The 235,814-nt window shown below is 46.8% G+C and overlaps 6 protein-coding genes across 17 annotated transcripts in view; 2 read left to right on the forward strand and 4 right to left on the reverse strand.

Annotated features, from left to right (window-relative positions):
* The window catches only part of LOC120755751 (solute carrier family 22 member 13-like), a 7,725-nt gene extending 4,088 nt beyond the window's left edge, over positions 1–3,637 (forward strand). The window contains exons 7-10 of the mRNA XM_040071197.1: positions 1,986–2,200; positions 2,957–3,065; positions 3,186–3,396; positions 3,522–3,637. Of these exons, the coding sequence (XP_039927131.1) occupies positions 1,986–2,200; positions 2,957–3,065; positions 3,186–3,396; positions 3,522–3,548 (562 nt within the window). The 3' untranslated portion in view covers positions 3,549–3,637. The remainder of the gene's footprint in view (positions 1–1,985; positions 2,201–2,956; positions 3,066–3,185; positions 3,397–3,521) is intronic.
* A 5,786-nt stretch (positions 3,638–9,423) lies between these two features.
* LOC120756854 (solute carrier family 22 member 13-like) lies at positions 9,424–15,633 on the reverse strand. Its single transcript, XM_040073604.1, has 10 exons — positions 15,262–15,633; positions 14,161–14,264; positions 13,668–13,822; positions 13,164–13,332; positions 12,608–12,728; positions 11,934–12,028; positions 11,405–11,619; positions 10,844–10,952; positions 10,514–10,724; positions 9,424–9,975 (listed from the first exon to the last, which is right to left on the reverse strand). Exons 1-10 carry the CDS (start codon positions 15,631–15,633, stop codon positions 9,880–9,882), a joined length of 1,647 nt encoding a protein of 548 aa, XP_039929538.1. The 3' UTR covers positions 9,424–9,879.
* A 1,354-nt stretch (positions 15,634–16,987) lies between these two features.
* Positions 16,988–104,530, reverse strand: OXSR1 (oxidative stress responsive kinase 1). The gene is made up of 18 exons (XM_040066525.2): positions 104,406–104,530; positions 85,396–85,508; positions 75,843–75,951; positions 65,077–65,218; positions 50,812–50,867; positions 41,707–41,816; positions 38,197–38,298; positions 35,412–35,545; positions 33,540–33,588; positions 30,899–30,964; positions 30,527–30,649; positions 26,015–26,050; positions 24,242–24,415; positions 22,698–22,774; positions 21,788–21,840; positions 21,389–21,457; positions 20,484–20,548; positions 16,988–19,655 (listed from the first exon to the last, which is right to left on the reverse strand). The coding sequence occupies exons 1-18, from the start codon at positions 104,473–104,475 to the stop codon at positions 19,581–19,583; spliced, it is 1,623 nt and encodes a 540-aa protein (XP_039922459.1). The 5' UTR covers positions 104,476–104,530; the 3' UTR covers positions 16,988–19,580.
* An 11,653-nt stretch (positions 104,531–116,183) lies between these two features.
* MYD88 (MYD88 innate immune signal transduction adaptor) lies at positions 116,184–126,148 on the reverse strand. Its single transcript, XM_040084772.2, has 5 exons — positions 125,799–126,148; positions 121,211–121,342; positions 119,453–119,633; positions 118,786–118,877; positions 116,184–117,319 (listed from the first exon to the last, which is right to left on the reverse strand). Exons 1-5 carry the CDS (start codon positions 126,142–126,144, stop codon positions 117,165–117,167), a joined length of 906 nt encoding a protein of 301 aa, XP_039940706.1. The 5' UTR covers positions 126,145–126,148; the 3' UTR covers positions 116,184–117,164.
* A 1,053-nt stretch (positions 126,149–127,201) lies between these two features.
* Positions 127,202–145,761, reverse strand: LOC120755099 (cryptochrome DASH-like). The gene is made up of 14 exons (XM_040069690.2): positions 145,653–145,761; positions 145,369–145,541; positions 144,198–144,291; positions 143,780–143,910; positions 142,652–142,800; positions 141,617–141,705; positions 139,546–139,619; positions 137,848–137,937; positions 135,762–135,841; positions 134,456–134,515; positions 133,287–133,444; positions 130,366–130,485; positions 129,226–129,402; positions 127,202–128,049 (listed from the first exon to the last, which is right to left on the reverse strand). The coding sequence occupies exons 1-14, from the start codon at positions 145,716–145,718 to the stop codon at positions 127,954–127,956; spliced, it is 1,557 nt and encodes a 518-aa protein (XP_039925624.1). The 5' UTR covers positions 145,719–145,761; the 3' UTR covers positions 127,202–127,953.
* A 12,751-nt stretch (positions 145,762–158,512) lies between these two features.
* Positions 158,513–235,452, forward strand: LOC120752063 (mitogen-activated protein kinase kinase kinase 3-like). 12 transcript variants are annotated; one of them, XM_058420653.1, is made up of 19 exons: positions 158,610–158,629; positions 167,359–167,404; positions 171,596–171,680; positions 180,121–180,201; positions 192,787–192,896; positions 202,449–202,492; positions 203,497–203,596; positions 208,515–208,628; positions 210,143–210,254; positions 217,907–218,040; positions 220,555–220,628; positions 222,672–222,739; positions 224,587–224,679; positions 225,620–225,814; positions 226,644–226,792; positions 227,350–227,481; positions 230,380–230,509; positions 231,083–231,260; positions 232,607–235,452. In XM_058420653.1, the coding sequence occupies exons 4-19, from the start codon at positions 180,198–180,200 to the stop codon at positions 232,833–232,835; spliced, it is 1,866 nt and encodes a 621-aa protein (XP_058276636.1). In that variant the 5' UTR covers positions 158,610–158,629; positions 167,359–167,404; positions 171,596–171,680; positions 180,121–180,197; the 3' UTR covers positions 232,836–235,452. The 12 variants fall into 12 exon arrangements, with proteins under 12 accessions (XP_039918661.1, XP_039918717.1, XP_039918680.1 ...); XM_058420651.1 differs by lacking the exon at positions 158,610–158,629 and adding an exon at positions 167,247–167,266; XM_058420652.1 differs by lacking the exon at positions 158,610–158,629 and adding an exon at positions 167,263–167,282.
* Positions 235,453–235,814: the final 362 nt, after the last annotated feature.

A 235,814-nucleotide genomic window follows, 5' to 3' on the forward strand; every position in this document is an offset into this window, starting at 1 on the left:
ATATAGAATATTGCCCTGTCAGGACCTTGGAATTGTTTTAGAAAGGACAGAGACCTATCAGAAGTTAATTTCAGATACTGATACATGCTTTAACCACTGAGAATGTTGAATACGACCTTAAGAAGTACCCATATAAATCCTGATTTTGTTGAGGCAGGCCTTTTTTCCCTCCTGGCCGGTTGAACAGGTAACATGGAGTCAGGCCGTTGTGTTGGCTGGCTGGGCTTGCTGCTCCCCTCCTGCCTTTGCGGGGGGAGCTGGCCCGAGGTCTGGCTGGGCTCCATCGGCTGCTGGCAGGGGAGGAGATGCTGCAGCTCAGCATCAGCCACTTTCAAAACCTCTCTGGAGCCACGGAGCCACGGAGCAGGGAGGGATCTCTGCCAGGCCCCTGATAACAGCTCTGGGCCCGGCTGGGCTGTGGCTGTCCCGATTGTCACCACGGGGTGGGCAGAGCTCCCCCCTCCCCTCCTCCGGTGATTCCAGAGGGGAGGAAAAGAGTGAAGGAGGAGAAACCCAGCTGATCTGAGATGCAGCTGGGGAGAGACTGCTGCCCAGCAGTCATGGCCACTGCAGGCCTGGGTGGATTTAACCTATTCCTAGCAAAGTGAAGCTTCCAAGGCCTAACCCTTCCCTGAGAGAGAGAAGAGACAGAGTAAACATAGAAAAGACACAGCGTGAAGTCAGTAGAACAAGAGTGAAAAAAAAACTGATAAAGATTATTAGAAGGGATTGAGGGAGTGGACATTTTTAGCTGGACTTCTCTAGTGTAAACCATGGAGAAATAGACTGTTTCTTGTAGCATCTTAATGTTGTTTGGGGGAATGCTGGTTCTAATCAAAAGTTAAGGATTGATATGAGATTTAAGTGAGAATCTTGAACAGAGTAAAGCCCTTGTTCCTGGGGTAAAAGGAGGTCTCAGCCTTTGAGATGAAGATGATTTTAGAGAGAAAGTAATTTGAGGCCCTCAGCTCCTGAGGTAAAAGGAGGTCTCTATTTCTTTTGAAATAGAGAAGATTTTAGAGATAGAAGAAGAGAATCCTTGTTTTGTACTTGAAGAAGCATTCTTAAACAGTACCCCAAATACGCTGAGAGGCCCATAAGTAGCCAGGGGAAAGGCTGCTAATGGGTGGGACTGCACAATCTGCAAAAATTCCGGGCAGCTGCAGGTTTGTGACATTGGGAGCCACGAGATTGTTTTTGTCTCGTGGCAAATGTCTCCATAGGACTGTAGAGAGACTCCTCTCCCAAAGTGATGAAGATTACGTTTAAATGGTGAAACTGACTGAAAACCACAGGTTGTGTCTCTCTATGTTTTTTTGTAAGACAATTAACAGTTTGTAGAGGGAGAGAGGAGTGTTTTGAAATTTCATTTTTTTTCCCAACTTTTTTTCCCTTTTCCATTCTTTTAGTGTGTGTTAGTAAAACTATTTGTTTATCGTTAAGCTTAAGCCTACTTTACTTCTCCTGATCCTATTTCACAAAGGAAAAAGAAAGCACACATTAAGACCACTAAATTTAGCAAACAGAATTTGGCAAATGTGAAACCACTACATTAAGTGGTGTTTCCACCCAGTTTCAAACAAAACCAGAACAATGTCTTTATCTGCTATCATTCTACGTCCAAATACTGGACCAGATTTACCATGTCTGGGCATGGATAGAAGGTGATTATCAATGATACTGTGGGTTTTGTTCGAAAGGCTTGAGTAATTCCAGCTTTGGCAATCCCTGGGCCTTGGAGTAGTTTTGTGCCTGTCTAGAAGCTTTGGGTTCAGTCTAGAATTTGCTGACCATATGGAGATCTGTTCTGCTTTATCTCCTGCAACTATGTCCTACAGAACAGTCAAAGGTGGTGACTAGAACCAAAACAGAGATTGTTGGGAGTTTAAATAAGTTGCATGTGTTCTAACCTTTCTACTTTTTAGTTATAAATCCGCACAAAACCATCTGGTGACATGCTCTATTCTGCTTTACTGGAATTTCAGGTTTGCAGACAGCTTTGTCTACTATGGGCTGAGCCTCAGCGTGACAGATTTTGGTCTGGACATCTACCTGACACAGCTGGCCTTTGGAGCAGTGGAGCTTCCAGCTCGAATTTCCTGCATTTTCCTGCTTGAATGGTTTGGGAGGAAGAAAGTGCAGAGCATTCTCCTGCTTCTGTCTGGCCTGATTTGTCTCACCCTCACTGGCATTCCTGAAGGTGAAGCTTCCCAGCCTGTGAGCAGAGCTGGGCAGAGCCCTGGACATCCCTGGTTCAGACTCATCCTCCCATCCTAGCAGACCTATGCTCACTCCCGTGGGCTCAGCTGCCTCCACTGCCACAGCCCAGGATGCTTCATCCCCAGCATTCTGGCTTCCCCTCACCTTGGATTCCTTCTCCCTCAGGGCTGTGCCTGGTTCTTCCACAGCTCCTGGCCCTTGGCAGGCAGTGTCCATTACACACCACCACCCACTAGACACGACCACCTCCTGGCAGGAAGGTAGAGCAGCAACAGTGCTTAAAAGCCACCATGTCTCCCTTTCTTAGACAAAGAGAAAAAGCAAATTCCCACTCCCCCTCATCTGTTTGTGCCCCAGTCCATACCCCACCCCTGCTGCTGTGCCAGTGTTGTGAGTGAGACTGAAGGTAACAGCGGGGCTTCCCAATGCTTTCTAGGTCAGGGACGTGGCATTTTCAGCCAAGCACTCCCAAAACACCTGTGGTGGCTCAGCAGCTCACTTCAGTTGCAGATCTAGAAAATGCCCAAGGCCTTAGGAGAAATCTGAGTTCTCTTTGCCAGAGGGTATTTTCCAGGTAAGGGTACACTGGGGATCATTTCCAATGGTTTCGGTGGTAGGTTTGCTTAGCAAGTCTATTAGAAATGGCTGTCCCAAGAAATCCCACTGCACAGAGTTCTGGTCCCAAGTGAACCATCCCCCTGGAGGTTACAGTGGTCGTCTCTCCTCCTCCCCTCAGCCCTGCCCGTGGCAATCACCGTCCTGGCCATCATCGGCAAGTTCACAGCCACGGCCTCTTTCTCCACCTCCTACGTCTACGCCGCTGAGGTCTTCCCCACCGTCCTCAGGTGAGACATCCCCACACGTCAGGGCCTCCTTCTGCCATGGCTGGAGGTGGCCATGGGGCCACATTCAGTCCAGGAAGGATGACCCCTGCCCACACCTCCCGCTGTTCCTCTCTCCCCCAGGCAGACGGGCGTGGGGCTGTGCTCGACCATGGCCAGGGTGGCCGGGATCCTGGCCCCGCTGATCATTTCCCTGGACCAGTACCACCAGGCCATCCCCATGGCCATCTTTGGGAGCATCCCTGTGGTGGTGGCCTTGTTCTGCATCCTGCTGCCTGAGACCCGAGGCGTTGACCTGACAGATGACACAAGGAACAACCAGCCTCCAACTAAAGTAGGTACAGGGAACTCTGAAATTGAGAAAAAAAAAAATCAAAAACTGCAAATTTAAGGCAAAGAAAAAATGTCAGTCAGGGATGAATACAGTCTCATCTCCTCCTCTTTTCTCCTTATCTTCAGGAGCAGAAAACTAGTGAATTTTTCTGAGACACTAGAGATGATGACAAAGACTTGGAGAAGGACATGTGCAGATGCTCAGAGAGCAAGTGACGATTGGACAGGCATCTACTACCCACCATGAACCAGAAAGGCTGCACACCTCTAGAAAGCCTAGACCCAGTCTAGTCTGATTCCATCATTCTTGAAGCAGACCATGGAGGCATTGCTGCCTGGAAACTGGTCTTTCAGATGATGTACACATGGTCACAGGGAGAGGAGATCTGTGTCACTCTGCCTTTGCAACAGATGCACTTCCAAGTGTCCCTGAAACCCAGTTTGGTCATGCCTGGCTGGCCTCCCACCGTGTTCCCCAGTCCTTTGCAAGCTGGTACCCGTGGAACCATCCCTGTCGTGTTTTACAGCAATAAAGAATCACCAGTAGAGTGGCTGTGCTGGGCAAAAGCGGGCGCTGGCTTTGTCCCTCCTGCACTAAATCCCTTGGGTCGTCGGGCTGTGCATCAGCCCAAGCCTCGACGTTTGATCAGGATGTCACTGCACCCCTGTCACACACGTATTTAGCTTTTCTTTCCATGTGGTGTTGAAGTTGAGTTTCTACATGAATAATATAAATTATGCTCTGAGTTTGATAAGAGACACTTGTAATGCAATATGTGAATAATAAATGGTGTTGACTTTTTTTTTTTTCCTACTGTTTCACAGTTGGCCTTTGTAACTGCTCTTGGCTCTGGAGTGTTCTCTACACAGAAATTGTTAAGTCTGTAATTTAACACACAGATGGAAACGTGCTTTGTTTCCATCACACACAAACAATGCAAAAACAGTGTTAAAGCACAGAGTCTGAGTTCAATAACGATTTTTTTTTTCTTTTTTCAAAGTCTTCCAATGAACAACCTGCATTTTTTTTTTCTCTACTAGCAGCTGTGGAAGTTTTCTGAATTGCATGAGAATGCTGCAATTCGATGCCAAACTGTGTGGGCATTTGGACAGCTTTCCTCAATCACGGTGAGCCTTTTGCAGTGACCTTTAGTTGTCTGCTCCCAGCTCAGCCATGACATTTTAGTGTCATCTAGTGTTATGCAAAAGAAAGAGAAGAGTGGGCTTCTCTCTGCTAATTTGTTTGCCAGCAGAGGATGCATTTCAGTGCCCTCTGATGAATCCTTCTCCTCAAGCACATCACTACTCCCAAAGAAGGAGAAGGCTGCTCACTCAGATTTGCTGCACCCTTTGTTTTCCAATCTCTTTGTAATCTAGTAAATGGTGTTTTGAGGGCTGGGGTGTCCCAAGTTCAGGCCAGATGTGCCCGGAGCTGATATTAATTTTGTGTTTTGGCTTTTTTGCACAAAATCACCCCAGTCACGTGGAACATAGCCATGGCTGGAGAGGAGATAGGGAGTTTGCAAAATCTGAGCTTTGGCACTAAAGGGAACAGAACTAGGAAAGGAGCTGGAGCAGCTGAGGGATCTGGGGGAGCTCAGCCTGGAGAAAAGGAGGGTTGGGGGGGACTCTCTCACTCTCTCCAAATCCCTGAGAGGAGGATGCAGCCAGGTGGGGGTCGGTCTCTTCTCCCAAGTAACAAATGACAGGACAAGTGGAAATTACCCCAAGTAGCACCACGGGAGGTTTAAATTGGATAATAGGGAAAATTTCTTCTCCAGAAGCATTGTCCAACACTGGAACAGGCTGCCCAGGCCACTGGTGGAGTTACCATCCTTGGGGGTATCTAAAAGACACGTAGCTGTGTCATTTAGAGATGTTGTTTCGTGGTGGATCTGGCAGTGCTGGGCTGATGGCTGGAGCTAGAGGTCTTAGAAGGATTTTCCACCCTAAATGAACAAATGATTCTATGGCTTCTTGCATGGTCAGGACAGCAGCTTTAATGTCCATCTCCTCACTTCCTCAGCCATTCCCTGCTGGGCCCCTTTTTGAGAGCTCTGCTCTTCTCATGGACCTGGGGCTTCCCAGCATGGGGTCAGGTGAAAGGAGAGGGTGATGTCCTCTAGGTAAAGGGGAAGGTCTAGGATCCTGATGCCTCTGCCCCACAGCCAGGATTTCAGCACAGTTTGTTGGTGTCACTGACACTGAAAATGTGTTGGTTATCTCAGTGGTCCCTGTGGGGCTCCTCTGACAACAGCAGTTGTTTCAGCCCTGCTTGTGTGTTGTGGGGTGATTTTATGAGGATACTCTATTCCTGGTCATCTTCTTTATGTCCAGAAATGGCTGCTGTAGTCTAAGGCTGGTCCAGGGCATGAGTGTGAACTTTGGGGGCTCCTGCACAGGCTTTGTTAAAAAGACTCACTCAAGGGAGTGTTGGGTGCAGCACAGACTGGATGTGACTTTGATGCTGGCTCATTTTAGAGACAAATTTGGGAGAAAACGCTCTGGAATTAATGTTTCCTCCAAAGAGAAAGGCTTTAGTAATGCCTTTTGCCAACGAGAGAAATACCAGTGGGTGAAAGTGAAAAAACCTCCTATTTATTAACAAAGCACGGTGCCCGCAAGGCACAGAAAAAGACTGAATAGATGCTAGATATTTATTTTCAGAACCTTACCCCTCACCCAACAAAAAACCCTCAAAATTTCTAGGAAAGAAATAAACAGACTGGCTGGCCACATAGATGGGAAGACAAAAATGGTGCTGGCCCCATTGTCTCAGGGAAGGGGGGAAAATAAAAAGGAGTTCCCATAGCAGCTTGGGCAAAACATATGGGAAACCTGCTGAACCTCTGGCGTTGGTCTCCTCCTCACAGCAGATGAAGCTGGTGGGTTTTGGTGTCCTTTCTCTTGTTGGTTCAGCTTTTTTTTCTGAGGTCTCAGGCTCAAAGTGGCTCCTGCCAGTCCCCTGCAGGCCCTGGTCCATCTTGGCAATGGTCTGATTTCAGACCGAAAACCAAGCCGAAAGTGTTCAAGGAAAAAAAAAAAAAAAAAAAAAAACACTGGAGGATTGCTGCTGCAGGTCAGGGAAAAAGGTGGGGAAAGAAAAAAAGAAACTTCTTGCTTAAGCTACCAAAAATAAAAGTTAAGCAACAAATGTAACCGCTGCTGTCCACCACACAGCATGGAGCACGTCCAGGAGTAAGTCTTTGAACAAAGCCCACACAGGAGTCCCCAAGGCTCACACCCATCCCCTGGACCAGCTTTAAAGTACAGCAGACATTTCTGGCATAAAACAATTAGGGAATAGAGCATCATCATAAAATCACCCCAAGAGAGTTGCTCAGCTAGCTTGGTATTTTGTTAGATTAAGCAAGAAGTTTCTTTTTTTCCCCTTTTCCTGGACTGGAGAGACTGCAGCAGCAATCCTTTGGCAGCTTTTGCTTTTTTTCCTTGAGCTGTTCAGCGTGGTTTTGGTCCAAGATCAGACAATCATCAGGAGCTGATCAGCCAGGAGTGCAGGACCTGTTCCACCCAGCCCAAGACCTTGGGAAAAGCTGAAGCAACAAGAGAAAAGACACTAAAATCCATCAGCTTCATTTGCTGTGAGGAGGAGAACCAGTGCCAGAGGTTCCACAGGTTCCCATTTGTTTTGCCCAAGCTGTCGTGTGAATTTTTTTCCTTCCCTAAGGGGAGGAAAAAAAAAAAAAAGAAAGCCAGTGCCATTTTGTTCCACCTGCCACACAGTCTCTCTGTTTGTTTCTTTCCCTGGCATTTTGGGTTTCTTTTTGTTCTGCTGTGGCTGGGTAGGTGTGCATTGGGGATAAGGTTCTGACAGTTCAATATCTAGCATTTATTCAATTTTTTTCCTTTGTCATGTGGGCACTTTGTCAATAAACAGTTGGGTTTTTTTCACTTTCACCCACTGGTATCCATTTTCTCATTGACAGAGAAAGGGATTACTGAAGCCCTTCTCTTTGGAGGAAACACTAATTCCAAAGCATTTTCTCCTAAATTTTTCTCTAAAATGAGACAACCTGCTCTTCCCAGCTAAACCTCTCTACCCCATTTTGTCCTCATCACCTCATCAGCCTTTTGGCTCCCTTCCTTCAATATGGAATCATCCTCTTATTCCTTAGGTCACATTTTACCCTCTGCCCATGGCCCCAGTCATGAGGCCAAAACATCCCACTGTGTGCATGCAAAAGTGTATTTGCCTTCCCACAGGTTTATGTTTGCATTCCCACATGCTGTTCCAGCACTCCTGGCTCCACTTTGTGCTGTCACCTCTACTCATTACAGTGCAAGGCCATGTGTGGGCTGGCTAGGAGTGACACTAAGGCACTGCAAAAACATTGGACATCCTCCCACTTGTGCTGAGCTGGGCAAAACATGAGTGAAGCTATTCAGGTGCTCTTTAAGCGCACAGTCCAGAGATATTCAAATTGATAAGGTTCAGTGATCCAGAGAAAAGCAGATAAAATCTAATTCAGAGCTGTTGGAGTGGATCCAGATGAAGCCACAAAGATGATTAGAAGGATGGAAGAACCTCTCCTGTGAGGAAAGGCTGAGAGAGTTTGGATTGTTCTGCCTGGAGAAGGCCCCAGGGAGACCTTAGAGCCCCTTCCATTGCCTGAAGAGGCTCCAAGAGAGCTGGAGAGGGACTTGGAACAAGAGCATGGAGTGACAGGACAAGGTGGAATGGCTTAAAACTGACAAAGGGGAAATACAGATTAGATGTTAGGAAGAAATTCTTCCATGTGAGTGTGGTGATGCCCTGACACAGGCTGTCCAGAGAAACTGTGGCTGCCCCATCCCTGCAAGTGTCCAAGGCCAGGCTGGATGTGGTTTGGAGCAACCTAGGGTAGTGGAGGGTGTCCCTGCATGTGGCAGGGGGGGATTGCAACGAGATGATCTTTAAGGTCCCTTCCCACCCAAACCACTCCAAGATTCCACGAAATGGATCTTCAGCCCACTGGAGGCACAAATGAGCTGGAAGCAAAAGTACATCAGCCATGCTTGGATGCCTTTATTTATGAAATGAACTAAAAGAGAGAGTCTCAGAGTACAATTTCCAAAGTGGCTCCTTCTATAACTGTACATTTGCCTCTAGGCTCTTCCCTCAGCCTTTACCCTCAATGCCTTGTTTTCCATAAAAGCCTGAAGGAGGCACTCCCCAGACTTTTTCAAGGAAAGGGCAAAGGACTGAGCTTCTCTGTTCCCAGGGTACTGAAGAGGAGCACAGCAAATCCTCTGAAAAGCAGTGCCAGAGAGAAAATGGCACCACAGCCAGTCCCTCCTGGCAGGACATTGTCACATGGCACTGATTTTATCCAAAACTCTGTCTGGATCAAACTGAATATCCATGAGGTACTTTGGTCCATGAAAAACATGTAGGCATGACAATGGAGAGAAGAAATACTCTGGCTTAACTTTCCTTGACACTACCAGAAGAAAAACAAACTTTGAGGTGTACAATAAAAGATGAAGAATCACCATGTGCAACTCCCAGGCTTCATCTATACCCATCCAGAGGGAAAAGAAAGTTGGACTGAGGGACATGAGATGATATGAAGGGAAGCACAGGAAAAACACGTTTTTTCCTTCACAGTGTAAGACAAAAGCGGCCTGAAATCTTTCAAAGACAAAATGGATCCAGGAAAAAAAGGAGTAGATTTAGAACAGAGTAGAAAAGACTTGACATTTCCTAGAAAGATTTGCACTTTTTTCAAAGAGACCAACTGCCACAACATCCCTCATTTTCCTGGAAAGGACAAATCAATTTGGTCCCACACTGCAGCACAACAGCACTGTTTACCATGCCCAAAGCATGACAGGCATCAACTCAAAGCCACCAGCACTAAAGTGAAAATTCTGCTGCTTGTTAGACATCCTTGCTCCCTGCATGCTGTTTCTTCCATCACTTTTTTTTTTTTTCCCCCTCAGCTGAGTATCTCAAATTAAAAAAAAAAAAAAAAAAAAAAAAAAAAAGGAGTGGTTTTTTGTTTTTTTTTAATGAGAAAACGGGATGATCTTGCTAGACAGCCAGGATAAATCACTCCTTGCAAGGGTGAGATTATTTTCAGTGTTGCATCTGCTCCAGCTCTCCTGTTAATGAGCCCAGTTTCTCTTGTAAGGTTATTAAATGCTCTAGTGAGCGTCTCACTGGATAAAGTTTACAGTCTCACCTTCCTGGTGACACAACGGGAAAAATGAAGAGGAGGTGTCTCCATTCTAATTCTTGATTTTTCTCTCTTTTTTTTTTTCCCTCGAGGAAAAAGCACCCGATTTTCTCTGGTGAGAGCACTGTTGGACACCAGTGACAGCCTGCAGTGCCTGAGGACAAGCTACAGAGGGAGATACGGGAAGGCAAAAATGACAAGGAAACCCAAGAACTGGCAGTGATGGCCTAAGCAATGGTGGTGGAGAGACCCTGCCTGTGCTCAGTGCCCACACAGCCTTTATCCACAGCCACCTGCAGACCCAGCTAGAAGTACGTGGTCGTCGTGCTCTCACTGTCTTGGCCACCACCTTTTCCTTTCACCTGCCCGTTCTGAGAACCACTGGTGGCGTTTTCGCAGACCTGTTGAAAGGGAAATGGGTGTAAAAGTGAGGAAAGGAAAAGGGTGTAAAAGCAAGGAAAGGAAAAAGGTGTAAAAGCAAAGAAAGGTGTGCGATGGGCTGATGGCAGCCGTTCCTTAGAGCGGCAGCCTTCAGCAACCCGGAGCCCATTCCCTACTGTTCCTGTGAACACCCTCCTCCCAGCAAGACAACAAAAGTATTGGGCTGTAATTCCACCTGGGCCCATGGGGAATGAGGGCTGGGAGCTATGAGAGGGTGAAAGCCAGAGGATGTGGCTACAAGGCACAAGCACTTCCCTGGGGAGGGCAGAGGGAGGAAAGCGGAGCACCGGCTGTTCTACCCCATGGACAGGAATGAAGGGATGACCTCCACAAGCAGGATTACGGGGTACCCTCCCCTCCCTCCACAGTGGGACAGCCCCACTTCTCGCCCTCCCGCCTCTGTAAATCCTAAAGAAGCCCCCAGCACATGCAGCGCCAAGGGGCTCCCCCAGCGCCGGCTCCCCACATCCCCACAGCCAGGAGCAGTCGGGGACCCACCTCAGCCGGGGGGTGGCCGTCCCCCGTGTCGTCTGCCAGGTCCGCGCCGCGGGTCTCGGGGAGCAGGACGCAGAGCAGCCCCCCCAGCACGGGGGTGCTCCCGAAGATGGCCATGGGGATGGCCCGGTGGTACTGGCCCAGCAGAAGGACCAGCGGGGCCAGGATGCCGGCCACCCGCGCCGACATGGAGCACAGCCCCACGCCCGTCTGCCTGCGGGAGCGGGGGCAGCGGGAGCTGTGGGCCGGCGGCCGCGGGGACAACCGGGCTCCTGCCCCATCCGCGCCGCCGGCCACGGCACAGGGAGGCTGCGATGTGCGGGGAGAGCTCACCTGACGATCGTGGGGAAGAGCTCGGCAGCGTAGACGTAGGAGGTGGAGAAGGAGGCTGAGGCAGCAAACTTGCCGATGGTGGCCAGGACGGTGGTCGCCACGGGCTGGTCTGAGGGGAGGAGGAGAGACGGCTGCTGTGGGATGGGGAGGGCTCAGCACCGCTCACGGATGGCGACTGGGGATTGCAGGGACAACTGTGTCACCTGCAGGGAGCCATCGGCTCTGACAGCGTCTGAGCATGGAGCAGGCTGCTCCGGCCGCTTCCAGCGCGCTCTACATCCATCATCTCACCTCCCCAGGCATTAATTTTCCCAGAGCACACTCTTTGGAAGGGGCCCATTGGGTTCAGCTCTGCCCTCTGCTATTGTGATCGGCAAGAAAAGTTTTGGGTTTTTAGAACGGGCCCTGTGGGTTCAGCCAGGCCTCTGTGGCCAGGGTCAGCTCAGGCCCAGAGGGATGAGCCGCCCTGGCTGGGAGGACAGAACCAGCAAGGGAAGGGTTGGGGCGCTGTGCCTCCCTGTTCCAGAGGATGTCCTCTCCATACAGGACAAGGTCATTCACCTTCAGGGATGCCGGTGATGATCAGACACACCAGGCCACTCAGCACCAGGAGAACAGCCTGCGTTTTCCTCCTCCCAAACCTCTGCAGAGTGAAGATACAACCAACACGGGCTGGGATTTCCACTGCTCCAAAGGCCAGCTGAGTCAGGTAGATGTCCAGGCCAAAATTTGTCACGTTCAGACTCAGCCCGTAGTAGACAAAGCTGTTCACAAACCTGGAAGCCAGGCAGGGGGGCACTGAGCAGGTGTTAGCTGTGAGGAAATGCAGCATTGATCTCCAATGACAACATTTTGACCAAATCACAGGATTTCCAAGGACACGTTAAACCAGAGGAATACCACGGGCCTGCCAAAGCTGGAAGTGCTATAACCTTTCCCACAAAGCATCTTAAACAGCTAGAAGCAGAAACACCCATCAAATAATACTCAAAACCCACAAGGCGAATTTCTTATTAACTAATTCTTTCACCAATGGACTTATTTTCTTTCACCTAGAAGTTTGGGAAGAATGCACCAGGGAGTGTCTTACCAGGCACATGACATGATTAAAGTCACCTTCCGCAGGTGCTTCTTCCGAAAGAGATCCAGGAAACTTCCAGACTTGACCTCTTTCTCGGGCTTCAGCTTCAAAACACAGAAAGTCAAAGAGTCAGAGCAGGAGAAGGAAACCTATGTCCAGCTCCTTTTCCATCTGCAGTCCATGGAAAGCCTGGGTGGGACAGGCCTGTGACCCCCAGTGCTCTGGGAGGGAGGGCAGCCCAGTGGGGCTGGGCTCCTGCCCCTGTGCCCAGGGCTGGTGACTGAGAGGTTCCTCAGGATGAAGATCTCCCCAGTGTAGGAACTTCGGGGTGGGCAAGGAGGGAACTCCCCTTCAGGCATTTCTGCATGGAAACCCACAGACTACACAGAGACTCTGTGCTCATCAGTCACACTCCTGGAATCCTCACAGGAGAAAAGCCAGGGAAGCATTTCATTCCTTCCCACAGCCCCAGGGGGACTCCAGAAAGCTCCAGGCTGAGCCTCAGCAGAAGCTGGGCCTCTTCCTTGAGCTCGCCCCTGTGTAACTGAGCTGGAGCTGGAGTTCCCCACAGCCCATGGCCAGACCATCCCCAGTGGACATGGAGAGAGGTTTCTGGGCTGAGCTGAGCTCCAGGGGCTGCTGCAAGGCCCAGGGCAGTGTGTGAGGACAGGAACCCCCCGTACCTGCTCCAGGAACTCTGGTGGGAGGCTGCGCTTGTTGGTGGCTGCCGCCTTCTGCAGGACCTTCTTGGCCTCCTCGATTCTGCCTTTGGTCACCAGCCAGCGAGCTGACTCTGGGAGCACCCTGCCAGGAGGGGAGGTCAGGACATGCTGCTGTGTCCTGCTGGGTTCCCCCACAGCCCCTTTCTCTGGGACCTGCCCAGCAAGCCATGGCCGCCACAGAATGAATCAGATCACAGGAGCACAGAAACTTCTTTGTTGGAAGGGACCCACAAGGATCATCAAGTCCAACTCTGAAGTGAATGGCCCGTGGCATCAACAGGTCTAAACAGCCTAAATTTAGGCTCCCAAGGCCACATTTGGGAGACCCAAAGCAAAGCAGGTGGTGCTGTCAGCAGTCCAGTGCCCCAGGGAGATGTGCTGAGCTCTGCAGTAGCTCCTTCAGCACCTGCACTCCAATGGGAAAGACCCAGCTTGGTTCTGAGCTGCTGCCATCTCCTCACTCACACCCCTCACACTGCTGTTACGTCTGCAGGAACTGTGTCCACATCATACTTACCCGATGGAGAAGAAAAATGCAAATATAAGAACAGATCCTGCAATTTCCAGCAGTCTCCAGTTGCGAATGCCATAACCCAAACCAGCCAAAATCATCTGCCCGATGGCAAAGCAGCAGTGAGAAGTGAGCACTGCCTTCGGACGGGAGGACACACCGATCCATTCTGTGGCTGAAAGGAAGAAGGAAGGCTCAGAGCCATCCAAATTACTTCCCCTGAGGCAAACAGGGTGTTTCCCCGGAGCAGAATTATTCTGGAGGTGAGGATTAGACTGACCTCCTGTGGTGGGACACTGTCCCCTTGCCCTCCTCTGAGCACTGGCTGGGGAGAGATGCTCCCCAAAGCTCTGACTGAGGGCTGAGCAGTTGCAAGAGTACCAAAAGACAGTGAAGATCAAGACCTGTCCTCGCCAGGGTGTTTTTCTAGTCAAACATGAACATTTTTATTTCTTTGAAGACTTTTCTACTGCATCTTGAGATGCCCCAGGGCAAGGGCACCCTACTCACCTAAGGCCAGTATTGTCATGGTGATCCCTGACACAGAGGCACCCACGACGCACCTGAAGGCCATGTACACATAGAAATGGGGCACAAAGGCAATTCCCAGGCCAAACAAGCCCTGGAGGAAGACGGAGAGCAGAATGACTGGGCGGCGGCCGACCCTGAGAGAAACAGGGGAGACACAATCGCTGTGTGGAGAGACCCCATGGGGTTGGCAAGTAGCCCAGCAGGTTATACTGTGATCTTTATCACACTGATAAGGCTCAGAATAGACTGTGGGGTGACAAGTGAAGCACTGTACACACATGCTGTGTCTCTCTCCCTTCCCCTCCCTGTGTGGCCATGTCCTCATGGGACCAGAGGACTTTGGTCAGGGTCCCTGTTAGTGAGAAGCGGTGACAAAATGCACAGGGTGCACAGTCCAGACAGGCTCACACAGCCTGCACCTGTGCTGTGCTGGCTTTGCACAGACCCTGGGCAGAGGGTTGTGGCTCCTCACCTGTCACTCAGAGGCCCAAAGATCATGGATCCCAGGAGCAGCCCTGCCATGTAGATGGCCTGGGCAATGTCATTCAGGGCCTTCCTGTCACACACCAGGTCAAACTGGAGAAAGGAGAAACAGATGCTTTGGTAACCCCTCTTCCAAGGCTGTGAATCCCCACAGTATGCACAGGGCAAACAAGTCAGAGGTGGGACAAGCCCTTGGGGCACTCAGTGGGGTCCCTCTCCCATGCACTGCGACCTGCAGGGGTTCCCCTCATCCAGCCCAGCCAACCCAGGGGAGCCTCCCGGTCAGCAAATTTTGCTTTCGGTGGGCCTGGGGACAGAAGCAGCAGCTTCCTTCCTGCCAGACGACCTGGCCTCCCAGAGGAGAAAGGATGGATGCAATGTTGATTCCTGGGATGAGCAGTTTCTGTTAAAGAGATGTCCTGCAACTGCCAGCATCCAGAGGACATCAATGGAAAGAGCGGCATAGGAAGGATCATAAAACCATAAAACGGTTTAGGTTGGAAGGGACATTAAAGATCATCTAATCTGAATTCTCTTGCCATGGGCAGGGCACCTTACACTAGACCAGGTAGATCAGAACCCCACCCAACCTGGCCTTGGACACTTCAAGGGATGGGAAAGCCACAGCTTCTCTGGGCAACCTGTGCCAGGGCTTCACCACCCTCACAGCGAAGAATTTCTTCCTAATATTTAATCCAAACCTACTCTCCTTTATCTTAGTTTAACATCTTTCTCAGTTAACAGCTGTGATGTTGGGGATTGGACAAGATGACTTTTAAAGGACCCTTCCAAGCCAGACCATTCCATGATACTAAGTTGGAAAGGTTAACTCCTGTATGCAGAGGGATGGGGAAACCCAGGGGCAGGAGATGCCTCCAGGAGTGATTCATCTCCTCACTGGCACCTCTGTCACAGCCTGCACCCTCTCCAGGACCACACCTGGGGCCTGCATGGTGGAGTCAAGGTCCCCAGCCCACACCTGCTGTAAATCCCAACTGCACCGTGGTCAGGCACCAGCTCTGGGGGAACTGTGGCCATTTGGGCATCCCACCCCTTCCACATCCCGGCACGTCAAACGGCAAATACAGACCTCGGTCAGCAGGGAGGGTGGCTGTTCTGAGGGGTACACCCAGCCATTGATGCACTTCTCCGTGTTGTTCAGCCCGTAGGCCACGATGGAATCGAGGTCCCAGTCCACCGGGGAGTACATGGAGCACTGCTCAAACTCCCCGTCCGCGCCCCGGGGCAGGGTGAGGTTCAGCTGCTCTTCCTCCGTCAGGTTGGGGCCGACGGCACGGATCCAGCTGGTGTCACAGTGGTGAGGCACAGAGGGGACCATGAAAAGCTGGCAAAACTGGTGGAAAGCCACACTGAGGCAGGGGATCACGGAGAGCAGCACCAGGCATTTTTGGAATCGCCCAAAATCACCAACTGCTTTCAAAATTTCCCCGACACTTGACATTGGTGGCTGTGTCTGGGACAGGACAGTGCCGGGACAGACTTCCCAGAGGGCTGGAATTAATGTTTAAACCTCAGATAAGCTCTGCAGCCATAGGCAGTCACTGGAAGTACATCATGTAATATATTAATCATCCCTGTGCCATCCACGAACATTCGGTGCTGGCTGGAGCAGGAGGACCCCTGTTTCAGGGAACCTGGGCCACCTCCTCTGCCAGGGCCAGGTGGCATTGACAGGGAACAGAGTCTTCTCCACGGTGACTGCAACAGCTGCATTTGCTGAGCCACTCAGGAAAGCAAGGTTCAGAGGGGCCAAAACGAGCCCGGCGTGATGCAGAGCTGGGAACAGGCCAGAGGAATAAAAGGAATTGTGTTAGTGGATAGGCAGAATCAGAGATGAGAAAGGGCAGCCAGTTCATTGTGATTCCAGGGGATGGGAGATGCTATTTCCTTCATCTTTTGCAGCTTCCCTGTGCAACACAAACCAGATACGGGATGTGCCCCCTTCCCAACAGCTCTGCAGGCTGCTGGGGGCTAAATGCAGGGAGGCCTGGGGGAAGAGGGATGGGAGAAATTTGACACAGGGCAATGGTGCGTGAGGACCCAAATGCCTAAAATAATCATCAAGAATGCGAGTCCAACACTGTTCAGCCCATCCCTCGTAGGAAAAGCATTTGCCTGGGGCCCCTTTGAGATGTCCATGAGGTGCCTGAAAGTCACTTGGATACTCCTGCTGCCCACAGATCTGTGAGAAGGGCATTGTAAAGCATGACGGAAAACAGACCATGGATGCCCCACTGGGGTTGAGTTGACCAGGGCACCCACAAAGAACAATTATTGTGGAGGAGAGGAGGGAGTGCAGTTCATGCTCTCACCCCTTGTCAGGGTATAAATCCTCCCACTTTCACACCAGTTTGTGTCATCCTGAGGCATTCCTGGGGAGGGGAAACTCATTCCCAGCTGCACAGGGCATGCAGACTTGGAGCAAACCTCTCAGCTGGAGACAAGCTCTCAGGGCACTATCCTGAGTGCCCTCCTGGCTCCATTACTGCACACAACGCTGGCAGACATGCACTCATGGAAGGGTTTGGGTTGGAAGGCACCTTAAAGCTCATTGAGTTCCAACCCCCTGCCAGGGACAGCTGGGACATCTTCCACCACACCATGTCACTCAGAGCCCCACATTCAGCCTGGACTTGATCTCCCCTTCCCCACCGAGTCTTCCCGAGGGCTGTCAAACCTCCCACCACCCCAAACAGAAACGGCCCAGGGGTTGCAGACACCACTCAGACAAACCCCTTCCTCAAGACACACTTCAGAACAGCCCAGTGACAAGCAAACCACACATCAAAACCTGCCAATGGACAATTTGTTCTTTATTGATTAAAAATTAGACACATGCAGTAAAATACAAAGTCCAAAAAAGGAAAAAAAGCCTGACTATTTTACATCTTTCATTGTAATCTACAATACACCAAAGTTGTGAAGAGGATCCGTTTTCATTAACAGAGCATTGTCCTTAAAAGTAGGAACTAACTTAAAATTACCACCTGCTTCCAGGTTCAGATCAGAAATTTGCACAAAAACCAAATTCTTAATGACACTGGAAAACAATTATGAACAGCATTGGCACTTACTGGAACAACATCAGAAAAGACAGTTGTCTAGCACTGTAATAGCCCAAGTAAATATTTTGGATCCCTACCCAAAAGATCTGGAGATCTCTAGAGCAAAACCCATCAGCTTCTTCCTCGCTTATTTTCTCCATTAAAGAACTACGGAACCTTGGGTTAAGCGTGAGCTCAAGCTCTCTAAGTCCTGGCTTCGGGAAAATGGGGAATAACAATAAATAGATGCTGCATTGTTCCATTTGAGCAGTTTGAGTCCTAACCTTCCTCAGCACCAGTACACAAATGAACGAGGAGGTCCCCAGGGCATGCAGGCAGAGGGAAAATAATACTGTACCACAACTACCTTGTCTCTGTATCCTAAAGGCTCCCAACACATCCACACTGAGCACAGGGTGACGGGAAAATCAAGGTGCCAGCCTGCTCTTCCCAAGCCAACAAGCTCAATGGGGGACACCGTAGGGAGTGCTTTGTGCCAGGCAACGGGGAATGGTGCCAACACACACCTGGCCAGCCCAGCCACCACCAACCCCCTGCTGCTGGGCACTCGCTTCCTCGGCTCAGCACCCTGGGGTGATCTCACTCCCAAATTCTCATCTTCCTCTCCCTCCCCTTCACACTCACCAGCCATGGGGCTGCAAACAGCCCATGGAGACACACCCAATATCCACCCAGAGGCTACAAGCAACAGGGGCGGTAAAAAAAAGAACATGCACAATTCAGGAAGCTTCCACAGCTGCTCATAGAGAACAAGATATAAATATAGATTGTTCATCTGAAGACTTGGAAATTAAAAATAAAAAAAAAAAACCAAAAAAACCCAACAAAACAGAACAAAAGTCCTAATTGAACCTAGTCATTCTGCTCTGTTTCTGCATTGTTTGTGTGTGATGGAAACAAAGCACGTTTCCATCTGTGTGTTAAATTACAGACTTAACAACTTCTGTGTAGAAAACACTCCAGAGCCAAGAGCAGTTACAAAGGCCAACTGTGAAACAGTAGGGAAAAAAAAAAAAAGTCAACACCATTTATTATTCACATATTGCATTACAAGTGTCTCTTATCAAACTCAGAGCATAATTTATATTATTCATGTAGAAACTCAACTTCAACACCACATGGAAAGAAAAGCTAAATACGTGTGTGACAGGGGTGCAGTGACATCCTGATCAAACGTCGAGGCTTGGGCTGATGCACAGCCCGACGACCCAAGGGATTTAGTGCAGGAGGGACAAAGCCAGCGCCCGCTTTTGCCCAGCACAGCCACTCTACTGGTGATTCTTTATTGCTGTAAAACACGACAGGGATGGTTCCACGGGTACCAGCTTGCAAAGGACTGGGGAACACGGTGGGAGGCCAGCCAGGCATGACCAAACTGGGTTTCAGGGACACTTGGAAGTGCATCTGTTGCAAAGGCAGAGTGACACAGATCTCCTCTCCCTGTGACCATGTGTACATCATCTGAAAGACCAGTTTCCAGGCAGCAATGCCTCCATGGTCTGCTTCAACAACAGACTACGTCTAAGATGCAGAATGAAAGCAGCAGGAAGGCCTGCTGAATGTAAATTAAAAGGTTCAGCCCTCATGCCATGCCTGGCACTCATGTGGAGAGAACCAAAATGATAAAGAAAAAAAAAAAAAAATTAAGGCAGTTTACAAAGGGAAGCTGACTTCTAACACCTCAAAGTGAAGGAACTTCTCAAAAACACAAACATAAGGGAAGGCAGCTCTCCCTCCTGTGGGTTAAGACTCCGCTTGCTTTCTCAGGTGCAAGCATTCAAACCAGCAGTTTTAAAACACACGGCCAAAGACAAGCAGATTTCTCAGCACTCCAGGTGACCCAAACACATACATTGGTGTTTCAGATAGAAGGAGAAGCAGGTAAAGAACCAAAAAAAAAAAAAAAAAATCCGTTCAGTATTAAAACTTGTGCAAAAATAGCAAGTGAAAAAAAAAATGAAACCACATGTAAGCAAACATTTAGGCAAGATCATCAGAGCAGTGGAACCCCCTGCTTCGTACTCAGTAGTATTTTTCTTTAAAGTAAGGCAATAATAAAATGAACATGCAGGCAATGACGTGTTGGGTCTGCATGTTTGAGATGACAGATACAAAAACATGAGAGTTGTTTACAAAAGGTGTAAACGTCATCGGTAATTTCAGGAAGGTTTGTGATCCTATTAAGGAAAATGTTAAAGCTTCTAGGAAGGGGGCTGTAGTTCAATTCTTTGGCAGTAGTGGTTTGTTTTTTTTAGGCTAACAGAAGCATTACGAATATGCACATGTGGGTTCTCTGTTGGGAAACATCTCCTGGGACCAATGTTTAGCTGATGCTGAGCTGTGCAAATCCTATAAGTTTGCCATCATCGGGAATTTCTGAGCCGTCGACACCAGATGCCTGCAAGAAGGAACAGAGATCCAAATTGCAACACACGCTCCACCTTCCAGCAGAAACCACAAGCAGGTGTATCAGAGAGGGTGGGGGGAGGAAGCAGACACAGGACAGCTTTGCACTCTGCTCAGCAGCTCGCACTACCCAAAGTCAAAATTGAGTGCTTTTTTTTTTTTTTTTAAACTGTGGCAGGCTGGGACATTTTGCCAATGTCTGCTCCAACAGGACATTATATGTGCAATAACTGGGCCGAAACAAGTGAAAACTCATTACAAGAAGAGTAAAAAAGAAGAGCACTTACTGCTTCACTCCCAATAACATGGTTACGCCTTCTCTTTGCCACTTTAACTCCCCCCTCAATTTCACCACCTCTCAAAGATTCACCTCCTCTACTCTCAGTTTGACTCTCTTCTTTGGTCCACTACTCTTTCATTTTCCTTTTTTCTTCTTCATTTCCCCATTTCCTCCTCAGGGATAGTGTATCTGGACCCTCCCTCATTCTCCTCCTCCAAGAAAGGAGTCTGTGGCAATTCTTAGCCCATCCACCTGCTTGGAAATATTTCTGCAAGTGCCCATCCCAAGCCACAAAAATATCCCTTGGCAACATTTCTATGTATTAATTAGCACATCATCTCAAGCTTATTTATCCCAGGTGCTGCTCAGAGGATACAAGCAGGGAGCCTGCAGTGCCTACAGTCATACAACCAGTAAGGAGCTTTGGGAAAGAAGGGAGGATTTAGAGTGCATACATCAGATGCCTGCAGTAGACATCTACATGCAATGCCTTCTCCTTGCAAGGGACAACTTGATCAGTTAGGGAACAGGAATAAATACCAGTCTGAAAGTGATGGATCTGTTTGCCTGGGGCTCTTCCACAATTTTCTGCAAATTAGCTGCAACTGAAATCACACAGACACAAAGAAATGGGCAAATATTAGGACAGGCTGGAGAAAAACATCCCAAACTCATTAGTCCTCTTTCTATTACTTAACACACTTTGAATTTTTACACTGATAAGGAAAGGTTTAGGTCTCAATTAGTACTCTGTCTACTTAAACCTACAGCTTTGAACTGTGAACACACTGTTATTGTTACTACATTACTCTTTCAGAGGGAGATATCTTTCCCAGAATTAGATCAATAGTAATAAATGCCCAACTGCATCTGGAAATCAAGTTAATTATGCACTAGCAGCTTTCCTGTGTACAAGGAACAGCTTTGCTTGCTGCAGCTGGAATACACAGGCAAGGCTGACAGCTTAAAAGTCTCACCTGCTGCAGGAGGATACATTTATTTAGCAAATTGCTGTTTGAGGCAGCTGTTCCCCCCATACAACTCATGCTGCTGCCCCAGGGCACGTGTACCTCACAGTTCCTTCCCCAGCTCTAATTAAACCCAAAAAACCTGGCTGATTCCAGAGCTCTCTTACACAGCACCTGTGAGCAGGACAGGCTTGTGCAGCAGTTTGGTGATGCACCCCTGTCAGATGATAATGATCATGCATCAATTAGGCTTTGTTCTGCATTACAAGGAACATTTGCTTCACAATGTTACCAACTTCATCTTCTTGTGAACTGGAGGTTGCCTGTATGTCACCAGAATTGACAGCAGCTGTGCAGGGCCACTGGGGTAGATGCTCAAGGCCAGAGGTAATTTTCCTATCATCACTAATCAGGTCATTTTTAACATGCAAAAAATGACTGAAACAGTTAAAGCAGAAAAAAAAAAATTGTAATTACCTATTACCAGATCTCTGCCATCAACAAGACCTGCTGAAATGAGCTCCTGAGACACACCATCTGCAGTATCTGTTGGAGAAAAACCCAAGAGCCATCACCACAGAGCAGAAATTGTCCAGCTGGTGAAGGCACCACAGAGAAACCTAAAGGAGCTTGTACAAACCAAATAGCAGAAGTGCTCTTTACAAAAGTCAGGTATCAGGGTGCACACTAAGTGCTGTGAATTCACTGGAATTCACTGAAGGGCTGCACTTTAGCCATATCCAGGAATTTTACAGCAGTGCTCCAAGCCCAACCACAACAAGCCCTTTAGGAAGGCACTGTGGACAGACACTCACACAACAGCACAACACCAAAGTCACAACTTCCCCTTCACACTGGAATTTCCCACCAGCTCACCTTTCCCTGGGGTGAATTCAAACCGAATATCATGGAGCTCTTTATTTGAATTCCTGTGGAAAGAAGAGAATTTTATATAAAGGAGACCATTTCATGGCATGATAGGTGGCCAAAACAGAGTGCTGTCATTGAATAATCAGTCTGTGAATTCATTGCACTCTACCCCCTCAAAGGCAGAAACTCATCACTTGGATGTGCACGTGGAAGAAGCACAGTCTGTCTCCCAACCTGACAGAGCCTGGGCCAGCCCAGGATAGGTGAGTGCCACCTCTTTGGGACAAGGCTCAGCAACTCATCCCTCAGCAGAGATATCCTTGGAGCACATGTTTTAGAGGAGGAAAGTGCTCACTGGCTGCAGATGCACACACATTCTGATGTTCAGAATCTCCACTCCAATGCCTACCAACAATCAGGATGCCACCAGAGATGAGAGGCAGGTTCTTTCCATAAGAATCAGCAGTGTGTGTAATGAGTGTAGAAAGATCCTTTTTTTCTGCCCCTTTCTAGTGGCACAGACCAGAATCCACTCTGTGAATTGGGACAAAGCTCTTCACTCTCAGAACTGGCTGAAGTCTGAAGTTGTGCATGAAGATTAAGATGGTCCAGTGCAAGGCCAGAACCCCTGGATCCCTGAATCCTTTTAGGGAGCTCAGCTAATTCCTCCTTCCCACTGCTTGAGAGTTCAGCAGTGTTTACACAAATATCAAAACCTCTTTCAATACACAGGTTTTGCTAAACTGAAGTGGATGTGATAAACTGCTCTTCCAGGTCGCAGTTTCAGAAGAGCAGATGGAATCCAAGCTGACAAACACTTAACCACCACCCTGTTAATTAAAAGGCACAGAAGAGTGCTCGTGGGCCTCTCTACAAAGGCTCATGTTAACAGAGCAGGTCAGTTTTGTGTCCTTACCTTAACCTTAACACAAGGTTGATGGGGACTCTCACATCTTCCTGTACCGGGGCTGCAGCAGGGGCTGTAGGTGGGGCCTGCAACAGCATTACACAATTTTAAAGCAGGTTAACAATTCCTTGATCTGGTTTTAAACCTAGAGATAACCTTGATCAACTATAGATACAAGTAAAAGTTTAACTCATCATTAGAATCATGGAACTACAGTGAGAAAGACAACAGACCAATGAACCAGGAAAACTTCACACTTAAACGGGAGGGTCTCTGCAATTGCCTTGGAAAGAATAAAAGCTGCACAACTTTGAGAAATGCCAAAATGGCAGGAGACTTCAGAAATGCTAAATGCAAAAAGATTACTTGCTTTGCATTAAAACTTAAGATTTTTGGATATTCATGACAGCTTCAAGACCTCCTGTGTTTTAATCCCTGCCCCAAACATCTGATTTAAAAACCTGATACAACTGTACCAGGAAAAAATTCAGTTGGCAGATTAGCATGTACTCTCTTTTCATGAAATCAAAGGCTTTAAGAGGCTCTAGCAGCAATTTTATAGCTGCCTATTTTCAATTCTAAATTACTTCTGAGTAACTATTGGAACATGCAATCAAATAATTTCATATTGGTTAGCAGAAGATTTCCAGTAGGGATGATCCAGGAGTTGCCCTGCACTTGTTACAGCACTTGTGATATTTCCAGTACAGAGCTAAATGTTACTCAATCTCCACCAAAAAACCCCAAATAAAACAGAGAGGGGTTGGTCACCTGTACTGCCCATGCTGAGGCAAGGGTTTTATACCTGCAGGAACAAGACAGACACAACACCAGGCTGATAATTTAAGCACAGAAGTTTTGACCAAGTGTTTTTCATCTAGATCACTTGTTTTTTCACAAGGAAAAAAAAAAAAAAAAGAAAATAACCCTTTAAGACTAGCATTTTACTCCAAGGTGCTTTTGGCCCAGCAATGCAGCTCAAGACTTCTGATCACAACCTGGCTTCTACTGAAGCTGAAAACCAACAGGTCAGTGAAAACAAACAAGGGTTCATGGAGAAGCCCAGAGCTCTGCAAAACAGTAACCAGTGAGCAACAAGAACCAGAGGAGAGCCATAAAAAACAACACACTGACAGAGGAGATACGTAGAGTGAAGAGAATATGTAGAGCTATAAAACAGAGCACATTGACACTGAGAGCTATAGAGAAGAACACACTGACACAAGTTCACAAAGTTCAGCTTAGGACAAGCTACAATAAATAAAGTATTGGGCATTAGTGGCAGATATTCTGCTAGTGCATATCCCAAGTGCCACTGACACCAACACTGCTCCAGCCTTCACTGCTGCTGGTGTTTCAACTGCTGCATAAAAATCAGGGATTAAATACTGGCCTTTTAAAAGATATTTGAAGGGGGTTGATTTAAGTATTAAAGCTATTTTGATGTTGCCAAGAATATGTCAAACTTCCAGCGTTTCAGATTGCTCCAGCACATCTGGAATGGAACAGCTAAGGGCAGAGCTGCAAGCTGGCAGAAGGGTGTCTGCTCTCACCTGGGCTGCTGCTGGGGCTGCTGCTGCTGCTGGGGCTGCTGGAGGAGCCTGGCTGGGTGGAGGTACAGCAGTTGGAGGTTGTGCAGGTGCTTGTCCTGCAGCCTGAGGTAGTTCAGTAGGTGCCTGTGCTGGAGCATTGAGTGAAGGACCTGGAGGCTCAGCTGATGGAAACAGCTGCAAGCAAAAAAGGAGTTTGAGTGAGAAAAGGAACTCAAGAGTTGTGATTCAAACACCGGCTTTCCCAGAAGTGCTTGTCTGCCACATAAATCACTTAGAGAAGTTCAGTGCCAAGGGCATTCCCAGGCCTCCTGGGCATTAATGCTGATCCCAAGTTGGTGTTCAGGGGTTTAATGTGTCCTTATGTCCAGGGACCCATTCTGTCCTGACATTTCCAAGTTGTACTCAGCAGTAAACCAAGATGCCAGCATGGCTCTGGATCTTGGACAAAAATTACGTTCCGTGGCAAGGCTGCATGTACATAGACGTATCCAGCTGGGATGAGAGCATCCTATCTTTCAGTCTCCCTCTTTCCTGGAATCTGAGTCCTATTTATTTTTCCAAGTAGCCATGCCCTCAGAGCAGAGCAGCCCTGCTTTGACTTGCCGTTCCTTTCAGAGAACAAACCCCAGCAAGGCAGTGAGATAATTATCAACAACTGAGCCTTTCACCAAGCAAATGTCAGAGCAGCTTGGGTATTGATGGAAAGTGAATTCAGAGTTTCTCAAATCACACTAGAGAAGATTTAGGATTGGACTCACTTTAGTTTCTTGCGAAAAAACCAACCAACCAAAAAAAAAACCCATATGAAATTAATTTAAGGGTGTGGAAAAAGAGCTAAATGGAAGTTTAATCTCTTTTTTTACCTCTTGTTATTCAGTACAGAGAAACTAGTTTTGGCAGAGGAGCCAAAGACCTGTCACTTCAGTGTGCCCTCCAGCTTACTCTGACAGGTTGTAGGAAATATAAATCACCTTCAATACTGGAAGCTTGGACAGGAGACCTCCGATGGGAAAATTCATCCCAAAGGGATTCTGCTTTTCAGCTTTCTTTTTTAATTTAGAATTTATGTCAAATTACAGTGCCAGAACTGTCCTCTTCCTCCAAATCTCCCTTTATAAACACTTCTTGGAAGCGAAGGAAGAACAGGACAGTCCAACCCAAGACAAATTTCTAGGAGACAGCTCTGTTTATCTTTCAGCACAGGTAGGGAAAAGACAGACATAGCACAGTCTCTGGCAGATAAGTTGTCCCTATCATTGAAAGATGAGACATACTAATATTCCTAATGTAAGAAACAGTTCAGAACTGAAGAAACATGATAAGTTACAACTGAAGTTGTGTTTGTTATTAAACACTACTGCAGAATTCTTTCACAGTTCTGAGCACAGGTTCCAAACCAGACAATTAGACAATGCAAACCAGACATCCTAAAGTTGTTTCTGTTGGGTTTGTGTGGTTTGGGTTTTTTCTTAAGGAGGAAATGACAAGACAGTTGTTTTGCTTAGATTATTCTTGCGACCAATTCATTACCTTGCAACAAAGAGTCTTTTGTCACAGCAAGCTGACAAGACATCCAACAAACATCACAACGAGCTCTTGGCTTTACACAGCCAAGGATTTCTTTTATAGGGAACTCTCCAAACAGCGCTCAGCTAGATACTGGCTTCTACTTCACACAATTTTGCTTTCCAAGGCGAATAAAGCATGTTCCTTGAAACAACAGCAATAACTAAGAGTCATCTTTTCAAGAAGCCATTTGCAGTTATAACTTACCTCGGAATTCTGTACAGGTTCTTTCACTCTGGGAGACTAAAAAACAGAGAAAAAGATGTCATTGCCTGGACCACAGTGAAGCTTACTGACTAGGAGGACTTGTCAGAAACTTACTGAACATGAGAAACCGATATAATTGTTTTGTGTATTAAGGTGCAGGATAAAAGGGACACACAGAATTTGTTGTGACACCCAGAGGCACAGCCACATTTCAGACCTTGCAGCCAGAATTTCCACAGTGGCACAAAATACCCTAAGTTGCTATCACTGTTACTCATTAGCAAAATCCAGGACTCTTGAAGATCACTCAGATTGGATCAAATTACTTAAGCATCAAGATGGAAAATCCATTTTAAGCACTCAAGTCTGGCAGAAGAAGATGCACACAGATGTGCCTGGCAGAATTCTGCTAGAAAACAAGTTCCCTTCACTTACTTAGGGAGGTAGTTTCCAAAACAACTTGCTTAAAACATACAGAACCTTTGTAGGGTGGGAGGGAGGAATCAGCCTGGCTTGTGCTGCTTTTTAGAAGGAAATCCCTGGCCTGCTCTGCCTGCCCTTGCCCCCTGCATTCTGCTCTTTTTGACAGGTGGGTGTACACTCAGCAGTGGAACAAATGGGAAAAAGCAACATGACCAACTTTTGCTTATCAGTAAAACAAAGGTGACACTGCACGAGCTGTTTCACATGAGCAGGGAGGAATTGCCAAGTACCCCTGGAAAGCCCTGCAATTAAGAGAGCCTGCAACTTTGACTTCCAACAAGTCCAATTACTCTGTGGAGATAGGTGGGATGGTTTGGTCCATGCTGGGAATTAAAAAAACCCCAAAAAACAAACAACCCTGTTCCTTCTCCACATAATGGTCTAACAGATTGCTGTTTGGACAGTTCAAGCTGGACAGCAGAACATTAAGGCTCATCATGCCCCTACTCAGAGAGTTTCTCCACTAATGGAGGTCACCTTAATGAGCATAGATCAGAGCAATTTGTAACATATGACTCAGAGGTTTCTTGTGGGAAAAGGTTAGGAAGCCTTACTCCCAGAACAGCAAGATTCCAAAAGGCCTCTGGGCAGGGGGAGAAGGAACAGCTCCCTCAGCATGACTATGTGTCAGCAGTGTCAGGGAAAAAGTCACACAGCGAGAAAGGTAAAGCCTGAAATCCGTTTCAGTGTGCTCAGCCTACACTTGGCAGTTACCAGGTGGGATGAAAAACACAGCACTGCTCCCAGAGAAATAGCCCTGCTCCACATCTGCAGGCCACAGCTGCTGCAGTGTTCTTCCAGGAACAGAGCTCATGTCCAACAGTACCTGGATGCCTCAAGGAATTACACAAGAGGAACTTGTCTGAAAGATCAGTGTGCTAAGGACAGTAGAGATGAGTATGGAAACACTGGCCCTGCCCCTCAGCTGACAACTGATCCAGATAAATGACAAACAGAAGTGGTGAGAGCCAGTTGAATACGAGCCAGCAAGTGCCCATGTGGCCGAGAAGGCCAGTGGCACCTGGCCTGTATCAGGAATAGTGTGGCTAGCAGGAGCAGGGCAGTGATTGTGTTTTGTACTCAGCACTGATGAGGCACCTCGAGTGCTGTGTTCAGTTTTGGGCCCCTCACTACCAGAGGGGCTGGAGCGAGTCCAGAGAAGGAGCTGGGAATGGCTCTGGAGCACCAGAAGCAGCTGAGGGGCTCAGCCTGGAGGAAAGGAGGCTCAGGGGAGACCTTCTCACTCTCCACAACTCCCTGACAGCCAGGTGGGGATCAGGCTCTTTCCCAGGTAACATGTGAAAAGAAGAAATGGCTTCAAGATGCACCAGGGGAAGTTTAGATTGGATATTAGGAAAGATCTCTTCACTGAAAGGGTACCAGGGAGGTGGTAGAGTCATCATCCCTGGAGGTGGTCAGAAAACAAAGAGGTGGCACTTGGGAACAGGGTTTAGTGGTGAACACAGCAGTTCTGGGCTATCAGCTGGACTCAACAATCCTGGAGGTCTTTTCCAACCTTAACAATTGTATGATTTTATGAAACACATGGACAGAAAGGAAACAGGACAAACCTTAAAAAACATTTACCTAAGGCACAAATAGGATGACTTTGGGGATTACTTCTAACTAATTTTTGCTTGTGTAATCAAAGATGATGTGAGTAAGCAGTGAAATGTGACCACACAACTCATCACTGCACAGATTTATTGGGTAACAGAAGGTGCACAATTAAAAAAACCATAGAGCACAACTACTTTAATTTGAATTCAGAGTTTTAAAAGCTGAGAGGAACTTCAGGTCTTTATATCCAAAAGGTAATGTTGACCTAGCAAGTCACCATATTCAGTGAATTGAAGAGATATTTCTGGCTCTGAGTATAATAAATATTTGCCTGCTTTCAGGTGCAGTCCTAGGAAGACACTTGTAAAACACGTGTTTGGACATATTAAATTCACCCTATTTTTTCTGTAAAGTGGAAACAAGTAAAAAATACCAACATTTTCATTTATGGAGGTGATTTTATGCCGGTTAATACTTCAGTATTTTGGCACATTAAGTCAATCCGCAGGGCCTCCTTTTACTTTCTGGCTGACAGCAGTAAAATACAGGTACAGATGGAATCACAGAATCACAAAATGTTTTGGGTTGGAAAGGACCTTTAAAAATCCTCTACTCCACCCCCACCTCAATGGGCAGGAAAAAAAAAAGGTGCCAACTAGTTAACACAAATTATTCTGTCCAACAACTTGGTTAAAATTGCAGAGGGATTTACAGACAGGGAGAATTTATACCAAGTGTTTGAAATATGACCAAAAACACGGGATAAACACTAATCCTCAATAACACCACCGTATTCATGGCAAAAATTGGCAGTTTGCATACAAGTCTTAGGACTGCTTGAAAAGGAATCAAATTCAAGTACTCAGGCAGAAATGTCGTGAGGTCTGAGGTGCCACAGTGCCCTTCCTGATATCCTAAAACATACACAGAGTGCTGTGTTACACGTGGGTTGCTTCCAAAATGACAATACACATCTACAGGGAGGTAACTGAATTCAGACCTACTACTCCAACATGCATCCTAAAGGTTTGCTGAATGGCAGACCCACAAGTAAAGGCCAAGCACAGCCAAAATGAGAGCAATCAGGACAGGCAACAGCACAAGGAAAATATATCAAGGCATCAAGAAAAAGAACTGTCTTGAAAAGGAGCTTGTAAACATGTGTGTCAATCTGCTTTTTCCTGCCTAAAAGGAATGAAACAAGCAAGCACTGTTCAAAACGCAGTAAACAGTGTTAAGTCATGGTACCCTGAGCTTTGAGACAAGATACAACAAGTTCTAAATAATCTCTGGAACAGAATTAGGGTCTTTTACAATATTGCCTCCTAAAATTTGATCAAAAGGAATTTAGAAGAATTCAGCTTATAAAGCATCGAAGAATTTCAGTAGTAGCCACCTGGTACCAAGAGATTTTCCTTGATCATGTATTATACAAAGCTGGACACAATAAGCTCTTTAAGAAGTCACAAGAGTTGCTGTCACAAATAATGTATTTAGTGTGTCAAGTGGCTTTTAAAAACCCAAGCATTTCAAAAGATGCTTAAAAGATGCAAAATCTTGCATTTAATATTTAAGTTTCTATTCACAACAGCAACAGAAGCCAGACTAATGAAAGAGAAATGAGAGAATTTGTAAAGGGATAAATGCTTCAAACCAATGCTGCTTTTTTCCCTTTCATACTGAAAAACTTCCTCTAAAAATTCTTCACTATCTCACTAATTCAATCACAGGATGATTAAAACACAGAGTCCACTTCCAGCCACCTGCTGCAGTGAAAAGGGACCAGGCAAACCATTATAGTCAAAACCCACACAGGTGATTGCTGGGGGAAGACAACCTGAAAATTCATTGTAATCTTTCAGCTGATCATTATGCATTACTCCTCTGAGTTGTTGGAGGGTTTGTACATGTGTTGGGAGAGGGGAAAGTGGTGTTTTCTTGAGGATTTTCAAGCACAAGACTAATCACTCCTGAGGCTTCAGGGATGCTGTGAGGTTTTCTAGCAGGATTAACTGATTTCAGTGTAACTGGGGGGGCAGGCCTTGCATGTTTCAGGAATCAGCCACAAGAACAGGACCTATTGATTTCAGCTCCATCCTGGAGAGGGCAGTAGGATAAAACCTCTCCTGACACTTCCAGAAGAAAGCATCTCAAGCAGACAGCACCCTTAAAGGGAATATCCTAGCTGCAGTGAATTAGTATGCTGAGCTGGGAGCAGGCTGTCTGAATTAACATTTCCAATTATGCTGAGCATCCCTGAATGAGACCAGCTGTGCCCCACCACAATGACAGAAAAGATCAATACGATTTCTTCAGCCTTCAGTCTGCTTTCTGTGCTTCAGCTCCCACCTCGAGGGAAGGGATTTACAGCTCGCTGTGTATCATGCTTAAGGCCATGTGCTCCCCAAATACTTTTAGGCCTACCACAACTGGAAAACAAAAGAGACACAGTAGAGTTTGAGGACCCACCCTGAGCTGTGAAATTGCTGCTCTGCCTTCCTCACTTTCTTCATCAAGCTCATCATCACTCCATTCCCAGCCACCATCTTCGGTCTTATGAAGACGCCCACTGGAGCCTGGGACTCTCCGGACCTGCTCAGCACAAGGACACAGAACTTAAATCTCAAGCAAACAGTTTCTACAGTTGATTTTAGAAGAAATAGCACAGAACATCTCCAGGTTCCATCACCTGCCATGGTGTCTGATTATTTTACTGAAATGAACAGCTCTACCTAGAAAAAGCTGTACTGTATGCAGTAGTTATCATTAAAATTGTGAATACAAGCACAAAAAAAAAAATAGTACAACTGTAACAGCAAGAGCCCAGGAGGCTTTCAGTACCTTTTTGGATCTTTCAGTGATTGTTGGTGCTCTCTGCAACATCTTCTCTTGTAAAAACTCTTTATTCTGCAAAGAAAAAAACCCCAAACATTTGCATTGCTGAAAATGTCCTTTGGTGCCTTCACTGTCTCTGACAAAGAAACTGTTAAGCTGCTCCCAGCAGAAAGTGGTTTACACGTTTCATCCCTATTCCCCCAAGGATATTAACCACTCCCCTACTTTGGGCTGCAGCATGTGATGTTTCATCCTAAACACCTTTTCAGTTAACAGCGGCACTCTCCTTATACAAAGTGACATGGAATTAACAACTCAGGAGCTGGATACTATTCTGATTTATTTGGCAATATCCATATTATACTGCAGTATCTGGTACCCTGCTGAGGCATTTGGCATTCTTCCACTTGTAGATACTACACCACCTGGATCCAACCCTTTTGCTTTATCTTACTCCTAAATTTATGCCTGTCCAACTGTCAAAGGCAAATCTCAGGTGTCAGGATGGGATGCAGGAATCCCTCTGTGCTGGAGAAAACAGAAATAAGGGCAGCAAGATTTAAAGTGGCTGAAAAAATGTACAGCATTTATGTTTAGAGAGGAAGTAAATGCAGTGATCACATCAGATAGAATATTGGGGAACTGCTGTGACACTTTATTGTATTAAATTTCCTCTTCAGCAAGCTGCTCCAGACTGGCCAGTGTGAGCTCCTGAGAATACAATTTTCTCACTGCTGAACTGCGGGCCAAACTAGTGGCAGCAGGGGAAGCAGGGCTGGCACCCTGGCACTTGGCTGGGTATTCCACACCACACCAGTGCAATTGGGAAGCTCTGCTGTGTCCCTGCCCACACAGAGCTCCCAGAACTCCCCCAGGATGGAGAGTCTCAAGACACACTCTGTCATTCCTGATAAGTGGCTCCCAGCATTATCAAACCTTTTACTTTTACATAAGCTAGATGGTATTTAAATATATGACTCAATATAGATGTGTAGAAGCTGCACTCTTCAGCCCTCAAGTTCCAGCTGTCAGTTTGGCAGTGGCTGATGTGTGACAGTAATTTAACCCCAAGTGTGAACTGGGGTTAAATGCACACATTTGCTTAACCCAGCATTGCCTCATTTACAATAATGTTAATTTTCTATCACCACCCATGCTAATATATCTCCAGCAGCTTAATGAAAGCACGAAGGAGATTTAACACACAACGAAGTGTAACATGAACCAGAACTCGCAGAACCAAACGGAGAAAGGTCAGCAATGTGTAAACCATCTTGTCACTTTGGACACCAACATAATGTGCATCCAGCATACAGATGCAGGCTAATCAGCTGCCTAAAATCCCACTATGGACAGTGGAAGCCCAATTAATACTGTCAAGAGCCCAGACATCAATTAAACTTGCCCTAAAGCAAACTTCTGCATTTCATCAACTGGATCACCCTCCAGACTTCTCTGCTTCATAGAATTATCAAATCACACAATACCCAGAGTCAGAAGGGACCCACCAGGATCGAGTACAGCTCCTGGCCCTGCAGAAGACACCCAACAATCCCACCTGAGAGTGTTGTACAAATACTCCTGGAGCTCTGGCAGCCTTGAGGCTGTGACCATTCCCTCTGGGGGTGGTGGGCACTGAACCTTTCCCTGATATCCAAACTAAACATCCCCTGACACAGCTTCAGGCCTTTCCCTCAGCTCCTGTCACTGGTCACCAAAGAAATCAGCACTTGCCCCTGTGCTTCTCCTCGTGAAGAGGAGCGCATCTCCCCCTGGGTTGTACCTGTGAAGATTTTTGTCAACTTTAATAGGGCATCCAGCTCCTGTACAGATACCTGGTGTGGCCAATTCTATTTAAGCATCTTAATCTGGGAGTTGGAAACTACTCTGATTAATCAGTGATGCTGCTGTGCTATGCCAAGTATGCAGTCTCTTTTTGACAGTTTAATCTGTATTCTGCTATAAATCCTGTGCACTTTGATCACAAAAAAAAAAAAAAAAAAAAAAAAAAAAAAAGCAAGCAGAATACATTCCCCATGCCCATGGAAATGCAAATCCTGCCCTGGGTTGCTGCTGCCTGTCTCCTGCAGTAAGACCTTGCACGTTGCATATGCACTGATCTCCAGGCAGTAATTACATAATGCTCGCTGGCAGTTCACTCCAAGGCTACAAATGGGAGTTTCCTGCTGTTTTGAATCACAGGATCTTCACTCTCCATAAGGCAACACAGGGTGAAATATCTTTAGGTAGCTCTTGCACAGTGGGCCTCATTCAATGCCTTGAACACAGATTGATTAGAGTTTATTAAAATCTAAGTTATGCACACTACAGTAGAGACCTTCATGGTTGGACAGGCAGGCAGAATGTCACCATTACAAAGGAAGAACAAACCCAAAAGGCACTGAAAGACATTTAAATGCTCAAGAATTCCTAGATAATTTCTGTTAACAACAGCATACACAGGAGATACAGAAGGGGGATTTTATTCTGCTCCTTCACAATGATCCATTCAACTCACTCAGCTCTGCTGGCTCCAAGTGAAAGAGCCCACACTCCTGCCAGTAAAGCTGTCACCCACACCTATCCTGCTGCTGAAAAGTCCTTTCCACAGCCTCTGCCCAAATCAGCTTAGGAAGTGTTTTCTTACCTTTGCTTTTGTGAAAAATTTGTGTCTTAGGAGCTCTGCTGCTGTTGGTCTGTCAATAAAAACAGATGTAGAAAAGACAATTATAAATGCTCCCTTTCAACCCAACGGTCTTCCAGGCTGCTGCGGCTTGTTGGCATCTCGTGAGGGCATCAGCTTCTCCTGTATAATTCCCCTAAAATCAATGTATTCCAAGTAAATTTTACACCAGCAATCTTTTAAATCACTCAGTGTATTCTGAACAAGGCCTATTCTGTTCAAAAGCAATGAATAACTTGGGACTGGTGGGGAGATGCTGAACTTGAGACACTTAGATAACAACGTGATCACAGAAAAATTTTGCTCAAAATGCAAATCAGAATCATCACTGGAGTGCAGTACTCACCCTGTGCAAGTAACAGTTATTTCAGAGATATATGATTAAGTGTGTGTAATTAGTTCTAGAAAACACAAGTGGGATGATCAATCTTGGTCTAAAGAAAATGAACAAGTATAAACTATTTTCCTCTTGAAGTCAGATTTCAGAATAAATACTGGAAAGCGAGAGACATCCCTTGGTCGCTTTAGGAGGAATTTGCTAAAAACTCGAGCCTATATGAGAAAGCAGCAGCTTACAGCATTTTCCACACTGCAAACAGTGCTTAAATAGTAACAGTGTTTAATCAGTGACTTGCAAAGGCCATTCGTCACAGGGTTTATTTCATCACGGATAACTCCAACAAAAAGCATCCACCTTAGAGCAAGGGAGCCCCCAAAATAATGAAAAAGCAATTGCACTAAGTTCTCTTCCCAGGCAATATGCCAGCCTCCTGCTTCCAGAGTCAGGACAATGTCAGTGGCTGTCAGAAGCGCTCGAGGAGAGAGAAGGGGTGTGCCACAATTCAGTGATCATGTATAATCCGATCAGCACACATCCTAACCTGCACGGATAGGATATGCTTTACAAAGGTGAAAAAATGTCATGCTGGGAAAAAACCCAAAAACCCAGCTATCAACTTTTATCAAGCACTCCACTGGATTCACTAAGCATTTCAAGTGTAATGCTTGTTAGAAGAGAGAGACTCATTGCACAGTGCGTGAGAAGCCTGTGTTCCTGGCTCTGACACAAGAGGGAACTGAAAAATGTCTTCATTATTATTATTTTATGAAAGCACTTTTTTCTTTCTGGAATTAAGTCTGCTTACTGAGGAGGAAAAAAAAAAAAAAGCCAACCTAAGAGGTATTAAAAAATGGCACAGCACACACACCATCCCCCTGGTAATATTTCCTACGTCACTGAGTAGTCAAGACACTGTTCAAGGAAGGCTGAAAGTGTCATCAGGTCACTTAAGCAATCTGCATTGATGAAAACATGGTGGTAAAATTTGCCACTGTTTTTCTTGATTTCCCATCCAAACATATAATTAACCAAGTCAAAACGACACTGAAAGCCTTCTTTGCAGTGGCAAATTTAAAAAAGTTTATTTATGAACTTTTGCAAGTAAACATGTATTGCTCAACCTGTAATTTCTGATTTGTAAACACAAAGCAGTTTTGACTGGGAACAAAACATGAACTGAAGTCACCTGTTGGAGGTGGCCAAGGGAGAATGGCGCTACCCAGGCAGTGGACTGGGATGCACTCTCATTAACCCAAATGGAAAATGTGTGCCCTGGCCAGGCATAGTGCTGGACATTTATCCATAAAAATAAGGACAGCCAAGAGTTTGTTGCCACACAGCAAGATTGCTGTGGTCCTTGTGACTGAAAGGTTGGAGGGGCAGAGAGTATAACAACTCCAAAAAACAGGGAACATAACGATGTTTGTGAGTTTAGGGTTTGTTTTTTTTTTGTTTGCTTGTTTGTTTTCATTTATTTTAGTGTGATTAATTCTTACCTTTTTTCAGGGTCTTTTTGTAGGCACGATGAAATCATCTTCCTAAATGATTTCCCGTATTTCTTCAGCATCTCCTTATCTTGCACACCAGTTTCCAAAGATGGAGGATCGTTTTGTAGTGTCAGCATTAAAACCTGAAATAATTATTGCTATTGGCAATGAGATTTTCCTTGAGCTTTGTTAGAGACAGATCTTGGGGAAAAATGTGTTTTAGACAAGCGCTTTGATCAAGCATCTGAGTCAAGAAGGATGTGTTAACAACAAAGATGCACAATTTAAGTTACACTGCTTTCTATCCCATCTCTTGGCCCACACTGCAGTCTATGGGCCAAACACAAGGCCGGAATGTGTTTTCAGGTCTGTTTTGTGGGATTAAAAACACAAGCAGAGCAGAACTTCTAGCAGTTTTCCTCATTTGAGATGAGCAGCTGTTCAAGGCTTTTGATTCAACGTACCTCCCTGAGGAATTTCTTAGCTAGAAATCAAATTAAAGACAGAGGGGCAACATAAAAAAATACATGAGCTCACTTCCATGTACCAATGTGACAGCAGGTGAAGACATTCCTCACATAAGTACCCATCAAGCCAAACTGGCTCTTTCCCTCACATCACTTCAATATTCTGGAGGAAAGGAAGAAAATTTACTCATTTCCATTTCCACTTGTCACCTACACACAGATGAATATCTATTTTTAGAAAAGGAAACAGCACACAGCACATTTAAATAGCTTTCAACAGCTCTACTGCTTAGGGCAGCAAAAGCCCATCAATCTAGCTGAAATTATACAGCCCATGACAGAATTCCCTGCTTTCTTCCCCGCTCCTTGAAGGGTCACTTAATGCATGAGTAATTTTGCTGCATTAAAAAAAAAAAAAAATAATCCACAGTGCAATACAATTACATTCAATAAATAAAATAGAGAAGTCTTCTTGCAGGCTGCATGACTGGAACCCAAACCTCACAGAACTGGGGACTCAATTCTAGCTAGCATATGACAGCACTAAGTACGTACTGTTGATGCTAAATAGGTGCTGTTGGGATTCTAAGCTTCATCCTGTGCATTCAAACCACAATAAACAGAAGTACAACTTGCAGAAGCTGCTGCAAAATGCTACCAATACTCAGAGCCCAGAAGGAAATATCAATGAAACCAGCAGCACTTTCACCTGAACTGCTCTTTGCTCTGCCATAGCCACTAATATTGTAGGAAATTTAATGGCATTTCTGAACTACTCAGCCTCTCAACAGTCCCTGCACGCAGATGACAATTGTTAAAAGTAATTCTGTTCTACAGGAGTTACATCTGAGCAAAGTCCATCCATTTGGCATGGCCGTGCCTGTTCTCAGTTAGGAGCAGCTGGATTTCCAAATGCCATTGTAATTGTGGTGTGAGAGGGGGTGCAGCCAGGCCCTGAAAAAGTGACACCCACCTCCCACAGCAGTGAAGACTTACAAAATGGGAGTTTGCCCACAGTGTCATTGAATGGTTTGGGTTGGAAGGGACCTTAAAGCTCATTAATTCCAATCTCCCTGCCATGTACAGGGACACCTTCCACTAGCCCAGGTTGCTCCAATTCCCACCCAGCCTAGCCTTGAACATCTCCAGGGACGGGGCATCCACAGCACCTCTGGGTAACATGTTCCAGTGCCTCATCACCCTCACAGTAAGGACTCCTTACTCACATCTAATCTAAATCTCTCCTCTTTTTGTTGACAGCCACTCCCCTCTGTCCTATCACTATCTGCCTGTGTAAAACATCACTCTCCCACTGCCAACAGAGGGACTTGACACCCACAGGCCTCACATCCCAGGTCACTGCTGTAACCATGAGCCTTGGGGGTAGGACAGGCTCTCCACATTCTCGTGTTTGATCCAAAGGACCACACATCGCAGGAGGAGAACTAAAGTGCCTTCAAGAGGGTGGGCCAAAGGGGCTTAAAAGTTTTGTGATTGAGAGGAGGCCTCATCAGATTTCACAAAGGAGATGAGGAAAAAGATCTCAAAGCTCAGTAGAAGGACAGGGTGCTTCAGACCTCAGCTGATGGGTGTCAGCTTTTAACTCTGAGATGTACCCTCCCCCTGAAAGAGCAGCATGAAGCAGCTCCTGGTTCAAGAGTCAGGAAACAGAGCATTAGCCAAACTCATAAGGTTATCTAAGGTTCAAGTTATTTGAAAATGAATTCTGATGTGTCAAGGCTTAAATAAGAACATTTCTTTCATTTTGACCTTAATAAAATAATATTGCTGCCACTACCACTGTTTCATACTGATGTGGCACTTTGAACCGGATCAGTGATTGACAGGATTGTCAGTGTTAAACAAAATTAAACATTCTTTGGGATAACTGGTAACACGAGAGGTGTCAAGAGAATGTCTGAGAGGCATTGAGAAGGATCAGCAGTGCAAGAGAAAGAATGGCTAGCCAAGTGTCACTGGGTGGCCAAAAGGCATTCTGGATCATTATTTATAACCCTAAAAACATCTGCTGACTTCAGAGGTTTAAAACACACAGCACTTTCCTTAAGAACAGTGAGACTCAGGATCTAAATAAAAACTGCAGTTTCAGATAATGCTGATGACGTGGTGTATTTTTAAAAGGTGACTCAAGATACATCCAAGAACATCATGATCCACAAGTGCAGGTTGAAAGGACAGACCTTTCTATGCAACATGCTAAGCTGAGAGGACAAACTCTTCTGTGCAATGTGCTAGTCAAATTCTTGGAAACATCCACAGAAGATACTGATCCCTTATTTTCCACAAATATCTGGAGATCTGCTCACCTTCATCGGTGGGTATTTATGGTAAGGAGCTGCTCCCGTGGCCAGTTCAATAGCAGTGATCCCAAAGCTCCAGATGTCTGCCTTGAAATCATATCCTCTGACCTGAAAAATATCAGAGGATGTTATCACGTGCCTCTTGCCGTCCTACACTACTGCCCCTTTCACACTCCCTTTCCCCTCAAATTTGGAAAGACCAGCACCAGAGAGATGGAAACAACACTTTGTCCCTTCTCTTCCCCCTCAGCTCCTCGTACTTTCAAGGAGGTGTTTTAGAAGTCACAGTCTGGTGAAAATCATGGTTGTGCACTGTACAACCAGGACTGCTCTGCCATAAACTCCAGTGCAGAACATAAAGGGGCACTGGGCTAACCCAGGCTCTGACTTCTACACGCAGACACAGAGAGTCATTACACTGTGTAATAAAACTCTCACAGTTAATAGATGGACTGCTACCCCTTGGGACACCCGCCTCACTACACTCTGAGTCAACCACTTAATCAACCTGACTGCAAATACGCTCCGTCCTGGAACTTCACAACACAGCAGCCCAGTAAAAGCCCCTCATTCCTGCCTGCAGACTAATGTTTCCCTCCATTAATTAACAGTAGCTTCTGCACTTGACATTAAACACAGGCTTGTTCAGGAAAATTTATAGCATTTACTTCCCCTCCTGCACAGGAAAAAATATTTCATATGCCAAAGCGGTTACTTCCTCATTATCATTAGGTAATATTTTGGCACTTGCTTTCTCCGCTGCAGGGGAGAGACATTATGTACTAACTTCAAGAGCAGCTTCAAAAATCAAAGCATTTTTGGTTGTTTAGGATGGTTTGTGTTTCTCCTCGCTACACTATGGAAAAATGAAAACTGATCAGAGCAGAGCTAACAGCGGGACTGTGCTCAGCGAACCTAACAAGCTTCAGAAAGACACTCCTTGTGATGCAGCCAAAAAGCATTCCCCAAGCTACCTTAAAGATGATCTTGAATCTTGGCAAGCTAACAAAAAACCCTCCTGCACTATTTGTAATGTAATACCAGAGTTGGACTGCAACTTGTTATAGAGACAGGAATTTATATCTTGCACTGGTTTCTTCCATCCTGTAAGCACAACTTTCAAGGGCCCTAAAAGTCTGAAATGTTTCTTGAAGTGCCTCAGTTAATGGATACCATGACTTTGAACAGATTTCAAGTCAGTTAAATAAACAAGCACAGATATCTAGTAACATTTAAAAGGGCGCAGGACAAGACGAAATACACTTTAAGGTTGTTTTTTTATCTTCTCACACTATTTTTAGGTTTTGAGAATAACTTTTGGGCATTTCTTAGCTCCATCTTTCAGATACTCTTGCAGCACATCAGCACACTGTATAACTCTCCATTCCCCGACAAGATTTTAACTGTTTAGTGTGAGGATTTTTTTTCATTATTTCACATAATCCTGCTTGCAAGCAAAAGCTATAAAGCTCAAAACTCTCTGCAGCAGTTCACCTTGACATCTGTCCAATACATTAGTCACCACCCTGCAGTTAGTTTATATCAACAACATTCATTTTTCTCATCAACTTCTTCTTTTTTGCCATAAATCTGTCAAGTGACCATACATTAAAGGACAATTTTTAGCAATCGAATATTAACATTCTGAAGGAATTTCATGGTGCTGAAGTAAACCAGATGGAATTGGGTGGGTAACATCCACCCGTGAAAGGCCAACCTAGAGCAAGCCCTCTGTCCCTCTTCCCGGCTGGATGCTGTGGCTCAGAGTGACACCTGCTGGAAGGCAGCAAGATCACCTAATGGACGTGGAAGGATTTCAAATCAGCACCATCAGCGTCCCAAACACTGTTTAAACACGATATTTGCAACTGGTTAGATGTGCACAGCCTTGGTGGAGGTACTGAGCTCCGTAAAAACTCACCTCCTTTGGAAACACATTTGTGGGGAACCACCCCTCACTTTGTCACTGAAACCTTTATTTCCCATTTTTAGCTCCCTCCTTAAAGTATTTTTCCTTTTTGTCCTGAGGATTGCAGCTGCAGAGAGCCTGGAGCAGCACCATTAGGTCCTGGCCAGGCTGCTGAGCCCTGGGCATGACACACAGGACAGAAGAGCAAGGGACAGCTCTGACTTAGCTTCAAAACCACCATAAACTATTTTTATTTATTTTAACTCAGCATTAAATACAAAAATCCAGAAGAATATGGCAGTGAGGCAGTTCAGAATGAAGATGGAAAAGACAAGCCTGACTTGCGAAGAGTGGTTTTATTTTTGCCCTGTTGGATCTGCACTCTGAGGAGGCTGCAGCAGTGCTGGAATGCACCGGCCCCATGGTGCCACCACGGGGAGCCACTGAAAAGGCCAAACACTGAACAAGCTATTCATCAATAATATATTTAAGCTACTCCAAAATTATCTCCATTCCTTAGGGAGTTTTAGATATTGGGAAAAAAATGCACTTTAATGCACTTGTGTTTTGTTGCATTTGATTTTAGATACAGATGTATATGGGGGTCTTATTCAAGATCCTCCCAGTGTTCAAAATATTTTACTGGGAATAATAGCAAGGAGAAATGTATCAAGGTGGATTTACTTTAATAAAACAAATCCTTAAATATTTTTGGTTTAAAAATTTGGACAGAAAAATGGAAACCCACTCATAGCCAGTTATATTTCTGCTTAGAAACACAGGCCACTGTCAAACTGATTTTAAGGGGATGAGGGATAATTTTCAGAATGTTCATGACAGTGAACATCAATGCTATTGACAGCTACTGCAAATGCCTTGGTAGGACTCTGGTGTAATTTTCTGTGAATCTTGCTCAGAAATGGGCAATTTTACATTAAACAAAGTTTCCAGGTGTCCTTCATCACATGTCACAAAGACAAAGCTAGTTTAGTCTAGAAGCAGTGGAGGACAAAAAGTGACATTTCTCCATGAAAGGGGAAAAAGTATGACATCTTTTAATTAGCCAAAAGACCAGAGGAAGAAGGGGGAGGTGCAAGCATTCCTCAGCATTTAGATACTCACAAGCCAAGAGAAGCTAAAAACCTGAACAAAGTCAAATGCATATTATTATACTGAATTAACTCCCCACTCTGACATGTCACAACTAACTACCCCAAATTCTTCTGTTCGCAGATGCAGGAGAGCACTTTACTGAGCTGTGTATGTGCATACTTACCACGTGTGAAACTATTTATATTCTACCTCACATTCATGCAAAAGGGAGAGGCAGGTTAATCTTCTTTATGTAACAACTGAGCTGTCTCATCCTCACCTTAGGCAGGAGTCTCAAGAGAAGCAATGGGGCAAAAATCACTGAACACTTAACATTCCCCAGGATGAGCCTAGCTGCAATACGCAAGTCAAAGAAAATCCTGTGGTTTTAAGAAAATCCTTCAGGATGTCAAATTATCATCTTAGTTAGAAATAAGTTTTGCTTATTGTCATTGCTGATAACAGGGAATTCCAGGTGCAGATCAGCTCTGAGGACACTGGGATAAACAATTCACCTGCTCCATAACTTCTGGTGCCATCCAGCAAGGTGTGCCCACAAAGGTTTTCCTGACTTTATTCCTGGTAATGTCACCACCGGTGGCCAGGAACGCGCTAACACCGAAGTCTGAAAAGAAAACAAAAGCAGAATTTATTAAGAACACATCCTGAGCACACTGAAGGGCTGTCCCTTCTCTCCCCTCATATTCCCAGGCACCTATTAAGTACCAGACCATGCAGTCACGCATGAGGAGTTTCCTAATAAAGGGGGAATGATCAACAGTTAGCTAAGAGTGCTGCTACATGCACTGCCATTCAGCAGTTCACCATTCAGTTCCTGGGGACAGCAGAGCTTTCAGCCCTGCCTGGCAGAGAGGAAAATTCCACTTTCCATTACAGCCCACTGGTCACATTAGAGCCTGCCCACACTCCCCCAGCAGCCCTGCTGCTGTGCAAACCTGCCCTGCCAGCCAGAGCTGGATTTACATTTGCACACACACATAACTCTACTGACCCTCATCCTGGGACTTCCACAGCAATCGAGCTGGGTGCAGAAAAAGTCCCTTGAAAACATTTAACTGTCCTAAATGAGGTATCAGCCCCTTTATTCTGAATTTTTTATTACCAGGATATGCTTTATTTGATAATCCTCCACGGCTGAAATGCTCAGTGCTTTAACAGGACCTCAGACTGGTTCCTAATGATACTGAACACACCACAAACCAGCCCAAGCATCCCTGGGGAGCCCCACAGACAGTGATTCACACCCTGCACAGCATCATCCCACCTGAAACACCTCTCACAAACCAGGATACTCATGGATGCCCTTTGCATTCACTGGTAATTGCATTTCTTGGAACAAAACGCTCTTTTATGTGAAGACTATGCTGTAACCTCATGTTTTATGCAACCAAGAATGGCACGGAAAACAGAATCTGTAACCAGCAGCATACAGGGATAGCAATGGGATAAAGTATGTTTGTTCAGAGAAGAGCATTACAAAAGAGCTGGCAACCATTCAAGAGAGGGTGACACTTTGTTTGGAGGGAAAAAAAAAAAAAATCAAGTGACAGGGAAACCATTAACACAGAACTGTAAGTATTTCTTCCCAATCTGCTCCAAACTAACACTATTCATGTCTTGCTGAATTACAGGCCTGCAATGGGTCTATAACTCAGTATATAACTCAACTCCCCATAACTTTATCCACACACACACACTTTTTTTTTTTTTTAACACTGTACAAGCCATCAAAATCTCAAATGCCATTTTCGAGATTGATGACAGACTTGGAGGGCAAATCTCTGAAATTTCAGGGCTATTTAACATAAAACCAGAACATTATTGATCACAACTCGTTTGAAAATCCTTGAAACTCTGTTGACAATGCCAGAGGAGGGATGTTAAATTGAAGAAATAACTGCAACATAAGATCCCTCCTTACAATACAAGTCATGGTATCCATATGAGGACTGTCCCAAGTTCCCTCTGCATCACACCAGCAGTGCAATGAGTCACTTCTCACTAGAATTTCAATATTTGAGAAACACCTCTGAAGTTATCACTCAGAAGATGCTGAAAGCTTCCAGCTCACTTCAGTTAGGGACTTTCAGGACAGGAACTTAGTGCTTACTGAGATACCAGACAAAGGTAACTGCAACTTAATGTTAAAAAAGTTGCATAGAAATCACAGGGCTAAAACCAGCACTAACAAAAGCTTATCATTAGGATTCAGCTCTTCCAGATGTGCTGTCCTGTTCTTTTCCTATTCCCAAAGGCATCTTGGCTTCCTGCTACGCTTGAAGTTTTAGCACACCTAGATGGATCACTGGCCCCCTCAGTACTGCAACCTGAATCTTCTGGAAACCCACTTTTTGCAAGAGTGGTTTTTGCTCTGAGATGTGAGTATTCACTAGCTTTCCTTTTCTCAGAAACTGCAGGAGCTCCCTAAAGATTGAGAGTGAAGTTGCCTTTCACTGCTCATGACAGGAAGTCTCCCAAGATCTATTGTTCTAAACACAGGAGCAATTACAAGTTCTTTTAAATAAGATAATACTAACAGAAACTTGTCCGAGTGCCATCAGCATTTTATTGTGATGTGCTGTATTTGAACTTGCACATATTATCTTACCTCAAGTTTCCATGCAGTCATTTTGAGGGGAAAGGAAATGCCATTCAAAGCAAAAGCATTCCAGCAGTAAAAATGCAAGTCCTTCACACAGTATTCACCACATCTCACATCAAACATGGGTTTATAAATTCCAGATGGAAATGAGGCCCCTACATCTGCCATCTGAAGAAAGCTTAAATGGAATTAAAGTTTTTTTCATTACATGGTTGATTTATTTAATGTTTTCCCAATTAATTTCCCTCATTTCCAGTGGGCTAAAACAGGCTCAAACAGCCCGTGCTACTCCCCTGTAAGGAATGACTTTGGGACCATCTTCTCAAATGTCATCTTACTAACTTTATCCAAGCCCCAGCTATTCAGATAAGAATGTGCCTGCTCTCAGGAAATATCTGCAAAGCAATAAAACACATCCCCAACCACAAGTTAGTGTTCAATTCCTACTTCTGAGCAGTTGGGACCATCTGCACCTCAGTCTCTCTGTCCCCAGAAAGGTTAAAACAGAACTAGGTTATTGCAAATGAATTTAACTCTAGAAAATGGGAAAATCCATGAAATTCGGGATAGCTCTGAAGTGTGTACACGTTTGTACTCTTCCTTGGCAGCTCGTAGTTTATATTGGCTCACTAAGGACTGAATCACCAGAGACAAGGAGGAATTGGAAACGCTTGGACCCGGCCTGCAATACCAGCAACCACCACCGCCGGGGATCCACCGACTGTCAGATATCTCAAAGGAGCCCAAAACCTGCAAGCTGATGGCAAATAACAGTCTCCGGGGTGTCTGGATGGAAGTGATGGGATTTTTTGGGGTTTTTTCCATTTTTCTGAAGCAATGTAGAAAAGATTCATCTATTGAAGCTGTTTCATTTAAACCAAAGATTGCTAAAAGAATCCAAAACCCCATAAAGATGTATCTCTCCAGACTCTCATATCCCAGCAAAACCAATCCAGGATGGGAATGTCAATTCCCCTGATGCAGGCTCTGCAGAAAATATGGCAAATTTTGTCTCTTCCAGCTGAAACACGTGTTGCAAACCACACACCCTACAGGAAACTCTACAGTGGCACTGAAGTTGCAGGGTAGTGATTGAAATAGCATTCCACGAGGCAACAATTCCTGGTACTAGGGTATCCAAAGTGCCAAACTCACAAACTACTCTGGCCACTCAGGAAATGTAGAAGCTGAAAAGGAAGACCCATTACAAATGGCTCAGCAACGCGAGAATGTTGTGGCAGGACACATCACAACAGGCACCACTGCAGGTGTTGTCCCGCAGGAATGTACATCTCTACCATATTCTGGATTGTTTTATCCAATTCTAAAAGTCAGCTGTTAAAAAACAGCTGTCTCTGGCCTTCTCATATTGTAACGTTACCTTAACCCTAAAAAGCCCAAGCAAGTCCTACTGCATGTAGATACTGTAAGGTACACAGAAGGGAAAGAGAGGAAGAATGTGCACTAAAAGCCAGGACCAAAACCTGCTGATATCAGAAGGGCTCCTACACAGTTTGGTGGGCTTGAATCAGACCCTAAAGCAGTTTTCAACTTCAACAGGGGCAGAAAAACAGAATAATTCAATCTTGACTTCAAAATCACTTTGAGATGTCTTTAAAAAAAAAGCATTTCAGAAGACAGCACTAGGTGTATTTTTCGCTGGTCACCTTCCTTCTTGCTCAGTTGTTCACCATCAGAAAACATCTGCAGTTGTACTTAGGGCTTTCCTGCAAACCTTAAAGCTTTTAGAGCGCTGAAGATGAATGAACCTGGCAGCAAGAGGAGGAAGGCAGTGATAAATAGCAATTTTGTGCTGAGAACGCAGCAGGTGGTAGGACACCAGATAAAAGGATGATTAGTGGAGAGTAAGAATCAAAGGCTTCTTTCCTTTTAAAGTCTAGATGGATGCACAGTGGTACTGGATCTGTAAATGCACACTTTTCCTCCTCCTTCACAAAGTAACTTCAGGATGACAAAGCCCAGGCTGGGTGACGCCACCCACTGCCCTGGGAGACGTTCACAAGTGGTTTCAACAATCAAACAGCGTAACATCTCTTCAGGAAACACAGATAAAGTGACACAAAGAAAAAGTTATTTCACAACTCGCTGCTGCAGGAGACGCCCTAAAAATCTCCACCAATCATAGAGAAAAATATTTTTGGTCCTCTTTTTTTTTTTTGAAAGGGAGAAGAAACTCCAAAGTGTTCATGATACAACTCAGGCTCCTTGAGTGAGCCCTGTTATCGACACTCCTCTCCCAAGTTAGATTTGAGCCTTGCCCCTTGTTCAGGCAATTTAATCTCCCAAAGTTAGTTTCCTAAGGGAAAGTGGGGAATGACACTGGCTGCATCATGGCTCGATGTTTATGCAGAGCGCTATTTTAGTGCAATGAATTAAGAGCAGTCAGGAACACAGCGAACCAGTGACAAGCTGGCATGGATTTGTGGAAAGTTACACAAATTCAGTTACACAAGTTTTGCCTGGCCTTAACTATCCCCGTTTTATAAATAGATAAAGAGAGAGGGGTTAGGCAAATTGCCCAGGATCAATTAGCAAGTCCTGAACGACTTAGTGAAATCTCAATCTACTTCAACTGCTTGGCAACACGGCTTGCCCAGGCCATGGCTGACGCTGCGGGCACCGATCGGGAGCGCGCGTTGAGAATTCTCTGCTTTTAAATCCTGGGGAGATCGTGTTATTGTACCCACAACCAAAAAAATCCACACATGGAGGGATGTGCGCCTCTCAGCCTTCAGCAGACACTCGTATCATCACGTTCAAGCTCAGAGGGGTGGGTGACAGCATCATTTAATATCCCAGATAAATTGATAAGACGAGGGGTAAAAAAGATGCAGTCTGCATTCAGTCTCAGTAGCATGCTCACACCGTGCCGTGGCTGGAGAGTGGCTCATACTGAGCAAGTCTCATGCAGCCTGGGAGAGTTTCTCCTCAACCTCTCCCATCCCTTCCCAGTCTATCAAGACGTTCACTTCATTTCACAGTAATTTATAGGTCCTGCATAATTAATAATCTGACAAATGCAAAGCCTTGCTTACTCTGAGCAGCCATCTCCCGGTTCATGCATCAATACTGATGCCGATGAAGTTTTATGTTGACAAAGTGTTTTTATCCGTGCACTTTTAGACTCCAGGGAGCTGATAAATGCCAGGGCAAAGAGGTTTTATGCTCTGATTAAAAGAAATGAAGTAATTGCCATGGAGAGACCGGAACACAAAAGAACGTGGCTATCTCCATTTACACTGCAATCACTGTCAGAACAATGGTATCTGGGAAAGAGCCCTGCTCTCTCCAGAAGATTGATCCAAACTTCAAACTGAGAAAGCGGCACTCTGAAGTGTAACAGGCTCCAAAAACTTGGTGCCAAGCCACAAGCCCAAGCCAGTGTCCTTGGGGAAAAAAAGAGAAATGTTAAGATAGAAGCAAACTGCCTCACTTTGGGTCTTGTTGGTCAGCTGCATCTGTTAAAGGCAATTTTCTCCTCGGTTCCATGGATGCACTTTTTGAAAGCCAAAGGAGCAACACAGTTAAAAATAGAGTAATGAATAAAAATAAGACTTGGGGAGGAGTTTCAAGCTGGGAATTTGTGCAAGACATTAGAGGAATTTTTAGAATTCCCACTTCCAGCAGATGTCCCCGAGCTCACACATCTTTCCATCTCTTTACCTGCAGCCACCTCAACTCACAGTGCTCCCACAGTCACTTTCCCCATATGCACAAATACCAGTTCAGGGTTACAAACAGAACCTGAGACATGTCTGACACACCTTCATCAAGTTGCTTTTTCTGTTCAGCCTTAACAGAATTGCACAGCCCAAAATTCATAGAAGAGGCTTTAATTTTCACTGGTTAGAACTGTGCAATACTGCAGCAAAATTACTGCCATGAATTCCACACAGTGAAAATTTGAAGTAATTAAATTCACTGACACGTTGTGGAGGTGCAGTCCTGCAGGGAGGTTTCCACCACTCAAATCTCAAATGCACTTTTGCTTTTTTCCCCCCTCAAAGGATTTCCAGATTGAGATGTACATTTCCGATTTACATTTGAGAATTACATTTCATCTGGGATAAGGAACAGGAATTGTGTCAAGCAGTAGGAAATGCACAGGAACACAAGGTCACAAAAGCCAAAGATTGAATAAGACCTTCTTAACAACTGCTCAGTTTGGACGGAGGAGTGGCAGAAAGGAAGGAGTCATTATAAAAGAATGGAAGTTTCTCCCCCCCCTGCCATAATTTAAATTTTTCATGTATACCAAACCAGCTCCTTGCAGGGAGGTGCCCCATTCACTCCAACCCTCAGGCTACATTCCACAGCTGATCAATCTTTTGTTTTTTATCTCCTGGTGTAACTTTCCAGCGAAACTTAAGAGCATTTGTTTCATGGGAACAAAGTGATGTCATCCAGCTCATAATTAAAGCACTCAACAATCAAGAGAATTATTCATAATATGCATTAATATTATTGTCAAACGCAAGTGCTTTGATCTCGCTGAAACAAATCCCATTTTATTGGGATTGGTTTGCTTCCAGCATTTTTTCCTCCTCAAAAAATTCCCCAGAAATTCTGCTGCTTCATTCTGGGTCAGGAGGCGAGGAAGCTTAAGTGTCAGAAATTCCCATAGAAACAAAATCTCACGTTATGGCCAGGTCAGGCTCTTCTCTATTATTCATTCATTTATTTTCATTTCTTTCAAGTCATCAGCTGCCTCCACAGAAACGAAAAGTGCTTCCTGCCACTGCAGTGAACCTCTGACCTCGGTTTAGTGGCCCTGCTGTGGCTGATGAAAGGTGGCAGGGTTGGTCCTTCTGCATGTTCAAAGAAAGAATTTGTAAAGAGGGAACTTTGCACATCTCGCAGTGCTGCTTTCTCAGGATATGCAGAGAGATGAATTTCATCATTTAAGTGTTGCACATATAAACCACGAGTAGATCAGTCTAAGGAACATGTAAAATCACAGACAAAATAAGTCCTCTGAAATGCACAGAGCTAAGACCAGTCAACCTTAAATCTATTTATCAACTAAAAATTGCTCAGCAGAAAAAATACACGAACAGGTACCTATTGCCAGTGAGCCTTAATACAAAAAAGCCCAGCCCTGACAGCCTTGTGGAAGAGAAACACAAGCAGCTCTCTCTGGGCTGACAGAAACACTTGGAGCTACAGCTTTTTACAGCTTCTCCCAAAACAGCATCAAAAGCTCTGAGCAATTACAAATCTAACGTGTCTTGGTCCCATTATGGAAAAAAACTGTAGGATTTCACTGTATAAAGGTTGCTCCTTTGAGCATTTTAGAAGCCACTCCCTACCTTCCATCAGTTGCCATATAACTGAATTATTTACACCTCATTAGAAATATAACAGCAGGCATTAAGGGCACCAGGAGACTTAAAAAAGAGAAAAAACAAAGATACTTCAGGTTTTTAACAGACATAGCTGTCCTGTCCTGTAAAAGGGCTTATTGTCTGCAGAGGGGAGAGCTACCGACAAAAAACTGAATTGCAACATGTTCTATTTCCTGGTGGAAAATTTACATCTTTCATTCCAAGATGCAAAGCCAGGCATAGATATTCCAAAGGAATAAACAATGCTACGGGCACTTCTCCCTCACACAGCAGTCACTGCCTCATCAATAAACTCCCTGACCCACTGCTGTGATTCTACCAGGGCACTAAAGAAGAGACTTTGTCACACAGATATGGCTCTTCCCAATTAAAAATGGGATTGAGGATGTTACACATGTACAGGGGTGTTAGCCAAGCTGGCAGCATGGGACATGAGCTCTGCTCCTCAGCTAGAGGTGGCAGTAGGACTGGAAAGGCACTGCAAGATCCATGAGAAAAACACAGTACAGAGGGAAAGGAAAACTGGAGAAAAATTGTACTCAGCATGCTGGGAAGAGAAGGAAAATCAAATATCACAGGCTCTAAATGTACTCTCCAAAAATCTTGGCTTACTTAATGGTCTGCAATAACAATAATTATAAAAACACAGAATAGTTTGGGTTGGAAGTGACCTTTAATGGTCATCTTGTCCAATCCCCCGGCATGGACAGGGACACCTTCAACCAGAACAGGTTGCTCAGAGCCCCATTCAACCTTGAATGTTTTCAGGGATTCATTATTTCAATAATTCTTGATTTCTGGAAAGAAGAGTGAAGTCTTCAGGAACACGTAGGAAATAAAATATCAGAAGAGGATCAGGGGGCAAAACACTCCACTCCACACAATACCATTTTCCACAGGGTCTATCCCCACCCAGGACTGTTTCCAGCACAGCCCTGCTGCTGCAGCTCATGTCAGCAGTGACTGCAGCAGACATCTCCAGGCACATCTGTATTAGCTAAAGTAACTGTCTTCACAGTTTTTCTTTGCATGACTGCTTCCAAGACTTCCAGCTCACCCCAGTTTGGGCTGGGCCAGGGCAGCCACTCAAACACCCTCTCTGCCATCCAGCTCAACTGAAGCGGAGCAGGGAGCATCCACAGGAGCAGTTTGACCTGCTGATCTTTCCTTAGATGACTTTTACCATCAGATATGCCCATTTCCTCCTGATGGATCTGTCCACCCTTCACCAGAGACCTGTGGAAAACCACCTCACACGTCAGTGATAAATTGGTGAGGTCTGTGCACTCCACTTCCAAGCCTATAAACTTGCTGATGTAAAAACCTGACTAGCTTATGCCAAGAACTTTATCTGATCTATTGATTCTGAGGACTTCACAACCAAATGATTTATATCTTCTGATTGTCATTATTCCAAGTAATAGTATTTTAAGATAACAAGAGGTAATAAACTCTGGGTTGGTTTTTCATTTTGGTTTGTGGTTTGATTATTGTTGGGGGGGTTTTTTGTTTGTTTTATGTGGGGCTTTTTGAAGCTTACATTTTTATCCAGGTTTCTCCTTGATCATTAAACTATTTCTTTGGATATGCAGTTATGCCTAAAGTTTACTCAAAGCTACCAGGAAAGTTACCTGCAATTTGCACTGAGCCATCTTCTCCAAGAAGAATATTTCCTGCTTTCACATCCCTGCAGAAAGATAAAGCAACAATAAGTGGAAGTCATTAAATCTTTACTTCAACAATAACAAAAAATACATTAAAAGGTTACTATTTCTTATATTTTGTTTCTTATATTAGTATTTCTTGCCTCAAATCATGCAGAAATAGGGACTTAATTGTAACTTCAGTAGACAGGCACTGAGTAGTATTTGTATGATTTATATTTTAGGTACTACACACAGAGAAGAAAACTTAAAAATGCAAGGAAAGTGGTTTGTCCCAGGTTCTTAGAGTTAGCTAAAAAGGTGAAAAATGAACCTAGCACTGATCAGATATTCATGTACCCCTCTAGGGGGAGAGAGTTCAAGAGAAGACAATGAGTTGATCTGGTTCTCCCCCAGCCACACAACTCACTGCTCTCCAGCCCTGGAGAAGTTCCTGTGCTTCCTCAGGAAATCAGTTTAGCCCCATACACTGGTGAAAATCCAGAGAGCAGAAAAATGTTGTTTGCTCCTGGCTTAATGAGCCTGGTCAGTGAAAAAAAAAGTCTTCCTGTTATATATATATATATATATATACACACACACATATATTATTTTCTTTTCATGAACAAACACACAAGAACAGCCAGCGTGTGCTATGAATGTTTTGTACTCTCCTCTTTCTACCCAAAAGCTCTGGTTTTCAGGTTAACAGCAACACTTCTCCATCTTTGAGGGGAACACTACTTTCACTGCAAACACTTTGAAGTTCTCCAGTTTATTTTTACAGGCTGCTCCACATGCCAAGCCAAGAGAAGCACTTCATAGTCGACACCCCTTCAACAGCATGGCTGCTAAACTTGCACTGCCCAGGAACCCACATGGAACAGGAGCAAAAAGATGAAAACAAACCTAAAACAAGCAGATTTTCCTTCCACTGCCTTTGGCAAATATTCCAAATCCTTTCACATACAGAAAGAAGTCCAAAACTATTTTTTCCTCTCCTCCCTAGTGCATCATGAGAACAGAACTGGTGTGATGGCCTGGCCAAAGAGCCCCAGTCAGGCCCTGGAAACCTCCTCCTTCCTGGCTTTGCTATTCTGAAGAGGAGGCTGGGCCACTGCCAGTTCCAGGCCAGGATAATTTTAAACACATCCTTTCCAGCACTAGATTTGTCAGAATATTCCCAATACCCAGTCTAGGACAGTGGCATGGAAAGCCTTTTCCCCAGCACACCAGCAGAACAAAAACTGTCAATAAAACAGTCCCACTAACGACAAACAGCAAACTGCAGCTTGCAGCACCTTCAGCCTTCAAAATGGTATTTCAAGTCATGCCAAATGTACACCTCTTGCTAGCAGTGCTCATCCTGGAGCCTAACCCCAGTTTGAAGCAGTGGTGTGAGAGGAAGTACCAGAAAAATTCTAATTTGCTTTAAAAATGAAGATGTGTCACATAACTTCAGAGTTTCATACAGATCTGACAGCCTCAAGAAGCTGACCTTCCCTTCCAGAAGTAGGAGTTTTGTCTTCTTCCTACAACCAGCACCTGGTAGCCATTGCAGACAACACAGCATCAGTGGATGCTCTTAAATAGATGAAGGACCTGAAGGGATTTAATGCAGAATTAAGCAGGTGGCTACACTACAACCCTTAGCATCCACTGGCCAAATCCAATATAATCAGTGCTGTTGAGCTAATTGCCTTGAGAGACACAAACCTGACTGAGCCCTGCACTCCCACAAACTGCTCATGGTCCATAAGAAGGAGGAATGGAAAAGCTCCCTGCCAGCAGTCAGTAGAAGATGCCCCAGGAGCACACGGAGCCACCAGAGCGCAGCAGCGAAGCCTGCAGTGTCCCAGGTAAGGAGCCGGCTGCCACGGTGGGAAATGTGCTTGGCACAGGCACAGCCACCTCCAGGAATCCCCCTGCACACCAGCACTAATCCAGAGGGAACACAGGGCGTCCAGGAAACTCCCCAATCCTACTGGAAATGTTTACCCACAGCTGAGTCTCCTGTGACGGCCAGGATGCACGAGGCCCCGCCAGTTCCAGGTTATGGGGAAAGGAATGGCATGCGTGAGGTTGCCTGTTGAAGTTATTCATTCTCTTACTGGAGTAAGAGTAATTTCCTCTTCCATCTGTACACCAAGGCAGCCCAGGATGCTGGACCATTTCCCCAGTAAGCTGGGCCATGCACTATTGTGCAGCCTTTCCAAACTTCCCCTCCGGCGGAACTGCGCGTGTGGCTCACCAAGCCCCCACAACAGACCACACTCAGCCATGAAGGAAGTGCCAGGGAAGATTTTAAGCAAAACTAAGCATGAAGTCTCAACTGTCACACACTTCACAATCCAAAACAACTCAGGCAGGTTTCACTGGCGTAGCAAGAGCAGCCAGGAGCCAGCAGGCATTCCCTATCACCAAACCATCCCACGACAGCACAGCAAGCTGGACAGGCTTGGAATGCAAGAAGTAGCAAAACAAGCACTCAGATTGAATCCCACAGAAAAAAAAATTAGTCAAAGGACTCCAGGCCCTTAACCCCCTCAAATCAAGAGGCTTGCGTTCTTTTTAACTTCAGCTTGGATTAATTAAAATCTACGTATTTTCTCATTGGAAACAAAAGTCAGTAAATATGATGCTTAAAGCTGGTTCAAGAAATTAAAACAAGTCATGGCCACAATATGAAATCCAGGAGGCCGAAACAGCCACTGCCAAATACCCAAGTCGAACCACAGAATTAAATCACCACTTCATGTGACACTTCCTCACAGTGACCAGCCCTCTGTGACGGCTGTCACTCACCCCAGCCTGGCACACTCCACCCCAGAGCACCAAGATGTTTGGGGAGTCACTGTTTCCACTGGCAGTCACTGCTCAATAGAAGCAATTTCCAGCTTTCCCATTCCCCATCCCAGTGTAACAGCACTGCAACAGTGTCAGGTGAACACAAGAGCACCTTTACTACTGGGTGAGCACAACCCCCTTCCCTTTAGCATAAAATGGTGCAGTAGCAGCATCTTTGAAGCAGGTTCTCCTCTAAAATCGTATTTAAAATTAAGTGCATTTGAAGCAACGGGGCGGAGGAAAGACAATCAGCGCTTTCCTGGTTTTTTTCATCAGGAGATGCTTGTAAACTTGTGAGCTGAATGGCGAGAAGTTTGTTACTCCAGGATATAGTTATTGCCAAGTGTAACAATTTGAAGGCACTTCCCATTAATGTGGTAATGACCATATCCTGGGCTGATACACTGGGAATAAATGGTGTGCCTCTGGCATAATTGCTATCGTGGAAACAGGAAGCACCTTTAGCGTAAACAATAATTATATTACATTTTAAATGAAGTCACATAAGGCTGGAGTAAACTTTCTTGTCGATAGTTTAACAAATGCTACAGTAGTTCTGGACACTCCTGCTCCACAGCTGTCATCTTCCTCTCTTCTAAAGCCTTCAAGAGCCTTTCCACAGAATAACAACTATGTTTTTATTTACCTTGTACTTCACAACCAGAGTGGGAAGAGCGGTTTGGACTCGCTCCAGTGCAGAGCTGGATTCTCCACATGAGCCTTGAAAGGTTGCACAGCAGGGCAGAAACCCTTCTCCATCTGCATTCCAAACTGGTTTAGCTGCCCAGTTTGACCAGATAAGAGTTACATCACATTAATGCCTCCAGGCTGGGGCTGGGCCCTAGGCATTAGGTGCTGTACGACCAAATCCCATCCCAACAACAAAATTACAGCCGAGCTCCAGCTACAGGAGATTTGGGAGCAGAGGAAGGCAGTGAGATGATGCTCCCATTTTAAGTGCAGTATTCCCACATTCCCCACAATTAAACTTTTCAATGGGGCACAGGGAAACTACATGAACTGTATCCTGGTGGCTTGTTCCTGTGACAAAGAGTCCTTAAAATCCTGCTAAATGATCAGATCCACCCTCATCTGTAGCCCTCAATCCCTGGCCCCGCCCCACAGTGGTTGCTAGAGCCGCTGCCACCACAATAGAAGGGACCTGAGCAGAGAGGGTCACCCCAGGAGCTCTGCAGGCCAGCAGTGAGAAGAAAACTGTCACAGGAGAGGGCAAACAGATAAGCGCTGTTTACTCTGCCTCTGCTTCCAACCTGCTGGCATGTGCCTGTAAAACACAAAGCTGGCTGCAAGCACAGCCCTGAGTCATTTGCCCATTAGATGCAATTTACATCAACTGCAACAATAAATTTTCATGGACTGAACTCTATAGTGCATAATTTGGCACGAGGAATGAGTGGTTGGTCCTGCCAAGTTTCATTTAAAAAACAGGTGCAAGATGCAACGATTACTATTTTCTTTTAATGGTAATGAATAACTCAAAATATTTATGTTGAATGCAACCAATTGCTGGATTTGACATTGTTCTGAGTAATTTGTAAAATACTTCCAGGACGATATCTCTACATACAGTTAAATATGAGGCAGTCCGTGACATTTAACACCAAATGAGTGCTATTGTCCCTCTACCATCAAACATTCCTCTTCCTTCAATGACACGCTGTTACCTGTGTCACCTCTTCCCTTTGCCTTATAAGCCAAGATATAAAAAGCTGGTGACAGGCAAGAGCTTTACCACTGAGGGTTGCAAAATGTAAACTAGCCTTGGAGTGTGCAGGCAGATCAGTATTTTTACCCCCTCAAATGTCAGCACGTTCAGTACAACGTAGAGAAGGCATTCAAGGCAGTTGTACTGGAAGTGCTGTACATTAGCACGTGCCTGGTCCTGCTCAGAAAACCGGTGTGCACCAACATTTTCATGCCACAGCGTCGAACCTAAAGTCCCAAACTCTTGGGTGAGGCGCAATTCGTGCCCGTTACAGCACTGTACTGAACTGCAGAGCCAGACTCGGAAACATCTCCCAGAGCTTGAAGGTTTTCCAACGGCAGAGAGTTGGCAGAGCAGCTTCCATACTCCCTGCTGAGCCCAGCATAAGAGGAGGGAAGAGAGGGCCAAGTCCACAGCTTGCTGCACCCCTGCTCATCCACAGCCCTCTCAGCAGGTCCTCGTGGCCACTGGCAGCCGGGCGCAGCGGCAGCAGCCAGGCTGCCATAAATTCCGGCAGGGGACCGGCCCAGTGACATGCTTTATTGCCCAGGATCAGGGGAGCACAGCATTGCTGCTTCCCTCTTCTCCGAGCTGCTCTGGCAGCTGCTGGGCTGTGGTAAAAAACCACGGCTCACACAGGAGCTGAGCCAGCAAGGCAACTCATAATTAACTCCAAGGCTCAAAACGGTGGAAATATTTTTCAAGCTACACCTTCATGGGAACTACATAGGTGGGAATAATTAAAGGCTTTTGAATTATCATTTTAATGGCTGGAGAAAGTTAGATGAATGATCCAATGTTACCAGGAATTTTAGAAGTTTTTTGGTTTGTTTTGTGGGGTTTTTTTAAGCAGTCTGAAGCAAGGCTTTGAAAGGCAGAAGTGACCAACAGACAGCCTGTGACTTTGCAAACAGCCATGTGAAGACAAAGCCCACTGGAAAGGACTGTCAGCTTCCATCACAGAGAGCTGTAAGAGTACAGCAAGTACGTGTTTTCTCCCTGCCCCACCCATGAGATGCAGGCACATGGCTCTGAGTGCAGTGAAGGCCTCCTGGGAGAGATAACTCCATCCTGTCACCTGGCACAGGCAAACAGAAACCCCAGTAATGGCTGCATGAGATATTCATCTCCCATTGCACTCCACTGTAAAAACATAAAATATCTTTCAGAGGCTCCACAATGCACTTACTAGGTACAACCCATCTCAATTTTCTGCCCTCCAGTGCCGTAGAAGTGGACTGCTGCTTTAAGTAGAGGGTTTGGGGCCCAAGAAACCACGACTCAATTTTGATTTCTTTTAGGTCAAGTCGCTCTGGCAGCTCAGACAAGGGACAACTCACTAAAGAAAGCTGCAGGAGATCTGCCTGAAATTCACTGTCATCTTGGTTGTCTGAATAGCTCCAGGGGCTGGGAAGATGCTGAGGCAGTACAGAAAGAGTTGCAGACCCTGGACTAACTCGGTGCAAGCCTCTGTTATGAAGTGAGACAGGCAGCAGTGTGTCACCTCCTCCACTGTGTCCCTGTCTGTCACACAGCCACCGCTATCGCAGCGCCTGCAATTCTCCTTTATCTTAGCAAATTACATCCAGTTCACGCTTCTCATTCCTGTGCCAGCTTTGTCTCTGATGGTTTGGTGCTCTCATTAATTCCTTCTCTTCCCACGTGGTTCAAGCCTAACAGAGGATTAAAGGGAGGTGTGTTTCAAGGAGAGATCCTGCCTGCCTTGGACTCCACCTCCCATCCATGGCCAAGCACCCAGCCCAGCAGCAGTGCTCAAGTAACCTCAACTGCATGTCAATGTGGGGTAAGTTGCTCCAGCTAAATCCAAACCCTTAAAAAAGATTTTTCAGACACGTCAGCTCCTTCAGCCAGAAAATAGTGCTACAAGCACTGGACCTAGGCCTGCCTCCCAACATGGAGATGATCTAACCATACCAATGCTCACAGCCCCACTTCTTCCTCCTGCAAACGAGACCTTTGCTTCACACATTCATCCTGAAGCACATCACTGCTGTAACATCAGCTCATGGCAAGGAGGATTTGCCAAACAGCCCACGCTTCTGACAACCTTCAGCAGTTACTGCAAGAGAGGAGCTCCATCTCTGACTTCATACACCACTTAAAAAGTTTCCCCTATTCTGTCAGAACTTCAGTTTTTTTCTCTTCTATCAGGAAAGGACTGTGCCCAGCAGGCTTTAAAATCAAGCTTTCATATGTTGAACAGCAGCTAAAATTGTAACAGGATTTCTTCCACAAATTCATCTACTCAGCCCGTCCATTTCCTGATCCTACTTCCTAAGGACTGCAATTGAGACAAGTCACAAAGACCCTTTAACAGCTGCTCCATGGAAAGGAACACAGGAGTGAGCTGTGGAGTCACAAGGTCTCTTCCCACCCCTGGAGGCCCAGATATTTTGAGACACCCTGCCTTAGTCATTGGTAACAGAGGGGAATAGTCAAGTTAAAAGGTGGTCTTATTTCAGTATTTCATGTCAAATTCTTTCCTGTGGAAGGAGGTGAGTTCGTTTCATGTGGCAATACCAGTGACACCACCATGCTGCAGTATCTCCTGCATGTCAGAATATTCCTAGTGTGCTCAGAAATAGGAATTTCCAAAAAAAATTACCACATGTACATCACCCCAGTTTGAGTACAAGCTGCATCAGGTAGCAGAAGGAACAGGAACGTCAGTGATTCACACATCTTCCTGCCATGATGAAAGGTCATTCTGGCAAATCCAGAACGAATTTGGACCAAATTAGGCCACAAGAAATTGACATAGGGGAGCTCAAAAATGCCTCCAATTCCCAAAGGCAATAAGCACCCTGTTCTGGAGAAGCAGTAAGTCTATCTCCATACACACAAGGTCCAAGGCATTCCCCATGCAGCCAAGGGCTGTCCCTATCTACAAAGGCACCCACAGCTCCTGCTCAGCCATGTCTGCAGGACACATGTGACACAGGAGGAGAAAGTCAAGACAGCCAGGGCTCACAAAAACTTGTCAGAAAGACTTCCTTCTCCAAAATCTGTAAGATGACAGTTTTGAGCATGACCAGCATAGGAAGATCTCTATTTCATCCAGTTATTGCCATAAAATGGAGAAAGCAGTTACAAAATCAGGTATCTCTACAATGGAAACAAGTCCTCTCTGCACTCCCACTCTCACTTGGTGATGCTTTCCAGGCTACCATGAAGAGATAGATTTCTCTGTGGCAGTTGTTTCTTTGTCCTAAATGTGTATGGATTTTATCTCACTTTTGTTTTTGAAAGTACTCACTTTACTTTTTAATACCAAAGTCTTATTAGAACTCTGCAAGACAAGCTATAATTCAATTTAGCAAATATATATAAAAAAAAATTCTGATGTAGCCTTGCAAAATTTTCAAGCGTGTTTAATATGTTATAGCACAAATTTAGCAAGTGGCCCTTTTCTCCTGCTTTAGCATAAGACATAAATGAAAAGACTGAAGTGGTCTAATTAAATGTTTAAAGCACCTCTACACATGCAGCTTTTAGGATCTGTGAATCTGTGAAGGTCAGAAATTCTGGTGCACCAAAACAGGGAGCAATATCCAAAGCTGTCTTCTCGAAGTGAGTTATTTTCACGTCATGTACCATCACAGTAGAACAGGTGAACAAGACAATTTAAACAATTACTTTGCTGCTGGAGAGATGCTGCAAGAGCCTATACTGGGTGACCTAGTCCCAGCAATCTACACCAGAAAAAGGCAGTGACACGAGGAAGATGTCAGTGTTGTACACATGTGAATGGCACTCGGTTTCTTCAGAGTAAAAGATAAGAGTCTGTTATATTTTCACTTGATACATTTAATGCTGCAGACAGGGAACGATTATTCCCCCTGGAAACACATCAAACTCAAATACTCCTGACAATTTGAGAATTGTTAGAAACCACCATTATTTGTGTGTACAACTCAGTCACGGACCACTGACCAAAACCTGTCACTGCTTTGAACCTTTGTGAGATCACCCAACTTCTATTTTCCCACTCTTCATCTTATTCTTCCTGCTTCTCATCTCCGTGTAGCAAAGCAGAGAGAAAAACCTAAAAACTCCTCTCCCTTTTATAAAAGGCCAGAGTAGTTCTACCAAACAGTTGGGTTTTCCTTTGGACTAAACCTCCCAAGTCAAAGTTACTTTGAGTAACTGCAGGACAGCCAGTGACAAAGTTCAGAGGCAGCATTACCTGGAGCCACTGCAGACCCCCAGCACCCCTGTGATTTCAGCAGCAATGATATTTACCATCAGAGGTTGAAATCTCAGGTTTTTAGACTCCAGAGCAAAGACTGTCTTTATTCACTTTGAGGAAAACTGTCTCCACAGGAGTTATTGTTTCTGGCTGTCTGCAGATTTGGGATTTACATCTGGTTTGTATTATCTCTCTGCAACCACAGGGAATTTTTTTTTTTTTTTTTTTTTAAACAATGAATTTCTGGATGATGCAGTGGAAGAAACAGCCACCAGGAAAACGTGCTGGTTTGCCAAACCACCACAGTACACCCCAGTGTGACTGTACAGAGAGTGGGGGTTCAGTGGTCCTTGGGCCCTTGACACTGCACAACAAGGTGTTTATTTGGGGAACAAAACACCCAATACAACCTGGAGCAGCCTCTTGTCCTCCTTCCCACTGAGACGCACAAGAGTAACATTTCTATTCTTCTGGCTTCTGAACTGTTGACAAATTAAAGCTCTAGAATTTCTATTAACTACCAGCTCTAAAGGTTATTTCTAGCCATCCCATACTACAAGAGAGAAGAAACCAACATACACCTCTCTGAATAAAAAACTGTACTTCCCATAGCTAAGCAATAGCCAACTTTCAAATTACTGGTATCCTGACTTAAAATCAAACTGGCAATTAGAGGTGGAAAGGCTCCACATCCTGTTACCCATTCCTCAATCCTCCCCTACCAAAGCTCACTTCCAAAACACACTCCCCAAAGCAGGATCACAACACTGAGAGGAGGGCTTGAAGTTCTCCCACAGTATTCCTACAGAAATATGAAAGTACAGTATTTCAGAGGCACACTGGAATCCAGTTTAACCACAATACCTGCCAGCATGGCTAACAATGCATTAATCAGCTACATGAAAATTAAGCTTGAACCTTGTAGGACAGCCAAGTTCTGCCAAAATATATCCACCAGCTCCTTCATCTTAAATCAAAAACTTGCTACTGGAGGTGAGCTCCTGCAAAATCCCACATGCAAGTACTGGTGATGTGTATGTACAGATAGATAGACAGACAGATACCCATTTTTCAGAAGTTATTTACTCTTAGTAGGGGTAAAGAGGCAAAGGATTAAACTTTGATTCCCTGTCAAAACCATCCTAAGATCAAAAAAAACCCAAAACAAAAACAAAAAACCACCCAAACCTATCTGGCATAAAAGCACAGCAAGAATATTGTTCCCTGGGTCTCTTCAAAGCCATATTCAAACAGCTGTCCCAGCACCCTGCTGCCCACATTCTGATTTTGAAGACTCTAAAAAGCCACCAAACATTTTGTATGACAGCACAGGCTGATCTAATTCAGCATATAAAACATGTTGCTGCTCCTCTCACCCTGTAAGAAGTAGAGCAGCAAACAAGCTAATAGCTGGATTGCTGTCATGCCAATAGTTCAAGTGCATGCAACTCTAAACCACTTCCCAGGCTTTTTTTTGTTTTTACAAAAAAATAAGCCCAGGACAGTATCACATTTATTGTGCTGCAATAGGAGAATCTGGTTATGTTTGAGCAGTGTATTATTTCACCTGGACCAACTAAAATATTCAGTTACACAACAGCTAATCATGAACAGAAGATAAGCTCAGAGATAAAAATAGGGAGAAAGACAGAGAGACCTTGTAACAGTTAATCAGCATGATTCGTTTGTCAGCCTGCCATTCGCAGCACCACCTGAAAAGGAAAGCCTTGAAGTTCCCTCCAATAAATCTTTTTAAGCAATAGAACCTCTCGGGTTGGTTTTGCTTTAGTTTGATTTCTAAGTCATTCATCAAACTCCTGCTAATCCCCAAAGACACAAAGGAATCGGAGTCCAAACGGGGAAGAGGTACGACATACCCTGAGTGTCACCCAGCCCAGATTAGCCTGGCAGCGACCCCTCACAGCACATCAGTCTCGTCTGACTTCCATAACGAAATGTGCAGAGCAGATTCCTGCAGGACAGCTTCACCCCACAGCTTCCGAGTGCGGCCCTCTGTCCTCAGCGCGCTGGCTGCTGCCCAGCTACTTAACTCACTGAACATGAGCCGGATCACTGGGATTTCAAATCCTCACTGGGATTTCAAATCCTCACTGGGATCGCCGCGCTACGCAGGAAACCACAACAGGGACAGTAGCAGCTGGCACGGGAGAGGTGGCCAGGGACGGGGACAGGGACAGGGACGGGGCAGTAAAGGTGGGGAGCCGCCAACTCCCAGATGAGGCAGGCACTGGTGATTTTGGAGGAAGATGGGGACCAAGAGTAAGCAATTGTTACCGTGGTATAGAGCGTTCATGACAATAAAACTGATTTTGTCTTCTCCTTTGTTTTTGTCATAAGGCCTCAGACACTTCCCATCAGCCCTTGCAAGATGAAAGCAAAAAAAGCATCACTTTGGGCAATGTGGGAGACTTCAGCATTTATTCCTGAACAATGGTGTCTATTCAAGTCTCAGACTCGCTCTGGCTGTTAATTAGGAAAGTAAACAAGAAAAAAAATATAATTTAAGCCTTCACTAGATATTTGGCTTTCTAATCTCCTCTAGAGAATACTGTTAAACTCCTCTCCTATCCAAAGCAGGGATTTACACTTCCACACCAAGCCAGCTCCCCAAACCTTAATTGGAAGTGGCATTAAGTTCAAGGCGGGCATAGGCAGAGCAAGATTCAGCAGCAGCAAAATTTCATTAAGCCAGTTTTTCACGTGTTAACTTCATTTACCCATTTAAGATGATGCATAATTTAGAAGTATTGAGCAGCTCCACTGACAGAAATGCCCTCTGATCCTACCAGTGATTTACAGCCCCACTTCTGGTCTACAGTGCCCACAAAATTACATTTGGGACCCAACATTCATCCTTTGGGCTGTGTCACCGGCCTGGCTGTCCAACTTCAGATGTGCTAATTACAGTCATTCACTCATACCGTGTCTCTAATTTTATCAAGTTGTTTTCTCCAAGGCGTAACATGAGCAGGGTTTGGATATTTAGCATAACCAGCTGAACATTCTTCCCTGCTGGATGGCTCCTTGCTTTGGACTGGCTGTTCCAGGTCTTAAATAAAGCCTTTCAATTTTGACCCTTCACAGCTGATCTCGCTCTGGCCTGAAGTTCACCCCAAGTACAGCTGCCCCACGCTACAGACACAATATTTGCAGTTCAGCCATCACTTGATGTGCTTTCCTTTAGAGCCAGATACTTCAAGCTGACCCAGGGGACCAAAGTTCAGTTATTTTAAACACTTCCTCTCAGAGCATCTCAGGCATGGCTGCAAGATTCCCACCTGCCTTTCCCATCAGGCATGACCAATAGTGTGACCCCTAGGATTAAACAAAATGGGAAAACCACGCAGATATTCCTACAGATGAGGAAAGGTCCCAGCTGCACTACAACTTTTAACTGTGTTTTCCTCAGCAGCACACACATCTGCATAAAATGGAACACAGCATGATCAACTCCATTAAGGAAACACGTTTCATCCCTCAAAGAAAGGCATGTCAGCTCACCTTCTGCCAACAGCCTCAACAGCTTGGCATCACAGGTAGGAAAAAACACAGCTTTCCTTCTGTATCCCAGTTCTCCCAATCTCCCAGACCACTGTGCCCAGCACAATGAGATAATCCAAACCCTTTCTATGATAAAATACTACACAATTTTTGGAGCAGTCCCAAAACATAGGGATGAAATACATGCAAAGGGGCTGATGCACAACCACAAACTTAGGCTGCAGCAATGCCACAGCTCGGATTTCTTTACTGAGGTATGGGCAAAATGCTTCAATGAGCAGGATGAGAATGGTCACAGCAGGTTTGAGCCAGTTCATTTCCAAATGATTCAATATGAATCATATTTTCTTCAGACCAGCAGTCTGATTTGTGTGAACATGGTATTTTTGCTGAGTTCAGTAAAAAAAAAAAAAAAAAAAAAAACACACCCACACGACACACATAAATAATAGTCTCTCTAATCTTTACCACATTTACTAGTTTTGCTTTTCCACAGCAGCCAGCCAAATGGAGAACCATCTCTCTTCAATACCTAAAACATTATGCAGTATCTTCTGAGAAACTGAGATTTAACGGGTTTCTGCTGCTTTAACATATATATTTCAACTTCACTAGACCAGAAGGTAACTAAATCAGCCAAGCAAACCAACTGCAGGTCACAGACGAACACAGGTCTGTCAATTGCTTATGGCAAAGTAAAAGGTTACAATGCAATTGGCAAGTAAGTTGGTTTATTACTTTGGTCTAAATTCCTAGAGTTGCCTCAAGTCTTATCTTGAAATACAAACCAACAACAACTATGAAATCAAAACTCCGATGAAGACAACGATTCTTGTTGAATCAGAATTTTAGTTGAGACTAGAAACTGAAATTTGAAACTTGAAACTTCTTTCAGAGAGAACAATTCCACCTGAATCATTTCCAACTGTTTCTTTCCTTTTAATCCAAAATAACCCACAAAAGCCAGTCAGTTTGATTGAAACTATGAATACTTCTTGTATTTTCTAATTAAAACAACATTTTGGCAAAAAAATTACCTCTTCTTGTGCAGCTATAAGAAGACAGAAACTTACTCCAGCAGAGCAGCAGCAATGCTTATAATGGCATTGTACCAGAAGAGAGCCAAGCTCACAAAATTCCCAAGAAAGAAGAGGCTGTTCCAGTAGCAGTCTGTGGCTGGGATTGTGTATATTACCCATAAGCAGTATATTCTATTTTCAGCACATATTTAGGATTGCAAATCTCAGGTTTTTTAATGCAGAACAGACCAACTTAGCATCTTCTCCTACTGAACTACACCACACCTTGACACCAGGCGAAAGGAAAATGTGATTTAAAAACACATCCCAAACAAGACAGCAGCACAGAAATCCATGAATTTCAGTGATCTGTCAAATCACAGGCCATCAGTTAACTGGGCTTTGCCTACAGAAGAAGTTTTTCCATTATTTTTATTTCCTTTTTTTTTTTTTTTAATGAAATTTACTCAAATTCAAATTTCCTGATGTTGATCTTGCAGTTAACCTCAAAAAAAAAAAAAAAAAAAAAAAAAAAAAAAAAAAAAAAAAAATCAGAGCTGGAAGGACTTTTTATTAAATTGCTCAACTCTGCCTGTGCAGTGCTCCTGGTAATTTGTAGCTCTGAAAGAAACAAAGCCAGTGAAATTTTCCAGCTTTCCATCAACTACACTTTGCAGCTGAATGCTGACATTTAGAAAGAGTTTCCCTATATTAGAACTTTCAACACCCCAAAATTTACCCAAATTTGGCCTAGCTATTGAATATAGACATAGTATATAGAATACAAACATTTGAATTCTGCATTTTAATGAAGCTTCCACCTTTACTTTCCTCTCTTTATGCCCTCAGCAAGTTATGGGATGAGACTCTGCATTCAGCTACTCTGTTTCAATAACATTTTATGACAAATGAGAAAAAACATAAAATACCTGTGGATTTGTCCGTTTTTATGCAGGTAGTCCAGTCCCTCCAGCACCTCCTTCAGGATTGTGGCTATACAGGCTTCATCCAGGACACCAGTCTTGTGTTCTCCTTTGGCCACAATGTGCTTGATAATATCCAAAACAGAGCCTAGAGAAGAGTTCAATAGCTTAGTTTACACTAGAAGAACTGAGTCACAGTTAAGTGCAATTTATCATCGTTTAATGCACAAGAAATTCATTGATGATTGTCCAGATCAGAGTCAGGAGTTGAAGCTTTTTCTGTGGGAAAACAGAGGTAACAATGCACCCCTGGGGGCAGAGCCTCAAGGTGAGATGTAAAACCCCTGAGAACATAATAACTGAGTTATTTCTTTTTGAGAAGTTATTTGAACAAGCCAAAATGTAAAATGTACACACACAGGACTCTTGGAAGGTTTATAAGTAGATACTGATGCTACAGCTGGCTTAGTGCTGAGTACTGGAGATGCTGAAAGGGGAAATGGAAAAAGCAGGGGGCTGCCAGGACTCACAAGCTGAAGGCAACAAGCTTGATAAAATTAGGCACTCTTTTTCAGCTCCTACAAATTCTGTGCAGAGGAATAGCAGGAAAAATCTCATCTGTTAAGGGCTGGTACAACCCTAACGAAGAAAAAAGTGGAAATCATTAAATAGAGAACAAATGAGGCTGAATTCTGACAATGAGTCCCTTCTCCACTGTGTACAAAACTGGAATAGCTTAGATCCTTCCCTAGAAGCATGTTTAGTCTCTCTCCCGAGCAGGGTGTGAATGACATCATCTTCCATGACAAACCAAGCTTTAGAGAGCAAACCACTTCTTCAAACTGTGCCCAGGAATAAACGGAACCAGTGACTCGTACCAGGCCTCTTGTGCAAGGCCCTGCTTTTCACAGACACTGGCTACTGCCCTCTTTGTGTTGGCATCTGGACTGAAGATACTTCTCAGAACTTTTTATTGCTCCAGCATGGGATGGCTAAGCCTCTTTTCCAAAGCCTGTGCCATTTAGCCCCTTCAAACTTGGGTTTCTGTGGTTTAATGACTGGATAGGGACTAGCAGGGTTCTTACAGCCAAGGGCACAAAGCAATGTCAGCAGTACTGGGAAGTCCTTCAAGAAGGAGAAAAGCAGGCACAACTGGAGAGCACAAATTGCAGCTTTGCCTGTCTTTGAACAGGAAACTTGCAGGGTAAGAACATCCCAGTATTAACTGAGCTAGTTTAGAAAAGCTGAGTTCAGTTTTAGGAAAGCTTAGAGAAGTTCATTCTTTCTAACTCACAATCAAAAAAGTAAGAGTAAAGTATTTTTGGATCTGAAGAACAGAAACTCTCATGAATTTGGCCCATGGGAGGATCAGAAGTTTCACCTTGTAAATTCCTGAAGCAAGCAAAAAATACAATGGAGGTTTTTAGATTGATTTTCTTCTCACCATTCAGGTTCAGGTGGAAAAAAACCCTTCCTCTAACATTTATTTTATTAACTATCCCACTTGAATTTCTAGGCCAAAACAATCGTGCAGATCAGTTTTCACTTGAAAGAGCATTTTCCTTTTGGACTCTCCTACCAAAGCAGAGGCTGCAAGGTTTGAATACAAACACCATGTGGAAAGGCTCATTTTGCACAATTCAGACTGCACAGGAAACAATTACATGGGTGCTGTGTCCCTCAGTTGGTGTAAAACAGTGTATGCTGAGCTCATCCAAAAGCTTGCTGCAGCCAGCAGAGCCAATGTTTGTCACTTTCCATCTTCTCCAGCCCACTGGCACCAGCTTCACCTGGACACTAAGACATCCAGTAAACCCAGTGGATATAAACTGAGGGATAAAATGGTACCTTCAGCTTCCTTTTACCAAAAAATCTTTGCTTAGTTCAAGATATTTGCAGAGGACACAGTCTTAACACAGAAGACTGTAACAAAAATAGAAAAAAAAATTTAAAAAACCAGAGAAAAATGAAAAAAAAAGAAACAGAAATGAAGTTACATAATATCACCCCAACACTTTATGCAAGAATACTCAGTGTTCACCCTCCCTCTACCCCACCCAAAGCAGAGAAATACACTCGTGTTTAATGAATTTTTACACAGATCTTAGCCAAAGGTTTCTCACGTGGTTTTGACACACATTGGACTTCCTGCATCAGAGCAAGAGTATCTTTACTGAAGAAAGCTAAGATTTCAGATGTTGGAGATGAACCCCTTCACTGAAATCTCACCTTTATGTTCTGAGAAAAGAATCTTCTGTTGCGTGTCATGAGGACTCACCTGGACCTCAATCTATCGTGCTTTCACATTTAAAGAGTACATGCTTAATAAGTTTGAGGCTTCTTATTCTGGACAAGAATTTTTGTGAAATCAAAAAAGAAAACCGCACCCAAAAAGCCCCTCCACATCCACAGTTCAGGCTTCTGCTCTGAAATGTGCCTGAATGTGGAGAACAAACTGTCACTTGTTTTAGAAGTCCAGTGAAAATATGCGGTTCTTCACGTACTCGTTTTGTCCTCTTCCCACCCACGGCTCCGTTAGCAGACTTTGTTCACAAACATTTCCCTTCTCCTGCAAAGGGCTCAGGGAACATGAGGAGGCAGATCATATGCTGCTCAAATTCATTTGGTCAAAAAAATCCTCTATTTAGCCAAGTTAGAGGTTGTCTTTAACCCTGAAAGGAGGGTGGAGGGTAGACAGACAAGAGGGCATGCACAGAGGCTGATTCACACCCAGGCTCTATCTGCTCCCAGTCCTGCCTGACACTTTTTAAGCACATTTATTTTAAAACCACTTTCATATTGAGATGTTCATAGAAGTGGGGGAATTTGCCAGTCCTCTACAGGAAGAACAGCAAAAAGAGATCAGCAAAATGCAGGAAACAGTAGAAAAGCAACCGAAGAGCCACCTTTCTGCTGGAGAAAGTGTTCTTAGGATCATCTCCCCCTTGTCTGCTCAGGGTTTGGCCACTGGCACCACAGCACAATGAAGCTGTGATTTTTTCCAACTCGCAAATCATTAAGTTTGGGAGTTGGTTCTGATTCACAACTTTCCAACTCACAACTTCATTAAGCACAGCACCAGGGAATAGAAAGAACAAAGCCAAGCTGCATTTCCCAGCACTGCTCCATGCAATGTTCCAGCATTCTGGCTCAGGAAGGTTGGCATGGAGCAACAGAATAACGAAATCCCCGAACAGAAGCCCACAGCCAAGGTAGGAGCTAGTTTGAAAGAAGTCACAGGAATGTCACTGCCAAGGAAAACACCTCCTGCTAGAAGGCCAGGATTGGATTGCAGCATTAGGCTGATAAATTCAATGCAAAGTTGGTCCCAAGCGTCTCAGTTACGTGTGTGCCACACTCACTAGGGTAAGACCTCCACTGCCTCAGGATACAAATGCCCGCACCAACTCCACCATACTGGAGCAAGAGATCAGGGAATCACAATCTAAAGGGAAATACGACTGCTCTGCACAGTGGCCTGTTCCCAATCCTGCAATACAATAACTGCTAAAATTAACTGGAAACTAATTCATCTGAACTGGAACCAGGGCCTGAACCACAGCAGAGGATGTGCTTAACGAACTGAGCACGCTGCTGGGAAACACCAGCAGGACTGCAGAGACCGCCAGCTTCAAACCAGTTTAGGAGTCACTGGGGAAGAGAGCACATACAAACACAGCTGGATCTCTGCTTAAATGCAGCTGCATTATGGATTTGTGCTCCATGGGCAAACTGCTCAAGCTCACTGTAACACAGAACTTAGTGGCAAGAGGATGAGGCTCGCACTGGAAATAAGGTATCCTGCTCTGTATTAACAGCTAACAGATTTTCAAGGAGAAAACAAAATCCACTACAATGTCTCCAGAAAAGAAAAAAATACCTTTGGCTCCTCCCTAAAAGAAAACCTCTATTTTAGATAATGCTATGAAGCATTCAGGTGTGTATTATGCATGGCATTATGCTTGATTATAACAATTCCCTCATGATTTTTCTCATTAAAAATTCACAAGTAGCAAGTATGGACTCACAGTACAGGAAGGTGAACGTTAAGTCAGAGAAAAAGAAAAAAAAGGAAATTAAGTTTGGCTGAGGCTCATTGGAAAGCTCTTCCAAGCCCAGAAGGGCTACATACTAAGAAAAGACAAAACAAGACACAGAGAATAGGGTCAGAACTGGAGTCTAACCATAAATATAAATAATGCTGTCATTAACAAGGATGTTTAAAGAAAGCTGGTGATGAGCAACTGATCTCAAAGCCCAACACAAAACAAAGGAAAGGAGGCAAGATTTAGTGATTGATATGGAAAAAATGCAGCTAAAACAAATTCCTGCCCATCAAATATACACGGTGCAGCACAACAACAGGAAGTCTATGAGATACTGTGCAATCTGATAAAGCAGTCAGCGTGACTTGTCATTCATCATCTAAGTGTCTCAGGGTACTCTGACATCAATGGTCATGGAAATGCACCTACTCAGTAAAGAGCAAGCTCTCAGTGCAACCTGTGCAGCCACTGAGAGGGAAGCGGTTCTCTGCTCAAACTCACAAACATCCCAGTCTGCTCCAAAACATGCTCATGCAGGACAGCACAAGTCAGAAGGAACCTGTACACAGACCTCAGCTGAGAGGGCCCAACCTGTAAGTGCTTGTAAGAGAAGGATATTCAGGTTTTGGATACTGACATCAGGCAGACCACTTGCAATGGACAGTCTTGGATCCCAGTAAAAGCACTCCTGACTTGCACCTCACACGTATCCAATAAAACTGACTCTTTCAACACCGTGAATTATGCACTAATCCAAAGACACCAGGTTACCTATGGCAACAAAGTAAGATTAAAGTTCCACAGTTCACCACCTCACTGCTGAGCCCCTGCACCTGCTTTAGAAGCCATACCATAAAATGGGAGCGCTGGAAATCCAGTTTCCAGGCAGGGTGGAGACCAAACAGCCTGGAACTCCTTAAACCAGCTTTGCTGCTGAAGAAAACTTCTGTGTAATCGCACCCTCGGGGCAAGAAATCCTAATTGTTCCACTGATTCACTTTCAACAGCAAACCACCACAAACGTTGAGGCTTCCTGTTCCAAATCCAGAGCAGACTCCTTGACCTCACCTACACCAGCAAGCCTGTGGAATGGCATTTAGGAAGCCTGATTCTGACGTGTCTCCTCGGCACAGGAAGGAAACATCCACAGCCATCAGTGACACTGCTTAGTGCTCCAGCACATTGGGCTGAAGCAGAGAAGGGCATGAATACCTGAGCAGAAAGGAAAGCTTGTTTGGAACAAGATTATAGATAAATGCAGCAGTGTTCCAGCTGGAATTTTACATGCCCCCAGAGGAAGAAAAAATGTACAGCAGAGCTGGTTGCTATGGGAACCATATCTTGCATGTTATAACTTAAGTGACAGAACCAAGATAGACTTTAAGTTAAATGCAAAGAAAACTCCTCATTTAACTTTGTCTGGGAAGCAGAACGGGAAAATTTAATTCTCTAGCTCCCAACCTGAAAAAAAAAAAAAAGATAAAAAAAGGCAGGTAACACTTGTCTGTCTCCTCTAAATGGATTGGCCATTTAGAGGCCTGGCAAAAATAGGCTTGGAAACAGTGCTATGGGATCACCAGACAACTTTGTGAGAACCAAAATCTGCCCCTCACCTGACAAATACTGATGCTGAACAGGCTGAACCTTTGAGAAAGGGGAGTTGGCAGATTCAGTGCTGCTTCTTTCAAGACATCTCAGCATTAGCCAGTGGTTTCGGTGAGCCTGGCTGTGATTAGAGCCAAGAATTAAATCTGCACCTTGTCACTCTCTGGCAAACAGATGAAGAAAATGCATAAGAAGGAAGAACTGCTTGGATTCAGTACTTCTGGGACTGAGGAATACAGATACAGCTGGAGACTAGCAAAGTAAAGGAAACAACAAGTTATATAAAACAAAGGAAAGAAATTAATCCTGGTTAAACCTCCTCAGAGGGAAAGCTAAGGAAACATCCACTTTTTGTCTCCTTTCCCCCAGGGCATGTGCATGGATGCAGGAGAAATATGGAAAGATTAAAGCAGAAAACAATATAATACAATAAAGGGAGCAAAACAGCGTATTGCTGTTATGATCAAGACATTTATAGGAGAAAAATCTGAAGACAAACTAATTTTTCATGCTTTTCTTATTACAGTTAGGGGTGGTAATGTATCTTTACACTTTGCATTCTGCCATCATGCACAGTTCCTGCCATCCCTTGCTTCTGACTTATCCCATCCTTCATTGTTTGAAATTAAGTTGTGTTTCTACAAATAAAATCAAAACCCCTCCAGATGAATTAAAAATAGCATATCTCTCCCCTAAGAAAATAATTCAACATAAACATGAAGATTTCTAAGGACCTGTGGTTTTTGCTTTGATCCTAACTCTCTGTTGGAATTAGGAAGGGCCAGATCAGAGATTAACACAGCAGAAGCAGAACATGATGTCCTAACTCCCCAGTAAAGAACTAAGACTTGCCTTCCTCTTTTGGTCTGGCATTCTGAACTTCAGATCAAAGGTTGAAGCAAGAAGTTGATTAGCTAATCTTAAAAACGTTCAGAAAATAAAAGGTTTAACTAGTTCAATACAGCAATCTCCTTAGCTGATTTCATCAGGAGCCTTCAAGAGGTCAGAATATCCAAGAGCCCTATCTGGAAATGTTTCAGTATTTAAAGGATTTTCACAGTTCAAAAATATTTTGGAGGTTTCACCTGCTGCGGGCTAGGACAGGAAAAATTGTTGTGTGAAGTAGTAAGTCACCAGAGCTTGCTGTTTCATAGGAGCAACTGTTTTATACAATAATCTACAGCCACGGGTCACCTGTGAAATGAGAGCTTGTTGAAACCAGAGAGAATTTAGAAGAGCAAGCAGGTCACAATGTAAAAGCACAAGAACAAAAGCACAGCTGCTCCTCTTCCTACTAAAAAGCCACAGGAGTTTGAGAGCAGGACTGGGCTTTAGCAGGCTTTAAAAAGGCACGAGTAAAACTGACGACAGGAGAATGCCAGGGAGGCAAAGAGCAGGTCAGCAGCTGTCTAGAAATAGCAATTGGATTTTAGTTTGGAGTAACACCGGACTCAGAGGCTGGGGTGTCGAGTTCACACTGCTAAGCCTGGAACCCTACAGAACCTCCATCATTAGAGAAAAGGGTTTGCAGTTTCTACTGAAGGGAACAGAAACAGCAGACACTTCACAAACCTGACAAAGACATCACCAGGCTGAAAGAAGCTGTCAGTAACAGGACACACCAGCACCCCTCGTCTCTACCAGCTGCATCTCATCACAGCCACGTTTCTGCCATCAGCCACTCCACACCTGCTTTGGGCTCAGTGCTGCCAGTTCAGACAGCTCTGAGCAGCGGCTCCCACCAGCCTGGCTGGGCTCTGATGCACATCAGCTCCCCAACTCTACCTCCTGGCTGCTGACAACCTTCAAATATAGAAATCTTCCATCAACAGAGTACTTGTGGAGACAAATAGTTCTGTTTCAGGGACAATGTCAGTCAAGTAATTAAGGCACCTTTGAGTGCACCCTCTGGTTGTCCTCTGGAGGAGCAAGGCACTGTTAGACAACAGCAACAGATGGATTTAGAGTATTTTCCCTTAGAGACATTTCTAAAATACTTGCATGTATGACCAGGTTAGGATTTTAACAAAAGACTGCAGCCAGCAAATAAATTAAATTGTGCTTACAAAAACAACAACAAAAGGCTTGCATTACAGATGGGGCTGTCTTGTGGGCCGTTTACCAAATTACTGAAGTCAGTGTTTGTATGCTGAAATTAAAACTAGTTTCAGCCTGAAATCACACACCAGCACACACTGACAGAAAAGAGGCAATAAAATTCTGAACTTTACCCAGAATAAATTCTCAAGTACAAAAGCCATGATCAAGATACAGAATGGACATCAGAATGTACTTCTTATGTACTTATGGGAATGTACAAATCTTTTTGAACAGCTAAACAAAATGAAAGTGTTAGGCTGTACTCTGGTTTGGGGCTGTTTTGGTGGAGGGTTTTTTTGTTTGCTTGTTTGTTTTTGGTTTTGTTTCTTTGCTTTTGTTTTCTGGTTTAAAAACCAGCTCAAAGGTTTTTCCTGTTGAGAAATGCAGATCATTATTTTTCCCACTGGATGACAGATGACCGCAAAACGAGCCACTTTATTACTGATAAGAACTAAGCTCCAAGGAATGAGAGGCAGTTTTAGAAGTGTCTCTTGTTACATAAATCACTCAGCCTAAGACCAACTGAAAATAGTCTCATTAAAAGTGAATGAAAAAGCTCTTCAGTCAGAAAGCTCCGATCACAAGTTTCTTCCCCCATCCAGAAGATTGCGCTGTAGAATTTGCCTGTGAGATCTAATATGAGATCCCTAAAGCACAGATATAAAAAAAAAGTCTGAAGTAAAAAGCCTATAAAAGAAAATAGCTGAAAAATACCTCACAAGGAAGGTATCCTCCTGCTTTGAGGTCAGCCTCAAAGTCTTGCTATTTACTTTAGCAATTCCTCCAGCCTTCAAATGATTCCTTTTAGGTGAGAAAACTTAACAGTGACTCACAGAAACGTTGGGGAGAGGGAAGAATTACACTCTTACTGGTCTGACTTCTACTGTATGACCCTACTCTTCAACATATGCAACAGAATAAGCAGGGAGATTTCCTAGCACTGCTTTACTGCAAGTCCCCCACTAAATGCCAGAGCTGCCCAAGGGTCAATTATCAGGCTGAAGAACATAAAACCCATTCAAAGGGAATATTAAATGAGAAGCAGGTCATCATTCACACCAGCAAGAGGCTGGTTCTGAAGCAGTAATTATTTTTCCAGAATTTTTCCAGTGTAGTCTTTACATCTGTAGTGCCTTGATAATGATGGTTTGACTTTTCCCCAGCTTGACACAAAAAAAACCCCCCACAACCCAACAAAAAAAAACCAAACAACCAAAAAACCCACCTCCACACAAAATTGAGAACAGAGACAACATTTGGAGGTTCAAGGATGAGCCTCATCGTGACTCAATTTTGACAGAAAACTGCTGTGAAGTGATGGAGGCAGCTGTGCATTTTCTTCCAAGAAATTGTGTACTCTCCTGGAAAAGGCCAAACCCACTGCTGCTGCCTCTCCGGCACCCCTGAAATGCCATTTCCTGGTGTTGTGGAAACTTTCCCATAGATACACTTTTTATACACACAGCAACACTGCCTGCTCTAAGCTGGCAGGGGATTCTTTTCCACATACAAACAGTCATCACAACTTAAAAGACCTGTTACATGTCTCTCTAAGAAAACAGAGGGTATTGCTTAATGACACGTGAGCACAAGGGACATTAAAAATCCTTTAAGACAGACTTAAGGTTGGCATGGAATTAGATTTCCCCCAAGAGAATCGCTAAAATTATCTAAAGAACACCTTCAAAGAGACGTTTTTATGGTCATTGTTGAGCTCTTGTGCAAAATGCAAACAGGTTTAGCCAGATTTTTCCACATCATCTCCTGGCATTTTACAGTCCACAAAATAAAGCCAAGAACAGAGAAACCAGGTTGAGTTGGGTGTTTTTTTAAGCAAGAAAGTAGGGATTTCTTTTTTCAGTTTTCAATTCCTTTTCACTGCAGTGCCAGGAAAACTAAGTCTTCCTAAAGACAGGCCCAGGATTTAGCAACAGCCCTTTGTGTTATCATCCAGAACTCGATCCCATTTCTTGTCTCAACTGTAACTTAAAAGGTGATCCTGGAAAATAATATGACTTAAAAAAAAAAAAAAAAAACAACCATTACTGATACAAAATTTTCAAACTCTCTCTCTCAAAAGTTTCCCCAGTGACTGAGAATAAATCCAGAAAAGGGGAATTTCCTTGGCTCTGTGTTAACCAGGCAGTGATTTTCAAAAGCCAGTTGGGTGGTATGATGGACATAACAGGAGAAGCTATTTCTGAGCTGAATGGGTTGCAATCAAATATTACTATACACATATAGAATGGCTGGAAAGCCTCCTGGTGGGAAAGGACCTGGAGGTGCTGGTGACAGTGGCTGAACGTGAGCCAGAGTGTGGCCAGATGGGCAAGAAGGCCAATGGCACCTGGCCTGGTCCCAGGGCAGGGACTGTCCCCTGTGCCCAGCACTGCTGAGGCCACACCTCAGATCCTGGGGCCACTTTTGGGCCCCTCATGACAAGAAGGGCATTAAAGGGCTGGAGAGAGTCCAGAGAAGGGAAGAGAGATGGGGAAGGGGCTGGAGCACCAGGAGAGGCTGAAGGAGCTGGGAAAGGGGCTCAGCCTGGAGAAAAGGGGGCTCAGGAAGGACCTTGTGGCTCTGTACCACTCCTGACAGGAGGGGACAGCCTGGGGGGGTCAGGCTCTGCTCCCAGGGAACAAGCAGTAGGACAAGAGGAAGCTGCCTCAGGTTGTACCAGGGGAGGTTTGGATTGGATCTTAGGAAACATTTCTTCATGGAAAGAGTTGTTCAGCATTGGAACAAGCTGTCTGGGGAGTGGTGGAGTCACCATCCCCATAGGTGTTTAAAAGACGCGTGGATGTGACACTTGGGGACAGGATTTTAGCGGTGAACTTGGCAGTGCTGGGGTAATGGTTGGACTTTCTGATCCTAGAGGTTTTTTCTAACCTAAACAACTCTATAATTCTACAAAATGTCCTAATTCATGGGTGGAAACCTTAAGAGGTGAAGAAGGGAGAGAGGAAGGAAGGAGGACAGGTTTTTGTGCTGCCTTTAAGGTAAAGAAATTGGACCACTCACCTCCACTAAGTAACTTCATCACCAGCCAAAGCTCATCTTTCACCACAAATGATGTGTAGTAAGATACAATGTTGGGGTGATGGCACTGACTCATGGCTTGAATTTCTTTCTGTAGAGAAAAATAAAACATTAGCAGTTAGAATGACAATTACTCCTCGGGCACAGAACTTATTTTCCTCAAGACACAAAGAGGGTGCAAAGAAAAAGGATACCTAGAAGGTAAATGCAGAAAATCCACAAATACTCTAAACACTCAGGCTGCATCATACTAGAGCCAAAAGGTATTTTAGGGTTCTTTCTGTCTGTCTTGAGGAAGAAAAGTTAACCAAAAAACCCATGGTAAGGCCATCAGAGTGGTGGCAATAAAATACCTGCACGCAGCTACAACAGAATATTCCCAAAAATTCACTCTGGTTTGTGACCTAGGAAGTTCATGCTGACTTCTCCTTTCAGTAAAACACTATGCAACAGATGCTTAATCTGTTGAAGACTATCATTTGGATGAGAAAGGAAAATACTGGCCTCTAGGAAAAAAAAAAAAGGGCTCTTATTCCTAATGTTTCTTCCCAGCAGGAAAGCAGATGGCTTAGCTCAATTAGGTTGAAGGCACAAAGGACAGCTGTATCCTTTGTCACACTGGAAGAAGAGAGGGATCACTTTGAGATTGGAAAAATCAGTAGCCATTACCAGTCAAGGACAATATGAAATACACTGAAATTGTGAAAAATGAGGTTGCATTTATAACAACACATTAAATTGGTTTGAGTTTTGAATGTGCTTAGTGTTGGTTATGGGTTCAGGCTTGAGGTTTTCCAGGTTATGGAGGGAACAACATCACAGAAAACATTGATTTCATTATGCAAGCACAAATCACCAGTTAGGACAGAAAGACTCGCAGTTTCTTGGCTGTCCATAGACAAAAGCCATCCACTGAGCCAAGCCTGGCACCCTGCACTGCACCCAGCTGAGCCTTTTTGCTTCAGCCAAGTGCCCCAACCTGACAAACTGTACCCACCCCAGTCACTCATCCCCTCATACCCTGAACTTCTGCTCTCAGCTACAGCATTCCTTCCCAGGACAGAAGGAAGGAGGAGAGCAAGGGCCCTTCACCCCCTGATCCTTCCCTCCCTCTAAGCACAAGACTTCCCTGGTACTGAAGTGCAAGAAAGAGCTCCGAGAAGAATTCACTGGTGCCCTGGACACCCCACAAGTGCAGCACATTTTCCTCCTGCTCCTGTACAGAGCTCTGCTTGTGACCGAGTTCAGAGCAAAGCCACTGCTTCCCCTTGGCAGGGCCTGAGCTGGCAATCACAGCTCCAAAGGAACAGCTCATGTTGATTTATCCACTTAGCACTGCTTTTCAGGGAGTAGGTGCATTTGAGGAATCCAAAGCAATTCGTTCCTCTTGCTGCTTCCCCAGGAGAAGCACCAACTTTCCAGGAAACTCAACAAGCAGATTAAAGAAGAATCCTTCTAAACAGGAAAGGATATTTGAAGAGTGGGGAATAAGCTATTCATCTCCACGTAGTATACTCTGACTAAAAAACACTCTGTGAAAATAAATACAGCCTAAAACAATATATTTTGCTTACTGTGACAGCTCCAGCTCCCTTCCTTGCAAACTTTCACTTGTGTCAAGTCATTTTTCACAAAGGAAATCAATCAGCAACTTTGGAGTTTTCTGCAGTTCTCTGTAGTTCTCTCTCTGACTATTAAAATATACTATACAAGATCAAGTGGAACCAGAGGAAACCAAGGTGGAAAGCAGCAAGCAGGACTGGTAATCCATCCCATCAGCCAGACCTGCCCCAAATCCACCACTCTCAGAAAATATCTAGAGGAGCTGGCTTTATATTTTCTCAGCTAGACTGCTCAAAATATTTTGAGGCAGTTCCCTGGGAGACCAAAAGAGTAATACGAGAAATATATACAAACATTGCATATTTAATATATATTTGTGTATGCTACTGGAGTACAGGAGGCAATGAGATCAAGTCTGGACTAAGTTTATTTAAGATCCTAGACCCAGATCACATTTTTGCCATTTACACAGGTCCATACTACAGAATTTTTCAGCCACTTGGTGACACTTAGTTACCATTTTATTATTATTTTATAAGAACTTCCTCTCTCATTCACTAACAATCTACTCCCTGGGCTGGGAAACACAGCTGAAAAAAAAAAATAGCTCAAGTCTGTCATGTGCACCAAAGCATAAAGAGTGAAAATAAATAATCACAAACCTGATCTGTGCAATTAAACACTCTGTCAGCCAGTGGATGTATAATACAGGCAGATTAATCCATTTCTCACACAGTGTGGCACAGCTCTGAATAATTAATTGCATCACAGCCCAAGATTTTCAGTGTTTTTACATTACCAATCAGAAGGAGCAGCAGCCACACAGACTTTCCTTCCCACCACAAACCCCCATTTCATTTTCAGCAGTTTTCTAGGCTAATCTCACACTGGCTACATCAAAGCTTGGTTCCTGTTCTCCCCCAAAGAGGGTACCAACATCCTGAAAGCTCAAGCCATACAATTGTTTTAAGTGATAGTGGCAAATCACAGGGGCATTGTGGTTAAAATGCTTCCTGGCACAACTGAAACCAAGCCAATTCTCTCATACATGCACAGTCTGCCCCAGCAGTACAAATGCAGGGGCTGAAGGGCTGCAGCTAAAGCAGGAGTCCCACTCAAGGATCACTGGGCAGCTCAGCTCAAAGGCGTACTTAGAGTAGGAAGGGATAAAATGCAGCAACAGCCATTTTGTGTGTAGTAAACTCAGCTTTCATGCTGTTCCCAAAGCTTTTGGGAGAGTTTGCTGCTCTTCAAACACAACAAAGTCACAGCAGGTAAAAGTTTCCTCTTCCTACCTCCCTAATAAGATTGCTGTCCCCAGATAAAAGAGTCACAACTGTGCTTCCCATATTTTCCCCAGCATCAAAACTGTATTGGAAAACTGCTAATAAAAATCTCAGTGATTTCCACACCTCTGTAATAATTTATTTGGGCCGCTCTAGACAAGTTTTAAGGTGGACAGGTTGCTTTATTCCCTCTCTGCCAACAGCCAGGGGTCACTTGATACAAACTCCCAAGCCATCCAGAGATGCAGTGGGTGATTGATGAGCAGCTCTTCCACCCAACACCTCTCACACTCCATGGCTCCAGTGATGAGAGACAGCCTCCCTGCCAATTCCCATAAATTGCCCTGCTTTCGGCTCAGCTGTGGAGAATGAACTCCTGACAAAAACATGTCTAGACACAGGCAATGGTTTGGAAATGTTACATGCTCACCCTGGGTGAGATATTAAAAATATCTGTATTGTCAAATACCAAAAGCGAATAGACTGGGATTAGGTCTAAATGCTTCCATGGCTTCAATTAAGGGTTCTGACAAATGTTCTCAGTACTTCTACAGGCAATAAAAGAAACATTTCAAGGCTTGCAAAAAGTAATAAAACTGCAGTGAAGTCTAATCTAGAATCATAAGCAACCTATTAGTTTCCTGTAAGTTAGACATTCTTCTGGAGATCAGCTATTTTGGATGAGGGTTTATTTGCCCACTGACAAACAACTGAAATTTGAATTAATAGGAGGAGGTAAGGCTGTGTTTTAGCTACCAGCTCAAGTTTCTTAATGGTATTTTCTTTTCACATCACCACCTTTTACTCTGTGTTTATCTGCCCCTGAGGCTTGCTTCAGAGGCACTTGCTCTCAAATACCAGGATAAAAATTGTGCTTTATTTAGTTTTACTTCCTACATGTTGACATGAACTCGAGAGATATAGCACCGCAGCTGAGTGCTTTCATGTGGCTTCCTGCAGCTTCAGAGGACTCCAGAGAGCTGTCAACATGGCTCCGCTGTTTGAAGGGAATCACAACCAGAAGAGAAGTGGGGAGGGAAAGGAAAGCATGGCTGGGGCAGAAATCAAAGCAGGTCAGATGTGATCACCCCTTGAAAACACCAATGCTTCAACTAGGGCTGGCAAAGATCTTATACCATGAGATTTCAGCTGAGAGATAAGGCACTAAAGCTGCTCTTCATCCTTTTAAAGCAGGATTTAGAGCTCCAGTCCTACAGGCAGCCATAACCATTCACATTCTGCTCCAAGTGAAATTCTAACTGTTTAGCTAAAAGGCTGTAAAATTGACAATAATAGTGCATTTGCCTTTTGAGGTGGCAGCATAACTAAAAATAAAAGCAAACATGTTCTTCTATCAAAATTAACTCAAGCGACATCTTTTAAGAAGGTGGAGAAAAAGCACAAAGTCAGAGATTCTGATCCAGCTTCCACTCCTTGGATTATCCAGTTCAACTCCTTGCCTCAAGTGGCTACAGGAGCTAAACTGGCATGAGTAAAGAGGGGTTAGATTAGGCCCAGAACAACAGTGGAAAATGAACAATTCTGAAAGGGATAAACACCATTCACCCATAAAGCAATCTTCAGTGATGGGAACAAACAGTCCCATGGCAAGTCATTCAGCAGTTGCCCATTTTAACAGCTACTCTTCAGCCTCAGTGGTCATTCAGTGGTCATTCCTTCTTTCCAACTCCTCAGCACTAGTGAAAATGTACTGAAGGAAGCAGGTGTTTTTGAGCTGTCGTGGTGCAGCAATTCCTACAAGGCATTTTTTATTGGTTTCAGCAAAATAGCAAATGGATGAGTAACTGCCTCCTCTCACAGATACAAGCAGCTTTACCCACATCCCCAACTAACCCATCACTGACCCTCACAGCTGTTCAGATCAATACCCAGTGCTTACAGCTCAGCAATGCTTTCAATGTGATCAGTGCCCACAGACAGCTGCAAATTCTAAAGTTCTTTACATGCACCATCTCGTGTTCATCCAGCCCAAGTGAAGGAAAACATTCGATGTTCAGGATTTCACCCACCATTAATTCTGATGTTCATAGTGAACTTTACACAAAAAAAAAAACCAAAAAAAACCCAACCCAAAACCTAAACCAGTCCAGTAATTAAGACTTCTGTTGCTGCTGCTTTGAAAAATAATACAACCAAGCTGTACCCAGCATGGGTTTAAGTCTTAAGCTGCAATCCAACACGCAAGGACCGTGTAACACAGCAGATCAAATAACCATGCAGAAACCACTTATCATTTATCAAACTCCCTGGCACTGACACTTGGGCACTTCTTTTCCCTGGAGTAAGTGTGAAGGTCCTCAGGCCTGGAAATGGAATTATAATGGCAATTCCCATCAGATGACAGGCGTGGACGAAACATCTGTACTACTTCCACAGCAATCTGCTGCTTTGTTCCCAGCAACCTTACAGTCTGGTTAATCCACTTGTAGGAAGTGGTCCATCAGATCAAAGGCAGTTCAATATCCTGTCCAAGTCTTCAAAAGAGGGTGTAAAAACCCTATAAAATGCAGTTACACAATTATCTGCCCATAGGGTAGACTTCTGACTAAGCCTGAGCAGTTAACAGTTGGCTTATGCCTTAAACCAGGGGAGTTCATAATCCTTCTTTTAAATCCTGTCTAATTTAACCTTCTCAGCTATAGGTTGATTTATTTAATCTCACGCAATGTTTGATCTCCATGTTATTGGCAGCAAGCTCCCTGGGTTATTTCCATGAAATTCTAAAGGACATTTCTGTTTAACTGCAGTTCCCTCAGCCTCCCTAAACTGCCCTCTGGCCATAGCACTGAAAGAGTAGAACCTTCACTTCCTGTCTGCAACCTGCCAGGCCCAGGGCAGTCAGTCTGTGAAGCAGGAAGAATTTGGAATCTTTCTAGGAACAGCAACACCACATCTCCCATGCTCTTTCCTGAGCCTGTCTTCTGTTGAATCATCTTAGGGAATAAACAGGCAGCATTTCCCCCTAGCTGGGAAAGCCCAATGTGAAATATCCCATAGCTTATGTTTCCCTCTCTGCTGTTCAACATTCCTGGTAACTGCTAAGCTGACAACCCACGTCATCTGCTACTCATGGAGAAAAAAAGTCTCCATCTGGATGGAGGAAAACTCAGCTTTAATTGCATGAAAATGAAGTAGAGTTTGTAGGACAGAGTGGGGATTTAAGGCCTTTTAGATCAGTAATTCTTTAAAACAAGAAAACACACAAGAAAAAAGGCTGGAGGCATGGTTATTTTGAGGCAGATGTTACACCACTGTTTCAAGGATTGGCAGCAGCAGCAGCGCAACCAGCATCCCACAATGGAAAAGATTCAGAGCAAAACACAGCTCTCAATGGTGTGCAGCTGTGAAATACAACACATGAGCAAGCAGACTGTTTGCAAACCCACACCAGTGTGGTACTTAAATACTGTGGGTTGCAAGACAAATAGGAAGTGGAACTTCAGTAATAAACCAAGAAGCCCAAGATCATTTGTATATAACACTGTATTTGACCACCTCTCCTTATGCTCCACTCCCAGTCACACCCCTGAGCAAGAATCATTATAAATTACATTGTACTCCTCTGTCAGCTGAATCCCACAGGCACTGTAGGAAAGATCTGTGAGCATTCAAAAACGGACAGGGAAAAAGATAAAAAGGAAGCATGGAAATAAATTCCTGACAAACATCACCTAATTCAGTAGCTGGGTTAGAAAGGGGCCCATCTCTGCACAGCATTGCTCCTGCTGTCTACATTCTTTACAGCAATTAGCACTTCAGCTGAAGAGCTGAACGCCCTTGACTTGGCTTGCTCATGATTCAACAAAACTGGCCTTTCCTGTATTTTCCATACCCCATAGCAGCAATAAATAAATCCAGTGCATTAACCTACAATGTCACACAGTATATGCAAAATGTGCAGTTTATTCCTGGCCACCCACACGGCTCAAATGTATATTGAGATAAAAGGATCAAGATCAATACCTTTAATGAGCCAAGTCACAGCACTTACTCTAAGCACAGCATCTCCAAAGCAAGGACGTGACCCCAGATTTCCTGACCTCTGGATACCTGCTAGGCTTAAAGGAATCTCAAGGCCACTTATCCATCCAGCTAGTGATAGAGCCACTTACTCTGCATTTCCAACTCCAAATCAACCTTTCACTTCTCCTGCATCCCAAGAACTACAGGTGCAAACCACTAAGCAGCACAGACATTGAAGGAAGTGTACAAGAACCAAATAATCTTGTTCAGGATGGCAATACTGTTTGCTGGTCTCCCTGCCCTCTCCCAAGCAATCTGAGACTGTTCTACCCTCTTGGCTATGCAGCTTCTGGGAATAAGGAAGCTTGCTTCAACAGAGAAGTCTACAGGTGTGAGGCACTGCAGAAAAATAATTATAAAATAATTTAAGCACAGTTTTCCCTTTGCTATTACACTGTCCAATAAGTGGGCAGAGCTGTAAACCCAAGAGCACTCTCCTGACCCTGGGCAGGAAAGCAGAGTTCACCATAAGCTGACTGCTGTGCTCCAATACCTTCAGAGCAACAGTAGGATAACAGAGCTCAGGAAAGCCCCAGTTCATGATTTTAACTGCACTGGGGGAGAGGAGAAAGCAAGGTGGAGTATAACATAACCCAGCGCGAACTCATCACGTCTCTGCATTTGCTTTTTAAAGCAACTGTAATCTGCAACCATCTACAGTTACTTTTTTATTTTTAAATTAAATTTTATCAAATTAATTGAGAAAATTGCCATGAAGGGAGACTACAACACCGTAAAACTTGAGAATATTTACTTTAGGGCAGAAGCAGATATAGAAACGATAAAAAGAAGAGAAGGTAAGAAGGCACAGGGCTGGGAAATCAGGAGCTTCCATTCTTTTGGCTCTTGCACTGAGAAGCAACGCTGGTAATCCAACAGACTGACAAATTCAGAACAAATCCAGGGAAAACACTTTTTCACACAACACATCTACCTCAGCAACCCTTGCCCCTGGAAGCTGCTACAGCTCAGAACCATCTTCCACCCCTCTATGACTTTTAAATTCAAGGATACCTACAGCTGCATACTTAAGCCCAGAGAAGGACCCACAACAGACCCAGTCACAAAACTGGAAGCTCTGGAGAACTGTCAACAGCAATACATTGCAGGCCCACCCATAACAGGAAAAATCATTGTGAGGAAGGGGTCAGCCAGAGACTTAAAATGTGCAATTAGAAGTACTTATCTAAAATTACACATCAAAGTCTGTGCAGTGTCTCTTTCTGAACCTAATGTTTTTAGCCAGAATTGGCAATTACTCCAAGAATCACAGTCTCAATTACTACATCCTGATAATGCAGTCAGGAATACCACTGAGGCAGGGTAGTATGGGCAAGCCACAGAAGAGGCTTGAAAAGGATACCAAGGGTTGGTTTAAGGACAAGAAGACAAACTGTGAGAAGAGATCTTGAACTCCTACACTAGCAGGAGCCCTAAGAGGATTTGAACACAGTCCTACACGCAACCCTCCACAGGAGCACTGACACACTGATTGGGGCCTTTCCTCTTAAGCAGGGCACATTTGCAGATACCCATAATGACAAAATTACCATTAGACACTAGATAGAAACAGGAACTGTGGTTCAGGTGATTTGATGAAGATTGTACACATGTAGAGGTAGCAGGACTCCCAAATTCCGTTTCTGTTCTACCTTCTAATTGCAAGTGCCTGAGGTAAACTACAGAAGCTGTCAATATTCAAGGGGACAGAAAGACAAGGCAGGATTATAAAAATCCTAGAGAGGTGCCTCAGAAGAAAAGATGGTACCAGATCTCCATAATGCCAGTATGTACTGTGGAAAATTTTGCCCCAGAGAGTTTTCCCATTCTAGTGGAGACACCTCAATGTTCACAGTAATATCTGTGTCAGTCTGGCTTAAATTCAGGAACCTTCCAGATGTGAGGTGAATGAGACAACCACTGCACTGCAGAGGCACCAGCTCACACACACAAAGAAAAGAAAACCAAGCCCATCAACACAGGAGCCAGATGAGAAAAAGGAAATTTCAGTTACCACAGCTACTGCAAACATCTTTTTCAGAGAGACAACCTTGAGAAAAGAGGCACGGAGCAGCAGAAAATTACAGCACTACAGCTCCAAAGGACTCTGTCTCCTGTCCTGAACTCAGAATTACGGGGATTTCCATATGGCAGCCTGCAGTATACCAGTGATCCCTTTAGCTGGCATCAGTACTAGAAAGAGATTAGGAGCAACGGCTAATTCATTCAGTTTTTCTCTTTACAGGTGAAGGGAAAAACGCAAAGAACTGCAGGAAAGGAAAAGAAAGCAAAGCCATTCCCTTAAATTTTAAATATTCTGAAAGCATGTACTTTTGGATCCCCCTCAAACTTCACAGCTCTTGTGGGTACAGCAAAGCTTCGCACTTGCACATTAACTCAGTTCAAAACAAAGGGATTATACAAAGTGCTGAGCTCTAAACAGTCTGAAGTTTTGCAACAGTTGATCTTTTTAACGTTTTAAGTACCATGTCCCAAAACCAGGACAACTGAACTGCCTTTAATGAAGTCAGCCGAGTTCCCTCACCTTCACCCCACCTCAAGAAAGGTTTTAATGGCACTTGACAAAGAGATATTTCAGAAATAACTGAAATACAACTCCCCAGACAATTCTGATTGCATACCAGGAGCTCATCCATGCTCGTCTGACACTTCTCAAGATTGATCCGTTTAATCGCCACCTTCTCCTTCTTCGGAGCGCAGAAGGCTGCCTGGACCACCGCAGTCGCTCCACTCCCTGGGGAGAAAGAGACAGAGTTACCGACACCTTACAGACTTCAGCAGCAAGGGAAGGAGGCCAGGCAACAAAATTCTGAGTGCCAAATAGTAAAGACAGCAGAGCCGGGTAAAAAACAGTGAAAGCGCTCTAGGCACTGTGCAGCTCCATGGGTTGGCTCAGCCACCACATCCAAGTGCTGGGCAAACTGAAGGAAAACAAGTGGATCTTTATGATCCCTTCCAGTGATCATCACAGCTCTCCAGACTTCAGCTTCCTTATGAAAGAGTGATTCTACTCGTGTACTTTTAAAAGATATGTCACTGAGGTCGCACACACTTTTAACCTGATGTGTTCACCCATAGTGTCAAAACAAGCCACTCTCTGCTACCGACACTAATGAGATTTTTTTCAAATATTTTTATGCACTAATTGCTGTTCCCATCTCTCCTCATTTTGTGCAAAGACATGAGGTGGGTTTCATTCAAGCAGGTTCAGCTCCAGCTCTCACACTGCATCAGTTTCTGGGTTGAAAACCACAGCCCCAGAACATTTAAATTCCAATAGGGAAAAAATACCACATTTTAACATACACTCCTTCCCACTGCTACAAGTGGGGAGTTCTGGATTCAAAGTATTCAGCAACATCATATGCTTTGATATGAAAGGGAGTTTGCAATAGTGAGACTTAAAATCTATTTGATGTTAAGTTCATTTTTGTTGGCCTCCAGAAACTGTTGCAACATTCACCTCATCAATAGGACACCTTGTTGTCTTACTTTCTACCCTCATTATGGTTCCCCACATTTACACACTTCACTGGAAAGGAGTAAATCCACGTTAATAAAAAGGGTATAAGATATGTGGAAAATAGCTTAAAGGTTTCTATTGCAAATACCTAAAAAAAACTAATAAAAACAAAGAGAAACGAAAACAACTATTCTGCATTTTGGCGTAACACACCTATTTTAGCAGATTCTCTTATTTTTAACACTATAAAAACTACTTCCAGATTCTGCAATTCAGGTAGAGCACATTTTTGCAAGCTTCGTGATATTTTTCTAGTACATTCATATAAACTGGGGGCAAAAACTTTCATTTTCAAGCAAAGGCTACTGAAGCTCCCTACAATCACCATCGAGAGCCTTATCACACCAAGTTCCACCAACTCAAATGAAGTTCCATGTGAGGGAAAGAGCTTGAAACCCAGCCTTGAAAGATAGAGGAAAACTGCTCCATTCTGAGTCACACTGAAATAAATTGAAAAGCCCTGAACTGTGGGACTCTGCTCCTCTAATCTTCAACCAGCACCTGCCTCAGTGGAGCTACAGGACTTTGATTTCACTTTATATGGCATGGCCACGGCAGCCTGGACATCAGCTTGCCAGGACTCCCTGTACTCAGTTTACATTTTAATGGCAGAAGTGTGCAGAACACAAAATGCTAAGGTTGCTAAAACTTTATTATTTCCCAAAGCAAATGGGTTTTTAAGAAGTTCAAGACTGAGGCCATTTATTACTTGCATACATATTGTTTTTCAGAGACTATTCATAGCACAAGGCAAAACAAAGTTATTAGGAAAAGGACAGCAGTAACAGTAAGAATATTTATAAGGGGCTTTGAAAACAAAGTTTGAGTGCTGTAAGCAAGTTCTTGAGCAAGTGACACATGATGGAGAGGTCTCTGCAGATATTTATCAGAAATTACTCAGAAAGAGGAAGGTAGGGAGGTTTTGACAGCAGAGTTTGGTTTGCCTCCCAGGAGGAGGGCTGAAATACACAACATTAAGCACAGGACAAACATCCCAAAAGCAAACCTGCACATTCACTCCCTGCAGTCACTCTGCCCAGCAGGTGCAGGAATCCAGCATGAAAGCTGCAGTCCCAGCAGAGGTGAATTCCCACTCGCTGGGAATCCTGGGTGGCATTGACCTACTCCTCTCCACCCAGTAACAGCTCCTCTTGTTTTGTCTCTGCTGTTTCTTTGGTGGGGGTAAAAAAAAGTAAAAGCACAAAAGCTCAAGACAAAGAGAACAGCACACACAGAAGTGGTGACAAAAGGCAGAAGTGAGTTTGCACTTCCCACCACTGCTAGTCTCCCTACAGCAATACCCTTTTGGAACCCAGAACAAAAAACAAACACTTCATCAGTTCTTTGGAAAGAGTTAGATCCCAGAAGAAAACTTGCTGCTGACACATTCAAAGCATCAGTATTATGATTTCTTTCTTTGGATGTCTTGGTGCATAGTAATAGAGGCTGAAAATGCAAGCCAGATGCTGCAAAAATATATGATTGTGCACCTCAGAGGACCGTCTTGTCACACAACCCTTTTCACTGCCCAGCCGGTTTCTCAGTGTGTACTTTTACCTCTAAAGCTACCTGTCCTCATCAGCACAGGTACCTGTGCTCAAAGACTCTTTCTGGATATTTCAGACATGCAACAGTGTCTGCACTGCTTTCCCCCACAGCATGACATCCCAGGATGTCTGTGCCAGTTAAACCCAACTTGTGTAAGCAGAGCTGGCAGAGGTGCTTCTTACAATCCAGATGCAACATCATTACTGTGAACCAAATCCTTCACAAGATGAAGTCCAGGGCTTTAAAGAAGTCACCACACAAAGAATAGCTTTGTGTTTTATTCTTTTAGGATGTTACCACCAGAAACAATAGATGCAGCCTAATTAAAAGCAGGACCCCTCATGCTGCAGCTCCTTTCCAGTCCTCGAGTCTCTGGAATCAATGCTCACTAGGACTTCAGGGCAAAAACTGCTTTTCACTAAGTGCTGGACAATGCCCCAGCCTAGAGGGACCCGATCTGTCATGAGTGTATGGCATTATTTGAACAGTAATGAAATCCCAAACTAAATCCTCCTGGGCACATGGCAGGGAACCATCTGAATTTGAGACTCCTCCCATTTAATTCCCTGCTGCTCCTACTTTTCTGGCAGCTCTCTTTAGTTCGATCACCACCTGCTCTCCCCACTCCCCCCTCTCCTGCTAATTCGTCATTTCTTTCAGCTCCTCTGTAGCACTAATTATAGAGAAACAATGAAATCTCAAAAGCGTATCAAGCGAGGATTAAGCCAAGCTGCAGCATGATGTGCCACAAGCAAGCTGCTCTTTGGTGGCAGCAGCAGCGTGCCGTGCTTCTGGGACCAAACAAAGACGGGTTTCCATGCTTCTTAGGAGAGTTCAGAAAACATGGCAACACGGGCATTAGCGGCTTTGCAGCCACACAGTTTGTTTATTAAATGCCAGGGTGGCAAGAGAAAGAAAGGAGAGAAGCTGCTGGACACATTGCTAGGTGAAAAAAAGTGTAGGGAGAGGTGACATCAGAGAAAAAAAGAAGCAGCTCATAGAGGAAGTTCTGTGAAGTTTAAGAGCAGGTAACAAATACATGGGCAACAGAGGAAAGAGAAGAGATTTCCTGGGCTGCTAGGAACAACCTTCAATGAGGAAAAACCCCAAGGGCAGTTTGTGGCAGGGTAGCACAACTTGGACAAACCAACTCTCCCAGCAGTCAGAGATCTGCTGCGATCAGAGCCGACAACATGGGCAGCACAAGGTTAATGTTCACTCCCCACACCAAGACACTATGATCAAGGTCAGTGCTGAGGCTCTTCCCTCCGCCTCTCTCAAGATCAGCTTTCGGAGAAAATTTGCTCCCTGGTTAATCTCTTCCAACATAACAGCTTAGCAAAACAATGAAAACCGGGCACAGCCAAATGCTTGCTGCTTTATTCCTGAAAAGCAGGAGATCATTTTGTTGAAGGATGATGGGGAGGAAAGAGACCCCAAGTGGGTATTAGGATCTGCTTAATACCCCCTGCTTTTGCCTCTGTAGGCTCTCAGATATAGTTCCAACCCTTAGGATAGCAGCTGCAAAATTCCTGCATAAGAGGGTCATGACCTACTTTAGAAAACACCGCCTTAAGAGGAAAACATACCCTTTCTAACCTCTGTTTCTTTCATCTTTCTACCATTAAATGGCTCTTTCTGAAATAAAACTAACCTCTGAAAGGATTAAAATAACCCAAATAAAAAAGTCCCCAAGCACTCAGTTATTGAAGCCTGATTTTCCAGGTTATCTCCTCTGGATCCATGGTCCCTGTACCTTCAGCACCCACAGCTCCAGTCTGAGCTCCTTTAGTTGAGACAAACTCCCCATGAAAGCCCAGCATCAGCTTCCAAAGGAGGCTGGATACCATCTCTTCTACAGTTGCACAATTTACATGAAGCTTCAGTTTTTGAAAATAAAGGCAAACCCTCTGAGATCTCTGCTGAAGTTATTGGGAACCAATTATTTCAAGGCTAATTGGAGGAGTGGAAAGACAGGGGACTGACCAGAGGACACAGCATGTTCCTACATGCTTTGTCTCCAATTTAACTGAATCTCCACAGCCACATAAGGCCATTGCAGCTCTCCCAGTAAGACTGGGATGAATTGCACTGATGCCTCTACCCAGGCAAATGCAATTGAAGCCAGAGATCCTCTTGGCAGAGAGATCTGCTTAAGCAATGGAACAGTCATGCCAAACGGTCACAAGACAAGCATCAAATCCTGGCTCCAGGATAGCATTCTCCTACCACGTGCAAGAGCAATTTGAAATAGTTACATGGAAGGAGGACTCACAAAACAGTGCCGTCCCAGCTTTAAATTTACTTCAGGCACACTCAGAGATGTGAAAGTTTCCCCTCACTATGACTCAGTTGCTCACAAAGCTGTTACAATCAGAGAATGTGTTCCATAACAGTCTTGGAGCATCAGTCCTTATCCTACTGCAGTCTCAAATCCCTGCTGTAGAGGAAATATTCTTTCCCAAGGTCAAATGAAGATTACAAATCATTTAGGTTTGAACAAACCTAAAGCTGAGATTTTATCCTGCTTTCAGCAGGTTCCTCAGCATCGAATTCAGACTAGCTCAGATTTTCCTTAACAAGAGATATTTCTACAGTCTTTTTGGCTATTTCTGTGTTTGACTACCCACACGGTAAACTTTTTTCCCCCCTTGCTAACTAATCAGATCTCCCAGTTTTGCACCTAACCTTGGCCTTCCACCATGCACCTCTGTACGATTCAGCTTCACCTCCTCTAGAACTTCCCATTAGATAACTGAGGACAGCAACAACTCCGCCAAGGCTGGGGAAATCCAGCTCTCCACACCTGCCCCATAAGTCACACTCCCAAGTCTCCTTCAGCACGGGGCAATGCTCAGCCGAACACCTCCACACCACCCTGCCCAGCGCTTCCACCCTTCCCTGCACACACACGACCTCTCTATTTTTAAGCGAGATCTGGAATCCATCCTCCACTATCTGGAGCGCGGTGCCAGAAAGCCGCTCGTGACGCAAGCTCTGTTTATAATCGTGCCCCCGGGTTTTCCTCTTATGAACAATGCACACAGAACGCTTCCCTGCAAGGCTGCTCTGGACCAAGCAATGACTCTCAGGTTCCAGGTACCCCAAAGCCCAGGAGACCTTTAACGCTTTACAACCCAGGCTCGGTATTTGTGTCTCTGCAGGCTCACTCCATCTCTGGATGCTTCGACTCTTTGCCAGCCTCATGCCAAAGAGCTGTGGGAGCCCTGCTCTGATTACTCATTCTAAGGACAATACAGCAATAAAACAAGAAGCTACAAGAGAGGGAATAGAGCTTCTTAAGTGTTCTTACAGAGCACAGGGCAAATACAGATCTAATTAAACCAGAAATTAAATACCGGATTGCAAATTCAGACCGATCTTGCATTGTTTGGTCCATTCCCTATGAAGGCAAAGTGATGCCTCTATTTTCTGCTCCTCATTTGAGGCTTCTGGCGAGAAGAGTCCTCTTGCCAAGAATGGACTGCTTCTAAATACAAGCTAGCAAAAAAAAAAAAAAAAAAAGAAAAAAAAAGAAAAAAAGAAAAAAAAAAAGCTTACTCTCAAATTTCCAGCCAACTCAGCATGGGGTGGGAATACTCCTTTCCCCAAGCAGAACTTGGTAACAGGAGTCCACTGGATGTCAAAATCTTGTTGGCACAAGCCCCACAATTCAGGAAGAGTGAAGTAATGCAATGTTAATGGTCCTTGATTATGTTTTTCAAGACATCTCCCCACTACATGTCACATTCTTACTACAAAATGGAAGATGCAGTCTACAATTACAGCTGAAAATAGCATTAATAAAACCATAGGGAAATCATAACAGGACTCGGACATACTCCTAGCATTGCCACAGAGGGAGCAAAAAATCTGCTTACCTGTGGAGAGGAAAAAGCTCCCACAACAAAGTATCATCTGCTCAGCACGAGACTGCAGGAAGTGTGTTAACAATTCTAGAAGCGGAGTCACAGCCCCAAATCAGTAGGAAGATCACTTGGGTGCTTTTAGCATTGCTCAGAGTGAGCTCAAACAGCAAGATGACTCTGAGTACTGCTGTTAGAGACACAGCAGCAAAACCAGTATGGGAGAATTCATTTGGGCTTCCTCTGTGCCTGGTTGGGAGGCCTGTGGTAAACTGAAGCAGTAGCAGAACAGTAATCCACGGCCAAGACACAAAAAAAGTCACAAAAGCACAGGAGTGAGCACAGCTCCTCTCCCACAGCAACATGGAAATGCAGACATGCACCTAACCCCAGGAAGCACCCAGAGCTGTGCCACACTCTCTCCCAGACACCTTTCCACAACTCATTCCCAATACAAATTTTCAGTGAATAGTATCCTCTACTGAGAGAAGAACCAGGGTTTTACATTTCTTAACAAGCGGAAGGATGACATATCCACAGCACAAGTACCTATTTAAAATCCTGGTAGAGGTAGTAAGAAGCCAGGTTTAACTTCAGTGCACCTTCTCTCAACTGGAGTCATGCAGTGTTCCATCAACACCAGAGATGGAAAGATACAGTGTAGAGAAGAGAGAGAGAAACACTTGCTAACACAGGGAGGGGAAGCATAAGTAAATGCAGAAAGTAAAAGCAGAATTAACTGGGAAGTTGTGAGGGAGCCAAACTAAAAGCCTATATGGAGGGCAGAGAAAAAAAGCAGCAACCCCCACAGACTACATATCACAGCGTAAGTACACAGGACATGTGAAGACACCTGCACTATGTGCATGCAACAGTGCTGCAGGCAGGGTAACAGCTGAACCCTCACATTTACAAGACAGTAGCTACCCTTGTATTTCAGGTGAAAAGGCTTTAGGAACAACAGCTCAACCCTGGTTTAAAGAAATAATTTTAAAACTTTGCATTTTCATGTGGTCAATGACAAAATGTTGCCCTGCCCTTCAGTCCAGCCTAACTCACATCACTGCATGCAGCAGGTTCATTCCTGGTTCAGGCTCACCTTGAACACAGCCCAGTGCTGGGAACTTTCAGTTGGGTTCGAGCCAAAAGTGGCAGCAGGCACAGCAAGACACAGGGCATGTGCTGGACAACACCCTGAGAAAGGGCAAGGATGGGGAGGTAACAAGTCCAGGCAGGGAATTAAGACTTAAATGCAAGTGACTTCCACTTCACATCAGCACATCTGATGATTAGAAAAAAAAGTCTAGACCTTTTACTGAAAATTTGGAAGGAGGAATAGGAAAAAACTGTTTTCACTTGTGAATTCCTGTTTGTTTCATTTAAATTGCAGGCATATCACTTTACAATGCTCTCTGACCATTTATTCCAGTATAGCCAGAACTCAAGTAGCTTGAGATTCTGTGAAAGTTGGGAGGTCAAAGATTTCAAATAGTATTCACAATACAAGGGATTTCTGTTATTAATACAGCATTATGTGTCTTTTTCAAAGCCTGAGGGTCTTTGCTCAATTTATGTCAGCACCTGCAGTGTCCAACAGACAACAGATATTCCAGCATTAATCAAGCATACTCAAAGAATTTCAGAAAATAAGGAGAAGCTTATTCTGAAAGTCTGCTGTCCAATAAGAAATAGAGCCAAAACATTTGAACAGCATATAAACTTGCTGACAGCAAGTTATTCACCATCTTGACAAGAGCCCTCGCAGTTGAGAATACCACTGAAAACCACACATCGTGTCCAGAGGTTTCTGCCCATGTAAGACAATGTATTTCTCAAGATTCCTGCTGCTCCATGTACAGTGGAGAAGGATGATAAGCCAGCAAAGATCCCACAGCACTGCCAGCACTTGTTTAAGCATGCTTCTCCTCCAGTGGTCCATCAATACAGAAACACTCAATGCTGCAGACATTGCCCAAGTTTTTAATTCACATCTCAGACTCAGAGAAAGGAATATAAACCCAAATCAAATCACTTGTAAGGAGACCAGTATTATTTTCAGAGCCATCAGCAACTGATGGGCAATACCCCAAGCTAGGTACATCTCCCCATGGCCCCACTGAACTCTAAACTATAAATAAATAAATGACATTGATTTCTAAGCTGGGGAGAGGTTAGCTACTGTAATCTAAATGACTCAATGCCAAGGTTTCTGCAGAAAGGAAGGGAAGTCTTATGGAAATTTTGACCCCACCCCACCCCACATTGTTCTCTCAAAAATCTTTCAATATCTCTTAGGCCCTGAACACAGAAAAATGCTGTCTGTTTTCCACCTTCGGCAAACATTCAGGTTGAGAATCCTCACAGACTAAGCAGGGAAGTGACAGGCTTGGAGGGAAAATGGTCAGCCTGTCAATACAAAACAGGCCAGGACTGGAACAGAGGGTGAGGAATAGTGTTGGCCATGCAAAGCATGTCAGCAAGATACGTGACAAAGTTGTCATCGGGTCACTTTGCTGTTTGATTTCATCTGCAGTCACCAGCCCACACGCATGCAGCCAAGGCAAGCTTTCCACTGCCTCACTATGAGAAAAAGCCACAGCCCCCCAGCATCAGACTCCACACCAGAGCAAGAGATGCAAGGAAAAAAAAAGACCAGGGAAAAAGCCCCTGGCCACAAAAGGTATCAGCAGAGAGAACCAGGGAGGAGAATCAGATGATTTCTCCAAAATTTCCACTGCAAACACCAAAGCATGGAAGAGAGGGTAGCAGAGGGTGCTGCTCTTGGCTGTGTGCCTGACCTCCTGCAGCCCTCACAATATCCCAAATCAGTCCAGACTAGCAGACATTCCATCATGCCTTTAATAAAACACCCTCCAGCTATCCAATGTACCCAGCGATTTGGGGAACACCTCTGAGACCATTTTCCCCATGGCAGTAACTACAGTAAGCACCAAGGGCCAGTTACACAAGTCCTGTGTGACCGGCCACATTTACTTAAGATGCTATTAGCATGCCTAAATTAGATTTTTAGTTTGAAACCAATTATATTTATTTGATTTTGTGCCAACATCTCTGGCTAATTTAAAGTGCACTGCAGCTATGCAGTGTTAGTTCTACACGACGGAAAGCAGGCTCAAACATCCCATTTCCAAACACAGCAACTTCAGTGGAGAAGGTTCATCCTTCCTTTTTAATCTCTGTCAATCGCCTCTATGGTATATGCAGCAATGTAAATATCATGCTGGCTATCATCAGGTATTACCAAGGCTGAAAACACAGCACTGGTACAGTAGCCAAACCAGTGTTCTCCTGTCTTCCTTCCCAATCTTTATCTCTGAACTCTGTCTCAAATGTAATTGTCAGCTGTAGAGGATATTTTATTTGGCCAGGTTTCCACTTAACAGAACAATCTGTCTGCTTACAGTGCAGATGTTTGATAGCACCATGGTTATTTTAGGTAAATAAGCTTTTAAGTATCAGATATATCCTCTCTCAAAGGCTATTATCCTTTCTTTTCAGCAAGTATCTTGATCTAGTAAATATTTTCTGCATCTATTAGTCTGTTCAGCGCACAAGATTAGCCCACTAGTTAAAAATTACATTCTTTAACCAAGAGTAACAAGAACCATCCTTAGCTTTAGGACTTGGACAAATAGCTGAGGTTGCCAGTTCATCAGGCATCTCAGCTGTTCAAATAAGATTTGCATTGGTGAATCGTTCAACAGGAAAACTGTTCATGCTCAAGATGCTTTTTCCAGTGAAGTACAGTTTGCTGCAAGTCAATACCAAGGTATTTATTAGCTGCTAAGACCAAGCTATTTATTAGACAGTAATTGGTATCCTCAATGACTATTTTTACCTCAGTGAAAGGATGGAACTTACGACTTCACCTTTCAATTTGCTTGCTGCTCCTGGGGAGGGAGCTTATTGTCCTCTACAACTCTGTGAAAGGAGGCTGGAGCAAGGTGGGAGACAGTCTCTACTCCCATCTAAGAGACAGGATGAGAGGAAGTAGCCTCAAGTTGCACCATGAGAGGTTTATATCAGGTATTAGGAAAACCACCTTCACTGAAAGGGCAGTCAGGCATTGGAACAGGCTGCCCAGGAAAGTGGTGGAATCACCATGCCTGGAAGCATTCAAAAAACACTGGATGTGGGCACTTGGGGACAACATTTCATGGTGAACACAGTGGTGCAGGGTAACTGACTGGACTTGATGATCTTAAAGGTCTTTTCCCATCTTAATGATCTCCTGACTCTGATTTTATGACTACCTCGCATGGTGAGAGACAGAAAGGTTCACAAAGACATGGCCTAGGAAGTAAAGACATAACACAACAAGTTTCCAAAGAATTCCATTTCCATTGGTAGATCTTAAAGAATCACAAACTAGAGACACTGGTATCAACACCTTTAAGGTTCAGCTTTCCTGGACCTTCACAGGGAATTGTCCTTGCTGATACAGCCTGAACATAAAGCAAGTGTAAGAAAACCACCAAGTCTCAGCCAAGTGCTCTGAAAGACAAGGCATTGTTACTTCCCACTGTCCTGGGGAATCCATTAAGCAGCTGCTTCATCCAGCAATGACAGGGTCACAGGGAGGTTTCAGTGTTTAATAGAACGTGTGTCGGTAATTCCTCCATGTGCCATTTCCAGCACAAGCATTCATTAATTCCGTATAGGGATTATACAATTTGGCATCAGCCAGAGCAGAGGACTGAACTCCACAACCCTGGGAGTCCTCACTAGCTCTGTGTCTCAGCGAGTGACAGGAGCTTTCTGGTTTTGTTCTGAAAACTGACATCATGAAATCCATCTCCATGGATTTTGCAAGAAAGGTGTTCACTCCACAACAAGAAGCGTTATCTTTAATTGATGAATTTTCAAGACATCAAGATAACGTAATATTGTGTTGCCTGACTGAAGCTGGAGACAGCCTGAAATTCCCAACTGCAGATTCAGCTGCTCCACTTACCTCAACAGGTATCAGCTCAGAGCAGAGCCGGGCCAATAATTTTGTTAAGAAAAATATACTTTAAGTGCTCTCATCCCACAGCCATTAATGTGCCCTCTCACTTTCCAAATACCATCATTTTCCAATACCCTCTGCACTGTTTTCAAGGCTTCTTTTTCAGAAGAGCTGGAATGAACCCCAGAATCCAAGGAAATCAACTTAAAATCCCCTGAAGACTGAAAACAAACAAAAGTCTAACTCAGAGAGAATCAAAATTGAAAATGCACAACCTGTCCAACAGTAACTATGGAGCTCTCATCCAATATTTAGTAAACCATCAGTTTTACAAAACATATGTTGAAATGTCCCAATACGCAATAATCTCACACCCTGCCACAAGTACCTCAACACAATTCCACGTTCACAAATAGTTTTTCAGACATTTTCCTACCCAACAACACCCTCCCCTCTAATGACCTGTAAAATTTGTCAATTAGCTCTGCTCCAAGGCAAAAGCCAACTTCAATTCTTCCACACAACAAGCCAGTAGAGGATACCACTGGACAAGCCACGTGCTCAGTCAGATCTCACCAGAAGTGAGGTGGGTACTACTCAAGGTCAAATTTTCACTCTGCATTTTTAACTTAATTCAGCTCTGTGGATGGGTGAAATGGGAACAGCATCCTCCCACACAACTTTATTAATAGCAAGATGCCTGCAATAAGAGTAAAGTTTGTCCTTAAATTACCATTCATGACTATAAACCAGTAAAACTTTGGCAAAACTCAAGGAGAATTTACTACAATAAGGGATGATTACTGAAGTATTTCAATTCACACAATTCCTTAACAGTTGCTTGTACCTTTTCTTTCCAGAATGAACTTACATAGGCTCATTTCCTGCCCAAAGGAAATATCCATTGGGGAGAATGCTATAAAGTCAGTCTAGCACGGAACAGCGAAATGAAAGAAAACAAGAATTTTTCCTCTCCCCTGCCCCAAACTCTCAGGACAAGGCAGCTGGAGCAGAAAATTGAAATCCAGCAAAAAAATTAAAACCTCATTCAGAAAAGCTTTTCTGTTCCCTCACAAATGCATTTTAATTTGACTAAGTTATCAGACTTTGAAGGTGTCGTTTCACAAGCATGCAGTACAAGCAGTATAAAACTGTAAGGAATGGGAGGTGAAAGGGAGATGTGCCTAATATGGTAATTTGGTGAGAAAGTGAATCAGTGCTCTGAATTTACTCTGTGCTTCACTCACGGATGGGATCTGTGAAGCCTTTAAGATTAGAAGACAATCATCCCCTGCAGACTTAGCAGTGTGTAGAACCAAAGAGGTCTCAGAAATCCTGGCAAGGCACTTTAGACCCTAGTTTGATAGAGGTTGATACATAACCAAATGTCTTTTTCTAGGATGGAATTGCTCTTAATTACAAGAAAATTCACATTAAGCAAAAATTCTGTTTGCAGTGGTGCACACCAGGAAACAACCACCTTTAAGAACATCAGGGAGTGGTGAGAAAAAGGACTTGGAAAAAACCCTTTGCTGGCTGTTGCAGCTGTCGAGGAGTTGTGAAAAGAAGTACTGGATTTTTTGTTTGTGCATTTATGTCACCACAAATCCCTACCTGCTTGTACAGTGTGACAGGACCACCTAATATGGTTAAAACCAAGGAATGCGCAGGCTGTGATGATTAACATGGAAACCCCACTCATGAGCAGTGTTTCAAGGCAAACAACACACTCAGACAAGTTAAGGGATCAAACTTAGGGCTGAGAGAACCCCACACTAAGGTCAGACCCTTCATTAATATTCATGCACACAAGGGACAAGAGATATTCTCACTCAGTACCATGGACCCAGCCTGTATCCCTGCTGCCATTCAGCTGTAGTCACATATTTGCTACAGTGATCTTGTCTTATTCAAGCCAGAGAAGTTGGATTTGGTTCTTAGTCTGGCTCCCTTTATTAGTATATGCATTATTTTGCCTACCAGAGGTACCCCATCTCTTCTCACACACCAAGAGCTATGACCTTTTGGTGAAGAGCCTGGCCTGCCTGTCAGCCAGAGACCTAACCCTGTCTGCAAGACTTTCCCACATGGCTGCCAGGAAGAGAGACGGCGTTTCACGTGTTTTTTTAAAAATGTCAAGGCTGAACTCCCTTAGGTGAAGTCACAGGAAACTGCAGCAACTTCAAGAGCCAAGCCCTTCATATCTGCATCTCAGTTGTTTGATTCTAAAGGGAACGCAGGATAATAGGCTAAAGTTGTCTGGAAAGCCCCAGCATCCTGATAATTCAAAGATTTTGCAATGCCAAATTCCACTGCTCCAACAGCTATTCTTCTACACCCACAAAGCCCTCAAGTCTGTCTCTCCCTATGAAGAAAGTTTAATAACACCAAGTTTACAAGCACTCCATTAGCATGTCCACAGCTAAATTTATTGCTGCAGAGATTTACAAGGGATATTGCCCATTTTTGGGGAAATTCTCCAAGAAAATTTGATCAAGACACAGTTTGCTGCAATGCACTAATACAATTAGCAATAAGTGTTATTGCCATCATTTTAAAGAGATCCATCTTTTATTAAAAGATTACATCTCTAGACTCTGCCTCAGTGGGCAAGCTGCTAACACTCAAAGAAAAGAGATGCTGCCAAGTTTAAATAGACAAATGTGCTGTGGAAGAGTTGATTCTCTTCAAGATTTCATCAGCTGCAAAAGCAAGAAGCCTCGCAGGCATGCATTTGTCAGGCAGCATGTACACCCCTCAGGTGTGCTCCTGAGCACAGCACAGCCACACTCCCCGGCACCAACCAAAATATTTGCATTAAACTGAAACTATTTAAATGGATACTTGAGAAACGGAAGCGTTAAACATTAATCGGTCCAGGTACCTAACAGTATCGGAAGCAACTGCTACATAGAAACCAAGCCCAGGGATGTGTGAACTCTTCCACAAGCAACGCCCTGCACATTGTTTTGTTCATTAATACCCTGGAATAGCTGAGAGCAGCGGGGTCTGTCTCTGCTCTCCACATATTCTTCCCAGCCAGCCTCCTTCATCACTGCTTGGCTTTGTAAGTCCTCATTTTGCTGCCTTGTGCATTTTATCCTCCTTCCTATCAGGGCACAGACAACAGAGGCACTAAAAAAAGGCACACGCACAACCAAACACCTTTTGCTTTCACTTCACCAGAGGTGAAAAGCGACTCAGTTTAACTCTAAGTCTAGCAGGGCAACGGTATCAAAGGTCTGAAAGAAATGAGATGTGTCAAGTATCCAGAGGAAAGGTGGCCTGGATGCACGACTAGCTTGGCTATTCTGTTGCACTCAGGATCACACAAGGTCACACATATTTGTCTAGAAACAAGCAGCCGAGAAAACTGGTACTGAGCATCTCCCACTTCAATTCCCAAGCAGACCAAGGACTGTGAATGACCACTGATTTTTTTTTTTACTTATCTACACTTGTCCAAAGTTAATTTAATGTAAGTTTTAACATAATATAAAACAACTAAGGTTTCTCCACCAACTTTATGTGGAAAAAATGAGCACACAAAGAAAGTCTTCAAATGAATTAACCAGCCTGAATACTGGGAATATAGTGTAGGAATCAATTTTGCTCAGCAAAGCTGGGGGGGAGGAGTGGGAATCCATGAGGAAATGCTAAAACAAAACATATGGCACCAAGACTGAATCCTAAACACTCCATTTAGAGCTCAGGCAGTTATATTTTGTACAGTGTAACATTTTTCTTGAATGGGTTTTAAATATCAGGCGTGTGAAACTGGCTGCAGCCAGCACACAAGCACCACGCACCACAGCTAGCAATGAACACCATGCTCCAAAAAAAAAAAAAAAACCACACAAACCCACCCCAACCCCTGAAGTTGTCACTGGACAAGAGCCTGCCATTCCAGCCCATTACATCCAACAACCCCACTTGTTCCTGGTCAGCACCTCCAGGCTGCTCCTTTTCAATGGCCGTGATTTCTCAGCACGTGAGACTCCTCCACAAGCACCAGACAGATGACATCTTGATAAAATTTGGGAGAGCAGATACCTTAATTCTAACAAGTTCCTCCCTACCCAGAAAAAAGGTTCTCCCACACAGGGCTGGGATGAACACAGACAGAAACCTAAATATTCAGCCCCAAAAGATCAACACGTTCACAGGCAAAGCCCAACTCCAAAGCTACTCGAACCACAGTCATTAAAAAAACCTAATCATTCCTTAAATGGTGACTTCAATTTTCAATTTAAGCTTGATTTCTGATGGGATAAGAAACTCCCACCACATCTGTTCATGCAGCCTACACTGTCCTCATCACTGCAAAAGAATCTGTCAGGGGAGAGAGGGCACAGGAACAGAGCCTGGGAGCACTCCCACCACTAATTTATCTCCTGCTTCTGGCACGAGCTGTTTGCAGCAAAGGGGTTGCTCCTAAATCAAACAGCCACAGTCAGCACAGCTCTCATCTTTCCAAAAAAGTAGCAAAACGAGAATGACCCAGTTCCAACCAACTTCACTCCTGCTACCAGCATTTCCAAGAGGAATTGTGAGATCCAGGGGAACTCGCATGTGTGAGTATCTGATCAGCACAAGCAGCATGAGGTCGAATTTTTTTCAGGCTTCAAAAAGAAGACTGCAGTAATTTATATGCAATCCACGCTCAGAAGACCAACCACCTTCATAACCACAGCACAGACTATATTCTGCTTTTTAGATAAAAATTGCAGCATCTCCAAAGGCCCTATTCACCTGCAGAACTCTCGCTGCTCTGGGGGTACATTTCACTGAAATGCTTTTTAAATTGCTTCCTCTACCCCACCTGCATTTTATCCTTTTTTTTTTTAATGAAATCAGGTTCTCATCTGATCAAAGTTCCCTGATTCAGTGTACCAGAAATTATTTAAACCTAAGGAGGCTACTCAGCAGTTATTAATACTAACCAAGCATAATCAACACAGATATTAATCCACACCTCTATAGTGGCATGAGTCATGCCCAGTGCTGAGTAATCCTTTTTTTATTTATATATAGTATTAGCCAGAATTGGGGGCGGGGGCAGTTTTACAGTAGAGGTTCTCATTGAAGGTAGGAAACTTGCTTTTTTGTATTCATGCACTTGAGTGGTATGGAACTATCCAAATCCAATAAAAGCCACATATGGCTATTTTCAGGCAAAACCAGTACAAATTAAAGAACTGGGCTACAAATGGATTTCCATTATGAAAAAATAATTGAGCTGGTAATCTCAAAATTTACTCCAAATTTTAAGACTAATTTTTTTTTTTTTTTTTTCATCAGGAAACAAGTTAAATCCTTTAAAAGCACTGGTACAAGGTTCATCTCTTTCCACACCAGAACGTCTCTTCGTTCCGTGCTGAAGAACTTTTACAGCTCTTCAGTTATAAAGAGAGCTCAAAAATAAAAAACCAAACCCAACCAAAAAACCCTTGAGGTTTACAGGAGACATGAAGCAGGAGGCAAGGCAGTCCAGCTCAGTTAACACAGTGACATTTTGTCCCACAAATCATATACATGCTAGGAAACTTGCGTCACATCTCCATCCAGGCCGCTGGCAGACACATCAGTGTTTGAAACGAGTAAAGGGGGGGCAGGGGACAGGAAAGTTAAAAAGAGAAACCATATGTTTGCAATATACACATCTCAGTGTACACTCCATCACATGCCAAAATGCCAACACAACCTTTCAGTGAGCAGGCGACATCCAGCAACTCAGTTTGCAGAGGGACAGGGAAAAGATACAGAAGAATTTAAACACTTTTTCCAGATTTCTCCCCCAAGTTCTGTCAGTTAACATGAGACAACACATCTCTGTGCTCCTCCCAGCACTCTGAGGCTGTGGGATGCGTGTCTCCAGCAGCAAGTTCTCCCAGGAGCAGAAGTGTATTTACATTCCCTTTTGTTCCCATCTCACCCCGCTCCCCAGCTACAAAGAGGCATTCGCTCCTATCCTTGATTACTGAGGTCCAAATCCTTGCTTTGTGCCCACAAAACACCCCTTTGCAGGCTCTCAAAAGAAAAGGAAGTATTTCCTAAAGTGAGAAATTCAGTTCTCTTTCCCCAGGAAATGGGTGGCATGTTCTCCCCCCTTCCTCCCCACACCTGTATCTCCTGCTCCTCAGGGAGGCTGAGCATCCTCTTCCCCAGGGCACATTTTCCAGAGATTTAAAGGGTTGGTCTGCAGGATTACATCTTCCCTGTCTTTACAGGGAGTTGGATTCCTTCCTAAAGCACTCTGCTCCCTCTGAGCAGAGGGAGAAGACAAAGCCTGATTCCACAGAGCAACAGGGATTTCCAGAAGGATTTCCCCCACTCCACAGCTTTAGTTCCTTCCTACTTTTAAACAATGCTGAGAATTTAATCTCTTAAAACAGCGTTTTGACAAACTCTCCCACCCTCAACAGAAAACAAGCCTCCCCACGAGGCAGAGATGGAAAGCCTGGGCATGACAGTGCTACGTCATCCAGAAACTTCAAATAAAAGCACTCCACAAAGATTAGTCAAAGAATTAACCTCCTTCCTAAAACCCTTTGGCCGAGAGCCTGCCCTGCCACTCTCCTGCTTCATTCCGAGCCTCCGGAGGGTGAGACGGGAGGCACTGACCTTAGAGTCACCTGTGGCACCACCTCTGATGTGTCACACACTCACCCTAGAGCAATATATCCCTCAAACACACCCCAACAAAATGGTCGAGACGTCCAATAAATCAGTACAGCGGGAGGCCTTTGGTAACTGGGCAGTTTAACGTCAAGAGAGAGGGAAGAAGGAAAAAAAAAAAAAAATCATTTAATGGAGAGAGCAAGGGCTGGGGCCTCTAGCTGAGGACAATGAATGAAAACGCACGGCAGCAGCAAAATCCCAGGGTAAAAGGCTCGCTCGGCGGCTCTCCCAAACCCTCCGTGCAGGGACCAAAGCAGCGCGGGGCTCCGAAACTGCTGAGAGGTGGGATCGCCCCAAAATGACCGGGGGAGCCCTAGAAGGAGAGAGCCCACGCGAGCTCTAGAGTCCACTCCCGCTGATCACCTCACGGCCAGCACATCCCAGACCACACCGTGGTGGGGAGAAAAGCCCCCCCAAAGCGGACCCCGTCCCACTCACCCCGACACGAGGAGACACAGACCCTGTCCGGAGGAGCGGGCAGAGGCCAGGGACGAGCCCTCTGCCAGGGGAGCGTCCCCGAGACCACCACAATCCTCTCCCGGGATGGGGCAGACCCACATCCCCTTCCGTGGGCCCCACACACAGATAAGGAAGAGCAGCAGCCTCAGCAGAGGGGTCCCACAGACCCTCATGGCCCCCCGCAAGGCGGTGGGGACAGATCCTCTCACATCCTTCCCACATACGTGGCTGGAGCGGGGGGGTGGTCACACAGTCCCAGTCCGTGACGGGGTGTGTGCGACCGGACGGGACCCCATCCCAGCTGATGGGCACCCCAGACCCTCACACCCCTCAGAGTGCGGGGACAGACCCCTCTCAGCTAAGGGGTCTCCCACACCTTCACACAGCTCACTGTGGGGGAACGGACTCTCTCACAGCCTCACATGGCTGAGGGAGGGGGAAGCCACACAGTCCCACTCCTTTGCGGGGTGTGTGACAGGATCCTCCTCAGCTGAGGGGGGTCGGACGCCCCGTTCCCTCAGCGGATTCACACACCCACATCCGAGGGGCACCCTGCACCCCCCCAAACCCCCGATGACCGCTCACCGATGACCTCCTGCAGCTCGTAGTCATCCTTGTTGATGGACCAGGGCAGCGCGCTGGGCTCCTCGGCCATGGCCGCGCCGCGCCCGCCGCCCTCCGCGCCGCGAGAGGGAGCGTCGCCGAGGGGCGAGGGAGCGGAGAGGAGGCGCTGCGGTGTCCCGGCTGTCCCCGAACCCCGGCCGAGCCCGAGCCCCCTCCTCCTCCGCCTCCTCCTCTCCCGCCGCTACCGCCGGCCCAACTCCGGCCGCCGCCACCTCCTGCACCTGCCCATGCCCGGAGCGCCAAACGTCACCCGCGTGCGCCCCGCCCGCCACGGCGAGGAGCCGCCCGCCGCCATCTTGAGCGTGGCGTGGCGACCCCTAGGCCGCCGCCAGAAGGCGACTACGCCACGGTTTGCTCAGTTATCACCACCGGCCTCAGGGGAAGAGCCGGTAAGGGAGGATTCCAAAGCAAGGGACGGAGGAGGAACCCCTAAGGAAAGGGCGGGGATGCCACACACAAGATGGCTGCTGCGAATATGGTCCCCGCCTTCAGGCACAAGGCGGGAGCGGGAGCGGTTTAAGAATACTGAGGGCAACGATTGGCTGCCCGCCGCCGGACCCGCTGCTCCTATTGGTCGAGCGGCTGTCAATCATGTGCTGGCGTTTCCCGGGTCCCTGTGCCTGCGGGGCCGGGCCTGAGCCAGCCGTGAGGGCTCCCAGAGCCTGCGGGCGGGAGCGGGGCCGGCCCCGGCGCTCCAGGGATACACATTCCGTGTTTAAAAATAGTGTGTGGGTGTGAGGGATCAGGAGACCTGGTATTCTCGCAGCCCCCGAGGATGGGCAATTCTCTGCTCCACGCTGCAGTTCCAGCGTTCGTGAATATGTCCAACAGCCTCATGGCGATGTCCTGCACGCTCATCCTATGGTTTAATGCTCTGCACCCGGAGCTTTTTTATCCGGATGCATTCAGGAGTACATCTGGTGGTCATTGAGGAAAACAAATTGAAATTTAAAAGAGTGAGGAATAGAGGGCTGAGTAGCACCATGCGCTCAGAAGGCTGATGCCTCTCTCTAACATATATACATTTTAATTGTATGTAGTTTGAGGATTATCTTTTTTTCCCCCAACATGAAAAGAGAGAAAACATCTCACTATTACAATGCAGGACTGTAACTATCAGGAGAACCGACTTGGAATCTCAGTATCAGGTTTCATCCTTCTTTGCTGGTCACTGTTCTTCTTGTGTCTTGATGTCAGGCCCTTCTGTGGGTCAAAGAACATCAGTTACATGTATTTTTAGTTTATTAGGACAAATTCCTGAGATGCCTCTGGTGAACCAAGCTTTGTGGAGGGCCACTGCCAAAGGCATGGTCTGACCGCAGCGCTTTCACTCATGCTCTAACGCAGGACACCAGCTCCTTCCTTTTACTCTCTTTTTTGTGTTCTACAAAAAGCCCCAAAGCCCCATCTCGCTCACTGCTGTGCAGGCACTCCACAGCTCTGTCATAAGGCAGAACCTCCAACTGAAAAGCTGTTTGTTTTCCCGCTTGTCTGTGTTAAACATTCCCCTGCTGAGCCATTTTTAATATTTGCTAAATATGCCTTAATTAGTGCTCGGAACCTTCTCTGTGATCTTTTAACCATGTTATAAAAGGAGTTTATATAGCAATTAAAAACAGGTTTTAGCCCAGAGCAGGCACCCGGGTAGCCAGTGTCGTATTTCTGATAGCTAAGAGCATGTTAGAAATGGATCTGAGCCAGGCACCAACTACAAAAAGACACTTATACACTTAATTTTACTACATGCTTTTAAATTCAGAACCATCTTTTGGATTCTCTTATTCTGGGCTGAAAATCCTCTCCCTGAAGGCAATGCTAAAACTCTTACTGCTTTAGACCGCTGGAGTAGGATTAGGTCCACAATGTGCCTTGTTCTTTAAGAATAACCACAGGCTTTGATAAAAATTAAAATTTAAAATGTTCACTGGCAAATGCTCACTGGTGGCCACGTGAGCATAGAGAGATGAGTGCTACATTTTAGTTCTCCAGCTCTGCCATGAAAAATCCATTTCCATATTTTTAAACCCAGATTTTTCATTCACTCACAGACTCCAGATCTCATAAATTTTGCATTATTTTTTTTAATGAACTCAGCATTTTGAATCTCTCAAAAGTCAGGGGCTGCTGTTGCACTCATTCATTTAGTGAGTTGTTCCAACCTGAGTCTGCTGAGGGATGGAAAACATAGAGCTGGATTCCACAAAGCTTTTATTCCTTAGCCAGCTTCAGACCTCCAAGCAGCACCTTCTCCTCTTTCATCCCTTCTGCTCATCCTCTTTTTCCGGATTTGCTGTATTTTGCCTGTCTCGTGTAGGCTGTGAGCTCCTCAGGGCAGAGGCAATGCCTCTATTTATAAAAGAGCTGTGAAGTGGTGCTGCTGAATCAAGTGCTCTTTTGTAATAACAAGAAATTTTAGTGGAAATCCAAAGTGGAAAAGCAGCTTCCTGGTGTATCCACCTCCTCTCTGGACTGGGCTTTAGGGGAGACTGAGAAGTGGAAAAACTTAAGATGTCTTTCAGGTGGGAATGCTGCAGCCTGAGAAAAAAAAATCCCCTGAGGAAAAAAAAAAAAAAAAAAAATCCAGAGCTGGGTTTCCTGAATTTTTTGACTTCCAGTAAAACACCACGGATCAGGGCAGGCAGGGCCCTCCTCCCCCATTGATTCTGCAGCAGAATGGAGGCTTTCTCCTGGCTCCTGCGTTTCACTGATATCCTGGGGCTGGTGTTCCCCTGCCAAGGCCTTGGCACACCAGGCACACAACGCATGCTCTCACACCAAATGCTCCCCTTCTCGTAAGGCACATGGTTTCCTGCCTTTCTGGGCCAATTACTTATTGTTTCAGTGAAACTTACTGGCACTGTCCTGCTCTTAGCTTGGTTTTTCCATCCGTGTAACGTTGTAAAAATGATGTTTAATGTCTGGGTTGGTTTTTGGTGCTCAGCACACAGACGTTGCTACCTTTAGTACATGGAAAGGGCCCTTGATGGGTTTTGTCAGCAGAGCAAGGGAGGTGATTCTGCCCCTCTCCTCCAGTCTGGTGAGACCCCACCTGCAGAGCTGCATCCAGCTCCAGGGTCCCAGCACAGGAAGGACGTGGTGCTGATGGAGCAAATCCAGAGGAGGCTGCAAAGATGCTGGAGCACCTCTGCTGAAAGAGAAATGGGAACAAACTTTTTAGCAGGGCCTGGTGCAATAGCACAAAGGGGAATGACTTTAATCTGAAGGACTGTCAGTTTAGATGAGATATCAGAAAGAAGTTTTTTATCATAAGGGTGGTGAGGGACTGGCACAGGTTGCCCAGAGAGGTGGTAATGCCCCATTCCTGCAAATATTCAAGGTCAGGTTGGATGGGACTCGGAACAACCTGTTCTGGTGGAAGATGTCCCCGCTCAATGCAGGGAGGTTGGGCTGGATGGCCTTTAAAGGTCCCTTCCAACCCAAACTATTTTATGATTCTATGATCATAAAATTCTATTATTATCACAACTGTGAGCATAAACTAACTTCATTTACTCTTGGCTTGCAGAAAACTAATTTAAACTCCAGTTTCTGTGCTGAGGCCATGCAGATTTCATCACTGTTGCCATGTTTATGGTTTAAGGCCCTTTAAGGCACCATAAACCTCTGTGTGTAAGGGCAGTGGCTCCCAGGGCTGGTGCAAACAATGGCAGTTAATGTGCCTGTGGAGCTGCCTGGTACAGGCCTGGGCTGAGGGAAGCCCAACAATGCCTGTTTTATTGCCTTTGGAGCTGGGCAAGCCCATGTCCTCGAGCAGAATGCCTGACCTTGTTCCACTGCAGAATTTGCCTGTTGTTCTCTCTTCATGGAAACACTTCCAGGTTTATTGAAGGGACCTTACTCTATCAAACTGCAGCTGATTACTTCACTAAGTACAAGGCAGTTTCCTCTCCAACAAACAAAGGCAGGCCCTGCACTCGATCTCCAGGGGTTTCTTCTGGCAGCTTTGCTTTGGAGAAATGAGGTGAGAACCCTGCAGTGGAGGAAGGAGCAGTGATTTCAAACCCTTCAACTGGAGCAAGTTTTTAATAATAGTTGTTTTCAAACCACAAGCTAAATTCCAGTCTAAACCACACCAGCAGGTTTTCCTAAGTGATCCTGTGTGCTACCCTGTATCTCCACCCCATCACTGAGCCATTTTAAATTCAGCTCTGAGGTCACTTTGAAGTCAAGTAGCTGAAGGCCTGGTTTTAACAGGTGAATTCTGGTTCTCACAGGGTGTTTACTGAAACAGCTTTCACTCTGCAAACACACTTCTCATCTCAACACCCTGCCCCTCAACAGAAACTGTGCTGCTCTCTAACTTCCTTCACTGAAAATATCCCCTAGATTTTAAGCTCCAGGAAACAAGCGAAGAGTTTATGATTAAGATAAGGTTTTTTTTTTCTTTTTACTCTTTTCTTCTAAGTGCTATGATTTTTTTAGTATATAACTTGAAAGCCATTTAACCCTCTCTGTAACAAATTTTTGCTGCCTCCTTCAAATCTAATATAAAATCAATGCCAGGTTTGAGAAATAATTATACCAAGATCTTGATTAGCACATACCTGAACCATCATTTTATAGTAAGCCCTTGCTCTGCTCTGGTTTACAATAATGCTTTCTTCATACCTCTTTGTCTTTGTAGAAGCCAATGAAAGACACTTCACATGCCTGCACCTCTTTTCAGCCTGGGAATGTCACAGCTTCTGAGGACAGAAAGGTTTTCCCACCAGCCTCTTCTCTGAAGGGTAAATCTCCATCATAAAGCATTTTCTAAGCAGCTGACCAGGACAGGGATGAGAATGTGTTTCAGAGCTTTTTCCCTGGTTCTTGAAAGTGCAAAACAACACTGGTGGAAGCAGCCAGACCCTGATGGACAAGTGGATACACTTGGCCTGACTCTTCTGCAGCTGCTGAAGGGTGGCCAAGGACCATTGGTTCTATGATGTAAGGATCTGTGTGTTTATTTAAGACCATTTTGAAATTTTATTATTCAACAAAACTCTTCTCAGTCTGGACATAACCCCTGACAGACCCTTGGAAGGCGATTGAAGTACCCAGGGACACTTGGGACTTCTCTGCTGCAACAGCAAGTGGCAGGGAGGGTTGGCCATGGCAGGACTGAGCAGAGAAAGCAGTTTTTGGAGGTGACACTGCTCCTCCCAGGTGGTACAGCATGGATATTCTCTCATCTGGGACTGCTTGGACCCAATTTGCAGCTGGCAAACTTTGAAGAAATCAAATAAAACTTCTTTTGTAATGTTACAGTGAAGTAAGAGGAGCTCTCTTAAAAGGCAATGAGAAAAGAAACCCTAGGAAAGATAGGATTGAATAAGATTTCATTCACTTCTTGCCATTTGGGAATAAAATTTGTGAGGAAATATTGTTCTTATCTTTAAAAATGGCCAATATCTTCTCAAACCCAGCAAAGCAGAGGGCAGGCAAGGTTTATGCTTCACATTAGCAGTTTCTAGTGACATGAGTTTACAATAATGGTCTAATAGTTCTGTGTAACAGTGACTCATGGCTTATTACTGTGGTGATAGGAATGTAAAGAGATCCCATTTGAAAAAAAATATATTTGGATAGTTCACATCCTTTCCTCCCTGCTCATGAATTCCTGTGCCATTGACTGGTAGCTGCTAAAAATAGGATCCTTTTTGTGTATCTAAAGGAAAACCTAGTGTCAGAGAGACAGTGGGAGGCGACCAAGGTCCTTCCACACAGGACCTTCAGGAAATATTTGTAATGAAAGCCCTCTGAGAATGCAGGAATGTTTTTAAAAGGTGGGAACAATCTAAGAAGGTATCTTGGAAAGAAGAAGGAGATGAATTAATGAATCACAGCAGTTCCCAGCTTTGTATTTTGCACCATAGGGGTGAGAGGTGCAGGACCAAGATGCAGCTTTGTCTTGGAGAAGCTATTCCACTTCAGCAGCAGGAAGCTCCAGGGAACAGCCCAGGAACAGCCCTGTGGGCTGATGAGGAGCCAGAGAGGAGCCAAAAGAGGAGACTCACCAGGAGTCATTTGAAGTTGTACAAGTCCCTTAATGACAGCAGCAGGAAAGAGGATCTGGGAAGACGTAAGGTATCTGCAAGCAAAATGGAGTATCACCACCACCCCTTTGAAAAAGAAAAAAAAAAAAAACCCACATGGCACCTCAGAAACAAACCGCTGAAGTGTGAAATCATGCAGCAGGGAAAGCTGTCACAGAGAATCAGAAATTGATTTAATAGACACAAATTGACTGCTGCATGATTTGTGCAGATTGCTGCTTGCTGAGAGGGAGAGAGATCCACAGCTCTGGAGAGCTGAGTGCAGGCACCACCTGGCAAAAGGTGTGGAAAGCAAAAATTTTATCACTGGTAATTGTACGTGTACTGAATGCTTCCTCTTCAGCAGGGAAGAATTAAAATCGATGGCAGGATGCAAGGTAACAAAAGGAAATGACTGATCAATATGCATGTCTTGGAGCTGAAGACAAGCCCGTCTGCCAAGAGCAGCATGCTGATGAGGCGAGATTCTGAGAGGGAACCTGAAAAGCTTTCACTCCTGATGCTCAAAAACACAACACAGCTGAGCAGATGCCAGGTGCAGTGCTAGGAGAGGTGAAGACACCAAGGAGTCTAGAGAATAACTGTTCGGAAAAGCAGGGAATATTAATTTTAACACTAAATAACTTTAAAGTAAAAAATGTGATGCTTCTCTTCTTTGCCTTTCTAAAGATCTCAAAAGCCCCTTACTGATATTGAAAAACTATGGTCTTTACATACCTGGGCAAGGTTTTAGAGATACTGAGACAGTGATATTTTAAGGTCAATATCCAATCTATTCCTTTAAATCTCATTTCCCAGTGTATTTCACTAGGGGGTCTCTGTCAAGTGCTACCAAAAATCAAACACTAAATCTTCCATGAATCAGTAGTTTTAAATCTGTCACCCAGATTTCTGAGCACTTTTGAAAATGTTGCTGTGAAGCTGACTGCAGGGTCTGCCGTGGCTCCAGTGGGACAGGGAAGAGCACGCGGAACTCTTGGTTTGCTTTCCCGGTTTTTCTGCTCCTGAGTGGTATTTGTTTCTGAGGCAACAGCCTCAGAAATGGCACACAAGCAGTTAAACACCTCAGGTCTTGCCGCTCATACATCTCATTCTGCTGACACAGACAGAAAGCAGACACAGCTGAACATCAGAGCCAGAAAAATGCTGCAAAAACTTTGTGAAAGTTCACTTCATGGTAACCCCGCATTTGCCTGAACATATTCCCCGTGAGTTCCTGATTAGCATCCTAAACAGTGGATAAAGGCCTACTTTATCACCTCATGACTTTGATTTCATTAAGAAACCACGGAAGATTGGAAGCATTGAGCCTCCATGTTCTCACTGGGCTTGGAGCAAGGGTTCCTCTCGTGGTCCTGCATCACGTCACCCACTGCCTCCTCTGCAGAGCCCTCCTGCTCTTTTGGCACAGCAGCCACTCCCCTTAGGAGCCAGCAGGACCCGGTGCATGTTTCCCTGGAGGCTGGCACCCAGCCAGACACACTGCTTTGCTCTTTCCCTGCAGGAATGCACGGAAGGACTGAGAGCTGTGCGAAATCTGTCTGGTCCGGGGAGGGTTTGGATGCTTGACTGCTGAGGAAACATTGGCATGTTCCTCCCAGTGCCTCTGTGCTCCCTGCCATCTGCCACCTGCCTCCTCACTGGGGGTTCTCCCTCTTTGCTGGGAAGGGGAGGCTTGGAAGCACAGGATGGAACAGCTGTGCTGTCCTTGGGCTCAGCTGGACACACTGCACATTGTCCTGCCCTCCAAGGCAGTGGGAAAGTGTGTGCAAACAGGAGGAGGAAAAAGTTCCAAGCAAACTTTTGTAGAGAGTCAAAGTGTTTGATGGACAATACAGATAGATTAATTCTGTCCTTCCAGTCCAGCCCCACCAAAACCCATCCTAAGCAAGACTAGGAATTGGAGGAATGGGAATCCAAACCCCTTCCCTGGCTGTGAGGCAGGAGAAACTCCGTGTGCAGCTGATACAGCCTTCATGCTCTGAACAGCAGGGATGCATCTCCTGCCTTTGTGGAAGTCATGTATCCAGCTGAGATAGAAGGATTGGGCTGTCTGGTGGGCAAGGGCAGCCCCAGCCTCTGCCATGGCAGAGGCAGCTTTATCAGTGGGAACAGGATAAGGAAAAGGCTCTGCTAAGCTGGGTTCTGCTGCAGAACAGAAAATTCATTGTTTGTAAATCAGACTTTGGAACTGCTTAAGACTTAAACACAGCTTCAATTAATTAAACTTTTGCAGCGCAGAAGAGTCCCAAAGTGAATACAACACTATTCAATCCCCTGAGTGCAGATTTTGTTGCAAAATAAACAAGTTTTTCCAGGGCTGGGCTTGATAGTGCTGATCAAGAGGTTGGGTTGGGTTCAAAGTCATCTCAAAGTCCTAGTGGGGATACGAAAATGATTGTAACACCTAGAGAAAATTACTCTTTAGCAAAATATTTGTACACAGCACATGTTGTAAAGCCCCAAATGGTCCGACAGAGGTGCTCTTTAATAAGCTCTATGAGCATGTTTCCCAGCAGTGTGAACCTTGTGGGGTTTGTTTTTTATTGCCTTATTAAAATCTGTTTCCAGGATGCTCAAGCAACATTTTCCCAGCTATTTTTAATGCATAATTACACTTTCTTCCCTATGCTAATTTTATTCCTATAAATGTGCCCTCTGGACCAAGCCAGTGCCTCCCTCATGGTAACACAACTCTTGTCATGTTGGTGAAAATGAAGGATGGAATTTGATCCATCGAGGTCAATACTTGACCTCTCACCCTCTCTTTTTTGAAGCTGAGAACATTCTGCAGCAGTTTCACCAGGTAAACGCTGTTCTCCTATAAATGAAGAAATGGCACCAACATTCTTGCACCAAACTAAAACAGAGGACTGGGAATATTTCTGCAGCACGAGGGGAATGACATCTGGAAAAGAGCTACTGCTGCTGGACCCCTCAACCCCACCCGAATCAGGCTCAAATACGGGCAAGAATCATTAACTTCTCCAAACCACAGAATAGGGGAGTGTGTAAAGCTGCACAGGGAGTGATGAGATGCCAGCACTTCCAGGGAATGGGACCCTCCCGGCAGGCTGCTCTCACCAGCAGTTTCCATCTAGAATATTCTACCCAGGGATGGTTTCCATACTGCTGTCCATATGTTCATAGCAGCCATAGCAGAGACACGAGCTCATATGCTCTATAGGGAACATGGCCCTGCAAGTGGATTAGGGGAGGGCCCCTCCCATGGGGAAGAGCAGCTCAGCCTTGACCTCCAGGAATTCCTTCCAACCAACGCTTCCGTGATTCAGTGACCCCTCGTCTTTTCCCGTGGCAGGGCCTTGGCCCAACAGCTGCTGGGTTTCTAAGTTATTTCCCTGGCTTGGACTGAGTGCAAGCCAAAGGAAATAAAGCTGGCAGAATCCCCTGGATTGCTGCGCTGTCATAATCCCTGCTGGAGCCTCCAAAAAGGGTGTGGAACAGGAGCAGCATCCCCACAGAGCCCTGGCTCCATGCCCTCCAGCCTGATGGGCACCAGGGCTGAAGAAATCCAGGATGGCAACACAGAACACAAGAAAAAAAACGAGACCTGGAGAGGAATCACATGTAGTGAAGTACATCACAGGAATCACATGCCTGAAGTACAATTCCTCGATAAAATTTCCTCCTGGCATGACGTAACTCTATTTCTCTCTCTCCCAGGCACAGCCAACCAGCCCCTTTGATGAAGTTACTTAGCCAAAACATGAAAAGAAAATACAGAACTATCCCATATCATTCCTCACTTACACTTCATTTTGAGACACAGCTTTATTCTTCGATGCCCACAAAGCAGATTCAGCCTGCTAGGTTTTCATTCTTTATTTTAAAATGTTTTGACAAGTAGCAAAAGTTTGGATTTTTGAGAAGAAAACCAGAAACATTGTCTATTTTCAGAATGCCTTTAAAGACAGATGCTTTTCCCCTTTGTATCAGGACACAAAATTATAAATATATACATCTGTATACAAAAATAAATATCTGGCACTAACAGATTCAGCTAGGACAATTTCAGTGAGGGACAAAGACAAAATAAAAGAAACCCTGTAACATCACGATTTTATAAATCCCTTTTTTAAAGGTGTTCAAAAATTTTGACCTTCCACTGAGCATGAAAGACGAGGAGAACCCCAAATGCCACTGAACTGGGCACGTAGTTCACAACAACTACATTCTGTATAATTCACAACGTCACGCTTCAAGTTATTGTGACAAGACAGATAGGAAAGTGTCAGAAGTGCATAAACTCTGGGGTTTACATAGAAGAGGATACATATTTAAAGCATAGTTTATGTTTTAGGGCTGTTACCTCACTTTACCCCAAAATAATGATTTCAGCCTATAGGATAAACAGTAACTTGTAATAAAGCAAAAGCCCCATAACACCAAGACCTTCCCAGTATCCAAGCCAAGCAGAGAGAAGGCCAGGGCACCACAAGCAGGCTGGTAACAAGATCCCAACATCTTTCACCACTAACTGGAATATGGCATTTATCTATTGGAACTCAGAAAATTTAGAATTTGCTTTCCCTTCCAGAACGAGCATTTCCCCTGTTGGGTGATCACCAAATCATCTATTACAAACACCATCACTGTTCCCTGCTGTTATTCTCCCCTCATAACGCAACACGCCAAGCCCCAAACCACCAGGACTCGGACGACATCGCACAAGGTTCAAGCTGCCAAAATTCTCAGTGCTTTCGGTACACCTTGCTCACAAGGGGAGCAAGGGGAAGAGGAGGAGAACCCACTTGTGTTTTTCCCGTGCCAGCCAGCGGTCAGTGCCCCGCTGGCCCATCCCGGCCGTGTCTCCCCATCCCACCCGCGTTCCCTCGCAGCGTGGGCCATGGCCTCCCTCTAGCGTCCACAGCACGGGCTCCTCTGCCTCAGCTCCCCCTCAATGAGCCACCAGAGCCCTTCCAGCTCTCCAGGCACGAGGAATCTGGTTCTGTCCTGCGAGTAATGACCCATAATTGATGTTTATACACTCTCCAGAGTATGAGAATTCACTGAGCCCCCGGAGCGCCTGGGGATCAGGCAGCCTTCTGAAGCTCTTCTGTAATTAACATTTAACGATTATGCAGAAAGCCCGAGGCAAGCAGCTGTCTCCACTTCTGCAGAAGAGGCCCCAGGGCAATAGGACAACTATTCAGAAACCCCTCATCAACTTAACTTTTCCCCCTCCCGTGCCCACAAACTTCTCACTTGTTCTAGCAAGAGAGGAAGGTGCAAATGTCACCTTGGCACGATGGCAGCAGTTACTTTTGTAGAAGAAAACACCCAGCTCCTGGGTCTATCCAAAAATCGCTCCTGCTGCCAACGTGATGTGTGTGAATGAGCTTCATCATGCTCAGGTCAAGGGCTGCTGCTGTCGGCAGGGAGGAAGCAGCAGCAGCACCTGGGCAGGATTTGGCAGCATCTCTGGTTAAGGGATCATTCACTGACAGGGAGCGTGAGGGCACATTTCTGTCACAGACCTGGTAATGCTTTAAAACAAAGCTAAAATTGAAAAAACAAAATCACATGTAGATGCAACCTTAAAAATGTAAACTGGTAAAACATTAAGCTGTAAAATCAACATGAGTCAGTGGCTGAAGTAATGAATAAAGGGGCAGAGTTCAGGCAACTGCAGACACATAATCAAGATTCCTCTCTTCCCCAATTCAAAAAGTCAATATTTACTGTAAATCTGTTTAATACACCAATGGATCGCTTTAATCACTCCTTTGGGTAGAGCTCCTGACCTCCACCCTGGAGCACTGATGAGATCCACTAGTCACGGGCAGGATTCAAGGCCAAGTCTAACAAGCAGAGCAGTCTCGACATTGCTCCGAGCCTTAGTCACAGAAATACCGTCATTATTGTGGCAGTTAATTAAATTAGGCTCTTTCCTATTAATGTAACACTCACCACCATACTTTAAACAGCCCAAATGTCAATTTAATACACTCCTTATTCAGTGCTTAGCCCTGTGCCTTTGAGGCATCCCAAAAGCTGCTGTGTTTTGGAAGGTTTTTAAAGGTGAAAGGATTTGAGATCTGGAACCACTGAGGTGCAGACCTTGGTCAAGTCAATGAGCAGTAGCAGCCCCTGCTCTGTGTAGTAAGGACTGTCACTGGAAAGATGTATTTTGAGTTGAATTTCTCCAGAAGGAGAAGTAAAAATTTAGTAATATCTGGGAATATTAATTGCTGGTATAAGGTCACTGAATCAAATGTGACCTGAACAGAGACTGACCTGTCCAACATGGTAAAATTTCCACAAGCCTCGATGCTACTGTAGCTTTTAAAACATTGACAAAACCCGTAGTTCGAGGCTCAGAGGTCTTGCTAATTCTTACAACAGAGTATTCCTGTATCAGACACTCTTTAAACGTGTACTTTCAGTATTTTTACTGGAAGTGCTTACTCCACAAATGCTGGATGCTGCTGCTCACTGACTTAACCCGGAACAACCACAACAGTTGCTTTATTTCTCCTCAGGGTTGCGAGAAAGTACCGCAGAGAGTTCATTGTTCCCCGTGACAGGCTCCAAGCAAGGATCCAGGTTCTGAAGTGGTGGAAGACCCTGTGTCAAGGACACCCCTGGTCTGAAGGCACAGCCAGGACAGGTTACAAGAGCACCCAGCTCTCAGGACTTTGCATCAGGGCAGCATGAGGGATTTTGCCAGTCTCATCCAGAACCATTTTTTGGTGCAAGGATTGGTATAGTCACAAATAGTAATGAACCGTAAGATACTCGGAAACTCGTTCTTCATGGACTTGTACTTGACTGGAATCAGGCGTTTGTGACGAGCACCTGAACGAGAGGTCACACAGGCAGAGGGTTACACAGAGCCACAGGCAGAGCCCACAGCCATCCCCAGCCCTCCCCACCACAGCACACACATCACAAGGTCCAGGTTTGTTCCTGACCGGGCATCATCTGATTATACTGCAGCCAGCTCTCACTCTGGACAGCAAGTCTCTGAGTCCTGATTTACTCAGGCTGCAGATACTCCCCAATGAATCCCCCTGCTAACATGGACTGCTGGTTTTGAGACACCACGAGATGAGAACACCCTCCCTGTGACTGCTGCTGCTTGAAGGAGCAGCTCTTCTACAAAGGAGTTTCTCCCCCTGTAGCTCTCCACAGGGACACCTGCCACCACCTGCGCTGCACAGGTGATGACACTGAGACTGGGATGAGACAAAAAAACAAGATTTCATAACTGCAGCAGGTGCTGGAGCAATCCATGGAGCTCTCAGAGCCTGCCACCAAACCCTTCTGTGCATTACTAACACCCCCCCCCCACACACAGGTGACGCTGTGACTTCTCTAAGCCTGTACTTCCACACATGTTCTCACTGGTAGAGCTCAGGTCATTCCATACAGATGGAACTTCTTTTCCTGTTCTAATGGAAGATGTGGTGCCCACAAAAAGCTAGCAAAGAGCTAAAAGGACTTTACAAATCTTGATGAGTAGGGGCTGATACAAAGTCCTGGGAGTGTTCAGGGGATTAACTGACATCATGAAATTGGCGTGTCAAGGAAGAAGTGAATTCCTGTCTCTGCCACCAGCTTCCAGTCTAACCTCTGGCATGTCCTTTATAATATCATGTCAGATGCCTTTGTATCCAGATACTCTTCCTAATTCTACATATCCTCCATACTATTAGGCTGCACTTACTCCCCAGCAACACAGACAACTGTAGAACAACTAGTGGCTAGAGAAGAGCAATCACAACAGATCTGGCAGAAGTAAATTGGATACTCAAGGATCCCTGCAAGATGGGATCATTTCATAAAATGGAATGGGTTAGGTTGGAAGAGGCCTTGAAGATCATCCAGTTCCAACCCCCCTGCTATGGGCAGGGACACTTTCTAGACCCGGTTACTCAGTGCCCCACCCAGCCTGGCCTTGAAATCTGCATGTTCACTACCTGTCACCTAATTCCCAGCTTTACTCACATCCTGGATTTATTATACTACTTATCCCTTTAGCAGCATATTTTCCTGTATGGATCTGGAAGCCCTTCACAAACCTGACATGCAGCTCTGACATTTCTGGAGCAGGCAGCATTATCCCACTGACAGCTTCTTGCTCGCAGCCATGTGAGGAAGGTCAAGAGCAGGGAAGGGACCCTGCCGGCACAACCAAATTCTGAAGCCCCTGTTAGTTCCAGTGGTACAGTGCCCACTGACCTCAGCTGAAGGCTTAGATGCCACTGTTAATAAAAAATGATAATGTGCAATTGTAAATGGGATATTTTGTGTGATCTTACCTGGGGAAAGACTAAGAGCAAATTTGGTCTGGAAATCACATTCGTCGCTTTCCAGGTAGTCGTCTGAAACGACAACCACCATCCTCCGACACCTGGAGATTAAGCAGGGGAGAAAACAAATAAAATGTCAAAGGAGATGGTTTTTATTCCCACAAACAGAAGCATGTACAGCTCTGAATTGGTACAGTGGAGAAGGACCTGGCTATGTTCCAGCAGGAATTAACTGCAGAGCAGGAACGACTGACAGACACATAGTGATGTTACACAGAAAAACCTGATTTTTTTTTTTTTTAAATTTTTTTTCTGTTACATAGAAAAACCAGATACACACTCATATACCAAAAAATGAGGAAACCTCTAGTGAAGTCCAGACTGTCTGTGCAACCCTTATGTGATCCTGTGTCCATACATGACACACAAGGCAAAGAAATGCAATTGAACATAAGTAGCATCACCACAGCGGCACCTCCCTCATGAACACAATGAAGAGACACACTGGGGAATGCCTGAGCTGTCCTTCTCGAGCCAAGAGAATGAAGCAAATCCCATCAAGACATTCTTGTGGATTTTTGCTGTTTCACTGGCACCACGCTGCAGACACGACTGTAAAATAAATGTGATGTTCCACTACACTCACAGCTGGCCCCAACAGCCACGGTTCACCTACCTCCTCTCTATAAGTTCTCCGCTGATGGACCACACACAGGTTCCTGGCAAGACATCCCGATCAAATACACAGAGCTTCAGTTTGAACTCTGTTTGCTCCAGCTCCCTGATCATCTCCTGGACAAACTGGAGGTCTTTCTGACAGTAGCAGATGAAGGCATCAAATATCTCTGTTCCGCTTCCTGAAACCATTAAAAATGTAGCTGTCATCTTCTACTATAAATGAAGTTCACTCCTGTAGTGAACTTTCAAGAGCTCCCACAGACTTTAACTCAGAATCAGGAGTCTGACAGAAAAGCTCTGGCCAAACTTGCAAAGGTAATTTAGCATTTTATTAGGTGAGCTGCCCTTCAGCCCAGACTCCCGTCCTTAACAGGGCTGGCAGGAGGTAACACACATCAGTGCCCTGGCTGCTTTCTCTGGCCAGGCTGTTCACACACACCCACATTGCCTGGCAGGGGGCAGGGAAAGGAGCTGAGCTGCAGACAGGAGGCAATAACATCCAGCCACAGGGAGGTTTGGGTGGAGCTGGAGGGAACAGAGCACCCCAGGGGATGCAGTTCAGAGCCCTGACATCCTGGGATTTCACTGTGAGTTTCACATTTATAAAATTCTCGTGGCTCTGGGTCCTTTTTTCCCTTGTTCAGGTCACAGAGATTCAAACTTTCCAACCAAACCAGCATTCAGCAATGTCCTGCCATCTGCTGTCGGTGGAGCTATGGGATGAACCTTGAAATTTGGAAGCTGTCATTTTTATGGCTAAGATGTCAAACCTGGGTACCTAAAGTCATATCCAAATGGGCCTGTTTTCCAATTACATTAATGGCTGGCAGCTCTTGTTTATTTAGCAGTTATCCAAATAATAAAGTGCTGCTTTTTAAGGGCAATGTTTCTCATAATTAAGTGCCTTAATACTGCTGGATAGTTTCCAACTGTGTTATCTTTTTTTCCATATCAATGTCACTACAGATATATTCAATTTTTTATGCCAGCTAAAGCCTACCACAGTGAAAAAATAGGTCAGGCTCTAAAAGCTGCTGAGGAAAGTATCAACCCAGCAGGCAGATTCAGCCCAAGAAGCATCCAGTGAAGCAGAAGGTGAATGTCTGCCAGGTCAGTCAAACTGAGGGTACTGCTGCAGGGGCACTGCGCTAACTTGGGGGTCACGTCAGGCAAAGCTGCCTTGTACAAACTCCAGAATATTGGTCTGTGGACATTTGGGGATCGTTAGTGATGTCCACACATACAGCAAAGGTGGACACCCAAAGTCAGACAGGCCAGCACACACATGTGCACACACCTGGCTGCACACACAGCAGCGCACACCCACAGAACCCATTTCCTCTCTCCACCCACTGCAACCCAGTTCTACTTCAAACCCACTTCCTTTTCATTCAAGGTGGTTCCACCTGCCAAAGACAGGGCAGGGAAATCACCTCTGACACCCTTCCCCCTGGGCTCCAACCCCCTGAGCTTTCAGCAGCTGCTGCTCTGGGCCAGGCTGGGCTGAGGGACACATTTCCCTGAAGTCTCCTCCCGTGTGTGTCCAGTGGCTCTGTGCCAGCCTGTTCCTGGGTGAAGTGTTCCCCAGGTTGCTTCCCCTCTCTGCTTCAAGAAACAGGAAAAATGAAGAAAGCATTCTGGCCTGGGGTAGGAAAAGTTGTGGGAATTATGAAAGCCAAGAGGTTTTCTGAACTTCCCAAGGGGAAGGCGATTCCAACACGAGGTATCAGGCAGCAATGGAAGCACGGGCTCTTACCGTATGGATCATCCCTGATGGTGATGCCCATCAGTTCCGATGTCTTCGGCACGCTGCTGTCCACTGCTGGCACTTGGAGAGGCTGGTTGGCCTCTTCCTGCTTCCTCTGCAAGTACTTCTTACAGTCCTCCTCTGCAAAAACACACAGCCAGAGCAAGAGGCTCCTGTGACGTGGGTTTACACTGCTGGAGTTCACTAAAACAGGAGCAGCTATTTCATGGATCAGGGATGCTTGAGGGAAAGCCCCTGTCTGGTTTTTTTTTCAGGGTGTAGAATTTCTCTCACCTCTTTCTGAACGTCTTGATGCTGCCTCCACCGCCTCCTCTAGCAATTAATTCTTGAAAATCACTCTTGATATTTTAAGTACTTTCTTTTGCTTGTTTTATTCTTCCTCCTCCCCTTAGCTCTACTATATCTCAGTACACCTTTAATACCAGGAATAGGGTACAGAGCAGCTCCCAACTCTGCTATCTGCTCTCATTGTCCTGCATTTTGGAGTATTTGAAATCACAAAATAGTTGGGGAGGTTTTCATGGTGTCAGTCTTTCTGCCCATGTAAAAAGCCATAAGACAAGACAAAATGGCCTCAAGTTGCACCAAGGTTTAGATTGGATATTAGGGAACAATTCTCCACTGAAAGGGTGGTCAGGCATTGGAACAGACTGCCCAGGGCAGTGGTGGAGTCAGCATTCCTGGAGGGATTTAAAAGATGTGTAGATGTGGCACTTGGGGACAGAAGAGGTGGCCTTGGCAGTGCTGAGTTCATGATCCTGTAGGTCTTTTCCAATCTTAGCAACTCTCTGCAGATGCACAAGAGCTGATTCACACTCCCAGCCTTTGCCAGCCAGGACAACTGCAGGTGACAATGACTATCCACACTCACCACATACAGTAGGACCATGTAAAATTTTAAGGAGCCCCTGAAGCAGCTTTTATGTTGTGCAACAGCAATAGGGATCCTCTTATCCCAAGCAGAATAGACATGAAGGCCACCCTGAGATAACTGAAGGGCAAAGACCTGTCACAGTCACAGGTGTGAACTTCCCAATCAGGTCAGTGATGGGCACAGATCTATTCTAAACAGACTTGGTTTAAAAATAAATCATAAATCTAAATGTGAAGCCTTTGGAGAAGTAACAAGAAACTCTGCAGCCTCTGCTACTCTGCAACTACAGAAGAACTGAAAGTAAAAGGAGATTTGAAAACAGGAATTAAGAAAAAGATAAACTCCCTAGAGACTTTTCCTTTACTTAAAATTAAAAAAGAAAAGAAAAAAAGAAGAAGAAAAAAAAAAGTATTAATCAGTTCTGATTAGCTGGCACAGCTGACTGGCACAACAGCAGAGTAAATTATCCCTTGGAAGAGCAGGATGCTGTTGGGAGCCCAGTGAGTCCTCCTATAACACAACCTGGCACAAGCAGGTCTGCAGGAGCCCCAGTTTGAGCCCCCATCCCCTGCTTCTATCTCAGCTTTGCATCTTGTTACTGGATTATCTCCAATCTAACCAGGCTCAGATCTGATCAAAGCTTTTCCTGCAGCTGAGGCATTCCCAAATCTGCCTTTCTCCTCCCCTCAGCCTCCCCAGTCCTGGAGTGGACCAGCCAGAAGGTTCAGATTTCACAACTTTCCTCACTAGAACCCTAACTCAGATCCCACCTCTCTGCCAGCTGCCTGTTGTGTGAGGTGTGTCAGCTAAGTCAGTATCTTTGAAATCATGATTAAAGTCACTTTGAAGTTGCCAACGGGTTCAGCGGTGTCAGAGGAAGGACTGGCACACAGCCACCACCTTAAGTGTGCTTTAATTCCCTTGGGAGCCAGGTTCTCAATCCAAAATACTGCTGAATAGGCAAGAAGAGGCAATCATTTAACAGAATTGCAGAGTGCTCAATAGAGAAATGTTCATTTTCAGTGTATTTGCTCCAAGCCTTCTCTCCTTGCCTCTGCTGTTTGCAGCAGTCCCCAGCTGCAAACAGCACCTGATTGTACAGGTTAATGAGAGTGAAAAGGATCAGGGATGGTTTATAAAGATAAAAGATGCTAAACAACACAACCAAGTAGCAAGAAACACCTCCAAGCTGTCCTCCTCCACCAAGCACCTAACTAGCTTTGCATTCCTCTGGCAGTCAAACAAATTCCTGAGGAATTGGAAAAAAACCACATTAATAGAAACATGAAATCTAAAGCACAAAATCAGTAGCATGATGAGAACACAGAGAAAACAGACCCAGTAACTGTCAGGCAGGAAAGTAGTACTTACGTAACAGGTCAGGGAAGAAACAAAACCCATTGGGTTTCAGCAGGAAAGAGTACAACGGTATCAAAGCAAAAAGCTTCACATCCCTGAAGATGATTCTGCAGCAAAATAAACTGCTGAGGAAAATCACAGGGCAGAGCTGCTGGGACATCAACACTGATGCTTTCTGATTCTGAGCTTTGTGTACCACTGAAGAAATTCCAGTGGTACACAGAGGTGCCCCTGGCATCAGGAAATACCGTGCACAAGAGCACATGAAACCTTTCCCTTTCCTTTCATCTCTGACTTCTGCAAGAGCTCTCAGCACCAGCAACAGGTCACAGGCCCTCAGTGAAGTCCTCAGCCAAAAATCATAAAAGAGGAACAGTCCCACTGGTCAGGCTGAAGGTCCACCAGCCCCGAGCCTCATCCTGTCCCCAGCACTGCACAAAAGCAGGTGTGTAGGGGGGAACATACGAATAAAATAAGCTTACAGAGAAATTTCCCTAATATATGTAAGTATTTCTATAAAATCTATCTTTTAGGTATAATCCACATTCTGTTTTTATGATCTGACTTTTGGACTATTCACAGTTAAAGAATCTCCTGAGCCACAGACAGTATTTTTGTTGAACAGCCCTTAGTGGGCTCCTCTTCCAAGAATTTACCTGTCTCCTCTTATCAGCATGACCCAGCTCTGGGTAAAACTTGTGATTTTCCTACAGCCCAGGCTCTTCCCACTCCTTCTGCTGGAGTCTATTCCAGCTCTGACAAAGCCCATCCACCACACTCCCTTCCAGCGGGGCAGACGAGTCCTGAGCTCAGGGCCAGAACCAGCCTGGGTGATCCCAATGTTTTTGTGAAGCCCCAGATCTTTTGCACAGCTGGAAGCTCCCCCAGATTTGTTAGGAACCTCTGACAAGCAGATCAGAAAGCACACTGATGCTTTTTTCTTTCCCAAAACCTGCCCTTCAAACTGCGATCTCAAGTAGGAAGAGCCACAAAGGGAAGTCCTCCATCACTTCTTGGTCAGGCTCTCTACAGAGATGGATTTCTACATCTTCCTTTATCTCCATGAGTAACAGGAAGTGAGATTTATTACTTCCTCGTTGCTAACTCAGTAAGCTCTGTTATACAACACAGGCCTTCAGGGAATTCTCTGGCTTTGGAAATCGTCTGGCAAAAAATTTCCCCTTCTGATGACAGCTGGGTTCCCCCTGAATTTCTCGGACCACAAAGAATACAAAGAGCCCAAAACAAAAAAAGTTATCAGAACAGCACAAAGACCTTCATTCTTCTCATTAATCCGTCTCAATTTTTTCAGTTTGCATGTATTTTTTTTTTCCCTGACATTATCCAGTTCCACACATGCCTCGTCTCCCCCAACAAACATCTTCCTATCACATTATATCCACACATCATAATTTTCACGCTGTCCAGTGTGAGTGCAATCTATCTCCTAGCTAACCTGGCTTAGAGCATCTTTTGACACACAGAAACTTTCTAATTGAATGTCTGGGATAAGACTGGGCTCCAGGTTACTTTGCAGGGCTCATGATCAGCACAATGTCTCTCCTTGAAGCACATGTGAGCCTTGAAGCCAGGTGAGACTTCTGTGAATCACGGAACGGTTCGGGTTGGGAGACCTTACAGGTTCATCTCATTCCAACCTCGTGCCCTGCACAGGGACAACTTCCACTGTCCCAGGTTGCTCAAAGCCACATCCAGCCTGGTCTTGGACACTTTCAGGGACCCAGGGGCAGCCACAGCTCCTCTGGGCACCCTGTGCCAGGGCTTCACCACCCTCACAAGGAAGATTTTCTTCCTAATAGCTAATCTTCTAATATCTAATCTAAATTTCTCTTATTTTAGTTTAAAACCATTCTCCCTTATCCTATCACTATCCACCTATGCAACAAACCCCCTCTCTCTCTCTTTATAAGCCCCTTTTAGGCACTGGAAGGGGCTTTAAGGTCTCCCCGGAGCTTTCTCTTCTTCAGGCTGAACACCCCCGGCTCTCAGCCTGTATCCATAGCACAGGTGCTCCAGCCTTCGGAGCATCTCTGTGGCCCTCCCGACAACACCGACGATGTCTCTCCGTAACCTGGAAAGGGCTTCTCGTGGGGGAATTTTTTTTCTTAACCTCACCTCCACGGACAGAGCAGCAAAGAGCGACGCGAACAGAAAGACCAACACGAACAGCATCCCCTCCCTCCCCAGGCACCAAGGAAGCAGCACCGAGGGCAGGCTCCGGCATTCCCGGGGCTCTCCGGCATTCCCGGGGCTCTCCGGGATTCCCGGGGCTCTCCGGGATTCCCCGGGCTAACCCAGCTCTCCCCGCTCCCAGCGCCTCACCCACGCTGCCGCCCAGGTCCGTCAGGACATCGTCGCGACCCAAGCGGCGCAGCACATCGAGGAGCTGCCCCACGGTGGCCCCGCCGGGGCAGCGTCCCGGCCATTCCTCCAGCAGCGTGGCCGTGGGGTCGGGCAGCCCCTCCAGCCGCCGGATCTCCAGGAAGCTGCATCCCAGCGCCTCCGCCAGCGCCGTCCAGTCCGCGGCCACGGCCGCCCGCGGGTTGAGGTAGAGGCTGAGGCGGCGACGGACGCCGTAGTTGAGCGCTACCATGGGCACGGCGTGCAGGTCCAGCGGGACGGGGACGGGGCTGGAGCTGGGAACGGGCTCCGCTCGAGCCGTGGCCATGGCCGTGCCGCGCTCCGAACTTCCCCTTCCCGGCACTTTCGCTTCCCGGCTCGCCCCGCCTCGCCGCCGCCCCCGCTCCGCTCGCCCGCCCTCCCTCAGCGTGAGGGGCCGGGCGGGCCCGCTCCCGCACCGGGGCCCGCACCGGGGCCCGCACCGGGGCCCGCACCGGGGCCCGCACCGGGGCCCGCACCGGGGCCCGCACCGGGGCCCGCACCGGGGCCCGCACCGGGGCCGCGGGGCCCGCACCGGGACCGCAGGAACACAGTGATGGTTCCCCTGTGCTCGGCACCTCGAGTGCCGTGTCCGGCTCTGGGCTCAAGGCATCGAGGGGCTGGAGCGCGTCCAGAGAGGGGAACGGAGCTGGGGAATGGTGTGAAGCACACGTCCTGTGAAGGAGCTGCGGGTGTTTAATCTGCAGAAAAGGAGGTCCAGGGGATCCATTCTCACTCTCTAAAACTCCCTCCTGACAGGAGGTTGTAGACAGGTGTGTGTTGGCTTCTTCTCCCAGTCAATAAATGGTAAGGCAAGATGATAGAGTCTTAAACTGTGCTGGGTAAGTTTAGGTTGGACATCAGGAAGAATTTTTTCACACAAAGGATGATTACACTGGAATGGGCTTCCCCAGAGAGGTGGTGGAATTACCATCCCTGGAGCTGTTGAAGGAAAGACTGGATGTGGCACTCAGTTGACACGGTGATGTTGGGTCACACATTGGATTTTTCCAGCCTAATTGATTCTGTAATTCTCCTGCTGGGCTTTGTCCAAACGTAGTGCCCTGCCCTCTGGAGTGGCCTGGACAGGGATCTGAGCTGTGTGTCAGGAGACACTTATGCCAGAGAGAACAGTGCTGTCACTAAAGCTGTTCCCCTCTATCCTCTCACCCAAATCACCCCCTGATGGCTACATTCCTGCCCAGGCCCTAATACAACAAATGGCAGAATTGATAATGTGGCTCTGACAGGGCTTATGTTCAAAATCACTCTGTTTTTCTGCTTTTGGCATAACAACTTGCTCTTGTGTTTGATGTCTGTTTATTTCTCGCCCAGACCTGAACCCATCAACCCAGAGTGTTCAGAGATTTTACAGTATTACAGTTATTCCTTACAGAACAAGCCCAGTAGCAATAAATCCAGAGTCATATCCCATCTTTGGTGGCCAGAGTGTTCAGATCTGGGCTCCCCTCAGATGACAGCACAAATATGGCCATCTCCAAATTCCCAAACTCTTCCAGCAAAGTAGAACATTCTGCATAAAAATAAAATCCTAAAAATGGCTAGGGATCGATTCCGAACTGTTTTTGGTGCTGAGTACAAAATACAATTCTTGGCTATGAACTGAACATTTTCAGCTTCCAGGATGGTACCAAAAACAACAGGGTACTGCAAGGAAATTTTCAGGAGGAACACACCGCTTCTCCAAAGTACTGCAGACAGAGTAAAAGAACATCCTCTGCAGTCTCAATCTACGGAGCTCTGTGGAAATGAGCAAGATAAAACATTCCAGTAGCAAAACTTTTAATTGCACAATGATTGGCGGGTTTAAAACTTTAAAACATGAAAAATGAGCATAAGAAGTTTCAGTTCTGACTGAACACCTGCCACATAAACCACTGGCTCCAGACTGTAAGGAGAGGTGCTAATACACAACCTCCAAACACCCACATCCAGCGAGTGTCCCTGGGAACACCAGACAGGCAGATCCCGTGTTATTTTATCATGCCAAACCTGTATCTTTGGCTTGTTCAAGGTGATAAACCATTATTCAGGCACATTCAGCAGCAAAATCTCCAGCTGAGCATTTCTTCAGCCTTCAGCAAGCATCTTTCTTGCGAGAGAAGTAAAAATCTATTCCTCTGTCTTTGCGCTGCGCTGGGTCCCTCCTGCCCCTGGGATGGGGACCTCCTCCCTGTGGCAAATGACAAGGACAAGCAGGATATTTACTCATGCTGCAGAGTGGATTTGGTCACAAAGCAGTGCTGACATCCAGGAGAATGTGCACATGGAACCTCTGCCTCCCAAGTTCACCCAAAAAAGCAGGAAGGCCTGACAAGCACTGCTGTAGCCTGAGATTTTGGGTTTCTGGTAAGATGAGCTGGAAAAGTTGATCAAAATTGAACTTTTGCCTGATGGGGAAGATTTTTGGCTTCAAGTTTCACCACTGCCTCAAACTGGTGTCTCATTAAGGTGCTCCTGCAGAGTCCTTTCCCTCATCCCTGGAGGTTACTAATCCAGGCACTCCAAGATGAATGGATGAAGCAGAAGGCTTTGCTTCCACAAAACTTTCCACTCATGGCAAAGGAATCCGGCCTAAAAATTTGGTACTGCACCTTGGGATTAAAACCTGAAATGGGAGCATGCTTCATTCTTCACTGACCTGGTACAATGCCTAAATTTGAGCCTCCACAAAGTATCCTCACTCAGGAGGAGGGAGAGAAGATGCATGGGGGAAAGGCAAAATGCTGAACACTTTCATAATACACAACCCTTGGTTACATCCATTTCCTTCCACACCCATCTCTTCCAAGAACAGCATCCCAGGCAGCAGAGAAAAGCCTTGAAATATTGCAGGATCAACATCACATTCTGCCCCCATTCTAAAGGGGAGATACACCCAAAAAGCAAAGTGCAAGGAGCAGTCCCCCCATTTACAGGTCTTGCCGACTCCAGTTTGGATGCACTCGAGCAGGAAGTTGGTTGTTTTTACTTCCACCTCCTGAACAGAAAGGACACTGGGCTGTTTCTCTTCTGTCCACCTGTATCAGGGGATGGGCCTTGGAGAAACCCCATTCCTCTGGCAGGGCTGCCAGGGCATGGAAGGATGCTCAGGACATGCTGTGGCTAAGCCCTGCTGACTACACAAGGGACAGAGAAGCAGCAAAAATTTACGTCCTTCACCACAGTGGGTCGGACAGGCAGCTAAATAATCCTGGCTGCACAGTCCCTGCTGTGATGTAATGTGAGCTTGCATTAAAACAACTTTTTTTCCCCTTTACACCTGAGAAAGAAGAGCAGAACTCACAGAGACTGATGCAGAGCAGCCCCTGGAGCCCTCCCAGCCCATCCCAGCCTTCCCAGTACTCACAGGCCTCTGGTGGATGTGTCGGCTCCACTCGGGGGCTGTCACCACTGGCCGTGGGTAGGTCTCACCTAGGGTTACTCCTGCCTGGGAGAGAGCAGCACTGCTCAGTGCCCAGGGGGTGTGGATGTCTGCTCCCTTTATGCCCTGCAGTTCTGGCACCCACAGCCGGACATAATCCCCCTGCAAACAGAACCAGCGGGACAGGATCCATTCAGTGACAATCTGTGCTTCCCAGCAAGGCTCTTTCTAAATGGGAAAGAGAGGAGCCAGATTTCCAGGTAGAGAAGCTGGTGTTGTACAGGATCAGTTACCTCTGACAAGCCTTAGCCCCTCTTGCTAAATCCTCCACCCAGAATTAGTGAGAGACCTGGATGCTGGAGTTCTTCTCCCATGCTTATACTGCAGGCAGAGTTGCATTTTCAGCACTGTTCACCTGTCCCATTTGGGACATCCTGAAATGAAGTCACCCCCAAGAAGTGACCTGTGACTGAAGGAAAATAGGATGACTAGCTCAGCTGCACACTCTTGTGTTCCTGAATCTCTCCTGTTTAACTCTACTGCTGTGCCCTCGACTAGGACTAATTTCTGATTTCTTGTTAAATGATGCCAGCTACAGTGCCAAAAGGCAACAGCACAGCCTGACGTGAAACTGAGGAATAGTGTGGAAACAGGTAATCCAGCATGTGAATACTGGCTAAGCACATGGAAAGGGCAATTTATCTGCTCCCACCATTTAAGAGAGGATAGTCAGAGGAGTCACAGGTTTAATCTACTCTTCAGCACCTCTCAAGGAATGCTTCTGTCTCTCAGGTAACTCCTGACTTCTCCAAGAAGCTGCTCTGTGCTCACGGAAGCATCTGTGTGAGGTACTGATGGGATGTGGCTGTGACTCGGAAGAAATGGTGATGAAACACTTAACACATTGACCAGGGAGGGTGTGGGGAGCTCCAGCCTCCCTGGGGACAGCAGCAGGTTGTCAAATTTACACTGTCCTGAACACAAGGAGGAACCTGCCTGACTGCTGGCCAGGAGACACAAGAACTGGTTTCATATCCACACAGCACACTGATCTCCTCCGCTCCCTCAAAACACCACATGTCCTTCCCTGCACTCATCCTTGTAAAACAGCCAAGCCAGACTCACATTCCCATCGTAATCCAGGCCTTGTTTGATCATGTTAAACTTCCTGTTGTCCCGTGGGTCGTTGCCAATGCCAGCGCTGTATAACCAGTTGCCGTAATTGCTACAAACATCGTAATCCACCTGGAGAACAGAGGGACAAAAGTCAGAAGAGCTGGGCCGGCCATTGCTCAATCTTCTCATCCATCCTTTAGCTCAGGGGGAAAATTTCTTGAACGGGATGCACTCCAGCCAGACTGGGGTGGTCAGAGCCCCCCCATGTTGGCACAGAAAAGGACCTGCATGGCTGCTTTTTACAGCTGGGATTAGCTTCCCAGAATACTTCAATTCAAAATACTTAGGACAGTGAGACAGGTAAAAGTCCAACCAAAGTCTCAGCTTCCTTCTTTTTAAAGGAAAATCCTTCTCTTTCTGCCATCTTTTGGCAGACTTCACAAGTAGCCCTAGCATTTGAATGCTCATATTCCAAAAGAAACTATTTGAATATGAAATTCTTTCTGACCAGTTATCCAGACATGACACACTGGCAAAATCATCTCTGCAGATCCTACTAGGCAGTTTGGAGAAAAGGCTAACTCAGACTGTGCAGACAAACCACACAGTGTATATGGAGATGCAAACAATATAAACACTGCTGTTTTTTCCCATTGTCAGGTTATTCCTTCTCTAAACAAACAGAAAGCTCTCGAGGATGCTTACATAACATGGAGCAGGGCTTTTGGAACAAGCACAAAGGAGAGCAGAATCTGATCCCATCTGAGTGCTCTTCAGCTGGGCAGGGTGGCTTAAATCCAACACCAGAAGTTTTCCAGTTTTAGGACAATTCAAACCCTGCTCAGGAGCAGACTGGGAGTGATAGCAAGGAGGGGTTTGGATTTCTGAGCATTCCTAGGGGTGTCTGTGCTGCAAAAGCAGCAGATGTGGAAGAAGGAGCTGATTCAGTGCTGTTCTCCCTTGACTGCAGCCACAGCAGCAACCCATCCACAAAGAGATGTTTCCAAGATCTCAGCCACTCCTTGGTGTGAGGAGCTCCATGCTCCAGGATGGCTGAGGGCTCAGGGAATGGGCTCTGTCAAGCTGCCCTTTCTAGGTCAGGGTGAGCAGCAGCAGCCAGCTCTGCTCCCTGGGCACCAGGCTTCCCCTTCCCGGCTCACTTCCTCCAGCTGGTGAGATAAGGAGGGAAGAAAGATGCCATTGGAGGCCTGATTGTGTGATTAACATGCAGGAAAGCGTGTGTGGGAGGTGAGGGCAAATCTAAGGGGCCTGGAGGAGGCAGGCTCATTTCCCCCTCAGCCTTGCCCCTTCCTGGCATTCTCTTCTGTTTGTTTCTCTGCCTTTTCCTTGGGGCCTGACCCTGTGAATGAAATCAATGTAGTCAGAGCTGAAATATTCTCAGTTCAGGACACCAGTGGCCTCTGGCCTTTCCCCTGGCTCCAGTGAGTTGCAGAGAGCTTGTGCCTCAGTTTCCCTGCCTGTCTGGTGCGGAAGGCACACACAAATGCTCAAGGAGCCTTTGCTGGCAGTACTGGAGATGAAATAGGCATTGCTTTCCCTTTTTTAGAGGCAAGTGAAACTGGTTTCAGTTCTCTACTGGCCTCTACCCTTCTACAGCCACATCCTCCCCACCAAGCTGATGTTTCCTGTGTGCTGCTCCGGGAATGCCACCAGGTTACAGTAACAGAGCTGTGTGACACAAGATGGGACCCAAGGGCACAAGGATCAGCCTGTGCCACACCAACCTACAGTGGCCATCAGCATCTGGGATTTCCCAAGGTGAAAGGGCCAGTGCAGAGTGCTGAATTCTGCTTCTAGCAAGGCTGGGATTCATGTCCTTAGGAATAAATGTAGATAATACAGGCAGCATCTTTCTAGTGTGAGACCTTCCAGGTCTTCCTCACTTGTGGAATAGGACACACTTGTGGAAGGCTCTTGCTCTTATCTGGAGAAGCAGCTCTGCATGGAGCTCCCAAAAGCCCTCTCTGGAGGATCCTGAAGTTCTGCAACATGGTCCAAGCCCACTGCTGCTCACAGCACTGGCACAGGAGAGCACCCAGATTTTCCTCCTGAAGCCAAAGCCACACCAGAGCCCAGCTCCAAGGAAGTTAAAAAAAAAAAAAAAAATCACAAAAAAAGTCTCTTTTAATTGCAGACATTGGCAAAGCAACTGGGCTTTCTCTGCCCATCCAGCACTCTGAGTGAGTGGAAAGTCTTCTGATTGCCAGTAGCCTCCTGTATTCCACAGATAAGACCTTTAATGTGAGGCTGATGTGACTATTTGGCCTTTTTCAGTCAGTACCATGAGAATCATGGGGACTGAGGTCAGAAAAGTGACCCAGCTATTTAACTGAGCTCACACAGCTGCTGATTGATATGTGAGAGAGGAATTGGTGTTCCAGTTGGCAGGGAGGCCTGTAACACCCCAGAATGAAGAAGGATGCCTCCAGCCAGGGTGGAGCTCCATGGAAGCTGATCCAGCTATTGTCCCTACTTGCCTGTTCTTGCTAGATGGCTTCCCAGTCCACAGCCACCAATGCATAGACACTGTGCCAGCACACACTTATTTTTATGTTCTATTTCTGGGCTGCCCTCCTCCCCAGCCTCTGGGGTGAGCAAATCAGAGCATTGTTAGCACAGTTCATGTTTGAAAGTTTGCTCAAGTGCAACAGATCTCTGGCTAAAACCCCGCAGAGAGCATCAACACTTACTGCAAACTCCCTAGTTACATCTTTGTTGATGGCACCTCCACCGTGGCAAAGTTCCTTTTACATATGTGAGCTTTGGGAAGTTCACACCTTGCAAAAAGTACCTACACGGTCTTGTATCAGCCTGAAAATTACTGATCATCACCTGTACCCTTTCTTATAAACCACGGCTGTCCCCCTGCCTGTCTTTCAGCTCCAGGTACACAAAGGGCCCAATCTTACCAGCAGGTATTCAAACCATTCTGCTCCCATCCTCCAGTCCAGCCCCAGGTCCTTGGTGAGGAAGCTGGCGACGTTCTGCCGCCCTCGGTTCGACATGAAGCCTGTGGCTCTCAGCTCCCTCATGTTGGCATCCACAAAAGGAACCCCAGTTCTGCCCTCTGCAGGGACAAAACACAGCACTGGGATATCAGGATGCTCTTGGGGCACTCATAAACCAGCCTGTGGTCATGTATTCACAGCCATTTCCAAGATGGTGCCAGCGCACAGCGGCAGGGAGAGATTTCAGTGTGGTTCAGCTGGAGTGCAGCCACTAAGATCCACTGGAAGTTAAATGGGATATCATACTGAAAATTAAGCTGGGGAGAAGTTTTGGCAGGAAGAAGGAAAAAAAAATACAGAAAAATCTCAGACTGGAAAAACCATCAGGTGGGTTGAAGGGAATTTTGCAGAGTAAAATAATTGTGCAGACGATAGTGAGATGGGCCAAGAACAGAAATATTCTTGACAGGTGACTAACAGAGGATGTACTGGCCAGGGTTAGTACCTGAAAAGTAAAGTTTGTCTGTTGTTAAGGAAAAGATTTACTGTGTCTGAATGATTTATTTTATCCTGTGTGCAAATGGGTACACGTGGCATTAACACGAGAAAAGATACAGAGGTGTGTATTGCACTGATTCTAATACTTTAATCTGTTAGTCCCTCCAAGTTTTGAGATATTGTGCTTGCTATTCATGTTACAACAACGTTACGACAGCTAAAGAAAAGGCTGTGGGGCTGCAAAAGATGTGATTTAGTCTAAATCTGTTGTAACTTTGTAACCAAAAGCAAACAGAACCAAACACAGCAGGCAGGGCAATCTAATATTGATAAGAAGGGCTGGTCAGCCTCTGAGTGACTAAACAGAAGGGACCAGCAGGTCACAAACATTCCTTCCTGAGCCAGAAAATCTCCCTGCAGTGCACCTCACAAAGCAGGGTGCTCCTGTAGGGCCTCAGTCTGGGAAGGGAAGCCACACACATCCATACCCTGGTGATGCCAGCTCAAATGCCAGCCCTGACCACGCTGGCAGCTCCCCTACAGAGACCTGAGCCAGTGTTAGGGCACGTGTGAGCCCCAACAGATACATGGAGAACACAACACAGCCAGCCAAACCTGCGCTTTCTACTGACCTTTCCAACAGTCAAAGAGCTGAAGGTCCTTTTTCCAGGGGACCTCTTTACTTTGAAGCCCTGTGGAGGAAAATAAATGACCTGTTGACAAAGAAATACTGACACAGGCTCACAGACTCACAGCACAGCCAGGGGTGCTTGGTTGACAGGAGGTGCGAGAGTGAAGCTCAGCCTCTCAGTGCCATTACAAACAAACCTTCTGCACAGGTTTAGAGGTGATCCATTCCTCCCTTCAAGTGTTGCAAAGGGCTGTCTTTTGCACACAGAGGGTGCTCAAGCCCTGGTGGATTTTGTCTATTTGTTTTGCTGATGTTTGGGTTTTTTTCCCTTTTTTAATTAACCATGACTCAGACCTCACAAGTGGACGGAGATGTGCTCTGGCCCACGCTGGTATTTTCTTTTTCTCAGCTTTACTCCAGGACAATGTCTATGTGAAATCTGTTTCTGTACCAGGTACTACACCCAGAATTACCTGATGCAGAAGCCCCAGGTCACACTTTGCCCCTGCAAATGGGATAGGAACAGATGAGGGGGATGATCTAATGTGTGCAGGATCCAGTGGCAATTACAGCTTTCTGTGCAGTGGAGCAAAGGCAGCAGGGACAACTCAGCTCTGGCTACAAACATCCAAGATCAGGCCCACCACTGGCATCCAACGCCATCAGAACAGCCACACAGGCCTGGCAGATGTGACACAGCCCCTGAGAGAGATGTGTCCCTCTGCAGCCACAGCTGGACACCAGGCAGGCTGGCCTGGAGCATCTAAGCCAGCGCTGCATCAGGTGCAGAGCAGCTCACCCAGCACAGGCAGCACCTGCAGGGTCTCCTGACACATGGACTGGGTATTTGTACTTGCACTGAGTGTTCAGATCCCATTTCAATGCACACTCCTGTCACTGGGGCTGGAGCTGAATCCCATTCTGTTTCCTGATATGTAGTGCAACATCTGATTTCTTGGGATTCACCCTGCTGGCTCAGTTTCTGCTCTGTCCCAGCTCCTCTGCAGAACCTGAGCAAACCTGAAGCCTGGATTCTGCTGAAAGGTGGAATGTCTCTGGAAACAGCATCTTCACTTCCCTTGTGCTGCTCTTTCCCACAAACATGTCAATAATACTTCCCACATCTAATCAGATTTGGGGATCAGTGTCCAGCACCGTGGTGCTGAGAATTCCCAGCAGCACCCCAGAGTGGTGACACAAGCACCACGAGAAGAACATTTGTATAACTTAATGCCTACAGCCTCTTTTCTTACTTTCTCTGTTGTAAGAGAGTACCTTTCCCCCAAAATGTGGTGATCCATACACACCTCTCAATGAGAAAATCCTTCTGCCATACTTCAGGGCCACAAACCGAAAGTAATCCCTCCACAGCAGCTCAAACAGGACCCTGAAACACAGAGCCATCTCAGTATTTCACTGGGGGTCAGATATCATTACTGAACGAGGATTTTGCTTCCATACAAGCCATCATTAACACCGTGAGGTTTATTTACAATGAGCGATTTCAGGGACTTTCCCTGTGACACCAGCTCTTACCCAGCTTACAGGGAAAGCAAATTCTGCATGAATCACCTGGGAAGCTCTCCTTAGCTCACGTGCAGGAGCAGAGTTTCATTAAACATGTTCCTCCTCCATCCCGACTGGGATGCAATTCTCCACAGAGCAGGGCCAGGGCCTGGTTCAGCTTTACACTTCCACAGGAACGAGAACATTCCTGAGAGCTTTGCATTGATTTAAGCAATAACCTTTGCAAGGGACTCTGAAACACCTTTCAAAACGGGTTTACAGCGCTCCAGCCCACTGGAACAGGTGCTAGGCCCATGGAAAAAAGTAGAGTTCTATATAAAAACTTTTATGTAAAAAGAGCTTCTTATAAAATGATGACACATCAGCCTCAGACACCTGCTTCAACTCTATGCCATATGGGCAGCACTCTGCTCAGCTGATTTTTAGGCTGACAAGATCCTTCTGGATAATCTGGTTATGGAACAGAACCACAGAATTAGGGAATCAGTTAGGCTGGAAAAGACCTCTGAGATCATCCAGGCCCATCTATGACCAAACACCACTGTGTCAACCAGACCATGGCACTGAGTGCAGTCTTTCCTTAAATACCTTCAGGGACAGTGACTCCACCACCTCCCTGGCAAATCCACTCCCACGTCTAATCACTCTTTCAGTGAAGAAATTCCTCCTAATGTCTAACCTGAGCAGGACAATGTCCAAATCCTAAAAAGCAGTGTCATAACACTGAGGTTCAACAAGTCCCTCGTGCAGCCACCGTCACCTGTGCTCCATTGTACAATTGACTTCTTGAGACCTTGATAGTTTCATTTTTATAATTACTGAACACTTTAAAATGCTGGAACTACCACAGCATGCCAGCTGCCAGCAGGCTGGCTGACTGTTAGAAGGAAAACAGGAGTATGTTAATTTCTTGAAATCTTTCCTCTCTCAATTGTCTCTGAAGTAAAAAAACCCCCAAACATATACACTTCATGGGTATTGGTATTTTATCTGTCATTTGAATTTTAATGAAACTGAGCATTTTGGCCAGAATGGTTGGCAGTGTTCTGCCTGCTCTTCACCAACCACTGTACTGTTTGACGTGTTGCAAATGTAACAAACCAAAATGAATATTTTGTTCTAGAGTTTGCACAGACGTTATGGTTTGGGATTTTTCCCATTCAGGCCTAGTGTTAGGCCAGGCTCTAACACGAATCTGTTTCTCTATCAGAGCTCCAGTTCTGATTCACAGTGTCTGAGCAGATCTGAACAAGTTCAAGGCCAGCCCAGGGATGGATAAACTGAGAGGACAGGAGGAGCATGGGTGACAAGATGGGATGCATTAAACCCAATTCCCAGTGCCCTCTTCCCCTCTGCTCTGACGTGCTGGTCACAGCCAGGGAGATGAGCAAACACGGCGCCACTTGCTGGACTTGTGGCCATGGGACCTTCAAACACCATGAGATTTGCACGAGTCACACAATCACTGAGACCTCTGGCTCATATCCTCAGCCTGAGAAACCCTTTGGCTTTTATCTCTAAACCATTCTTCCTTCTCATTTAGCCCATAACAACAACACAGAGACGGATGGTGCAGATTTGCTGAGACTGTTTTCAAAAATCATGAACCACAGTCTCCCAGCAATAATAATGACAACTGGCATTCATAATCTTTACTTACAAAGTGCCTAAAGCCCCTGGGTGTCAAAGACAGAGTAATAAATCCATACTGAAAGAGAGCTACAGTGCAACCCAGAGGAATCAGCCAGCAGGCACAGGAAAAACAAACATTAATTATGAAGAGAGTTAACAAATCACTCTCCTGCGCATGAAATGCCAAGTTCCTTTTCAGAGAAAATAAGCCATGCTGATGGTGCAAAGACATACCAGTATGTGCTCTGATTTGCTGTTCTCTCTCTCTCATATTTCTGGATCTGCTCATAGATGTATCGAGGTGAGATGCAGCCCAGTGCCAGCCTGAAAGCAGAGGAATGATGTCCTGAGTGCCACACAGGGCTGACAGCTTGATGTCAGCTCAGAGGGAGGAGAGGGGCAGTTTTGTGTCTAGAGTTGTTGTCTAAAACTTCTGTTTGGCTCACAGTTCTGACCCTGACTTCCTAAATGGCTTTAGTCAAGTTGTAACTTCTCTGCAACTCTTCCAGAGAGAGAATTCTTTTCCAAGAAGCAAAATCCTCCCCTTCCTGGGGTATGACTGTTACAGGAGCCTCCAAGCTATAGAAATAAAACATTTTACTCAAGTTTGACAAGTCTTGCCTAAATGATTTAACAAACCCAATGACAAACCCAGAAAAGAATCTCAAATGTCACCTCTGCATCTCATGTCCTACCTGTCCTTTTACCACAAACCTCCTTTATCCTATGCCCAGGGCTCCTTTTCCTGCAGAACCTCACTGTCTCATTTGAGCAACCACAGAAGGCAAGTGACTGCTGAAAATCTGAGCCCTGGCAGGAAAACTAGGGAATCAAACCCTGCTTTGGCATTTCAACCCACAGAGCTCCTTCCATTTGTTCCAAATCAGTGCTGCTGCAAGACAGGAAAGGACTTGCAGACTCCAACCCCAACATACAGAGTGATAAAGAACAACTTTTACCTTGCTTTTCCTAGAAATGCATTTTACTGCCATTTCCACTACGGCTTGTGGAAACACTGGATGTTCTAATGAATTGTGGAAAACAGGAAGAAAGGCTTTGAAGAGTTTTTCCTTAATTGCTGACCAGCTCTAATGGCCAGTATGAGATGGGAATGACTGGTTGCAACCTGAACTGCTCTGATTTTGATTACATGACAGAGGAACATTTTGGGGCAGGCATATCAGGGCTGTTTGCTCTGAGCAAATGGCCAGTTTGGAAAAACCACAAGTGGAGGCCACAAATAACAAATTTCCAGAGCCAGCGGTCCTGGGATCCCGAAGTGCCACCAGATGGAGCCATCCACTGCAACCATCAGAGCAGAAGGCTCGCTGGAAACAAGAAATCCTGACCTGTAACAGCCTCAGAAATTTGGTTCTCTTTGCAATTCTGTTGGGGGAATTCAGATGCTCTCAGCCTGGGCCAAACTGGGTCCTGGTACTGCAATTCCAGTCTGGAATTAACTCTGCCTCTTTCAGCACCAGGGACTAAAGCCCCTAACTAGAAATCAAGACATTTACCTGAACAAAAGATCCTTTTCAACGGGAATAATCAGAAGTATCTCCTCACCCCGCAGAAAGAGAATGGCAGTGAGGCAGGGTGATTTGCCCCAAAATATTCAGGGAACCAGGACTGGGCTGAGTTCTGCTACAGCCCTACCAGCACACTGAAGCTGTGTGGCCTCCCTGCCTTTCCCATTTCACACAAAGCAGCACAAAGGCAAAGGCAAATGGTGAATCCCTCCTGCACCCTATCCACACTGGTGCTCCCAGCACTGCCAGGGAAGTGCAGCCTCAGAGCTGCTCTACCACAACAAAAGCGGCCAAAGAACCACACCCAGATCCCCACCCATGCCCAGCAGCACTCAGCAGAGAGGTAACATCAGTTTGGGATGGAAGAAGAAAAGGATTTCCCAGCCTCAACAAAAATCTTTACCATGGTGCAAATTTGGTCGAGTAATCCATTCCCACCAGCCCATTCCGAGTCTCCTTGTAAGAAGCAACCAGGTTCTGTGGGAGGAAAAGAACGAAAGGTTTCAGTACTTTACAGCCAACCTGCTGAATGTTCTTTCCTTCTGGAGCCAGAGCAATCTGGCAGGGCTGGGCTCCCTCTCATGGCTGCCTGCAAGGATTGCACAGCTGCCCAATTCCTGCCTGCAGCACGCAGGCACGAATCAGGCCAGCAGCTCTCACTACAGCTCTGGGTGCGTGCCACAAGCTGTGCTCCCCGCTTCAGCCCATGGCACGTTTCTTTCTACAAGCACTCTGCACCTGGCTCTGCTGCTCCCTGCCCATTCCCATCTGATTCTGGATCAAAAACCCTCTGAGAAGCACCAGTGGGATTGGCAGCCTTGTTTGGGGGTTATAGAACCAGTGTGACAGCACCCATCAGTCAGCTGCAGGAACGCTGAGCGCTGTTGTTTCTGTGCCGCACACAGCAGCATGCAGATCTCCCATGTCCTGAGCACTCCATGGACAATGCAGAGGACAGAAGGAAGACCAATCTGTCCTTGGTCACCTCGGCTGCACAGGTTACAATTGCTAAAGGGCTGTTGTAACTCACTGAGGAAGTCAATATTTGCATTACAAAGAAAGAAGGAACAGGTTTTCCAGCTCTAATTAAATAAATGCTTGACCAAGAGCAGAAGCCACACACACTTGGACTCATTTTGGTTGGGATGGAGTTAATTTCCTTCATCGTAGCTGACCTGGGGCTGTTTTGGATTTGTGCTGAAAGCAGTGCAGAGAGCACACCAATGTTTTCCTTACTGCTGAGCAGAGCTCACACAGCCTCAAGGCCTTTTCTGCTTCTCTCACCACCCCACCCTGAGCAGGCTGGGGGTGCACAAGGATTTGGAAGAAGACACAGCTGGGACGGCTGACCCCAGCAGACCCAAATGATGTCATGCTCAGCATATAAAGCTGGAAGTCAGGATGTTTGGAGTGATGCCATTTTTCTTCCCAAGTAACTGTGATGGAGCCCTGCCTTCCTGGGGATGGCTGAACACCTGCCCACCAGTGGGAAGTATTAAATGAACCCTTACCTTGCTTTGCCTGTGCACACAGCTTTTGCTCTCCCTATTAAATGGACTTTAACTCAACACGTGACTTTTCTCACTTTAATCCTTCTGAATCACCCCTCCATCTCACTGGCAGGAACTGAGGGAGCAGCTGCTGTAGGGCTGAGCTGCCTCATGGGGTTAAACCAGGACAATGCTCCCCAAAAGCAAAGGAATGCAGGAACTTGGGAAACACAGCTGAAAGGATGCCCTGGGGGCTGTTCCAGTGAGGCATGGGGAACACCACACTTTTAACCCATCTCAGCTGGAGAGGTGCTCCCTCCTTTATCCAGAAAGCTGCTCGGGTCTGATGCAGCTGGAAATCAGCACATTTGGATTCAGACAAGGCAAATTCAACACAGTTCCTCAAACTAGACCAGAAAGAAGTTCCAAAACTGTCTGACAAAATGCAGTCAGCAGGAGCCTCACTCCACCAAAGCAAGGAAACAAATAGTAGCTGTCATTATTGGCTGCAAGATTTTAAACCAGACTACAGAAACCTCCCACAATTTATAACTGCGGGCAGAACTTGGGTCAGTTGTTCCTCAACCCAGTTGCGATTCCAGCCCTTCAGGCCACTTTTCACTCCTCCAAAACAGAGGAACTCATTGCTGATGATGTGGGACATGAGCATAGAAGAAGCAAATCGAGGTAAAGCAGCTAAAAAATTTTGTCCCCAGTCCCAGAAGTTAATGGAAAAAAATACTTCAGAGAGATGGCCAGTAGATTCGGCTCCTAAGTATTTGGCTTACATTCCCCAGTCCCAGATGAATTCTTTTTGGTCTAGTTTGTCTCTCTGAAAAACTGAAAAAAATGCTAATTCCCTCCTTTGAAAAGTTTTATACGAGAGCTAAGGAAATATTATTAGGAAGTGAAATTGCAGCCTCACCCACTTGCACAGCCATGTGTACAAGGGGGAGGATGTAGGCAAGGAAATGTAAGAGTTACCGTGTCCCAAAAATAATATTGCAGCCTCATTAAAGCCTGGGTCTCTCCTCCACTGCAGGGGAAGGCTGTTCGTGGATCAGTCACAGGATCTGCCACAGAAAACACCAACACCTCATTACCACCTGGGAATGCAGCTCCAAGGCAGGGAGCTTAAAATCTAGGGATGCTCAGCAGTGGGGATGGCTGCTTTGGGGGCATAAAAGATTGTGTGATCTTCCTTTAAAATAAGGGTCATATCAAACATATTAAGAATCACTACTAGGATGTTTCCTACCCAGCTGCAAGGCAGCTCCTCCACACAGGGAATTTAATTTCATTTTCAGTGTGAGTGATCTGGGGCTTGGTTACAGTCTGAAGGGCAACCCCTGCCTCTGTGTTTTGTTCTCAGTAAGAGATGTACCACAGAAGCACAGAATGGTTTGGGTTGGAAGGGACCTTAAGATCATCCAGTTCCAACCTCCTGCCATGGGCAGGGACACCTTCCACTATCCCAAGTTGTTCCAAGCCCCGTTCAGCCTGTGTTTGAACACTTCCAGGGATGGCACATCCACAGCTTCCCTGGGCAACCCATTCCAGAGCCTCTCCACCCTCATAGGGAAGAATTTCTTCCTCACATCTAATCTAAATCTACTCTCTTTTAATTTGAAGACAAATATCCGCCAAACCCTGCAACTAAAGAGAGATGCTACTACAGCACCTCCCAGACTGAAAGGGCCATGACAATCCAATCATCCCTCGGGACCACATTTCATGTATCTCCCATAGTTGCCTCTGCATTTTCACAAAAGGCCATTTTTTTCTGAGGCAGAACATAATATGCACTGCAAGATGTTTGGTTTGTATTAACCATCAGAGCTCAAGTGCAGCCACTGCAGGTACCTACTTCACCCTGGCTGAACATCTCGGAATCTGGAGCAGCAGGAAACAATTTACTTTGTAAACCACATTTTTTGAAACAGATCTAAGTAGGGTATTTTTAGGAACAGAATCTAGGCAGGATTTCATTAGAGCAACTTCCAAATTAAGTTTTCTCACCCTTCTGTCCGAAATCCTCCATTGTAGGGATACTCCCTTCTTCCAGCCCTGGAGCCAGGGGTTTTAGCTGATCTGCCATCCTCAGGGTTGGCCGGACCTTGGCCCCGGATTCCAGAGCTTTTCGGAAGTGGGTGTACACATCAGGTAACCTGCATAAATAGGAGCAATCAGGTCACTGCCCAGTCACTCCCCTCCACACACCACACACCCCTTCCTCAGGAGCAGGATTAGCACTCCAGGCTGTCCTCCCAGGTTTGTGCTGCCTGTTTGAACACTGCCAGGCACAATAGAGGCAGATGCCCCCGGGGATAACAGCCACCAAAGCTCAGTCCTTCACGATTTCTTTCTGCTTCTGATGCTAATTGTGCCTTTTCAATTTAAGGTGTGCCTTGGTTAGGGTTCACCTAACTTCTGATTAACACAGCTGATCGCTGTGTAAAGATCTACATCCTCCTGGTGTCTTTCCAGTCAAAGAAGAAAAACAGGCATTTTCATGGCCTGACTTGTCTGCCCTCATAAAATACATTTTCTACAGAATACCATGAATCACTCACTCTATCAACTGCACTTCAAGTGATGACTGAGGGAGCAGTGAAGAGTCCACACACCAAGGGGGGGTGGAATTAAACCCTCTCTTAGCTCCCTTCCAACCCAAACCATTTAACGGTTCTATGAAGTTGCTTCAGGTGAAGTTTAGACTGGATATTAGGAAAAGTTTCCTCACAGAAAGGGTGGTCAGGCTGGAACAAGCTGTCCAGGGAAGTGGAGGATTCACTGCCCCTGGAGGATTTAAAAGATGCGCAGATGTGGCATTGAAGGACATGATTTACTGATGTGCTTGTCTTAGTTAATGGTTTGATTTAATGATCTTGGGAGGTCTTTTCCAGTCCCTTAATGAATGGTCAAACACACACCTTGGTTTTATACATACAGAAGCATAAATCCTCCTAGTGCAGAGGGCTGAATGTGCTGCTTCCCCTTTGTGTGCCTGAGCATGACAGCACTGTTCCATAAAAGCACAAACAGATGGACTAACAGGTCCTTTCTCTGTGGGACCAGAGGACTGGGAGCCCTCCTGAGTGAGAAACAAAAGGGACAGTGGAGGGGTGATACCAGAGAGCAGCCCACCTGTCAATAGGCCTGAAGGGAAGATCATCCCGATGATACAGCGTGGACCCCCAGAATGTTTGAATCTTCACCCCGTGCTGCCTGCACACCTGGCACAGCCCCTTCTCCACATCCAGCTCCTCCTGCGTGGCCTAGAGAGAGCAAAGAGAGGCCAGGGCTGCACAAATGCAGCTCCCACACGCACAAAAACCCTGGTGCCTGGTCTTGCCCTCCACATTACCTCCATCCCTTTGCCCCATCCAGGGCTCCCACTCAGAGAGCCCCCATCCCAGGGACTCCCCAGTGTCCCCAAGGTTAACGACACCACAGCCAAGAAAGGCTCTGAACACACAGGATCTGCATCACCACTTGGTCATGGAAGAAACCTTCACAGCATAATTTCATCTTTTGACTGTGTCACTCCAGTGTTTCCCTTTACCTCTTCGTGGAAAACCACAGCGGTGACAGAGCCCAGCTGAGTAATCAGATCACGGACCACATCTTCCGGCTTCCCCTTCCTCACAACCAGGGTACTAAAATACAAAATATTGGCCTAAAATAGGTTTGATGTTCTTGTTATTTATGTGTACAAGAGGTCATCAGCCCAGTCCAGACAGGCGCTCGTGTGCTAGTTTTCTGTGCAGCACAGACAGCCTGTGGAGGCAGACAGACAGGATTTGACCAGCCTGCATTTTTTAGGAGCCCCTGAACAGAGTTTGTAAGCCTCTGGGGCTTAGTTAGTGTCAAACACATTTCTGCCACTCTGGATGCCTTAGATGCCTTAGAAAGGATGACTGGGCACAAAGCCAGGCTGTTACCTAAGAGTGAATCTGTTCATCCTCACACACTAAAGAGATTCAAGGGCTAGCTGATCCACCTTGTCCAAGTTTCTCACAGAGGTTGTCCCATCCCTGGAAATATTCAAGGTCAGATTGAACAGGGCTCTGAGCCTGATCTGGTTGAAGATGTTCCCTGCTCATTGCAGATGGCCTGTAAAGTTCCCTTCCAACCCAAACTATTCTATGACTCCACAATCTTTTGCTCTGCAAAGCCAGATATTATCTGGTAATGGATTCTTCAGGTGCTGGTCTACCCCAATCATGGTTCTAAAGGCATCACAAACAAGGATATCTGAGTCTAGAGACCGGGCTTAGTGGGACAGGGCATAAGGAAATGTAACTCTCCAATCTCAAAGCCAGGACCCACTTTGGTCTATCTCAAGCCAACTCCCTGGGACAAGGAAGGCTCCAGGCCACAGTGGCTAATGTAATTGTCCACATCTCAAAGTTCTGCCCTTCGTGTTTCCCACTGTCAGCACTCTGGGGCAAAGCGCTCAAGGCTGACACTCATCTGGGGTACCTGAGAAAGCAAAAGCCGCGTGGCACAGAGCCTGGATGGCTTTGTCCCCCGTGCAGGGGACCACAGCGGGTCACCTCAACAGGGGCCACACACGGGACCCTCCTGTAGCTAGCAGAAGGGCTGTGGCTCTCTGAAATAAGCCACCATCAGAGCCCAGAGAACCCGACACGATCCGAGTCACGGCACAGGTATGTGTCGAAAAAGAGCAGGGAAACAGAACCGCGTTATTCGCACGGCGCTTCTTCAGCTACCTTCCTTTTTTCTTGAGCGTTTCCCTCAGATCCTTCACACTTTCCAGCAAAAACCTGAGCCTGTGGGGCCCCGTCTTCGGCAAGCTGTAGCAGTGGGTGCCCAGGTAGTGCCGCGGGTCGAAGCAGTACAAGGGAATCAGGAAATCTGCGCTGTGCTGAGCCCAGTGGAGCACCTGGAGGCACAGAGCGGGCCGTGGGAGCTGCCGGGGCAGGATGCAGGGAGAATCGCTCCCCATCCTGCCCAACAGCAGGGCTTGTCCCTACAGAAGCCCCCTGGTCCCTACCTGGTTGTCGTGGGCGCGCAGGTCGCAGCGCAGCAGGCAGATGGCCGTGCCCGCTGTCCCCGACATTGTCCCTGCGTTCGGCCCCCGTCACCTCGCCCGGCCCGGCTCGGTGTCCCCTCTGCCCGGCCCCTCATCCCGCCCCGCCGGGGAGGAGCCGTCCTGCCCCCGGATCCCGGTGTCCGCCCCCAGCGCATCCCGTGGGACGGGCGGGGATCGTCCCGAATCCCTGAGGGCAGCGGCGCCGCTCCCTCGGTCTGGAGACCCCCTGAGAATCAGCAGAGCGCTGCCCCGGCCGGTCGCTCTTATTGCTGGGTGGAGTTTGTTTGTTTGTGTTTGTTTTTGTTTTGTTTTGTTTTTCAAACCTCTTTATCTTTTTAAATCTCTTTATCTTTCGCACATCATCATCGCCAGGGAGCCGCCTCACCCCGCGCTGCGGCGCGGCCCCGCTGTGCCGATGCTCAGCCGCGGTGACAGCGACCCTCCGCAGAGGTGACACCGAGCCTCGCCCTGCTCCGGCAGCGGGGATCCCTGCTCGTCCTTTCAATGCCGAGGCTGCCGTGTGATGGCCGCTAGCACAGGGCTCAGCTTTGCACAGAGCTTCTCACTTGCTGACCCGCAAAAGGCGAGCTGTAGATCAGCCGTAATTAATGTACTTGGTTCTCAGCACTGACTGAAGAGGCCGAAGTGAGAAGGCTTTGCCTCATCCTATGGCTTCCGTCAGCTGACATTGGGCACCAGTGGTCACACATCCCTTACTCACTGAACTGTCCCTCGGGATACTTTTTTTTTTTTTTTTTCTTCATTCAGCTTCTCTCAAAAGAGGAAACCAAGCACAGGAAGCAGTGGAGTCACCATCCTTAGCGACACAGCGTAGTGGTGGCAATGCTGGGTTGATGTTTGGACTGGAGGCCTTGCCCAACTTCGGTGATTCTATGGTCCCGTGAAATGCTTGGTTGATGTGTTCTCCAGGCACCTGCTTCCCTTGTGTAACTCCACTGATTGTGCTGGGATGGGAGAGGATGGAGAAGGGGTTAACGTGTTGAAGCAAGGAGCTGGTGATTCAGGATCCAGGTTTACAGCAATGAGTTGCTGCAGCTCATTCAAGTACCTGAAATGCTGAAGCAGAGTTTTTCGTGAAGCCATACGGACTCTGAGCAGCTGACCAGAGATTAAATGTGGTACCCAAACCCCAGTGTGTCCTGGGGGGTCCTGGCTTCGTGTCCATCTCCTCCAGGCCTGGTGGTGCTCTGCAGGCAGCCTGCATCGGCTGGCTGTGGGAAGTGATGCGGTTCCCTGTGTGACCCACATGACACATCATCTCCTGATCCCCTCTCTGTGCACCAAGGGCTCCTTTTCCTGGCTCTGAAGCTGCAGCCCATCGAGAACCAGTGACTCATCCCAGAGGGCTCATGTTTGGTAAAAGAAAAGAGAAGCCAAAACTTTGGCTCACGCCCAAGGGAAACACTGCCGTCCGCTTGCAGCGCTTAGAAGACAACATGTCTCTTTATCATATTTGAAATAATGAAAAAAAACCCCAGTTTATAAATCTTCCCTGTTTGCCTTTGCCTTCATTTGGACGAGGACAAACAGTGCAGTTGGCTTTGCTTTTGTTTGCAGTCAGGCTTCCCCCACAGTGTCTTGGTTGACATTAAGCTGGGCCAAGTCTGGCAACGCTGACATCCTCTTGCAGCTTACTCAGAGCTGCCAGACAGCCACCCACGTGCGCTGCAAGGCCAAGAGCCTCGTCAGAAGGGTGTGCACCAAAGGGGTGCCTTGCTGCCTGCAAAGGGGGCATTTCCCATTGGCAACGAAGGCTGGTTTCTGCTAAACACACACCTCTGCAACTTAACACCGAGAGAAGATTTGAAACCCTTGATGTGACAGAAAGAAAAGTGGGTTCAGCAGCGAGTCCCTGCCAGCTTTTGATTTGTATTGATACAAAAGGTGTGAGGTGTCCAACGCTGGCAGCAAGAGCAGCACAGCAGACTCAGCACCCACAGGGCCGTTGGATGTGGTGATCCAGGCAGCAAGAGGGGGCAGGAAAAACAGGTATCCATAAGGGATGGGCAGTTTGCTCAGGCCCAGAACCCAGATTTATACCCAACACCATACCCTTTCTGTCACGTGGCTGGAGGTTGGTTTGATTTCTTTTGCACACTCGAGTCAGTGCTTCCTAAAGCAGTGCTGCTCACGTCCACTCTGGATTCTACTCTGAGAAAAAGGATAGTTTTCTTTTTTTTTTTTTTTTTACTTACACGGTTTCTGTTCAGATTCTGCAAGTGCCTCTGCCTAGTCCCTGTTTCTGTGAGGCCTTATGAAATCATCCTCTGAAAATAAGTGTAACAGGGGTGTTTAGGAAAGGCAGTGTGGGCAGAAGTACTTTGTTCTAAAATTAGAAACCAAGAGACCTGGCATTGTGAACTGCAGGCCTGCCAGTCTCCTTGCCTGGATTTTCCATTCAGATGAACACAGTCAATGAGAACAAAAGCTTTCTCTTTTTTCCTCACTGACACCTGTCTCTTTACTCCAGGATGGTGTTCCAGCTTTCCATTCTCCCTTTGGGAAGCAGGGAAGCATTGCCTGCTTGCAATGCCAGCAATCTCTATGTCAATATGGAGGGAACAAGCTGTCCACTGTCATTTTTGTTCTTCTAAGTATCCTCCAAGAACCAGCTCCTTTCCTGAAGTCCTGAAGTTAGGCAATTCATGGGACTTGGGAGGAAGTCTGTGAGCTTCAACAAAGTTACACAGGGGGCCTGTAATAAAAGAATTGGCTATCAGTGTGAACAGCAGTATGTGAGCTCTTTGTTTCTCAGAGAAAACCCCCTGGGATACCAGGTCATGGACAGACCCCAACTTCCAAATCAATAACCACTCAGCAGTCCTTTTCCCCTGGCCTCTTTGGGTGTCCTTTTTCACTCCTTGAAGCCATTTATGGTCTCTTGTTTACTCCTGGTGTTGAGTGTGACAGCCAGGACTGCCTGTCGTACCCATCCTGGATAACAAGGTCAGAGGATTGTACCTCATCACCCCTGCAGTAAGGTCAGCTTTTATGGCTTTTGCTGAACAAATACAGAAATATCTTAGAAATATAGCCAGTTTTGTGACATTTCTCTTTTCCTCTCCTCTCCTTCCCTCCCCTCCCATGTTCACAAGCACTTCTGCCCAATTTCATTCACGATGTGTACCCAACATCTTAATTCAGATGGTGTTTCACCTGTCAAAAGCACAAATTGGCCTGAAACATTTCCTTTTTCATTTTGGAGGCAAATCCCAACTGTTGCTCCTTTCAAGTCTCTGCGAGAACGACGCTTTTGCATTTCGCTTGTCATGCATGAAAATTTTGACATCATTATTTGATGTCTTACTGATTCTCCCTCCGAGCCCTTCACAGAATCTTGAATCATGTCATCATTAGCTGTTTTCATAAAAGCATAAAAACTCTAGGATCAACACAGAGTGCAGCTCTGCTCAGGGACGGACCAGAGATCCTCTTGCCAGTCCTCTTGCATCCAAGCGTGTGCTCTAATGGCTCTTTGACTATGACAAGCACAGTTTGAGTAGCATGATAAATCCTAACCACCAAACACCTCTCTCTTTTCATGCATATCTGATACTGCACCTAGATCTATCATTCAGCTTTTGGAACCATTAGTAATGGCGACAACCTGCTTTTAATGCCGATTTCCTTCTAGAGACAATGCTTTGATGTTCTGACTCCAAAAGGCTTGGCACCCTCTTCCCTGGTGGAAGCAGAAGGACCCAGCCCTGCTCCAAGGGTTCAGTTCCCTGCCTGCAGAAATGCAGCCGCACTTTCTGCAGGTCAGAGGTTTTTCCCTGATGCCATCTGTCATTCTGGTTTGGAGGGGTCTTGCCATCAGGGACAGCGCAGGGACTGTCTGGCCTTGGTTCTGCTGTGATCGTCCTTGTAGGAAAACATAGAGACGGATTGCTCTTTGTAGTTCAGCCTGTGACCACTATTCATTAAATCTGTCATTTCCTCTTCTGCCTTTCAGCGGTGTTTCCTCCATCAGGAACCTAATGACCCTCTGCAAGCTCTCATCCACCTACAGTTACTGGACCTGTGTAAGCTTTGCCAAATGGCTTAAATACTGTTTAGTCTCCGGTGTCAGCTGCTGCTTGTGGCTGGCACACAGGTTTGCAACACACTCTCACCTGGCTTTTATTATACCTCAAAATGCTAGGAAAAAACATCTACCCAGGCAAAGGATCAGACATTCACCACTGCAAAGGAAGTGGCTTAATATCAGTCGAGTGTACTCACATCCTTGGCTGATGGAATTCAACAGAGCTAAGCAAGGATTTACTTCAACCCTCAGCTGGCAAGAAAAAATAAAAAAATTCTCTGTTCAAGAGGCTTTTAAAGTGGAAAAAAAAAAAAAAAAAAAGCAGCTGTGGTTTTGTGGTCACAACTAGATCTGGGAACATGATGTCTGTGTTGTGTTCTGCTCCATGCTTCTCCCTGTGTTTTTGGAAGGGATCATTTCAACCCTCTGCCTACAGCAGAATTTTTTCTGCTGTAAAATGGATGTAACATCACTTCCCACATGCACAGGGCAGTTTGAGTGGTGACTGCCTTCGTATCAGACACCCAGCTCTAATCGTGCTATTAAAAGCACAGAAAATTCTAGAAAATAACATATAGGGAGGGTTACAGTCAAATCATCTTAGATATTTAAAAACATCCAAATGTTCCTGTCCACTGGGTTAAAAAATCAATAGTCACCAGGCAATTTCAGACAGGCAGGCTGTGACACAAGGACCAGGACTGCAGCTCTGTGTCTGCCCAGCTCGGTGGGATGTCTACAGCAGATATGGGCACTGTCAGGGACAGAGGAAGAGGTCACAGTCCTGCCATGGGTGCTGAGGAACAGCTGTCCTACACACCCTTTTCTTCTTCACACCCCCCCTGGACAGAGGGTACATGCTGAGTTTTGTTTCCTTTAAACAGTAGTAGTTTCCTTTAAACAGGGCAGTAGTTCAGAGGACAATATTTCTGGGAATCACATAAGCACTTTTGCAGGGTAATCGTTATTAGAAGGAAATGCCATTTTAAGGTGTCACATCTATTGGATTTTTCTCTTGGAGACAAACCCCAAGGGGATCACGGTCCTGCAGCCATCTTCTCCTTGCCCTGCAGATGGGAAGAACCAACCTTGACCAGGGATGTGAAACACTGGCCTGCAGGCTCAGTATGGAGAGCTAAGTGCTGCTCCTGCAGGTGACACTGGCATCATGGTTTGGTCAAGGAGAATGGCAAAGGAATGAAAAAAAAAAAAGAAAAAAAGCCTTCACTTTCTCCACTCCTCCCCAATTTATATATACTGTCCCCACCAAACTACACCTAAAATAGCTTTTGTCTGTTGCTATTTAGCCATGTAGGTCAGACCTACCAGCTGCATGAACTTGCCTCTATTGTACTATTGCAGCTGGACTGTTGCCATCCTCCCCCCATGGGTTTTCTACAGATCTATATTTCAAAGTTATGGCTCTCGCAAAGCTCTGCTCTGTGAGTTCAGACAAGCTAAAAAAAAAATTAGTCATGTTTCCTCTAGTCCTGCTGCTTTACTAGGCTTCCTATTTGCAATCAAATTATTTTTAATTTTGACCACGTTCCTATTGTTTGCCAGGAAGATAATCATCTTATCTCGCCGCCGGGATATTTCTCTCCTTTCTCATGTAGTTTCAGATGGATTAAATAAATACCCCTTACACAAAGCACACCAAGCTGGGCAAAAGGGCATTTCACCATTGCTGGCTGAACTGAAATTTAGGAAATGTCTCTTTTTTGAGGGGAAAAAAAAAAAAAAAAAAAAAAAACATTTGGAAGGACCCAGACACGCCATAACAGCAGCTGTGCTAATTGTACACTCTCAGTTAATTTTATCCATCTCAGAGTGGCTTTATGGAAATTTGTGGGTGAAGTCAAAAGTTAGTGAGTGACACTGGCTTGGTTTAGCAGTGCAAACAAGAGCCACAGGTACAGTCATCTTGAGTCTTTGGTAAGGGAGAAGCCAAAAAACGTCTGAGTGTTCCTCTGGGACCCTCCTGTTCCTTCTTCCCAGATGAAACTGTATTTGGTCCATGCAAGGAACAGAGGATCCCCCACTGTGCCATCTGTCCATCCAAGGAGAAGGATTTTTCCAGGACCATCAGCGGGTGCTTTTCTCCCCCTCTACCCATCTGGAGATCCCATCAAAGCTCCTGCAATGGGACCGGGTCAGTTCACTGCCTTTTGACCTGGAGTCCTTTTCAAGATAAGGATTTCTGCCCAGCAAAGGCCAGCAACCAGGCTGCAAGCCCAGAGCAAAACCGAGTGGGGAAGCTCAGGCACCCTCAGACCTTCCCAGTGCTCCCAGTATCCCCTCGGCGGAGGAACTGGTTTGTAAACACGCGAGCGCCGTGCGCGCAATGGAAAGTTGCGAGGACGAGCGGCACGGCTGGAGCCCAAACTGCTCTGCTTTGTGTTTTGCAACCTTCACCCACATCCACTTTCCTCCTGCTGGATGCTGAGGGCTTTACCTCCAGCTTCCTAATTATCGGAGCGCCACGGCTTGTGTTTCGCCGCAGATGAGGAAATGAGGACATATGGCTTTCGTGATAAGAGATTTATGTGAGCTGTCTGTGCAGCAGCGCTGCAACTTTCTATACAAGTCCATTTATAAAACAAAACACGTGTAAACAGCCAGGTTTTGATTGTTTCGGTGATTTCTTCCCCCTCGTGACAGATGTAAAGGAAAAACTGGAGGTTTCCACTTGGTGCGTGCAGATAATTCCGTGGTAAATGGGAGAGATCCCGCTTGCAGTAAATCACTCAATACTTCCTTTGATTTCTGCCACCTGAAATCCAGCTCCATGTGGGTAAATGGGAAGAAATACAAAGAAACTGGGGCTCGGTGGCTGCTCATACATGATCTCCTTTCAGTTGTAGGAGCACAAATATTCCTGAAAAGCTCCTGGCAAGAGTACAGTAAATAGCGCAAAAAAAGGCAGCCAAAATCCACGATGATTATAATGGGTGGCTCTGACTACACCCCTGTAGATTGCTTATCTTTCAAATCAAGAGACAGATTGGAGAAATAGGGTGATATTCTCAAGGAACAAAATCCTATTATCAGTGGGGACAAAGAGCAGGGCAGTCTGGAGACACATACCTATACCCATGTCTGGACCATGCTCTTTCAGTCCTTCTCTTGTCCCTTACACTCTACTCAAGAAAAGCCAGTTTCAGGGTGGAGAATCTTGTTTCTTTTCAGGGAAAGTCTCAAGGTTTTAGCTGAAGTTTCTGGGAAGCTGAGATGGAAACACAGGATGTCCATTGCGATTTTTGGCTTTCTTGCAGTCTCAGCTGCAAATGAGTACAAGGACAGTATTTCTTGTGCTATTTTCCACAATATTCAGGTGCCAGATGAACCCATAAATATTGTGGAATAGTTCTGACCTTACCTGAGAAAGTTGAAACTGAGACTGTTTGCAGATAAGCAGGGTTATTCTCCAGGACTTCCAGCATCACACCAGTGTGGCAGAGTCACCTTGCAAATACGGTTTGGTTTGCTTGACAAAAGTTCCAAGCGTGACACACATGTGAAAAAGCTTCACAGAAAAATGCCCTCCATCGATGTTTCCTTAACAACCCACCCAGCAATCAGACCCTCTTCACTTTCACTCTGTCCTTATTGGAGATGGTTTTCCCTCTGTTTGGGCAGAGAAGGTGAGTCATGGAGTAGAGGCAGTGTGGAAATTTACGTTCAGCTGTGAAAGTGCATGTTATGACTACCATGAATAAAAAAAAAAAATCATCCACACAATTCAATCTCAGTGTAAGTCACACCCAGCTTCAAAGAAATATGAGTTGAAACCTGTTCTTTTTGGTTGATTGACACTGCTCCTGCTGCGAGCTGCTTCCTCTGTGTGTCACACAGAGCCTTCAGCCTTTGCTCTGTAAGATCTGAAATCTCTCTCCAGACAGCTGTGTCCAACCAAGTGGACGGACACAAATGCAGGTCAGAGAGGGCTGGGAGGCATCTTTGCTCTGACCCCCTCATGGAGAAACTTCCCTACCCCTCAGGATGGGGTGTTGCAGCATTCCCAGTTGTCTGATGGGTGGCATGGAGCGTGGCTCCCTGCTCTTGGGTTTTCATGCCCTGACTCCTCTCCTCCAGGATGGGCACTGAGCATTTTGTCTTCAAGTGCAGGACTCGCCCTTTCCTTCTAAAATACGGTGCCTGCTGCTGCCACCTACCTTCTGTGCTGAATCCCAGAAATATTCCATACATTTAGTCTGGGAAGGAGCCCAGGTCTTCCTCCTCGTCCCAAAAGCTAAACCCACGCTACAAACCACGAGGTTCATTTGTTGTGTGGACAGGAGGCTTTATCTGAGAAACATTTCCTGCCGTGGAAGAGGAAAGGTTTCAAAACCCATCAAGAGATCACTTCTTGCTCTTGCCTGGCTGTGAGGGCTTTCATACAGCAGATTTTGGCCTCTGCTCTGCAGAGCAGGTGGTCATATCATCCAGGGAGCATTTCATGCAACAGCAGATGCAGAGAAAGGTGGCTGGGAAGTCTGTGGCCCCACAGCAACTGAGATCTGAACCCAACTCTCACCTTTCTCAACCACTCCACGACACTGTGAGAGTAAAACAGAAGCAGAGGCAGAGGTAAAATGCCATCCCCAAATGTTTGTCCCAAGAAAACCTCTGCATACTTGTGGGCATTTCTGAGGAGGAGCACAAAACCCTTAGGAATGCTGACTCGTGTGGTTTGTGCCGGGTTTGTCTATCAGGCAGTCCCCAGTTCGCTCAGAACACATGGGAAATGTTTAAGTTAAATAAATGTGACTTTTCTATGGGTCCTAACAGTAAGAGGGACATAGGAGAGCTCCAGGCCTCCTTTTCCACCTGCTTTTGTGCAGCAAACAGCAGACCTGCAATTAATTTTCAGTGAGGAGGAGCTGCAGCCGATGCAGATCTGCCAAGCCCAGGCGCTGCCATGAAGAGGTTTCAGCATCACAGCCTTGGATTTATGTGCTGACGTCTCTTCCAGGCCCATCCCCAGCTCCAGCCTTCAGCTGAGGAGCAGCTCACAATCTCTGAGCAAGTAATTAATTCCTTTTCTTTACCCCGAGACAGCATCACTCCTGTACAGTTTGGGAACTAAGTATAGGAATGATTTCACCCACCATTCTCAGCCATCCTGACGGGAGTGAAGGCCTGGCAGACAGCAGCTTTATGCTGCTGCTCAGGGCAGGAAGCAAGAAAGGATATTATATCAAACAGAAGGCATGGGAGAATTTCAGGTTAGATGGAGCATACTTAGACACAGAAGAATTGGGTCGGTGCTCTGGGACCTGTGTTCACTTCCTGCAGGAACCCTAACACAGCCCAAAATAGTAGCAGTTAGGTAAAAGCCAAATATCTTCCCATTTTTATCCCCACAGCAAATACTATTGCTTACGTCATTAAAGGAGAAGCATAAATAGAACAAGCCTGGGGCTGTGATTTGCAAAGTTCCTGATCTGTGGATGAACCATCAGCTTTTCTTATAGCTCACTATTACCCACTTGTGCCATCAAACTTTTCACTGAAGATGCTATCAGGATGAAATAGGCTTTCATATCCACCCAATATTTGCACCAGTCAGCTAAGCAAGAATCAGAGCACCCTTCTATGAGTTTTATGTGGCTTTCATCTCGCTGACTGGGACAGCATGGGACAGCACACACCAAAGAAAGTGTCCTAGTGGCAGTTTGGAGAGTGTTTTGGAAAAGAAGGGAGAGTTTGGCTCTGTAGGTACAAGGTGTGCCACGGCTGCTGTCCTCAGGGACACAGAACAGCCCACACCTGTTTAATTCCACCCTACAGAGCCACCACAGCCACTGCCTGCAGCGCTTGGATTTGCCACTGCTCTCCACCGTGCCCTCTCCACCAGGTGTCCACTCCTCTCCAGAGACTGGCAGCCAGCATCTGTTGAACACCTGAAACTCTGCACAGAGCCACACACCTCTGCCCATCCTTCTGCCAGGCTTTGGAAATGTTTCCAAAAGCGGCTCCAGCTGGCAGAACCCAGGGGCAGCTCCTCAGCACGCCCATCAGAAGAGAGCTGTTGACATCAGTGGAAACAGCCTTGACACACATGAGGATCCTTGCATTGTTCAGGGACACCCTGGAATTGAAATCCCCCTAGCAGGATTCCTGGGCCACCAAACACCTTCAGGAAAGACGAGATGCTTGGAAGAATTACGGCTTTCAGCAGTAATTGGTGTGTGCAGCATCAATTCCCATTAAAATCAGGTGGTTTTAAAGGAGCTGCTTGTCACTTTAGTGCTTTATAATACTTGAACCTCAAGTCCTGGGGTCTTGTGCCTGGTTCCCAAGGTAAACACATGTGATTTATTTCAGAAAGGCATCTGCAGCACAGGAATTCATGACATACATCCCCGATGGGCAGCAGCCAACTTTTCAAATGTGCCAAGTTGCCAGAATTTTATTAAAAGCTGTTAAGAGTTAGAGGGAAGGTGCAGAGAAAAGCACCCTCCTTCCCACAGCCAGGTGGCTTAGGCTCTACTCACGCCGCTTCCCGAATGGATGAGGCAAGCTGGAGTCAGAGGTTCCTTCCAGCAACAGCTCAGTCCCCCTGGATGTGTCTCCATAAGCTGCACAAATATTCTGGGGAGGGGGAGGGAGAGAGAAAAGAGTGAAACCTATTCAATTACATCAGGATCACGACTGGCCCCAGTAAAATCATTTATGGAGTGAGGGAACCCGGGGCGGTTTGGGCTGGAGCCATCTGCAGTTATTTGGTATATACAGAATCGGTTTCTATGGATTTTATTAATAGGTCACGCGATTGTATACGAGGATGTGAGATCTGAATCTCTCAGGAGGGGTCCCTGGTTAGGGTTTCTATTGCCTTTATAGGCAATGGCTCAAACTTTTCTTGCAGCAGTAACTCCTTAAAAACTTGAGGGGAATGGGGCTGGCTTTAGGATCCAGCCCATTTTTTTTTTTCCTCCCCCACCAAAATCTTGAATTGACTTTGTTCCTCTTCCCCTCCACAACATATTTACTAAATGGGGAAACAAGGAAATAATCAGAGAAATATTCTTACTTACTTTTTCCATTGTCTGCATGAATTTTCTCTTTCCCACCAGTCTGAGAGATATCTGGTACATAACTCAGCTCCCACTTCCATCTGTTTTTCAGCCTCTCTTCGGGGTAATTTTGCTTCTATGCCAATGTTGGCTCCTTCCATACAGAGAGTTGAGCCCAAAGGACCTTGGACACGCAACAGATATTTGGGACAGTGGGTGTACATTAGAACAGCCCAGAGGCTTCTCTACCTTCCCATGGAGCTGCCCAAGGAGCCCTGAGCTCTGGAGAGCAAGCTGTGACTCAGGAACAGTCCTAACTATGGCTCAATTTTACTTTAACTGCCCCAAAGAGGCAAACCCAAACCAAGCAATTCCTTCACATCTCAGCTGTGGGGAAAGCTCGGCCCTGCAGAAGGGACCCTGCTGCAGCAGATACCACCATCTTCACTAGAGTCCCAGCTGATGAAGCTCCATCCCAGAATCAAGGGGTTTTGCCCCTGTTCCTCATAATCTCCTGATTTTTTGTGTCAGCCCTAGGCAGGACAGCTTGCATCCAGCCCCGTTTTTTGGGAAGGTAGGAGAACCTCAGCTGAATGGTCACGTTCCATCCTTCTCGAAAGCGCAGCCGGGGGTTCTACAGCGTGTCACCAGGGCTGATACGACCTGCGGGAGCACAGGAACTGCACCTGGACCGAGCGGGGCTGAGGGATGGGGCATCACCTGGGGTGCGAGTCAGCCCGTGGGGCTGAAACTGCTCCAGGGATTGGAACCAACCGAGGTCCAGAGCTGCTGCAGGGCTGGGAACCACGCCGGGGGTCGGAACCACGCCGGGGCTCGGAACCACGCCGGGGGTCGGAGCCACCAGAGGGGCTGGAGTTGCCCCATGGTTTCGGAGCTGCGCCAGGGTTTCGAAGCTGCACCAGGGTTTCAGAGATGCCCCATGGTTTCAGAGCTGCCCCAGCGTTTCGGAGTTGCCCCGGGGTCTCGGAGCTGCCCCATGGTTTCGGAGTTGCCCCATGGTTTTGGAGTTGCCCCGGGGTTTTGGAGTTGCCCCGGGGTTTTGGAGCTACCCAATGGTTTCGGAGTTGCCCCATGGTTTCGGAGTTGCCCCTGGGTTTCAGAGCTGCCCCATGGTTTCTGGAGCTGTCCCAGGGTTTTGGAGCTGCCCCATGGTTTCTGGAGTTGCCCCGGGGTTTCGAAGCTGCCCCATGGTTTCGGAGTTGCCCCGGGGTTTCGAAGCTGCCCCATGGTTTCGGAGCTGCCCCGGGGTTTCAAAGCTGCCCCATGGTTTCAAAGCTGCCCCGGGGTTTCAGAGTTTCCCCATGGTTTCGAAGCTGCCCTGGGGTTTCGGAGCTGCCCCTGGGTTTCAGAGCTGCCCCATGGTCTCGGAGCCGCCCTGGGGTTTTGGAGCTGCCCCATGGTCTCGGAGCTGCTCCGGGGTTTTGAAGCTGCCCCGGGGTTTCGAAGCTGCCCCATGGTCTCGGAGCCACCCTGGGGTTTCGGAGCTGCCCCATGGTCTCGGAGCCACCCTGGGGTTTCGGAGCTGCCCCATGGTTTCGGAGCCGCCCCGCTGCTCGGAGCCGCCCCGGTGTCGCCCCCCAGAGGCGGGGCAGGGCCCGGGGCCGCGCTCGCCCCGCTCGGTCGGGGGCCGGTCTGGCCGGGCCGGGCCGGTCCGCCCCCGTCCCCATCCCCGTCCCATTGGCCGCGGCGGCTCCGCGCGTCACCGCTTCCTCCCGCTTTTGTGCGCCGCCCCGGCCGAGCTCCAGCCGAGCGGGGCCGAGCCGGGCTGAGCTGTTCGGAGCCGCCGCGACCCGCCGTGGTGACACCAGCCCCGGGTGGCAGCGCATGTCCCTCCGCCGGTGACCTCGGTGAGTCCGTCCTCAGCCCCCTCCTTTCCGCGGGCGCTGGGTCCTCGCCTCCCTGAACAGTTTCGTTCTTTTAATTATTTTATCGTCCGCGGTGGTGGCCGAGAGTTTTGCCGCCGGGTCTGGCTTCCGCGGCTTTTTCTTCCTTCCTTTCTGCTCTTGCAAGTGGGAGCTTGTCCCTGCGGCCGCGTTTGGGGAAGCGGGCGGTCCCCAGGTGCGCTCCCCAGGTGGAGCCGCGTCCGTGGGTGCGGAGCGGATCGAAGGACAGACCTTCCCCGGGGCTCCCTGCACGCTCCTGCCTTGTGCTGGTGCTCTCGGGTCGCCGCTCTCCCCAGGTTTGTTGCCTGTCCCAGCTGCAGCTGCTGGCAGCGAGCGCCGGGATTTAGGGATCCGTTTTGGGCTGCGTTAGCGTCTGGAGCCAGCGGTTTCTGGATGTGGTCACTTGGGTCCTGGGTGAAAGCATCCAGGGAGGTGCGAGAGTGCTTGCTCCATCCCTCAGTGTCCTGCAGAGCTCTCCCCGCACCGTGTGTCCGGAGCGGTGAGGATGGGATGAGTGCGGGGAGGAAGGCTCCGCGGCGGGCGTGCACCCCAAGCCCGTCCCCGCGTGGTGCGAGTGGCCGGCGGAGCCAGGAGAGCTGGATTCCCACCGGGCTGCCGTGGGGCTGTGCCACGAGTCGGGGATATGATGCTCGGGAAGGATTTGTGCTGCCCGCACCAAACCTCTGCCCTCCGCGGCTGTGCCGGGAGGAGCGGAGCGGAGGTGGGAGCCGTGGAGCAGCCGGGCAGGTCGTGCACGGTGGCCAAGGTCCAGCTCTTACTGGCCCTGACGCAGCTCGGAGAGAGGCTTCTCCCTCGGCTGCTGCTTTTAGCCTCCTCCTAAATTCGTGTCTTGCACTCCAGTAGTTTTTGGGAGCGGACCTGCTCCTGGTTCGGGGAATGGTCTTGCATGTGTTGCTGGTGCATGAACCAGAAACACGGGGTTCACTTGGGATTTGAAGGTTTGTGATTTGTGCAGGGCTTGTATGATCCCCAGGGATTTCCAGGGGTCAAGCTACTTCACTTCTTTTGTGGGAGTGAATGCTTGGGGGGAATTTCTTTCTGTGACACCTTCTGGATTTATTTCCAGTCTGGTATGTGCAGTTTGACGTAGCTCTGTGCAGGATGTGTGCATGGAGTGCAGCTCTTGGAAGCAGTTCCTCGGGTGTGCATGAGATCGGTCGCATTTGGGGCTTTGCTCTACCTGGGTCAGATGGTCCAATTTCCAGAACCCCTAATTTCACATTAATTATAGACAGAGGTTCAAGGTTTCCCAGGGCTCCTGCAGATCAGAGCAGCCCTGCACAGCTGGGCACAGCCTTTGCCCTGGGAAGGTTTTGCAGCTTGTAAAAGCTCCTCTGTTGAGGCAGGACGTGAGTCTGGATGGGCTGCCAGCCTGGTGGGATGTGGATGTAAAGGACCTTTTATGCCTTCCTCGTGTGAACGGGTTTTGGTGCCGCAATTTTTTCCACGGGTCCTTAATCTCCACCAGAAACCCGCAGCGCTGCCCTGTCAACGTGTGCTGACGGGCAATGCATTTATGTTTTTGGAGGCTGTCAGAGCCTGTGAGGGAAGTGTGCTCACGCAGAGAGATGCGGTCTGGATTTCCACCCAGACGAAGCGACTCCGACGCGAGAAGCCAGCGGCCGCGGCGGCCAGAGGAGCGGCTCCATCCCGTCCGGAACGTTCCTGCTGCTTGATGCTGCTTCGTGATTTTTAGCCTGCAGCTTGGACTCGATGCTCTTGTGAATTTTCCCGTCGGGAGGACGCCGGCGCGGCTCCCACGGTGCGTCTGGCTCGCTGGCAGAGCCGTGGGATGGAGTTGGTGCTGCAGCATGGAAAGTGATGCGCTTCCAGCCCCGCTCTCCCCAGATGGACGTGGGAACGAGCGCAAGGGCTGGCAGCATCTTCTGTTCTGGTGGATCTGGCCCTGCTGTCGGAGACCTGCTGGTCGAGGCTGGAGGGAAGTGAGTCAGGGTTTGCCGTTACAAGGGATATCTTTTATTAGACTGCTCGGGGAAGGCAGGCTGCCTTTGGAGTGCACAAGCCTGTCTACACGTAGAAGAAAGGAGGGAGTGATTGCTCGGAGTCTGCCTCGGCTCTCCGCGCTGAGGGAATCATCTGGAAAAAAAAAAAAAAGATTCAACTACAGTTCAGCCTGTGCAGCTCATCTGGCCTGAGGAAGCGCATTTCATCCCTCTGCAGATCTCCGGACTCCTCAGGTCCTGAGATGCAGCAGTGGCCAGGGACATGCATCCCACGTGCCAGCCCTTCACAGGAGGTGGCTGAGCCCTTTCCAGCCTGGCTCCCGCAGCGAGGAGCTGTGGCAGGCAGGGATGGTGCTCGCTGATGCCTGACGGTAGCAGGAGGCTGCTGGGCTCGGTCTCTTCCACTCCCCTCTTTGCACAGAGCACAGGCCAAGCACAGTGTGCACAGAAATGTGCAGAATGTCGGCTGTGCTCTGTGGAGATGGAAAATGCAGCCGCAAGAAGGGGAATATGGATTTAAACTTTACTTTTTTATTATTTCCCCAGACGGGGGGAAAAAGCTGTAGATGGCCCACTGATACTGAACCTGGCAGGTTCACACTTAGTCCCCACACTTTATTTATTTAGCTATTTAAGCTCCACAAGGGGAAACGGGTCACCAAGTTTTTTTGGTGAGTCCCTCCAAGGAGCGGGTCCCCTTTCCCACAGGCCAGGGCAGTTCAGCATTTCCTTCTGGCATCTTTTCTGCCTTTGATGAGTGCACTGTGAGATGCATAGGTGGTGAATGTCATCTCAGATGTGCCTGAACCCTGCTGTCTCTGCAGGCTGGTCCCATATCCCGCATGGCATGAGCCTTCATCTGATGTGGTCGGTGCTGTGGTGAGCATCAGACAGGCAAGATGAGGGGTTTTCTGTCTGTGAAGGTGCAGGGTGAGCAGGCAGGAGTGTGGATATGTGGGCATTTTTGTTTGTTTCCTGTCTGTCCCTGCAGTTTTGATCTGGTCCAGCCAAGTAATCTTTCGGTTAGTCACTAAAATGCTGCTGATGCCCAAATCAAGAGGGTGGTCCGGCATTGGAGCGAGCTGCCCAGGGAAGTGGTGGAATCACCACCCGTGGAAGTGTTCAAAAACAGTGTAGATGTTGCACTTGGGGACATGGTTTAGTGGTGGGCTTGGCAGTGCTGAGTTAATGATTGGACTCGATGTCAGAGGTCTTTTCCAACCTTAACGATTCTATGATCCAATCAATCTGTCTCAGTTCATCTGTAATGACACAAGAAATTAAAAGCTAAGATCTCCTGTAAAAATCAATGCTTTGCACCTTGAAGGCCCTGGGGGGCTGTTCCCTGCAGCAGACCTGTTGCACGGGCATGAGGAGCACAGGAAGAACACTGTAGAGGGGCTGCAGGCAGGGGGTACCTGGCTCCTTGCTTTGTTTTGGCACTGGGGATGTTGCTCCAAGAGCTTCCCCTGGAGCCACAGGGCTTGGGGCCAGGATGAGGCCAGGATGATGGAAGAAGCAGCATCAGCCTGGCCCAGGATGGGGACCCCTGCAGCTCTACATTGTGGGAGAATGGATTGTTAGAGAATAGAGATAGTGCTGAAGGCAATCTGCCCCTGATGAGCTGCAGCTGTGCTAATTACCAGAGAGTGGAAACAGCCTTGTCTTTAACAGGTCACAGCTATGCCAAATAAGATGGGTGTTATGAAAGAGTGGGTTAGCTGGGCTAGTGGGGAGTAGTTGGAGTTAGTCCTGTGTAGAAGAAGGAAGAGAGAATGGGGGAAGGAGTCAGTGTTGTGTGGAGCTGCCCATGAGAAGTTTGCAGAGAGAAAGGTAGGAAGGTTTTGCTGCAGGACTGATGCTTGCCACCATCTTTGGCATCAGTCATGCGAGCCCTCTGTCAATCAGGGACAAGGTATGAGGGTTTTACAGCAGGAGAATAAACTGATGGTGTTGGTCAGTGTGAATCCACTGTCAGCTGCTGCCCTGTGTGAGGAATGAGTACTGATGCCAGTGTCACATCCCTGTGTCTGTGACCAGGGGTGGGGACACACCATTGCATGTCATTGCTGTGTCTATTCCCAGGGCACTTGGAATGTCTGTGAAGGGATCCCAGAGGGTTTGACCTGGGCTTTCTGAGGCTTTTAGAGGTGAAAGACATACCTGTACCCCCTAGAAGAGGGGGTTCACCTCCCAAATGCATTCCCCAAGCACCTTTTTTTTCCTATGCTGGAAAATTGTAATATAAATGTTAGTGGAGACAAAGTGGCTCAGAATTTAATGAGGCTCTGTGGTTGGCTCTGCTCTCCTGAGTTAAACCCCAGGCTGGCCACCGTTTTTTGCAGAACTAATTGTCACGCTGTGAGAGCTCCTCTTGATTTTATTCTCTCCACTCTGGGAAATGATTGGGTGCAGCCCAGGGAGAAGGAGCTGAAGCAGCAGTGACCCAGGGTGGAGCTGAGCCAGGGTTTGGCTCAGAAGCTGCCTGGGACAAAGTCCGGCTGGCAGAGCGTGCCGTGCCCAGCGGCTCGGGCCAGATCCTGGAAGGAGCTGGCCAAGCTCCTGCATGGGCTGCTGTGTAAACAGCATGTGCTCAGGCCAGGTCCTAGGGGTGGTGGGAGGATGGGTCAAGTGTTCAGGTAGTGATTAAACACCAAATTGCTTGAAAAAAAATAGCCCTGGGTAGGTGGATTAGAGGCGCTCTGCAATAGTTATGTGGCCAGGAGCTTGCGTGCTAAAGTGATAAAAAGTCATCTGATTGATAGCGGGGTGATTCAGACGGAGAAAGAGACTTTGTACAGTGGCTTTGGGAAAATAATTTGTGAGATAAGAAGTCTTTGTGATGGAGGTAGGAACGCCTTAAATCCATCAGCGCTGAGGGGTGAGTGTGGCCTCTGCGATGCTTTGCGTGCTCCTGTCCTGGCACGGTTGTGTTTGCCTTGTCCACGTGCGAGTGCGTTGTGCACGGCGGCTTTCAGGTGCTCCCAGATCCTCGAGGGAATATTGAAAACCTTGCACATGACTGTCCTTTGCACACAGACATTGTGTGTAAGAGTGAACCCTGTGTTGAACCGGTGCGCAGGGTCAGAGGAGGGTGCTGCTGCTTTGGCACGTCTGGTGAGGTCTGTCCTTGTTGAGGTTGTCCTGCAGTAATCAGGCAGCTGGACTGGATGGTCACTGTGGATCCTTTTCAACTGAATTATTCCGTCCTGTGGATGTGCATGGAAGTCTGTTGTGATGAGGATGGTGGATTGCTCGGATTGCTTAGTGCTGCTGTGCTGCAACCTCTCGTTTTTGGGGATTTTGTACTGAGCAGAGGTTGTATCATCACAGTCTGGTTGTGAACTGCAAGTAGTGCAGCGCCATCCATGGTAAATAAGAGGCCAGAAGAAATTAGCAGATCCTTAATCTCCTCACAGTGGGCTGTCTGCACCTTTTACTCTGCAGGGTGGTAACAGAGATGTTCTATCCCAAGCCTTGAACATCCTGAAGAAGGGTGATGTGCACATCTGGCTCTCACCAGCTCTTCATAACAGTGATATCTTGCCCAGATACAAATTTAAGGGTTGGGGTATCCCCTGCATGGGGCAGTGATTTGATAAGGAAGGGTTGTTTGGTTAAATGGCTTGGGGAGAAGGTGTGAGGGTGAGGCCTGTTATCACAGGTGGTGAAGGTGAACAGCAGAACAGGTGAGAGTGCATGCAGAGAAACTCTCTAAAATACCCTCTTCCTTTCAGCCTCGCCCCTCTTCCTCTCTGTCAGTACCTGGGGAGTGCCCCTGGGGGATCTGTTCCCTTTTGCAGGGTCAGTGCAGTGTCATTGCAGAGGGCAGCTGATGAGGCTGTTATCTCTGGCTGGGTGATGCAGATGGGAGCTGATGATAGTGTTATCTACACAGGGCTGATAACGCTCACTCACTGTGCTGTGGGAGCATGTGGCTGGAGGGAGGAGTGTGGACTGGGTTTGTGGGGCAGGGAGGTTTGGGAGTGTGTAAGTGATGAACAATCAGTATCTCGAAATCAGAGATCAAAGATTTGGGCTTCCATTTGTTGAGACTGATCTGTGTGGAGCAGGGCTTGTTTGATGAAGATTCCTTCAATTAAGATACCAGGCTGAGCCAAGCTCCTGGAGAGCTTTTCTTGCTGATGGAAAGTGTTCATACTGTGCAGCCTCAATGCCTTCTGTTTGCCTTCCAGCACAAAACTACAGCACTGGTCCCTCTGCTGGAGTCCTTCTGCTGATTTCCTCTTGGGGAATGGCTTTTGGGAAACCTCAGCACCTAGTGGTTAATAAACCACTGGTTTGCTGCTCCTTGCTCTTAGTCCCTCAGTGCTGGTGTTAATGGAATAGCAAGAGTCATTAGAGAAATATGCAAGATATTCCAGTTATTTCTCTTTGGATGGTGCTGGTAGCAAGTAGAAGAGATAAACAGACTGTGTTGAGCTGTACTTAGCTTATTGCATCACTGGTTTTACTGAAAGGGTCAAGGTCCAGCTCTGGATGTTGCTGCAGGATGCATTTGAGCTGCTCCTGAGCTCTGCTGTGCCGGAGGGAAAGTGTTTGGGAAAGGAATCATTTTAGTGCTGTCTTTGTGTGTTCATTCTGAATGGTGGCCGTGGCTGAAGTGCCTTGGTAGAGCTCATGATGGGACAAGTCCTTTCAGGTTAATTTCTTGGCTCTGAACTGTAAAACTCTGCCCTTGGCTCCTGTAAAGCCCCAGGAGCTGCTCCTCGTGTGGCAGTGGCAGCCAAGAGAAGCCCTGCTGGGTGTTGGGGTTGGGAGGGGACCATCAGGGCTCCCTGGCTGTGGAAGCACACGGCACAGTGTGGTGCTCTGTCCCACTCCTGCCCTCAGTGTTCTGCTGGGGTGGCTCCTGCTGGCTTGGCTGGCTGGATCTGCTTCACCTGTGGCCCAGGCTGAGGTCTGCTTGCTCCTCTCATGACATGGCTGAAGTGAAGGATTTGAGGAACTTTGCCTGTTTTTGTTTGGATTGGGGGTGCTTACTGAGACTCTCCACCGTGCTCTTCCTGAGAAGCTGAAATGTTAAAGATGTGCACAAGGCACCTGGCTGATGACACAAGAAAAAGAGGGAAAAATATTTGTTTAATCATTACACTATTTCAGCAATTTCATCTCCAGCATTACAGGTGTGAATAAAATCTGGTGTGAGCCTGGTCAGCTGTAAGGGCTGAGGATGTTTTCACAACTGGCTTTTGGACTCAGCACAAAAGGTGCTCAAGGTTGTAACTGGCTTCATCTCTGGATGGGAACAAGCTAATTCTAGTCTTAGTCTATGTCCAGGAAATCCTGTGCTGGAGAGAGCTTCCCTTTCAGGAACCCAGTGGGGCTGTCCTAGGGAGGTTTTGTGGCACACAGAGCTTGGATGAGATGGAGCAAGGCTTCCTGTACCTGGTTCATCATCACTTGGGAAGCTGATTTGCCTTTCATGCCATGTGTTGCCAGAGAGGTGCAGTTTGGGGTCTCACCCCTGTGGGAGATTCCCAAGCAGCAGTGGCTGTGGGAAGTCACCAGGAGGTGATGAAAGTGGGCAATGTTTGTGGAAGAACATGGGATGTGTTGAACAGGCTCTCCCCTTGGTGCATGGGGATCCTACCACCTCCCTGACCTGTCTTAGGCTGGGTTTCCAAAACCTTGGGCAGGTATGCTTGAAGGGCTCTAGGCTGCATCACAGGACATCTCCACCTTTGTGGCCATGTGCAGGAGTGTCACCAGGGGCTCAGAGTGGTGCCCCTGCAGGAGTGTCTCCAACCCAAGAGGATTCTTGCTAATCCTTGTTTCTGTGTGTCAATCCTCTCTGCAGTTGCTGCCTGCAGCAAGGCATCTCTGATAACACCCCTGGGTCAGGACCATGGGGGATCCTGGCAGCTGAAGGCTGTGCTGAATGCTTTCATGGGGCACAATTTGTGCCATCTCCCATAAAACCTCCTGCAAGGTACCTTGTTGCAAAGCTCTCTTTTGGGGCTGTCTCTGACGTAATCTGTCAGGACACGGGCTGCTCTTTGACTTACTGCTGAAAGTTGGGGATGGGTGACCAGTTGCTTACCTAGCATTACCAAAGCAACGAGTTGTTGCTTTCCGTGACTCATGAAAATGCACTGTAGGCTCTCTTAAGAATGGCTGAGATCATTTTTTGGCTGGCTTTGGGCATCTGGTTTCCTTAGCAAATAGCAGTGGGGGTGGAGGGAGGGGGATTTCCAAACTCGTTTCTTTGTATGTGTGATCTGGTTTTTAGAGCTCGGCTGAGAAAGTACTTCTTCCTATTAAAAAAGGGGATGGGAAAAAAAAAAAGGACCTGTAACTTCCATGACTGTTTGGGTTTTGTAGCATTGTTTCATTGAGTTGTGGTTTGGTGTAAAAAGGGGAAAGGTGCTAATAATGTTACAGAGCTGTATGCTGTGTTTCTCCTGTTAAATAAGCAAAGATAGAAACATTATGAGTGGTATTTTCCTTTTAGAGCAAATCTTTCTAGGAAATGAGAAGGAGGTACAGAGGAAATTCTGCAAACAAAACTGTAATTTCATCTTTTTTGGTTTTTTTTGTCCACATTTACTCAAGTAGGGGACTTGGATGCAGCAGAGCAGAATCTTAGCAAGAGGTGTTTCAGTGTTTGGGTAACTGGATTATTATTTTTAAAATACTTATTTATTTGTAGGCCCTGGATTTACTTTATTTTTTTTCCCTGTGCAGTCCAAAAGCAGCAGCACAGGCATCCTTGAGAAGCGAGTGCAGCGAGGTAAGCATTAACCAGAAGAGAACCAGAGCCTGTGACCGCTTCAGAGGGCAGCAGGTCCCTGGGTGCTCTGACACCTCTGCAGCCAAGGTTGCAGCAGCCTCTGTGCTCTCCTTCCCAGCTCCAAACACCCTCTGCAGGCACCTGAGAGCAGACAGAGAGAAGGGAGGGGAAATCCTGGCTAGGCAGAAGGCCGCTGTTTGGCCAGGGAGACTTGGTGCCTTTGGTGTGCCCATTCTTTGCGGGGCTGGGCCGGCGAGGGTTCGGTGCAGTCTGCACCGTGCAGCCTCGGTGGCCGAGTTCAGGGGTTTGGTGGCTGTGCGCCAGCTTGTAATGCTGGGCACGGTCTGTGCCAGTGCCCGGCTGGGGTTTGTGCCACAGCCAGGGCAGGCTGAAGTGTCCTGGTGTGGCTGAGAGCCGGAGCTGCCTCAGGTCTGCGCTGGGAGCAGCAGGAACACAGCAGCTCAATGGCCTGCCGTGGGCGGGAACAATGTGACTGAACGGGTTTGCGCTCGCTTCCCCGTCATCTCGGCGATGAGATAACGCGGAGGTTTCCTCCTCTGCCCCCTGTGCGTGCCCGGAGAGCAGGAGGAGAGGACTTGCTGCTGCCTTGATGGAGATCAAAGCTTGGAGCTCGAGGAATGGCAGGGAGCTCCGGTGAGGGCGATGGATGCCACCCTCGGGGCTGTGCCTGCGCCAGCACCTGTGCCAGTGTCTGCTGTGAGCACCACCGCTGCTCGGGCCATCCATGGCCTCCTCCACCTCTCAATTTCTCTGGGTTTTCCTGGTTAGTTTGGACAGAACGCGTTGCACCGCGCCAGGTGGATGTTTTCTACGGAAGGAAAAGGGTTCCAGCTTCATGCTAGGACTCTTAAGGGAGAAACGCTCGAAGTTTCTAAGCTCTCCTGGCAGTAATTGGTTCAATGCCAAGACAAAAACACTGATAGGTCTCTTTAGCTGTTCCTCAGAAATGGAGCTATTCTCTGCTGGGCTGTTTGCCAAAAAAAACCGCCCAAATCGTTCAGTATTTAAGGAAGAGCATGAGACTTCTCAGCACATTTTCAGGGTGTTGTAGCAGGTGTGTGGGACCTGTCCCTACGCTGTGCTCAGCTTTGTTCTTTTGTTCTGTATTATTTTATTCTTTAATTAAAACCTTTGGGCTTTTTCAAGACACATTTGATCCTGCCATCTTGCTAATTATTTTAAGCCATTTCTGTGAGGTGCTGGACACCCTTAGAGTGTATGGGACCCTTGTGGAACTAAAAACACCTTGCCTGGGGAGAATTCCAATAAGAAGGGGTAAAGACTACTGGTTTAACCAGAAATGTAGTCTTTACCCTCTTTTTCCATGGATATAACGTATTCAATGCACAGCCTAGCACGCCACAGATCCAAATCTTCTAGGTCTTAATTGTTTTGTTGCATGCAAAATTAGGAAATAAGTGTGACCCGAGGTATTCTGCTCTTTGTGGTGCTTTGTGAGTATTTGAACATGTGGCCGAAGTTTATTTTTCTGACGTGGTGGGCAGCTGCAGCCCCAGGTGTCTGTAGTGCCATGGTGACGCTGCCCCAGGCTCAGGAACAGCACAGGATGAGCTCTGTGAGATCCAGCACAGGCTTTTTCAGAGGGTCAAGTCCTTATTTATAGACTAATTTTTACCATAAGGTAAATTTCTGCTGGGCAAGATCCACCAGTAGCTGGGAATCTGGTGGTTTGGGTGAGCAGGGAATGCCAGCAGAGGAGCTGTCATAGCTGAATTCCGTAGCTTTACCCTGCTCAATGCTGGATAAAAGAAGTGGAAACAAAATTTGGAAAGATGTCCTGCTGTATTATTATTATTTTTTTTTTTTTTTTTGAGCTGCTATGCCTCGATATTGTCCCCCTGTGCATCATGTTCTTGTGACTAGGAAAGCCAGTATCAGGGAACCCCAAAGGGGCTGCTGAGTTTCCAGGCAGGTGTTGCTATGAAAGCTGTATTTTTCCATCTGTAACTTACAGATGGAGATGTTGAAGGAACCCAACTCTCCCCAAAATTAAGATATTCCCTGTCCAGTCTAAGGTTTCCAGCGCATAGTATTGGCAAAAAGGAATCTTGGATCACATTCTTTCCTCCAAAAAATACAGATTTATTTCTCTTAAAGTAGATGTTTCTATTCCTTCTTGTTTGAGCATTTCAGACATGACTTACACTTCTTCAGCTTTTGGCATCTGCAAGTACTTCTTTTTAACAAAAAAATAAAAGGGGAAGTGTGGATTCTGATGTAATCATGTGACTCCAGGAACAAGATTCTTAGGAAAAACACAGAATCCTTTGAGAATTTGCAATGCTCAGGGTTATCCCATTGTTCATCAGAAAATTAAGTAAAACCTTCTACTCCCAGCTCCCTTTCCAGAGATGCTGCCCCATCCCTTGGTGTCCGTCTTGTTGCAGGAGATATTTAGGCTGTGTGGCTTTTGGTGGGATTTTTTTAATGGTGTGGGATCTCTTTTATGATTTATATTGTGAAATATTTTTCTCCTTGCATGGTGAAATTTGCGGATCTGTGGCCTTGAGGCTCTCAGGTGCTCTCTGGGTTATGTTTGAGGATGGTCTCTTGTGGAAGCCTTACACTCTTTCTGGTATTTTAAAACCAAGAGAGCCTTGCTGCTGTTGTGCCACGAATCAATGCAGTGGAAATTGCCATGTAAACCTAAACACCTAAGCTGCACTGGAGCCTCCTCTCCCCAAACTCTTTGGTTCCTTGCATTTCCCTTTCTGCAGTGGTCAGGGGTTTTTGAGCTTTTTTCTGACGGTCTATCACTGGAGGCTTGGCCTGGATGTTTGCTGTCTGTGCTCTTGCCAACCTGCCTTCTGCAAAAGTAAATGAAGTGCTTTTCCATCTTGGCCAGGAGCAGGCTTGAGAGCTCTGAGAAGCACAAGTACTCTGATAGTACAATAGTGAGGCTCCTGTGCTGCTTGTGGCTGTGGGACAGGAATTGGGGAACTTGCTTGGGTGCCTCAGAGCTCACTGAAGCTGAAAACCAGGCTAATGCAAGCCCTCTGTTGCTTAACATCCCTTGGGTAAGCCCTGTTAGCTGTCTCTGGAGGTATTCAAAACCTGCCTGGACCTGATCCTGTGCAACCTGCTCTGGGTGAAGCCTCTTCCAGCAGTGGGGCTGGACTGGGAGAGCTCCAGTTCTTCAGAGATACGAAGAACTGCAGATCTTCAGAGCTGTCCTGTGATTCTGTGAACATCTGGAAAACAAAATGTCTTCAGAAGGCAACTCTCCCACCGCAAGCAAAGCCAGCGTGTTCCTCTACAACGTGGGAGATGTTTATCCTGTGACTAAGCAGAAAAGTTAAGAGATGGAAAAGGTCCTATTAGATCATCTGGTCCACCTCCCTGCTGGCGAGCAGCTTTTCTCCCTGGTGGATATTTATTATTAGGCTGCTGGATAGATGGGAACGGTTTGGTTTGCTCAGGGCACTGTTGGAGGAGCAGCAGGCAGCCTGTGCAGGTGAGGGACTCTGCACACATGGCTCAACCTGCACGTGCACAAGCTGCTTGCAGCAATAGGGTTTTGTAGCAAAAGGGCCAAAAGCTCTTGACTTGAGGTTCTTGGCATGTTTGGAGCCTTCCCATTAACTTGTTGTCAGTCTATGCAGGCATGAGCTTGTCTTTTTATAGCATTCTAGGAATAAGCTAATTTTACTTTATATTTATGATGGAGTAGGTGGCTTGAAAAATAATAATAATAGAGGGGGGAGAAAAAATAGAAGCCTTTTGGAAAGGAGAGGTCAGCCAGCTGGACCTCTGCACAGCTGGCCTGGGCTCTGCTGGCCGTGATCTACGGCAGCGGTGTGCAAAGGTTCCCAGAGGAGTTGTCCGAGAGGTGCAGGTGGAAATGCTATTGCCATGACAAACAGAGCAGTGCTGGAGTCTCAGGCCAGAGCTTGGGGACCATCAGCATTGCTTGGTTTGTTACTGCTTAGTAACCACAGCACACGGATTGGTTTTTATTTCGCGTTCCCCAGTTGCAGCTCAGAGCGCTCGGGTTGAGATCGCAGAGTGTTGGATAAAGGGACAAATTCTGCCCTTAACTAGATCAGGGAAGAAGTAGAGCTGTCCTAGGGAATGGGAGCAGGAATTTCCTATCCAGGACTGTGCTGAACTGCTGTCTCCTACTGAGACTGTGTTGGTTTTTACACTTAGGATCACTGTGCTGGCTCCAGTCCTGGTCGACACCAGTGTGAAATCAATATTTAGGGCTGAGGATGAGAACTGCTCTGTGGTGCAGGTGAGCAGCCAACCTTCCTCTGCACCAGTGACATCTTTTTGCTGGTGGTGGCACTTGGTTGGGCCCCAGGGGCTGTTCTGAACGGTCTGATGATCCGTTTCCCGACACCACGGTACATTCTGTGTGGTTTTTGGAAATGTTACGGGACACCTCTTGGCCGAGCAGTTGCTCTGTTGCATGGGGAGAAACTCTCCCAGATTCATGGAGGGTGTTTTGTGGTACAGGCAGTGTCCCTGGCACCACTGGTCTTTCTCTTGGCTTGTCCTGTGGAAGTGACATTATCACAGATGACGTTTTCCAGGAAAACTTCCAACACTTGTAAAGGTCTCTGACATGGGCTTTGCCTCCCTTCCCTCCACCAGACATCTCCTCAGGAGGAGGGAGCTGGAGCAGGGCACAGTTGCACACAGGGAGCAAATCTTCCTTATTATTTAATTTAGAGAGAACTTGGCCTAAAGATGTAAAAAGGAATTGCAAGCCCTGTCTGGACACCACCTCTCCTTGTCAATTAGCAGCATTAAAATCTCAGCAGGGAGGATTAATTAGAAAATGAAATCTTTCTATTATGACAGCCTTCTGGTTTCCATTGAAATGCAGCCGGAGGACTGGAAAGGCTTCTGTATTTTGTTTTGATATGCAGGCATATGTTTCTTTCCATCCTGGAAATTAATTCTGTCTGTCTGTAACAGGGCCGTGGGAATCAATATTGAGCTGAACTGTGTTTCTCCAGAGCTTTCTTCTAAAAGTAGTTGACTGCTTCCCCGCTGTGCCTAATAAGTGACCTGATTTCAGAGCAGCTGGTCTGCCAGTGCAGAGGTGTTGTACAGCTGCCTTGATGGTGCAAAGCTGCTTCACGGTCTCTCAAGGGTGATGGGCTTCTCTTTTCCAAAAGTCTTCAGGTCAGACTTTCTCTGAGCTGGACAAAATGCCCACAGTGACTTTCCATTGCTCCACACCAGGCTGGACATTGTAGGGGAGGAAATTACTCATTGCACTGCCTCCCCTGCAGACTGCTGTTGGCCTTGATGAGCTGTCATGCTCTCAGTCTCAAGTTCTGCAATGCCCTGAGCTGGGTTTAGAAGCAAGATGTGCCTTTTCCTCGGTGTCATCATCTTTTTCTTCCCTCCACCAGGCTTGGGGAGTAGGGTGAGTGCAGCAGCAGGAAGCTGCTGCCTTGCACTGGGGTGGGGAGCAGGTGGCTCTTGGGTGATGGCACATCTTGGACAGCTCTTCTGGAGAAGCAGCTGCCTCGTGTGCACTGCAGCAAGCGACGGGCTGTGCTCGGGCTCTGCAGAACCACAGCTTGGTGAAAACTGGGTGGGGAAGGGCTGGCAGGAGAGGCAGGGCAGACCTGGGAGGCCCTGAGTGCTCTGAGCTTCGGGCAGCGTGTGTGCTCTGCAGGCTGCACGGTTCCGTGAGCCCGTGGCTCCGTGCTCAGTCTGGTTCCTGCGCTGCTGCTGGCTCGTTTTTTACCGTGAGGGCAAGTGTACTTGAGTTCACGTGATGCTGCGAGTCCAGAGGACGAGGCGAACAAAGCCTCTGTGCAAGCTGCCCCACACGCTCGTTTCGTAACCCATCGCCGCCCCGCTGAGGGCAGGCACGGGGCAGCGCGTCCTGGGGCTGTGCGGGAGCCTGGTCCTTCTGCCCAAAACCACCGCTGGCCTTTAACCTTGGCTTGCCACTGGGCGCTGCTTCCTCCCCCTGGAGAAATCTCAGTGCAGCAGTGGCGTGAGCAAGGAAAGGAGCCGTCAGGATTTGCGGTGGCTCTTGAGGTGCTGGCCTGCCCGTGGGCTGGGGAGGTTGTGCTGCTTGCCCGCAGAGAAGGAGCGAATCAAGCGGGAAGCTGCTGAGAGAGCGGAGGGCGGTCAATTAGCCCCGAGCCCTGGGCTTTGCAGTCGATCAGAAAGCCTCGCTGGGATCGATGCAATGCGGCCGGGCTGCGGGGGTGAGGCTGCGGCTTGTTACGGAGGGAGCTGTGCTGGGGGAGGGAGGGCTGCCATCGACCGTGCCGGCCTGAGGGGAAACGCTGCGTTACGGGGGCTGGTGGGATGGCTCCTGCCCTGTGCAGGGGTCTTGTGCTCTGTGCTCTCAGGGGGTGCTGCAAGCGAGAGAAAGTGGGTCGGAGGCGAGGTGGAAGTGGCATCAAAGCCCTGATCCTGCCACGATGCCAAGGCCGTGGGATGGATCTTCCTCCTTCCCAATCCACAGCTTACTTAGTGTTAAAATCCCTGCTGGAGCACGTTGGATCAGCCATAAGGTTGGTTATGCGTTTGATACTCTTAGATGTTGAAGTTTCAGAAGACAGGGCTGGTTTCTGCCTGCCATTATCCTCATGGAGAACTGGGCATCCCTGTCCCTGGTGCAGATTCCAGCTCTCAGGCCAGGTTCTCCATGGCACAGTGTCGGCTTTGCAGCTCTCTGGTGTAAATTTCATTCATGGAGACTCTGTTTCTGATACCAGATGATTTTCTCCCGCTTGCTTTTCTCTGGGTAGATTTTTTTTTTTTTTCTTGAGACAAACACTTCTCTGATGGCTTATTTCACCTGAAGGTTTTACTGTCCTTCCTTTTCGGTTTCTGCTCTTTCTCCTTCCTGTTTTTCCCAGAAACATGGAAGAAAGAGACTTGAAAGCCTCACTTTTACAGATACACGGTTTTGCTTTAATTTCCCTCCCACAAAATCTTTGCTCATTTGAGGAGAAAGATAAAAAATAAGGCAATGAAAACCTGCAGGAGGAAGAAATTACAGCATTCTTCTGCATTGGTTTTTATATTATATGTAGAAATACCTTCCCATTGCTGTGTTCACTGGAATCAGAGGGTTTCTGTAGGTGTAACTGGCATCAGGGTTTCCCTCTGGTTCGTAAGTGCACTGAGAACTATCTGAGGACAGGATTTTGCCCCGTGAAAAGGAAATTGGTGCAGGACAGTTCTCTCCCCTGGCTGCAGATCTTCATCCTCACAGGCAGGGCTGTTATGTGTAAATAATCCTGGCTCAGGCTCATCTGGGGAGGTGAATGTTCAGGCTTGCAGGAGATGAGGATCCTTCAGACTTCCGTGCCTGATTTGGAAACTTGGATTTAGGCACGGTGGGACTGAGGTGGGCTTTGGGGTGTGTAATCAGGTTGTCTGCAAATTAGTTCATTGCCACCAGTTGCTGGGGGAGGTAGTTCCTCTGTAAAAAATTCAGTGGAGACACAATTCTGTGCTGTGCAGACCCTGATGGAAATAAAAACCTAAACAGGTGGGGAACATGTGTGTTTTCTGGACGCTTGCTTTGTCTGTTACATGTAAAACAGATTGACCTGATGGAGCTGTGTTGTCTGGCTTTTGCTGATAGAAGAGTCCTTCCTAATCCTTTTGATTTGCTTCTGTGTTTTATTGTTCCAGAAGTTTGAGATCTGCATGGAAAATCAAAGTTATTTAATATGCCAGAATACATTACTGATTACTGCACTGACTTTAGTAAAAGGAATATTCTTGCAAAGCAAGAAAAGGGACTGAGGAAAATACCAGTACCTAAAGGGGCTACAAGAGAGCTGAAGAGGGACTTCTTACATGGAGTAATAGGACAAGGGGAATGGCTTTTAAACTGAAGGAGAAGAGATTTAGATGGGATATTAGGAAGAAATTCTTCCCTGTGAGGGTGGAGAGGCACAGGTTGCCCAGGGAAGCTGTGGATGCCCCATCCCTGGAAGTGTCCAAGGCCAGGCTGGATGGGGCTCTGAGCAACCTGGGATAGTGGAAGGTGTCCCTGCCCATGGCAGGGGGTTGGAACTAGAAGATCTTTAAGATCCTTTCCACCCCAAACCACTCTGTGATAACTTACTGGAGTGTGCTGTCTGGAACACTTCATTTATAAAGTAATTTCTGAGAAGAGGATTTGTTTTAAGATCTCAATGAACTTCTTTAAAGGGCTGTCATGGGTGTTAACAACAGGACTCAGGCTGCTGTTCTAAACCTTCTAAATGGGTTCTAAACCTCTTATTCTCAGTACATCTCATGGTGGAATGAACAGGATGGCTCAGGAGATTTGTCTGCCCTGGCTGGGTCACTGACTGAAGGAATCCTCCACTGAGCACGATGGCTTTTAAACACAGATCTCTTCTCTCAGCAGCAGGTGTTATGAGAGATTCTTGAGCAGTTTTGGGGTGTCATGCCCAAAACTGGGGAGAAGAAGCCTCAGCTGATGAGTACTGCTAGAGAATTACTTGTTGGGTTTCATGGGCTGTAGCTCCCAGGGCTTGGGCTGGCTCCTTCCAGGAGCTGTGCTGGTCTGTGTGTGCCACTTCCAGCTTAGCAGCCTGATCTGGGGAGGTTTCATTCTCATCTCGGCTCATGAACTTTGTCCCTTGAGCTCTCATCTCCCTGGGGAGATGCACCTGCAGACCTGGCCTGGTTACACACTTGTCTGCAGAAAGTCCATCCCAGCTGCATGCTCATAAACATGGAATCAGAGGGTCATTTTGGCTGGAAAAGAGCTTTTAACATCCCAGAGTCCAACCATTAACCCAGAACTGCCGAGTCCATGACTAAACCACGTCCCTTAGTGCTACATCTACAGAGATGCGCAGTCTTAATTTGCTATTTCTTTACTTCCCTTGCATGCAATATCCCTTGGATAACCTGGCTGGAAAATGCCATGAGGGCAGGGTCTTACATGTCTGAAGTGGCACCAAAATTTAGCTGTTCTTTTTTGCATCCCAGAATATGGATCCAAGTTCCAGGGCAGTTCTAAGTACATCAGGTTGAGTTTTTTATGCTGTCTAGAGAAAGCTATAAGGATGAGGTTGTGATGATCAGAGAAAACCTGTAATATTCCAACCCCTTTGCCTTTGAATCCCTCTTTGCCAAGCCTGCAGGCTGCCTGAGCTATCAGCCCACATGCATTTGTGTTCTCACCATTAAAAGAATCTCATTTGCTTTGCTGTTGTTTTTAACACTACCCCAGCGCTGGCCTCTGAAGCTTTTTGAAAATAACATTTACAATAATATTTTTAACAGTTCCGTAGTATACAAAACTCCAGCGCTCTGGCAGGACTCCCGGAAACTTGCTGAAAGTTAATGTGGTCAGCTCTTAAAAAGGAGAGATTTTTTCCGCTTGACTCTTGCTTGTTAAACTCTCTGAGCCCAACATGTTCCCTGCTGCTTGAAAAAACAAGGAAAGTCCCAATTTTAGCAATGCTAGTTTGAGTAGCTTTCCAGCCGAGCCCTATTTCAGGGGCAACTGGAGCTTATTATTATATACACATATATATATATTTCTTTACAGTTGTGTGTTCCCTACACCTTCAAACCAAAGTGCTAAGTGGTGCTCAGGCAGGAATAAGTAGGAGCTGCTTTTCCTGGAAGCTTGGGGATGATGAGCTGCAGAGGGAGATGCTACTTGCTTGTGCTGCAGTAGTGGCAAGACATGCTGGCTTGCAGTCCATGTTTTGTGGTGGATACTAAGCCTCTTTGGGGTAAGAACAACCTTTTTTGGGGTAGGTGATACTGTAAATCCCATATATCGATAGTAGATTGCAGGTGACTCCAGCTCTCAGTGCTGGACTGCACTCTTCCTGCTTTCCTAACCCTCATCCTGCATAATTCCTCACAGTAAATCTCCTGGTGACTGTTTGTCTTCCCTTACATCCAGGAGAAAAATCCCACTTCTTCATCCTCTCCTTCTCTGCTTTGCTTTCTGTGACTTAGATCCACAGAGGCAGGAGTCATGGATGCACAGATATGTCACAGCTGAACTGTTGTCTCCCTTGAGCTCAGTCTTGCTTAATCCCTTCCCAGCTAGGAGTATGGGAAGAAAAAGGAAGAACTGGGATTATTTTTCCAAGTGGATTAATAACCTTGCATCCATCTCTCACGTAGATACTCTTAGCCCTGCACTCATGGAGCTGTCATGAAGTTGAGCCACCATGTCTGCAGAGTTCAGCTCAGGCAAATCAAAACTGCTTTTCCCCTAGATGAGAGCATCTGTGCTGGGCTTTCCTGCAGGTCAGGTAACTTCCAGCAGTTCCCTGAGCAGACAGTCCCTTGCATGCACAACACAAACCTGGAATACATTGCCCCAGCATCCCTGGAGGCCAGCACCTTGCTGAGCTCCCTCACTGCTTGGCAGGTGCTCACCAGGGAGATTTCAAGTAGATTTACAGAGTTGGGAGTGGTGCAGTGGCCAGTGAAAGCCCAGTTTCAGCTGCTCACTGGTTTTGTGTCCCAACCTGCCAGCACTGATCAGGGAGCTTAGTGGGAGGAGAAGCTGCTTTGAACAGCATCTGTAGGGAAAAGGATTTTCCCTTCTTTTTTTTTTTTTTTTTTTTTTTTCCCCTCTTATTTTTTCTTCTTCTCTGTTTTTCAAGGGACATAATAATAATAGGACAGAATTTGTACTAGAAACAGGAATTTGTCCTTCTGTAACAGGAAGCTGCTGGTATGTATTTTTGGGAAGCCACGGAAATCGCCAGTGTTTGCAGTCCAATTTGAAGGCTGGCTGTCCTTAGGATTGGAGAGATCTGCTAAAACAGAAACCCCCTCATTCTCTTGTGTATCCATGGAGATTTCCTGCCCTGTGTGCAGGGGCTGCTTTGCTCACGAGGGCTGGGCAGTGGGGTCTCAGGGGTTTGCTGTGCCTGAGGTGATGGAGAACAGCACTGGGAGGGTGCTGCTGATGGGAAGGTCACCTGGTTTTTTCCAGGGTTTTTTTGCACAGTTCCTGTAGGTACTTGTTTTTGTGACTAGATATGGTTTGGAAAGGTCTCCAGAAAGACACACTTGAAAAATTTATTACTCTGATAGGAGAGTTAACCAGGGCTGTCCCAGGAATTTACAGCTAATCCAGGCTGTGGCCCTCTGTGCAAACTATGCACGCATCTTAATTCCTGGAACAGTCACAGCACTTTTGAAAGCAAAAGTGAAGGTTTGGGCTGTTTCCTGCTCTTGTTATAGTCAGATGGAATTTTTTTACCCTGCTTTCTTGCTGGTTTTCTGCTCCCTCTTGATTCAGCCTTGCATAGACTGACCAGTTCCTTCTCAAGGGAGGATTTTTAGCCACTCAAGCTGTTTGGTTATGTCCTTGGTCTTGAAAGTGGGCAGAGTAGAGTCCCTGGTGTCCCTGGGCTCTCAGGCTGAGTGGTGCTGTCCTGGGAGGCAGCTGCAGCAGCAGAAGGGACACAGGGGCACATGGATGTCTCTGCCTCTGCTCTCTTATCACCTCCCCTTCCTGCTTGTCTCTCTCAAAACAGGATGGATAAATATCCCTCTGCTCGCCAGCACCGAGGCACCACAGCTGCAGAAAATCGTTCTAATCCATGCTTGGGACCATTCCTGGTTGTCTTCAGATTTTTTTTGCTGTGTTTGAATTGATTTTACCAAGCCGAGGAGGGTTTCAAAGTGCCTTTTCCTATCATTTCAGACCAGTGCCCCATATTTAAGACTCCAAGGTCCGTGGCAGTGTCCTGGGGCACATGGCTCTCACTGGCTTCAGGGCAACCTGCGGTGACTGAAGGACAGCAATGTCTTACTCCCTGTGCAAGTCTGATCAAGTTCTTGAGGTGTTTCTCCCTTTCCTTGTGCTATCACACCGGTTTATGATCAAGAAATCTGAGGGTTTCTCAGGCAGCTAAAGTGGAATTTGATGTTGTCCTCTATCACAGTGTCCTTTAAAAGATGCCCATCTTTAGGTGGATTTTACCTTTGTTCTGTTTAAAATGAGGCTTTTCATTAGTGAGCAGGACAGGCTCCAGCGGCTCAGGCCCGATTTAGTTTCTTGGTGGTCAGAAAACCCCAAAAAACCTTATTGGGTGCAGGAGTTTGGCTGAATACAGGATGGCAAGTCTCTGAGGCCAGTTCTGTGCTGATATTGGGGGCAGATTAAAGGCAGAAACTCTGGGAGGGCTCCTAGGGACACGTCTCCCATGGGATGTACAGGGCAGTGACTGCTGCTGGGAGGTGCCTGCACTCAGCTTTTTACCCATGCAATCCGAAGAAAGCTGGTCCAGCCTCGGAGAACCTTGGCTGCCATTTGGAAGGCCTAAATTTATGTTTCTGCTTTGATTCAGGGCTGCTTTTCCATGTCCTGCTGTCAGTCTGTTCCTCAAGTGAGTGTTAGCCACAAGGATGATGTGAAAGTGTTAAAGATGGGGTTGCTTTAGGGTTACATTAATCATGTAAAAACTCATTAAAAACACCATGTAATTGAAATGTTCTGCTCTTAAGGATGTACAAGCTGTTTACTGCAAGGTTTTAAAACCATTCAGGTCCCAGGTTTGTGGTGTGTTACCTTTGGTGTGGGTGCAGAGGAAGGCAGACTCCTGGCCTCCATTCCTAACTAAAGGTTCTCCTCTTTCCTCCTTCCCAGGTGATGGTGGGGAGAGGCTTTGGGAGAAGTGGCCCATGACCCTGTTGTCATGTCAAAATTCATCTGTAACCTTTGTGTGTGTTTGTTACAGGGTTGGATGCTTGAGAGAGGAGGATAAGGCACGAGAGTCTGGGACTGGTGGAATGGAGGCCTGATGTAGATGGAAAGATGGGTAAGAACTGGATTCCTCTGGAGCAATTCTTTAATTAATTTTGGTTGGGACTAACAAGTGTGGCAACAGACTGGGGGACACTGCTAAGATATCCTATTACATTGCTTTCTAATTTATATTTAGCAATTTAGTGGTGCCAAAATTGTGTGTTTTTTTCTTGTTCTCTGTGAGGGTGATCTGGTGGAGTCTCTTCCCAAGCATCCCGTGTATTTCTCTGCAGAGCACCTTCATTCCCTGTAGATCTTCTCCCAAGGAATTTTCTGTTTCAAACAAAGCTTGAATATATTGCTTTTCTAATTGGTGACCAGGATTGCTTCCACCTTCTCCTTCTTCTGCTGGAATAGTTGTTTGTCAGATGCTGTGTGGTACTGAGGGAAACTTTATTAAGTGGGAATTATTTGTAATTCTGGAGGTACATAATGATTTTGACCCTATCTCTATAGATAAGAACTTTCTCTTAAAGAAAAAAATCATATGTCAGGAATTGGGACCACTTGGAACTGCTTAAATGGCTTCTTGACCTGGTGACCCAGGAAAGGAGAAAAGATTTTGGAGGAATCCTGGTTGAAGCTGAGCACTTCACTTGCACATCTGCAGCATTTACACAAGTTCACCCAAAACTTTTCAGGGATGGCTGAAATGATGCTTTAAAGAAGAAGGAAAAAGAAAAAGAGAGATGTGTGGGAATAGCAGTAAATTTAGGGTTTGTTCTTGCAGATGTGTAGAATCATACAGTCGCAGAATGGTTTGGGGTGGAAGGGACCTAAAATTTCATCTCATTCCAACCCCCTGGAACAAGACACCTTCCACTGACCCAGGTTGCTCCAAGCCCCATCCAACCTGGCCTTGGACACTTCCAGGGATCCAGGGGCACCCTGTGCCAGGGCCTCCCCACCTTCAAAGAGAAGGATTTCTTCCTAATATCGAATGTAAATCTCCCTGTCAGTTTGAAGCCATTCCCCATTGTCCTGTCACTAACTACCCTCACAAACAGCCTTGTAGAAATGTGATTTGGAGTGTAGTAGTGCTATGAATTTAGAAAATGAAAAGTGTAAAGCCACTGCCACGCCTTAAATGCTTATTTTTCCCTATGGAGAAAGGAGAAGAGTGGTATTTACCCCATTCTGGCTTTGAGTCCTTTTTGTTCTTTCTCTGTTACCTAGAAGAGAGATTTTTTTTGTGGGAAGAGAACTAAATTAAAGCTAGGTTAAAAAAAATAAAAAAGGGAAGCGACGAGAAAGTCCAGATCTGCTTCTTCAATATAAAGAATGACAAATTTCAGTTTAAAATCCCTGGTGACTAACCCCAAAATTTTTTAGAAACATTTTCACTTTGAAGGCAAAAGCCACTGCTTTGTCAAGGCAGTGTGGGTTATTTTAACAAGGAAAGCTCAGACTTGCCCTGAGCACAGAAGGAGTTTCTGGCTTCAGCCCAGTTCTCAGGAGATTGTCAATTTGGTGATTTTGTACAGAGAGTGGTTGACAGAAACTGCTCAAGGTGCCTTCAGCCTGCCAGCTGCAAATGTGGGTGCACCAGGGCAGCATTAATTGTGGCAATTCTGTAGGGAGGAGAGGCGCTGCGGCTGTTTTTTGGGAATGGGAGCTGAACCAGTAGGAGTCTTGTGCAGGTTTGGAGCTCTGCTTGCACTTGTGTGTGGGTGGAAGGTGCTGTGAGTGTCCCCTCACCAGTGTGTCATTGCTGTGGCTCCTCACCAACAGCATCCACACCTGTGTGGGGTTGGAGCTGCCAGGATGTGTCCAGATGGGATCATGTTGTGATCCTGAGGCTGGTCTGTGGCTGGACTGTCAGGGTGAGGTGGTGGAAGTGCTGTGTGTCCCCATCAGGGTCACCAAGTGACTTAAAGAATTGCTGCATGTGACTTAAAGAATTGCTGCAAGAGCTTTGCTGATGCACAGGAATTCAGGCGAAATTTCGAGGGTTTATTAATTTCACTTCTCTCCCTTTTATGAGTGTTTGTTTACTCCATGCATTGGGATGAGGGAACATTTTCAAGGGAAGTGCAGAGAATTTGCAGTCATATCATTGATTTCCTTCTGGAAAAGACCACAGAGATGTGTAGGGTGAAGTGATCTCTGACAGCTTCTTCCAGGTCTACCTTTTCTATTTTTATTAGTTTTTTAATTTTTTTTTTTTTCCCAGGATCCTATTTATAGTCTGCTCAGGGTCTCAGAGTTCAGCACAGGACTGTTCACTCCTAGACATGTTCTAGGGAAGTTAAATGACCTTGCATGGAGACCACAAGACGGGAAGTGGGGACTTCTGGCGTCTCAGTGTCGTGGAGGGCATGGACCAGCCCTGTGCAGCCGTGGTACCCTGAGGCTGCTGCAGTATCTCTGCATGTGCCAGCCTGGGACCAGCCTGAGTTCTTGGCACTGGATCTTTTTATTCATCTTGCAGTCCATTTCTGTCTGCAACCTCTCTTCAAGAGTCCGAGACTCTTTGCAATTTGATTAAATTAGTGCTTATGGCACTTCTAAAAGGTGTCTGTATCTTCAGTGCAACACGGTGGAAAAGCCTTGCCCAATAAGTATTAAATGGCTGTGTTTAAACATTACATCACAGTAAAAGTAATATTAAAAAAAATAGAGAAAATTTACAAAAACTTCTGTACAAGCTGGTTCAAAAGGCACCAGCTTGTTTGTTGCTTAACTCTTATTCTTTTTGTTTTAAAAATGATTTAAATATTCTTAATTGTGGTTCTGCAATGCTGGTTGCCTGCACATATGTTTCTGGCGATAAAAACTCCAGGAAGGCTGATCTGTTCTGCTCAGTGTACATCCATACAACTCAAAGGTTTAGGTCTTTAGCACTTTGCTGGAGCGAGTGTGACTTCTGCTTCGGCAGTGAGGTCGTCTGAGGTGTGGGAGATGGGAGAATGATTTTGTTCATGGTATTGACTCAGAGTGTGTGTGATTGCAGGCTGGGCTGGCAGAAGGTTTGTTTGAGCAGCCGTGGCATGGCCATTCTGCCCAGCTCCTTGGGTTTTTTGGGTGCTGCTGAAACAGAAAGAGCTGCTAGAGCTGCTGGGGGCAGAGCAGATCCTATGCCAGGGATGTCTCAGCCCTCCCATGCTGTGTTTTCCTCATTCCTCAGTAGGCAGTGCTTTCACTCTTCACTTCCTTATTGCTCTTGACTTTCTCTTTGTGTGCTGAGAGCTAGTAAGGAAAAATTAATTCATGTTGAATTGCAGCACTTTATATTATAATAAGACACATCAGACTTTCTACGAGCTCAGGTTTTGTTTATTTTTGAGAGGTGTCTGAGTTAAGAGGTGCCCATGGTCTCCTCCCTTTCCTGGCACTGCACCTGTTGTACCCAGGGCTCAAATTTAGGGTGCTCTGGGCACCTGGGGAATGTGGGATTGGGCTTGCATCACATCTGGGCTGTTGCAGCCGTTGCTGCAGCAACAGGTTAGGAGTTCATGGGCTCTGGGCTGAGGCTTTGAGCGCTGGAAGTCGCTGGGCTGGGAGGGAGAATGAGCTCTTTATGATCCCTCAAATAACCTTCAAAGGTATCGGAGTCAGTCAGGGGAAATAACTTGCCAGTTACATTTCTTTGCTGGGTAAACATTTTTCTCCTGTCAAGTGTGCTCAAGAGAGAGGTACAGGTTGTGGGGAGAGGTAATATCTTTTATTAGACCAAATGATAGAGGTGGAAAAAAACCAGGCTGCCTTTTAGGCATATAAGCCCTTCTTCAGAAGGAGCAAATTTTAAGCTTAGCAGGGAAACTGCTGGAATAATTGGCCCAAGTTTAATTCAATTATGTTAATCCATTAGAGGAAAATTAGTGTTTGTGGAGCAAAGGGCAGAGGTAGCAAAAAAGTTGTGAAAGTTTCTTGTGGGATGAGAAACTTGGTACCTTTGAAGTGGTGAGGACTACCAGCGCTCCATCCAGGCATGCAAAGATTTTCTTAAATGTGGCTGATTTTGCTTTTTCAGGGTCTAACCCCTGCTTGCAGCTCTCCTAGACTAGCTTTAATTCACAAAAACAGATGAGAAGCACGGAGTTTGCCACGAGCAGCGTTAGATTTATGGCTGGGCCCAAAAAGATCCTGTCTCCTGTTCCAGCATCCCAGTCACTGCCTGGACGTGAGGGGCAGCAGCTGCTTCCCCAAACTCTGCCCTCTTCAGCAAACCTTCCCTCCACCAAATGGCACCCAATTTCAACCCAGACACTTCCCTCCTTAGCCACGAGGTGTTGAAGGCTGTGAGGTGGCTGCACCTCCATAGGTTGTACTCCAGAGCTGCTGGAGGTGTGGGGAGCTGAGAGAAGGAAGGAGAACGACTGGCAGGATGTTTCTGGGGCAAAATTGGCTTCTTAGCTGGGCTTTGCCACCCTCCAGGCGTGTGGGGATGTACAGGGGACCTGTGGTGGCCAGGAATGGGGCTGTGGAGGAGAGCAGTGTGTGCAGGGAAGCTCGGCCGGTGGCTCGGGTCCCGTGGAATTTTACTGCGCGCGGCGCTGTCAGGGATGGCTATTTTGGGAGTGGAGGCTTGTGGTGAACCACAATGGAACCTTGCTTTCCCTCCCAGCTGAGCTAAAGCAAACACCTTTTGGATCCCAAGTGCTTTTCCATTGCAGAAGTCCCTGGTAAGCCTCTGGAAGGAGGGAGCATCGTGCCACTGAGGGCGTTGTGCCATGGCGCTTCGCAGCCCGTCGGGAGAAATTTTCTTGTAAGATTTGCGGCCTGACCACTGGAACTTTGACATGTGCTAGAACTTGCTATCCCAAATGCTTTGGTTTTGGTGTTTGCCCAGGTACTGATCGCTCGGGGTTTTGAGGGCACTGCTCTCACCTCTCCTAAACTGAGGTGCAGTCCCAGTGGCTTTGCCTTGGCTCTTGGTTTTTCCTGGGGAAATTCAGAGAGCAGTTGAAGTTCTTCATGATCTCACCCTGGCTCTCAAATGGATTCTGCCATAATACATGAATTTATGTGCTAGGTTAGTCTCTTCTGCTGTTTTCTCAATGCTCTCTTTAATTATTTGGAGTCTTTGCATGTCCATAATACATTGGGGATGTTTGCATGTTTGTGTGTGAGAGTATTTTGGGGACTTTTATAATTTTAAAAATAACTGGTTTAGCTTTTTTGAAACAGATTCTTTCCTTCTTCTCCAAGCCCATTCCTGAGCCCTGATTTCTCTAGTATTTTGCAGGGGGAATGTAAAAGGAGGGGTTGTTTTTGATCTAGACACAGTCTCCAGTTCAGCTATGCAATTTTTCCAATAGCTGTATGCATCACCTGGGGGATAGCAGGGGTAGAGGTGGAATAGAAGGCAGGAGCTCAGCTTTACCTCCAAAAACAGGTGTTTGGGACAGTGGAACTGTGCCCTAAATCCACAGATATTCTGTTGTGTACTCAGTGTAATGGAGATCTGTAGCTGTCAAAAGCCTCTGATGGGTTTGGTTCTGTTTCTTACTGGTTGTGCTATAGAAGTGAAATTAAAAATCCAAACTGATGTCATTCATGAAGAAACAAGAGCTGAGACAGATTTGTGAGATGGAGGACTAATAATCTCCTCCTAGTGCACCCTTTAGCATCATAATTCTTCGAAAAGAAGAAATGTACTTTCACGAACCCACAGCACATCCCAGCACTGGTTTTTCTACGTGAGTTTGTGTGTCCTGAGCTCAAGACATCAGTGAGCAAACTCCTGCCAAGAAGTCCAACACGTTAGGAGGGTCTTTTCCTTACTTCCTCCTTATAATTGCTCTGCTCAACCTGCTGGGCTGTGCCCTGCCCTTGAGCCCTGCACTGGGGTGACCTTGGCATCCCTTGGGTGGGGCTGCAGGAGGGAGAAGGGCAGCAGGATCCAGCTGCTGACTTGCACAGGGAACGTGCTCCACTGGTGCATCTGCTGTGCTGCAGTCTGCTCTGGAGGAGGGTAATTGGATCATTTTTCCCTTTATCAGGCTCTGGACACGGCTCCAGACAGTGGCAGGATGCTTTGTGCACGTGGGTTGAGTTTATGGGGAGGCTTGTCTGTATCTCTCTAGGTGGGTGCAGGCAGCACTCTGCCTACCACAGACCTTTCACAGACAGCCCTTCCAAGGGGGGTGAATTGCTCAACAGTATTTGTAGCTGCCTGTCAGGGTGTCTGGGTCCCTTCTTTGCTTGCTTGGGGGCTTTTGTCATGGTCCAAGTCAGGCTCCTGAACCTCTGGCTCACTGGGCTCCTTCCTGATATTGACTGGGACAGTCAGTGATGGTCTTTACTTCCTAATTGATCCCTTCTGTTAAGAATCAGCATCACTGAGGTTAGAAAAGACCCTTAAGATCATCAAGTCGGTGCTGGCTTGGTGCCGTGGCCCCTGATGTCTTGTGCATGGCCTGGGTGCTGGTGGCTGTACCTGCCTGCTCATGGTGTTTGCAGGTCCTGAAGAAACCCCAGGTCAGGGATTTGCTTTTCTCCAAGCTTTTTTCTCCTCTGGCTTTTGGAGAAGAGGCAGCACTTTTCTTCACAGGCGGGTTCTTTGATGTGTGCTCTCACATGGGTGAGGGTTGTCCTGTTCCCTGGAGCAGGGAAGGCCTGGCCTGGGCTGGCACTGACCTTCTGGAGGGCACTGGGCAACACAGGCGGCTGCTGGTCTGATAGATGTGGACTTGCACTGGAACACGTGGGCCAAGCTTGCTGTTACCCCCTGCTCACACAGCAAACAGACATGAAAAGGTGCTTTGGCCACTGGACGTTATGTACTGCTTTGATCTTTCCTTTTGATTAAAAAAAATAAAAAAAAGCACTGTAAAGAGCTGCAGAAGTGAATGAAGTATCACTCTAGTGGCAGAAGCTGTGTATTTCCATTTACTTAAATGAGGAAAGGTTGAAAGGAGATGAAATCAGTCTGTGAGTATCTGGAGAAGATGGGGAGAGTGTCTCTTAACAGAGGGGTCTCTAAGATACAGGGGTATCAAGATCTAATGACTAGAATACAAAGAAAGCTGTGTTCTCAAACTGGATTTGAGGTTTTTGTTGCAGAGAGGGGTTACTGGAGTAAGTGCATGGGCTCTTCCAGCTAAGGCTTCCTGAACAGGCTGTTTTGTGTATTCCAGGATTCCTCCACATTCTGGGATGTGGCGGCTGCTAAATGAATTGCTGTGCCCTTTGTATGCAGCCAGGGAGGCCAGATGAAGTGAAGTCCTCTCTGAATTTAAGCTCCTTTAATGTGTTTAGCTCTGGCTGCAGATTTGTGTGGTCTTGAGCAAGGCTTTTTGTCTGTCTCAGGTTTCTGCCCATCAAATGAGACATAAAGCCCAGCCCATCTCCCTCTCCTGGCAGTGTAGCTGAAATTCCATCAGGACAGGGGCTGCCCTTTGCAGGATCTGAGTGATGCTAGGGGAGTGAGTCCTGTCTTTCAGTTCAGGTTCCCTTTGGTGTAAGTGATAAATGTTGTGTACCAGTCAATCCAAAAACTGTGTGTTTTCAGAAATACCCACCAAAAATGAAATGCTGGTGTGTCTTCAGACCAAATTCAGCACTGTCAGACTCATCATGTCGCTCCATATTTACTTTGTCTGTGTTTTATTAACATTTCAGTGTTTTTGTCACTCTGTATTCAAAGTCCTGCCCATTGAAATGGCTTTTACTGAAGGTGACAGCGTTTGTGTGGCTCCCTGTCCTCTCTTCATCCCCCTCTCAACTTTCACAGAGCTCTTCCCTCTGCCTGGGGACATCCCCAGTGGCTGCATCACCTTCTGGAGAGGTGGAAGGTGCTGCTGGAGTTTACACAGGCAAATGCACCCTAGCATCACTGCTCTGAAAAGCACAGTGGGATCTTCAGTGACCACGAGTGCTCACATCTGTGGTTTTTCTCTGGATCCAAGTGCAGGGCCCTGGAGCTGCATGCTCCAGCCTGGCTCAGGAATGACTCACAGGACAATATTCTTCCCTCCTGCAATGCTCAGGACTTTTTCCCTCTCTTCCCAGCCCTAATTCTGCCTGGTGTGTGTGTGAGGGGCCCAGATCAGAACTCATCATGTTTTACAGGACTCTGCTTTATTTCTGCAGGCTTTCCTGTGGGCTTCATCCAACTGCTGCTTTTTAATGATTATTTATTTTTATTTTTTTCCCTTTTTTTTTCTGTGTTGATGGAAGCAGCTTCATGGAACTACCATGAGCTGCCTCTTAGCAATGACCTATTAGTGAAGCCAACAATAACAGCAGTGTCTAGACCATCTAAACACAGCTAAATTATTCCTTTGTCCCTTCTTCATTTGCTTTCTCTCCTGACTCTTGAATTGCTTTGGGTGGTCTGTGTTGACCTTCAGGCTTTCTATTTCTCCCTTTTTAATTTTTTTTTCTGTTTTTGAGTGGTAAACTTGCTGCAGTAAGACTGAAAGTCCAGGTTCCTCTCGCCCAGATGCAGGCTGGAACCAAGGCCAAGTAGCAGCACAGGAAATGTGTCTCCGAAGGGCAGAGAGATGTGTCATCTGCTGCTGGCTTTTTGGTTTCACTCCCTGGTTGATTTTGCCAATTAGCCAAGTGCCCCAGATTCATACTGGTAGTGCCTGGGACTTGCAAGTCTTAACATCTTGCAGAACTGAGAACCCGATGAGAGGAGGAGGAATTCTGGTTTTGATACAGGGTCCTGCCAGAATGGAGGAGTGTATTTTAATAAAAATATAAATCCTGTCTACTGGAGCTCCACTGGTCATTGCTTCCTGGGAGCGCTCTTGGCTTTCTGCTCCTGTGAGTTCGTCTCTGTGTGGCTGTGGATATTTCCCCCCACCCCTAAACTTCTGGGAAATTAAGGTCTTTTGAAGCATCTATTATTTTTGGTTGAAGTGATCCTTGGTTGGATGGGCTGGCAGTGTGATCAAACAAGCTTTGTCACAGGAAGCTGATGTAAAAAGCACCAAATTAAATGTGTTGGTGGAAAGTAGAGAAGAAAGAAATTAGTTTCCTACTAATGGAAATAGCTGAAAGCTGAGGATGGAAGAAGAGTCTTTGGGGACAGAGGGACAATACTAAACACAATTTATTTTTATGTTTCATTTTTGCTGTCTCTCTAATCTAATCGGCTTTTCTCTGTCCTGATCTTCCATGGTAGAAATAATCCTGTTTACATGTTGTGTTGGGGATCAAGTGGTATTTATTGTGCAATTCATCCTGTCAGCTCCACAGTACCTTAAGTGAATTTGTGCAAAAACGATGCTGGAGTGGAGCTGGGCCAGGAGCTTGTTGGGGAGCAGGAACCTGCTCACGTTGCACAAAGATTTCCAGGAGTCTCCCAAGTCCATCCAAGCTCCAAGGATACTTCATCGGTGTTGTGCAACTCGCAGCTGTTTTGTTCTGAGCCGTGGCAGAGCCTGGCGAGGTGTTTGCTGTGCAGCCTCAATGCTGCCTTCTCACAAGGCTATAGAATATTTAGGTCCTGTCAGGGCTGGATCAGGAGAACAGGACTTTTTTCCTGTCCCTTGAGCACAGGATTCCTGACACCTGGCATTTTGTCCCTGGGAGAGCCATCCATCCTTCACCCCCTCCCGCCTCAAACCAAGCCAAGCGGAGAAGGAGCAGCCTGTGACGCCCCTTTTGCTGGAAAGGCTTTGGGAATGGCATTTGGATTTAATTAGCCAGTTAGCTTCAGTGCTTGTTTGAATTTTGACTGCGCTGGCTGAGCTGGCTGCGTATTTCCACGGAACAAAGTCCTCCACCCTTCTTGGGAGTCAGCTCGGAGACCCCAGGAGCGGTGATTAGGATGGGCAAGAGGTTCAGTCTGGAAAGCATCAGCCCCTGAGCAAAGCTGTCCCGGGGAGGACAGGCAAGCGTCGGTTTTGCAGGCGATGATGCAAATTGTGCTGCTGTTCAGAAGTTGCTTCAGAGCCCGGTGTGGGGGGTTTTGTTTTGAACAGCTGAGGCTTTGGTCGCTGCCTCCCTGAAGTCGCGGTTCTCTTGGAGTAAAAACACACAGTTAAATGCAGCTTAAGAATGCTTAAGGATATAGAAATACATAAGTTTAAGGAAATACTGCATTTCTGCTTGTGCTGAAGTCATCTTTCACCCTCCAGCAGCAGAAAGCGATCTTTCCTGCCTGTCTAGGAAGAAGATATCTTATTCCATAGCAGTGACATTGTGGATGTAGGTTTTAGTATTTTGATGATCAACACTCACATTTTGTAATTAAAAATCCTGAGATGCTTTTCAAAATGCTCTTTAGTAGATAAAGGAAGGAAAATGCTGATTTGACAGTCAAACACAGGAAATAGCTTCTCTTTCTTTTTTTTCTTCAGTACCTGATTCAGGACAGCTGGAACCCAGTTTTACACCACTTGTTCTAGGCCTATTAAGTTGATGGTTGGGTATTTCTGGAAACCAGCTGAATTTAAGCAGTTACTGAAAATGAGTGAATTTTCCTTGCTTGGCTATGTTTGGAGAGATGCAAAAAAAAAAAAAAAATCACTTCTGGTAGGGATTTTTAGGCGACTTCGTAAGAAAAGTGACTTATCATGAACTGGGTTTGCAGTGCCAGGCTTTTTTAAACCCAGGTTTGGTGGACTCAGATGTTTATAACAAAAGTTTTGGAAAGATTGATGCGCAAATAGAGGAGGAGGACAATGTCATATAAACCAGGGCACTGGTGGGTTCACCAGAGATTCCTCTCCTGGAAGATGTTGCCAGGCGTGGCCGGAGAGGTTTGGAGGTGGGAGAGGGATGGGGAATTGGGATTGTTTTGCTACTAAACCAGGCTCTGTCTCTGCCTGCTGGCCCTGTTGGCCCATGACATTACAGATTGTGTTTTGTGTCAGGCAGCTCAGGAAACTTTTGTTGTCACTCACTGGAAAAAAAAAAAAAAAGATGAGGGGCACTGTAGAGATTAAAGCTTTGGTGGAAAATTCCTGGAGGGCAGCGTAAGAGGGGTTTTGTTTTTGTGGGTTTGTTTTAGCTCATCCCTCCCCCTGTTCCCTGTCCCTCTACAAAAACTAAAAAAAGAAGAAAGCTTGTTTCCTCTTTTTTTGTGTTGAGTATTTTCCTACTACAAAATCTGTATGGAAAACTATGCTTGTCCCAGAGGTCCTTAAAAAAAAAAAACAAAAACAAAACAAACCAACAACAAGAAAAGAAAAACACACCCCAAACCCAGACTTTGGGGATATTCTTGATGTGTTTTTCTTGTTGTTAGGTTTTTTTTTTTTTTTTCCCCCTGAACTTGAACTGAAAATTATCTTTTCCTTGAGGTTTTTCCTGTAGCCCTTTGGGCTGTGCTCTCTGCCACCCCTCTGGAAAAACATACCTGTGCTTTTAGTAAATAGGGAAATGTGAAAGGCAAAAGGGATTACATTTTAATGTACTTAAGTATAAATTTTATTAGTTTATCAAATATATTTTTAGTATTGATGTGCAGATATGTATAGACACTTTACCTACAGGAAAATGTAGGCTTTTTCCTAAGAGTTTGATGTTGGAGCTCATTTCTGAGCTCTGAAATGTGAGACTGGATTTTAAACATTTTCCCCCAAATTTTCCCCCCCAAATTTTCCCCTTATTTCTTTAATATAGTCTGGGAGCAGAGCATGCATGAAAAGTCTTTTTCTCACATATCTGGGTTTTTTTCATAGCTTCAATGCTGATAGAACCCAGCAGGAGGAACAGAAAAAGAGGAGATGGTGTTATATCTCAGCATGAGCATCCAGGACATACACCTCCCTGGGGAAAAATCCTCAATATTTGGGTCCAGTCCCGTCTGATTTCATATGTTTTTTTGTCATTTTTCACATATTTGTGGACTTTGAGTTGAATCTGCAGGCTGGCCTGGCGTAGGGGTGGTTCTGTCCCTGGAGACACTCATTTTTAGACAAAATTTGTAGCTGTATTTGTATTTTTTTTTACAGTAATAGCTGCATGTGCCTAACATTTGCCTTTACTGTATCACAAGCATGGAGCGTGCAGTGGGTTCTCACACCCTCCTAATGTGTGCCTTGCCCCAGGTCTTGACAGGGTTCTTGGTTCTTGTGGTTGGTACTTTGCATTTAATGCTTCATAGCTGCTTTAAGAGGCCACAACCACCGCTGCCGAAGTATTGAAAAGGAGGAGATTGGTTTCAGATCTGATGGGTCCCTCAAAGTTCTCCTGTTACTGCAGAAATCAGAAACCCCATGGGGGCTCTCAGTATCTTCTACCCAGCATTGCAGAGTTTCTCGTTTCTCATGGATTCCTTGCCCTCTCCCCTGTTTTTTCACTTCCTCTGGTTTTGAAAGTCAGTTGTGGCTCTGGAGCACCTTTAATGAAGAGGGAGGAAAGACAGGGATGCCTTTCACTAGACCAGGTTGCTCCAAGCCACATCCAGCCTGGCTGTGTACACATCCAGGGATGGGGCAGCCACAGCTTCTCTGGGCAGCTGTGCCAAGGCCTCACTACCCTCACAGAGGAAAATTTCTTCCTAATATCTAATCTAAACCTGCCCTCTTTGAATTTAATGGTCTTGGAATGCCTCTCTTAATAGGAAAGCTTGACATTGTGTCTTTTCATCCATTTGTGCTGAGAGTTCATATTTGCAGTGCTGCCTTTTCGCTCTGCACGTCCGAGGACAGAGTTGTCTCCCTCGCTTCAGTTGTCTCTTCTTTTCTTGCAGATGAAGAAGAAGCTCTGAACTCTATTATGAAGGATTTGGCAGCGTTGGGCAAGTGTGGGGGGCTGCTGGACAACAATAGGAATAAAAACAGTGTCCACTCCAACAAACAGGTACGGCATTGCTTCTTCAGTCCACCCCAAACTCCAGCAGCCCACTGAGGTGGGCGTGGTGCTTTCCATGCTGGCAGAGCAGGGTTTAAATGTTAGAACTGAAGTTAACAAGTGCTCAGCACATCAGAAATATCATCATTTTACCAAGTTACAGGGTTTATGGCCGGTTTTTGATGAGCTGAAAGGAAGTTACAGGCGTCCCTATATCACGGAGGAGCAGAGAAGAATAATGCCCCAAATTATTCACAAATATAACAGCTGAACCTGAAACTGGATTTAAATCTTGAGTCCCACCTCAAGGCACTTCGAACTGTTGTTTAGCTCTGAAAGTAGCAGAACTTGTTTCAGGCTGTGCAGCTTTAGGACTTGGATAAGTCAATTGTTTTCTATTGACAGCATTAATGAAATACAATATTTATTATGTGCACATTTTACTTCAGATATCTGAAAGACAGACTGCCAATTCTGAGCTGTAGACACCCAGGCTCTTTGGGGAGGAATAATGTCATTCTTATATAAAGTGTTTAATTATGAAGTACTGCTGTTTATGCTTCTAAACCCAAACATTTTGGCCCTGTTGCACGTTCAGAGTTGTTTTGGTGAGCAGAAAACGTTGTCCCTTGAGCAATGTCAGGAATTATTTGCTGACATCAATACAATAGCTGAAGCGGATTTGATAGAACGTTTGTGTATGGAGCAAATATGCAAACATGAAAGCTGTGAAGAAATAATTCAATTGTCAAAATAGCAAGAAAAAAAGGGAGAAAAAGATTAGGACGACTGGGAAGTGGCTGGAGAAGCATGGCAGCAAATCCACTTGGAATTCCACCTCTAGTGCTGTGGTTTCAAATGAGCTTGCAGTCAACTCTGCAACTGCTGGATGCCTAGCGAGGAAGAAAACAAATTGTCATTTCCCGTCGTCATGCATTTTTTAATGTCACTCGCACCACAAACAAAGAAGTCTGGGTGCAGGGAGGGAAAAATCCCTTCCCGAATCCCTCCGGACTTCGCAGCCGCATGCAGACCAAAACACGTGCGCGTGTCTCGTTTCAAAGCGCGTCCTGGCGGGAGCAGCTGTCCAAGTTGAATCACTGGGTTTGTGCTCAGCTCATGCTGAAATAAGCCCCGAGATGTTTACAGAACCGACCAGAGAAACTCGGGGCTGGCTCCCTGCAGCTGCAGGCGAAGCAGAAAACCCAGCGTGGCTTTGGATGGCTGCAAGGGCAGCATCTTGTGCACGGTGCTGGGTTGGGGGCGTGTGGAGCCAGCTCGAGTTTCTTTTTAGGGCAGCAAAGCTTTTCAGGCCCCTCTTAAAATGTTTGTTTATAGCAATGGGGAAAGATCGCTGCTGTCCTTTTTGAGACCTGGGCTGTTAATGCAGCACATACACGGTTAACCAGATAATTTGTCAAAAATAAGGAAAATGATAGTTTTCATTGATTGGATTCTTGTCCTGCATGAAGTTGGCGTCTTGCAATTGAATTCACACCCACGGCCCATCCACACTGCATCTTCAGTTATAAATCACCAATGGAGGGATGCCATGCTCTGGTGCCAGAGTATCAGAGAATATTTAGAGAACAATATTTATATAGAGTATATATATTCTAAATATAGACTATTTAGCCTATCAGAGAATTATTTAAAATAGTTGACTGCCAATTGTGTTTAATTTTATAGCAGGAATCAATCTTTCCTTCTTATTAGAGCACTGATGCTTGGAAAAAACACTTCCTCCTTTATGATTTTTATTTTTATCCACAAGTAGAGCAGCCCTAGCTGTGTGCTGAGGGTTGCTCAGAACTCTCTGATGGAGGAGATGTGGATGGTCAGGATCCTGCTCTCCTCACACATCCGGAGCTGAGGGTTCAGACCAGCGGGCCCCAGGAGATGAAGGGCGTTGGAGGATGTTGAATTGTTGCCTCACTAAATTGGACTGGCTGGAACACGTCTGGCTCACGGTGCTGCGGGAGGCGAGTTTGGGAGGTGGGGAGTGGCCAAAGGAGGTGGAATTAGTGGGGACTTGGTTCGTGGTTTTAGCTCAGTTTAATCAGCTTGTTTGGGTCACTTTTAGGGTTTTCCCCCTTGTTTTTTAGGATAGAAATTGATGCGGGGGAGAGATTGCGTTGGAAATGCTGTTGTGCCTGTGATTTGTTGTTCTTTTGGTACTTGTTTTTCCCTTTTTATTGTTTATTTTTTCCTGGCATTAGGTTGGCTGGTTGGGCTGAAGGATGCCCTGCACATTTTCCCTTCTCAGAGGGGGAATGAGGCATGGGGGCCTTTTGGTGATAAAATGTCCTCTTGGTCATCTCATTGTTGGTGCCTCTCACGAGGCCCTGCAGCGACGTGCTCACATTGAGCTACTTGGGTTTGGGAGTTCAGTTAGTAGATTAATAAAACAATATTTCTTTTTCTGTGGAAAAATGTTTTTTTTTTTCTGAGGCATGGGAATCCTTTAGTGAGTTCCAAATTTCCACTGAAGGACAGAGTTCACAAGAAGAATGTGTTGGCTAGCTAGCCAGTTCTCTGTGGCTTGCAGCAGTTTTTTTGGTACACAGAGAATCACAACCAAAGTGCTATCTCATTCCTGTCTCCTGGAGGGCTTCCTTAGTGCTCTCTTGACAAAAGTTGAAATTTGAATCCTGCCAGACTGTATTCCTGGTAGGCCCGGGCCACACAAGAAAAGAGCCTGTGGTGGTGGTGTTGTGCTCCAAAATATTTTTTTCCCAAAATATTGATAGCTTTGCTTTAGTTCATATTAAGAAATGAACATCCTTTGGCAAATTTCATAAAAATCTTTCTTTTCTTAGTTTTCTTCCCTTACTAATGAGTTTAGGGCGAAGGCTGCTTTTCTGGATGTGCAATGCCTCGTGGCAGAGCAAGCTGGGAATTAGAATAGAACAGCATGGACGACTTTCCTCCCTTGAATTGCCCAGGCAGCTGGCAGGAGATGTGATGCCTGAGCTTGGAATCTCCTGAGTCCTGCTCAGGTGTGGCAGCCACTACATTGTCCCTTTCCTTCCTCATGTGAGTTAGAGCAGAGCCTTTCTCTGGGAACAGAGGGATTATTCTGATGTTATTCCTAGCTCAGCTTCTGCACTGGTATTCCTCTCTTACTCCTTTAATCATTCTGTTATTCCTTGTGCATCCTCTGGCATGGCTGGAAAGAATCCTTTCAGGCTATCTCTTGGACTGAACAAGGGAGTTTTTTCATAGAAATGTCCCTGAAGAGGGGAAGAAGGCAACAGGAGAGCGAAGATCTGCATTGAGTTCATTCAGAAAAAAGATGAGCAGAATAAGAAGGGGAAACCCCGAGTAATTAGGAGCCCTGAAGAAAAGGATGGAGAGAGAAAACAGCAATTAAATTAGCATTTATTTTGTGTCTATTTGTGTGCACATCCATTCATTTCTATAAATAGCACTTGGCAACTGGCAGTATGAAGCTGCTTGTCAGTGGGCCTCTGTCACGGCCAGTGACAGCCAGCATTTCCTCTGCCGCCCTAATCACGGTGGCAAGTTCTCCCACAGCAATTAAATATTTGTAGGAAATGTTTCTCCATGTACATCAAATGTCAGACTATCCTAAAAGTTGTTCTTCTAATAGATTACCTCTGAACTCTTCTCTTTGGCAAGCTGGATGCAACACAGGGCTTGCTCGTAACTCCAGTCAAATGCAGCTCATCTTGTAGGGCTCTCTGTGGGTTTTTGAGCAGCCTAAAAAAAAAATAGTTTGGCTTTATCACCTGTGTTTTACACTTGGAGGATAGGATGTGGATGGGGGAAGATGGGATCTGCAGGGATTTCCCCACCTGGGGGGCAGAAACAAGGGGCCAAGTGGGAGCACTGCTGACTGGGAAAGCCTTGGCTGGAGTTGGCAGAAGCTGTGGAGTCCCAAGGATTTAAGAGGATTTCCCATGTCTCTGTGTGGAGCTGTCCTGGGTGCAAAGAGGGTGATACCAGTGGGAAATCCATCTGGAAGAAAGCTATTCCCTGCCAGGTGGGTGGTTTTAGATAAACATTTTGAAGCCTGTGATTTCTGCTGCTGTCGAAAGCAGCAGTGTCTGTACCAGGCAGCAGTGAACCTTCTGGGCACCATCTTTCCACTGTCCTCTGAGCCGCTCAGGTGCTGGACTTACTTTCAGAGGGAAAAAAAGCTGCAGGAATATCTGGGGGGACTGGGATCTATTGTGCTTTCCACCCCTGAAATGAGAAGGGGGGCGATGCCAGACAAACTCCTTTCTGTCTGATTGCTGAATAACCCGGCGTGCGTGGGGGTTCTGTGCAGATAATTCCCAATGACGTGCATTAGTCATCTCCTCTTGCGGTCTGGGGCCGCGCTCCAGCTGTCTGGTGTGTGAGGAACGTCCCGCTGCTGAGGGCAGGGGCAAGCACAGGGCTGATGCAAACAACCTGCACCTTGGGGAAGTGTAGGAGTCCCCTCAGCCTGGCCTTGCGGTGCTGATTCCTCTCAGCCAGAGCCAGGAGTTGAGGAGGAATCCCACCGCTCTGTGGCTTTGTACAAAGGGAGTAACTCGAGCGCCGATGCCTGCGCGGCTCCACGGGGTTTTCTCATTGTTTCCTGATCCAGCGAGTAGAAAATGAGAGAAGTGAAAACAATCCCTCTGATTACGCTGTGGCATGCAAAAGTGGGTGTATTTCATTGCCCCTCTATTACTCAGGGGGGAAAGTGAGGCAAAATAAGTGTCTGGGATCTTGTGGGTAGATATGAGCAAGGCTGGAGTGAGCAGCACCAAAGGGAACATGAGGAAACCTTGTGATGATTTTTCCTGCCTTTCTTCACCACACGAAGGGTTAATGCTGAAGTCAGAAGCTTTGTCCCAGTTGGTTTGTGAGGCATCAGTGGGTTTGGGTGGAAGAAGTGCTCTAAAGGCCCCATCCTTGTGATGTCTCAGCAGGGGTAAAGCTGTCCTCTGGTTAGATTTGACAGGAGCAGATCTAAAGGAAGCCACAGAAGCGGGATCTGGACAGAACACTGTTTCTGATGGCAGCCGAGTTTAGGAGGAGAGGTTATGATGGGGGGAATCTTTGAATTTGTGCTAGTCTGGGATTATCCAGAGTGGCAGTTTTAGTTTCAGTGACATGGACAGACATGGAGGTGCAGAGCTGGCTCCTCTGCTGCTTCCCTCTGTCATTAGACAGCTTTCTCCATATCCTCAGCTTCGACCTGTACCCCAATTTGAGCAACCCCCTGGCTGCTCAGCATCTTCAGAGCCGCTTCCATTTTAGGACTAACCGCTTGTTTTCCTGCTCTCCGTGTGCTTTTATTACAAACAGCAGTCAGCTCTTCAGGGATCTCTGTATAAGATCATGATTCACCTCGTTTGGAAACACTTTTTCCATTTTTTTTCCAACGTTTTCCTTAATCTAAACCAGCACACAGGGCTGTTGCTCCAGCTCTGAGGGCCGAGCTTGGCCAAGCCGGCTGGGGTACGTGGTCCCCAGCCAAGAGGCAAAAGCAGTTGCCCCTTTTCTCCCCAAATTCCCATCTGAATTCCCTCTCTGAAGCTTGGCAGTTGTGGTCTTTTCTCTTATTTTGAGGAAAGAGCCAAAAAGTACCTCAAGGAAAGCCTGGAAAGATGGTGATGGGTTTGTGGCCATAGCAGCGGCTTTGCTTTTTTTCCTTTCGGAGGAATATGGCAAGAGCGAGTAAAATACCATTTGTTTGCAGGGATGGAGGAAATGCCGGGCCAAGTATTTTGGAGAAGAAATTATTGTAGAAACGAAGGGAATGACTGTGGTATTTCCTGTCAGGGCTGTCGCTGGCTTTGTTTGTGTCGCAGCAGGGTCTGCAGGCGCCAGCCAGGGCCGTGGGCTCCTCCGTGCCCCGCGCCGCACGGAAACGCACGCGGAGAGGGAGAGCTGCTCCGTGCCTACAGCCCAGGAGGCCAAACACCTCCATTCTGTGCTTCTCTCCACCGCTCTTCTGCTTCAGAGAATGAATCACAGGATGGTTTGGGCTGGGAAGGCTTTTGAAGGCCAGACTGTCTGCTGTGGGCAGGGACATCTGTCGCTAGACCAGGTTGCTCAATCCAACCTGACCTTGAATGCGTCTAGGGATCCACATCCATAGCTTCTCTGGGCAACCTGTTCCAGTGTCTCATCAACCCCATGGCAGAAAATGTCTTCCTTATATCCAATCTCAATCTAGCCTCGTGCTGTTGAGAACTGTTGCCCTCATCCAGTCACTACAGGACCTGGTAAAAAGTCTCTCTCCATAAAGCCCCTTTGATAGATTGAAATATTGCAGTAAGGTCTCCATGGAGCCTTCTCCTCCCCAGGCTGGACTTTCTCTTCATACCCTTAGCCAAAACCCCTCCTGCCTTTGTGCCGTGGTTTCCCTTGCTTGCTCCATTACCTGCCTGAGCTCTCACAGTGCTGATGGAAATATTGTTTAAATGCTCTGCCAGAGCTCCAGGTTTAAGGCTGGTGCCTGTGACTGTCCTTACCCCTCTCCTGCCCTGTATTTAACACAAGCCTTTGGATGTCTCAGCTTGTTCTCCTACACCCACTAAGGACCTCTTGACTGGAGGAGACCAGGGCTGCCCTTGACCTTATGTGACAACTGATGGCAGGGACAGTGAACAGAACAACCTGGATTGTGCAAGGAGGAGTCACATTCCTCACAAAATTGCAAAAGTGAGTAGGACCCAGCAGCTTCCACCACCCACACCTCCTCCACCTCAACACTGGCGTGCTGTGCTGAGTTCCTGATGGAAGGAGAAGGTGCTGGTCCTGCATTCCCCATGGTTGTTCATTTGAGATGCTGGGTGCAGACTCACATAAGGTTCTGCTCCAGCACTTGGCAGTGCCCCAGGCTCCTTGTGTAATCTTAAACCAGTTGCTGCAAACCAGACTTCCATGGGTGTAAAAAATCACAGCCTGCTCCAGCATTTAGGAAGTGCTTTGCATCCCCTGAGATTTCCTAGTACTTTGGGCACTGCCCACTTTTTTTTTTTTTTTCTTTTTAAAAAAGGAAAAAAAGTATTTGTTGCTGATAGCAGTGATGAATTCAGCTTGAGCTGTGGGTCAAAAACATGAGCAAGACAAGGGAAGCCTGAAAAATTAAAGTGTAATCAGCTTCTCAGACTGATAAATATGAATTTATCCCTCTTCCAAATGCTTGCGAGCTAAAGGTCTTGGTTTCTTTGAGGGAGGCAAGAGGTTAGTGTGTTTTATATTAAAGAAAAATGTTATCTAATTAAGAAATGAAGTGGGTTTTCATTTCCCTGTTGCAGCTGATGTGTTTGTAGCTCTGCTCAGAAGCAGAGCAGTGTGGGGCAGCTGGCGTCCTTCTGCTGGCATCGGGCCATGGCACATCAGCCTTGTTGTTGATGTACAAGAAAAGGATGCAGCAGGGTCGTGGCTCAATTTTTTTTCATTTTCTTCTCTCTCTGGAGCTTTAGACAAGTGTTCTGACATTTTCCAGCCACAAGCTGTTTTTCAAAACTTGTTTGTCTGTGAAATCTGTGCTGCTCAGCACAACCAGGCAGTGTGTGCTACATCCCAGCTCCGTGCAATGTTCGGGGCTGTGCTGAAAGTGAAACCTGTGTTTTGCAAAGGTTTCCTGCAGTGAGGCCAGAGCTGCATGAGCTCTTCCCCTTCCACGTCCTGCTCTTTTGTGAGGAGAAACCTCGAAAGTTCCTTGCCCTGATTTTTTTTTTGTTTTTCCTCTCTTTCTTTAGAGAAGGGTTTTCTGGTGTTACAGTCAGTGAGCCCACACTGCCCAACTTATTGCCAGCATCGAGGAGGGGTGAACCAACTATTCCTGCTCAGAGAGGCACATGAAAATAAAAATCATCATTAAAGAGCCTATATCATTTCTTTTCCAGCACAGATAATCCAAGGTGGCAATCCCACCTGCGTTTGCATGTCTCTCCAGAATGATTTGAACCTTCAGCAGTGGGTTGGTTGTGGTCACCTCTTCTCCTTTTGAATTTTGGACTGGTTTAGAATTAATCTGGTAGTTTTACAAGTTGGGCCTGGTTCTGGAGATGAACGTGGAGATTGTCCAGACTTTGTGTGTCTGGAGCACTGGCTTTAGCCGCCGAGGTGACGTAAGTGCCTGTTTAGCACAGGCTGCTGGAGTGCCCCACTCGGGGACTGTCCCAGCGCTGGTTCTTCCCAGCCCTTCCGGAAACGCAGAAAATGCCACGGGCAGAGATAATAAATGAGGATGCATTTCGGGTCGTCCAGCGTGTTTGCCCCGAATCTGTTTAAGCTTTTCGGCAGAATCGCCTCCAGCCTCCACTTCCTGAATTTCAGTGGGTGTTTGCAGAACTCGAGGAGCTGTTGGTTTCAAAACAAACCCGAGGGCGCCCGTCCAGCTCGCTTTCCTCGTTAGAAACAAAGCTGTTCCGCTGCAGCTCTGCTTTGCCTCTGAGAGGATGGAAAGTGTGCCTTCACATGCTGGCAGCCCAGGCCCAGAGATAAGTCCTGTGCTCAGGAAGGGCTGTCACCCACCCAGTTGGGAGTTATCCCTGTGACACGCCGGCGGCGCGGGACCGAGCCCTCCCTGGGGTTACACCTCGGAGGGAGGTGGCCAGCACTTCTCTCTGCATGGGCAGAGAGCTGTTTGAGGAGGCTGGTGGGCACTGAGAGGGGGGACATGCTGGTTAAGTGGGGTGATTAGACCTGGTCTGGGAAGTAAAGAGAGTTTTGATCTGTGTTGGAGACCATCGGAAAGTCCTGGAATGATCTAAGGGATGCTAGAGGGATGCTTGGCTCAGACTTGGTCTGAGAAGCTGAAGGGATGAAAAGGCTCCTTGTGATCTTGATTGCTGCTAAATATGCACAAATAGAGGATGGGAGAAGTGGTTTTTACTGGTGCCTGCATAGCTGTGTGCCTGTGATTCCACTGGCTTCTCTTTGGGCAAATTTTGTGGTTTCTCTTGAGGTGAGCAACGGGTCACTTCAGGGTGGGCACTTGCTGTGCATTGTGTATTGGGCCTGGACACACTTTGCCTTTTGTAGGTCCTAACAAAATAGCAACCAGCCCTTCAACCATCCTGCCTCTGTTGGCTTTAAAATCCTAGACTGTCTCCTCTCCAATTAGAGAGTGCTCTCTCTTACTTCTTAATTCTTGGCCCGAAATATTCCTGTGTTCTAGTAAACATCCTCTGAGCTTTGTTTTTTGGGTTTCCAACATAGAAGTACTGGGGTGAAACCATGGGAAGTGCTGAAGGTGGACAGGCATCAGACACTTGACATGTTGATAGTAGTGCCTTGCTCCCAAGTGAGTTCAGGACCGTTTTCCACCTTATGAATGCATTTTATTAAAACTAACATTTATAGAGGTGAGTGTCTTCTTGCTTACAGAAAAACTTAGTTTTGATAAGCACACTCCTCAACAATGTGGAGTATCCCCAAAGGCTGTGAGTCCACCAGGCAGCTTGGCCTAAACAAACCAGATGCATTACAGAGTTAGAAGAGCCTCCCTGAGAACTCCTGTCAGCTTTGGATCTATGAGTCAATCCAGGATGCATTTTGGGACATCACCATTCTCTGTTTGTTTTTTTTTTTTTTTTCTTTCAGCAGCGAAGTGTCAGGATCAAGTTTGAATATGAAGGAGAGAAAAGGTAGGTACCTAGTCCAGTTCCTCGTGAATAAGAGGACAGATTGTCTTTTCCACCCAACACTGTCCTGCTGATTTCAGCCAGCTGCAGCTGAGCTCACAGCAGGATTCATTCCCCTAAAATCAGCTGCACTTTTATATGCAAGAGCCCTGCCTTGTCATCCCATTTGCCATGAGACGCTCCTGGGATTTGCACGCAGGCAAAATGATTCCAAGCTGGAAGTCATTAAATGACTCTTTTACCAGGGACATTGGGTGCACACTTGGATCCTTTTCTCTTGTTAATTCTTGAGCCCTGCTGAACCACAGTGGAGCTGGAACTCTAGAGAATTGTGTCCTTTGATTAGCAGTCCATGACACTTACTTAAGATAACCAGATTTTGGGCATGTGTCCCATAAAAATAGGGCTGGGAGTTAAAGCTTGTCCGCCCTTCCCTGCTTGACATTTTCATGGAATCACCTCTGCTTGGTGACTGTGACAGGGCAGGACATAGGCTGATGGTCCAAGGTGCACATTATAGCCAAAGAAAATTTAAGTAGTGTTATTTTAGGTTAGACTGTACCTGCTGTAAATACCTGTAGAGGTGCTGTGTGTGATGGTACAGGAGAGTCACGGGATTCCAAACTGCATCGTCCCCACTTCCAGCCCTCCTCCCTATTCAGAGCTTCTTGCTGAAAATAGAGATGCTAAATCACTGACCATTGCCTGATTCTGGGTTTTCTCCAGTGGAGGTCTGCTGGACTTCCTTTTTTTTCTACCTGTACCTCACATTAGATGGAGGAGCAGAGGAGCTGCACAAAGATTTTTGGTGGATACTCTTGCAGGGTAGACAAGTCCCCTCTTGGGCACAGCAGAGGAGCAGCATTCCTGTGAGTGTAAAAGCAAGGAGAAGTCTTTATGCTTCATGATGGAATACAAGTCCTTTCTTCTGTACTGTCAGTCAAATCCCAAATTCAAGTGTGCTTCTGCTAAACTGAGCCTGTTGTTGTATTTTTTTGTGTGTACAGGATTATCCAGTTTCCAAGACCAGTCAAGTTCAAGGAAGTGGTGCAGAAGGTCACGGACGCTTTTGGGCAGACGATGGACTTGGTCTGTGTGAACAATGAGGTACTCTTCTCCTTACTGCTGAGGGGCAGCTTTGGGGTACCTGGTGCCTACTTCACAGTTGAGCAGTGATTTGTTCTGAAGGCCCTGATTTTGTGCTTTACTTGGATGTGAAGAAAAATAACCTTATTTTGTTGTTCCCAGCTAGCGAGTGCACAAGAGCTCTTGTCTGGACACATCTCAGATGGAGTCTCAGACTCCCAGCCAGGATTTTCCTTTGTCAAAATTATTTCAAGTCAGGCCTGTTACTCAGGAGCATTGTCTTTTCCCTGGCATAAAATATCTCCCTCACTCACTGGGGGATGTCCCAGCTCGGGGGCAGTTGCAGGAGCGTGAAGTGCAGAGCAGGAGGAGCAGTGCTGCTCACACAGTGTTCTTTTATCTCTGTCTCGCTCAAACCCCCAGCACGACGTGCACGTTCTTGTGGCTGGGTCTGCAGTGAAATGTGCATCACTGAACGTTCCTCCAGCAGCTCCTGTGGCCACATAAAAGCAGCTGAGAAACCCTCCCTCTGCAATCCTTGCATTTTAAGGCTTGAAGATCTTTCTCCTCCATCGTTCATCACACAGGCCTCTGTGTTTTTCCTGCTTTCTCTTTGAGCCCAGCACTGTGAGGGTCCTGCTGAGGGCTCTCAGCAGAAGGGGGAAATCCTTGGCATCTGTTTTAGTGTGCTCAGTGCTGTCTTGTGAGGCATCTGGAGCCACTGGACTCTTGCTGGAATTCTGGATTCTTCAGGGTGGGTTGGGCTTTGGGAAGGAGGTGAGGCCCAAATGGCAGAGGTGGGCTTTTGGATCTGCCCTGATAACTGGCTGGTTCAAGTATTAATTACAGATGACCTGCAGCCTTTGATTAAAGTATGAATGGAGAGGGAGGTCCTGAAGAGACTTTTCTTCTTTTTTCCCCCCCATTTATTATTTTCTCCCTTCTGTTTCAATAGAAATTTGCTCCACAAAGAAAGTTGCTATTCTTTTACAATGGGTACCTCATGATACCAAAGTGTCCACTGGGTTTTGACTTTGAATGCAGTCAGGTTTCTAATCTTGGGCATTCTCTGACAGCCCTCCCGGGAAAAGCCTGCCATTGAATTCTCCAGGAATGACTCATTTCATTCCAGGTTTCTTCCCACTGGAAGATGATTGCTTTCCAACAACAGCAAACAGAAGCTTAAATAATGCATTTCATCCCGTGTTAAAGAGTGTCTTTCTGGCCGTGAGCAGGCCTTTGGGTACTCCTGATTTCTTAGGGCTGGGGATGACTTAGTGCTTTGTTTCCCTACACGTCAAAGTTCCACCTCGTGAGAACCCACAGCTTTGGGAAGTTGTCTGAGGAGTAGTAACTCAGGGTTGTTATTGTGGAAACACTATAAACAGACAAGAGGGATGTTTAGGGACAGAGCCTATGTGTACACGTGGTGACACCCCAGCATCTGGCTCCTGGGTCAGGGTTTTGGGTGTCATGACTGCCAGTTTCAGAGGGAATGTGACCACAGACTCCCTGCAGTTAAATATTTCACCCTGTCTTTATGCTCCAGGGGAACTGTGCAGTAATTCTTTCCTGCCATCAGACATCTCTCTTGCAGTGGCACCTTATAGATCAAATTTACTGTGAGGTCAGCAGGCCCCTGCAAAATGTCAGCGGTGTCAGTCCCTGTCCTGGTGGAGGAGGTGTCCTGCAGCCAGGATCAGTGAGATGAGCGTGCCAGCTGGGTGGAGCAGGGGCACACATGAATCACATCCTGGTGGGACCACGGAATCAGCAGGCTGGGGCTGGCCTAGATAAGAGCAGGGCCTGGCCATGGGTGTCCCCCATGGGGCCGTGTCTGTGTTAGTTCTAGGCTGGGCTCATCTTTCTGGGTAGTGGGACAGCAAAACCTGGCCCGGCCAGGGGCAGCACAGACACCAGTTTGTAATGTGACCTTGGGCAGAAGTTCCCTGAACCTCAGTGTGCCACCACTTCTCTTCTGACCTCCCACTGTCTCCTCCAAGGCTGCCCCTCAGGATCGTTCTGGGAGCTGAGGGAGAGGTAAAGCCTGGGGAAATGGTAGAGGCACCATTATGGGGGGAAGGTAAAAGCATATTTAACAAACGTTTGTCGAGAATTGTTGATGCCAGTTGATCCTGCACTGGGCAGGAAGATGAACTAATTGACCTCTCAGATTTTTCCCCAACCCTGTTTCCTACAATTCTTTGGCTTTCTGTGGTGTCTTACAGAGTGAGGTCTGACAGTGCTGCTGTAGTTGGTGAAACCTCAGCCTCTGCCCTCATTTTCTCAATCTGCAGTGGAGAGACCATTGAGTCCCCCACTAAAACATCAGGCTCCAGAGGAGGACGCTATTTAGAAGCGAGAAAAAAAAATCTAATAAGTTCTATTTGTGCAACTTCTCTGTAGGTAAACTTTGCTGTTAATCACAGCTGCTCAGTCTCTGTAGATCAAATAAACCCAGTTTCTAGAAATCCACCCTGGCAATTACTTCTGTGGTTCTGCATGATTCTGCTTTGAGTTTCATGCCTAGCAGATACCTGTTCCTGGTATCCATATGTGCCACAGTCTGGAAGCCAAATGGAGCAGAATTTTCTTGCCAGATGTGGGTAATAGGTAAAGCCAAGCTAAATACTGGCTCTAGTCCCTTTTACAAGAGGGCAATTTCTCCCTGATGTTTTTGGCTCCTCTGAAGGAGGCATGCAAACATGTTCATGTTGTGATGTTGGAGGGAGATGGAGTGTCCTACAGAACATTCTGTTCAGAGCAGCAGCTGGGGGACTGCTCTGAACACTTGTGAGGAGCTTAGTGCAGGGATGGGTGAGCAGTGGGGGATGGCTGAGCTTAGAGTTCAGATTCTGCTTGGTGGTGAAACGAGGGGGAGCAGCTCTCCACCATTCTCAGTTCTGTCTGGGTCAGCCTAGAGGAGGAGCCTTGTGTGCTTGAGGCAGAGCCTTTGTGAACTTCAAGAGGGTTAAGCAGTGCCCCAAGGGAATCTCTCCACGTCTATTGCTCAAGGGATCATTGCATTTGGGAGACATACTCATCTTTGTCTGATATCTGTGGGGAATACGGGTTGTTCACAGTGGGTCATCTCGTCCAGCCTCCCTTCTTAAGCAGGGTCAAGAAGAGGGAGAAGCACATGGCACAGGATTGTGTCCGGATGGCTCTGGAATATCCCCAGGGAGGAGACTCCACACCCTCTCTGGGCAGTCTGTTCAGTGCTTGGTCACTGCACGGGGAAGAAATCCTGCCTCCAGTGCCGGGGGAACTTCCTGGCCATCAGTTCCAGTCCCATTGCTCCTGTCCCATTGCTGGACCCCACAGAGCAGGACCTGGTCCCTGCTCTGAGCCCTCCCTGCAGACAGGGACACAGGGATGAGGTCCCCTCTCAGCATCTCCTCCTGAGCCTGAACAGCTCCAGCTCCTTCATCTATTCTTCATAAGAGAGATACTCCAACCCCTTAATTTTCCTTGTAGCCTCAGCTGGCCCTGCTCCAGGAGCTCCCTGTCTCTCTTGAGTCGAGTCCAGAGCTGGGCACAGCACTCCATGTGTGCCTCACAGGGCTGGGCAGAGGGGCAGGATCCCTTCCCTGACCTGCTGTAAATGCTCTTCCCAGGATATCACTGGCCTTCCTGGCCATAAGGCCAAGAGCACACAGTCTGGGGTGTATTTGCCTACAGGCCAACAGCCAAACCCTTGGCAACACCCTGGGATCAAAAAGATTGTCCCAGCTGGCTTGTGAGTGTCACCCTGTGCGGCAGCTGCTCTGAGGCGGGTTCGCTGTGGCCGGTGGCAGGAGCCCTGATCACCCCGAGGGCTGAGCCACTTTTCAGGAGTTCTGGGAAGCTGCAGCTCCCAGTAAGACCAGTAAGAGCCTGCTGGGAGCTGTGGCTGCTCGGTGCCTTTGGTCAGTGGAGGTACAGTGTACTTTGGCACAGGCGTGAGAATAGCGCGTGCTGTGTTGGCCGGATTCAGTGCCCGAGGCAGGCTGCAGAGGCTGGAGCCTGTTTGCTATGAGATTAGGCAGAATATCCCGGAATGAGGGGCAAGGAGTTGTGCTTTTAATCTTAGCCCAGGGCAGCAGAAGGCCACAGAGCTCCTTTGAAGTGCAGCTGTGTCGAGCGTTGGAGGCTTTGCAGGCTGTCTGCAGGACATGGTACACCACACAGCAAGGTCGGCAGGGTCGAGTTCCCCGTGGAGGTATGAGGGCAATGGTCTGCCATTTCCCAGGAAAACATCAGGGCTTTTTGCTGCCTGACAGACACGGCACTGTGTAGTTCTCTGTTCTTATAAAGAGCAGAAGCTGAGTTTGTTCTGCTGGTGGGAATAAAAGAAGTGGTTCTTGGAAGGAGAGCAGTGCACACCTTTCATGTCAAAAGGGAAAAAAACCCCTTTTATTTGTGGGATGTTCCCTGTTTTCACCTGATGGCCAGGCACTGGGGAGCTGTGTCAGTGTGCAGGAAGGTTGCAGCAGCAGGGAAGGGCACAAAGCATCTGCCAGAGTAAATCCATGGGTGCAATTCACTGGTGTCTTGGAGCACCGCTGCATGACCAGCAACCCAGGAAGAGCGTGTGGGGTTGTTTTGGGGCAGAATTAGAGCAGCCCCAGAGTAGCAGGCAGCAAGCCCAAGGTTTCATCCCAGCCCTCTCCTTTTTCCCACTAGATGGATTGCTGGTGTGACCTTTAAGCTTTCCCCTTGCAGATGTTGTTTGTTGTGATTTTTTTTTTTTGCGTCTGTTCCTCCCTAAATGAGGTCTTGGAAGAAAATACTAGAGCTCGGCGCGCTGGAGGGCACGGGGGCTCCGTTTTCCATCGCCTCCTTGGGTTCCTCCCTCAGCCATCCCCCGATTCCCAAGCTGCTTCCTGTAAGAACCTGTCTCCTGTTTACTCTAAAGTGTGACATTGTCTTCCTCCGGTGTTTGTTTAATCCCTTCCAGCTCCTGATGCCACTGAAATCCCAGGAAGATTTGGACAAAGCGATGGAGCAGTTGGAGCTGAGCCCTTCCCTGAAGAGCCTGCGGATCCTTGTGAGCGCTCCAAAGAAAGCGAATGTGAGCCCTTCACCTTCTCTGCTCTTTTGTGTCCGGAGTGAGATGCCTTGTTATTGTGTTGGGGAGTGGAAAAGAGTCTCCTGACGGTGCAGAGTATGGGGCAGGCTGGTTATGAGAGGGGTCAGCCCTGCTCTGGCTCAGAAATCCAACTGTGATAGTAGGCCAGAGGCTGTGCTCAGCTCCTTCTAGCTCCTCCTGTGAAGGGTTAAATACCAGACTGACCCTCAAAGGAGGTTAAACTCTGAGAGAACTCCTCGTGCTTGCTTTCTAGAGGTGCTGCCACCATTCCTTTTCACCTCTCCTCTGCGTTCAGGGTGATGCCCTGGCCCTTGCCAGGCTGGGTGGCAGCGTGGGGACTGTTCCCTCCACGTGCTGCAGCTGTGCTAAAGGCTGGGAAGAGCAAACTGGAGGATCCTTCGGTCTCAGGCAGAACTGTCTGGGTTTTTTCCATCTTTATTTATTTATTAGTTTTTCCTGAGCTCAGTGGTTTTGCAGTTAAGCCTGTTAGCTTGACCTCGCTTGCACAGAGTGTCTTGCCAAAGCACATGTCGTGCTGCCCCAAGCACGGGCTGTAAAGCAGGGGATTTGTAGATGTTGCAACTCTGTTTCTTTTTATTTCCTAGAAATACTGGAGAGACTGAGAGTCCTGAAACTCATAGTGCTTATCCCCATTCCGCTGTTGGTGCTCACAGCCCTTGGAGCCTCTCCATTCCTTTTGAGAGGCTTGGGAAGTGCAGGGAGCAGAGTCCCAGGGGAAACTGAGCCATCAGTTGGGGTTTCCTAAACCCTGGGTGGAAATGGGACAATTTGTAGGAACACAGCAGGGCTGCAAGCCAGCTGCTGAGAGCAGAGGAGCCAGGTAGATTCCTGCCTGCCTTTGAGAGCAGATCCATCCCTTCCTGAAGCACGTGGCCATACTCCTGTGTGTGAGAAAACACAGTCCCGAGGTCATACGTGAAATCATCATAGAATCACAGTTCACTGTGGCATGTGCTCTTAGTAAAACCTGGCCACTACCAAATTACCAGCTGGAAATGCATTTCTTTGCTCTTCCCTTGCCTGTCTTCCCTGACCTTCCACTCTCTGTTCCTCTGCCTTGTTACAGAGGAACCTCTGCAGTGCCTGGGCTGCCACTGGAGTCGAGGGAGCACAGAGGAGAGGTGCTAGTTTTGGGATTGCTGATTCTGGGATTGCAAGTGTTCAGTCCAGTGGTCAGTCTCTGTACCTATCAGGAGAATAATGGGGTACAGGAACAGTCTTTTATGTCAAATATTTGCTGGTTTTGCTGTTATCTGTAGGAGCTTAATCTTATTAGACTGTTTTATTAGTAGATGTGAATTGTTTGTGAATGGTTTTTGGATCACTCTAGATTACGTGCACGTCTTCTTTCTTTCTTTTTTTTTTTTTTAATAGTTCTTGGGTAATAGGGCCACGGGGAGCCAAATACAGGGTTTCATATGGTGTGTCCACAGGGCTCTGGCCAATTCTGATCATTCCCTTTGTCTGATCACCAGCTCCTGCAGCCAAACAACAGCAAGCAGCATGAGATGAGGATCTCCAGATCCATGGGCGACATCATGGGCTCCCTGTACAAAGACTCCGAGAGGACGCGCAAGTACTCGACAGGTCAGTGGAGCGCACGAGTTCTGTGCTGTTTCAGCCTGGCCACCACCCTCTTCCTTGTTCTTTTTTTGTCACAACCCTGTGGGTGTTACAGTCTGCATGGCCACCCTGATGTCCCTCACAGTAACTCAGTGCAGTTACTGCTCGTCCTCAGCCTGAGAAAGGGAGCCTCTGCTTGTGCTGAGCAGAGTCACTTTGAGCACAGAAGTGAAGAGAACAGGGCACCTGGGGTGTAATTTGGGGCTGGGAAATGCAGTGATAAAAATGTCCAGTCAGTTTGATTCCACTGAGCTTTATCAAAGTGAAGAGTGATGACCTGTAGAAAGCCAAGGATGTTTGGGACCTTTGGTTCTTCCTTTAACTGTGTGCTGTTGTTCTCTGAGTGCCTGTCCCCCTTTCTCAGGTGGCAGGATAACGTAGCTGAGTGGGCTCAGACTCCTGAGCTCCTGGGCTGGGACCAGCTTCCCCACATAAACACCAAATTTGTGTCTGTGTGCCATCAGTCTGTTCTTGTGGGTGCAATGACATCTGTGGCAGCTGTCTCGGGGGTTTCTCAGGGGCAGTGTGTGTGCAGTGTTTTGCTGTGATGATATTCCAGAGGAAGGGGAGCATCCCTTTCCTTCAGAGGTGCTGGAAGAAGGTACCTTCAGCCCCTGAAACCGGGCTGGCAAACACCTGATCTCCTCTTGTCCTGCGGGGACTGGAGTTTGTAGCTTTGTATGGTTTTTCTCTTAGGTTTTCTGGGCTTGAGTTTGTTCTCCTTGCTTTCTAAAATTCTCTGAGCTTTTTGAAATCCTATCAGCTGTCTATAGGAGCTTTTGTGTGAAGAACCTTGTAGGACTCGGTAGAGAGCAGGATGCCTTGTTCAGAAATGGTAAAGCAATATGTAGGACTGTATGGCAGGAGTGTAATTATTCATATTCCAGCCTACAGGCAGGATGAATGATTTTTTCACACAGTGAATGTTCTCTGTGGGTGCAGGTTATAGGGTAATTTTTACAGATATTTATTATTTTCAGGCAAATACTTGCCAGCTGTAGAACTGACAACCTTGAATAAAGTGGGGCCCTCCTTCCGAAATATACATGGAGAAATACTTCATCCTCTGTACTTATATGGCAGTAAATGCTTCCAAACTCTCCTGTGTGCAACAAAAGAGTGTTTTTCTCCAAGGACTCACCCCTTCTCTGTCTCATAGCTCGTGCTGATAAATATCCTGTTACTGTTTGCTGCATCTCAGACAAGATGTATAGAAAATGTTCTTCTAGGGTAGGTCCAACATATCCTTTGTGCAGCCATGCCCAGCTCTTACTGATGCCAGGGGTAGGTGGCACATGTGCAAGGGCTCTCTTTGAGCCTGGTATTTGGATGTACCAGGCTTGTCTTTTTCTGTTTTTTTTTTTTTTTTTTTTTGTTGTTGTTGTTTGTTGTTTTGTTTTCTTTTTTTTTTCTCTAGCTCATATGGTGTTGAAGAGTTTGGCAGAATCACTAGATGACTCTGAATGAAATGTACACATAAAGCACAGAGTCTCAGCAGAAACTGCTTGAACAAAAGTTCTCTGCTGCCTTTTTTTTTTTTTTTTTTTGGTACGTGTTAGGAGGAAAGAGCTGTGGCACTGGGAGCTGTCACTGATGTGTGAGCCTGAGCACGATGGGCAGGATTGACTCCATGTGTAGCTGTGCTGGTGGGAGGATGGGTTCTTGCCAAGTTAAGACTTTTCTACCAACTTTTCTGCCATGCTTCATCCTGTTCTTCCCATTTTGGAGCTGCTGGTTCCTGACCAGCTCTGTGCCACTGACTGTGAGGTGTCACTGCCTTGAGAATGCCCTGAGCCAAGGCAAGGCAGACAAAGGGTGAGATACCAGCTCTGCAAGGGTGGGAGCCTGAGGTACAAAAGCACTTTGAGGGAATGTTTGAAGAGCAGAGTGGAGGAATGGACACAATGAGCTGCTTTAGTCAATGTAACAGAGGAGGAGCACTGGGCAGCAGCAGCTGTGGGATGCAGAGCGTGCTGATGTTGGGATTTATGGGAGCTAATGTGCCAGACTCTGAGTCCCTGGCACTTTTACCTGGTCAGGTGGCAAAAGTAACCAGCCCAAGCATCAGTCATACCTGTTTCTTTCTCCAAGTAAGCCATCAGTCTCACAAAGAGGTTTCAACAAGCCCTCTCCATGACAGCAGAAGGTCACTCCTCTCTCTGGGTTATCTGGGGTCTGTAGGAAGCTCCTGCAGCTCTGCTTAGGGGGTGCTCACAATCCAGTGGATGCATTCTTGACCTCCTGAGTCAGAACTGGGCGATCCAGCAGCTGGGCAGAAACTCCAGCGAGCTGAAAAGGGAGAGCAGCATTGCAAATGGAGCATAAAACCCAGCGTCAGGGAATAGACAGACATGATGCTGTGTTTTGTTTTCTCAAAGTGGGGGTTTCAATGAAGTTGGTGGACAGTCAAAAAACATCCTAAGAGGCTGGGAATTCTGTAGGAGAAGCTCCTCTTCCCTTGCAGTCACAAGGCATTTCACAGTGTTTTTCTTCTGCTGTCATCAAAGTGGTTCCTATCAAAAGAGGATCCTAACTCAGTTCAGCTTTTCTCTTGAAACCACATTTAAAAGGAGATTTGAAGTGTCTTTATAAGAAAAGGTAGTTCAGGGTCACGTTCTCCATGTTTCTGAGATGTCTCATGTTTTTCTGCTGACTCTGCCGTGTAAGCAGCAGCGGAAAATAATAAAACTGTGTGTAACTGGCACAAGCACATTGCAAGGGAGGTGGATGTTCTGGGGAAGATTTAGCTATTTTTGCTTCTGCTGGGCAGAAAATGTCTTCATGCCGTGTCCCTAAAAAACCTTATGCAAAGTCAATTTTTTTTTTTTTTTCCCCCTCCATAAACTTTTTCAGTGGAAATCCCCTGCCAGTTTTCTGGTGGCCAGCAAAAGCACAAGGGAACTTGGACTGAGAAAAGAAAACTTTTTTGAGTTCTGGATATTCAGATAACTGAATAAATTGTTTTTATTTACTTTGAAGAAATGCATGTTTTAGAACATTATCCAAAAGTTATTTAAGAGCGCTATTCCAGCATCACCATTTCAGTGGAAACATTTACCAGAAGCTTTATTTTACTGGTTTTTTTGGGGGAAAACCAGGCTGCTGAGACATGGCTTCATGTGCCTGCCAGCTCTCTCCAGACCAGAAGTACTGCAGGAGTTAGGATGGATGACACCTGCTCTGTTTTTGAGAAATTTTGGAGGAAAATTTATCTATGTGCATCATGCTAACTGCTTTAGAACTAGAAAATAGATTCTGTCTTGCTTATTACTTTAAAAGCACCCTAAATTTGCCTTAAATCAAAACTAGAAAAATAGAAATCCACCCTCAGAAGGATCAGCAAGGAGAGGAGGGAGACTTGTGAGCATCCCACTGGAAGAGAAGAAATTGAGGGAGATTTGATCCGTCTGCTCACAGCTCCCCTTGACAGGACCAGAGGGAGAAATTTCCAGCAGGTTTTTCTCTCTCTCTCCAGTGCAGCCCTGTCCTGAGCCCAGTGTTTCTGCCAGGGCTCAGAGGAGCAGCACATCTTGACGTCGCGTCCCTTGTTCGGGAACGTCATCCCAGGGCTGGGCTCGCCGTGGCTGCAGCTGGGAGCGGTGGCAGCTGCCAGCAAACCCTCCCCAGCTCTGAGCTCTGGCTCTGCAGGGGCTTTCTCTTCCCTGCTTGATGCTGCTCGGTAATGGGTGAAGTTTTGGGAAGAGCAGGAGAAGGATGAAGCCGGGGAATGCGGGGGCGGAGGGAAGCTAAGCCTGGCACAGGGGAGCTGGCTGTACGTGCAGCACCACGAGCTCTGCACATCCTGCATGAGAGGCACTTCTGGAATAAAACTATCAGAAGGGAACACGAAAGTCCCCAGTGGGTGCCAGCAGTGACTGTGAGTCTCCGTGCTGTCCCAGGACAGGCTGTGCTCTCATCTCAGATCTGTGGCTTTACACTGGTGTGTGTAACACGGAGCAGGAATCTCTCCCCAGAGCACCTTGCTGCAGAGGGTAACCGAGGTCAGATGCTCGACCAGTGCCAGCCCTGAGTTCAGGAATCCCAAGCAGAGCTGCTGAGATCTGACCAGCACTCAGCCTGTACAGGAGTGCCTCCTCACAGCCTGCCTCATCCCCACTGGAGCTGAGATGTAATCCCACAGAGCCCAGGACAGTCCCTTGGGGGCCTCCTCTTCCTGCCTGCTGCTGTTCCTTGAGTGTTAGGTCAAGTGTGAAGAGCATCTGTGATGTGTCAGGCACATCTGGGCTTTTCTGTCTGCTTCTTCCTCTGCTCCAGGGTGGATTGATCAGCATTATGCAACATATCCAATGTGCCCTGTGTTTTACCCACTACAAATTTAGCCTGCCATGAAGTACCACTGTTTTTCTCTGACCCCTGTTTTCCATTCCTCCCCTTCTCCAGCAGCACTGGAGGTTTTGTTAACAGAGCAGGGTAGAGGTTTTGTTAACAGAGCTCAACCCTGGGCTCCAGAGCTCTGCTTCCAGCACTTCCCCATGTTTCTCCCAGGTGGAAGAGCATGCATGGATGCAAAGCAGCAGCAACCAGTGCTCCTGGAGGTGTGAAGCTGCAAAAATTACTTTGAGCAGCACTTCTACCCAAAGAGTCTGGCTGAAAAGGGACCTGGTTCACTTCAGCAGTTTCCAAGCATGCAAAAGCCTAAGCGCTTTAATTTCCGTACCTGCTGGGAAATAGCTGATGTCTTATCCCCTTTTAAAGTTTTTGGCAGGAAATGTGACTCGGGAAGGTCAAACACAGCTGATCTATGGCTGTGAGTAGTTGTTAAAGGAAAAGGCTTAGTGTGAGATCATATGAAGTCTTTGTGCTTGTGATAAAACTGGTTTAACTCCCTGGGTTCAGAGTCAAACAGGGCATGTACAGATCTTTGTAAAATCATAGCCAAAGGGTTTCTGGATAACAGGTGGGTCATAGGAGTAAGGGATCCTAATAGTGCACGAGCAGACCCATGCCTCATTGCAGCAGTAACATAAACGCTCAGCAGAGCTAAGATACAGCACTTACACCTCACTAAATTCTCCAGCAGCTTCTTGGGGCAAGAGCCACCCAAATGTCCTCGTGTTGCATTCCAGATTTGCATCTGCTAAGCAAACGAGGGGCTGCTGATGCAGTGATTTACTCAGGGTGCCCAAACTGCTCAATAGTTAAAAGTTTATTTGTTTATCTTCAAAGAGAGGATGCTGTACTTCCCAAATGGTTTTGTTTGAGGGCTGGTGGAAAGCCAGTTCGTTATGAGTGCTACAGCGCTCGAGAAATTCTCTCCTCTTGATCTTGGCATTACTTCAGTTGGAGTTTTTTCACTGTGTTCTTATCCTGCAGGAAATCTGCGAAGGAGAAAATAGGAAGAAGAAAAAAAAATAAGTAACTCAAAGCCATATGACTTTTATTTTTACAATCTATGCAAGGAGTCAGAAGGAAGATGTAGTGCATGGAGCAGACAAATCAGTGTGTTTGGTGTAAATCCAGCAAAAAGGCCTGATTTAATGATCTTTAATGGTGGTGTGACACTGTTAACATTCACAGCTCTCGATGTGTATCTGCTTAAGTGAAAGGTGGAAAGTAGGGTTGGTAGTGTTGATCACGCAGATGGATTTATTCCAGTGATCCATCTGGCACAGTAACTGCGATGCAGAGAAGCAGCAGAAAAGGCAGAAGTGTTGTGCTGATGGATCAGAGTTGACTTTCCACAATGGGCTAGGCCCCCTCCCAGTACTTTTCTCTTGTGCTCAGCCGTGGGCATGTTGCTATCAAATGGTAGTAATGAGCCCAAGAACTGGTGAGCGTGCCACAAAATGGATACAAAACGTGAGGAAACACATCTCCATGTGCTTTCTATCTCCTCGAGGACGTGTGCTTTTCAGAAGTCTGCATGAAAACAAGTTGCTGTGTTGTGTGAAAGCTCACGTTGCGTGATGCCGACCAGCTGAAGCTCCAGCACAGATCCCCGTCAGCAATTCCTTGCCATGGAGTGATGACAGCACAGGGATGGAGGGGAGGGACTGCAGGGAGTCAAGCAGAGCCAAGACTGTGCAGCTGGGCCAAGCAAGGGCAGCAAATCCCTTAAGCTGGGAAAGGCACAAGGACAGAGAGTGGATTTGGGGGAATAAACAGGAGGAATGGAGCATCTTCATAAAGAAGCTGTGGGGTTCTCTCCCAGATGCAAAATGGAAATCACCTTCTGCTGAACGAGCCCTGTGAGGGAGCCAGTGGAAGCTTTACTCTGTGCGTAGGATGCACAGGATAGGGTGTCTGGGGTTATAGACAGGGGAGACAATTCCCTTGGCCAAAAATGGGACAGACTGATCCCACAGGGCATTCCTGCCCTGGAGATTTTGGATTTGAGGGCTGGTTTTCCCTCCTCTTTACTTTGATGGAGGGAAAGGGGGGAGAAGAGAGTATTTGAGTGCAAGTCCTTTTCCATATAACGAGTGTGTCAGTGGTGTTGCACTGAGCACAGCCGGGCTGTTTCCCAGATGCCTGGACTAGGCAGTGACCTGCTCCAGAGAGGGAATGCCCAGAGGTGAAAGGGGAGGTGGGTTTGTGGATTGTGGTTTGCTTTGAGATTGACTGATTGTATCACAACAGAACTTCCAGAGCTCTTTCCTTTCTGTCATTGCACCTGGATACAGTGACAGCTCTTAGGATCCAGGGTGTGCTGAAGATCAAGTCTGCTACATATTGTGTGACCTTACAGTTACAAACTCTCCGTGTTGCTAAAGCTTTGGAGGATGCCCATAAACAGCATCACACCTCTAGCTCCATTCCCATCTGTCTTAGTTCGGAAAGACAAGTGTCTGCCAGGGAAAAGCCAGAGCTTGCCTTGGAATGGAGAATGTAAACCTCCTTCTGAATTATTGTAATTTTGAAATTAAGGGGCTTTCAAGCAAAAATATAGGAATAGAAATAACAGTTCTTTTCTAGGAATATTAAAAATGTAGTAGTACAAGAAAGTAAATGAACAAAGAAAGAAGAACACTGACAGAGTCAGTACACATCCTGTTGGTCAGGGTGTTGGGAGCAGCCCAATCAAGTCCTCCTGCAGTGACAGATGTGGTTCTGTTGGAGCAGAGATGATCCTGTAGAAGGGTCTGGTGGTGGCAGGACGGATCTGGCCTTCCTCTGGGAATCCAGTGCAAACAGGCTGTCTTGGTGTTCCAAATCTCAGATTTTATCCAGGTAGGAATGCTTGGCTCCTCCCCTGGGTGGAGCATCTCCCAATGGGATGATGTAATTGCATCAGCCATGCAGTGAGCCTCGATGGCCCATGAACAGCAGATATCCCCTGGAGGGAGGATGGGTCCGGGAACAGATAAAGAACACTACCCTACCTGGTTTTAATAGCTGGACCAATAACAGAAGATACTTGCCCCCTCCCTCCAGAGTTAGAAGAGATAAAGAAAAAACACCTCCTCAAACCAGTTTCAATAGATGGCAAATAGAATACGTACTTTTGGTTATCTCTTGCGTTGCAACCCAAGACGCCATCTCATGAGTTCAAACCCAGCAGCATCTCCAGGAGCTCTGTGATCCCAGGAACAGCGTTTCTGGGAGGATTTGGATGGGTAGGTTCCCTCCTTGACCCGTGTCTGTCCGTGTCCCAGGCTCTCTGCACACTGGCCGCAGCTCTCCGCCGCCGGGCAGCGTTCCCGAGGAGCAGCAGCAGATCGCCCGCCAGGGCTCCTACACCAGCATCAACAGCGAGGGCGAGTTCATCCCCGAGACCATGGACCAGAACGTGAGTGGGGCTGGGGCCGTGGGGGGAGCAGGGCCGGCGCTGGGTGCGAGGAGGCTGCGCTGTGAGAGCTGTTCCCACCAGTAAATCCCGGCAGTGCCTGTGCTTGGGGCTCAGGCCAGCTACTTCCAGGAATGGATGCCTCCAGGCTTGACATGCCTGGGAAAGCCTGATTTCCAGGAACCCTGAGAGCCAGCTGCTGTGGGGATGGCAAATATGCCCGGGCACCTCAGGTAGCTCTGGGGCACATGTATGCACCAGCTGCCAGGCCCTCGTGGCCACAGCATTCCCAGATCCCAGGACCATGAGGGAATGTGCCAAGCAACCGATTGCCTGCGATTGCAACAGCTCTGGCTGCTTCCCATGCGGTGTTTCTGCCTGAGCTCCAGTTACAGGTCTTGGCTCTGCCCACAGCCTCTGTGGTTTTGTGTCTCTATCCCTCCCCCATTGATATATTTTTTAGCTCTCTTAATAAGGAGATTGTATATTCCATGCCCTCAGTAATAAAAGAGCAGCAAGTTCCTCAGTGCTGAGCAGTGCCTCATCCTCCAGTCAATTTGTTACCCACCATGAGGGAAACTCTGCGGTGTCAAGGGAACCCAGTGGGAGCAGCTTATACCTCTCTCTCCGTTTGCATTTCTGCTCAATCTATAGCTCTGAAGAGCTTAGTATAGATCCTGTGAAGTCAGCTGGGCACATGCCATTCTTACAAAGCTCTTGGAAACACAGGACTAAGCTCCAGAGTTTGCAGGGGGGATATCTGGAAGACTCTAAACTCAATCCATCAGGGCAATGCTGGCCCCCAACGATGTCCCTGGGGAAATGTGTATTTCCTACACTCAAAAGCACCTATTAGCTCCACATCTGCATGCAGGCTTGTGCTGGTGTTTCCATGGCAAAGCTGTGTTTTCAACAGTTTATTAAACAGCCATTAATAAAATAAGAAGTCACTCCGGGTGAGTCCTGGCAGCGTCGGAGTGCAGATGTATCGTGTGTTCCTTGCAGCCAAAAGTTGGCTCTCTATTGTTTTCACATGCCTCCAAAACATGTTGGGGAGGATTAAGACAAAGTGTGTGTGTGTGCAGGGGGAGGGTCCCTGTGACCCCCTTGGGTGTAAATCAGGCCAGCTCCACTGGCTGTTCATGGAGCTCCATTAATTCAGAGTCCTGAGCCTGCTCCAGATGAAGGCTCCCAGATGCTCTCCTTGCTTTTCCCCAACATCACGCTCTGGGTGGCCTGCAGCCCTTTGGTGGCGTATTAAAAGCAGGGAAAAGGGGTTTGGGGAAAGGTTTGGGGTTTTTTGTCTTTCTTCATTGAGTAGCTGTGCTTTTCCCTGTATGGGCTTTGCCTTCAGAATGTCCTTGCACTGTTGCTTCCATACGTGCCTCATGGAAAACCACTCAGAAGCTGGAGCTTGCTGCCTTTTGGGGAATGCCCCTGTGCAAGCCTGTGATGTAACTGTGGTCTTGAGACCAGCCTGGCAGATGAACAGAGGCTGAGTATGGAGCATGCTCCAATTTCCAATTTTATGCTTTTGAGAAATGAATCTATTTCAGCTTTAACTGCTGGAAGAGACCTGGCATGGCTGGCAGAGGTGGGTTCTGTCAGAGTGCTTGCTCCCCTTTGGCCTAGTGCATTTTAGGAGGTTTTGGGGTAAAAACTAGGAAACAGAGAAAAATTGCTCTTTGGGACCTCCTGGCCAAAACAGCACGAGCTGTTTATGAGGAGGGCTGACAGGAACAGCCTGTGGAAAGGGAGGCTGTTGGGGAAGGAGGAGCCATGTGGGAAGCAGCAAAGTGTGGCTCCACATGGTGTTCAGCCCTCGTTGCTCAGCTTTGTCAGGAATGAGCTGTGGAGCAGGGGTTGGTGAATGTTCACAGCCAGGAGGGAGTGTGGCACCGCCTTGGCACCGCCGGCGGCGCAGCGTGGTCCGGAGCAGGCTCTGCTCCATGTGGAAGTGCACACAGCTCCAGGGTTTACCACTCCATACAAACCCTCTATTGTTACTGACTGACTATAAATAACCCTGGCCAGTACAATGTCTCATCCAGGAAGCAACACAAATGCAGCTTTTGACTCACTGAGCTGGTGAGAGCCAAGCCGGTTCTTCCAGCCAAAAACCCTGATGATGCCGTGCTTATCAGAGGAGAGGAAGGCTGGGCTCGTGTGCCAGGGCAGCTCGGGAAGTCAGGAGTCCAGGGCTGCAGTCCTGGCTGTGGTACACAACATCCACTTGGCCTTGGGCACATCATTTGCGTCCTGATACATATTTTCCTTTGGTAGTAATATTATTTCTCACAAATACTTTGAGCCCTTTGAGTCTCACTAACTTCTCCGTACGCTTTGAACATCAGGGTGCTAATTACCTTTGCTTCAGCAAATTCCAGTAGCAATTGGAAAGAGCAATAATGCAGAGAAGGCCTCATAAATGGATGACCCTGCAGAGGTCTGCTAGTTCGGGAGCTTGGAGAGCTACAGTGCATGGTTTTATTGTTTCTCTTTTTCTTTCTCTGTCAGATGCTTGAAGCTTTCATCAGCCCTGATGATTCGTTGTCTGGGAGCTGCCAGTCGCTGGACAGGTCTGTGGACAGGTCAGTTGTGTGTGTCACCATGTTCACAAGCTGAACTGCAGCCTCTGCTCTATAGAGGAGAGGAGCAGGGTCAGCGGCAAGCCCTGAGGTTTCTGTTGGGATGAGGATGCACCCGAGCAAAACAAATTTATCTTTATCGCTGAAAACCAGATCCCAGTACAGGTGTCTGTGCAATGGTATGATTTGAATTACAGTAATCTGAGCTGGACAAAGCCTAGGTTTTCTTTTTTGTCTTTTGAGATGAAAATCCTCACAGAATCCCAGAATGGTTTGGGTTGAAAGGGACCTTAAAGATCATCCAGTTCCAATCCCCTGCCATGAGCAGCGACACCTTCCCCTAGACCAGGTTGCTCAGTGCTCCATTTAGCCTGGCCTTGAGCACTTCAGAGATGGGCATCCACAATTTCTCTGGGCAACCTGTTCTAGTGCTTCACCACCCTCCCAGCACCTCCTTCCCCTCTGGCTCTCTGCAGTCACCAGGTCAATATTCCATCAGCCTCTGCGTGTCTCCTCCTCCCTGGACACGCTCTCTGCTCTCCACTGACCACTGGCAAACTCAGCAGGCCCTGTGCAGTGCCAGCAGCCACAGACGTGTCCGTCAAGGTGCTGAGGACACCAGATGAGCAGTAACTAAGTTTAGCTGCTCAGCAGGAAGCAACTGGGACACGCTGTACTAAGCCAGGCTGCGATTCAGTGGCTGGTGCCGTTGAGCTGGATCCCGGCTCACACGTGCACAGACTCCGTGTGTTTGCTGCTGTGCACAGGGTGAGCTGTGGATAAGACACAGTGTCCTTTTGGGAAGCAGTCTATTTTTTTTTTTTTTTTCCGTCTGCATCAAAGCTTTTCTATTTTTTTCCGCTGCGTTGGGCCGGTTGTGTAGCGTGCTTCGGGCTTGCGGCTCCGTGTGCTTTGGATCTGTCTCAGCATCAAGGTCCATTTCCTTTTTGTGGCTTTTAATAATTTCCTGTGGTGGATTTTGCTCATTGTTAGGGCTGTATCGAAGCTGGATTCCTTGCGTTCCCGACCTCCCTGCCCCAGCTTTGCTTTTGCGCGGATTTTGCCGGGAAGAGCAGCAGAAGGAGCATGGGCAGTTTGTAACGCTCTGCTGTGAACTGAGAGAAGAGCTTTAGGCTTTTAGCTTTCTTTTTGTGAGAGGGTGGCATGGGCTGATCTCATGTGCAAAGCAGGCAGATGTGTTCAGTCATGGGTTTAGGAGCTGGAAGAGGCACAGGGAGGTCTGTATTATTCCAAGGAAGAGGAGTGAGTGGGACTATTCCTGCAAAGAGGTGGTGGAGCCAGTTGTCTGGGAGGGCATCAGCCCAAGAGGACAGAGCAAGTCACCAGGCTGAGGGTTAGGAGCAGCACCACAAACTTCTCTTTGCCACAGCAGTGATCAGCTTTGACATGAGCAGCTTTCAGGGCACTTTGCAAAGCTGGTTTCTACTCTGTGCCCAAATTGTTAAAAGAGAGAATGGAAAACCCACATGCCCAGATCACTAAGAGCCTGGGGTGAAATTAGGGTTGCTGAAATCTCCTGGTGGTGCTTTTTCATCCTCTCACTGTAGCTTAAAGACCTCGAGGCACCAATGCAACCCTCTCCCTTCTGGTCTCACGGGAGGCTGCAAGTTCCCAGTGGTGGTGCAGATTGTCTGTGTGAGGGGAGGTGATGTTGGACAGAAGGGAAACCTGCATGGACTGAGCAGGTGTGTACACCTGCAGCAGCTGAGCAGTGTTCATGGAAAGCAGAGGGGTGTGGTTGAACACTTGACCTTGAGGGAGCAGAAGCCTGTGGCCCTCCTCCTGTGATGATCTTTGGCCACCTCATTTCAGCCTGGTGTGACTGTGGGTTTTGCAGCATCCCTTTTATTTGCCACAGGAGCAAGCTGTCGTCCAGCCAAAAAAACCAATCTTCATTGTTATGCAGAGATGAGGATGGGAGCTCAGTGATCAGTGCAGCTTGTGGTTTATCCTGTCCTTTCCCTAGTTTATTAATTCCATAGCCTTTCTGATATAATAAATGAATTTTTTTTTTCTTTTGTGCAGCCCTCCCTTTCCCCAAACCCCTGTTCCTGGAAGGAAGAGCCATCCCAAAGATGGTCTTGATTGCATGGGTAAGCACTCTTGGTGGTTTATATTTGCTGAAAAGTATAAAAAGCTTGTAGTAAAGAGGCTGGATGAAGACTAATAGAGAGATGGCACTGCATGAAAAGTAATTAAAAGCAATCAAGCAAACCAGCTCTGTGGCTTAGGTAACCCTTCAGAATTGACCCTGCAATGATCAAACATGAATATTCTCTAAAATCAAAAGGCCCAGAGCATCAAACACAGGCAGGGCTGCTCTTGCCTTCATTAAACCTTCTCGACTTTGCAGCAATACCTTTGGGACTGGTTTGGGAATCAACTGACAGCAGCAATAGTCCAAACTGGGCAGCTGGGGCCCTGAGGTGGATGGATGCAAGCAAGAAAAGCTGTTGAGAGATCTGTGCTGGAAGATGTTGCTGAGAGGACCATGCTCTTGTTGTGCTTGCGGACAGCTGCAAGGTGCAAACAAGCTGGGAACGGCCTTGCAGGATCAGCTTCTGTCTCTCTTTTCTCATCTGGGAGTTGCCCCCTTCAGGATCTCGACTTCCTACACAGCAAACCCCAACTCCCTAGGGAGTTTCACCTCTTCCACTTGCATGAATAATAATCTGCAATAGTGCAAGTGCTGTGGGAGAAACTGTATTGGTGCTTGCACAGATCATAGGTTACTGTTTAATCACTTACAAACATCCAGCTGGTTAAATAATGGAAACTCTGTAATATTGTAATGACTTGCACTATTAAAAATGAGCAAATGGCAGCCAGCCTGTGGCAGGATAACTCATTGCTGGCCTGAGGCAGGATTTCTAGATTGAGCTGCAGAGGTGAAGCTGTAGTCAGCCCTCACTGCCGAAGGTTTTAATGCTTCCCCCGTGGCACTTTGCTTTGAGACACCTCTGGGCACCGTTGCTCACACGTGGCTCAGCGAGAACCTCTTGCCCTGTCCTTGTTGCTCCTCTTGCTGACCATATTTCAGCCATTATGTGCTCCTTTTGGCAATCACACCGAAGTACAGCAGAGGCCAGGAATGGCCTCTGAGGAGCGGCTGCTGGCCCCAGGCTAAGACAAACAAACAGTCAGAAGGGGCTGTGTCATTAGGATTGGATGGAGGAAAAACAGCAGGTGAAAGAAGGCGGTGGAATGACAGATATTTTAATCTCAAGTTATTTGGTGCTACCAGCAATGGCTTCCTGTGCTGTGGTTTTTATTAAAAAAATGTGTTGCATGTCCATCCATCTCTCTCATCATCCAGTGTCTAAACTCTGCTGGTATTTAATCCCTTCTGTATATTCTATCTTTCTAGCATTTAATCAAATAACTATAAAGGTTTGGAGCTCTGGAGGTTTAAATTGGCTTTCAGGGGGAGGAATCACATCTGAGAAGAAAAAGGGGACATATCTGGGGTTAGTCAAGTGGTGGATTTTTTGCATTTCCCTGGAAATAGCTGATATCAGAGCAAAGGTTTTGGAGTGGATGTGTCTAGGCCTGACCCTGCCTGGCAGTTCTCTTGCCTGATTTTTTTTGCGTTTTCCAAGTGCAAATATGATGTTTTAGTGCCCTGTCTTGGAAACTGAGCATGGTCTGTGTTAATCCCCTGCTTTGCACTTGAACAGTGTGGGCCAGGGTCCATAAATCCAGCAGTTAAACCTCTGCTTTAGGGGCACCAAGGGCAGTGTGTCTCACCCTGATTTCCCACTGAAGAGTTTGTGACTGTGGGCAGATTTCACAGGGAGCCTTGGGGTATGCAGGGTCGTGTAAATGAGCACCTTTGTCACCTCCTTCTTGCCTCTAACTCAGTGTTTCCCATAAGCAACACTCTGGGCATTTGATACTGAGCTCATCTCAGAAATAGCTGTGTCTTCTTCCCTCCTGCCAGATTTTGACATCCCATTCTGTGAGAGGTTTGGGAAAGGTGGGACCTTCCCGAGGCAGTACCATCTCTCCCAAAGCCGCAAGGACTACAGCGACGGTAAGGAAATGAGGGAGGGGATCAGCCCTGGATGGCTTGTGACACTGCCTGGGACTGGAAAGACTTGGCAAGGAGAGGTTTCTGATAAAGGGAGAGCCAGCCTGTAGGTGCTTTGGGATTCCCTCGTGTATTCAGAGGGGTGTTCTCTGTGGGGCTTTGTGGCTCTGCTCTTGGGAAGTGCTGAGCATCTAGAGCCTGTCCTCTGCTTACACATCCTGTTTTAATTGAGGGGATGATTGGCATTTCTCATCCCTGGCACTATCAACCTTCCTATTCCCCTAAATTGCTTGCTTTTGAGGATGCTTTTTGTGACCTTTACAGCAGGTTTCTCACTGAGCTGTAAGAAATCCCCAAGCAATTTCAGGGTAGCAGTATCTGTTTGTTTCTCTGTTTTCAGCTGGTGAGCTCTGAGATTTGGGGCCCACTCCATCACCTTTTTTCCTGCTCATTTTTTCACCTTATGAGACTGCAAGTAGTGGGAGGCAAAAATTCCCTTGGGAAAAAATGTAATGAGGCTGTGCAGAGAGAGCACATTGAGCTTTCCAGAATGAACTTCATCTCTCACTGACAGCCCTGTGAAAGCAGGTCTGGCCCTGCTGTGTGGTCATTTGCTTGTGGACTTAGGGGATGGCAGGGATAATTTCCAATGTAAATCTCTGCCTGCTCAGTGTTTAATTGTGATTAACAGCCAACAACCCCCCCGATGTAATTAAACTGTTACAAACCCCTCTGGAAACATCCGTGTTAGATGTAACGCCTGCTGTCATCGACTCTTAAATTGAATTTAAAATCTTCCCAGGGCTTTGCTTCAGTTTCATTACACTTGCCTGGTTTAATTTGAAGGGGTGAGGCTCTGGGCAGTGACGTGAGAAGGTGAGGACAGGTGGATCCAAGCTGGTGTGTGTGCTCTGGCTGTAACTTTCCCCCTTTTCCCCTACAGGTCGGAGGACTTTCCCCAGGAGTTACTTCCCACAGGAGAACCTGTTTCAGCTCGTCCCCTCCAGCAGAACCAAGAGCTTTACTGGGGACAGCAAGCTCAGCACCTTGCAGTATGATGAGTACAGGCCCAAGTGTTGGAACAATTGTGAAAAGGGTCTGCAGGCCTTCAGCACCTCTCCTACGAAAGCCAGGAACTGTGAGTGAACCAAAGTGCCTGAGGTCTCAGCAGAGCTGGGATCTGGCACAAAACTGAGCTGTTGTGACCTGCTGAGTTACTGGACACCAGCTAAGGCAGCCATGGGCAAACTTTGATTGCAACCCCACTGTGAGGGACATTGCACCAGCTTCTGTCTCATGAGGAAGGTTCAGTACAACACCCTGTGCCTTACCTTGGCCTTTGGCTGAGAGCTATGGGTTCAGCACTTGCTGGGTTGCAGATGATTGCTTCTGTGTTGGACTGTCAGTGTGGTCACACAGCAGAAGCTTCCCAGAAGGCTTGGGATGTGGGAGCAAATGCATCCAGAGTTTCTGTTCCTTCGCTGATGTTGCTGTTACCCCAGCACCCAAAGATGGGCTTGCAGGCTCCTCTGCTATTGCAAGACTCCCCATGATACAGAAGCTGGTGCATTTTGTGCCTGTTTAGTGATGGATAACACCCTAGAAATGGCCAGTGAGATAAAACTCCTTACTGGTCCTTGCCTGGGTTGCTGCTCAGCCGTCCTGTGTTCTGCAAAACACTCCCACAGCAGAAGGGAAATTCCAGCATTGGCTAAGAGAACAGTTTTTAGAGGAAAGACTTTTAATGAAATAGGACTTTTCTGGGATTCGTTTCTGCTTTCTGCTAACGCAGACTGGGAGACATCTCCCCCACTCATTAGCACCAGTGTAGTTAGAACTGGTCTGTCCTGGTGCCCCTGGGGGAGAGAGTGGCTCACTGACTGCCCTGCACTCTGTAGATCAGGTGGACCCTGATGCTGAAGTCTCCCTGCTGGGCTCTTCTCTCAACTCTCTCCTCTCTCCTGTAGCCCTGCAGGCCCCTGTGAACTGGAGGCTGGGGAAGCTGCTGGGAAGAGGAGCTTTTGGGGAAGTTTATCTCTGCTATGACGCTGACACTGGGCGGGAGCTGTCAGTGAAGCAGGTGCCTTTCGACCCTGACAGCCAGGAGACAAGTAAAGTGAGTACAAGGGCAGGGCTGTTCTGCAGCACCTTGGGGAACTGTGGGCTGAGGGCAGAGGTGTCCATGTCCCTGGAGGGGGCAGTGTGTGGAAGCAGGGTGTTGTTTTCCCTCTCTGGAGTAGTCCTGAATGGCTCGTGGCACCAGTCACAGTGCTCTGGTGACTTCTCTGCCTCCCAGCTCCTTGGTCACGCTGGCCTGCTCTGTGTCAGGTATCATCTCCTGCAGGTCTGTCTGATCTTCCTTGGTTTTGTCCTTCTTGCTCCCTTCATCTTCTCCCCATTCTGCTCAATGACTTTGTTGAAATCTCTCCAGAAAAACTCCTTAAACACAAGTGATAATAATAATAAGTAAACCTGTCTCAAAGCCAAGCTCTGTCTTTCTCCTTGCCTTTCCCTTAGGACAGTGGTCCTTATTTCTGAGCCTCATGTGGCCAATGTCATGGTGGGCAGCTTCACAGCTGCTCCAAAAACTGTGCTCAGCAAGGAGCAACATTTATATCACCTTCCCAAAGGCACCATTCCCTTTCATCAGGAAGCCTGTCTGGTTTGTTGCAGGAGGTGAATGCTTTAGAATGTGAGATTCAGCTGTTGAAGACTCTCCGTCACGACAGGATCGTGCAGTACTACGGGTGCCTGCGGGATCCTGAGGAGAAGAAACTGTCCATCTTTGTGGAATACATGCCAGGGGTAGGTGTGGGTCCTGCTGGGAGATTGTCCTGAGTGGCAGAAAACAGATTGAGAGTTTTCCTGGACTTTGGTGGAATTTGTACCTGTCCAGCTGAGCCGCTTTATAGCTGATGAGCCAAACCAAAGCAGTGGATGCATCCCTAAGGCTTGGGAGAGCTTAGGATGTTGTCAGATGTCGTGGTGAAGCCCCTCAGCAAGCACTGGGTGAAATGAAAAGCCTTGCAGGCAGGTTTTAGGTTTGAATCCTGAAGCAGGGTGTGTTCAGAGTCTGGAATCTGAGCTTGGTGAATGTGGGACATGATCCAGATCTTGCTCCAAACACTGTGGCCTGAGCCCATCCTTAAGTATTTACTGAAAATCCCTGCAGGACAAGCGAATAGTACAACTGTCCACCCACAGCTGTCACCAATTATTTGTGGCTTTCAGCACGTGGGTATTAAAAACAGTGGTATTCACTTAGAGTCCTCTGTTGAGGACAGAGCTTTTTGTGGGCAGCATTATCGTCTTGTGCAGGAGTGGCTTCAGTTTGTGGCTTTGCAGATACAGGATGAAATGGCCGTGGGGAAAACGATCAGAATGCATTGAGGGAGTTTAAGCAGGGGCTGGAGAATGTCCATGGGTGAGTTGAGCATCTCTATGTGTTTGGGAGCTCGTGAATTACATCAGCCACTAGACTGATGCTGTAAAACAGCATAATGCCATTTACATTGCTGGAGGATGTCCTCCTAAGTCCCTTCTGTCCAGCTGGATTCATTCCCCAGAGTGTGGGAGAATAAACCCTTGTTTATACAGAGATTTGTAAGGTCAGAAGGGACAATTAAGTCATTTGGTTGCAAATAATTTTGGTAAGTAAAATGTGCTGGAGGCTCTGAATGCATCCTGCATGCGAGTGATTAGGTGGACTTTCATGCCTCTGAGTCCCTTCCAAGCTCTGTCCTCCCTCTGTCCCTGTGGGCATCTTAACCCTCAGGCCCTACCACGAGGCATTGACCCAGAGCAGTAAATCCTGGGAATTCCAGCAGTCCTCTTGCTGCTTATTCCACAGCGTGCTGATGTTTGTTAGCAGCCAGGAAACCAGCATTTGATGCCGGGGCAGTGTCCAGCAGGGCTGGAAATTCAGTGTTTGTTTTTTTAAATGATAAAGCCAAACTCTGACCAAATACAGATTGACTTTGCTGCTGCTGCAACAACAGCTCGTTTGACAAAAGCAGCTTGGGGTTCTGGTTTCCAAGGCCAGTGGAAGCAAGGGAGTTCTCCAAACCTTTCAGGACAGCAGCTCTGCAAAGCTGGGTCTGGCCAAGCTTCCAGTTTAAGACGGTCAGCTTGGCAAAATCTTCACAGGGCCAAGTTTGGGTGCACCCTTAGGCTGCTGTTCTTACAATGGCCCTCAGTTAACAGCTGACTCTGTAGTTTCTGTCCTGCCCATAAACTGTTTTTTAAATTATCCTTGGAAAACAGAATGGAGCACAGGCCTCAAAGAACCAGTTTCCCCTTCTTGTTTAATATCCCCTCAGCAGGGCGAGGGAGGGCAGGGTAAGAAGTCTGGTTTAGTTGTGGTGAGGGGATGTACCCTGCATACAGGTTATATTGAGGGGTCATTTAGAGCATCTCGGGTTGCTTCAGCAGTGCTGAGAAAGGAGAAGGAGAGGCCCATCCTCAGGATCACCACCAGCCTCAAAAGAAGCCAGAACAGTAGCTGGGCAGAGCAGCAGCAGAGATGGGTGGATCTGGAAAAGCTAATGCAGTTTGATGGGCTGGCTTGGAGCAGGGCAGCTGCTGTTCCCAGAACAGGACTGGCAAACTTGGATCAGCCCCAGAGTTGCAGGACTGGCAGACACAGGATGAGTTTCCCCTCCCACTTCCCAGCTAACCTGAATGCTGGAGGTAGAGCTGAGTATGAACCCTAAATCTGCCCCTGGTTCATCCCTGCTCTGGCACAGCTCTGGAGACACATCCATTTCCAAATGGCCCAAAAATACAGCTAAAATAGGGGATCAACCTGCTGCAGATGATTAATGTCTGCATCTCTGCTCCCTTTCCTCTTTCATCAACACCATCAAACCAGTTTGAGCCTGTATGCCTGGGTCAGAAATTCTGGGAATTGCAAATTATCTACCCTGGGTGGTCTTGTTGGAGCAGTCCCTGGCTGTCCCTCTTGGCTCTGGGTGTTCCTTGCTGTGCAAAGTTTCGGGAGGAGGCTTTCAAAGACTGACTTGTTATCTTGACCCTAAAGAACTGGCTTTCTACAGCTCCCTGAAAGGAGATTGTAGACAGGTGGGAGTTGATCTTTTCTCGCAGGTAGCAAGTGATAGGAAAAGAGGACATGGCCTCAAGTTGTACCAGCAGAGATTTAGATTGGGCATTAGGAACAATTTCTTCACTGAAAGGGTTGTCAAGCACCAGGGAAGTGGTGGACTCACCATCGTTGGAAATGCTCAAAAAAACCACATGGTTTCATGGTGGACCTGGCAATGCTGGGTTAATGATTGGAATGGATGGTCTCGGAGGCTTTTTCCAGCCTTAAAGATCCTATGGATCTAATTAATCGAGTTGATCTTCTCATTTGAGTTGGAATTCCTCAGTTTGGTCCCTCTCAATGAGCTACCGGTGGCACCCCTCCAGCCACTAGAGGGGGAAGAAGGTCTGTGGTGCTGGCAGGTGGAAGCTCTGACAGGCACCAAACCACACCTTCACCTCCCCAGGGATCGGGGACACGAGCACAAGCCTTGGCTCTCTCCAGCACTTAGTGGATTTCTGCTGTTTCTACAAATAAGGTTTTGGATTTGTTTTTTTTTTTTTGAGCTGGAAGATGGAGTGGCCAGGAAGGTTTAAGAAGTTGCTGTGACACGATGGGTTCTCTGGTCCTTAGGCTTGGTGTGCGCTGTTTCTTTGTGACAGGGCTCCATAAAGGACCAGCTAAAAGCTTACGGTGCTCTGACTGAGAACGTCACACGGAAGTACACCAGGCAGATCCTGCAGGGAGTCTTCTACCTACACAGCAATATGATTGTCCACAGGGATATTAAAGGTGAGTGGATGATAGAGAGGCTTCTTGCTTCCTTGGGTCTGTTCAGCCCAGCCTCCTCCTGCCCCAGTACAAATCCTTGTGCACAGCATAGTGCTGGGATCTGCTGGTTGAAGTATTTTTGCCCTTGCCCTTCACCAGATTGGACCAGGAAAATCTGGAGCAAGCAGCTGAAATCAAAATCTTGTGCTGTTTTCTCTCTCGAGGGATTATTGTTAACTGCCCTTACACATCTGAAAATCTGGCGTAACGTAGCCAAGAGCTGAGAGGCTCTGGCATTGGGAGAGGTCTGATGCTCCTCTCTGCTGTCTGTGGGTGGGCAGGAAAATCTGTTGGACCCCATGCAGTGCTCATTTTTGGGAAACCTGCAGAATGAGGGGATGCTGGTGGGAGTCAACCCTCTTGGAGAGCAGGAGGAGAGTAGGATTTGGAATAATGCTCGGTCCAGCCCCACCACAGCCCTTTGGGCTCCCTCCTGCCTGGCTCTTTGCCTGTGCCCTTTCTGCTCTCCTCACTGTAGCCACTTCAGATTGCTGCTTCATTTCTTGGAGGTCTTGTCTTTGCTTCTCACTCCAGGTGCCAATATCCTGAGAGATTCCGCTGGAAATGTGAAACTTGGAGATTTTGGGGCCAGCAAACGCATCCAGACCATCTGCATGTCTGGGACTGGGATTAAATCTGTCACAGGAACACCATACTGGATGAGCCCAGAGGTTATCAGTGGAGAGGGCTATGGAAGGAAAGCTGATGTGTGGTAAGGAATGCAATAAAAACCTCACTACTGCTCCTTAAAATCAAACAATCCCTTTGGGAAGCTGTAATGGGAGCAACAGGTCTAGCTAGTAGTTGGAAGCAGTGCAAAGGATGGAAAATACCAGATACGTGTTAGGATCAACTGTGCAGATATCCAGAGGAAGCATGTTGTAGCTAAGTTCCCAAAACAGGAGCACTCAGAATCACAGCTTGCTTTTGGAAGTTCTTGTCTCGTGTGAGTCTCACATCCAGCTCATCCCCATAACTGCTTTTTAATTCTGGAGAGCAGGTTGATAACAAAACTCGCTAAAAGACCCGCTGAGTTCTGGTGGCCCTGATTTTGTGTTTCCTAAGCCCGGCTCAGGGGATCTTCAGTGGCCTTCCCAAATCTGCTGCTGGATGTTTGCATGTGGCTCAGGCATGAAGACAACCAAAATCCTGCTTGTGAATGTTTTGATCTGTGGAGGATGACAGATGGAACCTGGAGGAGTTGGGATGACATTACTAATCTTCCCTGGTATACGAGGAGGAAGCAATGTCATCCCAGTGTGCTTTCTATTAGGTGCCCAAGCAAAAAGGGTCAACAAAAAAATAATTCTTCCAGGAGAACCCTAATTGGGTGGGAAAACCTAGAAAGTCCTTAGCAGGTGTCTGTGTACCCTGCACCACCTGCACTGGCTGATGGGAGGCAAATGTTTAGTTTTTAAATTTTTTAGGATCAGTAACAGGTTTAGGATAGGTTTAAGTTTTTAGGATCATTTGTGAATAGAGGTGGCAGAGTATCTCTGCTGAGACTCTTGAGCAAGCCGAGGGAAACCTCTCAGGCTCTTTGCTGCTCCTTCCACCAGTTCCTTCTGAAGTTCACCTCAGAGATGAAGCTGGGTGTGGGCAAACGTGTTTCATTTTGGCTCAGCTTCCCTGGGAACAACGTGCTATTGCTGAAACTGTGTGCATGGATTTCCCTTCAGGGGATGCTTCAGTGAGCTTTTCTGAGACTTAGTATCTGCCAGTTAACTCAGTATCTCCCCGGGCTTTTACGAAACTTAGTACCTGCCAGTTAAAGTGGGCAGAAAAGCTTATGAAACTTGCTGCCAGTTAAAGTGGGCAGAAAAGCCACCAGCTTTAAGGCAAGGCTCGTGCATTCACTCCTGCTGTGGGAATGGAAAGTCGAGTGCCAAGGACCTGAGTGACCAGGGAGCTTCAGGGCGTTCAGGGATCTGTGCCCATCTCCTGCAGGTTTTTGCTCCCTGCACAGTCCCTTTAGGCAGGCGCAATCCCCGAGCTGCTTAGACTCGTGCTGCAAGGCTCCCGCCCCGGTCCCTCACGCTGTGCTTGGCCTTGCTGCAGGAGCGTGGCCTGCACCGTGGTGGAGATGTTAACCGAGAAGCCGCCCTGGGCAGAGTTCGAGGCCATGGCGGCGATTTTTAAAATCGCCACGCAGCCGACCAACCCCCAGCTCCCCGACGGCGTCTCCAGCTCCTGCCGCAACTTCCTCAAGCAGATCTTCGTGGAGGAGAAGCGCAGGCCGACGGCCGAGGACCTGCTGAGGCATCCTTTCGTCAACTGCGGGCTCTGAGCCCTGGCCGCGGGGATGGGAAGCGCCGGCGGGAGGGTCGGACCTCGCCCGGGGTTGTCCCCACGGTCCCTTCTCGCCCGCTGCAGCCTCGGCCCCGCCGCGCTGTCGGATTTTTCAAGCTGCGCTCGGGACCGTTGGCGCCGGGAATTGGGAGCGAGGGATTTCCCGGCCACGTAACCTCCCTGCCGCCAGCGGTACCGGGCTCGTCCCCCACGGCCGAGCGACTGCTCTCTCGGGGGGAAGCGTGGCAAGCGGGAAACGTCCCCCCAGCGCTGCAGGGCGGCATCCCCAGGACCGGTGGGGGAATCGGATGCTCGGCGGCCATCGCCGCCTTTCGCAGAGGAACGGACGGGGCCTTCAGCCAAGCCGGAGGAGATGATCCTCAGACCACAGAGTCGGGGGGACCCGGGCGTGTCCCCGTTCACAAGGGGACCCGACCCCGCCGGAGCAGCTGGCGGCTCCGGCCGGGCGGCGTTTCACACTGTCCTGTGCCTTACGCGGTTACAATCAAGGAGTGATGCTCGGCTCGGATCTGGTGTGAGGATGCGGCAGCCGTGTTGACTTTGCCTTGGCGCGTGTGTGTGTGCGTGTGTGTCTGGGAACAAGGGGGGTCTTCTCGGGGTGCAGGAGGTCTCTGCCGGGTGCGCCCGCGGACGGATGCCCGGGACCCCTGCCCACGGGCTGGGGGATGGTTAAATGGTGGTGGCGGTGGTGGGCGGGGCTGAGCAGCAGCTGGATTGTGCTGGGAGCCGTCGGGATTCAGGGGGAGCTGAAGGGAATCTCAGCAAGGAGGACTCTGCTGAGCTGGGGCTGGAGGGATGCCATCGTGTTCTGGGAAGTGGAGCTGCAGGGAGAGCTGCACTGGAGCTCAGTAAAACCCGAGAGTGCCTAAAATTAGGCAGAGAGGACTGGTGCCTGTGAATGTGGGTGCGTCCTTCTCTGGGCATCTACTCCTCTGTGCCTTGTGGACCATCCCCGGGTGCAGGGAAGTGGGGCATCACTTCCACGTGGTGCCCAAGGGAGCAGCTGCAGGACAGTGGAGCCTCAGACTGAAAAGTGGAGCTGCAGCAGTCAAGGGCAGCTGGAAGCAGATTGCTTCCCGCAGGAGACTTGAAGTTGTATGGAAAAACGGGCCAGTCAAAAGCAGAGCTGAGCTGCAGGCTCTGACCAGCACTACCCCGCTGGAAAACCTGGGCAGGAAGCACGCACAGAGTCCCTGGAAGCTAGTTAGTTAATGAATTAATCAGTCAGATCTTGGGGGATTTGGGATAAATTATTTGCACCATCCCACCTCCCCCTTCCCTGCTGCATTAGCTGTTACTCAGCAAAGGATTCAAAAGGCAGTTACCAGGAGGTTCCATCCTCAGGACAGTGTGTCAGACACATGTTTCTTTTAATGCTGGTTCTCAATGAAAATGAAAAGTGTTGCTTAGACTTAAGAGGAAAGTGACAAATTGCTTGGTTGTGTGAACACATCCTTGAATTCTTCCCCGTGGAAGAGATCAAGACTTTGCACCACTGGTTGTGATGGTGAGAGCATGTCCATGTCTTCAGCTCTGAACAGAGAAGCAAGATTTAGGAGGTTGCCCATTGTAGCTGTGGATATCCCATTTCTGGGAGTGTTCAGGATCAGGGTTGGAAATGGCTTGGAACGACCTGGTCTAGTGAAAAAATGTCCCCTGCCCTATGGCAAGGGGTTGGAATGAGATGAGCTCTAAGGTCCCTTCCAACTCAAACCATTCAAAGATTTTATGATTTTAAGAATGATTTCAGTTTTTAAAAAATAAACACTGTGAGTATTAGGGCAAAGTAAAAGAAAGACCTAAAAGAATTCCCTCAAAATTTGTCTGAAAGCTACTGAGTCCATTTATTACCAGGCCAGGTTCCAGGGAAGCTGGGGAGCAATGCTGGGGGTTGTGTCAGTCAGCCATGATGATGATGGGCAGCTCCCCATGGGGAGGGGGAAAAGTCTCCTTTTGCTGAGGGGAATGAAGAATTTTATTCTGTGAATAGGACCAAATCCATCAGTCTGGTCAGTAATATGGGATGGATGGATGGAAATGAACACAAGGGAAAAAAAAACCAAAACACAGTGTTGTGTGGGAACGGGTTTGGCAGAAGAGGGGTAACAAAGTGTGTGTTCACCAAAGCTAAAAAAAAAAAAAACAAATCAAAACCATTTTTAAGCTGTTTTCTCTTTTTTCATTAAATCTGTTTGGTTTGGGTTTTCTCAGGCCTTCAATGGTGGGTGGGTCTTTTTCTTCTTTCCAAGGATTTGAGAGCCAAAGGGGGGCTCCTGGCTGCCCCAAAATGCTCCCAGGGCCCTCAAACCACCTGAATTCTCCCGTGGATGGATGTGGTGAGTGTGAGTGAGTGTGTGTGTGAGTGTGAGACACTCCTCAGGTGCCTTTGCCTTTCTGGTTTGTAAAACCCTTGCAGTGTTCTGATGTACAGAATGGAACTAGGAAAAGCAAATGGAATTATTCTGCCATGTAAAGTAATTTTCTGTTTGTTTGGCTTGGTTTTATTTTATTTTGCCTGGGGCGGGCCCTGCGGCTTTCCCTGCGCGCTGCCACGTGTCCGTGGAGAGATTTAACTCCTTTTGGGGGTTGGACTGGAGCAGGACATTGGAGCAGGAGAGTGGTGGAATGTGGCACTTGGGGATGCGGTTTGGTGGTGAACATGGTTGGAGTCAATGATCTTTGAGGTCTTTTCTGACCTTAATCCATGAGCCTACGTTTCTATTGCCTGTGCCCTGCTCACCATTACAGTCCCTTCCCAATAGGGCAGCTCCCAGCATGGGCGGGGGGCACAGGGGGCACTTGGTGTGACCATCCGGGGGGCAGGGGGGTGACAAAGATTTGATGGTTCCTGGCTTTTTCTGGAGGAGATGCATCTGTGCAGCTTTCTGAGCCAATGGTTCTTTGTCCTGACATTCCACCTTGGACTCTGAATGCACAGGCCTTTGTGCATCTAAAC

This window comes from Hirundo rustica, chromosome 1 (genome assembly GCF_015227805.2).
Source record: "Hirundo rustica isolate bHirRus1 chromosome 1, bHirRus1.pri.v3, whole genome shotgun sequence".
In the NCBI taxonomy this organism is placed as follows: Eukaryota; Metazoa; Chordata; class Aves; order Passeriformes; family Hirundinidae; genus Hirundo; species Hirundo rustica.

Bases quoted from the DNA above. Each gene is read 5' to 3' on its own strand.
- MYD88 (XM_040084772.2), bottom strand. From the start codon at position 126,144: ATGGCCACGGCTCGAGCGGAGCCCGTTCCCAGCTCCAGCCCCGTCCCC. The intron at 118,878-119,452 runs GTAGGTGAACCG...CTTAATCTCCAG, and splicing joins GGAGAACTTATAGAGAGGAG to GTGTCGGAGGATGGTGGTTG. The intron at 117,320-118,785 runs GTAAGATCACAC...CCTCTCGTTCAG, and splicing joins TGCTCTTAGTCTTTCCCCAG to GTGCTCGTCACAAACGCCTG.
- LOC120755099 (XM_040069690.2), bottom strand. From the start codon at position 145,718: ATGTCGGGGACAGCGGGCACGGCCATCTGCCTGCTGCGCTGCGACCTG. The intron at 144,292-145,368 runs GTAGCTGAAGAA...TTTGTATTTTAG, and splicing joins ACGCTCAAGAAAAAAGGAAG to TACCCTGGTTGTGAGGAAGG. The intron at 142,801-143,779 runs GTGGGCTGCTCT...CTATTTATGCAG, and splicing joins CCCTTCAGGCCTATTGACAG to GTTACCTGATGTGTACACCC.
- OXSR1 (XM_040066525.2), bottom strand. From the start codon at position 104,475: ATGGCCGAGGAGCCCAGCGCGCTGCCCTGGTCCATCAACAAGGATGAC. The intron at 50,868-65,076 runs GTATTTTATGTT...ATCTTTCTGCAG, and splicing joins AAAAACGGACAAATCCACAG to GGATGTGAAAGCAGGAAATA. The intron at 21,841-22,697 runs GTAAGGACACAA...TTCTTTCCACAG, and splicing joins AACCTTGTGTTAAGGTTAAG to GAATTCAAATAAAGAGCTCC.
- LOC120756854 (XM_040073604.1), bottom strand. From the start codon at position 15,633: ATGTCAAGTGTCGGGGAAATTTTGAAAGCAGTTGGTGATTTTGGGCGA. The intron at 14,265-15,261 runs GTCTGTATTTGC...TCCTTTCTCCAG, and splicing joins CACCCTCCCTGCTGACCGAG to TTTGACCTGGTGTGTGACAG. The intron at 13,823-14,160 runs GTGAGGAGCCAC...TGTTTCTCTCAG, and splicing joins TTTGGGCCTCTGAGTGACAG to GGTCGGCCGCCGCCCAGTCA.
- LOC120752063 (XM_040062727.2), top strand. The intron at 225,815-226,643 runs GTGAGTGAACCA...TCTCTCCTGTAG, and splicing joins TCCTACGAAAGCCAGGAACT to CCCTGCAGGCCCCTGTGAAC. The intron at 230,510-231,082 runs GTGAGTGGATGA...TTCTCACTCCAG, and splicing joins TGTCCACAGGGATATTAAAG to GTGCCAATATCCTGAGAGAT.